The 259,115-nt window shown below is 51.5% G+C and overlaps 3 protein-coding genes and 1 non-coding gene across 9 annotated transcripts; 3 read left to right on the top strand and 1 right to left on the bottom strand.

Annotated features, from left to right (window-relative positions):
- The first annotated feature begins 29,935 nt into the window (after window positions 1–29,935).
- Window positions 29,936–65,736, top strand: Golga5 (golgin A5). Its single transcript, XM_027931695.2, has 13 exons — window positions 29,936–30,214; window positions 32,525–33,098; window positions 39,942–40,169; window positions 41,735–41,954; window positions 42,829–42,952; window positions 45,453–45,656; window positions 49,522–49,692; window positions 51,960–52,088; window positions 55,761–55,859; window positions 59,366–59,576; window positions 61,512–61,617; window positions 63,415–63,478; window positions 65,286–65,736. The coding sequence occupies exons 2-13, from the start codon at window positions 32,555–32,557 to the stop codon at window positions 65,364–65,366; spliced, it is 2,181 nt and encodes a 726-aa protein (XP_027787496.2). The 5' UTR covers window positions 29,936–30,214; window positions 32,525–32,554; the 3' UTR covers window positions 65,367–65,736.
- Window positions 65,737–112,119: 46,383 nt separating this feature from the next.
- On the top strand, window positions 112,120–123,063 carry Chga (chromogranin A). Of its 2 annotated transcripts, XM_027931452.2 has the most exons (8): window positions 112,120–112,165; window positions 112,849–112,895; window positions 115,065–115,158; window positions 115,930–115,998; window positions 117,969–118,067; window positions 119,411–119,791; window positions 120,436–120,911; window positions 122,980–123,063. In XM_027931452.2, the coding sequence occupies exons 1-8, from the start codon at window positions 112,120–112,122 to the stop codon at window positions 123,061–123,063; spliced, it is 1,296 nt and encodes a 431-aa protein (XP_027787253.2). The 2 variants fall into 2 exon arrangements, with proteins under 2 accessions (XP_027787253.2, XP_027787254.2); XM_027931453.2 differs by lacking the exon at window positions 119,411–119,791.
- Window positions 123,064–127,463: 4,400 nt separating this feature from the next.
- On the bottom strand, window positions 127,464–258,508 carry Itpk1 (inositol-tetrakisphosphate 1-kinase). 5 transcript variants are annotated; one of them, XM_071607585.1, is made up of 12 exons: window positions 258,420–258,508; window positions 257,814–258,041; window positions 231,614–231,638; window positions 186,956–187,081; window positions 170,154–170,271; window positions 146,531–146,629; window positions 146,181–146,221; window positions 142,918–143,083; window positions 138,938–139,063; window positions 137,697–137,764; window positions 133,319–133,481; window positions 127,464–129,204 (listed from the first exon to the last, which is right to left on the bottom strand). In XM_071607585.1, the coding sequence occupies exons 2-12, from the start codon at window positions 257,906–257,908 to the stop codon at window positions 128,861–128,863; spliced, it is 1,371 nt and encodes a 456-aa protein (XP_071463686.1). In that variant the 5' UTR covers window positions 257,909–258,041; window positions 258,420–258,508; the 3' UTR covers window positions 127,464–128,860. The 5 variants fall into 5 exon arrangements, with proteins under 5 accessions (XP_071463686.1, XP_071463690.1, XP_071463687.1 ...); XM_071607589.1 differs by lacking the exon at window positions 138,938–139,063; XM_071607586.1 differs by lacking the exon at window positions 258,420–258,508 and having other exon boundaries at window positions 257,814–258,055.
- Trnaa-cgc (transfer RNA alanine (anticodon CGC)) lies at window positions 182,095–182,172 on the top strand. The gene has a single exon. It is a non-coding gene; the product is annotated as a tRNA-Ala (tRNA).
- Window positions 258,509–259,115: the final 607 nt, after the last annotated feature.

Below are 259,115 nucleotides of genomic sequence, written 5' to 3'. Positions count from 1 at the left end.
TGTTTGGGAAATTTTAAGGAGCTCCTGGTGATTGGCAGGCGTAGACCCTTTTAATTCTCCTTATGCCCCTGTGCGAGATGGATACGGTTATTGTCACCCCAGCTTTAGAGATCAGGAAATTTAGTAAAGGCGGGGGATCAAGTTAATTTTCCAAGGTCACAATAAATGTTACCCGTCTGGACCAGAACTGGACCCCAGGCCATCTGGTTTCTGAATCCTTTGTTTTTAATCCCTCAACAATGGTATTTCTCAAAAGGTTTGTATTACCTCAGAGCGAACTGGAGAGAAAAATAAAAATGTCGTACATAGGAGTGTCATGTGGGGGCACTCAGTAAATGGAGTTGATGGAATAGGCGGAGTCTGCCCAAGGACACCAAGGCAAGATTCTGGACTACATTAGTGCCTTGTCTCCTTTGATCTTCTTTTACGATTTTTTTATAGTATGTCTTAGGTCAGCATAGCTCTGGACCTGTTACCTGCTTTAGTAAATAAAAGTTTATGAAAATACAGTCACACCTTTTGGTTTGGGTAGTATCTCTGGCTATTTTTACAAACAAGGCAGAGTTGACTAGCTATGTGCGAGACTGTATGACCCCTAAAGTGGAGAATATCTGCTCTGTATAGCTGGGTGGCCCAAGATCACAACTTGAAAAAGAGTTGTTTGGCTTCAAGCCAAAGTCCGTGGCCAGTTTTCATGACTGCAAATGTTTTCAGTCTTCTGCGACAGAGAGCATTTGTTAGAACTTCATTCTTCCATGTATTCCACACATTTAGTAGGTGCCCCTTATTGCCAGGTGTAGTTGAACATTGAGAAAAAGTAGGGTCTCATTTCTTACCTCCTTGTGAAGTAAGAAACAGAAATGTGTCCTTAACCCCTCCCTAATTCACACAGAATAAATGGTGGCCTGCTGCCTGGCATGTTTAAACAAGCAAAGGGCCAGGAATAACCTCTTTGGTTTCCCTCAGCAACAGCTGGGTTCAAGAGCTCAGAGTGCAGGCCGAGAGAAGGTGGCTGGAAGTGGAAAGCCAATGGGAAGAGCTGCTGGAGGGTGACATGGTGATGTTTAAGAACCCCCGAGGAGGCTAACAGGTGGCCACCTAGCCCAGCCACAAGAAGGAATCTGAGGGGAGAGAGGCCTGACGCGGGGCCTGAGTGACACGGGGGATTCTGCACTGGAGCTATCTGGATTCAAATCCCAACACTACCACTTACAAGCTGTGTGGCCCGAGCAAGTTCCTTAGCTCCTCTGAGCCTGAGTTTTCCCAAATGAGAAGTGGAGAAGAAAACAATACCTACTTCATAAGTTCTGAGAACTCGATTTGTTAGCACAGTGGCCCGTAAATATCAGCTACTGCCTAGGTCAGGGATCCCTTTGGGTTATAACTTAAGTATTCCAGCAAGGGAAACAAGACGGGGATCTGTCATGGGAACTGCGTGTACCCCAGGAGGGATGGCGGCCCGAGCAGAAAGCACTGAGCTAACGATAAGCCCCGTTGGCTCAGGTGAGCACCTGAACAGCCGAGAGCAGGGCAGCACAGGGGAGGGCAGGCCTCAGGCTCCCTGGGGACATACAGATGCCCAGGACTGATGCTGCCCTATCGTGCAATTCGAGATTAGAGAGGCCAGAAATGAACGAGCAATACCACAGAGTGGGGCAGATAACTGGGTCACAGAGATAACAGCCCTGGGACTCATTTCAAGAAGAGTCTGTTTTGGTTGAATAGTGGGAGATGGAGAGATTAGGAGTATGACGCCACCAGAGTGGAGGAATGCGGGTTAGATGTAGAGCCATGTAGATGTAGAGGTTCCTCCACCTCTGTGTTATTTTGGGGGTAGGGTAATTCTGTGTTTGGCAGGGACCTACCTGTTCCTGTGCATTGCAGCGTCTGTGGTTAGCAGCATCCCTGGCCTCTACCCACCTCATGCAGTAGCACCCCTCCCCAGACTTTTGACAACCAAAAATGTCTTTGTAGATATTGCCCAGAATCCCCTGGAGTGGGGGAATGTGCACACTCATCCCCTGTTGAGAACCATTGATTCAGAGAGAGGAATGGACGTATCCATCGCGTTTGCTGTGATGCTTAAAGGCATGGGCTCTAGATCTGGCCGCCTGGGTTTGAATTCCAGCTCTGGTCTTCCTTGTTGAGCAACCTTGAACAATCATCTCCCCTCCCTGTGCTCCAGGTTCTTCGTGTGTAAAATAGGGAATGAGAGCACTGTGCTCTATTTGGTAGGGTGGTTGTAAAGATGAAGTGAATCAATACACGTGCTGTGGTTTGCATGCATGCCCCAAAGTTCATGTGTTGGAAGTTTAATCCCTAATGCAACAGTGCTGAGGTGTGGGGCCTTTAAAAGACCAGAGCCCTCATGACCTAATGGGTCAATGCTGCCATGGCAGGAGTGGGTTAGTTACCGAGGGAATCCTTTTCCCATAAAGGAATGAACATGGCTGTCTCTCTTACTCTTTCACTCTGTGGTGTTTTTCATCATACTCTGATACAAGGCCTTTACCAGATGATGCCCCTTGATCTTGAACTTCTCAGCCTCTACTACTGTGAACCAAACAAACTTCTTTTGTTTATAAATTTCCCAGCCTGTGGAATTCTGTTATAGCTGCACAGACAGACTAAGACATTATGTAATGAAAAACTTAGAACAGGGTCAAGACATGGGTTGGCTGTTTACCAACTGCATGTCAAATACTAGGCACTAGCCTGAGTCCTCACTGTCCCTATGGTCAATTCTCCACAGAGGGAGGGACTGCTATGGTTTGAATGTGTTAAACGGTAACTCTCAGTGCAACAGTATTGGGAGGGAAACTTCAGGGGGTCAGGGGAGCTGGGACAGGGCATTAATGCCATCCTTGAGGGAATTATGAGTTCTTGTGGGAGTTAGTTTCCCTAAAGCAGGTTGTTGTAAAAGCGTGTTTGACCTCCTCTGCTCTCCCTTGCGTCCTGTCTCACCATGTGACCCCTTCTGCCCTCCTGCTGTGTCATATGGCTGCATGGGGCCCTCACCAGAAGCCAAGCAGGTGCTGGTGGGTGTTCTTGGACTTTCCAAATTTCTCCAGAGCCATGATCCTCTATTCCTTATAACTTAACCAGTCTCAGTTGTTTTATTATAGCAATAGAAAATAGACTAAGACAGTGACCTTTCTAAAAATGTGAAAGTTCAGTTAAAGTAAAATATACATAGAAAAAACTCATATTATAAATGTGCAGCTCAATAAACTTTCACAAGTGAACACATGCAGGTATCCAGCACTCAGATAAAAACTGCAGTACCCCAACACCTCCTTTGGGCCCTTTTTAGATTTTTTTTCTTTTAATGTTAATACCCTTCCTTCTCCTGGTATTTAATTATGCTCCTTCCTCACAACTCCCTTTATTTTTATTCTGATCAAGCATCTTATCTTTTTTTTCTTTCTTTCTTCTTAATTTTTAAAAATATTTGTTTAGTTGTAGATGGACACAATATCTTTATTTATTTTTATGTGGTGCTGAGATTCGAACCCAGTGCCTCACACATGCTAGGCAAGTGATCTACCACTGAGCTACAACCCTAGTCCCTCTTTTTAATTTTTAAATATGGCAACTATACCTAACACAAAAGTTTTCATTTCAGCCATTTTAACCGTACAGTTCAGCAGCAGCAATTATGTTCAAATTGTGGCACAATCTCATCATCATTTCCAAAAGTTTGCATCCCAATCTTCAGCTCAAAGACCCTTCTAGAATAAAATCCTCCAGTGCTAATATCCCCTGCAACCCGCCTCTCCCCACGACCTCATTTCCCGCCACCTCGCCCACTCAGCCACAATGCCCTTCTTGCCTTTACATTTGAAGCTCTCGGTTCCTGCAATATCCTTACCCTTCCAGTCACACAACCGGCTCCTGCCCCAGTACCGGCTCCTCCTCCAAAATAGCACCCGGCCTTCCATCAGCCCAGCCTTTCACCCGACTTCACTCTCTTTCTAAATGCTTGTTCATTTCCTAGATGCAAATAAAATATAAACAGCTTGAGAGCGAGGTTCTGGCTAAGCTTATTTACTTTCTGTACTCCCCATGCCCAAAATAGTAGCTGTCACATGGTAGGTGCTCAGTAATTGAACCAAGTGGCATGATAAAGGTAAGTACAGTTTGCTGTGCTCCTGAACACGTCAGTTTCCCAAGGATATCAGTCGATTGATCAGCATGTCTAACTCTGGGGTAGGGAGTATTCTAAGAGTGACTCTCCCATGAACTCCCCAGTGTATGATCTCTTCCCCTTTGATAATGAGGGGAAGCGTCTACAGTGATGAGATACCCTCCTGGGACTGTGTCACATTCTACGGCAAAAGGGAGATTTGCGGGGTAGGTTGGCCCCCTCGAATCTCATGAGTCTTTTAGAAGCCAAAAGTTTTCTCTGCCTGGAGGTGGAGAGGTTTGTGGGCTGGTTTGAACATGGAGGAACCCCAGGAACACAGGCAGCCTACGTTGCTAAGAAGCCCCTGACCCCCAGCCCGCCAGGAAATGGGACTCTCAGCCTGACAACTGTGTGGAGCAGAATTCAGGCAAAAACCCGAAGAGGGTTGGAGACAGGGTCCTCCCCAGAGCCTACGGGGAAGAGCCCAGACTGGCGACAGAGACAGAAATGCCCATTTGTGGATTACATTTTACAGATTATTATTTATTTGAGTTATTTCTTATACCGATAAAGAGTGAGGCAATTTGCCTTAAATCTTCATGTATGGGACACCAATGGAAATCAAGGAAGGTCATGTGACCTGCTGTCCAGTGAGGCCACCTTGGGCCTGAGCTCTGGTCTTCGTGTCATGATCTGGGTTTGGGTCCTGGCTCCACAACTTACCAACCAGATGTTTCTGTCTATAAAATGGAAATAACCATGAACTCTTAAATTGGGGGAAGAGGAAGACACCTAGGAATGGCTCCACAATTGTTCATTTTCTCCTTCCTTCCTCACCCATAGCTCTTTGTGGAGGTTCCCAACCACCCTGAGGTTCTGCACAGTCGGCCGAGCTGCATCCTCAGACCTGACATCCTTAGACCTCGGTCCTGACCAGAGCTTACCATGGCCTGTGCCACTTCTGTGGCCTGGCTTCCCAGACCCCTCTCTGACCACTACCTGTCCCCTGACTCCTGCCTGGCCAGCTGCTTTGTCCTCTTGGTAAAATCCAAACTCTCCCAGCTCACTCCTGCCTTGGGCTTTTTCCTGGGCCTGGAAGCTTCTTATCACCAAATTTCCAAGGTTTATTTGTTTATTGTGAAATACAACAAGAACACAGGGAAACACGTAAAAACATGGATGTATTGTCGGATGGATAATCACAAAGCAAAATGACCCATGTACTCACCACCCGAGTCCAGAGATTAAACCCCACCAGTGCTTCAAAAGCCCCCCCATGGGCCCCAGCTGGATCACAGTCCTGCCCATCCACCAGCGACTGGCCTCTGTGACTCCAGGATTATTTCTTTGCTTTCCTTTATAAGTTTGGCACTCACGCCTGTGCCCCTGAACAAGAGTTTGGTTTTGCCTATGCTGGGGTTGGGTGTGGTCAGAGTGTCCCCCAGGGTTCTGTGTCAGGGGCCTGGCTCCCTGTGTGGTGATGTTGAGGCAATAGGACCTTTAAGAGGCAGGGCCTTACGGGAGGTTCTTGGGTCCCCAGGGATGCTGCCTAGGCAGGAGTCGCTGTGGTTCTCAGGGGAACCCTGGTTAGTCCTCAAGAGAGCAAGATGCTATAAAAGCCTGAGCCTCACCCCTGAATCACTCTCTGGCTTCCTGTCTCCCTCCTTCACCCCTTCCCACCTTGATGTCATCTGGCATGAGGTGATGCAGCCAGGGCGGGCCCCTTGCAAGGGCCAGGACTATGCTAGTTGAACTTTCAGCCTCTAAGCTAAATAAACTTTTTTTTCTTTTTAAGTAGCCAGCCTCAGGTATTTCCTTCTAGTGATGACAAACAAACTAATATAGCCTGTGTTTGAACTTTATTTGCATGACTCATTCTGTTCTTTTGTGCCTTACTTCACATAATAAACATCACATTCTTGACAGTCTTCCCCGTGGCTGCTCACAGGGGTAGTTTATTTTCTTTGCCCATCTTACAGGGTATGATCCTATCACAATTTATCTTTTAATTATTCATGGACATCTGGGTTGTTTCCAAGTTTAAAGTGGTGCTGATGCGGCTGTGATGATTCTTGCATCCGGTGCATATTTGCACGAGTTTCTCTTGGGTAAATGCCTAGGAATAAATTGCTACAACTCACAATAAGCAATTCTCAACTTTTCTTTGTAATGTCAAGCCTGTTTCCAACTGGGTTGTCCCACTCTGCATTCCCCCAGCCGTGTTTGAGAATTCCACTTTCTCTCCAACGTCCCCAACACTTGGTATTGCCAGACTTCTGACTTCTTGCCAAGCCAATATGGTTATAATGGAACCTTGTTTGGATTCTTACTCCACCTGAAACTGACTTTTGTGTCTTGAATAAAGTGTTTCCTCACTTCCTTCAGTCTAGTCTGGGCTCAAATGTCTTTTTTTTTTTCTTTCTTTTTTTTTTTTTTTTTTTTTTTTTGTACTGGGGACTGAACTCAGGGGCACTCGGCCACTGAGCCACTTCCCCAGCCCAATTTTGTATTTTGTTTAGAGACAGGATCTCATTGAGTTACTTGCACCTTGCTTTTGCTGAGTCTGGCTTTGAACTCATGATCCTCCTGCTTCAGCTTCCCGAGCTGCTGGAATTACAGGCGTGAGCCACCGCATCCTAAAAATGTCATTTTCTTAATGAAGTTTCCTTGAATATTCTATAGAATAAGTCCCTCTGGGCTCTCATCTGTCACTCTACCCCCTCACTCTGTTTTATTTTTATTAGCTTCTGACACTGTGTTCTATATCTATTTCTCTTATGGCATGCTATTCTATATTTATTTGGTTATTTTTATTTTCGTAACAGATACCCTCTTAGTCTAAAGGATTTGCATGAATTACTTATTTTAATCTTCATAACAATTCTATGAGAAGTTTCTGTGTAGTGTGTGTTGCTATTAGCCTGATCTTACAGATGAAGACACTGAACTCAGAGAGACTAAGATACTCAAGGTCATGCGGTTGGCAAGTGGCAGAGCTGTGTGATAGATAGCATGATTGCTTTGTGTCTTTTTGTGCATTACCAGAGGTTTAGCATCATCTCTGACCTCTGTCCACTAAATGTCAGTAGCAAACCTCTTCTCCCCAGTTGTGATGCTCCAGGGTGTCTCTAGACATTTCCAAATGGCTCCTGGGGGATAAAAGCCCCACCCTAGTTGAGAACCACTGAGCTAAGCCTTGAAGTTTATCCTGGGGATGGGGTGTAGGGAGGCATGGAAATGCTGATCTGGAGATGCTGCACCCAACAGGAAGAAGCAGCTTGAGTTGGGTATGGTGGCACCTGTAGTTTCAGCCACTTAGGAGATTGAGGAGGGTCACTTGGCCCATGCATTGGAGACCAGCCTGGGCCACACAGCAAGAGCCCAACTCAGGAGGAAGAGGAGAGGGAACAAGAGAAGAAGGAGAAGGAAAAAAACACTCCAGGTCTCTCCAGAGAGGAAAAGTGCAAGCACCATTGCCCTCTTCTCTACCCCAAGTTTCAGTTGCAGGAGGGGATTTGTGGATTTAGAGAAGTCCACTTCCCAGCATCCAGGCTGGGAATTTGCAAGCCCCTGTGGCCAAGGCCCACATTCAGGGAGTAGTTTAGAAACAGCTGAGGAAAGTGTCTGGGTGAGTGTGCAGGGTGTCAGAAGGCAGCCCAGAGGATCTGCATACTCCAGAGGAGTGTGGAGAAACAGACCAGAGCTTCCAGATCACCACAAGCACAGAAGTGCAGAATGAACCTGTGGCCTGTAGCAGCACGAGGCACCTGGCAACCCAGTGCAACCAGCCACCAGGGCTGTGTGCCCAAGGAGCAGACTAGGCGGGCTGCAAGGCTTACCAGGCAAGGGGAAGGGCCCTCTTGTCACTGCCATGTGGCTACAGAAGTCCACACTGTCTGCAGACACCATCTTGTGAAAGAGGCCAGTTGCTAGAACAAAGGCCACCGTGAAAGTGACCTAAACAAGACAGAGGTTTCTCTCTTGCGAAGCTCTCCAAGTATTAGCAGTCCAGAGCTGTTAAGGAAGCCGCTCGGGCTGCAGACCCGGTGCTTCTCTCTCAAGCTTTTCCATTCCTGGACTGTTGGCTTCATCTGATCCAAAGTGGCTCCATGCTGTTCCAGGGCAGAGGCCTTCTGGGAAACGGAGGCAGCACAAAGGCCCCCCCCTTCACACCCCAGTTCTTGCAATCATGCCAGGAAGACTTCAGACACTTCACTCAGAACAACAGCCATGAGTTTATTAGGAGGGATAGGAAAAGGGAGAAGGGACACTCAAAGGAGAGAGTGGGCCATCTCAGAGAGGAGAGGGATATGTGCCCCTCCTGTCCTCCAGGTTTATTGTTTTATTGAGGGGTCCCAGGGAAGTTTCCAGAAAGTCCCACCCAGGTCCACTTCTTGACTTTTGACTGAAAGCAGGACGCCACCGGACTTTCAAGTCCCCACTGCTGTGACAACTGTAGGTCATTTCATCCCTGCTGACCAGTCCTCTTCGGAACCTGTTGTTACAGATTCTACGATTAGGGGGAATTACTCTTATCTCCCTGAGCTCTGGGATCTGGTCTGTGTAAGGGTCTCAGAATTCCCCTTTTAGGGGTAACTCATGTTTTTCTTATCGGCGTTTCGGGGCCTGCACTTCTGTAGGTAACAGGTAGATTGCTGAGGAATGTAACTTGTCCTGTGGACTTTAGCCAAGCAGGGCTGCAGGTGAATTGCTTTTTAAAAGAGCGAGGCACGTGGGGGTCAGCACAGTGAACCCGATTTATAGAATTACTCCCTTAACCTCATCGTGTTCCACTGCCCACATCAGTGGGTCCCTAGTCACATACCATGACACCTTCCAGGCTGCAGGATGGAGATTGTAGGTGAATATTATCCATTGGCCAGAACTGGGTCACAGGCCTGTGTACCTGGATCCCAGGGAGGCAGAGAAGGGCAGTCTTCAGTTAGGTAGCCATGGCAAAGGCTCGGGGATTCTGTTGCTAAGAGAAGTAAGACAGAAAGGATATTTGGGGACAGCCAGCTATCCCTGGTGCCAGGAAGATGCCTGAAAAACTAATGCACTTTCCCAAAAGAATTCTCAAGAAAGTGATTTAAACCAGAAGAATGCCTGAGGTCTCTAACTGGCTACTTTAAGTCATATCCTCCCCTTCCCAACCTTCCCTTATAACATGGGGGCTCTGGACCAGATAGCAGTTAATGAAACCTTATTTGCATAATTAAGGATGCGGCATACATTTCTCACCTTGGTGGACCAGAAAACAGAGGACTGTTTGAGCTCCATCCACTCTGTTCCAGACACCCAGGCAGGGCCGCAGCTGGTTCTCAGCAGAGGGGGAGACTGCTCTGGGGCCACATGCTTGCTGCTGAGGTTTCAGTGTGTCCCCCAAAATTCCCATGTTGGAAACACCATCCCCAGAGCAGTGGTGCTAGGAAATGGAGTTCAGAAGAGGTTATGAGGTCCCAAGGGCTCTGCCCTCATGAAAGGATTAATGTCATTGTCACAGCAATGGGTTAGTTCTAACAACACAGGGCCTGTCATAACAGCAGCCCTCGCTGGCTCTCTTGGGCTCTGGAATGTGCTCCCTGCCCTTCTGCCTTCCATCAAGGAAGCACAAAAGCCCTTGACAGAGACCAGTGAGGAGCCCTCAGACTTCCCAGCCTCCAGAACAATGAGCCGAATAAATCTCTGCTCATCATAAATCATAAATTCCCCAGCTTCAGACTTTCTGATATGGCAACAGAAAATGGACTAAGATGTGTGGTCACCCCAAAGCAGGGGTAAGGAGAAGCATGTCTGCCTTCTGCAGAGGTCCCCTGAAGATTCGGCAAGTGCCCTATGATGACAGAGGAGGAGGAGGTTGTAGGTTAAGAGGGAACAGGCTTGAAGTCAAGGACCCCATGAGCCTAATTTTAACCCCAGTTACCCTCCAGCGTTATAAGAATAGCATTCTTATTGTTGTCTAATCATGTTGTTTTATCATTTAACTTTCATGATAAATAAGTGAAGTAGGGACTGTTACTATTCCCGTCTTACAGATGAGAAAGCTAACACTCGGAGGACTCAAATAAGTGGCCCAGGGTCTGTAAGGAAATTGTTCCTGCAGGCAGGGGCCAGGGTCAGAGCTGGCTTGGGCTTTTCTCCCCCAGGGACGCTATCAAGGATGCTTTCATTATCTCATGGAAAATGCTTTTCAGAAGAACAGGTAGAAATTCCTGACTGGTTTTAATACAGTTGGTTCCTAAAGGAGAGACACAGTGAATTGCACAAATGAGCAGACATGTGTGCACACACATGTGCACACACATGCACGCGCACACACATGCACATGCACACACATGCTCACACACATGCACACGTGCACACACACACACACGCACATGTTGAAATATAAGATTTATTGAAAAATCTCAGACCCACCCAAAGGAAGCCCAACCCATAGTATTCAGACTTATTTCTGTCCACATCTTTTGTCACCACCACGGTTGTTTCTTCTTTCACTTCTGCTTTTTCTTCCAAAGTCACTCTTATTGCAAAAACTTGTTATTGGAAGAAAACATTTGATTCTATGGAATCAGGCTTAAGTGCAATGTGTGTGTGTGTGTGTGTGTGTGTGTGTGTGAGAGAGAGAGAGAGAGAGAGAGAGAGAGAGAGAGAGACTTTTAACACAAATGGAAAAAGTGTAAAGATCTTCTGTTTATTTCAAGCAATGCTGTGGACAATAACTGACATGATGAATTCCATATAATATTTTGCTAAACCAATCAGGATAAAAGGAAGGCGGGATCCATGGGAGCTGTCATAGGTCAGTTCCTTAGAAGCCAAGCCAGAGGGGTGATTCTATGCAAAGGAGTTACTGGGGGGTGCTCAGGAGAAATCTAGAGGGGACTGAGGGGTGAGGGGCAGGGCAAGGGAAGAAGGTCAACAAAGAAGTAGGCTGAGGAGGGGCGGACCCCAGCCTGACCCCACAAGGAGCTCCAGAGCATGGCTTCTTTCAGACAGGTTGTTCTACCCCGAGGCAAGAAAGTTGGCCTGTGCAGACCCCTGCATCAGTCAGCCCTCGGCCAGTAAGCAGGGCTGCAACTCCCAGGCGTCTCCTCTGGGGGTCCACTTTCCACAACCAATGGAAGAGTGGACACCATCCTGAGAAGGATGAAGAGGACCACAGAAGGCAGGAGACAGTGACTGGACCCCATAAAGGGACCCAGGCAAGGCAAGCGCATCTACTGCACTGAGTCATTGCCACTTAAGCATGACACCGGACTCAGGTATATACACTTGCACTGTTTGTTCATTTTTGTTTTTTAATGACTGTTATTAAAGCAGTTTAGGCTCACAGCAGATTTGAACAAAAAGTTCGTTCGGTCCATGGTAACTCTGCTAAGTTCATAGACCGTCCATTCCCAGCCAACAGAGGCAGCTTCAACACCCTCACCAGAGAGGCTTGCTTATCACCATCAAGGAACCCACGTGGACCATCGTCGTCCAAGTCAACACGTAGCTTAAAGTAAAGCATTAGGGCTTCGGAGCTCATTTCATTTTAGCTCTTTACTATTCCAGCCTCTGGAGGCACCACAGTTCATTCACTCATTCACCTACTGAATGTCACATTGGCTGCTTCCAGGTTTGGGCTGCTATGAGCGAAGCTGCACGTGCAGATTTTGTAAGTGGACCTCCGTTCTCAACTCCGCTGGGTAAATGCAAGGGAGTGCAATCCTGGATCGTATGGTACGAGCGTGTTTAGTTTTCTAAGAAACCCACGAAGTGGCTGTGCCATTTTTCACCAGCCTTGAGTGAGAGAGTCCCTGTCCCTTCACGTCATGGCCAGCATTTGGTGGTGTCAGTGTTCAGGAATTCGGCCCTTCTAATGGGTGTGTGGTGGAATCTCATTGCTGTTTTTTCATTTGCATTTCCCTGATGACATATCTGACACCTTTTCATATGCTTACTTTCCATGGCAGGTCCTCCTTGGTGAGATGTGTGTTTGGGTATTTTGCCCATTGTTTAATTGGGTTGCTAGTTTTGTTTGAGTTTTAAGAGTTCTTGATATGTTTTGAATAATAGCTCCTTATTGTCTTTGCAAATGTTTTCCTTAGTCTGTACCTTGTCCTATCGCTCTATTTTTTGTCCTATGTGATGTGGATGAGCCTACTTCTTTAAGTGTAATAAGTAGGCAACCACCAAAGGCCGTATAGTGTATCATTGCATTTTTAAGAAGAATCTACTAGAGGAATCCATACAGTTGGAAAGCAGATTAGTGACTGCAGGGCCAGGAGAGAATCGGGGGTGACTTGCTGATGTGTACAGAGTTTCTTTTTGTGGCAATAAAAATGTTCCAGAATTAAATAGCAGTGATGGATGTACTTCCAATATATTAAAAATCACTCGGGTTTACATGTTAAAGGAGTGAATTTCATGATCTGTAAATCCAATCTTTATTTAAATCTTTTAAAATTCTAATTTGCTATAGATGATGCCAGAATGCATTAAAATTCATATTATAAATATAGAGCACAATTCTTTTTAGTTGTAAATAGACACACAATATTTTTATTTATTTTTATGTGGTGCTGAGGATCGAATCCAGTGCCTCACACATGCGAGGCAAGCGCTTTACTACTGAGCTACAGCCCCAGCCCCTAGAGCATAATTTTTCATATCTCTGGTTGTACACAAAGTAGAGTCACACTATTCATGTCTTTATACATGTACCTAGGGTAATGATGTCCATCTCATTACACCATCTTTTCTACCCCCTGCCCCCTCCCTTCCCCTCCTTCCCCTTTGCCCTATCTAAAGTTTATCTATGCCCCACTTCCATGCCCCCCATCTCCATTATGAAATCAGCCTCCTTATATCAGAGAAAACATTTGGTAATTGTTTTTTGGAGAGGTTAACTTCACTTAGCATTATATTCTCTAACACCATCCATTTACCTGCAAATGCCATGATTTTATTCTTTTTAATGCTGAGGAATATTCCATTGTGTACATATACCACATTTTCTTTATCCATTCATATACTAAAGGGCATCTAGGTTGGTTCCACAATTTAGCTATTGTGAATTGTGCTACTATAAACATTGATGTGGCTGCGTCACTGTAGTATGCTGTTTTTAAATCCTTTGGGTATAAACTGAGGAGTGGAATACCTGGGTCAAATGATGGTTCCATTCGCAGTTTTCCAAGGAATCTCCATACTGCTTTACATATTGGCTGCACCAATTTGCAGTCCTACCAGCAATGTATGAGTGTGCTTTTTTCCCCACATCCTCACCAATATTTTTTGTTGTTTGTGTGTTTAATAGCTACCATTCTGACTGGAATGAGATGAAATCTTAGAGTAGTTTTGATTTGCATTTCTCCAACTGCTAGAGATGTTGAACATTTTTCATATATTTATTGATTAATTGTATATCATCTTCTGAGAAGTGTCTGTTCCATTTGTGAATCCTATCTTGATAAGATTGTTTTTTTTTATAAAATGTATTATAGAACTACCAATTGTATACACACTTTATAACTAAAAATACTTTAGTCAAATAATTTCCATAGATATTCTTACTAAAAAATCAGGGTATGAGTCAAGAAAACGTCTTGGGCTCTTGGTCTGTATTTACAGGACCTCAATATCACTCTCCCTTTTAACTTAGGCTCTTTATTTAATGCATCCTTGGAAGCGCCCTTCAATCCTTTCTCGAACAAGATTGGGTGGTACGGACATGGATGGCTGATCCGTCTGTGTAGTTCCCAAGGACCTTGATCCTTGAATGTCCAGGAGGTTCCACAGGAGCCTCTGCAGCATATTTGGAACAGTGAGAGTGAAACAGGGATTGTGGCACCAGGGTCCAACCCCAGGGGTTGCAACTCACATGTCCATTCTGCTGAGTCTTGGGGAAGGACCCTTAGTTACCAACAGACACGTGAACATCTGCTCCTTTGGGCTAATAAGCACTTCTTGGTCACTGGAAGTTGCATTTCATGGACTTTGGCTGTCATGTGATGGTGTGGCTGGTCCGGATCAGGTGATTCATCCAGATTAGTTCAGTTCAGTTGAGCCAAGCATTTCCCCTAGAGCTGGGTCCTGGATGAATTAGGCTCTTTAACATTTTGACCTGCTGGAAATGTCATTCCTTAGGGGGATCTATAGGCAGGTTGATAAAGAGTTCTCAAATCTTAGAATCAAAAGGCACCTTGGGGACACAGTTCATAACAAAGAAAACAGTGTGGGCCACCCACAGTCTGGCTGGGTAGCTTCGGATGGGCATCTCCCCTCCACAGGCTTCCAACTCAGTTCCTCTTGGAAATGAGTAGGTGGAACTCAGCGATCCATAAGACCTCTTCCAGCCTTAACAGAGAAGCTAGCCAGAGCTTCCCGGACTTGGATTTCACCAGGTAGCACAGTTTTCATCACTTTTCAGGAACTAATATGGGGTGTTTACTTTCCAAGGAAGGACAATAAAGAAACAACTACTACTATTACTACTACTACTATTTTCTATCACACCTTTTCCAGAAATAAGGGACTTATTAACTTAAAAAAAAAAACAAAGAAGTCAGAGGACATAATCTCAGAATAAAAGATAGTCCTTGCTAGGAAAACGGGGTTCGGCAACAACACTTAAATAACTGCTTTAAAGAATCTGCATACCATACACTTCGCTCAGTTGAAGCATACAGCCTAATAATTTACAGTGAATTTACACGGTTGTGAAATCACACTTACAGTCTAATTGTAGAACATTCCATCATCCCCAAAGACACCTCAGGCCATTTGCTGTCACTCCCTATTCCTGCATGCCAGGTCGGGGAAATACCAGCCTGCTTTTTGTCTCTAGAGATTGGCCTGGTCTGGACGTTTCATGTGATAAAATCTTGCCTTACAGCCTCTCCTCTGCATCTAACTTCTTTCCTTTGGCATCATGTTTCCCAGGACCTTCGTTGCAGCACATATCAGGACATGATTCCTTTCTATGATTTAATAATCCATTATTGCAAAGATGTGCTACAGTCTATTCATCCACCTGCTGATGGACACATGCTCGTTTATTCTCATCAGTGGATATTTGGATTGTTTCCATGTTGGTTATTATAGATAAGGTTGCTATGAATATCTGTGTACAGGTTTTGGTATAGACCATATGTTTTCAATGACATACAGTCACGTGCCACATAATGTTGTTTCAGTCAATGATAGTGTGTGCGAAGGTATTCCCATAAGATTCTGTGGCCTACTGACAGTGTGGCTGTCCTAATTTGTGTGATACACTCTACGATGTCCACCAACCATGAAATTGCCTAATGAGGCATTTCTCAAAATGTCTTCCCATCATTAAACAACCTGGCCACAGATCTGTGGGTAGTACTGCTGGGTGTGGCCGGCAGAACAACGGCTCTCCAAGGATGTCCAAATCCTAATCCTTGGAACGAGTGAATATGTCACCTTATGAACAGAAGGGATTTTGCAGATGGGGAAGTTCTTAGAGGGTGGAGGTAGGCCAGTGGAGCCACCAGATCATTCTAATGGAAAGGAGGCAGAGCAGGGTAATTGTCAGAGGGAAGCAGCGTGAAAGAGACTCATCTGGACACTGCTGGCTATGAAGATGGAGGGAGGCCAGAGCCAAAGGACATGGGCACCTGTAGAAGCTGGAAAGGGCAAGGAAACAGTCCCTGAGGAGCCTCTGGAAGGAACGCAGTCCTGTTCAGACCTTGATTTTAGCCCAGTTTTCAGACTTCAGACCTCCAGGACTGTAAGAGAGCACATGTGTTTTGTTCTAAGCCATCCAGCTAGTGAAAGTTTGTTACACAGCTATAAGAAGCTATTAAGGTGAGTCTTTGGGTGACCTCAGTTTCATTTCTGCATCACTAACAGACCCACTGAAGAAGGCCTCCCTGATTGGGACAAGGAGCACCATCTGCTATGTGTATGTCAGCTCAACTACGGACTGAGATGTTGGGTAGATTGTTTAACTTTTGTGTGCCTTGGTTTCCCTATCTATAAAATGGGGCTAATAAGACCACCTCCCTCACACTTGGCTCTGAGGATGAAATGAGTTACTGTGCATTGAACGAGGCTCAGAACAAGGCCTGACAAATGGATAGAGAATCATTTGCTCTTTTTTAAATGTTTTTTTTTAGTCGTAGATGGACACAATACCTTCATTTTATTTTTATATGGTGCTGAGTGTCAAACCCAGTGCCTCGCACATGCTCGGCAAGTGCTCCACCACTGAGCCCCAGCCCCAGCCCCTCATTTGCTCTTAATCATTGATTCACATGGTCTTCCCAGAAAGTCACACTAATAGCCTGCACTGGAGATGACGTAAGAAGTCTGCTGGAGTCTTTCAGAAGACATTTTCTTCTTTCCATCAACCCCATTCAAATATCAAAGTTCTCAAGAACAGGCTTCCCCTAGATCTCAAGCTAAGGGTTTCAAGGAAGTCCCCTCCCTGGGGAGTTATCTGCAGGAACATGTTCCCCAGGCTCCTGACTGAGAAAGTCAGAGAGGCTCTGCCAAAATCCCTTGACCAGTTTTCTGGTTCCCACAACCGCATGTTACTCACAAACCACTGTTTTGGCCCAGGAGCCCGGGGCTGATGTGTGCTTTATCCAGTTCCTCAAAACATCGTAAGCACTCAGCAAATACAGGCTGAATACCAAACGAGTGAGTTGACCAGAAGTGTCCTCTTGCTCTAACTTCTTGTGACTTTCTAGAATAAAGGAAGCCCTTTTCTGACTTCCAGCTGCAGAATTTTAGAACTGAAATAACTCTGGCAAGGATACAGCCTAGGTCCCTGATTCTGCAAATAAAGTAACTGAGACACTGACGGATACACAGTGCCTAAGGCCAGGCAGCACCTAAAGCAGGGGCCCTCTTCAGGTTTCCAGCTCAGCCGCCTCTCTATGGATGAATCTGGAAACTCCACTCCAGCCTCCAGCCCACCTTCAGGCACACCAAGCTCCTGTCCTCCCCTTGTCTCGTTTTCTTGTGCTTTTCTCTCTCAAACAGAACATCTTTTTAACGTCCAGGCTTCACTAAATCAATACAATATCATCTCTCATCAAATCTACCTTCAGCCCTTAACTGCAAAGACACTGGCGAAATCCCCTACAATTTCTGGTCGGAACCCTGGAACACCTGATTTTCCAGACCAGGGCTGAAGTGTAGAAATTGTGAGTGGCTTTCATATCCAACAACCCAATAATTAACATTAGTTCAAAAATAAAAATAGTTAGCATGAGAACAAAGTTCTTCTTTCTCTATGACAAAACATTTGGTTAAAACTCAGACTGAGGAAATTAACAAGTCAAAACAGGAAGCAATAAATGGCTAGCGAAGCACTAGTTCAACAGAAGACTCCTAAAGGACGTCAAGTTCTCATCAATGAGTGGCAGACCCTGAATGAGTGAAAAAGTCACGCAGACGTGTGGTGAGCTCAACACCCACCCTGGTAGTAAGGCTTGATGCTAGAAAACCCCAGGGCCTCTGTCTTTCCCTGATGTCACTCAGGGAAGAAGTTTGGGGTTTTTTTTGTTGTTTTTATTTATTTTTTAAATTTTTTATTGTTGGGGGCAGTGGAGAGAGGTTTGTTTTTATACTGCACCTACTCCTGAATAAACACTCTTCAACCACAAACACTATAGAGCCACAAATGCCCATGGACCCACCGTTGGCTTTCCCAAGTCCTAGTATAATGCCCTATTTGCTTCTGATTCTTAAAAAAAAAAAAAAAAAGATCATGACCCCCTACTTCCATTTATGTCACCTCTTGGAGTGCATACCCAAACCATTAAGCCCTGTTGGAACAAATACAAAGCCAAGAGCATGACTTTGAGAAGAGTTCCTTGTAATATGTTGGATTCTTATTAGGTGAAATTTATGTGTAGCAATTTGGAATAATGCTTTAAATTCCCTTTTACTTCTCGTAGCAAAAAAAATTTCCAGTTAACGAATGTGACATTTTGACTTTTGGTTCTACTCAGTCTTAGTAGAAATATCCCAGGACAAATACTTTAATTGAATACACCTGAGAGACAAACTTTTCCATTAATCAAAAAAGTTATATATTTAAAATTTAATAGGATAACAAGAACCCCTCTTACCCTGTTTCCTCCATTCAAAAATAACTAGCATCATAAATTAGCATTTACTATTCTAGAAATTTTTATACTCTTAAAATGCATTTCCATATCTATAAAATGACATCTATTCTTTTACAGATTTAAAATTTGTAAATAAAATTCCTATGCCATAAATATCCTTCTGCAACTTTTTGCCAATTCTTTTTTTTTTTTTTAATATAAAAATAACTATGTTGGGCTCTGGGTGGTTCTGACCAGCTGGGCAAGTGAGCCACAGTGAAAAGGCAAACTTGGGTTTGGAAGTAGCAATTGCAGCCCTCTGGCTGAATACAAGAACCCCCACCTCATATTACATTGTCTTTTTTATCTTAACAATTCATTATGAAAAATCTCACACAGCGTGGTGTTCTGATCAACCAGCCTCCACATTTACCAATGATGGTCAATCTTATTTGTTTTGTGCCCCCCCCCAAAGTCCTCCAGTCCAAATTATTTTCTAGAAAATTACAGGCATGAGTTTAACTTATCTGTGGTAGTTGGCCCCCAAGATGGACCCTCAGGAGCCTCACCTGGTACTCATGCCCTACATGGAATCACAGACAGCCTAGGTCATCAAGGACAGTAGGCCTTCCTCATTGGTCCCTTGGATTGCTCACTGTGAGAGATTGGGCTAGGACTAAGAAAATGTAAGCACAAGGAAGCACTAGGTTGCCAAATTAAAGGACACACTTATTCTCAGGTGCTGACCCTGCCCTCATATGACCCCGAGAGGGAGAGCTTCCCTCTGCTCGTGTAAGTCACTGCCCTAGCAGGAACGGCCAGCTGCTATTCCAGGAGAACACTAAGGATCCCTGTGGAAAGGCTCAGGTGGGGAAGAACAGCAGCCATCCACCAACAGACAGCACCAACTTACTAGCAACCTAAGACGGCCACCTTAGGGGCAGATCCTTCAGGCCCAGTCAAGATCTCAGAAGCAACTCATGAGAGATTCTGAGGCCGCCATACCCAAGTCTGCCCCAAGTCCCTGCCCACAAAAACTGTGGGAGATAATCATAAACATAATGTGGTTTAAACCACTAATTTGGGGATAATTATGTGGCAAAAAAAAATAACTAATGCAGAGACTGAGACTGTGGGAGCAACTTTGGGGTCAGGCAAAGAGTGGTACTGGAAGAACTCTGGGAGTGCATTGATGATGGCCCTTCATGGAGGCTAACAGGGAAGGTTTAAAGGGAAATCTTGCTACTTATATTAAAATGCAAGAGACAAGAGATACGCTAAGGAAGTAACCTTGAAACACAAAGCTGCTAGGATTCACCAGGTTTGAAATTTCCCTGCCTCTGTATAGGGCAAAAAAAAAAAACCGCTAAAATTAAGAATGACTTCCAGGCAAAAATCAGAACACAATTAGGAAAACATGGTTTAAAAATGAAATCAGGGTAGGGCTGGGGCTGAGGCTCAGTGGTGGAGCACTCGCCTCGCACAAGTGAAGCACTGGGTTTGATCCTCAGTACTGCATAAAAATAAATAACTAAAATAAAGGTACTGTGTCCATCTACAAATAAAAAAATATTTTAAAAATGAAATCAAGGGTAAACTGTAAATCCTCTGTTGACATGTTGAAAATAACTAAGGCAGTACCTCAGATAACTGTTCAAACAATGATACTGTTCAAACAATAATACTTCAAACTATCTTTTTTTTAATCTTTACTTATTTTTATGTGGTGCTGAGGTTTGAACTCAGTGACTCACACATGGTAGGCAAGCGCTCTACCACTGAGCCACAACCCCAGCCCTCAAACTATCTTAATAACATTGTTCTTAGGCATCACAGGTGAAGCCCAAGTAAAGAAGCTTATCTCCAAGAGATTTGTTAGTGTTGTTTTATCTAGTGAACTACAATGTGATTTTGATTTATAGGAAACCAGACAAATTTTAAAGAGAATTGTATTAGCAGAAATACCATCAATCTGTATAACAAATTAGAATAAATAAATAATTTAATTTTAAAAATACCACCAATCTGGACTGGTAGAAATAGGATAATACAAAATTAAGAGATCTTTGGGCCCTCAAAATTCAATAGGCAGAAAGAAGTTGAAGAAAACTATATAGTAGTAAAAACAGGCTATGTTTCATGGAACGGGAAAGATAACCCAGAGGGCGGGAAAGAGAATCATCCTCATCTAAGAACTAACAATAGGCACCCACTTGTCACCTGGACTTGTGCAGTTGGTACAGTGGAGCAGGTCACCCGACCTGACTGATTCATCTCACTGCACACTCATGACCTCCAGTGACTTCAAGTGGCCTAGAAGTCATCTATTTTCTCCCTTCTCCTTCATGTCCCCGCTTTGCTAAGTGGCACTTTCACACTTCCTTCCTCAAACCCCAGGGCACCCTCCCAGACCCTCACCTTCACCTGGTGACCTCAGTTCTTATTTCATTGAGAAAAAGGAAGTGATCAGAAGAGAACTTGTATAAGTTCCTATGAGCACCTCCAGCCCCACCTACAACCGTGCCCATCTAGTCTCCTTCGTGTGAGGCAGGGTGAGCTGGTGTTTCTAGCCCAGGTTGTCCCGTCCCCTCTGAGCATGTGCCCAGTATGCACCGTCCTCTCCCTTCCACTTCAACCACTTCTCTTTCCTCCACCATCGTCACCGTCATCACCATCACCACCACCACCATCATCAATTTTCTCTCTCTTTTGTACCTTTCTCTAAAGACTTCTTTTCCAAAAGAAAAATAATACAAACACAAATAAACAAAAAAAAAAAAAAAACACCTCTCTTGACTGCATCATCTCCTCCAGATACTGCCCATTTTTTCCCCTATTCCATTCCTACAAAATGCCTTAGAAGAACAGTCAGAGGCTGGGCATGGTGGCGTGTACCTGTGGTCCCAGCCACTTGGTACTGCAAGTTTGAGGCCAGCCTAGGCAACTTAGCAAGATCCTGTCTCAAAATTAAAAAGGATTGAGCCAATGGGGCTGGGGTTGTGGTGCAGTGGTAGAGTGCTTACATATTAAAATGTATTTTGTATACACAGTTGCATATGTTTTATATATTTAACATATATATTTATACACATATATTCTAGATGTACATTCAAGATATGTCCACATATTAAAAATCACGAGAGGACACTAAACATCCACCAAATTGGCAAAAAAAATTGTTAAGTTAGACAAAGTCTCTTCCTTTCTCTCTCTCTCTCTCTCTCTCTCTCTCTCTCTCTCTCTCTCTCAGCCATTCTGGGGACCTTGGACATCCCAATCTCACCACCCAAGCCTGCACTTGCCCAGCCTTCCCCACCTAGTTCCTGCCAAGTCCACCCTTCCAAGTGCTCAGCAGAGAGTATTACATTTTCGGTTACGGTGGTCCTCTTTCTCTCATCCCCTATATTCAAACTGTTGGCAAATACTATTGGTTTTCTTCAAAATAAACCCAGAATCTGAACACGTCTCACCCTCTACCCAGCTTCCACCGTCCCTTCTCGCCAGGGTTACTGCAACAGTCTGTGTACAATGCCACAGCCCACAACTGCTGCCTGCTCCCGGCCTTGGGCCTCTGCAGCACACTCCCAGTGCATTAGCCAGAGACACCCTGTAACAACACAAAGTGAAGGTTCCTCCACTCAGAGCCTTCTAATGGCTTCCCAATACGTTTAGAATAAAATGCAGACTCCTCAGTATGGCCTATGAGGACCTGCGTTACTTGAGCCACAGTCACTTGTCCATCCTCATCTCCCCTCAGCTGCAGCGGCTCAGGGGCCTAGCACCTTCTCGCATGGAACACACCCCACACCCAGCAGGCTCACTCACTACCCTCCTTCAGGTCTCAGACCTCCTAACCTCCCAATTGAAAATCCCAAACATCACAGATCTTCCCTACTTTGTATTTCTCTGCAGCATTTACCGCCATCTTAGACACCAAGAATTTGACTTATCTGTCTTCCTTACTAGAATGTAAGCTTCCCGGGGCCAGGGGTCTTTGTTCTGTTCACTGCTAGATCCTCGAACCCAGATTTGTACCTGATATATAGTAAAATGCTCAATAAATATTTGTTGAATTAGTGAAAGAAAACATTTTCTGAAAGATAGCCCCGGACTCAGGAGGCTTCAGGCATCCTAAGAACAGATGAAGTGATCTTATGGGCTTAGTCCTAGGCATGTCTTTGCTACCACCCAGGAATAAGGTGAGTGAAAGACTGGACAGACCCTCCAGCTGGGGCTACCAAATTGAAGAGTTTGAGATACAGCCCAACGGCCAGATTAGCTCCTTCATTAATCAATTCACCAACTCAGTCATTCCTCAGACTTCTCCTGCAGAACTCACCCCTTGCTCATAGCTGTCAGTTTGCCTGTCTGCCCGGCCATGCAGGCTTGACCTCTTTGAGAGCAGACCTCTCATCTGTACTCTTCACACCTAACCCTGCAGCTGGCATAGACGAGGCAACTCGGTAAGGGGCAGTGAATGGATGGACGAAGACAGGTGCATCAGTCAGGGAAAGAGCCAGCAGCTGGGGAATCTACAAGGTGTGTCTCCAGAATGGGGAGAGAGAGCAGGGGACATGTTGGGGACAGAACATGGGACAGGTAAAGCAGGGCACTAAGTTCTCTGCTCCAGTGCCCCCATTCCCTAACTAGGGGGAAGCAGACCAATGGGGGATAAAGGCTGAAACGAACCCACGTACACTCAGCTGCCTCCTATAGGGGTACAGGCCCCACACTGCTGCCCCACTTTTATTCAGATGGCAGAGCTTTGAATCTTATCCTTAATTTACAGGGGGATAATATTGGTGACCTGGCCTTCCGGGGCCTCTCACCCGACTCAGATGCCTGTTCTCTACTCCTTTTGCCTCTGGGGTCCTGAAGCTGTACCCAACACCGCTTCCTGAGACCCTCAGCTCCTTCTCTAGGCTCCTAGCTCCAAGGGAAGGAGACTGGTCTGATCCTACTCCCCAGCCCCTGTTCCTGTCCACCAAAGTCTCCCACAACTGCAGGGGCGGACATCCCCCTGGGGGACGGTGAAGACCCCTCCTCTCTGGAATGGGAGCTCTGCCAGGCTGTTTTTACACTGTGCTCCAGGAAGCTTCCACATTTCCACAGAATATTCTATCTCCATATTCCTGGGGCCCTTGAAGCTAAGTAGGGAAGAAGCTACCTGAGATGAGTTTGGGAAGGAAAGAGGGAAATCAGACTTGTGGGATGGACAGGCTGGATGCGCCAGGCCAGGGAGGCCATGGTAAGGCCCAACTATTCATTTTAGATGAAGCTGGGGACAGAGTGGACTTTGGATAAAGAAGAATGCACAGAAGGAGAAAATTCAAGAAGATATAAAATTACATCTACCATTCGTTAAGCATCTGTTTTGTTCCAAGTATAATGCTGGATGCTTCCAGAGGCAATCGGTTCTTTCTGAGACATCTACTGATCATGTGACACTACCTTCTCCAGCCCTCAGAGGTGGTCCACGACACTCATTCACTTAACATAAGTGTGGTAGTAGGAGCAAATGTGACTCCATTTTGTTTTATGACTTCATCCTGTAAAACAACCATGCCAAGTAGAAGAGTCATGACTGGAGCAAGATGTTCTTTTCCTTTTGCTATAGAAACCTTTAAGAACACGGAACTACCTAATGGGGCATTGTTTCTGTAACTAGGGTAACGGGGCTCTGTTTCTGTAACTGGGGTGACTGGGCTAACTGTGATTGGTTAGGCTTCCCTCCACTTGACTGCACTGTCCCGCTTCTTGCATTGGTTAGACCCCCTGAACATCCCTTTTGCGGTTTTCAGGCTTATAAGGAGTGCCCTTGCAATTGTTCGGGGCTGATCAGGGGAACAGCTTTAATGTTCTGGTCAGCCGCCACCGGTGTGCTTCAAATAAAGGCTTGATTCGATTATACGTGAGTGGTCTGAAAGTCAGTTCATGAAACCCTGGGACAAAGCTTTAACTATAACAATAAGCACCCACCATGCAGCAGGCCCTGTCCTAGGCTGGGAATACAACAGGAAACACAGACAGCTGTGGTTTATGCCTTCTCAAAAAGCAGGTGGACACTAATAAACAAATACATACCATCACAAACATATCATGCAAATGATAAACGTGCACAATTACAGTTGCACTAGTTATGGAAAAAATCAAATTTTATTCTTACAAATGTAGGGAGATATGATGGAATATGGAAAACCATAGGGTCACAGTGGCCACGGGAGGCCTCTGCTGATGAATGTATAAAGATTTTTTTAAATATTTATTTTTTAGTTTTATGTGGACACAATATCTTTATTTTATTTTTATGTGGTGCTGAGGATCGAACCCAGTGCCCCGCGCATGCCAGGCAAGCGTGCTACTGCTTGAGCCACATCTCCAGCCCCTGTACCAAGATTTTTAATTCAGTGAACATGACATGTTTGCAATATTTGCTACTATAAGCCATATCTAATAACTCTATATGTCATTTGCATGTGTGTCAATATATCTGTAGGGTAATTTTCTAAAGGTGGAATTGCCTCCTAGCAAGGGCCTTCTTACTACATCATCCCAAGGCAGGGGACAGAAGGGAAGGAGGGTGTGCATGCCAGCGAGAAAGGGGCCCAGCCCATCTTTTTATAACTAACCACACCTGTGATAACATACTTACCATATCAGTCCATGAGCTCTGCCCTCATGATGTCATCACCTCTTAAAGGCCCTACCTCTAAACATGTTGCATTGGGGATTCAATTTCCAATAAACGAGCCCCAAACGATACATTCAAACCACAGCTGGGATTAGAGACACAGCTCAGTGACAGAGCACTTGCCTAGTGTATGCAAGGCGTGGTTTGATTCCCAGCACACACAAAAAGAAGATGGAAGAGGAGTAGGAGAAGGAGGAGGAGGAGGAAAGAGAAGAGAAAAGGAGAGGAGAGGAGAGGAGAGGGGGAGAGGAGAGGAGGGGAGAGGAGAGGAGGGAAGGGGAGGGGAGGGGGAGGAGAAAGTGGGCAAACTATAGCATGGAGCCCTAGGAGTTTTCGTGAGGGGCTCCATGGTTGAGGGGTTCATCTCTGGGAGCAGTTTAGCCACCGAGGTAACATGAAAAACTGAATTGAGCGGCCACATCTGGAGGAAATTTCAAACAGGGAAGAGTGAAGCAGGATAAAAGAAAGAAGAAATGGGGAGAAAGGAGCCATAGAAGGAGGACAAGGAATTAAAACTTTAGTTCAGAAGTTCTGCATACTTTTCTTGTCACCCCCCCCAAGCCAGTCTCTTTCCCAGGCTTGTCACTTCCAAATTCCTGGGAAATCTGTGAATCTTAAAGTCACCCTAAATTCACCCAATTATGATAATTACCCATGCAGTGTTAATCAGATCACTAGATTAAGTAAAGAAAGATAAGCTATTTTGAGAAACCTATAAATTAAGGAGACTTTCCAGAATTCTCTATGAATCAGATAATGGAAACCAAATCAGTCTAAAGATCCTAAGAAGGACCAGATCACCATAAATCTTGGAATTACCAGACTGATGTCATGCCTACCCTATGTACCTTCCCATACATACCCTCTCACCAAGTTTCCTCTAAAACAGCTGGGAACCCCCAAAACACGCCTCTCCACTCTCAGGATAGCACTTGCTTTATCCCTTGTTTTCCTAAATAAATTTCTGAGCCTCTACTGACATGTATTGAAATTCTTTTCGGTCATGATGTCAGGGACCCCACTCATCCTGAGTTGAGTTCCCCTCTCTCTGGCAACCCCTCGGGATCCTCTTCTGGAGATCTCTCTTCTCCTACAGCAAGGGAATGTAAAATACCCTTGGAACATCCAGGGCGTTCATGGAGACATTGTGCCCCGTGCTCCATAAACAAAAGGAAACAGCAATCCTCGTGTTACCTGTCCACCCAGGTAGAACATACACCAGTTCATACAGACTTTTAAGTCCTGAGCGCCCTCTGCTGCCGAAAGGTAAAAATGAACAAAGAGGCTCATAATTTCATTCTTGAGATCCGAGCGATAAGGAAGTAGAAATACAGAACTGAGGAACCAAATGGATGGAGGAATCTTTCAGTGAGAGTCACAAAATCCCCAGGGGACACCTCCAGCAGCTGGGCAGACCGCCTAAATGAAGGATTTCGGGGATTTGAGGAAGCAGCTGAACTGAACTGCTGACTCAGGTGGGGGGGGGGGGGCGGTGAACCCACACTGGTCAGAATAGGCCCAGGTTTAACTTTAGCAGATAGAGCCTAAGGTTTCCAAATGGTCCTATCACTAGCCTCTCAAAAATGCATAGCGTTCCAGGGGCTCCACATCCCCATCATTACGTAGTATTTTCCATCTTTTTACACCTTAGCTACTGTGCTTGGATGTCAAAAGGTGTTTACACAGAGATTTTCATTTGCATTTCTCTGATGGCTACGAATGTTGAACACACTTCAAGACATTCCCCTCTTCCAGATGGGTTGGGGGGAATCCGGTGTAGCCTGGTGGTAGAACGCCTGAGGCCCTGGTTTTCATTCCCAGCAGGGAAACAAAACAACAAAAACATGTTGGGAACACATTCAAAACCAGACAATTTACGACACTACCCTGGTTTTTAATTTCCTGGCTTTCTTGTGTCTCCTCCGCACCTGTGTAAGGCTTTAAGTTCAGTCAGGAATGACGAGGCAGCTAGGGCTTCTGCCAGGCTCTGCTGAACTTGCAGAATCTTCTAGAACAGTGCATGAGGCAGCTTACACAAACCCACTGTGTCATCTCTGCCTGGCTCTCCCTGCTAAGCTCCCTGCAGGCATTCAGTTGTTTATTCCAACCAAGATTGCAACCCAGGCAGCTGTGGTGTCCCCTTCCCAACTGAGCCTTCCCCTGGGCCACAGGGCTTTCCTGGCTCCACTTCTAGTCAAATCAGCTCCTCCAGCAGCAGAGCTGCTGGGCTTTGCAGCTAATCCAGCCCTGACCATTGACCTACTCTCTTGGAGCTGGGGGAGAGGGATCCCAGGCTAAATGTCCCAGACTCTCATTGTTACGCAAGGTTTAATAGTTTTTCCTAAATATCTGCTGCTTGACTTGGATTAGGCCTGTGGTCAATTTCCAGGGAGCTGAAATGGTTGGTTTTCATAATTTTGTCTGATGTTGTCATTATTTTGGGGGGAAAGGATTTGCCAAACTCCCCACTCTGCCATTGCAAAAGTCATGGTACAGCTCATTAGCTTAAAAATGTATCCCTAAGCTCTATTCAGAGTTCCTCCCCTCCCTCCCCCTGGAGCAGAGGAACTTGGCTGTCCTAGGAGGTTCCTTCTTCCCTCTCCTTTTTCAGGAATTAGTGCCACTGGTGGCACTGGGGCAGGGAAGGGGGGAGAAAGTGGCAGATTTTTTTCTCACTGGGCAAGATGGTATCCTCGCTCCACTGGTTGTGCCATTTCTCTAGCTAATCCTGCCCTGATGGCTTCTGGGTAGGCAGGTGTCTATACTGATTCTCTAGGGGGGTGTATGTGGGAATTCTTCAATGCTCCCTTTTGAAGCCTGACCACTGCCGATGTTTTTGATGTGGAATAGCTGGCCCTGCCTCAGCTCCTTTCATTCTCAGCCTTTCAGTGGCTGAGAACAGAATTTCTGGAGTCACTCTGATCTAGATTTGAGTCCTAACGTTGAACTTACTCCCTATGTGACTATGAATAAGTATCTAAAACTCACTGGATTCTCTTCATCTATAAACTGTCAGAATGCATTAGTCAGATTTCATCAGATAAGGCTGTGTAAGAATAAATCTTAAATTCTGGCTCCTAACAGCAAAGGTTTATTTCTCACTGATGTGACATTCTAGATGTGGGCTACTTCATTTCTCTCTTCCTTTTTAGGGCCCAGGCTAAGAAAACAACCCCATCTGGGATACATATCCTTAAGAGAGAGGGAAAAGACCAAGATTGCTGGGAGAGCCAAATGCAGCTGGGCACACCTGTAATCCCAGCAGCTCGGGAGGCTGAGGCAGGAGGACCACGAGTTCAAAGCCAACCTCAGCAAAAGCAAGGCACAAAGCAACTCAGTGAGACCCTGTCTCTAAATAAAATACAAAATAGGGCTGAGGATATGGCTCAGTGGCCGAGTCCCCGAGTTCAATCCCCAGTACCCACCCCCCACAAAAAAGATTGTTGGTGAAAATATATCATGACTTTTAATAATTCTGCTTAGATGTGGCAAGACACTTCCGCTCACATTCATTGGTCAAAATGGGTCATACAGTCAAGCTGGAAAGGACACACATCCTCCAGGATGCGGAGCTGTCAGGCAACCAGTGATAATGTATAATCCTTAACAGGAAGAGCAACCTAATGTTGGGTGCAGAGCAGGCTGAACTGTGTTGTCTGCAGGGCAGGCTCAACAGATGTTGGCTGCAAGATAGCCCACGCACTCAAACCCCCCTCTATCTGGTCCTTTATCACCTGTTGTGTCAAGTCCCGCTCAAGGCTGAGCACTCAACCCCCCTTGGGCCAACAAAGCAGCTTGCAGACCCAGAGGCCCCATTAGATTTGGGCTATAAAAACTCCCTCCTGCCAGGCCCCCCTCTCTCTTGCTCCCTCTCTCTCTTGCTCTTTCTCTCTTGCTCTTTATCTTTCTTACACGCGCTCTCTGTCTCTCTCTTGCTCTTGCTCTCTCCCTGTTCATCTCTTCTCTTTTCTCTCTCTTTCCTTTCTCTTTGTTGCACTGCTGCAATAAAGATCTCTTGGTCACTCCGAGTGTTGTGGTCACTTTCCTTTCACCTAATAGTTGAGAACAACATCCCCACTTACTACAGGATAGTCAGTACCTTCCTTAAGGTTGTGAGAATTCAGTGAAGGGAAGCACATCCCAAGCTTAACAGAGCGTTCTACAGTTAATAAGGGCTAAATATAAATATTCAATGTCATTATTATAATTGTTATTTTTTTTACTGGACAGGGCTAAACTTGCCCTGAGAGAAAGAAAAGGAGTTTCCTCATTTTAGTTTGGAGACAATAAAGTATTGAGTCTAAAGTGTACAGGTTTTGGAAGAAGGTGGATGCCTTTATTACGGCAGATGATCTTAGACAAACTATTTAACGTAGTAGTTTTGGGATACCTAGAACTACATTTTAGTCTTGTATTTAGGGTCAAATTAACCTAAACCTGTTTACACAATAGGAACTGAGTATTTGGTGAATTGATGAGCGTGGATTTTAGATTAATTGCATAGATTCTATGAACTGTGTGCAGAACACACTACAATAGTGGTGTCTGGGAATTCCTTTCCTGGTCTTTTCAACCCTTTATAGCTCACCTCTGCTGCCTCCTCTACAGGAAGAACTTCGCTGACCACCTGATTTAAAGCACTTCCCCGACTCCAGTCACTTCCTGTTTTTAACTGCTCTAGTAAGATTCAGAAATTGCCAAGTTCATTCATCAGCTTACATAATGTATATATATCTGTTACTTAAAAGTAAGCGCTATGAAATCAAGGATCGAGTTTTGGGCATTCCCACTATCCGCTGTGAGCCTCAACAACTGCATGAGCAAAATTAGGGACCAGAAGGTAGAAGGTGGGAAGGTGAAGTCTGGAAGATCCACTAAGGATCCGCTGCTGCCGCCAACGTGGCCCGCCCCTAGACCTCGCCCTCTCGGGGGCGTGGTCTCCAATGTTGTGCTGGCCGCGTGCACGCGCCGTCCGCTGGAAGCGGGCTACGTCACACGCACGCCGGCCCTTCTCTCGCCCGATCTCCCCGTGGGCGGAAGAGGGGCGTGTCCAGGCGCGAGGCCCCCACAGCCGCCGGCGCCGCCGCCTGAGTAGCCTGCAGGTGCTAATGGCCCTCGGCTCCCCGTCGCTCAGGCAGCTTGAAAGTCACTCTGTTTTGGGGTCCTCGCCGTCCTTCCACGTCTTCCGGAAGAGGTAGCCGGGGCACGGCAGGTCCGGGAGGAGGTTTGCTGATCCTGTGCTTTCTCCGGACCGGCTGCTGAGGAGGCCCGGCCGGGGAGGGCGTCGAGGCCGCGGTGCCGCCGCTCCGGAGTCCTCAGGTGAGGCGGCGGCAGGGGCCAGCGGACGCGACGGGTCTGCTCGGGGCATTGACGGCGCCAGGAGCGCGGCGCCGGCCTCAGCCGGGACCTGTCCCTCCGGCTCCTTCGGACCGCGCTGGTCTTTGCCGGGATTGGGACAGCATCGAGGCAGAGGAGTCCCCTGCGCTGCAGCCAGCGTGGTTTGCTGCACTCCCGGGTCGGCTGGCCGCGCTGCCCGCACCCGAGGCAGGGGCGAGGTGGCGAGCGCCGTGGAGGTCCGTCCTCGCCCGCCCACCCGGGGTCGGCCGGCTGACAGGCTCCCCGGGCCTGGCTTCCCCTCACCTCCCCTCCTCGATGACATCTGCCTTCGAGGTGGCGAGGTGGGCCCAGCCGTCCAGGGTGCAGACCCTTCCCCAGCCCGGCTCTCGGCGTCCCTGCAACGCCCAGGTTACCGAAGGCTTTGTACCCGCGAAGGCCGCGGGCTGTGTTTGTCACTGGGGCCAGTGCCCGGTGCCATCTTCTGTCCTTTCATTTAGGTGGCCAACGGTGAGACACAGGCTGGTGTTTTAAAGCCCTGTTCACGAAAATGGAGGCAGATAGAAGGAATTAGAGTGTTTCGGCTGTTGCACTAGGAGTGGTCATTGGCCCCAGTCACCATCAGTGTTTACCTGAGATTGATCCCTGACTCCTGTTTGGAGCTTTATGTATCACAAAGTATTTCGCCTTCGTTTTCACTTGGTTTTACATAAACTCTGAAAGAGTCACTAATAGTCACATTTTATAAAGAAAACTTTAAAGGAGTAAGTTTGTTCCTAAGATTTATTTAGATTTTGAGAGGCTGATATGGGAAGGAAAGGGTTAAAAGGTGCGCATGGCTCTAGGTTGACTTAGATTTCAGTACTTTGGATGCCATCAAAACTCTAAACCTTTGCTACATTTTAAAGTGTGTGTGTGTATATATATATGTATATGACATTATGGTTGTGAAAATTAAATATGATAATGTTGGCACAGCATCTGGCACTTTATGAATTTTGTTCAGTACCCTGTGGCTACATGCTGGAAAGTCATTGGTGAGCAAAATAGACGTGGTGTTTATCCAGCCACTCCCCTCTTCCCAGACAGGGAGAGACATGTGAAAAAGCAACCAAAAATTATAAAGCATGAAGGGCTATGAGGCAAAACAAAGGTGAACAGAGAATAATAGGACCTAATTGAGATGGAAAGGAGAACTCTGAAGCAGAGAACATTCAAGTGAACAAAGAGTAAGAAAGAGTTAACTGTAAGAGTCCAGGCAAAAGGTTTGATCCCCACATTCAAGAACTGGTTGAAGACTTTTTTACAGTCCTCTTTGTTCTATTCCATAAGGGTTAATGACTTCATCATCACCTTGATCTACTGTAGCATATTGTAAGTACTCAAATCTATGTGTGGAATGGATATAAGATGTAAGCATATTCTGAACTTAATGTGCCCACGGTAGGTATTCAGTTTTTGAGTTATCAAAAATGTACTTTAGACATATTATGTATGTATACACCTAAATTATCCAAAATAGTGCTTCAGTTTAACATTGATAACTTTTGTAGAAGTAGTTTTTTCAAGTTTTAGCACCACCCTCTCCCCGCTAACCTTGGAATTAAATGCAGGGGTATTTTACTACTGAGCTCCATCCCAGTGGTGTTTTTTGTTTTTATTAGAACTATCTCATAAAACTAAACTGTCTCATAAAACTCAGAAATTAAATTCCTGAGGACCTGAGGCTGGCCTCAAATTTGCTCACTTCTTGCTTTAGTCTCTTGAGTCTCTGGGATTACAGGTGTGTGCTACTACACCTAAGTTTTAGCACTTTGAAACAAACTTCAGATATTGTTTTTTTTTTGGTTTGGCTGGAATTTGGCCAAATGTGTCATTTGCTATTTGGATGCCAAATTAATTTGCTAGGACTGACTGCTGTAACGAAGTACCAAAGAATGGGTGGCTTGGACAATAGAAATTTATTTTCTCACAATTTTGAAATCCAACATCAAGGTATTGTCAGGGTTGGTTTCTTTTGGGACTTCTCTCTGGCTTGTCGGTGGCTTCCTTCTTCACTTGGTCTTCTTTATGTCTGTTTGTGTCCAAATTTCCTCTAGATTTTATACAGTAAGTGCACTTGTTTTCCCCATTTTCTAGATAAGTTTTCTCAGCTTTAGTTAGTTTGCTCATGCTTACCTAGCTAGTAAGAAGTAGGGTTAGGATTTCAATCCAGGACTGTCTGACTCAGAACCCAGTCTCAGCCATTACCTTCTGCTTTTGTGCCATACTGATCATTTCATGTCCTTTTTTCAGGTTCACCAATAGGATTATTCTGCTACCATCATGTCTTGGTTTGTTGATCTTGCTGGAAAGGCTGAAGATCTTTTAAACCGAGTTGATCAAGGAGCTGCAACAGCTCTCAATAGGAAGGAGAACACCAGCAGCAACATATACAGCAAGAATAGTGACTATCCGGAACTTCATCAGCAAAACACCGATTTGACTTATGAGACTGAACCTAAAGCTACTTATATTTCCTCAGCAGCTGATAACATTCGAAATCAAAAAGCCACCATTTTAGCTGGCACTGCAAATGTGAAAGTAGGATCCAGGACATCTGGGGAGGCCTCTCAACCTGTTGAAAATGCATCTCTTCCTAGGCCTTCATCCCAGTTTGTTCGAAGGAAAAAGTCAGAACCTGATGACGAGCTCTTATTTGATTTTCTAAATAGTTCACAGAAGGAGCCCACCGGGAGGGTGGAAATCAAGAAAGAAAAGGGCAAGGCACCTGTCTTATCAAGGTCTCGGACTTCAAGTGCCAGTTCTGTGAACACAGGTGTAACAACTGTCAAAACCTCTGAAGAAATTCCTGGGAGCCAAAGCCATGGTAGTTCATCAGTCCTCCATTCTTTCAGAATTAAGCAAATTGAATATGTCATCAAAGCTTAAGATGTTGTCATAGTATTTCTCACCTGCTGTTCTACAGTCTGTCCCCACTGTGTAAGAGCAGGCTCTCTGCCCATATGTGGTATAGACAAGGGAAGCAACATTTAATGTTGGTAGTCAATATTCCCTATAAAGAGGGACTTTGCAATGTTGTCTGTTGAGTAACTACCAAACCCAGCATCTAGGAAATTATGTCATATTTGATTCCTAAGATATTTTATGATAAAAAGAAAATTTTGAAATCTGAAAGAAAATGTAGCTTTAGATTTGAGACTGTCTCAAACTATATTTGTAATGGGGATTATAAAACATGACAGGAATTGTACTTCACATATATTCTAGTTGGGGGGGTTTTCTCCACATTCTTCAGACGTAAAACTGAGAGACTGAATTTTGATTCAAATTGAAGAATTGAAGGCATTGACTAACTAGTGAAGTAAGAGGTTAGAATTTTGGTTTCCAATGGTTTTGTGAGTTGTGAATTACCTTTACAAGTACATGTCACCTGTAAAGTAAGGTAAACATGGTAATGTGGCTAATTGAAGTACCTACTATGCATTTTAAAATAGCAGTCAACATGAAAGGTTTTTGCAGAAATTCTTTTATAGAGTTCATGATTAATGGAAATGTTCTTAAATGTTAAAGCTTCCCTCCCTATTTTGGCTGTAGGGGATAAAAATCTGTATCTTCAGATTAAAAAGTTGTATAGAATCAAGGGTTTGGAGCTTTTAAAATAGGAACATGCAGTAGCAGTTGATGAATTATGTTTTTACACTGCTAAATTTCTTCTCATCTATTTTTTGATTAATTATACATTTATCAAGAACATATTGAGTGCAAGGATAAAGAAGTGTCTAGTAGGTAAGGTAGACATGTAAGTAGATAATTATAGTGAAGTAGGGCTAGGGTTGTGGCTCAGTAGTAGAGCGCTTGCCTAGCGAGTGAGAGGCCCTGGGTTTGATCCTCAGCACCACATAAAAAAATAAATAAAAAACTAAAGGTATTGACAACTACAACTAAAAAATAAATATTAAAAAGTTAAAATAAATGAAGTAATTAAAGTATTTATGAGAGTGTTGTGGAAGCCACCTAGATTATTTACCCATTTTGTCCCATTATCCCAAATGTGGAACACTTATAAAAACTTAATTTTTGTATATGATATATGATTGCATAATATATGATTATACAATGATAAAAGAACATATTTATAATAACATTTAAGTTTTAGATTATTTCTCAACCTGTCTGTAGTTTGAACTGGGTCTTAAGGGATGAATTGGAGAGTGCTAGAAAAGAAGTTGAAGATAACATTCCACGAAGAGATAACAGGTCCTTAAAGGGTTAGTAGAGTAAATAAAAGTACACAAAAGTTCTGGTAACACCGAGTGTGAGATGTATGGCCATGAAGAAAGTGAGACCAACAGAGAATGGTGGGAGTTATTCCTGAAGGCCGCTGTAAAGCACTGTTTTACCTGTTTAAATAGGTTCCTATAAATCATTGATAAAAATTGATCCCTGAGTAACCTGCATTAGGATCACTTGTGTTGACTAGTAAAAAATGAATTTTGGGTCCCCCTCAGACTTAATCAGACTTTCTGAGGATGGCGCCAGGCCATCTGAATTTTGTCTCCTAGGTGATTGTTAGGCCATTAAAAGCTGAAAGTGACCGCCATAGACAGTGTAATGCTGACAGAGGTCTTTAGGCCAAGAGTTGACATGAGTAATTTTAATACTTTTCAGGAAAACAACTTGAATTTAATTGTAAAGAACAGACCAAAGGGAACCTGGTTGGCAGGGAAATGAAATAGAACCAATTATAATGGTATATCAGTTGTAATAAGTTTGTTTCTCTAAGGTAGGGTCTCAACCTCAGGACTATTCACATTTGGGGCCAAATAATATATAGCTGTGGGTTGCTGTGCTGTCCTTTGCAGGGTATTTAGCTACAACCCTGGCCTCGTAACCCATTAAATGCCAATAGGCCTCCCAGTTGTGAAAACCAGAAATGTTTCCTCGTATTGCCAGATGTGCCATGCTGGGCAAAATCACAAGAGGTGAGACTCAATGCTTTAGGATGCCCAGAATTGAAGACGTTGAGTTGTAGGGCATGACAGTGCTCAACTGCACTAGTAAACCAAAGTGGTTTTCTGAAAAGGTTGTACCTATTTGTACCCTGGTCAGCTGTGGTTAGGAATTTCCAATATTTGATGCTTTCAATGACATTTCTTGTTTGAATTGTTATTTTATTTGCCTCATTGCTAGTGTGATTGAGCATTTTTTTCCAAATATTTGACTATTCCTTTTCTGGGAAGTGTGTTTCAATTTTTTGTGGTACTGGGGATTGAACCCAGCACTTCACACATGCTAGGCAATTGCTCTACCACTGAGTTATATCCCCAGCTCTGTGTGTGTGTGTACATACATGTATATGTGTATACATATGTATTTTAAATATTTTTTAGTTGTCAAAAACGGATCTTTATTTTATTTATTTATTTGTGGTGCTGAGAATCAAACACAGTGCCTCACAAATGCTAGGCAAACCCTCCACCACTAAGCCACAGCTGCAGCCCATTCTTTTTATATTTTAAATGCCAGTTCCTTCTCAGTTTTACCTTGGTCTCCCACCCCAGTCTCTCTCTCTTTTAGTTGTTGATGGACTTTTATTTATTTATATGTGGTGCTGGGAATCGAACCCAGTGGCAAGCTTTTTGCCACTGAGCTACAACCCCAGCCCCTCAGGTTTCTTAATGGATTAAATCTTTCTTTATTTACCTACATTATCTTCTAAAGGTTTATGTTTTTCCTTTCATCTTTAGGTTTACCAAAAATTGATTTTTGTGTTCATTATGAGATAGCCATCCAAATTCAATTTTTCTCCATGTGAAAATTAGCTATCCCAGCAATATTTATTGAAAAGACTGTCCTTTCCCTACCAATTTTCATTCCTATTTCTGTCATATATCAAAACTATCCATCCATTCCTTAGTGTGTTTCTGGGCACTTAATTCTGTTTCATTGCTTTATTTGTATATCCTTGGGCCAGTGCCACATTGTCTTAATGTAGTTTTTAACTACATTTTGTTATCTGATAAGGCAGCTTCTACCTTGTCATTATTCAAGAATGGACTTTTACTCTTTCATATATATTTTAGATTTGCTTTTCAAGTTTAACAAAAATTTTGTTGGTCTTTTTTAGGGAGGAGTTTTTTTTTTTTTTTTTTTTAACTAGTTTGGTAAGAATCAGCACTCTTACTGTACTGAGTTTTCTAGTCCATTAATGTGGTGTAATTTCAACTTTAATGTCTTTCATCAAGATTTTATTGTTTTCTCCATGGATATCTTGCATAATTTATGTCATGCTTATTTATATTTTGAAACTGTATCAATGATATTTCTGAAGAATTTTTTTTCTGTCATTGCTGGTATGTTGGTTTTTATATATACATTTCAAGCAACCAAGAAAGTTCTTAATCTTCATACTTTTCTGTACATACATTTAGGTTTTCAACAACATAATCGTATCATCTATAGACAATGGCAGTTTGTTTCTTATTAACTCTTTTGTCTATTAGTAAAACCTTCTTACCTTACTTCTTTGGCTAGGATTTGACGACCAGTTTTGTTTTTTGTTCCTTATCTTAAAGGGTTCCTAAATTTCATGTTAGGTGTTTCACAGATACTTTTTAATCAGGGTAAGAAGGTTGCTATATCTAATTAGTTAGAGTTTTTATCATGTTGAATTTTAGCAGTTTTTTTCATCTACCTTTTGAGGTGACAATGATTTTAATTCCATAATATTACTATAGTATGCAATTGATCTTTTTTTTAAAAACATAAAATCAAACTTAACTTTCAGGTGGCTGATGTTCAGTTTAGGATTTTTGTATCTTTTTTTCAGTGAAATTGACTTATAATTTTGCAGTTTTAGTATTATAGTTATGTTTGCCTTATAAAATGAATTGGAAATTATTTTTCATTTTTTTTCATCTTTAATAAATTGGTGTAAGACTGAGATTATTTACTCCCTGGATATTTGCTACAATTCATTGGTAAGACCATCAGACCTTGAGATATTCTTAGTGACAATTTTAAACTATTAATTTAATTGGTTTTTCATTTCTTAAGAATTTTTCTATTTCATGTTCATTTTGGAAAGATTACTTAATTTCAGAAAAATAATGAAGTTGTCACAGCTGAAACTGTGACATTAATCTATTCTAATTTTGCAGAAACCAAAATGTGATCACACCTACTGCCTGAGGAATATAAGTATCTGACATATCTTAGAATGGGCCTTGAACTGTACTAAATGGCTGAACACCTTTATCAGATAATAATATTTATTTATTTTTTAATATTTAGTTTTTAGTTTTAATGAGGCAAGCACTTTGCCACTGAGCCACAACCCCAGCCCCAAAATGTGCATATTTAAAGCATACAGTTTAATGACTTTCAACGCCATGTACATTTCAAAACTTATCTGCCCAATATTGTTTATATCTACTAGCAAACCGCTTGTGGTTATGAAGTTTTTTTTAACGTACAGAGTACCCCAATGCCATTTTTTATTTAAATTTATCTATCAAGTAAATGAATGTATATATTTTAAACTATATTATTGTTTTAAAAAAATTTTCTCCTTATTAATTCCAAACATGAGACTTTTTTCCCCCTAGTTTTAAATGACGCTTTCTAGCTTAATTGCATTGAGGTCGGGTTGCATAGTTTGCATGATACCAATTCTTTGAAATTTAATATTTGTTTTATGTGCCAGTGACTTTTTATGTGTTCTGTGTATCGTGTACTTGTTCTGTATATGTTAAATCCTATGCAATAGATACAGAAATATAGATGTCCCTGTATTGAATTTTTAAGTTATGCTTTTAGATCTCCTTTAACTCACACTCTTCACTAGCTTGATCAATGCCATTTTGCAGTCAATTTTTAAAGTTTTTTTTTTCTTTTTAGCTGTAGATGGACTTTTGTCTTATTTATTTATATGTGGTGATAAGAATTGAACCCAGTGCCTCATACATGTCAGGCAAGCACTCTACCACTGAGCCACAACCCCAGCCCAATTTTTTTTTTTAAACTGGGAATTGAACCCAGGAGCGCTTAACCACTAAGCCACATCCCCATCCCTTTTTTATATTTTATTTAGAGACCGTATCTCACTGAGTTACTTATGGCCTCGCTTAGTTGCTGAAGCTGGCTTTGAACTCATGATCCTCTTACCTCAGCCTCTGGAGCTGCTGGAATTATAGGCATGCACCACTGCACCTGTGCGGTCAATTTTTTAAAATAATTTTATGTGGAATATTTAAAGCCTATATTAAGTAAACAGAATAGTATTATGAACCCTCTTCACCTACTGTCCAGCCTCAGTACTGAGAAGCATTCCCATATTTAAATCATCATTTCTATCCATTCCCTATTACACTTGATTATTAACTTTTGTGTTTTTTTTTTCTTTTAGGAAAATTTATATCTGTTGAAATATGTAAAAATCTTAGCTATACAAATGATACACTAATATAACCCACACCTTTATCATGATAAAGATTTTATTTGCACCATGAAGTTTCTTATGTACCTTTTCAGTTAATCTCCCTACACCATCACTGAAAATGCCCACTATTAGGATTTTTTACCTTATTTTTTGCTTGTTCTACAACTTTGTATACATGGAATTAGACCATTTATACACTTTCCAGTCGGACCTCTTTTAATTAACTGTATTTGTGACTTTCATCCATGTTGTTGGTTCTTTTCATTCTTTTTTATTATATGGTATTTTATGTGGATACACTACAGTTTATCTAGTCTCCTTATTGACATTGGGATTTTTTTCAGTTCTTAGTATGAAAAACTTTGGACATATTTGAGCTTGCCTTTTGGGGGCAAATGTTTTTATTACTCTTGGATAAACACCTGGGAATGGAATTGCTGGGTCAAATCATAGGTGCAGCTTTAATTTCAGGAGAAATTGAGAAACTTTTTTCCGTGGTGGGTGTGCCATTTTGTACTCCCACCAGCAGTGTATATGAGTGCCCATTCCTCTGTGTCCTCACCAGCATTAATCATTCTAGCTGATGTGTATTGGTTCTCATTGTGATTTTAATTTATATTCTTTAGTCACTAAAGATGTTGAACTCTTTTTCATGATCATTTGCTTATCTAACCCTGTAAAGATTCTTTTGCCCATATCACGTAGACATGGTTCATTTTATCATATAATTTTTTAAATAAATCAGAGTTTACTTGCTAAATTAGTTAACTTAGTAACAAATTGATAACAAGATGAATCTGAATTCATGAGGCTATATGTCTGGTAAGGCATTTTAGATTTCAATTTGATATATAACATATTAGTATGAGCAGTTATTACTCTTCTTGAAACCCACAGCTGTTCTGGTGTACTTTCCCAATATTTTAATGTTGAGACTTCTCCCTTTTTTCCTCCAGAAACATTTCAGAAACTAAAACACAACCACTCAAATTGTGTCGGCATTTTTCTTCCCAGGACTATATTCTTACTTTCTGTATCATGATTTATTCAGTGTGCCCAGACTTTCAGTGTCCTCAGAGGAGGTCTGTAGGCTCCATTTGTGGGAATGAATTTTCAGCAGAAGGAAGGGATGTCTATTGAGAATTTGTGGTATTTTGATGGTATTTAGCTGTAGCAGTCAACTTGAGCCAAAAGGCATCCCATCAAAGTAAGTTACTAATATACGCATGGTGTCCATGTCAGTGTAACAAATGTGTTCTTTTTATACAGAAGCTGCTAATAATTCAGATTCTGGTCCTGAAGGCCAAGAGGATTCTTCAAAGGAACATGCATCATCAGATGCTATCTGTGCTGATCCTAATCCAGCACCCAGTGATGGTGGCAAATCCCATGAACTGTCTAATCTTCGACTGGAGAATCAACTGTTAAGGAATGAAGTTCAGTCTTTAAATCAGGAAATGGCCTCATTACTTCAGAGATCCAAAGAAACTCAAGAAGGTAACTTTATTTAAATTGTCCAGGATTAGGAGTATAACTTCCCAGAAAACTAAAAATTTTACATCTAACCACAAGTAGTTTAGATGAGATTTGTAAAATGGTATCTGCCTAGAAATAGAGGGCCTAAGTTTGGAAATGGGACTAACCCAAAACAGAATATTGCTATTTGGACATTTTTTAGGAACCGCTAAGTCTAATCAAACATAAGTAATCATCTAATTCATTTTTCAGGGGGACTGTTTATGACCAAATTTAGGGATTAAGTAAAGAAGTGGACACTAGTCACAGTATTGCCTCTCCAAGGGTCATAAATGTGCATAGAATTCAATTTGAATAGTGTCCTGAGAAATTTTATGGTGAGGTTGCCCTGAAATAGGAAGCCCTCAAATTTCTCAGAAATGACTAATTTAAAAGGAAATAATCTCAAGACCTAGGTAGTGACAGGGGAAGATGTGTTATTTTAAGTGTGACTGAGGTTAAAATAAAAGAGAGGAAATGGCCACCATGATCCCTGGTGAGAGGAGTGAAAAGACTGGGAGAAGTTTTGTCCAGGCATGAAGGAGACCCAGGATAGCGGAATACGAAGATTGTTTAAAACTAGTCAGACTGATTTTAGAAAAAGCTTCACTTTGCCCAGATTAATGTAGATACAGAAATGGAGTTTCTTCTGTAACACTGTAAAGTTTGTTTCAATTAAAAACAACAACAACCAAAAAAATCACTTTTCTTGGTGACAAATTGCAGATGGTATATCCAGGTATAGAAATGCTCTTGTATTCTGAAATGAAATATTATAATGGCCTTTTTTCCCTCACCAGTACTAGGGATTGGAACCAGGGCATCCTCAACCCCTCCCACTTTTCAAAAATTTGAAACAGGATCTCACTAAATTGCTGAAGCTATCCTCAAACTCGTAATTATCCTGCCTCAGCATCATAAATTGCTGGAATTACAGGCATGTGCCACCATGCCCAGCTCTACGTTGCTCTTTTCTGCACCATTGTACTAGGTTAAAAGAGCATCTTTTTGTAAATAATTATTGAAAGAAACAGATTCTTTCCTTTGTTTATCTTAAAGTTTTTATTTACTTCTGTGAGGATGGTTCCTTGGGATTGCACCCAGGGCCTTGAGCGTGCTAAACAGTTATGCTATCACTGAGCTGCTCTATGTCCCCAGTCCCTCCCTATCTTGTTCTTTTTAGACTGTACCTTCGATTTGAATTTCCATTCTTCTGATTGCCTCTAGCAGAATTCCACAAATTTATTGACCATTTTGCTATTGTTAACACTGCTAGTTTGGGCTGCCAAATACTTTATATCTCCAGAGAAAAACAACATTGTAAAGGAACAGCTAACTTCTTGCCCCTTTGTACCCTTCTAAATGTAATATAGGTGTAAATATTGGCCTTGAAAAGTGGTTGTCCCATATGAGGCAAAAAAAAAAAAAAAAATTGAAGTTACTTAAGCTTCTAATTTTGACAATATGTGCTAAAGGAACACAGGGATCTTTGCCATGAAAAAGGTGTATGTAGTTTTGCTTATATGGAGAAATTTCATTTTGTATAGAATTAAACAAAGCAAGAGCAAGAGTCGAAAAATGGAATGTTGACCATTCAAAAAGTGATAGAATAACTCGAGAACTCCGAGCCCAAGTAGATGACCTGACCGAAGCAGTGGCTGCAAAGGATTCCCAGCTGGCCGTACTTAAAGTGAGACTCCAGGAGGCTGATCAGCTGCTCAGTTCTCGCACAGAGGCATTGGAAGCCTTACAGAGTGAAAAGTCACGGTAGGTAATTTTATCAGTGATGAAAAACATACGCTAGAATGACTCTTTATAGGACACATAATGGTAAGTATTACCTAGCTTATGAATAATGGCTTGTGAAAATTTAGCTTTTTGGAAATTTGCAAAAGGAAAAAATTCTTTTAATAATGTTGGAAACCTGTGATTAAAATGGATTCATCGTTTGAATCTTGGCATGCACTGTTAGCCGATTTGAATTTTAAAATATTTGAAGACATGGTATCATTAATCTTTTGATTTATGGTATGTGCTAATTATATTTGGAACCCTAAAAATATAAGTTACATGCCACTAAAAAGGAAAAATGCTGCAGTCTGGCTGGGCACAAAATCTCGAGCCACCACACACCTTGTAGATTCAAACAGCAACTCTTTATTCTCAAACTGTCACTGGCACTTTACACACACGTTCTGGGGAAATCCACGTTCTCCGCCCAATTCACGTTCTGGGCGAAATCCCAAATACTCTCTCTGAATCCCACGAGAACTCAACGGGAACTCAAGGAGGGGGCGCGCCTGAGGCAGCAGGATAAGCCCTATTCCCAGCAGGGTACACCTTAAACCTGGAACCGCCCTAAACCCAGATTGTCCTAAACCGGGAACGCCCTAAACCCGGATCCGCCCTGATCCTTGAGCAAGGTCACCTTACATGCAATGACACTGCAAATGACCTGGGTCATGCCATGCGTCATTCTTACTTAGCAATGGCCCTCAGCAGAAAAAGATATCTCAAAGAATGTTTTAGACAAGCCATCTTTTTTGTGCTTGACTAACCCATAGGTGCTATAAAAATTATTCTACCTTCTGATTTGTACCCTGTGGAAATGTGCTATTTCATGTGATATATTTTTTTGTAGAATAATGCAGGATCACAATGAAGGCAGTAGCTTGCAGAATCAAGCTCTGCAAACTCTTCAGGAGAGACTGCACGAAGCAGATGCCACTCTGAAGAGAGAGCAAGAGAGCTACAAACAGATGCAGGTGAGAAAGGAGATTGACGGAGTTCTGCTAATATTTGGACAGGAGGAGTGACTTCTCATTGTTTCATAACACATTATTCCTCAATAAAATTCTGTGGTACATTTCAGAAAAGTCACTTTTTATAACAAAAACTAGATAATTAAACAATTAGCTTGATCCTTGTTAAATTTTATTTTATGTGTAAGATATGATTAAAATAGTTAATATTCATTAGAGATAGGCATCTTTCACTCAATTCACATGTGTATGTATGTCATATTACTTAAGAGTTTTAATCTTAAATGAACTTTTATTTCTAGTTCAGTCTTGGCCCCGTCTGCACTTGTCACCTGTGTAATACTTCCTGCTGCTCAGTCTCCACTTCTGTAGAGCCTGATTTAGCTGTGTGAGGCAGAGCCTAGGAAGTTTGTTTTTACAAGATTCACAGATATATCTATTAGGAAGCTGGGTTTTGAACCACTGGTCTGAACCTTCTTTTTAACAGGTGAAAATAGACCAGCCCTGAAAGTAGATATCAGGTAGTATGTTTTTTTGTTTTTGTTTTTAATTTTAATAATATTTTACTTAAAATAGTATATCCACAATTTAAGCAACCCTGATCTGAAAGCCCCAAATCTGAAATTCTCCAAAATCTGAAACTTTTTGAGCACCATGATACCACAGTAGAAAATGCACACGGTAAAACTGTTTTATGCGCAAAATTATTTAAAATAGTATATAAAGTTACCTTCAGGTAATTTATATAAAATTATCTTCAGGCTGTGCGTTTAAGGTGAAACATAAATGAATTTCATGTTTAGATTTGGGTCCCACCCCCAGGGTAGTTCATTATGTAGGTGCAGATATTCCAAAATTTGAAAAATAACCAAAATTTGAAGCACTCTGGTCTCAGGCACTTTGGATAAGGGCTATTCAATATGTATTGTCATCTCAACATGTAGTCAATATTAAAAATTATTAATGAGATATTTTATATTCTATTTTGTATACTGATTCCTTAAAACTATATTTCAATTTATTCACTAAATTTTTTTCAGGAACCTGTACTTAGATTTTATAAAATTTACAGATGAACAAGTAGATTCATATACCTAAGTACCTAAGTACATTAGGAAATTTTCTAATAACAAATAGCTTCTCAAAAATGAAAGACACAGGTTATCTCATGACCTAGCAGTTCTACTGGGAATTGAAAATATATGTCCACATAAAAACTTGCATGTGAATGTTTATAGTAGTATTGTTTATAATAGCCCAGAGCTGGAAGTAATACAAATATTTATCAGTTGCCTCATGGGATACAAACTGTAAGATAGTCTTACCAGGAACTCATAACGTGGCCATAAAAAATAATGAAGCATTGATATATGCTATAAAGTGTCAGTACTTGGGTGAACCTTGAAAATATTAAAAATTAAGACAGACACAAAGGCCTTAGGGTGTGTGATTCCATTTATGTAAAATGTTTAGGTAAATCCATAGAGAAATCAAGTAGATTAATAGTTGCCAGGGGCTGTGGGGAAGGAGGATGGGTATGGGATGTCTTTTGGGGTTGATGAAAATGTTCTGGACTTAAATAGTAGTAATGGTTACACACCTCAATGAAGACACTGAACCAGTGAATTATAAACCTTAAAAAGGGGAACTTTAGGGGCCAGGCTGTAGCTCAGTGGTAGAGCACTTGCCTAGCAAGTGCGAAACCCTGGGTTCGATCCTCATCACCAAATTTATATAAATAAATAGATAAATAAATAAATAAAGGTATTGTGTCAACTACAACTAAAAAATAAATATTTAAAAAAGCTGGGAGGGACTTTATTGTGTGTGTATTGTATCTCCATAACTCTGGGGGGTTTGTTTCTATGTAGCCTAATAAATGATAGTGTGTTTTTAGAACATGTTTTAAAAATTTCTTAAACTGGGGCTCAGTGGTAGTGTGCTTGCCTAGCATGTGTGAGGCACTAGGTTTGATTCTCAGCACCACATACAAATAAATAAAATAAAGGTCCATTAACAACTAAACAATATTTTAAAAAATTTCTTAAACTAAAAAATATTACCAGGGGGCATAGCCATGATATTAGAAAAGATCTAGCTGTTTACATCATTTTTCCATTTATTTTCTAATAGACTCTCTAGTTTTCTACAGACCTGTTAGCCATTGATCAGCCATCAGACTAGGCCTCATATTTAAGCAACCAGATTCACCTGGAATCTATTCTTTAAAAATAGATTCCCAAGCGCAGTCTTGGAAACTGCTGTTTGTGAAGCCTGACAAAGGCCTGCAGTGGCCTTTGTCAGAACTTAAACTCCCAGTTGATTTGGATGCATTGCCGTGTTTGGGAGCCACATAACTAGGTTTTCTGTTCTTCAGCAAATTCCCCCTTTATTATGTTGGTGAGGTGAGCTAATAAATCTCATAAGATTTCAGAACAAATAGTTGTAAAATATACTTCAAAATGAAATGATGTGATAAGCATGATGTAAAAATTTATCACAGAGTGAGTTTGCGGCACGACTTAATAAAATGGAGGTGGAACGTCAGAATTTGGCAGAAGCAGTTACTCTGGCAGAAAGAAAGTACTCTGACGAGAAGAAGAGAGTTGATGAACTACAGCAGCAAGTCAAGCTGTGCAAGTCAAATTTGGAGTCTTCCAAGCAGGAATTGATCGATTACAAGCAAAAAGCTACTAGAATACTCCAAGTAAGCTTGAAATGTGCACTTTTGAATGTTAAGATGTGCCAGTTACCTGAGAGACACTGACATTTCATAGCAACTATGAGTGTTTGTTCATGTTTGGCTGAATTGTCTTGTTTGACTTAGAAATTTTATAAAAAAGATAAAATATCTCTTGGTTCTATTGCTTTTTTTAAAAAAAGTTATTCTGCCACTACCTAGTTCAGATCTTCAACTTATTACCTTGATCGCTGTGATGGTATTAATGTCTTGTTGAGTGGCCACTTTATTCTTCCTCACTGATTCCTTATTGAATTTTTTCAAAGCAACTGATCTCAGTTTCATCCAGCTTTCAGAATCACCTCACCCAGCCTTTTTGCCCCTCCCTTAGCTCTGAAGTGACCTTACCTTCTGTTTTGCCAAAAAAGACCATAGTTACCTAATATATATTCAATTTCTTTTTCCTTTGCCTCTCATATGTCTTTTCCTTTTTTCCCTAAGACTTTCCTCCCCATACGTTGATTCCATCTCCTCCTACTTCATCCAAGCCCTTCCTCCATGAGTCTGTCTCCCTTCTTCCTACTTGTCTCCCTCTGCTGCTGCTTCTGCTTAGCTGAAGAAAGAGCACATGGTTATTTAGTAGAAGAACAAAAGCTAGATCTTGGGTATTTGTTTAAGAAAACAATAATCTTTTTAACTTTTTTACTACTTTGAACTATTTACCTGTCATCCTCCTTCCTTTCAGGGTCAGGTGTATCAGAATTATATCTCTACCCTTTTCCTTTAGCCCCATCTTCAGAATGACTTTTTGATTCTACCTCCATGAAAGATCATATTCTCCTCCACATTCATTGAGAAGGGACTTATGAGTGACCATTCACTAGGCACCTGATGGGTGCTAAGGAAACAAAGCTCAGTGGGAAGAAACCAAAGTCTAGACTAAGGGATAGAATAAAGTTACTGATGCAATTCAATGGGCACTGGAGAGAAAAGACCCTTACAGTGTACCTGGGGATGTCAGGGCTCACTGCATCAAGGAGATACTCTGTAAAGAAAAACATGAAGGATGAGTAGGAAGACTCAAGCTGAGGAAGAGATTTCAGACAGAACTGCCTGTGCCAGAGCCAGGGGACCTGAGAGAAACATGGCATACTAGGGGAGCTAGTTCCCTGTTATTGGAGCATAAAGTATTCGAGATTAAAAGATGAGAGATAAGACCCAAAGAAAGAGCACATGGTTACTTAGTGGAAGAACAAAGACTAGATCTTTTTTTCCTGTAGGGAACAGGGGGAGGGATGTTAAAGAATTTGAGTAGTGTGGTCGGATTTGAGTGGCAGCAGTGAAGAGGTTAGGTGAGAGGTGGACCTCCATCTGTTCACCATTATATATCCCAGCACAGTGCCTGATTCACAAGAAATTACTGAATACACTGAGGGAACAAAGGGTGGGTTGGTTAGATCAGAAGCAGGTAGATGGTGAAGAGGTGATTATAAGAAAGAATGAGGACCTGATCTATAAAGTTTGTGGCAGCAGGGATAGCAAACAGGACAACTGATCCATAGACGGTAGAAAACATGAGACTTGGGAATTTAATTAGAGGAAGAATGGCTGCAGATTTCTGGTTTGCATGTGTGAATGTTGTCCCCTATACTGTAACAGAGAAAAACGGGAATGGCAGCAAGTTAGAGTTGAAGGAGATTAGACAAATTATGGTGAATTTGCAAAATTGATGTGACATTGGGCTACAAGTATCAAGAAGGAATTAGAAACACAAACATGAAGCCTAGGAGAGAGATGTGAGCATTTTAGCCATGGGAATATAACCTGTAAGTTGTGAGCATCGGTAAAATTAATCAAGAACACTATGTGGGGCTGAGGCTGAGTGCTTGCCTAGTAAGCATGAGGCACTGGGTTCAATCCTCAGCACCACAGAAAAATAAATAAAGTTATTGTGTCCATCAGCAATTATTATTATTTTTTTTTAATTTAAAGAACAGTATGTGTTCTGAGAGGGGAGATTCGTAGACCAGTGGCAAAGAACAGACTTAAACATCAGCATTTACAAAATAGAGGAAAAAAGCCCACAAAAGACAGACACTGGGAAGGGAAATGGTCAGAGATTAGAAAGAATGGAAAGAGAATGACACCTGCCATCCAAGGAAGACAAGCAAAGAGAGAGTTCCCAGTGGGGGTGACCAGAGGCACTCAGCTGTCTCTGGTGTGATGACAGAACAGAGTTATTGGATTTGGCACTGGGAGGGAGATCCCTGGGGATCTCACAAAGGAGATTTCCAGGGTTCAGTGGAAGGTGAAGAAATGAAGATAGGGGTAGTTTGACTATGGACATAAGGAAAGGTACAAAGCTAGATGGGGATGTGAGGACAAAAGGTTTGCTTGTTTAAATAACTTAAAATCATATAAATGGTCATGTTCATTACTGAAAATTTGAAAAACACAAAGTTCAAGGAAGGCAATAGAAATCACCTGTAATTCTGCCACTTACAGAAGGGAAAATTCTCTTTGATAGAGGAGAGTGACTTTATAATATATTTAAGATCAAAGCTGTTAGTCATCGTTATTACTGATCTAGAATTGGCACTTTATTAACTGATCTTCATATGGCAGAACTCTTCTTCCAACTCATCCTTCATGCCAGGGGTCCACAGACTTTCTCTGCAAAGGACCAAATAGTAAATACTGTAGGCTTTGGTGGACTATTTGGTTTCCATCACAGATACTTTTTTTATTTTTTATAATCCTTTAAATGTTTTTAAAAAGTCAAACATTTTTAGCATATGAACTATAAAACAAACAGGCCACAGGCCAGATTTGACCCATGGACCGAATTTTGTGAACACCTGCTTCACAGAACTATCAGACTAACCCTCATGAGATACATCTCTGGTCATATCACTCCCTAGTCAACCTTTGCTAATTTTTTTTAGCTTACCAAATAAATTAAGAGAGTTTAGCCTGGCATCTGGAGCTCTTAGAAGTTGGTCCTAATGTACTGTCTGAGCAGCACAATACTTTCTCATAGATCCTCTGTGCTTTTGTATTCTTATGCTTCATCCTGGGTTTTTGCTGCACTTTCAAAAATCCCAGCCATATGGGATAAAAGCTCTTTCAAGTGATCTGGGCGTATCTCTCTTACATTGAGTTTTTTGCCTTCTGCTTGATGAGGCAAGAGGGTACTATCTGGGGCAAGAAACGTTATCTTCAATACACAGGACACTTGGCACAGTACTAAAGTTGTGTTAAGTGTTCCATAAATATTTGTTGAATGGAATGTGATGGGGGAAAAAATGAGAAAAAGGTAAGAAAAACTGGGGTTTTGTTTGTGGTCCTGGGGATTGAACCCAGGGATGTTCTACCACTTAGTCATATCCATGGCCCTTTTTATTTTTTATTTTGAAACAGGGTCTAAGTTGCCAATACTGGCCTCAAACTTAGTATCCTCCTCCCTTAACCTTCTGAGTAGCTGGGATTATAGGCATGCACCCTCATGCCCGGCAAGAAAAATCTTGTGGATGAGAAGTTTTCAACTATGACATGATTGCGGGAACTAAAATCCAAGGACATTACAAGGCTCTATTGCATTTTTATTCTCACAGATTTAATGATTTGTGGACTTTCTTTGATGGATATAATGTTGGAATGTTTCCATAGCTGGTTAGTTTCTGTGTGGTGGGATGATACTCAGTATGTAAGTATAGAACATAATAAACACAGGTAATATAACTCAGTGGTAGAGTGTGTGCTTAGCAATCATGAGGCCCTGGGTTTTATCTCCTATACCACCAAAATATAAATAGATAAATAAAAATCTGTATGCACTCTAATGTCTGCCTTGCTTAAACATGTTTCTTTCTTTCTTTCTTTTTTGTAACAGTCTAAAGAAAAATTGATTAACAGCTTAAAGGAAGGCTCTGGTTTTGAAGGTCTAGATAGCAGTACTGCTAATAGCATGGAGCTAGAAGAACTTCGGCATGAAAAGGAGATGCAGAGGGAGGAAATACAGAAGTTGATGTGCCAGATACATCAGCTCAGGTCTGAGCTACAGGTAAGATGGACTGTCAGCCTCCCAGACAACCATTTGCCTCAGATATTATCAGTTTGAGAGAGGGTGGATTCTGTATTTTGGAGGAAAGGGCATTATTGAAAAAATATGTGAAACTTCTTTGGGAATATTACTTACCACATAGAAGTGAATCTAAAGCATTAGTGCTCTTGTCCACTAAATGTCTATAACTTTAAGGGAATAACAAACAAGTAACTAGACTCATTCATTCAATAAATGCTTAGCAAGTACTGCCAATGTAGCTAGACTTGGAGTTATAACAGGGAACAAGACAGAAGCCTTAAGTTTACAAATCTTACATTATAATTGTTAAAAACAGATTTTGGGCTTGTTAGTAAAACTGGAATGTTTTCTAATATTAGCATGGGCTCAGGGATGCTCTTTTAATTATGGTGTTATGTGTAATCTTACAGTACATAGTTACTATATTTAATTTAAATATAAAATTTGGCCATCTCTTTCACTTAAACATGGGATCTTTAACATAAATATCATAGGAGTGAGCCTCTGAGGATAGAAGATGAAGTACAGGGTAGTGATCTTTCTTTTCCTTAAAAAAAAAAAAAATCTTGCAAGAATATTCATCTTTGCATTCATCATGCAAGTTGTTGACTTGCAAAACTTGTGAACTCCAAAGGAAGTGTAGAGGTTGTGTCAGCAAGACCTCTGTCTAGAGCAGAGGCTTTCTGGTGTGTAATAGATGTTAACTTGCATAAGGTGCTTCACCTCACTGACCCTCAGTTTCCTCATGTGTAAATGAAGCTAAACAAAAGTTCTCTTGAAAGTAAAGATAATGCATAAAGGCCCTAGAATTGTTTTTGACTTGTAACAGTCCCTTAATAAACAATAATTGCTGGTGTTTCTGGATTTTTTTACATTCCTTAAAATAGGATTTTTTTTCTTAATGTGTAAATAATTTTAAATTCTAAAGAATTCAATCCTATGAACTTAGAAATTGGGTAGATAATAAATTTTATTTATAACAACTATTTCATATCTTTTGAAATGGTAAAAAAAATAACTCTTACCAATCATAAATGTCATTGACCCAGTTTCCTACCCCTTCTAAAGTTGTTTATGAAATCTACAATAAAAAGTATTATGCCTAGTAAAATGGATGAGGTATAAGTAATTATAACAGCTGTCACTTACGGATGTTTCACCAAACACTTGACATATGTCCATATATTTATTCCTTACCATAATCCTGTGAGGCTAATTATGTTATTCTCATTTTATACTCAAGGAAATTTAGGTACCAGAAGGAAAGTAACTTGCCACCAGACAGTAAAGTGGCAAAACCATGATTAGAACCTAGTCTAACTCCAGAGCGTGTATTCTTAACCACTGGACATTCTGCCTGCCTCAAGAATTGCCTGACAAAGATTGAACTACTTTCTGATAGCCCCAAAAGTTCAGGGAAAAAAAATAATCAGAATTAATGTTTTTCTTCTACATTCACAAAGTTGTATGAGCTTAAAGGATTGCACTTTGATTACCTGGAAGGTTGGTCTTGGGACTTTGAAATAATATCTGAAGTTCAAGAGTGTGTGGAGATAACAGACGAGTTTAAAAAAGAATGTACCAAAAGGTAAAAGAAAATTAAGATGCTTTCAATCTCCTGTAGAACCCTATGAATGGAGTTTGGCTTAACCTATGTGGGAAAAATATAGAAACCTAGAGCTATGTGCTTTGCATTAGTAGATTTAGCAGGAAATCCAGAGAGTGGTTTTAAGTTTGAAGAAATCAAAGAAGGAAAAATGTGAAATCAGATAATAGTAATAAAGCTAAAAGAAGAAAATAATATGCTAACTTCAGGTGATATAAAAGTTTTGTTGCTTATTTTAATTCCTGGTGCATACACACAGACACCCACAAATTGTAACCTGCAGTAATGAGAACGAATGCAGTGAAGTCCTTATTGGTCTTACACTTCTGTTCTTTTTGAGATTGTTTCAGCTTTATAGTAGAGACTTGCATCTCTCAGCAAGCCACTGCCCATCCACTCTTAGGAGACCCCATGGTTTACATGCTGTTGCAGCGGCACATCCTGTTCATTCTGCTCACTGTTAGCTGTGTTACACAGGGAAGGTGTTGGGGGTGCTTCTTGTGGGCTGAAGCCACGGTCTCATTCATCTTTATCCCTCCAGTGCCCGCTGAGCCCAGTTCATGACTCGTGATGGTTGCTCTGTACATGTTGAACTGAATGGTTAATTATTGCTTTCTACATGTAAGGTTCTTCTTTTTAGGACATGGAAACTCAGCAGGTTAGTGAAGCAGAATCAGCAAGAGAACAGTTACAAGATTTGCAAGACCAGATAGCTGGGCAGAAAACATCTAAACAGGAGCTAGAAACAGAATTGGAGCGACTGAAGCAGGTAAGATTCTGAGATGGACAGTTATTGAGGAAGCCTCTGTCCTCTAGTGGTCAGATGAGAAGACTCCCTTCAGGAAAGCTAGAGTGTGGGCTTTGGAAACGTGAATGGTAGATGGGATCTTACAGCTTTCCCTATCTTACATACCACCTTCCTTGTTTTTTGTTTTATTGGATGAAAAGTAGAAGCACAAAATGGTAAATATGACTTGCCTAAGATTGTAAAACTAACTAGAGAGTAGAATAGAACCCGGGATTCCTACCTCAGAGCCCAGAAATCCCTTTCTACTACCCTTTGTCTCTATTTTGTTGTATCTCCTTGTTAGGGTATGTATGGATAGAAAACTGATATTAGTTTGTTGATTTTCATAGTTGACTATGTTGGTACTTCCTAGGAACTATGGTAAATATTATTTAATAGAAATACAATGTTAGTGCTGTGGGAACTATTCATCTGTTTGAGAAAACATCCTTATACAGACCATTCTTACAAATCATGTTTAAGATTGTGTTTCATTTTTCACTTAGTAATTTGTTCTCCAAGCCAAATTATTGTACATGTATTTATATAAAAGTTTTTATATTAAGATAGTTAATATTAAACACATTTATAGGGTGGAGGATGTGGCTCAGTGGAAGGACACTTACCTAGTACATGTGAGGCACTGGGTTCGATCCTCAGAGCCACATAAAAATAAAGCTATGTCCATCTGCAACTAAAAAAAAAAAAATTTAAAAACCACATTTATAGCTATATTTTCAGAATGAGATTCTATATTTAATGTTAATATTTCTAATGCATTAAGTAGCTACATTGTTATAGACACTTGATAGAAATAAAATCATTATGGTTCTCTTCATTTTATAGAAAAATATTCTTATAATTCTCAGTGTATCCTATATGACATTTCTGCTTTGTATTTAAATGTGTTTTTACTTTTTCATGCTTTGCTCTTAGATTCTGATTCTGTGGATTCTTATTTTTTTTTTCATGATAATTTATTATGAAAGTAGCACTTAAAATCTGTTTCCTGAGTAGTAAGAGAATAAGTCACCCAGCAGCAACCTTCAGGGTGTGTCATAGGCTATTTTAGATCATTTAATCATAAGATTAGCTGTCCTTTCAGAAATTGCACTTTATTCAAGGAGCTGTTATATATTAAGACAATAACGTGATGTGCTCAGTGGTTCCTGGGATCATTTTCTTCCTGTTAGTGCAAGTGGTTTTACTGCTCCTCTCCCCAGGTCCCTGTTTAAAATGAGGGAGTCAAGTAGGAAAATGAACTAAATTTAGCTGTTGACTATTTATTTAGTAATCAATTTCAGCCTTGAATTTTTGTGCTTTGAGGGGTAAAAAAAAGCACACTTTGTCAGTTGTGATTCTCCTGCTCTAATTCCCCCATCGACCTGTCTCTTTTTTTTATCTCAAGTTTTTCAATCTGAAAGGAGCAGATCCAGCTGAGAGTATGAAGTAGTCTCCTGCAATTTGAGTTTTATTGCCATGGCTTCTTCCTACAGCTCTCTTCCTGCTACTTTATCACTGCTATATACAAGTATAGTGCTTTTGAAAGTTCTTAACAACTCTAATTATTATTCTTTCTTCCCCCTCCTATGTTGTACATTAGTGATTTGGGCATATTTTTGGATTGGCATATACTTTGCTCTTAGATTCCAACCTGACTGTGTCCATTGTACAAATAATGCATTAGTGCAGGTGTAAGTGAATCTAGAGGTTTTTATTTTTTCCCATCTCACTCTCAGTGCTGAGCAAAACAGGTGGAAAATATTACCTAATACATCCAAGCACATGAAAAGCTGCTCTACATGATTAATCATTAGGGAAATGTGAATTGAAACCACAGTGATAGCAGTACACACCCACTAGAACAGCTGCTCATTAAGAATGAAAATACAAAGTTTTGACAAAGGTGTGGTAATCTGGATCTCTAATTGCAGAAGACAGTGTGGTAGGGTTTTTTTCCTTTAAGTTACACATACTTAAGATCCAGAAATTTTATTCTTTATGTTATCTATTTACCAAAGAAAAATTAAAACATGATCACATAAAGACTTGTGCTTGAGTGTTCATAGAAGCTTTATTTAGAAAAGCCAAAAACTAGAAAGAACCTAATTATCCATCAGAATGAATGACAAATTGTGGTATACCCATGCAATGAAATAGTACTCGGCAGTTAAAAGGAATGAACTGTTGATATAAGCTATACTCAGAAACATTATGCTAAGTGAAAGAAGCAAGACACAAAACATAATATACTGTATGTTTCCATTCTAGAAAAGACAAAACTGTGGTGATAGAAAATAGGCCAGTAGTTGTCAGCCGCCAAGGGACAGGAAGGGGATTGAAAAAGAGTTACTTTTTGAGGTGATGGGAATATTGTACATTGTGGATGTGATAATAGATCACAATTGTCAAAGTGCATCTAATTTTATACTTAAAATTGGTGAATTAAACCTCTAAGGCTGATTTTTACATAGTCTGATAGAATAAGAATAAAAAATTAAGAGGTCATGGCCTGTTGATTATGTATGTTTTTTTTTAAATTTTCTTTAATAAGGTGACTTTTTCCCCTCCTACTTCCCAGAAATATATCCCCTGCCACTTTAGTGTGATAGCAAAATTTGGTTAAGTTTTTCCATTTTTATGCTTATATACAAAATTTTAAAACTCAAAATCCATCTTCATTTTTAATTTTCTATAATTACTGACTATTACACATTTTTCAAAAGCATAATATTAATGGCTATATAATATTCCACAATAGGGATGGACTATCATTTGTTTACTTAAACAATGAACTCTTTTTGTTATTTTTCTAAAATTTTTCGTATGATTGTCCTGGTATGAATATCTTTAACTTTAAATCTTTGCTTCTTTAAATTAGATATCTGAGAAGGGAATTACTAGATCAAAAGCTATAAATCTTCTAAGGCATATAATATATTTCTGCTTTTCAGAAGGGGTTTGTGTCAATTTGTTAATAATGATAAAAATTTCTCCTTGCATTCTTGTGTATATTAGATATAATATAACATTAGATAACGTTAGATATAATTAAACATTTGTTTAATTATTAAACATTTGTTTAATTAACTTATTGCTTAATTTACATTTCTTTGATTTTTAGGGAGAATGAATCATTTTCCCTGTGTTTGGTACTAGAAATGATATTGCTGGAGAAGAGAATATTATTTATTTTTTAAACAATTATTTTGTTGTTGTATATTGATCTTTCTAAGCAATCATGAAATTTCTGTGTATATTGGGGAGATTAGCCTTTTTTTCTAAGATATGAATTGTAAAAAGTGTTTTCATTTATCAACTTCCTTTTAGTTTACATGGGTCTTTTATTTTTTTTGTCATATATGTAGTGAATTATTTTCTCCAGTTTGTTATCATTATTTGTATTACTACATGCCTGCATACATTGTTGCAAGATAAAAGTATTTTCTGTTTTTTGATGATTTATCCTATTAACAGATATATTGGGGCCTGTATTTATGTCAAGTTGAAGTATTAGCTATTCATCTGAGCCATCCAAGTCTCTGGTTTTCATTCAGTATATAATCAGCATGGTATTGAGGTGCCCACTTTAGGTTCTGGGGATGATATAAGGACACTGATTTAGATTTATTCCATTCATGCTTCACTTTGTAGGAATTCCACTACATAGAGGAAGATCTGTATCGAACGAAGAACACTTTGCAAAGCAGAATTAAAGATCGTGAGGAAGAAATTCAAAAACTCAGGAATCAGGTAGGAATCAGCATTCACAACTTGTGGGAAATGTCATAATAAAGCTACATTTTTTTAAAAGGATGCAGCAAGATCTTTTCTTCCCCTGTTTTCATCTGAATTCTGACAAATATTTATCTCTTGCCGTTGAAGTCTACATTTGTTATATGCCAAGATTTGCTTTTTTGAGAGTCACCCAATGTTAGAATTACCTGCATATTTTCATACCTTTTGATTTCAGTGTGATTGTACTGATTATCAGTTTTCTAATTATGTATTATTTTTCCTTAAAAAAAAAAGTGATAGGTCTCCTATTAATAATTGCTAGGATGTCCATAAAAAAGTCACCAAGCCTTTTTGAAACTCTAAAACTATAAACTTAGAGAAATTGATACCCATGTGCCTTCCACCCAGATCTACCGAAGCCTTTATCATTGTGACTGTAGTTGTCCTTTTCTCCTTTACACACTTCACAAATGTAGGCAAGGGAAGAGGGAACACTTACATCAGCTTTTCCAAAATCTTATAAAAATTGAGAAAAAAAATATTTTATAACATTTTAAGTTATGGACTGCTTTTCAAGTCTGAGAACTTAAAACTAAAATTATTTACTTTTCAGGGTTCAAATTAGGTCATTAGCTAACTAAATAATGAAGACTCATAACCAATGTGTCCATTATATATTAAGTCTATCTAAATATAAAGGATCTTGCCAGCAAAAGGTCAAAGACATGAAAAAGAAGGAGCAAAAAGACTACATGGCTTAACCCTTAAATAAGTGTTTCTGTATATACTACATATATATTGTTTATTACGTCTAAAATATGATCATGATATTTTTTACTTTAGTTGTTGGTTGGTTTTGTTCTGTTTTTGGTTAGAGATTGAACCCTAACCAAGTAACAAGCTAAGCATGTGCTCAACCCCTGAGCTACACCCTTTGATTTGGGCTACTTTAGCCAATCAAAAATTAACCATAAGTCTATGGTTGTGGCTCAGTGGTAGAGTGCCTGCCTAGCATGTGTGAGGCACCGGGTTTGATCCTCAGCACCACATAAAGATAAATAAATAAAATAAAGGTATTGTGTCCATCTATAAATTTTTAAAAAAAAGTATTTTTAAAAAAATTAACCATAGCTGGGCACACAGTGGCACACACTTGTAATCCCAGCAGCTCAGGAGGCTGAGGCAGAAGTTCAAAGCCAGCATCCGCAAAAGCAAGATGATAAGCAACTCATTGAGACCCTGTCTCTACATAAAATACAAAAGAACGCTGGGGACATGGCTCAGTGGTCAAGTACCCTGGAGTTCAATCCCTGTTTACCCCCAACCCCCCAAAATTAACCATAGAAGAATTTCTCTTTAAAGATTTTTTACTTTGGGGTGGGTTGTGGCTCAGTAGTAGAGTACTTACCTAGCACGTGTAAAGCACTGGGTTTGATTCTCAGCACCAAATATTAAAAAATAACTAAATAAAATAAAGTTAAAAGACTTAAAAAAAAAAAAGATTTTTTTTCACCTAATTAAGAACAGAGAAAAACTTTTGTCTCATAGAAGGAAGTTGATTTGTATAATTTAAAAAGAAATTAGCATGTTAATATAGAGAAACCTTATACTTTGAGGTTTATTTTAAGTGAATGAAAAATGCTATTTCTGCTTATCCTATTGCCTTTGGGCCTCCTGGAGAGCAATATGTTTGTTAACAAGTAGGTTCCAGTTTGAATTTTTTTATTCTTTAAAAATTACTGTTCCCATCCCCTAACTAGACTTGTGAAATTAACAAAAATTAATTTGAAAAAGCCAGACCTGAGCTATAACACATAGAAGAAACTATGAGAGAAACTTTACAATTTAGAGGAAGGTGAATTTCTTCAGAAGACACAAAAAGCATTTAAATGTAGATGAAAAAGAGATTGGGCTAGGGTTGTGGCTCAAGCGGTAGCACGCTCGTCTAGCATGCGTAAGGCACTGGGTTCAATTCTCAGCACCACGTAAAAATAAAATAAAGACATTGTGTCCACCTAAAACTAAAAATAAATATTTGGGCTGGGGATGTGGCTCAAGCGGTAGCGCGCTCGCCTGGCATGCATGCGGCGCTGGATTCGATTCTCAGCACCACATAAAAGTAAAATAAAGATGTTGTGTCCACCAAAAAAAAAAAATAAATATTAAAAAATTCTCTCTCTCTCTCTCTCTCTCTCTCTCTCTCTCTCTCTCAAAAACAAAAATTAAAAAAAAGATAAACTGGAATTGATCAAAATTAAAATTGCTGAGCTGGGTTGTGGCTCAGTGGTAGAGTGCTTGCCTGGCATGTGTGAGGCACTGGGTTCGATTCTAAGCTCCGCATATAGATAAATAAACAAAATAAAGGCCCATTTTCAAAAGATATGAGTACAAAAATGAAAGAAAGCAAGCCACAGGTTGGAAGAGATTTGCAGTATATCTGTCTGACAAAAGATTTGTAATGGGGGTAAAAGAAAGTTCTTACTAATAATAAAAAGACACACAACCCACAACCGTTTTTTTAGCAGGTGGAAGGCTATTGAGAGCTTCACAAAGGAAGATGCAGGGAGGGTCAGAGGAGCCCAAGAGTGGGTGCTCCAGATCATCAGCTGCACCACTCCACACCCTCTAGAATGGCAAAAATTAAAGGTTGGCGGTGCCACTTGTTGGTGAGGATATAATACAACTAGAACTCTCACATGCCCTGGGGACACTCAGTAGCATGACCACTGTGGAGTGGTGGCTATTTCTGACGGGGTTAACGTGCTTCTCCCTATGACTGTAGACACTGACTCAATGTAACTGAAGGTGGATGTCCACAAAAAGACATGAATTGTCATAATGTGTGTGTTTTTAAGTAGCCAGAAACTGGACATATCCAAGATCTCCATCAGCAGAAAAATGGAGAAGCAAGTTGTGACACACTTAGCAGTAGTTGTTACACAAGAAAACTACTTTTGTAACAATTTAGACAAATCTTTTTTAAAAAATATTCACACAGAAGCATTCATACTGTATGATTCATTTATAGGAAATTCAAGAATAGGCAAAACCAAATTCTGATGATAGAAATCAGAACAGTGGTTATCTATGGTGTTGGAAATTCTCTTTTTTGTCTAAAGTCAAATAGCTAGAAAATTGCAGAATAGAGATGAGAACCTAGGAGTATGCCCTTTGCACTATACCACAGTAGAAAAAACCGTTTGCATATGTGCCAGTGTCACGTGCATTCACACACACACACAAAAAGAGTTTCACAACCTAGTACCCTCACATACTATGATATGTGAATGTCAGCAAACATCCCATTCTGTTCTGTTAACTTTTTGAGTGCTCATTTTTGAACTACCAAATTCATCAGTCGATACAGTTTGAAAATTGCTTCTGTAGACATTAGTGAATCATTTTAGAGTTTTGGAAAAATAGTTAATGCCACAATATATACGTGAAAATGTAGTAATGTGATTTGTATATTGTTTTACTTTAATTTAGTGTGATAATTTTACGAACGCTTTGTCTTTCAGCTTACCAATAAAACTTTAAGTAACAGCAGTCAGTCCGAGTTAGAAAGTCGACTCCATCAGCTAACAGAGACCCTCATCCAAAAGCAGACCATGCTGGAGAGTCTCAGCACAGAAAAGAACTCCCTGGTCTTTCAGCTGGAACGCCTCGAGCAACAGATGAGCTCTGCCTCCACGTGTCCCGTCAGCATGTCTGGAATTGAGAATGGAGAAGGTAACCCACAAAAAGAACACAGCAGGCAAACATGGTTTTGAAAAACTACAGAAAGGCGATTTTTGTTTGAAAAGAAACTTTATTCCATGAAGAACCCAGTACTTTCTGAAGTGAGACCTGAGCTGTGTGCTGCAGTGTGAGCATAGTAAGATGGGTAGTGGACTAAGGAATGTCCTTACAGGTGTTGGGCGAGGAGAAAGAAGGCCTGAAGACTGGTCATCATGCTGAGACACATAAGATAGTTAACAAGATGCTGCTGATGAAGTAGATAACTCATAGAGAGGGGCTCTTAGGGAACTTAAAACACAATTTGTTTTAATATTGTTTTAATAAATAATTATGAGTATTAAAGGTGATATGCAATTCACAGAAATTCATCCATGCTTTATGGTTTTAAAAGAGGGATCTATAATTTCCCAGAATACATATTCAAAGATAATGTGCCAGTATAAGCATCTGCAGATCAGATTTTTCTCTTTTTTTTTTGGTACTGGGGATTGAACCCAAGGACATTCAACCACAGAGCCACCTCCCCAGCCCTATTTTGTATTTTATTTAGACACAGAGTCTCAGTAAATTGCTTGCGCCTCACCATTACTGAGGCTGGCTTTGAACTAGCGATCCTCCTATCTTAGCCTCCTGAGCCACTGGGATTACAGGCGTGTGTCACCACACCTGGCAGCAGATCAGATTTTTAATCTTAGAAATTGTACATGCAGTCATTCAGCAAATCTTTCAGTTCTATGACTTAAAAATTCTTTAACAAAAAACAATTTTTAAAGAGAAACAGTGTGGGGAGGAAATCATAGTTTAAGTAGAGTGGTCAAAGAAGGTCTCATTGAAAAGCAGCACGTAAGTCCCAGAGGAGGAAAAGAAGTGAACTCTAAGAAGCCTATAGAGAAAAGCAAGCAGAGAAAAGAACAGATGCAAAGGTCCTGAGGCAGGTGTGTTCCTGGATATTTCAGGAATAGAAAGGAATCCAGTGCAGCTGGGTGAGGGCAAAAGAAGTGTTTGATGAATTCAGAAAGCTTTCAGGAGGCTCTGTAGGCCTGCGTAAGGACTCTTTATGAACAAAGTAGGAAGCCATTGAGGCTCTTGAGCGCCTCTGATCTGAGTTACATTTTATCAGGATGCCTTATGGCTGCTACATTCAAGTGACTCAGGCTGGGGGTGTGCTTCAGTGGTAGAGCACTTGCCCAGTATGCACAGGGCCTTGGAGGTGATCCCCAGCTCTGCATTCTAAGAAGTAAATGCAAAGAATGGACTGCAGAGGGCTAAGGCCTGGGGCAGGGGGATTAGGGAAGCCATTGTATCGGTTCATATGAGAAATGGTGATTTCAACCAAAATTGGATTGTGGGGGTCAGTTGAGCTGACAGGATTTGCCGGATTGGTTGTGAAGTTGGAGAGAAAGGAGTGAAGGGTTTTGGCCTGAGCAGATGTCACATACTAGGTCACGGAAAATGCCAGGAGGGGAAGGTCAGCAGGGGACGTCACGTCCGAAGTTTTAGGCCTGAAGCATTTGAGGTGTCCCTCAGACATCCTGAAGGAGGTGCACAGGCAGAGGGTAGGTTGAGAGGGGGAGTCAGGACTAGAGGTAAGAACTTGGGAGTCAGAGTCCTCAGTATCCTACAGAGACTGTGGCACAGGAGCAAAGGCCATTCAGGCTCTCACCACACTGGATATTCATAAACTTTGATTTTTGCTAAAATTATTTTCTTCATTTTTATTTGTTTTATTTTTGTGTATATGGAAGTTTAAACATTTTCTGTAATTGAATTTATCTTTCTTGTCTTCATGGTCTCATCTACTTTGCATATGATGCTTAGAAGGCTGGCCTGGAGAATTCCATCCACGTATAATATATTTCCAACTGTAATTTTCTTAGGATGTTGCTTTTGGTGTCAGTACATTAATCTATTTTTTTATTTAAATAGGCACACGTTTGCGAAATGTTCCTGTTCTTTTTAATGATGCAGAAACTAACCTAGCAGGAATGTATGGAAAAGTTCGCAAAGCGGCTAGTTCCATTGACCAGTTTAGGTAAGCAGTACCTGTCAGGATGAATGATCAACTGTTTTTAAAATGTCTTCTAGGGCTGGGGATGTGGCTCAAGTGGTAGCGCGCTCGCCTGGCACGCGTGCGGCCTGGGTTCGATCCTCAGCACCACATACAAACAAAGATCTTGTGTCCGCCGAGAACTAAAAAATAAATATTAAAAATTTTTTTTAAAAATGCCTTCTATAGGCTGGGATTGTGGCTCAGCGGTAGAGAGCTCACCTAGCATGGGCACGACCCGGGTTCAATTTTCAGCACCACATAAAAAAAATAAATAAAGGCATTGTATTGTGTCCATCTACAAAACAAACAACAACAACAAAAAAGATTCCCCCCCCCCATCTCTCTTTAAAAAAAAAAAAAAAAAATGCCTTCTAGTGGGTACAGTCACAGTTGAGTCCCATCCAGCAGAGCTGAAATTTCAAGTGACATTAACCGGACTTCTTTTGTGATATTTCAATGCCATGAAGTGGCTTAAAGAGGTCTGCCAGTGCCTACACTTTATTGGAAATTTCTAACCCTGGCCATTTCTCTTCTTGGTACAACTAGTTCTCATTGAATCTCATTGAGAAAGCCTCTCCTTCATGTAAAATTATCCATTTGAATGTTTTATCCCACTACTTTATGTATGGCTAGAAGAAAATATGTTGCTGTATCTAACTGAACAGGATATTTTTATTCAAAGCACATAAAGAATACATAAAATGTATATAGTATTATATTTACGTATAAATTTTTTGCACTAGCAAACATCCACCTAATTGAGAAATGTTTTAGCAGTTTGTATATAGCCTTGATAAAGTTCATATCTAAATAACCTATGTACTTTTGCTTCTTGATGTTTATAAATTATTATATAATATAATAATTTTAAGTTTGTTTATTCATTTACTTATTTGTGGTGCTAGGGATGGAACGTGAGGTCCCACACATACTTGGCAAGCACTCCACCACTGAGCCAAATCTCAGTCCTTCCCTCCAGATTTCTAAGCTTTAATAAGATGGTCAAGTGGTTCAGAATGCCAGAATAGAGCTATATTATTAAAAATAATAAGTTAATAAATTTTATATAATATAGTAGTCTTTTCTGACCTTTCTTGTCAGAATAGAGCTATATTATTAAAAATAATAAGAATGGTATACTAAGATTAGGATGCCATAGTAATTCTCTCCAAACTAAGTGCATGAATTTCAACTCTTCATTTATTTAGCATATGTAGTGCAATGTGTTGTGCTGGTGCCAATAAAAAAAGCAGAAAGTTGTTTATACATGTGTCCATCTTAATAGGGAAAGAATGTTGAACAGGGCAGGGTGTGGGTAACATGGTCAGGACGTCACAGGCTTCCACCCGTCTACTCAGGTGTTCACTGAGTGTCTACAGCCTCATCCTTTGAAAGCACATATCCACGCAAAAGCTTCCAGATTAGCTGTTTACCAGTTAATACCAACCAGACTCTCCTTTTCCATGTGGCTTGCCTCATCTTTTATACTTTTGTTCCTAATAGAAAAATTATTTAGAGAGGGACCAAGTTTACCTTCTGTATTTGTGGTTATAGAATTAATAGAAATACCTTATGCTAAAGTTTAACAGCCAAAACCCAAATAATAACTATGACATTTCTATGTGGTTATCTGAAGTAACCATTTAACAATTTACTGTAAAAATCATTGTTCTATGATGACTATATAAATAGTTTTGATTTGCCAAATTATTAAATAATAATAACAGAAAGATTTGTCTTTACATGTAATTCTCTTCTCTCTCTCCCCTGTTTGCACAGTATTCGTCTGGGAATTTTTCTCCGAAGATACCCCATAGCTCGAGTGTTTGTAATCATCTATATGGTAAGTAACAGCTGCCGGTCTTGTTGATATTTTAGCAGTCACTTTTGAAAGAGAATAACTCTTATTTTTGGTAATAAGTTTTCTTTCCTTAGGGCTGTAGTGTAGCTCTGGTAGAGCACTTGCCTAGCATCCCTGAAGCCCTGGGTTCTGCTCCAGCACTATACCAAAAAAAAAGAAAGAAAAGAAAAAATACTTTATTTCTTAAGTAAACAGTTCATTATATCTAGAACATAAATTGTTCAAAGGCTTTTCCAACAAATAAAATTTAAGTGCAGTTTAATAGTTACCTCCATTTTAAGCCCCTATACTGATAAAAGTACAGTAAAAATTATTAGTTGCCTTTTTATCTTGATGTTATAAAGTTGCTTAAATTATTTTCATGTGTTTTGCTTTGTTTTCTAAACAGATGTCAAAGCTCATATATTTCCTTCCAGATTTTTCTTTTTTTTTAAGTTTGTTTATTCATTTACTTATTTGTGGTGCTAGGGATGGAACGTGAGGTCCCACACATACTTGGCAAGCACTCCACACTGAGCCAAATCCCAGTTCTTCCCTCCAGATTTCTAAGCTTTAATAAGATGGTCAAGTGGGTCAGAATGCCATTGCATATGTCTTGTGTGCCTCAAAAGCCCGCTCACAATGCTGGCTGGGTGTGTCTCATAATGATTGGGTTGAATTAAGATGGGCTGATTTCTTGAAAAGAAATAAAAATCTACTTAAAAAGAAATTTCCATGTGAACCACTAGAGGGAAGAATTCTTCCTCTAAATAAAAAGTTTTTAAGGAGGGAGGATGGGGAGAACCAAAAAAAAGAATGGCATCAGAAAGTATTCAGAACACACCCCACTGGGACCAGTTCCCAGGTGTTAGAGTTTTTCAGAGACACAGATACCATCTGCCAGCATGTGATGCCACATGTCGAACACTCCAAGGTGATGAGGCATTAAGGAAGCCTGTCACATCATTTCAGCATTACCTTGGGGGAATTAGAAGAGATTTGTCACTGGATTACATATATGCCCTAAATCAGCCCGTGACACTGACACATTACTCCTGTCAAGAATATTTTCCCAAGGCTGGGGAAAGTGGTAGAGCACTTGCCTAGCATTTGAGGCACTGGGTTCCATCCTCACCAGCACCACATAAACAAATAAAGTTTTCTGTCCATCTATACACAAAAAAAAGAACATTTTCCCAGCCAGGCACAGTGGTGCATGTCTGTAATCCCAACAGTTTGGGAGGCTGAGGCAGGAGGATCGCTAGTTCAAAGCCAGCCTCAGCAACTTGGGCCCTAAGCAACTCAGTGAGACCCTGTCTCAGAATCAAATACAAAAAGGGCTGGGGATGTGGCTCAGTAGTTAAGCGACCCTGGGTTTAATCCCTGGTACCAAAAATAAAAGAATATTTCCCCATCTCCTCTTCACTAAGTCTTTCAGTCAACTCCCTGTATATCTAACGATTTTAATCCTGCCTTCTACTCTGCATGATCCCCTGATTGGCTGTCTGCGCTCTGGTGTGTGCGTGTTGGGAAGGTGCTGAAGCTCAGGGCTTGACTGCTCTCCACTGAGAAGTCTGTGGGCATAGCACCTCTTGATGACCCTCCTGCACTGAGCTCCTGTAGTTGTTCATTTGTTCCTTCATTATTCATCCAGTAAACATGTATAGAGCTCTGCTGTTTGAGATCTGGTGCCTCCACAAGGGTGCTGAGACAGGAGGCACTGCCCTTCCCTCAGTGCACTACTCAGCGGGCCTGAGGGAAAGACTTGATTTATTTATACATTGTTTGTTGTTTTTTCCCCCATTTTTAGGCTTTGCTTCACCTCTGGGTCATGATTGTCCTGTTGACTTACACACCAGAAATGCACCATGACCAACCGTATGGCAAATGAAAGAGCCCAGTTGTTTTGCTGATGGTCTTTGACTAAACCTGGAGTTTGCGGGAAGGCCAGTTGCTTAAACTGCTGAGGAGGGTGCACAAGATGGTTTTATCACTACAGCTTTTAACTTTTTAAGTTATTATATAACTACTCTGCTACCTAAATCTCCCTCTTGTTTCCTTCAAATGGTAAGAGTTTCTAAAACAGACATAATTCAACAAGCTCAGCTCTGCTTTTTGAGTCCAATGGTCTTAATATATGTAGATACTGGGGTTGCTCACCTTTGTACAGACCTCCCTGTATTTTAGGTGACACTGATTATGGGTTATAATCAGGGAAATTGTATTTAGTGATAAAAATAAAAAGTTTTCTTTTTTGGTAATTCAGTCTGCCTTTGTATTTTCATATATTTAACTTTGCAGATAGAGATTTACTTTTTACATGTTAACGACCTGACTGGTGTAAATCTTTTTGTAAATATATAAATAAAATTTACTGTGCATTTTTTCTTTTTTAAATAATGGTTTTTCATCCCCATTAAATAAATAAGACCTTTGCAGATGGATTTCAGTTGAGTGGAGCCTGAAATCACAGCTGAAATCACTCCTAAGTGACCTTAGAGAATTGCTGCTGCTCCCCAGAGGAAGCTCTTGCCTGAGGACCTTGCTCTCCCTTCTTCCATCCAGAGCAGGAGGCCCCTCCATCCCATGCTGTCCTCCTTAGACTCTTGTATACACTCCATTGACTTCCTCCTCTTTTCCGTTTCTCCAGCCTATACCTTGGGTTAATTTATGGCATCCACAGCCCCTGCTTGTCGCACACAGGAACAAATCTGTTCTAGCAACTGTACGCTTTCATTTCAGTGCAGAGATACCAGAATTGTCCTCTGAGGAGAGTCATTTTCCTTCAGTCTGCTATAATACCTGTTTGACTTTGCTTTTCTTAAGTTATTTTGTCAGTTGAGGTTTGGTGGCCTCTTCACATGTGACTAATACACGTGGCTCTTGGCTGTCGAGGAGTATTCCTCCCTATCAGGGAGTTAGGGTTAGGGTACCTAACTGACAACCTGACCAGTTTTATTCCTAACCATATCACGACCATGACACTAATCCACACGGAAGCCTATAAGTCCTTTGAAAGCCTTGGCACATTATGGCATGTGTGTTTTTCTTATTTTTTATCATAAAATAAAGTTTTAAAGGTCAGGGTAGGTGTGTGGGGGCTTTTTCTTCAACTTGTCATGAATGAAAAGGTTCCACATCTTGTAAAATAAATACTAGGGGTTGGTGTAGAACATTCCTAAATCTCCATAGAATTTGTGCAGGGTTCTTGGTTGGGAAATGACAACAATCTGTGAAGTCAGGTGTGATCTCAAACAATAAAACAAGAGTTTAGTCCTGCTGATATTTTGAAGGGTTTCTCTCTTGCTGTCTCTTCTAATTTGGAAACATTCCTTAAAAATGGAATGTGATGTACTTAAATGGAACACAGACCATGCCTCAGCACTGTGCACTGCCAGGCGGTCCATCTCTGTGTGTGTCCTCCTGGCTTTTGTGGGGGTGTCTGTGAATCTTGTTCAGTCTTTACACATTCTTGACACTGGAAATAGTTGGACTGTTTCCAGGATTATTTTTCTGTAGTTACTTATATCTTTAATTGAATTTTGGTTTCATTATTCTTGACCACTAACAAACTGGAGAATTTTAAAGTGTTACCATTCACTTATCCTCAGAGCACATGAAACCTTGACCTAATTAAAGGGCTTGTACAAGAATTAAATAGGTATTCTTCTCAATCCGGTGTATTCATTTAAAGGTATGTAAAATAAATAGATGTGTATATATGCACACACACGTGGTAGCAGAGTTCTGCGCAGCTCTGTATATTCAGGTGTCAGTTGGAAAGTGAGATTATTTTAAATTTTCCTTTCTTGGGCTGGGAATGTAGCTCAGTAGTAGAGCGCTTGCCTAGCAAACCAAATAAAATTTCCTTTCTCTTGAAATTATGCTTTGTGAAAACCACAATTTCTATCCACAGGACAAAAACCTCAGGAAAAGCATGGATTTTGTTAAAGTGTGGTGGGACCAGGCTCACCCTGTTAGTTGGGCAGATGAGGGAGGAGAATGCGGGGCCAGGAGTCCAGCTGTATTTTAAGAAGCCTGACATTCAGCTCTTGCTGTAGGCTGGGCAGGGAAACTGCTTAACTGGGCCTCAACAGGCTCCAGCTCCCTATTGCAAGAGGCCTGCTGAGTGCTGGGGCTGACCAGGGTCAGCCTCTTGGTCTGGATGGAAGGAGGAGAGAGCTAGTCAAGGACTAAAGGACTTTGAGCTATGATTGGCCAGAAGGAAGAGCTGAGATGCTGCCCCAGCCGCTCATCAGCACACATTGAGAAGAGTATTCCTGTTGGTTCCTGAGAGAGAATGTGGATTAAATGATCCTGAACTTCCACACTTCTGATCCATGATGGGCTTCCCTGACAGACTCAAATTATCCCTCCAAATGAGCAGAACTTACGTAAGAGTACTTGAACATCAACCGTGTCATAGAGGAGCCATATTTATGAAGATACTGAAAGGAAAAAGGATGTGTGGTAAAATTATTTTAAGCCACAGTAAAACAACAAAGTGAGCTAAATTCTGAGGGCCCTGAGCACTAGCCACTGCTAGGGGCAGGGACAAAGTGGTGGACAGAGGTCCCTTTCCTTGTGGAGCTTGCAATTAGGTAGGAAGGGCAGGCTAATGCACACAGCCTGTCACTCAGTGTAAAATCCTATGAAGAAAAAATAAAATGTGCAAGGATGTGGAGTGAGATAGCAGGGTGACAAGGAAGGTCCTGTCTGAGGAGGTGGCACTTGGGCAGGGCCTGAGTAAAGGGATGGGCTTTCTAGTAAGAGGCACAGTCCTCTCGATGGGAGTGTGCTTGCTATGCTTGGGGCCCGGGACAGCAAGGCCCATGTGGTCAGAAGGGAATGACTGAGCGGGGAAGGTGTGTGTAGCTGGTCTTATGAGGACCTGTCCACCAGTGTAAGGACTCTGGACTCTTCCCTTCTCTTTTCTGTACGGTAACCCCCTCTGCCTCTGAACCACTGCCTTAAAACAGGGAGAAGCTAAGCAACACCTGAATACAAGGCAGTTATTTCCTAATGTGACATTACGTTCCCTCTGGACCCACTGCAATGCTCCTGTCTTTACTTTTTGCCCTGTAGCACTAGTCACACTGAGTTTGACTCAGTGGTGACATTTATGCATACAAACTTAGCAACTGCTAGAATTTTCTTTAATTCACAAACATGGTTTAAGTCAGTGGACTCCAAGACATAATTAAAACTTTAAATATGATCAGGTCTAGAACAGGGCCCACCCTGCGTGGAGGAACATTAGTTTTTAGGAGGGCAAAAATATCTTATCGCTATGGTATGTAAAGTGCAGGATGCGTGCAGAGATACAGTACACCTGTGGTTTAAGGTTTTATGGAGAATAGTGATGGAAAAATGGTCTAGAAACACGGGCTGGGGCTGGGGCTCTGTGGTACAGCGCTTGCCTTGCACATATGAGGTACTGGGTTCAATCCTCAGCACCACATAAAAATGAATAAACGAAGATATTGCATCCACCTATAACTAAAAAATAAAAAAAGAAAGAAAGAAACACAAGCTGGAATGATAAGGCAGAGACCTGGTTCCTGGCCTTACCCAGTGCAGCTTGGTATAGGCCATTCACCAGGTTTTGGTCTTCACTCCAAGAAGTGAGTTGTTGTCACCAGTGTAATGCCAGCAGAGGGGACGGGTGCTGTTCCTAAGCCGAGGCTCGGTCCTCTCAGGTCTTTCCACCCAACTTGTCCCTTCTCCATGAGTCCAGCATGTCCCTCCTCTGCCCAGATCCTGAGTGAGGAAGTCCTGGGGCATGTCTACAGTGGACAGACAGCTTGACGAAAAGTAAGTCCTCACCCGTGGTGACCCCTGAGACCGGAGGACCGTGTTGCCATGGCATAAGCCAGCCACGTGTGTCCTTCCCTAGCAGAAGTGCTGTCCCCTGTGTCTTGGGAACACATCGAAGAGGGCAGCAGAAGAGCCAGAGAAGACGTGGCAGGGGAAGTGGAGGTCGGAGCCATGTGGCTGGCCTAGAGGCGGAGTGTGTCAGGCAGATTTCACCCCGTGACCAAACCCTGAGAGAACAACTTAGGCAAGGGAAAGTTCATTTTGGCTCCCATTTCAGAGGCTCGGTCCATGGTTGGCCAAGTCCATGGCTCTGGACCCTGTTGAGGCAGCACATTGGGACAGAAGGGTGTGGCCAAGGGAGTCTGCTCATGGAGGCTGGGAAGCAGGGAGAGTAGGGAAGGGTCCTCATGGAGGAGGCACCCTGCGAGGGCACGACCCCAGTGGCCTCCTCCAGCCAGACTCCCCACACCACCTACAGTCCATTTCAGTAGGATGGTCAAGCTGACAGTTCTCACAAGCCCATCATCTCACCCAGAACATTCCTGCATTAATCCAGGAGCTTTGGAGGACACCTCATACCCAAACTATAACAGGGAAGCCGAGCCAAAGAATGCAAGCAGACTCTAGAAGCTGGAAAGACAAGGAAAGGGGTTCACCCAGAGCTTCCAGAAGAAATGCAGCTCTGCCCAAATCTTGATCTTAGCCCAGTGAGACTTCAGAACTGACCTCCAGAACTCTGTTTTTCAAGCCACAATGGGTGGTAACTTGTTATAGCAGCAGTAGGATACTAATACTGTCCCTCTCAGGTCTAAGTGCCCTCAGCACACAGGAGCCCCCAGTCATAAAACCTGGGCTTCATTAATTGCCTCTTCAGTCTCTGTCACTCTTGCTGGACTCTAGGCTTGTAGCATTATTATTATTATTATTATTATTATTATTATTATTATTATATCTAGAACCTAGATTGGTAGAAGGCACTTAGTAAAAACTTAAGGCGGATTTGTGGAATGAACGATCACTTTACAAAACCAGGACAAATGAGAAACAATAATGTGATATCAAAAAGAACCTTGAAGCTGGCTGCTGCTGTCCTCTGGCCGGCTGGCTTTTTAGCTGTGGTGCGAGGCAAGAGACCTGACATCTCCCACCCTCGCTTCCTCCGTAAAGTTGGAGAAAAGGCCACCATCGGAAAAAGGGCATTTTTCGAAGCTGCAAAGTGCACTCGGTGTTGGTCTTATTTTAAAGTGGAATGAGACTGAGAAAGTGAAAACAGCCCCCCTGACAACCCGTCGGCCCTGTTCCCTGCAGAACATAAGCAGTACTCAGAACACGACATTGACAAGGCCACTCTCGTAGGCACAGAAAGCACTAATCACCCCTCCAGGCCCGGGCTCCTTTCTGGGTAACTGCTGCTCCCCCAGGAAGAGAATTAGCCCCATTTACCCTCTTCCTAAGTAACATTATTGAGGTCCTCAGTAACTCACTGCCCCTGCTGGACAGTGTCCACCCAGGCTGGCTCCTTTTCCTTCACCATCACCAGACACAGCCCCGGAGGACCATCTCTGAGCACTGCCTCCAGCTCCGCACACCTGACCTCGGGAGCCTGTGTTCTGTTTACTGTTTGTTGTGACCACAGGTCAAGGCCGCTCCTTGGCCAGCTGACTCAGCGAGGCGCCACCTGGTCAATTTAATTTTACAAACAAACAGGTTCTGCGATGCACCCCGGTCCTTCAACGACTTACCAGTGGGATCACACGTATCTTTTGTTTGTTTCCACGTCGCCATGGGTTTGGACTCTTTGGTTTCAAAACAAGGCAGTTTCTCAAACCTGTCTGACGTGTGGGCTCCGATTTCACATCTTGGCTAACCCTCCCAGGAGCTTTTAGTCGCTGGAGAAAACCTGCTATGTTTTTTTTCAAATAACGCTCAGTCCTGGGGCGAGGCCAGATGTGCTGATGGGAGGCAATTGCTCTCCGCCAGCCGGAGAGGACACAGGTGTGTGTCCCCGCTTACATCTGCCTGAGGTCTGGGCCCTGGGAGCCATCGCCCCACTAGCCACCCAGGCAGGAACTCACCTTTCTGCAGGAGGTGAACAAGAGTGTTTGCTTTAATTTTAGCCATAACACTGCCCCTAAAAACATTTCATATCACTTTAGTTTCTCTGATTATTAGAGCAAGAGTCCCTAATCATGGAAAATAAAGTCCCGCCTTTTCTTCCCAATTGTAGATGTATATGTGCATAGGAGGGTCCAGGCGAGCAGCAAGCTGATACCACAGGCCCGACTGACCTCTGGGCTGGAACCCGAGAGAACCCATACAGAGGCCCCGGCCACACTGCCAGACTCCTGACCCCAAGGACACGTGAGATGTCCCAAGTCCACTGCTGGACTGAGGCCTGTGTTAGGCAGTGAGCACACTGGTCTGTGCACTCGCACACTGTGGGGGACTCCTGGGTGCAGGCCACAGACACCCAGCTCTGACTGGCGTGGGCAGAAAGGAAGCCTGTGGGTTCACCTGCTTCTGTTGTGTCTGAAACCAGCCCCGGCACTGCTCTCCTTTCTTCTAGGCTCCCTTCCTTCTGTGCCAGCTTGATTCACAGGTGGCGGCTCCCCAGAGGTGACCACACTGCTCCAGTCACATCCCAGCTATCTCCCAGCAGCCCAGCACGCACCCTGGGGCCGGAGTCCATCGGCTCAGGATGCACCGACTTAGAACTTGAGCCCACGGGTTGTGAACAGAAAGAGGGACGGATGGGGGCCCAAAGGAAATGACAGGCTGCTGTGGGAGAGGGGGTGGGGGCTGAGGTCCGCCCAGCAGGACAGCGCCTGCCTAGAATGCTTGAGGCCCTGGGTTCCGTCCTCAACCCCCAACCCCCAAATAGGAATGGAAGCCAAAGGATAAAAACCACAGCCATCTGCTGTGAGTGCCCTTCCAACTGCAGAAACAACTCCATGAGCCATTCTGTCGACATAACGGCGGTCAGTATTATAGTAAGCACCTCCCACAGGCTCTCCACTACAGTTAAAGATATAGACAGGAAAAATGTCAAACTTACAGAGTTGAAAAAATAATACAATGAACACCCACAAGCCCTTCGCTGAGACTCCTTCATTGTTAACATTTGCCCCATCTGGAGTCTCGGTCTCCCCCCACCCTGCCCACCTTCTTTTGGTCCTTCAGGTTGGCATCTTGAAGAGCGTGAGCTGATTATCTCATGCCCTTAGAAGGACCATGGTGTGGATTTGACATTTGCGGGGAGAATGTTACAGAGGTGACCCCGGATCACTCCATCAATGCAAGAGGCGCAGGCCAGGGATGCGAAGTCTGACCTCTTGGTTCAGAGGTTGAGATCACTCCCTCCCAACAGTGTCTTCTTCCCTTGGCTGTGAGTGAATGTCCTCGCAGGCAGGGTGACACCTTAAAAACTTGCAAACTTCCTATTCTCCAATGAACGTTCGTGGTTTGGGGAGCGCTTTGATGATCCTTAGGGAAATTATTACACTGGTAGCTGAAATGGTGATTTTCTAACTCTGCCATCTTCCTTCTGTCTTGTTGGCTAGTCTTTTTCTTTCCCTCTACTCCCCCTCTTCAAAACACTATCTCTGAGTACTTACAGATTCTTTTAAAATTCAATTTGTTGAGATGCATCAACCTCATTATTTTTTTTTTAAAAAAAATTTTTAAATATTTTTTTAGTTGTCAATGGGCCTTAAATTAATTAATTTATTTCTATGTGGTGCTGAAAATAGAACCCAGTGCCTCACACATGCTAGGCGAGCACTCTACCGCTGAGCCACCACCCTGGCCCCCTCATTACTATTATTGATACTTAAATTGACCCACATTCAGCTGGCTTGATTTTGCCTTCATGAGTTTTGAGCATTTCTTCGCTTCCTGGAACTCCGAAATGTTCCAGTCTAATCTGATACTTTCTTGCCCTGGACCTGAAACCAGCCATATCTACAACCATCCACCTGATTCCTTTTAGTGGAAAATGATGTTTAGAATCCCAGAGCTCAACACCGGGACCTTCCATACAATTTTTAAAGTTGCTAACCACCATTTTAATCGTTTCATGATATTCCCATTAAGCAATGGGACTCTGCAATTTCACTCTACCATTAGTGCTGAGTTTCGTGGCCCTGCGGAAGGAACCCAGGGCCTGGCTCACGCTAGGCAAGAGCTCCACCGTTGAGCTATGTCCCAGCCCTGTGGTATGGGCACTTTGGAGAGAATCTTTCACTATTCAAAACAATACTCAGATGAAAAGCTGTGAGTGAAAGTCTTTCCTTTGTTTTGAATTGCTCCAGGATACGTCCTGGATCAGGGTCTCTGGGTTAAAGGGTAGAGACACTTTCCAGACTGTTTCCAAACCACCCAATTGCCCTCCAGAAAGAGTGTGTGAGCCTACCCACCCTCCAGGAGCCGATTCTTAGTGAGCTCTAAGGGCGAACGTTTTAGAATTTGAAAAAGGACAGCTTAGCAAACCCAGCAGCCCTCACCGCATCTCCTGGGGTCAATACTCAAGTCTTTGATAACCAGTCAGGCAGAATTTTTTTTTGTTTATTCTTCGAACATGTTTTATAAAATCAGGTCATTTTAACCAGAAGACCCAGCAAAAGAGGAACTGAGTGACAGCTGTGTCCTCACGATGGATAATGAGCGGGAGGGGGATTGAGACAGGTCTCCCCCAGCGTGGGCCCTCCCAAGGCCGACACTGCTGGTGTGTCACCTGCAGGTGAGGCTCCGAGGCCCCAATCCCCCAAGCCTGCAGTCACTACCCACTGCAGCCCCTTCCCATGGACCAGAGGACTCCCAGGGGAACACGTAGCCCTCACCATGACGTGCACAGCCACTAACCAGGGGAAAGACAGCCCTGCAGAGAGCCGGACCAGGCCACACTCAGTCCTCAGGACACACAGCATCAGCCACAGCTGGTGGGACCCCATTGGAGCCCACCCCAAGCTGAGCACTTCATCCTGAGGGTGAGGATGGCTCTCAGGAGCAGCAGCCTTGGGTCTGCGGGTTACAGAGACAAAGATTTCAGTCAGATTGGTTGCAATGCAGATGAAGGTGTGCTACACAGAGAAAGGGACACCAGGTGCTCACGGCATCTCCACTCAGCATTTTGCACCCACCAACTCCCTCCTTACTTGGTTTTGTCCCCTGTCCTGGTCCGGTCACCACCATCGCCACCCCTCAGCCCTTCCTGGCTACACAGCACCCGCTGCACGCCCACCTCCGCCCTCACCACGCTGGCTCAGGAGCCAGCCGCTCTTCTTTCCTCGGTTCATTCATCCATGCATCATCCAAAAACAGGGCACCCAACTAGCATCACTTATTCTAACTAATACAGAAATCAAGCCTTGGATTCAAGAAGTCCAACAAACTGCAGAAGGATTAAAAAAAAAAACCAATAAATTTACTTTACATAGACAAATCATAATAACATTGCTTAAACACAAAGACAATGAGGACATCTTCAGAGCAGAAGAGGAAGAAACAGAGACTGCTTTCCAAGCCGCAACAGGAAGATTGATAGCTGCCTTCTCATAAGCAATAACAGGATCCAGAAGGCAGGGCATGTTTACTTTTCTTATTCTGAGAAAACAAAACTGTCATCCTTGAATTCTACATTCAGCAAAAGCATCTGTTCAGAATAAGGATAAAATAAAGACATTTTCAGACAAAGGAAAATTGGACTATTGAATTGAGTTGTAACAGGTTCTGGAAAAAGTTGAAGAAGGATAAATCCTAGGACCTGCGGATAGCTTGGTCCCAGGCTGCTCTGAGCTCTCTACTTTTGCTCAAGCCAAAGCAATAGGAAATGGAAAATGGGGACCTTAATGGGTCCAAACACTGTTCCTACCTGAGAATAAGTTACACAAATGAGTGTAACTGTTAGCTATCGCCAGGTAACAAAAATCACACTAAAAACTCAGTTCCTTAAAACAATATTATCGCTCATGAGTCAGTAGGATGATCTGCTGACCTGCACCAGGGTCAGCTGATCTCATGGGGGCTTGCTCCTGGTCTGCAGTTAGCTGGCAAGTCCGCTGCTTACCTGCTGGTCTACATGGCTCTGCCCTATGTCTGAGTTGGCTGGCTATCAGCAGGTGTGATGGGGGTGCCTGGGCTCTGTCTTTCACCATCCAAAAGGCTAGCCTGAGCTGGTCACAGGAAGGGGCAGGGATCCACGGGAAGAGCAGCAGCAAGACCAGGCACAGAAATGGCACAGTGTCACTCCCTAGCCCAAGCCCCCAGAGCTAGGGAAATAGACTCCACCCCCTAGTGGAGAAGCTAAAAAGTCACCATAACAAGGCAGAGAGGGAAATCATGCAACATTGGGGCCAGTTTTTCTCATTAGTCTATCAAGTGACTGAAAGAAAAGCACAAGCTACTGTGGAAGAAGGAACAAGTCTTCTTCCTCCCAGAGGAATGCCATGCCTTAGGCTAAGGATCTTTCACGTATATATTTCATCTACCCAGTTTTATTCCACTGGTAGGGAGAGAAAGTAACCTGACCAAGGTTGCACAGTCAAGAGGCCATGACGCAGGCAGATGGACGTGAGAGCCAGCCTCTCACCTGCCCACTCCATTGCCTTCTTGGCCCCGCTGGGACAGTTACCTGGGCGTGTACCATGTGACATCAAACCCCTCTGGGCTTCAGGTACTAATAAACACATGTGGGCCTAAGGTGAAGTAATGTTTGTTAATGCTTTGAGAAAGACCCTCCCCCCATACCGACTAGTGAATAAGTGTGAGCCTGAAACTCACCCAGACCTGGCTCTGCCAGTTGCTTGGCCAGTCACTGATCTCTCTGAGTCTTTGTTTTCCCATCTGCAAAATGGGGGACCCATCTCGATTGCAAGGATTAGGGGAGACGATGTCTTCTTCAATGCCTGGGTCCAGCCACACACAGTAGGTGCAGGATAAATGCAGGCTCCCTCCCCCACTATCTCCTTCTGTTCACTGGGGGTGGGGGTGTGACTGGAAAGGGGTCTCGGAGCAGCTTTGCCAGGCCACCTGATAAGAAGGGGGCAAGCTCCGTCTCCTTAGTCATCATACATGGATTGCTCCTTCCTGCCGGAGCATAATTAAATCTGAGAGCAGCGAGCACACATAATTAATGATGAGGATTGTTAGGCGTGACTTTGGTTAATGTCTGTGACTGTGGAAGAGCCTAGTCATGGGCAATTAGTCTTTATCGTGTAATTACGACGCTCAGTTGGCAGGAGGGGAGTGAGCAGCTTGCAGGTCTGGGGCGGCAGATGGAGGGCTGGGCCTTCCTGGGCATCCAGGACAGACTCAGGCCAGACAGGACAGGAGTTCTGGGAGGAGGTGGTGGCCCAGCCACCCGCTGTGCACGGAGGCCACGGGGACAACTCTGCTATCAACATCAGAGTCCTGGAGGGGGATATTTGAAGTCTGAGTTAAAAGAAAATGGAAAAATGAATTATTTAAACTTTACATTGTATTCATTTATTTACCTTCTGAATAGGTAATACATTCCCTTGGTTCTAACATTGAAATTGTGAAAATCTTCCTTCCACACTGACCGTCATTGTTATCCAATGTATGTTCTCTACCCTACTTTTTTTTTTTTTTTTAATTGAACCTAGGGGTGCTTAATGACTAAGCCACAACCCCAGCCATTTTTGTGTTTTATTTAGAGACAAGGTCTCTCTGGGTTGCCTAGGGCCTTGCTAAGTTGCAGAGTCTGCCTCTGAACCTGCGATCCTCCTGCCTCAGCCTCTTAAGCCGCTGGGATTATAGGCCTGCATCACCACACCCAGCCTCTCCCCCACTTTTCTAAAAAACACAAATGTTAGTAAATACATTGTTTATTTATTTATTTATTTATCACAAAAAGCTTCCTCTAGGGCAGGTGACTGCTCTGTGTGATACTATGCTGGTGGTGGGTATTATGTACATCTGTCCAGGCCCACAGAGTGCACATAGCAAGGGTGCATGCACCCTGTGGGTGACAGTGGTGCTCTTGTGGGTCTGTTGACTGTAGGTTCTTGTAGGTCCAATGATCTCAATGGACCATTCTATATGACGTTCTGGAACAGGCAAAGCTACAGAGATGGTGGAAGGATCAGTGGTTGCCAGAGGTTCGGGAAGAGATGGTCGGTGGGATGCAGGGGGTTTCAGGTTGGTGAAACTGCTCTGTCATTACGTGATGGGCATGTGTCATTCCACTTTTGTCCAGATCCCAGGAGTGTACCCCATGGGCTATTGCTGTCAAAGGTCTGGGAGTTCCATTGTGGAAGGAGGATGGTGGCGATGGGTGCAGAGCATGAGTATCCTCAAAGCCACAGAGATGCTCACTAAGAACAGTGACTCAGTAGAATTTATGTTGCACATATTTACAATTTAAAAAAGAGAGAGGGGCTGGGGCTGTGGCTCGGCGGTAGAGCACTCGCCTAGCATGTGCGAGGCGCTGGGTTCAAGCTTCAGAACCACATAAAAATAAATAAACAAAATAAAGATTTAAAAAATACCCTAAAAAAGATGTTTAAGAAAGAGAGAGAGAGAGAGAGAGAGAGAGAGAGAGAGAGAGAGAGAGAGAGAAGAGAGAGAGAGAGCTCTGTAAACATAGACTTTAGGCCCTGGTCATGTAAGGACACTGGCCCGTCGAGTGTGACCTAGGGGCAAGACCAGGGCAAGGTGTTCACAGGAAATCATGGGCAGGGGAGTGATCAGTGTGCATCTGGAACTCTCTGTACTTTCTGCTCAATTTTTGTGTCAACGCAAAATCGTTCTCAAAAAATAAAGTCTTTTAGTTTCCCAAAGCCTGGGTTGTGTCAAAAACCATCTTGTGATGAGCAAACCGCAGGCTGTGTGTCTTCCCGAGGGATCTGGGCAGGCTCTTGTGCTGTGAGAGGAGTCAACTATGAATCATCCCCTGGGTCACAGAAGTGACAGGTCCCCGCCAGAACTGGAGAGCAGGCCTTTATCATCCTGGCTGAAAGCAGAGCTCTCCGGGCTCCCAGGAGCGCACACAGTGAGTCTCACCTCTCTGGGCCATAAAGTCCCAGCTGGTTGGAGGCAGCAGTGCCAGGGCTGGGGGCAGGCTCCTGGGTATCAGACCAGGGTGGGCACAGATACAAGGAAGGCCTCCACAGCCCCCACTCCCACCCGTGGGCAGCCCACTAGCTCCAACCCCCTGACCTCAGCTGTCTGTCAGTTGGAGACACTAATCCTTTCTTTCCCACCCCTGCCACATCCTCCTGCGTCCAGGGCATGCTTGGAGGGGAGGGTGGACAAGCACAGGCTCTGTCCAGGATGCTATCTGCATCCATTGGGAAAGCAGAGGCCAGGGAAAGTGCTGGTGACTGGCTCAAGGTCATGGCCCCTCCCACCTCCTTGAGACTGATGCAATCAAAGATTGGCTGGAGAAATTTCCAGATGGCTTAAAGTAACCTTGACCTCTATTCCAGAGAGATCCTGTACCCAAGGGCCCTAAGATTGAGCTTGCTGGTTTGTTTTTTCTTTTACTGCTTTGTATTTATTGTTTTAAATAATTTACCATGGTTTTAAGTAATTGCACATTTTACTTTTTTAAAAAAAATTTTAGTTGTAGATGGACACAATACCTTTATCTATTTATTTATTTTTATGTGGTGTTGAGGATTGAACAAGGCAAGCCCTCTCCCACTGAGCCACCCCCCCCAGCCCCACCCCACCCCCACATATTACTTTTAACTTACCATCGTTTAAATAATCGCCTCCATTGTTTTATATATGTTACTGCAAAGTTGATCAATGTTGCATGTAGAACATTTAGACCAAAAGAAAGGAAAAAAAAAAAATATATATATATATATATATATATATATATAAAGAAAATTAAGATACATGCATTCACACCACTCAAAAATACAGATGTGGGCATTTTGAACTTGAACACTGGTTCTTTTTTCTATATCTTTTCATGTGTTTGTGAAACAAAGTTTTACCAGTGCTCACTGTGTGTCAGGCACTGTTCTAGGCACTGGCAACATAATGATCACTAAGTCTGGGTTCCTGACCTCAAGAAGCTTAAAACTGGATACACGGACGCAGGCTCATTGGCTCCAAGGCACACGCATGCGCACCTGTGTTCCTTCTGTCTTCCCGTCTCCCTCTTAGAGTTTGGTTTCTTGACTGGTACAGAACATCATGTCTTGGAAACCGTTTTTTTCCCTACTTAATGTATTCCCAACCCTTTCCCATGTGAGGAAACATTGCTTCACAATCTCATCTCAAGGGTTACATAGTGTCCTGTTCTGGGAATGTGCCAGAGCTATTTAATCAACCTGTTGTTGCATAGTTAGGGCTTCTGTGCAAATCTTCCTAGCTGGATCTTTGAGCACACTCGTGGTTATTTTCTTTAATTTTTTTTTTTTTATTATTGTGGTCAAATACCTAGAACATAAAATTGGCCATTTTAGCTGTTTTTAAGTGCACAGGGGCATCAGTACATTCACATTTTGCAAACTTCACCGCCCCGGCCCCCGCCCCCTCCACAACTCTCTTCATTTCATGAAACTGAAACTCTGTGGCCATTAAATACTAACTAACTCCGCTCCCCTCTGCCTGCCCTGGGAGGCATGGGTTATGCTTTCCCCTTGTCTCTGCATTTGACGACTCCATAAGTGGGATCACATGGTGTCGCTGCTGGCTTACTACACTTAGCCCACTGTCCTCAGGGGTCATCCATGTTGCAGCCTAGGTCAGAGTTTCTGTCCTTGCGAGGCCAAGTGCTACTCCATGGCATGATCTGCCACATCTGACGCAGCCTTCTGAGGTCCTTTCTTCGGACCGCGACCTGGAAGTGGCCTTGCCAGGTGAAAATTCGCCCTGCTTCTCCCTGAGCTTCTCCAGAACGCCTGCCCGTTTCCTGAAGCTTTGCCAGCACTGAGCATCGTGAACTTTTTTCTTTTTAAAAAACATTTTTATATGATTTTAAATTTGCAGAAAGCTTGCAAGAAGAGTGCAGAGAACTCCCCACCTGTTCTCCTTCTCGGGCTCCTCCGCCACCTCCTCCCTCCTGCACAGTTTTTCTTTCTGAGCCTCTGAGTAGGCTGCTGGATCATACCTTAGGTATGTCGATGTGGCTTTTCCTAACAACCTCTTACATAACCACATACAATTACAAAAAAATAAAAATAAAAATCAGTAAATTTACCCTGATACAATACCACAATTTTGCAATCCATATTCAGTATTTTACCAAGTGTTCCAATAACGTCCTCCACAGTTTCCTGGCATCCAGGATCCAAATGCAGGATCACACATTGCATTTAGCTGGCAAGTCTCTTGAATCACTTTTAATCTGGGATATTATACATTTTTAAAACTTTTGCCAGCCTGAAAGACACCAAATTGTATCTTCTCGTTATTTGCACTTCTTTGATTTCTGGCAAAAGTGAACACTTCTCCTGATGGGAATGAATTATTTCTCTATATTCCCTTTTGGCACTGCCTGGGGATGTCCTCTGTCCTTCTTTTGCTCCTAGATTTATCCCAGCACTTTAGGACTCAGAGTTGACCTTCCCTAGCCGCGCTGCTGCCTGGCCCCGTCTCCTCAGATGGGCCTCTTGGCGAGAGTTTTGAAATAGCACAGTTGCGTTCTCTGACCAAGGACACCCCATCTGTCCTTCCAAACTCCAGGGAGTACAGACCAGTGATTCCTGTTTGGGTTCCGTGTTTCCTGCAGGATCTGACCCTCCGCCAGCCCCGGCTGTTTCCAAGAGGCCACCTGCTGCGTGTCAACGTGGTCAGCGGCCCCCAAGGTTGCTGTTGATCAATGTCTGCTGCAGGCGGGTCCTGGTGGCCAAGGCCTGGTCTGTGTCCTGGAAAAGGGGGATTGCGGCACAGTGGAAAACTCTGGGGACTGCAGGGGACAGGTGGGGGTCTCAGATGCCCAAACAGCAGCAGGCGCAGGCTGGACATCACTTATTTAACCTGAAAAAAGCTCCTTGGTGTGGCGGAGCTTGGTCCCTCTCCTGGAAAGATGGAAAATGCTGACTCTCATGCACAAAGCCACCAACCAGGAAAGAACAGCCAGGCCACCAGAACACCACATTCTCTTTGTCACTTGGGATTGCTATTTACTATGAAGATTTTTATACTCTTTTGTGTAGTCATAAAAAGAAAAAAAAATAAGAAAATAAACTTCAGTATTCAGGTTCTGACTCTTACTTCATATTCTTTTTTCTGTCTTAATTTTTTCTAATGAGGGAAAATTTAAATATGTAAAGTTAGTGCAAATAGAACAATGAGTTCTCAGGTGATGGCTTATCCCCACCCCTAAACCTACATCCCCCTCCCACATTAGTATGGAATAAACTTTAGACATCATTGACTTTCCTCTGTAAACTCTTCAGGTTTTGTTCCTTTTTTCTTTCTTTCTTTCTTTTTTGGTACTGAAAATTGAACTCAGGAGCACTGAGCCACATCCCCCGCCCTTTTTTATATTTTATTTAAAGACAGGGTCTCACTGAGTTGTTTAGGGCCTTGCTAAATTGCTGAGGCTGGCTCTGAACTCACAGTCCTCCTACCTCAGCCTCCTGAGCCGCTGGGATTACAGGCATGGGCCACCACACCCAGCCAAATTCCATATGTTGAAACATAATCTTCAGTGTGATAGGGAACTTCAGGAGGCGGTTGAGTCATGAGGACAAAGCCCTCGTGGATGGAATTAGTGACTTTATGAAAGAGCTGAAGAAACTAGCCTGTGTCCCTTTGGCCCTCTGCTTCTGCCAAGTGAGGTCATAGTCCCCCCCTCCTCCAGAGCATGCCACAACAAGGTGCCATCTTGGAAGCCAAGAGATGGGCCCTCACCGAGCCTATAAGTGCCTTGGACTTTCCAGCCTCCAGAACTTCAAGAAAATAAATATCTATGGTTTATTAACTTCCCAGTCTTGGGCATTTTGTTATAGCAGTGCAGCCTCAGACAACATGTCTCTCAATGTCTTCTAATCCATGTTATCCCTCCCTCATTTTTTATCTTGCAATCTGTTGGTAGAAGAAACCAGGTCATTTGAGCTTTAGAGTTTTTTGCACTCTATCAGTTGTGTGTTTATAATATAATTTAGCATTTCTCTAATTCCTGTATTTTCTACAAACTAGTAGTTAAACCACGAGTGTTTTGATAATCCAAAGGAAGATTACTGCCAAAGTGCCTCTCTCAGTAAATGTGAATTTTCCTTAAAGAGGGCCGGGAGAGAATCAGAAAAGACTGAGCAGACCAGGACGATAGGGTGGAGTCAACAAACCCAACTCTGTTACTGATTACAGTTTGGGGTGGGTTACAGGTTCTTGTTAAGTGGGAAAGGTCGGGGATGGACATGAGATCCCAAGGCTCAAGGGAGCAGGCTTTCTGAAATCAGGTGCCAAGGCCTCTAGAAGGTCATCTGGGCAGCCAGTGAGCTCAGCCCATCCTGAGAGTGAAGGCAATTGAAGGCAACTGGTCTACCTGGTACAAGGAGGCCCAGGTCTCTGCATGGCTCAGTAGACCCTTGGAGTAGACGCTGAAGCTGGCCTGGCCTTCAGATTTCCCAGAGGGGTTTAGATCCACCTGCCTCCTATGGAATATTTGTGCCCAAGGTCCCCAGTGAATGCTGGCTCCTGTCTGCACTAACACCAGGGATGGCCACAGTAGGTCTCCTGGTGCCCATGTGTCCCAGTCCCTAGACAGGGTTATCGTTTCTTTCCTTTTCTTCTCTTCCTTTCCTCCTTCTCCTTTCCCTCTCCCACCCCCAGGCTCCTCACGCTGGCTGTCACTCTCTTCCCCTCTTTAGTATCCATCCGGTTGTTTTCAGTGCACTAGAGGGAGCTGTTATTTAACAAACTCTTCAGGCCTGGGAGGGTTATGGAGAGCCACCTGACTTTCAGCCCCTGGGGGAGGATCAGGTTACAGGAGTGTTACATAAGCAACTCCTTCCAGCTCGGCACCCACTAAACACAGTGAGCTGATCAGAGACCTGGGTTTGAGTTCTGCTCTGCCATCTGCCATCTCCAGCTGTGGAGGAACCCCCCCTGCCGCACCCCCTTCCCCCTCGCTGGCTTGGTGTCCTCAGGACAGCTCCTCAGGTGGCTAGGCACGTGACTCTAAATCCCAACTCTACCACTTACCTGCTGTGTAACTTGGGCAGGCTCCTGGCCTCTCTGAGCTGTCCCCAGGAGTACACCAGGGCAGCCTCCTTACCTACTCCTAGCGCGAAGCCCAGGGGATGGGAAATACTCCATAGTATTATTATTTACGAGATGAGGTTGGCCCAGGTGAAATGCGTTTCTGTTTGTGTCTGCAGCCTGGCAGGGACTTGTGGCTGGAGGATGTCATTCTGTCCTGTGTTGACATTACAGTTTTCCTAATGAGGTAACCTCCGCTGACCTCCAGGTGACACAGACCTAACTGGTCCCTGCAAGGTGGCTTCACGGTTCTGCTAGGAGGACTCTGTCAGGGCTGCTGCACACAGGTCTCCATGGCGACCCCTCAGGACAGCCTTGGGTGGTCCACACTGGGGTCTCAGCAATGGGAGAAGGATGTGAGCAGACTGAGTGGCCTGAGGGGTACCCAAGTCCAAGCCCCACCCAAAACACCTAATAGAAACAGGACGGCTTCTAGGCAGATGTGCAGGGAGGGCCCAGATGTGGGGTCTTCACGGCTCCTGTGCACAGGGGCACAAGGAGGGGTGACATCAGTGGCAGTGGGCAAGGCTACAACCTGGCCTGCACTTCACTCAGGACCACAGCAAATAGGCTCCAGGTGTTTTTACTGAAGTAGGAGGAAATGGGACGCAGGAGGCCTCTGCCAAGCCTCCAGAGAGGTCCTCTCCTCTGGCCTCCAGTGTGGCTGCCACTTCCTGAGCCCCCTGCTCAGCCCCACAAGCCCAGTCTCCCGGCGTAGTGGGGGCAATTCAGGAAAGTGGCCACTGGGGATGCCCATCTCTGCCTGATTGATAGGAATATGAACTTTGCCCTCTGATGAGGTTAAAGATGAGGAAAAGCTAGAGATGCAGAATACAAAGGAAAAATCAGAGGCCTGGGATGGGGTGGGAAGGAGAGGATACAGTGATGGGGAAAGGCACTATTGGGAAGGCAGAGGCGGAGAATGTTCCGTCTTAGAGGAGAGATACACGACGTGCTGAAGAAGCAAAGTCTTGGGCAGGGCAGAAATGGCCCCACAGTCAGACCCACTGTAGAGAAACCTCACAATCCCTAAAGCAGAAGAGAAGATCTTAAAAGCTCAGAGAGAAAAATAAATGACCTTCGAATGAACACGAACTCTCAATCACAGCAATGTTTTATAGAATTATAAATAGATGATTTAATAACATTTTATTGTGCTCCTCCAGCACATGCAACAGTTCAAGAATAAGGGCTGCTTACAGACGAACCAGGCCAGGAAGAAGGAATGACTCATTCGAAGGAATCTTGATCAAATAAATAGGGAAACATGAATCAACTTATGTAAATATTCACTAGAGAAAATAATCATAAAAATGATTTGAGGAAGTTTAAAATAGAAACACTGATCAGTGATAATGATTTAATGATGTCTTTTTATGCTTTGGATGGAAGAGAACCCCTATTAACCTTAGCCTTCATTAAATCAGGTTAGTTAAAAATTTAAGGGGAGCCACCAAAGAAGGAATGAGAATGTATAATTTTACACTAGTAGAAAAGCAAAAGAAATAAAGGAAAGCTGATCAATCCAAGATAAGACAAAGAAAAACAGTGATAAAACAGCCAGACAAAGAGAAAACTTAAAACACAGGGTCAGATATGAACCCGAATGGTCACTAAGCACAATAATGGTGAATGGACTAAATTTGCCACTTGAAAGGAAAGGATTGTCAGATTGGGCTTTGGAAAGACAGCACTGTCTCCTGGTGATAAGGTCTCAGGCTCTTCTTAATCTCGCCCAGACCCTGACTCCCTTTTTAATTATTTAAAGTGCTTTCATCATCTTCCAGTAGTCAGGATGATCTCTATTACCAAGATGAGGAAATCAAGGCTCAGACGTATGATGTGACATTCCACGTTCCTCAGTTAGGCTGCAGCCAGATCTCTTCTCTCTGGTTTGGTTATTGAAGGCCCCCGTCTGTACATCTTACTTGGTTCCTATTCAGGTGTCTCCTTGGGGTCCCTGATAGCTGCACATCATCTCTTACAGCCTGTTTCAGGGGCAAATACCCCATTTTGGCCAGGGGTCTGTTGACTATGCACCAGTGCCACACTATCTTATTTATTGTCATTTTATATTTTCAGATCAGGAAGGCTCATTTCTGTTTTTGACTTTTAAATATTGTATTGTTATATTTTCTCCCAGGTTTACTGGGAGAAATTTATGCCAAAAATTTGAATCATGGACCTTTCCTGGCATTCAGTCTGATTTATCCAATATTCTCCTTCTCTTTTAATTCCTTCAGTCCACGTTTTTCAGAGGACAGGTCAGTTCCGAGGAGATCCTGTAATACTTTTTCCTAAGGTGGTGTCTCCCCAACAAAAAGTCCACACCATCTTTAGATCATGTTCCTTTGACCATTCCTTTCTGAGAGTTATGACTTCATTGTTTTCTGTGGTTTCCCATTGACCAGAACCTCTGGAACACTATCGAATGAGGAGAGTGACTGTGGTGGACCCTGAACTGCTAGCCCACACCTCATCTGACTTACTGTGCAATGACAGAATCGTAATTCTTAGTCGAGTCCATTGCCACACAACACTCTGCAGCTACCTGAGACCACGTGTCTAAATTCTGGCCAATGAGATGTAAGTGTGTTATGTGGGGCTTCTGGAAAGGATCTGTCTTCCGCAACCTTCCTCCTGCTGCTGGCTGGAAGGATGGCTTAAAGGCTGGAACTCCAGCTGCCATCTTGGAACACCCGGTAAACAGAATAAGTGCACTACAAGATGTGTATGTCCTCATCCTCAGAATCTACAGGGCCAAAAACAACTTTGAAGGTGAGATTAAGTTAAAAACATTGAAATGGGGAAGTGCGAGGATTATCAGAATGGGTCTAAAGTAATCTTGATGCTCCCCATAAGGGAAAGAGTCATTGGCAGAAGATGCAATGTGAAAATGAAGTCGGCATGATGAAGCCGTGAGCCAAGGAATTTGGACAGTCTCCAGGAGCTGGGAAAGGTGAACAAATGGATTCTCATCCCAGAGCCTCCAGAAAGAACACAGCCCTGCTGACAACCTGATTTTAGCCAGATGAGACCAATTTTGGACAAGTGGCTTCCAGAACTATAAGACAATAAATGACTAAGCTGGTGGCGATTTGTTACAGCAGCCAATAGGAAACTAATACAGACCTAAGGATTGATGTCAAGAACTAGCATGGTGAAAACTATAGAAGACAAGTTTGTTTCCTAATAACAATGGAGTTGCCCTGGGTTTTCTATCTTCAGACTTCTTTTGCTTAAGAGAAAATGTCCTCTCTCAATGCAAGACATCATTTTTCAGGTCTTTTTTTTTTTAAGGGGGGGGGGGAGAGAGAGAGAGAGAGAGAGAGAGAGAATTTTTTAATATTTATTTTTTAGTTATCGGTGGACACAACATCTTTGTTTTGTATGTGGTGCCGAGGATCGAACCCGGGTCGCACGCATGCCAGGCGAGCGCGCTACCGCTTGAGCCACATCCCCAGCCCATTTTTCAGGTCTTTAGTAATTCATAAACTTGATGCCTAAAACAATGATAGAGACCATTTCATTTTAATCTTAATTGTGGAAGAATTCCTCTAATGTTCCATTGTAAAACGTAATAGGAACATGTAATCTGAGATACACCTTACTGTATTTTTAGTTTTTAGTGTTTTTAAAATAAAGACTTGAATTTTATTGGTTGATTTTGGAGTAACTCTTGAGATAATCATCTTTTGTTATATAAATGCTTCATTTATAGATTTCTGTTCTTGGAATAAGTCCTACTTGGTTATGTCACATTATTCTTTTAATACACAAGGGAATCTTTTCTGCTGTGCCCAGGCGGGACCAGGGCTCTATCCCTAAGGGGAGAGAGAGATGGACCAATGCAAGCCATAACTCTCAGAAAGGAACGGGAAAAGGAACATTGTCTAAAGATGGGATGGACCTTTGTGGGGGAGACACCACTTTAGGGAAAAGTATCACAGTTTCGACTCATTCAAGACAGTCTAGTTTTTGTTCTGTATGTTTCAGACACAATCTAGGGTCATGTTGGCTTTATAAAATAAATCAGGCGGTTCTGTCTGCTTTCCTGTGTTCCAAAAGAGTGTTTGTTCCTTGGGATTGATCGTCCCTTGACTGTTGGAAAGAACTCATTGATTAAAAGCATCTGACCCAGTAACCTTTCGCTGGGACAGGCAGTCTCGTGGGCGTAGTCTGTGGACCCCTCAGCTCACACGAATGGGCCTTGGGCCTGGAACATTCCTACGGAAAGATAAGAGACCTCACAGCCTGTGCTAGCCTCTCGCTGTGGGGGCAGCACCAGCCTGTCCGGCTCGGTGTGTCCTCTTGAGTCTTCCTAAGCATGTGCAGGGTGGGACACTTGGCCAGCTCCCCCACCACGTCTGCCGCCTGCAAGGAGGCCACGGGGTGCTTCCTCCTGGGGTACGAGAAGGGTGCCGAGGGACAATGGCCTTGTATCAGCTGTTGGGAGCAGCTGCTGACCCTTTGTGGCACAGGCTGGCCTTGCGTCTTGTGCGAGAGGTGCCTTGGCCTGGCTCTACTGCGTACGTGCCTTAGTAACTCTCGTTCTCAGATCTGGGCAGAAGTGCTCCGCCCCCAAGGACAGCAGGTCTTGGTGCTCACTGCGCCACACACTGTGGCTTGTGGTGACCCTGCCAGTGTTTCTCCCGTGGATCTGCTCAAGCTGGATCTGTAAGGAGCTGGAACCCTGAATGGGGCCTGGGCTTTGCCACTGACCACCTGTGTGTGTTCTTCAGTTTGTCCACCTGCTCCTTGGAGACTATGGACGCTGACCAACACCAAGTGCTTAGTCAGGCTCTGGAAAGACAGTGGTGGACAAAACAGACGAGGTCCCTGCTCCCGGGCCTCCTCCTCCTGCAGGAGAGAGGCCCCCAACTGGCCAAAAACAAGTAGCTAAAACACAGCGGTCGTTTGTAAGAAAGCCCTCGGGGAGACTGAGTACAGCCGCTCTCTCCCGGCCTGTGTCCTGGGACACGCTGAACTCTGCACAGCCACCTCAGGCCCTTCAGCCTCAGCTTCTGTGTGGCCATCCCTCTGCCCAGTGCCGTTTGTTTCTTGAGCTCAAAACTGTTTCCCTCAGGGAGCTGCCTTTGGGCCACTGGAGCAGGAAGTCCTGGGGGTCCGTCACCCTCTTGCTTATGGTGGGGTTCACAGCCACTGACTGATGTGGGAAAGAGAAAGCCCAGGTGGATCCCAGGTGCTGATTTAGGGATGGTTCCAACTGTACCCCAAAGTCTCACATGCTAGAGCTTGGTCCCCAGCGTGGCCGAGTTCAGGTGGTAGAAACTTGAAAAGGTGGGTGCCTGTGGAAGATAGGTCACTGGGGTGCCACCCTCAGAAGGGATTAGTGTAGTTCTCTGGGACTCCTGGTAGTTCCCACAAGAGCACATTGTTATAAAAGAAAAAAAAGCAAGCTTGGTCCCCAAGTCTGTCTTCTGCCCTTGCTCTGCTATTGCAATACGAACCCCCAGGAGCCCCTCACCAGAAGCAAACCCATGGCCAAACCCTCTCAGCCGCCAAAACTTTGAGCAAAATAAGCCTCTTTTCTTTGTGCATTACCCAGCCTCAGGTGTTTTGCTATAACAACAGGAAACAGACTAATACACCGTGCTTGGGGTCCCAGGCCATCTGAGATACAACTTACTTTTTGGAACTCCCCATGGGGTCAGGCTGAGTCTGGAACTTGGGGCTGAGATTGTCACACTTGCTTGACTTCTCCCTTTGCCTGGCCTGCTTTCCCCACTTCCTTCCCAGTGTCTCCCTCACCTCCACCAGCCCAGCACTCCTTAATAAGCCACTCACCCATGAACCATCTCAGGTGGTTTAGATGACCCTGACCTAAAGTGACCTTGGGGAAGAGATGCGTCTGAAGCTAAGACCTAAAGTAGGAGAAGTGGGGTCTGGGTGACGGGTTGCATTTGGGGGAAGAGTGTGAGAAATTGAGATGGGGCAGGGGGATTGGCGTATGCAAAGGTAGGAGGGACTTGCCACACTTGAGACGTGAAAGTGGGATCTGGGAGGAACGGACTCTGAATGATGAAACTCGGGTGTGATCTGGAACATTGCCCCCCCCCGCCGTAGTCTCATATGTACAGAGCTGGGGCTTTTAGGCCCTGCTGGACCCTGAGGGCTCTGACCTCGGCTGATGGATCCATCCACTGACCGCTGGGTGGACCTCTGGGAGGTGGGCCTCACGGCAGGAAGCAGGTCCCTGGAAGGCTTATCTTCTCCGAAGCTCCACCTGCCTCCTCCCTCCACCTCTCCTCCACCACACCCCCCTGCCATGATGTCCCCCTCACCTCCATGGGGTCAGCTGCCCCTGGACTAAAGTCTCTGCGACCAGGAACCCACATCAATCTTTCCTCCTCTTAGTGGTTGTCCCACACACATTGGTCATGGTGACTGAGAACTGGCTGGCGAACTGCACGGAGCTGTGGTGGTGCTCTACACTGTGGACCTGGGGGATGACAAATCTGATGGAAGACAGCCCTGGGGCCTCCTGGTCACTCTGCCCACCCCTGAGGCTCCCGCAGGGCCCCCACGCAGCGGCCAGTGATGGACACCACTAGAGTTTTCAGCAGAGAGGAGACTGGACCAGGTCAGCTCTGGACGACAGCTTTCCAGCAGTAACACAGCAAACACGGAGGACATCAAGATGGGGGCGAGACCATAGGGGCAGGTGGGGGCAGCGATTCTGGCATAGAGTTATGTGGGCCTGACCCTGGTGACCACGCTGGGAGGAGGTGGGAAGTGGGATGGAGCCTGGAGAGGCGTGGAGGAAAGAGCCTCAGTCACAAAGGTGACACGGGAGCAGATGCCCAACGCACAGGAAGCGAAGACGGGGCTCCGGACGGCTGTGAAGCTGAACTCGGGCAAGGAAGCTCACCTTTCCCAGCGTCCCTGAGGCAAAGGGCACCTGGCCCACTGTCAGGAAGAACAGGGGAGGGACAGGGGAGGGACAGAGCTCCAGCTCCCTCTCCCTGCAGACCGAGCCAGGGACACACTGCAGCGTATCACCCCAGAGCCAAGCTGCCGGGTGCCCGTGGCCCTGGGTCTAGGGGAGGCGCAGTTTCCAGGTGAATGGAGACCCAAGCCACCAACTGCTGTGGAGGTGACAAGTGGTTCTGAATGGCAGCGTCATGATTGCATTTGCCACTTAACCAGATTGCTTTCCATTGCCGGGATCAGACCCCAGGAGATAGAGGGTTTGATGGGAGAATGTCCGGCCCTTGTGACCGATGAATGAACTGCTCCTACCCCACAGCCTAGTGCCAGCTGGTCTGCCCTCCCTCCTGGGTGCCTTTCCCTGGATGGCGGGTGCTCGAGTCGTGACACCAGGAGAAAGCCAGCAGGGCCTCCCCATCACGGGAAGCCACGTCCCCGGGACCCCCTCCTTGTGTCTCAGGCACCTCACTTCCAGGCACCGTGGACGCAGCCAGAACAAGACCTCAACTCCCCCGCCCTCAGCTGGAGGAGACACAGACATCAATGTGTGAGCAGGTGACGTCCAGCCGGTCACAGTGTCTTGAAGAAAGGACGAAGCAGCAAGGAAGCTGGCCGCAGTTCACAGGGGGTGACCAGGGAGTCCTCACGGAGAAGGAGCCAGCCCGGTGGCACCTGGGACGCTGCCTCCCAGCAGAAGGAACACGGAGGGCAGGTTTTGTGCTGCGGGGGAGGGGACAGACCCTGCACGGAGCAGAGCCTGAGGCTGGAGGGAAGAATGGAGAGGAGGACACAGAGGTGATGGGGAGGGGGCTTGCAGCAGGCAGGGCCACCATGGGTGAGGTAAGAAGACCCCACGGGTGGCTCTGCACAGAGGAGTGACAGGATCTGAGTGAAGTCCTGAAAGGATCAACTGGGCCAGGGGTCAAGAAGAGACTAGGGCAAGGACACCTGGGAAGGAGGGTGGAAAACAGGGCTGGCGGGATCCATGGCGGTGGGGAGGGGCCAGCTCAGCACAGTGGGAAGGCAGAGCCAGCAGGACGCGGAGTCGAGGAGTGGGGTGGGGTGGGGAGAAGCCAAGGGTGGCTCGCGACCTTGGCCCTGAGCACCTGGAAGGGTGGCCTCGCTGATCTCCAGACGGGGACAGTGGCAAGAAGGTCACATTTTGGGGGGCAGGAAAGGTTTGCCATGAAACTAATGTGACCCTCGAGGGAGCCGCAACAGAAAGAGAGGGGGCGGAGGTCTGAGGGTGGGGACAGCAGCAATTGGCCAGCCATGGAGGCCGGGCGAAGAGCAGCCGGGGTTGGGGGGAGGGAACCAGAGAGGAAGGTTCCTGGGGGTCAAGAGAAGAGTGGGCTTCAAGAAATGGCCAAATGTCAAGCCAATGACCAAGACCGTCCACTAGATCTAGCAATGCAGAGGTCACAGGTGACTCTCCCAACAGAGTGGACAAGGTGGAGCCAGCAGAGCCTGCGAGGAGTGAGTGCGAAGGGAGGGGCTCTCCTGTCCCCAGGAGCTCGGTGACACTTGTCACAGCAGGGTGCAAAGGCCAAGAAGAGGCAGGGAGCCAGGCAGGACAGGGGCGTGTGGGAAAGGCCTCGGGTCTCCTGGTCCATCCCGGATCTCAGTCTCGGACAGGAGAGGGACGAACGAGTGTCCTTTAGCAACCTGGGTGCACTGAAGGATGGGCTCAGGGTGCAGGAGGCAAGGCCAGGGTTCCATCGGTGACAGAAGCCACAGGCAGGACTGACCACCAGAGGAGGTGTAGCTTGCTAAGGTCAGGGAGGGCCTGGGGGCCAGCAGCCCCAGACGGGGACAGCAGGAGAAGGGGGCCGTCCAGGCTCTCACCCCCAGCCTGCCCAGCCGACGCCTCCTGGGGTTCCAGAGGACCTGGCCTGGCCCCCAGCACAGCAGGATGCCCCACCTGGTCCTGTAGAGGGGCTCACTGTAGGGGGGCGGGGAGGGGGGCAACCTCCCTTCCTCTTCCTGCTCCCCTGCTCCTCTCCCAGGCCCTCGCTGCCTGCCATGGTCTGAGTCCTGTGTCCCTGAAGGTCCTATGCTGGAACCTCGTTACTGGGCCTCAGGAGATGGGACGCCTTGGGGGGCAGATGGTGGGATGAGCTCTCTGACAAGAGGGCGGCCTCCTGGGGAGGGGAGAAGGCGCCAGGTGTGCGCCAGGAAGGGACCCTCCCCAGACACCGGATCTGTGTCCCCTGGGCTTTTAGTCTCCAGAGCTGTGGACAGCGGCCGAGGTCCAAGGCCCTTGGCCATCTACAGCAGCCCAGAGGGACTAGGACTCCGTCCCCGCAGCCTCAACCCTCACTGGCCCCTCAAGAGACTGTCCCGTTGGTCCTCAAAGCTGCAATCCTCCTGTGATAGAAGGAATGACACTCCCGTCTTGGCAGGTTGAAGAGGGGACACATGCTCATGTTTTAAAAGTCTAGATAATAAAGTTAAAATGGCTGGCAACCCCCTTCCTGGCGAAAACCACATCCTGCCCCGTGTCCCTCCGTGATGTTTCTGTGAAGTGTGTTTCGTTACAACACATATTTGTCGTTGTAAAATAAAAATGGCCACCGAGCCACCCGCAGTTCCTGAGCCCTCTTGTTCATTTCCTCGCACACCTGGAGCCCACCTGTGCCTCCAGCACGGTGTTCAGTCCCTGCAGAGCTTCCGGGGAAGAAAGGGCCTCAGTTGAGTCACACCCCTGGGGGACTTTCAGTTCCACACCCCCCACGCTCCCCCTGTCACAGAAGGTACTCCGTGTCCATCTTGTTCATGAATCTGAGCAGTGACCGTTTACACCTGGGGGTTCGTACAGCTCTCTGGTTCATGTCATAAAGGAAATTGATTTCTATGTTCAAAGTCAATGTTGATTAAATGAACAACGGTTGCTAGGAAACCTGCAAGCTGGACATTGGGTGGAGGCCAGAGCTAACAGCCTCCACCCCCACCCCCGGAACCCAGGGCCTCGCCCCTTGAGCCTTGTGCTTGGAGCACCCACCTCCTCACCTGCTCCACAGCCAGGCTCTGGCTTCCTCCAGTCCAGCTTCCTGCCGTGACCCTCTCCCCGCAGAAACAGAAGCTAAAGACTCCACTGTCCCAGGCACCCTGCCTGCCCCCGGATTCCAGTGGCTCCGCACTGGTTTGCTGAGAAGCGCGCAGGAGCGTGGCTGTGCCTGGGTGGCACTGCAGACCTGCTGTGGTGGGCTACATCCAGCTCAGGGCTCGAGCTCCTGCACCTTCCAAGGTCAGGCTTAGGAATTTGGGGATGGAGTCTTGAGCCCCCCGGGTGTGAAGCAGTGGTTTTCAATGTGTCTGTTGTCTCTTTCCTGCCTCAGGTACCATGAGGAGTAGGACCCACTCCCATCACCCACAGGCTACCAAAAGGGCAGGCGTTGTGTGTGTGTGGGGGGGGGTGGCCAGAAACTGGAGGTGGCCAGAAACTCTGGGGGGTAAGTGGAGTCGTAAAGAGGTCCCCTACCCCCGGAGCAGGGGATTCAAGTGGCCTCTGGCACGCCTCAACCAGGAGTCAGCCATGGCAGAGTTGCTAGCAGGAGAGGAACAGAAGTAAACCAATAATTCTGCACCTCTCCCCCAGGAGTGGCAGGACGGGAGCCCTGGCTTCCACCAGGGAAATAGACCCGGGCTCTGGGCGGGCATGGGAAAGAGCACAGGGAGCCCTGAGCCCTGCCTGGGAGGGCATCAGGAGGCTCCTGCAGCCCTGGGGAAGGAGGAGGTGGACAGAGTCCAGCCTTAGCCACTTGTCCCTCCCTGTCCTTCCTCTCAGGAATGGGAAGCACAACACTGGTAGCCACAAGAGAGTGCCCCCAGGTGGGCTGGACTTCTACACCTTACTCAGCCCTGGGGGCAGGCGCTGCTGGTGACCCTATGGGAAGCCTTCGTTTGGGCTGAGCTCCTACCCTAGGCCCCAGCAGACCAGACCTGACCAAGATGGAGTCATCATGCTAAATTCCACTTAAGTGAATTGGAACTTCAGGTAAGCAGGTGGGCCCCCCAAACAGGACAGGTTTTCCAGAAAACAGGAGATTCTGGTCACCTGAGGCAGCACCACGAGGAAGGCCCCTCAGTGTCAACCCTTGCTCCAAAAAGTAACTGGAGGCCAGCCAGTTATCTCCTGTTCCCACCCCACAAAGGGACAGTCCTGCCACGCCCAGTGGTTCTCCTTCTGTCTAAGGGCGTGGAAGACCGCAGACTCCTACAAATAAAGGCCAGATGGACATCAATCTGTACCTCAAGCCGCGGGATTGTGTCTGGACAGCATGACCACTGTCCCATCCACAGATGCAGAAATCGAGGATCAGAATATTTTTATCCAAGGAAATAATGGAGGAATAATGGAGGGGTGGGGTCTTCTGCTCCTCCCCACGTTCCTCCTGCACCACTTTCTTTAAAGGTGACTTTTTAAATGGCCCTGGTTCCCGACATTGGCTAAATAGGGCTGTCCTGCATGACAGGAAATGGCAGGAGTTACGGGAAATGGCGTCCTGCCCTCAGGTCCAGTGCCTGGGAAGGAGGGTGGGGCTGGCCTAGGTGGGGAGGGCTGGGTGAGGCGGGAGGGCAGGGGTGGACCCCGGGCTGGGGTCGGCAGGACTCCACATAGGAGCCTGCTATCAGAAGCCGGCGCCTCTGGACCCGAGGGCAGCGGGCCAGCCTACGTGGGCTCCTCCACCTGGGCCCTGAACCTCATGCTCCTCCTCAGCCTCCCAGGCTCCCGCTGCACCCCCTCCCACATCAACGCCTTGGCACTGTGGTCAGCGCTGCAGCCCTGGCCACTCAGCAGGGCCAACGCTGCCCTGAGGGTCCCCAGCTTGCCGCTGCTCATCTGGGCCGCAACACAGGCAGCATCAGACACCCGAGCCCCAAGCAAAACTGTCCTCACCCCCAGCCCGGCCTCTCCCTCCAGCCCACCCAAAAGCCCAATCTACCTGCACTCTCCATTCCCACTGTGCCACCTGTATAGGCCACCGCCCCCTCCCTGTCCACCAACTGGTCTCCCTGTGGCCAGTCCTGTCCCTGTCCCCCCGTGCTACCCTAACGACCTGTGGAAACAGACATCCGATCCCAACATCCTGGGTAACAACCAACACTTTCTCAATGGGGGAGAGGCAGGAACGACCCTACACAGTAGGTACTGTCCTCACTGTAAACCGAGGCAGGGCCCCACGGGCACCCCGCACGGTCAGCGTAAGCAGCGTGTCCTTTAGCCTCTGTGCAGGTCTGGAAGCTGCGGCGGCCACGTCTTGTGCTCACGAGGCAACCTGTCACCCTGGGATGACACCAGCCATAGCAAGGCATGTGCCACATAGGAGCAGAAACGGGGAGAGAAGGGGACTTCTGCCTGCAGGGGAGAAGTGAGAGGGCACCGGAGGTGGCTTTCAACCTGTGGGGTCACAGGGATGGCGGGTCAGGTGTGACTTCTCACCACAGCAGTTTTCTCTGTCGGGACCTCGCTGCCCTCCTCTCCTGCTCTGCCACCTCCTCTCGCGCTTCCGTCCCACATGGAGCCTGAGACACAGACTGGGACCCAGGCAGTGTGCTTGGGAGGATGTCCCCAGGGGCTGTCGGGAAGGCACATGGGCAGGGAGACCACAAAGCAGAGAGCCACTGGAGCGTGCATTGCTGAGCCGGGCCAGGTGAGGGCAGCTGGGCTTGAGTCCACCAGGACCCTCCATGATCTGGGGGACATGAAAAGGCATCTCAGGACGGCCCTGAATGACGGGGAGCAGGGGCCTGTCCTCGCTGACCACTTTCCCCCTGACAGGATCGTCCCTGGGGACGCAGCGCCCACCCTTCACTGGGGAAAGTTGTGAGCAGGAAGCCTGGCATTCAGCAGGACGTGGGCTGAGGCCCCAGCAAGACGAGGACCACCCGCAAGGCTGCAGCTGATGTCAGAGGGTGGCAGAGGGGACGCGGCGCACAGGGCACAGTGGCATCCACTAGGGGTGGTGAAGAGGCAGCGCCTGCCAGGAGCCAGATGGGTGCCCAACACAAACAGCCGCCCGGCCCAGCAGCGGAGGCGAGCGGCTCGGGACAGCTGCAGAGCTATTTCTTCTAACCTCCTTTCCCGATTTGGAAGGCGGTGCCTCCTCCGTGTGAAAACAGTGAAGGAAACAGGAGCACATTGGTGCCAGCTCTCCAGGCATGGGGACAGGATGGTGGCAGCCATGGGTGCCCAGAAGGGAGGCTGCTTGCCTGCTCAGAAGTAGGAAAACGTGAATGGGACAGACAAGGACAGAGAAGTGCTCCTGGCAGGAACCTGTGATCAGTTGCCAGGGCTCCCAGGAGTCAGAAGAACCACCAACCTCCTGTGCCCGCAGCCTCTCTGAGGACCCCCTGGGGGAAAGAGGTCGCACGGTCAGGCGGAAGATCCCAGGCCTGGAGGCAGAGGTCTCTGAGACACAGCTACCTGCATGTCCCTAAAGTTCCATGTAGAGATGAGAACACTGTGAAGAGCCCAGTTGAAAGGCGCAGCAATCATGATTATCATGACCCCCCCAGAGCTGGCTCATAATCCACAGGTACAGATGACACACCTGAAATCAGAGGGTAAGCCACGTGCCCGGGTCCGTGCCTCAAGCATCAGACCCCAGACTTGAACCAGCTTCTCTGAGTCCCAGATCAAAGCTCCTCTGATCTCACATTTCTGGAAAAATCCCAAACGCAGCTGTCTAGGTGCAGACACCCACAGGAAGACCCCACCAAAATGTCACGAGCTGGTGAAGGAAGCAGGAGGAAGACAGGCTGGGGGTGACCAATGACCCAGCCTCATCCTGGAGATGTGCAGAAGGAATCAAAAGAGGGTCAAGGCCAAGGGGTGCCAGGAGTCGTGGGCTGCAGACTCTCACCCTGATTCTGCAAGCCCTTGTGCTGATCTGGGTTTTCCCGTGACTGTGATCTGCCACAGGGTGCCTTTGGAGTCAGTGATCCTGTGGACAACAAGTTCTGGAAGGTCAGTGAGGGTGCAGAGCTGGCCGAGGCTCCCTAGGGGAGCTAGCTCTGGGGCTGCATAGGTCAGGAAAGGGGGGCTTCCCTGTCCTAGGGCTCTAATAAACCCTACTGATTGGAAATGGCCAGGCTCGATTTCAGCTGTGAGGACCTGACTGCCGCTCCCCCGACTCCCACTGCCTCTGGACAAGAGCTGGGCTCACGTCACACCCTCCCCTGCTCACAGCCCCGCAGCCTGCCTTCATGTGGCTGAGTGTGTACCAGGGCAGAGGATTGTGGCAGGGGTGGGAGGAGGCTAGGAGAAAAAGCAGCCACCTGTTCACCCCAGTTCTGCTCAGAGCCTCTCTCCTGTCCAGAGCCACCGAGTGGGACAGGATGGTGGGAGGCAGACCCACGCACCTCAATTCTGAGCACTCACACCAGTTGGGCCTGGGTCCCGGAGCCAGCGCGTGGGCGCCCGCCTGTGCTCCTGTTTCTGGAAGCTTTATATACAAGGCACAGAGGTGCGAAGGAGGGACGCTGGACTGGCCCAGGGAGAGGAGCCGGCCTGGCAGCCTGGAGGGGAGTCTTAACTCTCAGACCTGGGTATATTGGCATCACTCAGCAATCAGACGAGATGGATGTCCTCCCAGGACTGTTTTGTGTGTGTGTTTTTTTTAAGTGGGCAAAACCTTTACCCTTTTCCATTCTGTTTCCTCATCCTGTGTAGGGAATAGAGCCTCCCTGCAAGGGCTGTTGTGACTAGAATAGGGCCTGGCGCACACAGTCTCAGCAAATGGTAGCTGCTTTTTCAGTTGTTAGGATCATTACTATAAACGTGTGTGTTCACACATTTATAGAACCTGGCGGTGCCGGAAGAATGGCTGGAAGCGCAGGTGGGTAGAAGCTGTCAGTGGATGACATCGAAGATGGAAAGAGACACTTGATTTGCACCTGCTTGGTTTAGTTATTGTGATCTGGTATCCATGGAAACTGCTGAATATTGATACTCAAAATAGGCAGCTTTTCTCTGTGCTAAGAGCAGTGAGGGAAGGGGGTGCTCTGCACTTTGCTCCCCAACAGAGGCGGCAGGTTCCTCACCCACCCTGTTCCTTTCTCTCTACCAGGGAGCAAGTCCTTCAAGTGCAGTCAATGAATAAAGGACATACAGAAATCAAAGGTCCAGCTGGTTTCTGGGGTGCAGCAAATGCTACCCATCTTAGTTGTGGAATGAACGAGTGAGCGAGTGAATGGCAGGTGGGTGTTTGTCTGATCAACTCAGGAACAGGCAGGATTGACCTGTGGGTAAGTGACCTCGGAGCCGTCCTCTGGGAGGGCTGGGGAGGGCAGGCTTAGTCATCACCTCTTGCTTTGGGCTCACACAAGGCTCATGGGACAAGACTGGGTTCTGTTTAAGACGAGGTCTAAGTGGTGAAAAGCTACAGCTTGGGGTCAACCCAATCTGAGCGAACTGCTGACTCAGCTGCTGCCTTGCTTTGTAAACTTCAGCAAACTCTTAATTTCTCCAGGCCTCTGTGCTTCTCTATGAAGTGGCCTGACAGTGTCTACCTCTCGGGGATGTTCTGCAGGTTGAATGGCCCCCTGTGCATAAATGTGCATTTGCCACTGGGAAGGAGATCGCACTGTCTTCCCCAGAGGCTCTGTGGAGCAGGAATGATAGCAGGTCTCTTCTCTCAAGTGATTCAGATCCACGAACGGGAAAGTCTGTAGACTTTGAGCACTCACAGCATGGCTTGAGTGGCACAGAGTCTAGGGAGACCTGGAACTTGGAGCACTACTGGGACAAGCTCCCCAGCCAGGAGGGAGGGGACCACGAAGCAGGAAGACCCCAGGAGCCTGGCAGGGAGCTCCATCCACAAGCCAGGTGCACAGAGTAGGACTGCGTGGGGTCGAGGCCTGTGCCTGACTGCCTCCATGTGCCCTTGGGTAAGTGGTTTAACGTCATGGGGCCTCTGTGTTTCGTTGGTGGTGAGGGTGTAGCACAGGTTGTCATGAGGATGAAGCCCTGTCGAGGGCTCAGCCAGTCCTGGGATGCAGGAAGTGCTCAGTGAACGTGGTTGCTCGCACTTCTCCATCTGACTCCCACGGGCTCTGTGGGTCCAGGCCTCCTGCCTCAGCTTGTCCCATCTTGTCCCATCTTGGTGCACAGAGTTTAGGGAGAAAATGGAATAGAAGGAGAGCACCGTTTAGGGCTGACGTGGCCTTATGTGACAGGTTGTTGTCACACAAGACAGGGACCACCCTTACGCCCATTTCATGGCGGGGATCCTGCCCAGCTGCTGCCAGGACACATACCGGCTCTGTCTGTGTGCAAGGCCTGTGCTCACTGGCCTCTAGGATCCTGTTCCTGCTCTAATTGCAAACACTCTAACTCCCAGAGCCGAGAGGGAAATGCAGACAGAAGCCAGGTGGGTGCTTGGGCCCAGCCTGCAGCCCCATCCCTAGTTGTGCCCAGTTTCCACCCATCCTCTAAGCCCTCCACTCTCCACTATGACCCCTTGTTTTGGGGCAATCTCCAGGGCTGGTGGCCCTGGAAATCTCTCCAGGAAGCTGGGACAGGGGCAAGAATTGCCAGCTTGGTCTGTGCAACAGACAAAAGCATTATTAGGTAATTGCATTTGTCCCTTATCTCACTCTGGGCTTTATTACTTCCCAGGGGAGATGCTGTAACCACGGCTTCTCTCTGCAAATTAAGCCATTCTCCTGCGGCTGAAGGACCGCTACCAGGGGAGAAGTGAGGAGTGGTGGGGAGATGACATCTTCAGGCAGCAGGGACACCCTGTCCCTAGACTCAGGATGTGCTGACAGGCCCTCGGTGGCTCCTGGGAGCACAGCCAGTACCTTGCAGAAAGAGTGCTGGATACAGAGGAGGAAGCATGACTCTGGTTCGCCCCAGGCTTTCTGAGGGATGGTGGAGACCAGTGCTAAGCCTCTCTGGTCCCAGGTTCTTCGTGGGTCAGGTAGGCACAATTGCTCTTGCTCCCAGGAGGATCAAGCCAGCTTGAGACTGGGGGATATCTACATCTCATCCCTGTGTCCTTGTGGTGGACTTTTTAAAGAAAAAATAGATAGCTTTACTGCCCTTCCTCTTCCTGTAAGGGACCATAGGTGATCCATGGAAATAGTTCCCTACTCTCTTGACCCAGAAATCCCACAAAATCATGAAAATCAAGAGCTCAAATCTTTGGGTCCACTTTAAGAACACCCGAGACACTGCCCAGGCCATCAAGAGTGTCCATATCTGAAAATCACCAAATATCTGCAAGATATCACTTTAAAGAAACAGTGTGTGCCATTCCAGCATCACAGTGGTGGGACTGGGAGGTGGGCCCAGGCCAGGCGTGGGGCTGGGCACAAGGTTGGTGGCCCAGAACAAGAATGCAGAAGTTTTACTGCACCTGCTTAAAAATGCAGAGAGTTCGGTGGAGTTGCAGGGTTTAGATGTAGGTTGACTAGTCTTGGAGCACACCCAGGTGAGCAAAGTGCCCACATGTGCCACACTTACAGAGCTCAAGGCCGATTACCCCATAGATGAGCTCCTGCCACACAGAGCTGGTCCTCACTGAAGAGGAACAGATTATTCTTTTTTTTTTTTTTAAGAGAGAGAGAGAATTTTTTAATATTTATTTATTTTTTAGTTTTCGGCGGACACAACATCTTTGTTTGTATGTGGTGCTGAGGATCGAACCCGGGCCGCACGCATGCCAGACGATTGCGCTACCGCTTGAGCCACATCCCAAGTCCTGGAACAGATTATTCTTGAACCATAAGAGGAGGTTGCACAAAGAACCAGTCATCCCAGAAGAAACGGAGGAACAAAAACTTACAGCCTGGGAGTAAATTCAGCGTCAAAGAAATGCAAATAAAGTTTCAGAAAACAGCTTTATTGACATACACTTGTACAATTTTCAATTGTACAGTTTGGTTAGTTCTGACAAGTGGGAAGCCATCACCCAGTGAGCAGATCCAGCTCTCCCAAGACTCCTTCTTGACCCTTTGTGATCCCTCCCTCACTCCACATCCCTCCCACCCCCATCCTCAGGTAACCACCAATTTGCTTTTAATTAGTCACTATAGGCTCATTTTCATGTCCTAGAATTATAGATAAGTGGATTTATACAGAATATGCTCTTTTGTGTGGCTTCTATTGTGAAATTCATCCGTGCTGCTCTGTGTACCAGTAGTTCGTTTTCATTGAAGTAATATCCCGTAGACTACAACTTCCATTCACTTACCTGCTAGGATATATTTGGGCTGTTTCCACTTTGGGGATATTGTAAAAATAAAAAGCTTCAATGAACTTTCATGTCATGTGTTCAGATGCACTCATTCCTCTTGGGTGAATACCTCGAAGTAGAATGGCTAGGCCATATGGGAGGTATAAGTTTAATTTTTAATTTTTATTTTTATTGTCAATGGACCTTTATTTAATTTATTTATGTGTTGCTGATAATCAAATCCAGTGCCTCACACATGTTAGGCAAGTGTTCTACCACTGAGCCACAACCACAGCCTCTAAATTTAATTTTTAATGACACCAACAAATTGTGTTCCAAAATGATTATATCATTTTACATTCCCACCAGTAGAACAAGAGTTCAAGTTCCCCCACACCTTCACAAGCACTTGGTGCTCTCAGTCTTTCTAATCTAGACTTTCTAATAGGTGAACAGTGGAGTTTCATTGTTTTAATTTGCATTACCAAAGAACTAATGATGTCAAGTATCTCTTCAAGTGTTAATTTTTGTTACAGTTTTAAAAATGTTTTAATTCTGTAAGCAATGCATACCTGCTTTAGAAAATACCACTAAGTATAAAGAAAAAGTTTTAACACCTGCAATCCCACCACCTTAAATATCTACTATTAACATGAAGTATGTCTCTGCACATTGTTCATGTATGTGTGTGTGCACACATTCACATGAGGAATCAAATCCCACATGTGTTCTCCACTTAACTGTGTATCATGAGCATCTTGCCATGTCCACACATTTCTAAAATATCAATGAAAATACCTGCAGAACATTCCATGGTGTATACATATTAATTGTATTAATCGATCCCCAGAAGCTGGACATCTGAAAGTTTTCCATCTGGGGCTTTTTGTAAACAATGTTGCAATGAACATCTTTTGTATCCACATTAACATACTTGCTAAATATCTGGGTCAGAAGGCTTTTTTTAAAGACTTTTAAATTCACTTGCTGACATGTTTTGGCTACTTTTCAATCTGAGTGTTTTAGCCTGGGTAAGTGACATCAACACATCTCTCCCTTCCATGCTCTGGATCAACAGGACAAAACTTTTCATTCGTTCATTTACTTCATCATCATTTTTCCTCATCATCATTAACATCCCCCCGTCTTCCTCTACTTCTTCCTCTAGGGTTGGGATGAGGGGGACCCTGGGAAGCCTCCTGACTCAGCACCCTCCGTGGTCTCCCCGACACTGAAAAGCAAGCCTGACAAAGAAGGCCCCTACTGTGCCGTTTACCGCTGCTTCTCCAGCACCAAACGCAGGCCTGGAACATAGTGTGTGTTGGATAAACCCTGTGGAATTAATGAATAAATAAATGACATAGCAAATGGTCACTGAACTGTTTTCTTCTCACAAAGCCTCTCTCTGGGGCAGGGAATATTAGCTCCAACTGGCAGATGAAAAGACTGAGGCCCGAAGGGCTTCAGAACTCTGCCAAGGCTGCAGAGCTCTTGGCTCAGAGAAGACCTGGGTCCCCAGGCCCCTTTCCCAGCCACTCTTTACTCTTCATTAAGAGGAAGGCTAGGCAGATCCCTGGGGTTCTCTCTGTGTCTTCCATTCTCCCTTTCTGTTAGCAGAGAGGCCATTAAAGACAAGGTGACCTCTCAAAGTCCTGCAACTCCAGGAAAAACAAGCCTGAGACACAGCTCTCAGTTTTTGGTAGGAATTCTCTGATCTTAGGCATTTATTATTTAGTGGTATTCAATCCTCTGGAAGGAGATCTCTCGCTGGGATTGCAGGATAAGGTGGTCGAGTTGCCTAGGAAGGTCTTCATCTAACCACTGGTCCTGAACTACTTGTCCTGAGTGGGAGAACTGGGAGCAGAGGGGTGCTGTGGCTTCTAAGTCCCCTCATCAGGGGTGTGGCAGCATCCAAAGGCCTCTGAGGCCCTCCAAGCTGAAAGGATCTGATTATGAGGTTCATTCTGTAGCTTTAGTTGTCCCCAAAGCCTCTTGCTCAGGCACAGTTCTTCTCTGGAAAAGTTGATGTGTGTAGAATATAATTCACTGTTTACATTTAGGGCCAAATGATTCTCACCAAGTGATTTATAACAGAGAAAGCTGAGAACTTGTTAGTCACCTCAGTGTACAGGAGCAGATGAACAGATGTTTGGATGTCCTTCTAAGATGGGACAGGCTGTCACAAGCAAAGCCCTCTGAGTATTATCCGTAACAAACTGTCTTCTGAATTGGAGGTAAGAAATGTCCTAGATTGTCTTGTTGCTTTAGAGGGCTCCTGGGGGTGTGGGAGATGACTGGTGAACCAGAAGCCATCAGATCAGCAAGGAAAGGGATCTCTGAGATAACCTAGTCCCAATCTCTCCCACCATCTCTTTTGACATTATAAAAGAGGAAAACAGACCCATATAACTGAATTGATTTGATGAAGGCCATCAAGTCAGTAAGAGTTAGAGCTGGCACGAGGTCTACAAAATGATGCAGAAGAAGCTAATTCCCTCCTCCTCCACGGAGTGCGAGGGCTGTGGTGGGGACGCACATCACTCCTCTGTTCTCCAGTTCTGGGAAGTGGAAAGTGTCTAACTGCTGGAAATATGTTGAAACCCCATGAATTTTGGGGTAAAAAGGCCAATATTCTACTTAGTTTTTTATGTAAACATTTAGAGTTTAAACAGCTAGAAAAAAAGGGCATAGCTTAAAACTAGGGTCTCCTGGGATGTAGACAAGTCTCCAGCCACCGCCTGCGCTCTCCCTTGGGTGATGTTTCAGCACCACGGACAGCAGCCCGCAGCGCGCCTGCGCCGTGCTCCACCCGCATCAGGGCCAACCCACGGAGCAGGGCTTCAGAGACTCGCCTTTACCTGAGGAGCCAGCGTGAACACTTTTTACAGGGTGACACACAGATGTGGGGTCCCGAATGGACCCATCTCCCCTCAAACATCCCAATAGGCCCCCCACCTTGCAAAAACACCCCACCATTGTTCTCATGGGTTAAGCGATTTTTAAAAAGTAGTCGGGTTCCTATGAATGCAGAGTCCGGACTGATTTGAAGCAGTGTCTTTCCCTCATGAGTCCTGAAATCTATTTTGCATGCCAGTCGCCAGGGCAAAGGGTGATAAGCAACCTGTCAGGTGATGGCCAGGCCTACGCCATCTGGAGAGTGGAGAGAGAAGGGGGCTTGGGACTGATCAGAAAATGCCTTGGGCAGAAATCATTGAGTGGAGATGGCGGAGCCTTGACGGTTGGGAAAGTGGGAGCTGAGGCATTTTGGTCAGGAGACATGGGAAAGAGGGGTCAGGGGTGTGCCTGGCACCTCCAGATACCAGGGGAGGCTGGAGGAGTCGGGACAGTGGGGGGATGGCATGACCTAGGCACAGCAACCGGGGAGAGGGGAGTGGGACTGGGAGAGGGGAAGCCAGACATCCAGGAGGTGACCGCGTGGAGCACAGCTGCGGCAGACCTTCCTGTCCTTTCTTTAGTTCCTTTGCCTAGTCACACCACCTCACCCCCACGTGCTTGGTGCCCTGTCCCCCACTTGCCTGCATTCCACACACTGCAGAGAAGGTGACTGAGGATGTCCAACTCGGGGCACCTCCTGCTGGGGTGCAGTGGGGAGCTGTGAGCAGAGGGAGGGAGCACTGCGGGTGGGCCAGGCGGAGGGCAGGGGACGATTCTTGGGCAAGTAAATGGTGCCAAGTGGGCACCTGCACCGACCTGGGTCCAGGCAGGAGGAGGACCCCTGTGGGGCAGCTGGGGAGGCAGGAGGGAAAACAGTGACCCACTGCTCAGTCTCTGAGCTCGGGACCCAGGTGAGGGCTGGGAGATTCAGGGGAAGGAGGCTGTCGGCTGATGGGCTCTGAGATGCCATTCGGCAGGGAACGAGCAGTGCCCAGCAGTGCCTGCAGGGCCATCCCCCCCCCGGGAGCCCCTTCAGGCCACTCAGTTCTCCCCAGTTACCTCTCTGCCTGGGCTCCTGACCCCCTGCTACACTGGCTGGGAAAGGGCAGGGCCTGAGGGCTGGGGGCACCTGCTACCACCCTCCCTCGGTCCTCTAGGAACAGCTTCTCCTTCCTGGGCTCTCCTGCACAGGGAGCTCGACACAGCCGTGGGAGACTCCATCAGCCTGGACATCAGCCACCGATATGGACTGCTCTCACTAGGGCCAGGCCTGACACCTGATAACTCCACGCCCTTGCAGGAGCCCAAGGAGGCCGGTGCCACCATCCCTGGCCCTGTTACTTAGATGCAAAGACAGATGCCCTCTCAGAAGCCGAGCTGTCCAGTCCTGCTGACTCTGGAGCTTACAGGACCTGGGTCATTTGTCAGCCAAATGGAACAACATAAACAAGGGCCACACCAGAGCACAGAACCTGGGGGAGGAGGGAAGGGACATGCTGTGGAGGGGTGGGGACACTAACAGGTGCTGAGCTCCCCCGAAGGCCGAGAACTGGCTGTTTCCTTCTGTTAGCTCCCGCGAGCAGGCTCCGCGTGCCGGGCACCCAGTGTTGGCGAGACGGGGTTTTATCAGTTAAGTTCACGGTAAATCACACAAGAAGCGCTTTGGTCATTTTTATAGAACAGGAAACAGAGACTCAGAAAAGTGACTTTTCAAGGCCACACAGAGTAGTAGGCAGAGCCAGAATTTAAAATCAGTCCAAAGAGTAGCTCTTTCCACCTCCTGAGCTGCTTCCGCCAGCCAGCAAGGGCTGTGGGGACAGGGATCATCCTGAAGTCACTTGGTGAGGCCTCCCTGGGAGGCTCTAGAAGTCCACCTTCAGGTTTTCATGGAGTTGAGGGCCTAGGGCCTGGGGCTGGGCAAGGGGTCCTCCTCCCCAGAGACCTAGCTGCCTGCCCCTTCTTAGACGCTCCTTTGACCTGTTCCCATGCAGCGTTGACCCTCCTCCTTCCCCACCACAAGGCCGTGTCCCTGCAGGCAGGCCAGCCACCTCGCTTCCTCTGCCCTGAACCTAACCCCACCTGCCCCCAGGCCCGCAGCTCCCCGTGTTCCGGTCCATTCGGCGTGACGCCGGAGCGTGCGTCACCCGTGCGTCACCCAGTGGCTCTCCTGCAGCACCTTCCATGCGGGGCCTCTGCAGGTGGACCCCCAACACCTCCCTCTGGGATGTGGGAGTTTCTGATCCTCGGGTCTCGCCCTAGAAAACATCATGCTCAGGGGGAGGCACTGCTGTGGGTCCCTGTGGGAATGTGGCCCTGTGGAGTGGGACAGGAGTGGGGCACGGTTTGGTCCAGGCCTGGTCCTTCTTGCCCACCCACTGTACCTTGTGTCCTCAATGAGCCAGTCCCGGGGCCCAAGGCTTGGTATATGGGCCTCCCCGCCTCTCCCATAACCCACCCAGCCAGGCCCTTGTCCATCCACAGAGGAGGCCTGGAAACCGCTTCGTTAGATTAAAGCAAACATCTGCCAAAGAAGAAAAGCAAAACCTTAATTGGAGGCCCCCGGGGTGTTTGCAGAGACAGATGGGAGAGGATCTAACGAAATCACCTTGCACTGGCCTCTGTGCAGACCTCAGAGATAAAGCCGCATTGCCCGGCAACCGGGCTTTCCACCTGGAGGCCTGATAAGGCGCTGGCGGAGCTGCACGTTTGGAAAATATGATTTTGTGAGCGGGGCCGAGGGCATGTTGACGCTGCTGCTCAATGCCCCAGGACCCACTGTCAGATAAGCAGCTGCCACTTTCCCTGGGGGACCAGCAAGGGCTGTCCCCTAGGACCCCGTGGCAGGGCCTGCCTACGTGAGGCATCCTGCACCCAAGCTACAGGAACAGATGGGCAGACCCTGGGGTCTGGTTCTGTCACCAGAGGCAGCAGGAAGCAATGGCTTTCTCTTGCCCTCTCTGACTCTGGTCCAGGCCCCCTGGGACAGCATGGAGTGTTAGGACTGCAAGAACTAGCCGGGTCAGATGCCAAACCCCAATACCCCATACCTCCTGGGGCTCCTCTTCTCCCAGTAACTCCCTGATCTTTGGCTATTTCCTCCTGTTTGCATCTGCTCTGGAGTAAAAGCCAAAGTCCTCACCGAGGTCCATGAGGTTTGGCATCTGGCCTAAACAGTGCCTCATCATCTGCACCCAGAACCTAGCTCACTCTCTTCCAGTTGCCTTGGCCTTTTTGCTTTACCTCAAACTTGCCACAAGGCTTTTGCACTGGCTATTCATTTCTGAATGGCTATGTCTGCTGGGAATGTTCTTCCTCTATGTATCTGCACTGCTCTCTATCTAGATGCCTAACTTAAGTTACTGTCTCCTCGAGGCCTACCAGACCACTTACTCAGTGAGGCCCACAGCCTATCACCCAGGGATTCCACAGCTCCCTATCCTACTCAGCTCTCTCCTTTTCCCACAGCAACCACCAACTTCTAACCTACTGTATGATATACTTATTGATTATGGTTTACTCCTTGTCCTCTGTTTCCTAGTACCAGCTCCAAGATGCCAGGAAGCTTGTCTCTGTTCTTCACTAGCATATTCCAGGGAGAACAGAGCTGAAACGCAGTAGGTGCTGTTTGTTGGATACAGAAATGCCTCCTCTTCCCAGTCCTGAAATGGCTTTGGTTGAATTGGTGAAAAAGAATCTGCGCTCAGAATGCACCTCTGCCAGGTCACTGAGTTGCCCTAGGAAATATCTGGAGCCCCCCACCCTGAGCCTCACCACCTGGACCTTTGTCCAGGAAGAAAACCCAAGGCTGGCGACTGATGAGCTTGGCTCTCATCCCGGCCCTGCTATTAATTTTCTGTGTGACTCAGGACAAGGCACCATTCATTTCCAAGTCTCCATTTCCTCTTTTGACAGGTATTAGCATTTACCCCTTTATCTAGCAGCAATAAGCTTTCACATTACAACTTTTTCACATTACCACTACAGCTTGCGGTCAAATCCCCCTCTGCCCCTTCTTAGCTGTGTGGTGTTAGGCAGTTTAAACAACACCTCTGAACCTCCACCTGGTAATCTATGCTGTGTGGCCCTCTTGAAGGCTTTCACGGCTGAGCTCTTTTCTACCTTCTGATGCAACTGCTCTCATTTGCCTCCTTATGGGAAATCATGGGACAGTGGCTACTGAGGGGCACTTGGTGAGTTGCCACAGTTCTACCCCAGAGAGCTCTCCCCGACCCTGGAGCCTGGGCTCTCCCCAGCCCCTCCCTGGGTTGCTGCAGCTTGGTTGATGTGAGGCCTGCTCGGTTTCCCAGCCTTGAGGGCTCCGTCCTCAGTCCATCCTCGCCTTTGGGCCTCTACCTTGGTCAGAGGCCTGGCAGAGGCCAAGCGTTGATGACACTTGCTGGGTAGGACAGGGGTCTAAAGAACCATCTCCAAATTGACAACCAAGAACCGCGAAGCCCGGAGCCAGGGACAGAGGGGAAGTCTGCGGGAGACCAGACCAAGAAGGGCTGAGGCCTCAGGACACGCAGCTCCCCGTGGCTGCGGGGCCAAGGACCTTCAGACACACCCCAGGCACAGCCGGAGCTGGGAGCACCTGAGCCTGGGTTCCCTGGGACACAGATTTGTGGAAGAGGGGAATCCCCAGAAGAGGAGTGGGGAGGACGTGAAGCACGGCTACGGCGAGCAAACGCTGTCACTGAAGTGCATGCCCCGAGCCACTCACCAGGAGAGACAGCTCTGACACCCGGAGACGGAGACGCTGCGAAATGGTATAAAACAGCCGTCCTCAAAATGATGCCCCGGGTGGGGGGAGATGCAGTGAATGCCCGAGACACTGCCGAGGGCTGCTCCTGGGGGCATCCAGATCTTTCTGTAGCCCCTCCCCCCAAACATCATATGGAAAAAGGCTTTGGGTACAAAAGGGGTGATCCTGGCCGTGGGAAGTGGGTCAGACCTTTGACAGAACCAGGGGAGCTGGGCAAGGTTCTGGGTGCACCTGCTGGAGTCGGAGTAGCTTTGGGGGCAGCCCTGAGTCTGCAGTTCCCCAGGGAGGCACCTGGGCTGCCTCTGGGTCTCTCTCTCATGGTGTCAGCATTCTGGGGGCTGCACATGTGAGGATCCCTCTGGAGTCCTGGGGGACCAGCTGGTGGGGGCTCTGGTGCCCTTGTTCCCGGGCTTGGTGTCTGGAGAGCTCCAGGCGCAGCAGTTAGATGGGTAGTGTCTGCCCCTCAGAGAGGCCAGGACACCTGCTCCCTGCTCCCTGCTGCCCGCCCCCCTGGGCAAGAAGACAGTCCCTCCTGCATCAATAGAAACAGCAATTATTTTTGTCATGGTAAATTAAACTTTATATAAATTTATGATTTGATCATTTTGAGGAGCACAGCTCAGTGGTGTCAAGTACATTCCCATAATTGTGCAACCGACACAGTCTCCAGGACCCTGTCATCTTCTGCACCCACATAACATGAACTCCCTATCTCCCCCACGCCCCAGGCCTGGGCAACCACTGTTCCCTCTGCTGTATGTGAATCTGATCAGAGGTGACATTTTGCAAAGTGCCTCAGTGTGCTTCTCACTGTCCAGCTGTGGCTCCTGGACGCTGTCGCCTGGCCTGCCAGTCTCGTTGGTCTCTTACTTGTTTATGAAATAATTAAAAATGCTGCAGAGGTCTGTGTATGAGATTGCTCTTTATAACAGCAAAAGCACAGTATCTAGTACGTGCTATCAATCAAGTGCATGACACCAAGCCGGACTCCATAGTGAGAAACAGAGTATACCTGTCGGAAAATTAGTTACATTGCAGTACACAAAAAATTGTGGCAGACAACAACGCTCATGACGTGAGTAAATATTGATGGTATGATGCTCAGAAGGAGAGGCCACACACCTGCACACATTCACATCATCAGGGCCAGGGACCCTTGTTCTTTCATGGCTCGGCTAAAGGCAACTCAAATTAATGAAGCAGCCTCAACAAAGACCATAGAATAAATGCTTTAAAATGACTGATGCTTGTCTCTGGGTGGTAGGAGCACAGGGGATTTCCCTGTATTTCTCCGGATTTGAGATGGAATACACGTTACACTTCCCCTGCATTCTCCAGGTCCCTTGTGCCCTTGTACTTCATTGCCAGCACTTGCAAAGGTGGGTCTCTCTCCTGGAGCTCTCTTTTCCTAGGCACAGCAGGCCCCCTCTCCCCAACTCCAAATGTCACCTCTTGGGTAAGGCCTCTTCAGTCCTCTCCATTTAGATGTAACCCTGCCCCTCCCGAGCACTTCCAGCACCTCGAATCCTTCCTTACCCATTGTCTGTCTTCCTCCTCTAGACATGAACCCCTGAAGTTCATGGGCCTTTCTGGGGTTGCTTACTGCTGTATACTCAGGGTACAGCTGAGTGCTGTTCTAAGGTGTTCTAAGCACACAGCAGGTGCTTAACCACTGTTGAGTGAATAAATGCATGAATGGGGTCATTTCAGTCCAGTTTTTCATTTAGGGACAGGAAATGGGCACAGGTATGGAGCAGGAAACAGCAGCAGAGGAGGGGCAGGAAAAAGGAGGGGCTCTGGAGGTGGCAATCAGTGCCAAACTATCACCCAGATGCAGGTTCACGGTGACACTGGCCTCAGGTAGCACAAGGTTCCCAATTTGGCATCCAGGATGAGAGCAGCAATATGGCCAGAGAATCGAGGGTCCCAGGGCAGAAGGAATCAACCAGGAAACAGACCTTCCCCAAAACATCCAGGTTCCAGAATACAGCTGGTGGCAGCAGCAGGAAGGTGCTCCCAAGAGCCGGCCTCTGGCTACAGAGCGGATGCCACACAGGACTCCTGTGTGGGCTTGACATTAAAAACCGGAGCCCACCAGGCCCTCACCACCAGCATAAAAGTGTCCAACAGTGGCCGGGCCCAGGAGAGGGGGGCCCCAGTAGCCGCTCAGGCAGAGTCCCAGACCCACTTCAGCCTTCAGCCAACGCACGTGACTGTCATCACTGAGTCCCGCTGACTGGGCCAGAGCGCGAGGCCCGCGGCGCCGGGAAAGTAATGGCGAGTAACCCTCATTCAAGACCAGAAACACACAATCATCAACGCGAAGGCACAAACTGGAACGCCACAAGGAGGCCTCCGGGACTTCCTGGTGTTTTGGGGAACCCTGGGCGATGACCGTGCCTCAGCGGGTGGACGCGGGAGAAGGCACGCGCGCAGGGGGAAGCGCAGGAGCCCGCCGAGCACTGGCAGTCACCTCAGTGCGCACAGCGGAGGAACGCGAGGCTCAGACTCGCAAAGTGACTTGCTCATGGACACACAGCAAATCTGTGGAACCGTCGACAGGTGGAGGGCCACCTGAGCCCTGCCGGGTCGCAGCCAGACCCACCAGCGCCGGAGGCCAGGGGCCCGCGAGGGGTGAGGTTGGAGGTGGAGCGGGCTGGACCCCGGGGGTGGGGAAAGGGGCAGGGGGCGGCCCCATGACGTCATTTCCGGGGGTGGCGGGTATATAAGCGGCGCACACGACTCAGCTACTGCTACTGCAGTGCTCCAGCCGGCGCGGGAGGCTCTCGGACCGACCGACGGACGCTCGCCGAGCGCCCCGCCCGCCGCCCGACCCTGCCCACGCCGCCGCCATGCGCTGCGCCGCCGTCCTGGCGCTCCTGCTCTGCGCCGGGCAAGGTGAGCCCCGGCTCGGCCGAGGGGCCCTGGCGCCCCGCCTGCCCCGGGTCCCCGCGCTGCTCCGCGCGTCCCCTCGGCGCGCCAGGTTTCAGCACCGCGGACAGCGCCGCCGCCTCCTGCCCGCCGCCTCCGCCTGGCCGGCAGCGTGGCCTCCGCCCAGGCCCGCGGGACACCTGGGCTTGACTCCCAGCCCCACGGGACGGCCCCCGGCCGCCGCTCCCGCTCTGGGCTCCGGCCTCGGGCGCGTCCGGGCCCCGCGGGCTGCGCGCCTGGCCGGCCAAGGTCATTGGGGGGAGGGGGCGGGACGGCGCTCCTCAGCTCCCCCCTCCCTCTGCGTCGGCTGGCCGACTCCTGCCTCTCACAGTCCCCTCCCCAGCTCTTCCCCTCCGTCTGGGTCCCTCCCTGTCCCTGCATTCGTCCCACCCGGGTCCCCCGGCTCTGCTGCTGGTGTTGCCATAGCACTTGCCTCCACGCGCCTTCTCCAGAGCAGCTTCCCCGGGGGAGAGTCAGGGCCCCTCAGGGCAGCCTCTGGGGCCACCTCCTGGGCAGCCCGGCCTCTCATTTGGGTGGGGACAGTTTTGACGGGGAGTGCTGGGTGAGTGGCCCCCTCTGAACTCAGTCAGGAAGGACTGTGCTCCCCTGGGCACGGGGGAGTGACCCCGGTGCTCTCTCTTTCTTTCCAGTCACTGCCCTCCCTGTCAACAGCCCTATGAATAAAGGGGACACCGAGGTAAGGAGGGGTGTTGGGGATGCCCTGGATGGGGGAGGAGGTTCTGGTGGACACCTCGAGGCCAGCTCTTGGGCAGCTGCAGGAGTGAGTTTGGCATACAGCCAAGAGCCAGCACTGCGGCTGCTGACCTGAGGACAGCTTGCAAAAGAAGATATCAGAGACGGCTCACTCTCCCTGCTGTCCCGCTGTGGGGACTTCCCCAGCGTTCTGTGAGATTGGCCATGTGGCCAGAAGGGGCCTGGGTCTGTCTGACGGGGCCTAGGTGCCCGGTCGTTGTCCTGGGGCCTAGGTGCCCGGTAGTTGTCCTGGTGCCTGCATCCACAGGCCTACCGTGGGCTGCTGGTGGCCTGGCTTGGTCGGGTTGTCCACAGACCTGCAAGGACAGCTGTCACCTGCCTGGCTCTGGCCTCCCCTTTGCTCTCCCTCTCTCCCTCGCCCACCCAGCTCACTAGCACCCCTCCGCTTCATAGGTACCTGGTGCCCCCAAGGGCCACAGTGGAAATATTTGGCGACGGTGCCAACTGGTCCCTGCCAGCTGGGGCTGATGGTGGAGGCCACCCAGGGAAGGACTTGGGCGGTTACCAGTGGCAGGAGGAAACATTCTGCACCAGAAGCATGCTTGGAGTTCATTCCCACCCGAGCCAGGGCTGGATTTCCAGTCTCCGGTGTTCATATCTCCACTTGAGCATCAGAGAAATGTCTACTGTTCACTTAGCAGGGCCCATTCTCTTCAGAGGCTACAGATAAAACCAAAAACATTTCAACTTCAAGGTGCTCAATCATGTTTCCTTTTTTTCCAGTTGCACAGGGGCCAGAATTTAAACCTCGGCTGCTCATTTAGCTGTGCAACCTTGGAAACATTCCTTAACTTCTGAGTTTCCCCTTTCTCCCCTTTCCCTTGAGGCGAGGTATGTAGTACCCAGCACATGGTCGGTCCTCAGAAAATGGCCACTGTCTCCGTACAGCTTCCCTTTTAGACCCCTAGTCCTCTGGGACCCCTGCCCAGTTCCCTCACAGACTGGTGGCTCTCTGATATTCCCAGTGCGAGGTCAGGGTCCAGGCTGCTGGGCGCTGCTGGCTAGATCCCGTTTGGGGGTCCACTCTGGTCACTGTGTCTTTCCAGCAGCCCAGGATCATGAGCACAAGAGCAGCCGGTTGAGACCTGAGTGTTCCCTGGGAGGTGGTGACTGCACCCGCTGCACAGCGCTTGCCAGGATGCCATCCTGCACCCTTGGGCTGGTTGCCTTGGCATCCCATAGACAAGCCTTCCACCCCCTCACTCCCCACCAGCGTTGCCTCAGGCAGTCTGACACCTGCTTCTCCACCAGCTCTAGGCTGCTGAAGCAGGTCTGAAGCTGTGAATTCCACCCTGGTGTGTGAGGCACTTCCCATTTCATAGACTGTTTCCCATCTGTGCCTCATTACCCTAGAAGGGCCATGGGGAAGGCATTCTCACTCCTACTTTCCAGATGAGGGAACTGAGTCTCTCAAGCATACTTGCCTAAGATCACACAGCTAGGATACCACACTACAGTTGGCACCATCGTCAAAGATCGTCCAGTTATCAGAGGCTTAGATTGCCCCAGCATCTTGCTGGACACTGCTTTCAGGTATAGGCTGCTATTGGCCTTGGATGGGTACCCAGATGTAGCTGATCTGTGCCCCACATCCAGCTGTGCCCCATGGGTAGATGTGAAGCCAGACTATGAGGCTGATAGTGCCTCCATGTGACAGCTCTGAGGGCGTTGAGAGTCACACCTGGCAGAACCAGGGGAGGTCTTTGTTCTCCTCTGGGCAGTCTGGGAGGACTTCCTGGAGAAGCCGGCCCTTCGGCATCTGCAGGAGCGCAGCACTTTTGTAAGACATTCTTCTAGTTCCCAGAAGCAGTTCCTCATCCTAGGGAAGCAACCTTGGAATCGGCAGATGCCAGCCCCCCTGATCTACCCTGGAGGGGCATGTGCTGGCCTGGCCATGCAGCTGGAGGGCCTGGCCCAGGGCAGGCACCACAGGAGGGTTAGCATGGCTATTACTATTGGACAAGGGCAGGGTTGTGCCCTGAGCCAGGCCTCCGTGGACTCCTGAGCACAAAAGCAGCTGCTCTTCTGTGTTCGCTGGGAGGGGCCGAGCCCCTTGTGAGCTGGCCCCAGCCCACCTCTGCTCCCCTCCCAGGTCATGAAGTGCATTGTCGAGGTCATCTCCGACACCCTGTCCAAGCCCAGCCCCACACCCGTCAGCCAGGAGTGTTTGGAGACTCTCAGAGGAGGTAGGGCCCGGCCTGGGGAGAGCGGCCACCTCCTGGGCTGGGAGGCGCGCGTGGCTGGGGTGCAGCGTGTCACCCAGTGAGGACCTGCCTTGGCCGGTACTGCGCTGGGGCGTGAGGGGTGGGCGAGGAAGGGGTCACAGCCTTACGCTCCTGGAGCCTGTGGGCTAGCAGAGGGGACAGATTGGTCACTTGACTCCTGGGCAGAGTGAAACCAGGACAGGAACAGCAGGTCTGGACTGTGAGCTCCCTGTGGGGGGGTTCTGGGTGCTTTCCCAGGGTCAGAAAGCGTCTGGCCCCTGGCGGTCAGCATGCGGGTCTGTGGTGGCTGAAGGGTGCCGTGGGGCCCGAGGAGGACCGAATCTTTCCCGCCATCAAGCCTTGGCCAGCTGTTGGGTGGCACTGTGAGCATCTGGGGAGGGGGCTTTGGAAGACCCGCTGGCCATCCAGAGGGGGGCAGTGGAGGACGGGCACTGGGGTGCAGAGGAGAGGACGGGATGGGCAGAAGCTGGAGCAGGAGGGGTTAGACACCGGCATCCCCAGGGCCCACTGTCCCCGGGCTGAGGTCCGTGGGGACCCTGCCTGACCTTTCCAAGGTGCTGGAAAAGTGATGGACGGCTTGGAGGGGGGACAGTCTCCCAAGTGTCATCTCGGGATGTGATCTGACTGGCCGCCTGTCGGGGTTTCCAGAATAACTCCTTAGCACTCAGCTGAACGCTGATCTCCTCCTGACTGTTCTCTGGAAGCCACCCGTGACTGTGTCCTTCCCTGCAGATGAGCGGATCCTGTCTATCCTGCGGCACCAGAATTTACTGAAGGAGCTCCAAGACCTTGCTCTTCAAGGTACGCTCCAGTCACCTTACACATAATTCTGGGTAAATCCCATCAATTGAGAATCCGAAAATTGGGGAGGAAGGTTGGCAAAGGTCCTCTGGGGCACTCAGTTACTTGTTTTCAATTGCAGGGCAGCAAGGTGGGATCCCCTCTGCCACCTGGTTGAATTTGTTACTGATAGCATTTAAAGAGATCAAGGTTCAGAGAGGTTGAGTGGCCTGTCCAGGGCCACACAGTACACAGGAACAGCTCTCCGAATGCCGCCTGGCCTCTGGAGTTCAGCCATCTCAGGAGGTTGCTTTCAAGGCTAGAATGCAGAGAGCTTTCCTTTTCCTTTCCTCTGCAAACTGAGAAGCCAGCTGTTCTCAAGGAGAGAGGAAGAAGGGCTCTTTCCCCTGCGAGCTTCTCTGCAGGGGCAGTGGTGGCGGCAGGCAGGGTCTTGTCTGCCTCTGAGTGGGTGGGCTAACGCTGCGCCCTGGAGCAAGCCCCATCTCAGAGGGCGGTGGCTTCCCAAGACATTAAGAGTCCACAGCTCCTGGGAATGGGTGGCTGAGAGGTGGCCAGTGCCTTGTCCCTGAGGGCGACCTGGCAGAGTGCTGGGCTAGAGGATTAGGCTCCTGCCACCCCCAGAGGTGGCCCCTTCAGCGCACTGGACCAGTCTCTGGCCGGGCTGCCCCTGGCTGACTCCTGAGAGAAGGGCCCCTTGACTAGAGCAGGGCCATTGGCACCCTGGGCACCAACCCGTGGGCTGCTGCCTGTGAGCTGGGCCTCCCCTCCCCTGCTCCCCCTCCCTCCCCTGCTCCCCCCAGGCCTGGGCTTGGGTCTGGTGGCACTGGTGGGGGCAGGAAGGCTGCTCCAGCTCGGGAAGGTGCCCCTCTGAGGCTGCTGGAGCAGACGGGCCGTGAGAATGGAGAGGTCAGATCTGGGGAGGAAGCAAGAACACGGCCCCCCAGCTCACCTGCGCCCTTCTCTGGCTGTCCCCCTGGGCGGCAGGCGCCAGCGGTGAGGGTGCCGGCAGGAGGCGCGTCCTGGCCCCAACGACCCGGGCTGTGTCGGTCGTCATGGGTTCCTGGCTCAGGTTTCCAACTAAACCTTAAATATTTTAACTAAACGATAAATTAGAGATTAAACACTGACTAGCCAAAGTTCTGTCATGAAATATAACGTCACCAGAGGCTCTTAGAGGGCAGCGGGTCCTGCATACCCGCACCCGGGCACGGGGCCCATGCGGTCGCGGCCGTCCACCCTGGTGCAGCCTCTGCCCACTCCCCCACGTCCTCTAGGCCCCTGTGCTGTCCTGCGGCCCTGCCTGTCTTGGCACCTGCCCTGCGGTGCCCCATGTGTAGGTGACCCAGTGAGGAAGTGGCCCCAGAGCCCTGGGACTCACACCTTTCTGGGCCCAGGACTGCTCCCTGGTTCACAGCTGTCCCAGATGTCCCCATAAGGGCAAAAGCCATCTCCAGCTGCAGAGCTGACCCCGCAGAGGGGCCAGTGCCCAGAGTGAGGCACGGGTGTGGGGACGGGTATGGGGACAGTCAGGGCGGCTGCAGCAGCTGGGGCAGTGCGGGGACGGGGCAGGACGGGTGTGGACCCCGCGGCCGACCCTGGCTCAGGGCAAGCAGGGCTGGCTTCTCAGGGGCCTGGGCTGAGAGCACCCGGAGGAGACGAGCGGCCACTGTTGCTCCAGGTGCCTGAGCTTCAGATCCTGAGGGTCCCTCACTCCCTCTCCTGTCCCTGCAGCCCTCTGTCCGTCAGGGCTTGCTGTCCTTTCCCAGAGCAGCATCCGAGTCTGCGGAGGTGGTGTGGCCGCCCGATGGCCCCAGACGAGGCGGGGGGGACCAACCTGCCACCCCTCGCTGAGACCCCTCGAGGTCTCACTGGGCAGGCCTGACCCGCCCACTCCACATGGGGAAGTGGGGACCTTCGGCCTCCTGGACCCACAGAGTGGACCCAACGGGCCTCTCCCTCCTCCTCTCCAGGGGCCAAGGAGAGGGCGCAGCAGCACAAGAAGCACCGCAGCTTCGAGGAGGAGCTCTCGGAGGTCCTCGAGAGCCAGAGCCGCGAGGCCAAGCCCCAAGGTCAGTGCCAGCCCTGCTGGCCAGAGCCGGAGGGGCGGGGCCTCCCCAGAGCCGGAGCCCCTCCTGCAGGCCGCGGGCGGCAGCTCCTGTTCCCCTCCCCAAGGTGGGCTGCACACGGGTGGTCCACTGCACAGCCACAGGTCCTGGCCGCGGTGTCCCACTGTCCATCCAGGTGCTGGGGCCCTAGGGGGGAGTTCTGTGGCCTGGCAGGTGGGTCCACCCAGTAGCCCCTGTGCAGAGCTGGCCCACCCCTGCCCTCCCAGGATTTGGTGGCTCCTTAGAGTAGCCAATCTCAGGAGGGTGCGAGGAGCGGCCGGGACACCGGGGAAACAGGGTCCTCATTCTGGAAACCAGAGCACTGGGTGGGTTGAGGCTGCCGTGGCTCGGCCGGTGCCAGGCGGTTGCTGTCCTCCCACCTGGGGAGCCACAGGCCACCTGCAGGGCGCTGCTCTTTCATGGCCATAGAGGAGGCCCGTTCTAGGAGCCGGGGTCCCAGTGGCCCTGATCTGGGGCTGGGAGGGAGCCGGCAGGTCAGCCCAGCTGCCCCGAGCCTGGTCCACACTGTCCACCTGGCGCTGCTGGGTGTGGCTTGGACCCCCATCCTGGCTTCACGGGAACGAGTCTGGGTTGTCACGCATGCCTGCCCTGGCCTCGGAGGGACATAGCGTGGCATCCAGGTGTGCACCCGTACCCAGAGCTCAATGTAAGTGACCCTGAGGTGGCGTGTGGGGGCTGGGAGTGGGCTTAACTTGTGGCCTGCAGCCTGTGTGGGCAGTGGACAGGCTGCTTCCCCTGTCTGCCGCTCAGTGTGTCCTGTGGTGTGAGCACGTGCCCAGCCCTGGGGACCTGCCAAAGCTCAAAGGATGGAACGCGCCTGGGGCTGCCTTGCTCAGTGGCGCTCACTCTAGCAATGATGGGGGCTTTTTGTCCTTGAGAAAAATCCCGAGGAACTGAGCACTTTCACAGGGTGCGGGAGACAGAGGAGCCCCATATGGAGGGGAAAATGGAGTCGCAGTCATGGCGCCTCTTACACAGAGAGGTTAAGTGGTTTGCCCAAGATCACACAGCAGTTCAGCCAGTGTCCTAATTTTCATTTCAGGGTCTGTTGCTTTTTGTTTTGGGTCTTATTTTTATTTTATTTACATCCTGTTTTAAGAGGCAGAAATAAAAACCACAATCCAGGTATACTCAGATCAAGCCCAGAATGGAGGAGAACCCTGACTCTAGTCTCGGGCCAAGCTTCCTGGAAGCCAAGACACAGGCTGACCACGACCACAGGTGGCATCGGGGAGGCCTCAGTACAGCTGTCCTCAGGGCCTAACTTCGCCCTGTTGTTTTTGCAGAGGTGACAGAAGAACCATCCTCCAAAGGTGCTGCAGAGAGAAGAGATGCCCAAGAGGCAGAGCCGAGCCCCGAGTCCCCAGACACAGCCAGGCCCGGGGCCTTCCCTGAGCCTGGGCAGGGGGACAGCCAGGCCCCTGGGGAGGAGGCCCCTAACACCCAGCCACCAGCCAGCCTCGCAGGCCACAGGCGCTCAGGCCCGCAGGCTGTGGGGGACAGTGAGGGCCCCTCCCGTGGCCTGAGTGCAGAACAAGGGTCGCAGACAGAGGGGGAAGAGGAGCAGGCGGAGGCGGCAGGGAAGGCTTCCCCGGAGGAGGAAGGCCCCACTGCAGCATCTGAGCCCCAACAGAGCCTCGGCTACAAGGATACACGGAAAGGCAAGAGTATGTACGATGGGGACCTGAACCAGCGCGTCTGCAGGGGTGGGGAGGGAGGGAATCTCCTCCTTAATCTTGTTCCGTCTTCATCACAATCCCGAAAGGTAGGTATTACGTCCATTTTCCAGATGGGCAAGTGGAGCTCAGAGAGATTAAGTAATTTTCCCAAAGTCACACAGCTAATTTGTAGTAAAAGTGGAAATTCCAACCCCAGTTTGCCTGACTTCCACACTATTCCCTTCCCCTGTTCCACACAGCACCCCCCTGGCCCAGGACGCAAGAGGGGCTTTGCAGGGTGGGTGGCCAGGCTCTGGGAACAGAGAGACAGAATGACAGGTGGGAGCAGGCTGATCTGGGGTCAGCGTTGTCTTCCGTGATGGGTCAGCTGACGCCCTGGCAGCCCCCCGGGGGTGGCCCGCTGGGCCAGGGGCTTCTGGGCTAGAGGAGGAGCCAGCTCTGGCCCCCCACCCCGGAGCTCTGAGGGGTCTTGACGGGCAGGGCATCAGGGTGGCCCTGCCCTCCATGTGGACGCTGTGCAAAGGCGCGACCCTGAGAGCCAAGCCCGTGGCCTGACCGTGGCCCACAGAGGCCACTGGGCGGTGGGACGGGGAGCTGCTGGCCCTCACCTCCTGCTCTGTCACCTGCTCCAGGTCGGTCTGTGGCTCTGGTGGTGGATGGAGCCCCGAAGCCGGGGGCTGAGGACGCCCGGCCCCCCGAGGGCAGGGGAGAGCGGCCCGGGCAGGAGGAGCAGCAAGAGGAGGAGGACGCGGCAGGGGCCCCCCGAGGCCGGGCCGGGAAGAGCGGGGAGCAGGAGCCGCGGCCCTCCAGGGAGTGGGAGGAGGCCCCGCGGTGGAGCAAGATGGACCAGCTGGCCCAGGAGCTGACGGCGGGGAAGCGGCTGGACGGGGAGGATGAGGAGGACGACCCTGGCCCTGACCCCGACCGCTCCATGAAGCTCTCCTTCCGGGCCCGGGCCTTTGGCCCCAGGGGGCCTGACCTGCAGCTGCGCCGAGGCTGGAGGCCATCCTCCCGGGAGGACAGTGTGGAGGCGGGCTTGCCCCTGCAGGCCCGAGGCTACCCCGAGGAGAAGAAAGAGGAGGAGGGCAGCGCCAACCGCAGGGCAGAGGTCAGAGCAGAGGTGGCTACGGGAGGGAGCGGCCCTGGCCAGGCCTGGGGATAGCTGCACTCGGACATCACTGCCCCCTGCAGGGGACCCAGACCCCTGGAATCTAGACCCAGAGGGGTGCGCAGCCAGGGACTCTCAGGGCTGGGGGTGCCCGGGCTCCCAGCGGGCACCTGGGGAACTGCCCGCAGCTGGCAGGAGGCCTTCAGCCCGGCCTGGGAGCTGCTGGGCGCCCTGGGGAGTCTGAGCAGGTGGGAGAGTGACAGGTGCAGCCTGGGCTTTGGATAGAGAGCTTGGGGACAGGGGGCAGGACCGGCCTAGGGGTGCAGGCCCCGGCCATGTCTTGGCTCCCAGGAGGCCCGGGTGCACCCTCTTCCCATGATGGCGGAGGGGCAGGGTAGAGCCCGCTGGCCCTCGGGGCCTGTGTGAACGGGAGGGAGACCTGGCCTCTGCCCGCAGGCCTGAGCCAGCCTCTCCCTGGCTCTCGGCCCTGGGCAGGTGGTGGCCCTCCTCTGAGCCTCACGTCCCCACCCCCTTTCTGCCCACCTTGGCATCATGACTAGACGTCCACGCTGGGAATTGGGCCTCCCAGGGCCACTGGGATGCTGAGCAGGTGGCCAGTGCACAGGCGCCCAGGAGCTGGGTTCCCTGTCGGGCAGGCAGTGCCACCTTGGGCTGGAGGAGACCCTGGTGGAACCTGATTCAAGCCTCAGTGCTCTGGGGACCACCAGGGACCAGAGCCCTCACCCCAAGCTTGTTCTCAGCCCACCCAAAAAGTAGGGGCCCTTCTTTTGATCCTGACCTCTCTGGGCCTGGGTCTGGTCTTGGTGGTCTGAGAGATGCTCCTTGGCAGCTGGGGCTGGAGGGGCAGGTACCCGTGTCCCCAGGACTGGGCGAAGGGCCAGGAGCAGCCCCACCTCCAGGACAAGGGGAGCAGCCCCAGAAATGGCAGAATAATGAGGTGCCAGAGACTCTGCCAGCTTCCGGTCTCCACAGGCAGAGGGGGCCAGGGGCCAGGGTGGGGCAGTGGGAACCCCTGAGTCTTGTGGTCAAGGTGGGGTGGGGGCCTCCTCCCCATCCAAGGGTCTTAGAAACCTCCGCATTGGCTGCCTGTCAAGCCAGTGGCTCAGGCTGGGGTGTGGATCACACGTTTGACACCAGCCTGGGCAAATTCGTGACAGCCAGTTTCAAAATATAATTTAAAAAAAAGGTGGGGGGTGGCTGGGCATGGCCAGGGGTAAGCACTTGCCCAACACACATGGCCCTGGGCTCCACCCCAGCTCTGCAAAAAAGAACACCCCAAAAGAACGAACTCACCCCCCAGGGCCCCTCAAGGTCAGGGGGCTCTAGGTCCCCATTTCCAGGGCAACAGTTGTCAGTATCCCATGAACTGGGCCCAGGTGGGCCGTGGTGTGGGACCTTGGAAGTCCACCCCCAGGGCAGGGGCAGAGAGGTGGCTTCCTAGCCAGGCTCCGAGTGGGGTCTATGCTCTTGGTGTGTCCTGCTCTGAGAGGACTGGAAGTTCTGGGAGATGGGCCCCAGAGCAGGGCTCAGAGAAGGGTCCCTTGCTCCCCTGAACCACCCTGGCAGCCGGAGCTCAGGGTCCCCCTGAGGTCAGGAACAGGCCCAGCCTTAGCAGGTGGACATGGGCATCTGTCAGTGTCCAGCCCGTGCTGCAGTCCCCACGGCCCCCTCAGGTATGGAGGCTGTAGAAGACAGTCCCACGCCCAGCCTGGCCACCCAGAGAGCTGTCGCCCATGGTCTGGGCCAAGGGAGGGTCCCTTAAGGGAACCAGGGCTTCATGGTCCACGTACCCTGAAAGAACAGACTCCGCCTGCGTGGACCATCGAGAGGGAGCAGGGCTGCACCCAGGGCCTCTGCTTCCCGCCTGCCCGCTGGCCCTCAGGCAAGCCCCCAGCGTGGTGCCACGTCCCCACGGTGCAGATGAGACTCCCCGGCAGAGCCACCTGTCCAAGGCCATGCAGCCAACCAGCAGCCACCAGTCCTGTTAACTGTCCCGTTGATCCCACAGCACAGGCCGGCTCCCAATGACCCTGACCTTCTCTCCTAGGACCAGGAGCTGGAGAGCCTCTCGGCCATCGAGGCAGAGCTGGAGAAGGTGGCTCACCAGCTGCAGGTGCTGCGGCGGGGCTGAGGGGCCGGCCAGCCAGGGCCCCTGGCACCCGTGGGCCTGGCTCTCTTGTCCCCTCTACAGGTCCTGCCCAGACGGCCAGGGCGCGGCTTCCGGTAGGGAGGTGGCCTCCGGCAGCCCAGGCCCGGGCCACCCTGCCGCCCCCACGCTCCTTCCCCTCCCTCCTGCCCCGCCCTGGCCTCCTGCGTGGAGTGGCCACGGCTCTCCACACAGACCCTGCTCTCTGAACACAGGCAGCTTCCTAGAAGCCCCTCCACGTGCACAGCCCCGGGCACAGCGGCAATAACTTCTGAGCTTTCGGTGAAAGCTGAAAACTCCTGACTAGAATACGTTCTGTATAAAGTTCATCTAAGGAAAAATAAAACCTGCTCTGGGCTCTTTCGTTTTTCTTTGAATTTTTTTTTTCCCTCTCAACTCCCAATGGACACACACACAGGATTTGAGCAAAGGGACAGGGGAGTTTCAGTCCATCTGGGCCTTTCGGGGCCACTTCTTAGTTGTGGGATCTTAGGCAGGTGGCTTTGTACTCCTGGTCCTCAGTTTCCCCATCTGTAAAATGGGGAAGCTGATCCACCTTGAAGCGGTTTTGTGTGGATGAAGTGACACCTGTCACTCTGTCTTAACCACACCTGAGCTGGGCCGTGTGGAGGTGAGGCCAGGCTGGGACACAGACTCTGCTTTCTGAGCTAGTCCCTGATTACCTGTGGGGCTGGGTAGAGACCCTGAAGGCCCCAGTTGGTGCCTGCCCCAAGCCACAGGCACGGGGCTGGCTTTGGACTTCCCGACGAGAGCTTCTGAGCTGCAGGCTGCTCCTGGCTGAATCCAGACTCTGCCTGCCGTGATGGCTGGCCTGTCGTGTGCCTAGGACGGGGGCTGTCGGAAGCCCTCGTGCATGTAATAGTTCACGAGAGCACCGCGGGTCTTGTTCTGCTTCAAGAATGAGAAACCGAGGCGGAGAAGGTGAAATGCTCCGAGTCACAGGCAGGAGGGACGCCCCCGGCACTGAGCCCGGCTGTGCAGGATGATGCCATCAGGCCAGGCAGCACTGCGACTGGGCCCAGCTGGCGGGGCAGGGCCCATCATTCAGTTGTCCGTCAAACGTTCTCCTATGGCTGCGTTCTCTGCCCCCAGCGCAGGGGCAGAGAGGTGGCTTCCTAGCAGGCTCTGAGTGTGGGCTATGATCTTGGTGTGTCCTGCTCTGAGAGGCCTGGTAATTCTGGGAGATGGGCCTGGCATGAGGAGGGGACTGGCATAAACCCTGGCCAGTGGGGAAGCCCACTGCCCAGTGGGGAAAGCTGGACGGTCCACAGCCAATGCCACCCACTGGGACATATTGTCAGCAGGAGGGAGCACAAGCCCATGTCCCTCTGCTGAGGCCAACCCTGCTGGAGGCAGAGGAGGCTGGGTTCAAGCATGGTTCTACTGGACTGGCATTGGTCTTGGACAGGCATGTCACCTCTCCAGGTGGCAGTTCTGGGGCTAAGATCCCTGGTCTGTGCACCTAGGGTGAGACTCAGGCCAGTGAGGCTGATGCGCAGGAAGGACAGTGAGACCTTGCGGGATGGCGACCTTAGCAGGGGCCTGCCTGGTGCTCCCCTGCCAGGGCCAGGACGGCTGCCCACCCAAGTGAGGCTCAGAGGCATCAGTGACACCTGCGGGGACCTAGAGCCACGTTCAGAGGGCCAGCTGGGATTTTTTTCTTGGTACTGGAATTGAACCCAGGGCTGCTTCCCCCTGAGTTACACTCCTAGTCTTTTATTCTGAGACAGGGTCTAAATTGCTAAATTGCTGAGGCTGGCCTTGAACTTGGGATCCTCCTGCCTCAGTCTCCCGAGCCCCTGGGATGACAGGCGTGCAGCACTGTGCCCAGTACTAGGTGGGATTCCGTAGTTCTCTGTCGGGTCAGTCTGCACAGCATATTGGTGGCGAGAACTCGGGTTTGGGCCTTAGGCTCCAGGCATCCCCAGTCCAACTAGCCGAAGAGCTCAGCAGCTTACTGGGTCTCAGAGCCTCCATCTTGGCATCTGTAAATGGGGGTGATCCTTGCTATCTCCTTACCAGACGATGCTAAGGCCTGGAGAGGGACATGGTGAGCCAGAAAACCAGGACTACGGTGGCAGAGCTGTCTGGGGGGCTCAGGAAGCCAGGCTGCCCGCTGCTGCCAATGCCCACCCCTGGGGCACAAAGGCACCCCCTCTGCATGGCTGCGGTTCTGTGGCGTGTATCTCCTCCCATGTTGCAGCTTCCCCGCGGCAACGGCTACGGAATAGCAAACAGCACCAGCTGCATTTCTAGGCCATCAGCAATCAAGACACCCACTACCAAGATGAGCTGGTAAGGAGATAGCACAGGGTCTCCTTGTCCCCAGAATAACCCATCCCAAAGACAAGCCAGCTGAAAAGAGCCAGGAGGGAAGCATGATGTTCTCGAGAGTGACGCGCGGGCTGTGGTCTGGACGTACAGACTAAGCGCAGCCCAGGGTGGGATTCTGGTAGAGCTGCTTGTGATCAGGGTTGGTCACCCAGCACAGTGTGGGCACTACCCTGACACCCTGGGGAAAACCCAGCCTGAGCAGCTTGTCCTGAGTGACACCCTGCAGGAGGGCAGCCCCCTCAAGATGCCAGGTTTCAGATGACTTGGGCAGTAAAGAGAAAATGCAACCGTTTCTGGAAAGGCCGAGCTGGACACAACCAGAAGGAAGAGGACCCAAGCAGCAGAGGCCCCGCTGCCCAGGGAACCAGCGGCCACGTCCACGCTGGCCATGCCGTGTGGAGAGAAGCAGAGGCACAGACCCCGACTGTGAGGGGGGACCTGAGGCACGAGCCTTGGTCGCCTCACACTGGCTGGGCGGGAGTGTGTGCAGTGGGCGTGGCCAGGCTGGCCACGGAGGTGGAGACTCAGGGCTGCCCTCCAGGGGGGCTCCTGTCCGCCCCAGGGAAGCCCACGTGGAGCTGCTGGCACCCAGCTCCAGGGCTCGGAGTCCCAGGGCCAGTGCGCTGCGGCACAGACAAGGAGAGGAGCTGCTGGGGTCCCACTGGGTCCGTGATCTGTTTCCAAGGGACAGACCAGAGGGAAGACACAAAGCCCAGGACCATCAGTGAGGCGGGGTGAGGCCATGCGATGGCTCTCTGTGGCCAGCAGCCAGCAAGAATGCCCAAGAGCCAACGATGTCTTCCAGGCTGAAGACTCAGGCTCCCTTGGTCTCAGAGTGGCCGTCTAGCCAGCACCAGTCACTCTGCAGTCGGCCAGAAGGGCTGTCAGTCAGCCTGCTGTGAAGCCCACTTGGTGGCCTCTGAGGACCCCTTCCTCTAGGTCATTTTCTCCTTTGTTGCTAGGGTTACAGGCATGGGCAGGCCCGTGCCAGATGCCCCAGAGTCCCTTGAGGGTTCAGGGGCATCTGACTGCCACAAATGGCGCTGGGGACCCCAAGTCAGCCCCACCCACCACGCACTGCAAAGCCACACTTGCAGGACACCAGGGATGACGACCCTAGTCTAAGACAGACGCCCTCTGCTCCTCCAGTGGGGACAGACACCAGAGCTGGCATTTGGGCGTCATGTGTATGCAGACACGCTGCCCTGGGAAGTGTCCTCAGGCAGAGATGGAGGCCATGCCTCTGGGCCCAGGACAGAGCAGGCCGTGCAGGTGACTCCAAGGCTCAGCTATGTGTGGTCCTGTCACCTGCTCCGCTGCCCCTCAGCAGCCCAGTCCCCTGAACACCAGCAAGATGGGAAGCCCCGGGGCTGACGTGCCGGCCAACTCGGAAACAGAAGCTTGGGTATGAGCCCGGCCGCCCCAGGCTGCTGGCAGGGCTGGTCTCTGCCTAGCGGGGTCCTCCTGTGGGGCCAGCTCTTACCATCCCAGGGGACAGCCTGCCACCACCCACCTCCTCAGTGGGCCTGTCTCCCCAACACCCAGCCCCAAGGCCAAGGCCAGCAAGGCCTCAGGGGAACCAAGTGGGGACAGCACCCTGGGACCAACAAGGTCAGTGTGCACATGGGGCATTTAGAGGACAGGGTCTCTTGCCTGGCTACTGAGGCCCCCCAAGGGGTGGCTGGCGTCCCCTCACCACCCATAGTGCCCACCCATGCTCCACGTTGCCAATGGCTTCCACCAGCCTGAGGTTGCTCCTGTACAGTCCTAGGCCTTCGCAACACCCAGCTCCATGGGGGGAACCAACTGCCCCACTCACCACTGCGTGGAGGCCAGAGGAGGGCCATAGCGCCAGAAGGCAGTTCCCTGACAGCCAGCCCTGGACGCTACCCACGTGACCTGGACTGATCAGAGGGACAGACATGCAGGTCGTCGGGGTCCTCCAGGCAGCGGGGGCTGGGACTCTGCCTCAGGAGGCCACACTGTGGGAGGTGACAGAACAGGAGTCACACCCAGAGACATGTGGGAAATGCAGGTTGATCTCAGTAGTTTATTTTGAAGACAAAGCAGTGCAAGAGGCTGCCATGCGTCCCGTGTCCCGGGCTCGGGGTCAGGCCCAGGACAGGTGACGAGCAGACATCCACCAGGGTCAACGCTCAGATCCTGTAAACGTGGCCAGTCCTGGGCCATTCTGAGGAGGCCAGGCAGCTCCATGGCTCAGGTCCTGGCAGCTGCCCAAAGGAGGGTCCCCGCCCTGAGTGCCGGGCTCAGCGGCTCTCCAGGGCCCTTGGCGCTCCCTCCAGTGTCCTCCGTCCCACTGGACCATGCGGGACAGCTCAGTGGCCCTTCTCTTCCCAAGTGAACTGCACTTCATGACACGAGATCATGCCGGGCCCAGGCCCCTCACTGGGCTGCACCCTCGGCGGCCCCTCCTGCGGACTGGGTCAGCCAGTGGTGGCCTGCTGCTGTGGCGAGAGGGTCTGGGGCGGTGTGGCTGTCTTGCAGGCTGGCTTAGTGCCCACTGTGTGCAGGAGTGAACCGCAGGGCAGCCTCCTCCTGCCCAGGAAGAGGGACCCCGCTGGCCAGGATTCCCAGCAGAGGCTCCTGCCCGTCCTCTGGGGTGCTGGGGGAGCAGCAGGCGCCAAGGGGGCAGGACACCGAGCACCAGCTGACCTGCCCTGCCCTGGACCTGACTGCCCTCTGGAGAGAAGGGATCTAGGAGGAGACTGAGGGAGTGGTCCTGGGCAAGCCAGCAGCCCCCCTGGGTCCAGGGAACAGCAGTGCTAGGTGGGACCCTGGGAGGGACCTGGTGGCCCCCAGGGAGCAGTGAGGAGTGGCAGCGACCAAGGACATGGGCCTTAGCCCACTGGAAACTTCCTCTTCTCCCGTGGGCAGGGGTCGGGGCCGCACACAGCTCCCCGCCAGGGCCTGTCGTCCTTTGGCTTTGGGGAGGGGCCAGCAGCAGCCCTGAGGGGGTCGGCTTGGAAGGGCCAAGGTGGACAGGGAGGGTCGGGTCAGGGGCGTGGGTGGACTTGGAAGGAGGAGAACCATTCTCGGCGCTCTGCTGGGCCACAGCCCAGGAGCGGGCCTCCCTCCAGGGTCCCAGAGCCTGGTCCACAGCAGCCGTGGGGACAGACAGACGGATGTGCACACGCTCCTAGCACCACCCACGCACGCACACACCCCCACATTCAGACCTAGTGTTGAAACTCAGCCGTGTCAACTCCGACGAGATCCGCAGGCGGGAAGCGGGGTCCCCATCCCCGAGGCTGTTCCCTTCCATCTCCCCCCTCATTTAGACCATGACATCAGAAAATCAGGTTAAAAATTAAAAAAAGCATCAGATCATCGGGAATTCTGAGTAGCGTCCGTTGGGGGCCGATGCCCAGTGGCGTGCTCCGCCACCCTCTGGGTCCTGGCTCTGTGGCTACTGCGAGGAGGCCTTGGTGGTCAGGGAGGCCACGCAGTGCTGCTGGAAGCTGGGGGACACGCCCGCGGTGCAGCCCAGTCTCTGGTGCGGCAGCTTGGCAGCGCTGCCCGCGCCCGCCTCGGCCTCGGTCTTCCAGGGCGCGTCCTGGCCCAGCACGCAGCAGCCCGGGCTGGCGCTGCACGTCCACTCGCCTGCCAGGCTGCCCGCCTGCTCGGCCAGGAGCCTGCTGTGTCTCAGCGGGGCCGCGTCCCCCGCGGCGGCTGCACCCGTGCTCTGGCCCTGCAGGACGGTGGCGATGTGGTTCAGGAGGTCTGAGAAGAACTCGCTCACGCCCTCGTAGCCTGGGGTGGAGACAGACAGCGCAGGTCAGCCAGCGGGCTGGGGAGCGGAGACAGGCCGACCAGCAGCCAGGTCACTCCCGTGGGGCCAGGGGCTGGCCCTGACCCTGAGAAGCAGTGAGCCACTGTGAAGTGGTGAGCACCTGTCCACCCACTGCCATGGTGTGGATAAGGGTCCCCTGAGGGCCCGCATGCTGGAGGTGGGGGACCTGAGGGGTGGCACCTAGTGGGAGGTCTCTGGTCATGGGGGACCTGGAAAGGGGTACAGGGACCTGGCACCCTCCCCCTCCCGCCTCCCACACACTAGGAGAATGCGCTTCCTTTGCCTTGTGACCTCCACCCCATGATATGCTGCTCTGCCACAGGCCCCAGAGCCACAGGGCCACAGAGCAGACTGAAACCTCCCAACTGTGAGTGCAAACCACCTTTCCTCTTTGTGATACTGGGACCGAACCCAGGGGCACTCCACCACCAAGCTACATTCCTAGCCTTTTGAATATTTTGAGACAGGGATGCCCACAGTAGAAACAAAAATGGCGCAGCTGGCCTGGAACTTGCGATGGTCCCGCCTCAGTCTCTCAAGTTGTGGGGTACAGGTATGAGACATCATGCCCAATAACCTTCCTTCTTTTTAGCTTTATTATCTCAGGTATTTTGTTACAGTAATGGGAAGATGGTGAACACACCCACCTGAGGGGGTGAGATAATGGCTGGAGGTGGCAGCACCAAAGCCCACTTTGAATGATACACAGACTCCATGGGGTCTGCCTGAACCTGGCCTCAGGCCTGATTCCTGGCTCCTGCATCTGTCCTGAGCCTCAGCTGTCCACTGAAGAGGATACATCTTGTGGTAGAGGCTTCTATGGGCATCAACCAGAGGGGCTAGAACACCGGTGCTGTCTGACCCAGAGCAGCCACAGCCCAAATCCAGTGTTCCTTTTTCACCCTAAAACACAGGAGGAGGCCCTCGGTGCCCCCTGCACTCAGAGACAGCCTCCAGGCTCTGCCCACCAGGCCACATGAACTGCCAGTGTCTGCCTGGGGCGGCACCTCCCAACGCAGATGTGAAGCAAAGTCCTTGGGATCCTCAGATTTAGGTGGGGCCTGCCAGGGCGGGTCTGGAAGGACGAGAACTGGCCCGCGGCTCCAGGAAGACAGCAGGGCAGGAGAGGTCTTGGGCAGGAGTTGCAGCCCAGCAGCTCGGGGGGCTCTGGGTACTGCCCGCCCCGCTGAAGCTGGACCACCCTGGATACTGCACCCCGTGCCGAGAGGTCACTGAACACCCTCACATGCCCTGGTTGACATTCCCAGCCACTCGCACAGACGGGTGGCAAAGCCTGGGACACGGCCCTGTGTAGCCTCAGAACACTGCACGGCCGTGTGCGGGGCCACCAGCTGGGGCTCCTCTGTGTCCACTCATCACTCAGCAGCTGACTGATGTGCTGCAGAGAGAGGCCCACGGCAGAAACAGAAAGGGCCATGTGGCCGGAGCGCAGTGCCTCCATGTCCAGCACTGGGTGACATCACCCTCACAGACCCGCCCACTTTACGGATGAAAACGTGGGACTGTTAACCAGAGAGGATGGTGACGAATCCACGCCAGTGTCCACAGGCCACGCGGGCGGTGCCGGCCACAGGACTGGGATCCCGTCCCCTGGTTGCTGCCTCCTCGCAGCCCCTTTACAGAGGAGGACGTGGAGGCTCAGAGGCCCAGCGTCACAAGCTCCTAAGTGGCACAGCCGAGATCGGATCAAGGCCACTGACCTGTCGGTGTCTTAGAACAGCCTGGTGCTGGGCGCCCCGGACTGGGTGCCCCGTCAGCCTGCGGCCAGGGGTGAAGGGTGACAGACCCGGGTCTGAGGCGCCCAGGATTGTGGGGGTGGCTGCTGGGAGCCGGGGTAGGTGTGTGAGCAGGAAGGACACGGGGGACACTTGGGCAGGTCTCCAGGGAATCCAGAGGCAGTTCCTCAGCAATTGCTCTGCTTTCATCCCAGACCAGGCCCAGCGCCACACGCAGAGCTGGGGCTGGGGGATGTGCAGAGGCCGCTGCCTCCTCGAGGCCTGGGAGGAGCAGGAGACGGGGTGGGCTGACACCAGCAGGTGCAGACAGGGGGGACGCAGACAGGGGGGACCAGGACAGGAGCCAGCTCCACATGGTCCTGGGCACACTGCAGGGTGGGAGATGCTGTTCCCACCTGCGCAGGGGTGGATGGGGCCAAGGTCAGGTGGCCAAGCCGTCGTGGACTGTGAAGGCAGAGCCTGGACTTGAACTCAGCACCGGGCTCTGCCAAGAGGCAGCCAATCTCATGGTCAGAGTGCAGCCCTAGCTCCACCACGTAGGGACCCGTGGCCTCGGACAGGCCCCTCAGTGCCTGACCTCGTCCTCTTGGCAAGTGGTGATCACAGCAGTCCTCCAGGGTGCAGTGGGGAGGGGGAGACTGGCTGCTGCCTGTCTCTACACAGGCCTGGGACACAGAGGGGTCAACACCACCGGGCAGTGGGTGGCCTCTCTGACAGGGCTGCTACTACACCTGAGGCCCTGAGCTCGCCCACCCCCCTGCTGTCCCCAGGAGTGCTCTACAGGGCTGGCAAGCAGAGCCGGCTCCCTGGAGCCCCGGTCTCTGGGGCCACCTCGGCAGCAGACTCCTCACCAGCCTCTGCTGGGCGCAGCCACGACCCTCCTGCCCTCCTGCCCTAGGAGGATGGCCCTTCTCTCGACTCCTGGAAAAAGCCTCCCTGTCCACACTGGCTCAGTGACTGTTCCCTGACAGACTGCCCTGGGCCCACGACACGGTGGGCTCACAGGGAAGCCTCCCACTCTTCCTCCTAGAACTTCCACGTGTGGCCCCCCAGTCCATGGTCCAGAGTCCCCCCCGACCACCCTGCAGCCCTGCCTCGCCCCTTCATTCCTCACGTCCTTCTGCTGCACCCCCGGTCCCCAGCTCTCTCCCTCCGGCTTCAGTTGCCTCAAGACTCCACCCAGGGGGACTGAGGCAGACTGAATGACGTGGGCTTAACACGGACCTTAGACACTGCCCCCAAAGTGAGACCACGCCGCGGCAGGCTGCCCTCAGAGACGGGGCCCACAGCCCGGGACCACTGCTCCATCTCTGGTGGGTGGCTCTTTCCTTTCCGGCCAGGATTTGCTCTGGTGTCACAGCTTCACAGAAGAGCCACCAGCCACCCCCACCCTTCTGTCTCTTGCTCCCTCCCAATTATGGTGTGGGCCTCCGGCTGGGACCTGGCAGTCCAGCTCACTTCTGTACTGGCGTCAGGACTAGCTGGGACCCACAGCACCTGGTCAGTGACAGCTGGAGGACAAAAGGAGCCAGTGGCTTCCCAAGCCTCCATTTCCCTAGCTGGGCACAGGGGTGCTGCCTGGAGCAGCTTGTGCGTGCCCAGGAGTGGAAGAGGCACGGCCTCCTCAGCCACCTAGCTGGTGCCCGGCACCCGCAGCTCCAGAGCTGGGAGGCGCAGGCCAAGGAGATGAGCCAAGGGCGGTGGTTCCCCCTCCCGCGAGGCGCTTGAAGAGACACCATTGAGAACAGAGTGGACGGTGGGGCGCACGGCCCAGGCCTGCAGCCCCGGCCCTCAGGAGGCAGAGGCAGGCCAGCCTGAGCCCAGGAGCCCGGGCGCGGGTGAGCGAGTGGCCTGCTGCGGGGACAGGTGGGACCTGGTTGGACTCCACCTGTCACTCTGTGGGCGGTGCACAGGTCACATGGCTGGGGGCTGGGTGCAGCACTGTCCTGAAGCACCTGCCCTGCCACCAACGTGCGGTGTGACCCTCTAGTCCACCCTGCCACCAACGTGCGGTGTGACCCTCTAGTCCATGGCTTCCCTTCACCTAACAGCAGAGGTTGTGGCCCTTCAAAGTCCCTTCGGCTGTGAGTCTGGAATGGCTCAAGGGACGGACTGATTGGGACATCGAGGCTATGCTGGCGGCTCAGGTCACAAGGTGAGAGGGCGCGTGGACCCGGCCGCCTGGGCCCGGTCCTCCCTGGTGCAGGATGCCCAGTACTGGGCTCCTTCATCCCCTCCCGCTCCAGAGCCCGTTCCCAGGTGTGCAGAGGTGGCAGACTGATGGCTGCCACCTCAGGCCACCAGCCGTGCTGCTCACCTGGGAAAGCGTTGATGTCGATGACTGCGTGCTGCCCCGTCTGGTTGTTGATGATGATGTCAATCCCAAACAGTGACACACCCAGCGCCTGCCGCAGGGCCCGGGACAGCTCCCGGATGACCTCGTCGCTCGGCCGCTCGAACACACCTTCGATCTTGTCCAGCTGCGACACACACAGGGGTTAGGCTGGGGTGAGGAGTGCCACAGGCCCTGCCATCCCTCGGGCCAGGAAGCAGGGCAGACCCACCCCAGCCAGCACCAGGCCACCACCTCTGTGTCCTGCCCGAGCTGGGCAGGTGGGGTGCTGCTCACGGCCTTGCTGGCTGCCATCTGAGGGACCGAGGTCAACAATGGCATCTTACACACAGGCAACGGGCTCAGAGGGGGTCGGGCTGGCCTGTGAAAGCACAGGGCAGGGTCTGGGCCTCGGTGTCCCCAGGCTCTAGACCCATTTCTCAGCAGGGAGGAAGGTGGTGGAGAGTCGCTATGGACCGAGGAGACAGCGAGGTGCAGAGGTCACTGCAGCCTGACCTTGAAGGCAGGGAGGACGGGGCAGGGGTGGGGTGGGGTGGGGGAGAGAGGCCTGGGGAGGCCAGCGGCCAGGGCGGAGGTGGCGGGAAGTCCTCCGCGCCCTCCGGCCTGAGGCTGAGGTTCGGGACGGGTCTTGGTCCCTGAAGGGCTCCAGGCGGGTGATCTTGGATTTCCAACCCCCCTTTCCTTCCCGAGGGGCGCTCAGGGCTGCTCCCACCTTGGGTCCAAGCGCAGCGGTCAGCAAAGCTTCTGGGGGGTAATGGGGCTGTCCGGGTGCACAGTCTCCACCCTGCCCTGGACCGCCCCGCACTGCCCATTCTCTCCTCTACTCCAAGTGGCCTGGGACAGGCACGAGGACCCACGTGCTTGAGCTCAGCCCAGTGGGAGCCTCCAGGGCATGAGAAGACTGCACCAGAGGCTTTGGGAGCCAGGACTGGGACCCAGGGTCTGGATGTGAATCCTGCAGTGACTTGCTGACTCTGGGGACTTGGAGAAAAGTTGGTGGCCTCTCTGCCTCAGTTTACTCTGCTGTAAAATGGGACTGATTGAGCCTCCATCCTAGACTTGCTGAGAGGGAGGAGGAGGGTGACAGGTGTGGAGGCCATGGGCCTGGATGGCCAGAAGCGCTGCTTCTGAATTCCAGGGCAGGGACAGCCTCGGGTGACCTCAGCCTGAACAGGGCTCAGCTGGGTGCCTATGAAACACCGGAGTTCTGGAGCTGAAGCTCAGAGGCTAGAGGAAGGGGTGCGGCTGCAAATACGGCACGTCAGAGAGCCAACCGGGAATTACAGGTGGCCCCGCAGGCCCCGTCCTGGGGTCCCACCCAGGGCTGCCTCGCAGTCCTGCGTCCACACAGCCTCACTCCCCCACCTTCGAGGTGGAAGCCACCCACCCCACCAGCATCGGCAGGGCAGGGGGTAAACAAGCCACAGGGTAAGTGCCATGAAGTGCCGTTCATCTGTGGGAAGGGATAAAATCCGACTCGCTACAACACAGATGAACTCGGAAGACATCACGAGTGCGCGTGCTGGGCGGCCACAGACAGCTTCGTGCTGTAGGACTCCATCCGTATAAAACTTCCGGAAGGCGCAAATTTGTGGAGACAGGAATCAGAGAAGCAGTGGAGGAATGGGGAGTGGGGGGCTCATAGTCCAGGGGACGGGAATGTTCTGGAAGGAAGCAGAGGTGTGGTGTGGTGTGCCTCAACGTGAGCAGACCAGTCGCGCTGGATTTCTCACTTTAAAACAGCTAATTTTATCCATGCGGATTTCACCTCAATTTGTTTAAATGCGAGGCTGGGTCAGAGGATTGAGCATTGAGCCCTGGTCATCAAGACAAATGGTCTTTGGCCCTGAAATGGACAGCATGCCCTCCCGGAGAGCACCAAGCAGGGACTGAGGCTGGCACCTTCCTATCCTAGGAGTGCCCTGGTGTCTCCCTGGGGGCTTCCCAGGGACAGTGGCAGTCTGGCTGAACAGGAGCTCACCTGAGCTCCCTGGGACACTCAGGGTCAGAGGCTGAGTCCAAAGAGGAGCTTGGCAGTTGGTCCACAGCCCAGCATCCTCACCAAGTCAGAGGTCCAGGTGGACCCCAGGCTTGCCCATGCCCTGGGCCTGCCCTAGCTGTAGCGAACCTCTGGACCCCGTTTCCTCACCCCGGAAGTGGGTAATGAGAATGCCTCTGCCCTGAGATTTCAGTGAGGACTCGGGGCTGACACAGAGGCGGGCCCAGGGCAGACAGCTCCTCTCACCCCGCGTCTCCTGATGAGCTGTTTCTAAAAGCACTTTCCCAGCTCAGCTGAGGAATCTCACAAGTCCTTCTGAAGCCATTTGATTGTCCAGACCCAAACAGCCAGCCTGGGACAAGACAAGGGTGGAACTCCTCCCCGGGAATTCAACACCAACCACCCAAGGTACCCTGCTAACCAGGAGGTGGGGAGTCAGGAAGGAGCTCTGTGGGTGCCCTGGGGCCACCGCTCATGGCCAACACTGAGAACTTCCTGCACACGGGCAGTGGGCACCGCTCAGACAGCAACTCACAGAACCCCTGGATTTCCTCTGGGCAGGATGAGGAGTCTGAGGCTCAAAGGGATGACATGGCTTGCCAGAGCTTGGGACCGACCGGGGCTATTTTTCCCAGAAAAGCAAATTTTTTTTTTTTAACCTCCCGAGGTGCTGGGGCTGGGACTTCGGGCCTTGTGCATGCTGGGCAAGTGCCCTACCACTGAGCTGTGCCCTCGGAGGCCCACTGCTCCTAAGGACATCCTATGAGGGCTCCGAAAGGTAGAAGGCCCCTGGGGCCTGTAGGTTGAGTGGAGCTACCCAGGTCAAGGGCCTCCTGGGGAAGGAGGTGGGGCTCCAAGGCCAGTGTGGGTCCCTGCAGGGTGCTCTCAGGGGGGCTGAGACAGGGCTGGCAGAGCTCCACGTGGCACAGGGCAGGAGGACTGGTAAGGGAGTATTCTGGACACCAGTTCCCATGGTGGAGCTGACATAGACGGCCTGAGGGAGGCCATGGCGGCCACGGTCCTGCAGGAAGGCCACGTGGCTGGCATTGCTTCTTCTTTTCTTGGAAGCATTAGTCCTGACGGATTCCTGACTAGCAGTCACATGTGAAGGCCAGGGGGGGGCCACTGTAGGTCTGAGAGGCAGAGGAAGGGCCCTGCTGTGACTCTAGGCTGACCCCTCCTATTTCTTAGATGAGGAAACTGAGGCCCACAGTCAACAGGGGTTTATCCAAGAGGGTGACTCCCAGTGGGCCACCCTGCATGCAGCCCTCAGTGTCCCCCTGGTACTGGTGAATAGCCCAGTGGGCGCTAGCCCTGTGCTGTGCGAAGGCACTGGCAGGGATGATTTCTCAGAAAGTCTGTGCCGTGCCAATTCCTCTGCAGCCCAGCACACTGGCCAAGGCTCCGTGAGGAAGCCCTGGAGATGCTGGAGCAAGCCGAGCCTCCCTGCACAGAGCATCTACCTACGCCTCACAGCGACACAGCCAGGCCCGGCGCTTCTCTTGATTGCTCCTGGGGGATAGCTACTGAGGTCCTGGGGACAGTGGTGTCCCTCTAGGTCCTTGTTCACACCAGAAACAAACAACAGCTAGACAGGCTGCCCAGGTTTGGGGGCTAGGAACACAAGGCCAGGGCAGATCCCCAGGGTTGGCTGTGCCCAGCCCTGAAGAGGGAGGAGGCCACGAGAAAGCAAAGGCTCCCAGGATACCAAGATGGACGCACTCTAGGGGGGACAGGACCCCAGCAAGTCCTGAGTGCAGGGGACATGAGAGCAAAACTGCTGGCCCGCTAGGCCCACGAGGGACGGCAGACTGCCCGTGGAGGCTCCCGTCTGCTGTGGAACACTGCCCAGCAGTCCTTAGAGTGGTAGGTCGCCCTGGCTTCCTGGGAGAGCCAGCTTTGGAAGTGGGCCTGGGGTCCAATCCCAGCGAGGCTGCAGGGAGGCTGCTAGACACCCAGCTGGACACTGCCATGGCGACGTTCACTGAGCACCAGCCATGATGCCTGCTGCCACGGCTTCAGGGGTGGGGGTCACACACCACCCTAGTGCTGCAGAAGCACACAGCAGGCTGTCAAGGGACACTCACGAACAGAGCGAGGGACAGCAGGGAGCAAGCCTCTCTGAGCTCGTGGGGGCTGCCTGCAGCCCTCCCGCCCTGGCCCCCACATGCTCATCACAATGTGTGCACAGCTGTGATGCCACCAGCACGCGGGCTAGAAGACAGCAGGGCAGGAGGGGCTGGGGAACAGGCCTGGGCCTGGCATGTGGACAAGGGCCTCCCATGATGCCCAGCCCTGGGCGAAGGCAGCCTCGTGCCAGGCCACCAAGGAGGTGGTACATACCTCCGTGAGAACAGATGAGGACTCCGGCTTCGACACATTGTGGCTGTTGAAGAAGATGGACTCTCGGTCTGAAAAAGCAGACAGGAGTATGGGTCAGGGCCTCCAGGCCGGGGTGTGGTTCCGCCACCCGACACCAGAGGGCAGCACCACCTCAGCCACACGCCAGGGCGCCTTGGCTCCAGGTCCAACAGTAGGGACAGGCGCTCCAGGGAGCTGGCTCCCCACCCCATGGAGCTGTACCAGGGATGGACTTGGCCCAGTTAGGGCCTCAATTTCATTTCCCACACAAAAATGACGATTTGCTGAGCCACCTCCACGACTATCTCGTGATATCCCACCTGGGCTTCCCCAACGCCTAAGGTCCATCCTGAAAGATGCTGCAGATATGTCACCAAAAGGGTGCCAAGAGGAAAGGGGGCTAAGTAGGCAGGACAAGCCATGCACCTGATGTCGAAGGCCCCTCCCACCCATGGAACTCCTACGGAGACCCGGCCAGGCTGCCCCCGCCATGTGAGAGCTTAAAATAAAGGTTCTGCTGTTTTCCAACTCTTTAGGACAAAAACAGAAAACCAGAACATGGGCTTCCACGGTGCCCATCCAAGAAGCTACTCAGAATGACCTGCTCACCATGACACCCCCTCCACCGCATCCAGCTCGTGAGTCCCTGCGTGTGCACCGCCATCGCACCCACCCCCAACTCCCACAAAGGCCCAGCAGCAGACCAGTCTCGGGGACACTGAGCACGACAGGCTGACGGTGCAATCGTTCACCCCACTTGTAAATGTCCTCTGGAGTAACCAAGGTCACCCCGAGGAGCTGCAAGGTCGGCTGGTCAGCCAGAAACACGTTCTCAGGCACTTGGAAGCACAGGCACGTCAAGGCAAGAATCACAAAGCCAGGAGCCCAGGTCTGGGTCTGGCAGAGCTGTCACCACCTTGTTGCCTCCCCCACCCCCAGAACAGCCAGGACCCCCTGGCTAGGAGTCCCCAAGGGGCCTAGCCCTGCTTGAGTCCTTCCAGGGTGGGGCATCATGGGTCCCGTTCCCCAGGACACAATGCCGGGCCTGGGACCCAGGCCCCCAAGCTGCAGGAAAAGAAGGGACCAGCTGAGGGCCTGCGTGCCAGGGTGGGGGGCCTGCCCTGCTGCCGCGACCCCACCAGCTCCGGGACTCTGCGGCGCCACAGCGATCATGCAGAGGAAGTGATTGGGGCAGAGCCAAGCAGGCAGGCGCTGAGAGGTACCTGGCATCCTTCCCGCTAGCGGGGCATAGAGGCCCCTGGCCACCCTGGTGTGCCCGACAGTCCTCCCGCTGCTCCGACCAGAGCCAGTCCAGACAGGGGGCACGAGAGACGGTCCTGGGGAGGAGCCTGAGGAAAATAAACACCCTGCGGGACTCTGCCACGCAGTCCCACCAATCCTCTCCCGGCACCAGGGAGCCTTCGAGGTGGCAAAGCCCAGAGAGCCAGAGGCTGGAGCAGGTGCCAGCCGTCCATGCCAGTGGTCTGGCCTCCTGGAGGCACTGCCCATCTCCTCATCCTACAGCCCCCAAACTCAGAGCACCTTCCCACCTGTACCCCTGCAGGTCCCCAAGGAAAATGAACAGGGTGGCAGAGCAGGCCGTGGAGGGAGAAAGGGCCACCATGCACAGGTGGACACAGCAAAGTCCAGGGAAGCTGGGAAGCTGCAAGGAGAACGGAGGGAAGGGGACAGAGCTGCCCCAGGGGCCTGCCATGCCCATGGAACTGGACAAACTGTGACCCACAATGGCTCCCTGGGGCAAGACCAAACGCACAGGATCTCCAAGGGGGACCCTATGCTGCTACTTCCGGCCTGCGGTGCTCTGGCCAGAGGACTACTGGGCAGGGTGGCCAGCAATGACAGGTCCAGCAGCTCTCCACATGTAGCCGGACAGGGCAGAGGGAGGGAAGGAGGGAGGGAGAGCAGCTTCCAGCCACTGCCTGTCACCAAGAGACTATGGGAACCTGCGGGGAGCTCGGGTGGGTCAGAGGAGCCTGAGCCCAGGACAGAGCCCTGGCACCCAGATCCTTGTCCCCTCTGTTAGGGGGACAAGGTCAGGGCCTTGCTGCCAGAAGCACTTTGAGTGTAGACGCCCCTGCCAGTCCCTGTTCGCGGATGAGTCCTAAGGACACACAGCCTGGGTGAAGGGCCACCTCGGCTCCCCACAGGATCGGCAGGGCAAGGACGCCAAGACTGTTTTTGTTCTCAACTTACAGATGGAAAAGAGGAAGAGTAAATGAGCAGAGAAGCTCCCAGACCCCGGCACTGTGGCGGGGCAGCCCTGAGCTTCAGCCACAATCTGCTGCTCCTCTGCTGTTTACTGTCGCTCCCAGGAGGTGCATGCCACGACGCTGTGGGTGGCAACCCAAGTCAACTTCCAGCTGCCACTAAATGCCACCTCTGCAAAGGTGCCGGCATCTGCTGTGCCTTTTCCAAGTTACTCCCCTCACTGGAAGGTGTCCAGAACCGCGATGTCTTCCCTGGAGCCCCCATCTCGGGGCAACTGGCTCTGGTCTCTCTCCCCCCCACTGGAATAACTAGTCACGAAGGCAGGAAGTCTGGCTGGCTAGCCCCTGGCTGGACCCCCTTGGCAGGCTCAGTGAACGCAGCACCTCACTGCCTCTTCAGAGGCTTGGAGTGGAGGCCAGGCCGCCTGCATCTGTACCTGAAGCTTCCCTGGGCACAGCCCCGCCCACTCATTTACATATCTCTAGGCTGCTCCCATCCAGCAACAGCAGCTTTTAGTAATGGGGACAGCACTGGAGCCATCTACCCTGTGGACTCTGGTAGATCCAGCTCTACATGGTAGGAGGTACCACTCTTCTTCCCTAAGGGAAAAAGGCCCAGGATGGAGAGTGTAATAGGCCCCTGCACAGGGCTGGGACCCCTGGCCCTGCGTCCTCAGGTCAAGGAAGCCCCACTGCACAGAGAGAGGGAACAAAGAGAGCCGTCCCTCTGCCCCAGCGTGGTAAAGAGAGCACGTGAACCTCAGGCAAGGAACACAGCGCATTCCTCGTGTTCTTGGTGGCCAATGTCACACCTCTCCATAAGAGCTTACCCTGGTTCCAGTCAAGGTGTCTGCGGGATGCCATTGCTATTAAGTACACACCTGATTTTGGAGATGTTGACATGTGAAAAAATGTTCCTGGGAGGGCTGGGGTGGGGCTCAGCAGGAGAGCACTTGCTCACCCATGTGAGGCACTGGGTTCCATCCTCAGCACAACAATAAATAAACAAAGTAAAGGTATTTGTCCACCTAAAACTAAAAAATAAATATTTAAAAAAAAGTGTTCCTGAGAATCAAAAGCAAATGGCAGCTGAGAGACAAGTCCTTGTCTCTACTCCCCCCAGGTCAAGAGCAGCCCTGAGCAAGGAGCCCAGCTCCCAGCCTGGACACAGGAAGTGTGGGATCCGCCACCCTGGGCGGTGGGAGCCACAGTCTAGGTGGGTGCTGGAAAGTGGCCAGAGCCCCCCAGCCCCGTTTAACCAGTGCATCATACAGAGCTGCCGTCATGAGGCCTTACAGCCCCCAAGAGGCCTGAATGTGAGCGCCGGGCCCCCTGCCACGTCCCATTCACCGCAAGACAGTGGTAGAATCGGAGAGTCACTGGAAGTCACTCGGTTGTCCTGTGTGTCTTTACTGTTTGGCCCGGGTCTGAGACACAGCCACGAGGAGGGACATGTGGAGAGGAGGGCTCCCCACGCACTGAGAAGGGAACTGGGCCACCATTTTACAACCAGGAAGGAAGAGCACACAAACACACTTTTGTGTGGATGAGAAAGGAGATCTGGCAGTAAATTTATCTTAGAAATGAAGTGATTTGGGTAAAAAAGGCAAGAGAGACATAGAGAGCTTTTTAGTGTGTGGTTCTGAAATGACCCGGGGCCACATGCATGCTAACAAGTACCCTCCCACTGAGCTATGGTCCCGGCCCTAACTATTCTTAATTTAATAGTTACACATTCTTCATAAAGCGTATTTTTTAAAATCAGGAAAATAATAAAAACATTGTGTGAAATGTCAGCCTCTTCAGGCCACACATGGAAGAATGTCCCCTAGTGGACGCATCCACTGACCCAACCCACACTATCCCCTCGCCCCAGGGCGGTGCTGGACCGGGTCAGAAGGGGCTGTCCTGACCCTGGCTCAGAAGACTGCTGAGACTCAGCAGAGAGAGGAAGACACTGCTCCATTGTCCACTCAGTCAAGGAAAGGGAAAGAAAGTGACCCAGGGGAAGAAGAGCTGGAGGGGACGACGGGTAGCTGCTCCAGGCCAGCAGGCAGGTGACAGGCAGCCAGGCGGGTCCTCAGGAGGCCCGGGCAGGCCAACGCCCTACCTGAGGGCATCTCCCTTGAGAGAGAAATGTGCAGTGCGCTTGAGCAAGCTGCACGGGGCAGGCACGGGCCTCCCAGGAGCCCTCTGGAAGGCTCCACTTACTCTGAGGCATTGCTATAACACCCAAGATTTCTGGAACTCGCCTTAGAGTGGCCTCAGGACCCACAGAACATTCCTTACAGCAGCCCCACAGCCCCATCCCTTTTCATGGTTGGTGCCAGGCCTGGAAGGAGGTAAGGGCTGAGGGAAGCTTCAGTGGGGTCTTGAGGCTGTTCCTAGAGGACCACCTCTAGGGCCCTGAAGGACAGCATCAGCATGTGACATCACTGCCCAGGGACACTGAGGACCCCCCTCCATGGTTCAGAGCACGCTGGCTGACCAGGTGTGCACACGTGCAGCCCTGCACTAGGTAGGGGGGGTGACTGCCCCGGGACCTGAAGTCCCGCGTCGGGATCCTCAGTATGGCAGGTGCTGCCGGCTCCAGAGCACTGGTGCCCCCGGTGGCTGCAGAAACAGCTGGTGCTGGGGTAGTGGAGACAAGAGGCAGGGAGGTGGGGGACCAGCCGGCTTCCCGAGTGGCTGCAGAGTTGGCTGACCGTGCCCGCCCCGCACCTCCCTCCCCGTCTCATCACCGTGGGTCCTGGGAACTGTCTGGGGCACAGGCAGCTTCCAGGGGCCTTCTGGGGCTGATGGTGGTTCGAGGGTCTCCCAGCAGCCTGCTGGGACAGGGTGCTCCAAGACCTCTTTATCCATCTGCTGCACCAACTCAGCCTCAGGGCATCTCTCCAGCCTCCAGAAGTCGCACGAGCGGCAGGGGAAGTGGGAGGACAGACAGTTGTGCTCGTCCCAGTGTGAGAGGCAGTTACCTGATGTGCCCGCAGAGAAGTTCTTGAGCGAGGGTCTCTGGACCACCGTGTAGGACTCGCCCACCACGAACACCTTGTAGAGCACGGCGTTGTGGTTGATGAAGTTCTGGACCACACAGGGTGGCTGGATGGCACTCAGGCCCTCCTGGTTGAACACGATGGCCATCTGGGGAGACAGGGGACACGGGCTGCGTCAGAGCCCACCACCCTCCTGCCTTCAACACAACAGCACATTACCAGCAGCGTTCCCTATCCTGAGCCAGGGACACGTGTGAGTGGAGACGGCTGCGAGAAGAACGCCTGCGTCAGTCACCTCTGCTACGGGAGTCGGAGTCCGGCACGCACGGGGCCGCCAGGTAGGGGTGAATAGCTGGTGCACTGCACAACTCCTGAGAGCATTCCTCACAGTGCCAGGGAGTGGGGCCCCTAGGTCTTATGCTACTCAACCCTTCTGACATCTGGGGGCTCTTCCACAAAGATCCAGGATGGGGAGGCGGGATACTAGGCTGTGAATATGAACCTGAGGACCTGGTCCAAGCTGATCCTACTGAGCACTCACTGCAAGCCCCTATTCTAACACCCATGTGAATCACCTGGTGTCACCCTCGCATCACCACCCTCTGTTATCGATAAGACAGCAGGGTCTGTGACCTGCTGGAGGATGACAGCCTGGAATGGAATCAGGTGTGCCCAGCATGGGCCTCACTTCTTACGCAGGGGCCACATAGGTGTCACAAATGGGCGCATCTGGCTCCTGGTGCCCGGCTCCTCTGGGGCGATCATGCCTGGTTGAGGACGTGGGGTGGTACTGAGGGCAGAGGGGCTGCAGACATCCTCTCGGCTCTGACGGAGGCTGGGTCTGTAGTGGCCTATGGGGTCTGTCTGCTCTAAGGATCATGGGGCCCACTGGAGCCAGCCACTGTGCTAGGTCACGGCTAATCCCTCCACCCACAGGCCCCAGGAGGAGCACAGGGCCTGGACAGCTGGCCGCCTCAACAGCTGCCAACCCTGCATGCCTGGTGCTCAGCTGGGCAGGACAGAAGCAGAAATCCAGGCCAACTGGGGAAACCAGTGCAGTGTGTGCTGGGGTGGGCCAGGGTATCCCCTTCGCCTCCAGCAACAGTGATGGGGCCAGGCAGCCCCAGAACCAGCTGGGCCCAAGGCAACCGGCACTTCCCAGGTGGGCATGGGCAGGGCCTTCACCCTCTGTAACCTAAACACCCAGAAGTCCTGTGAACACCAACTCAACCTTGGCCAAACCAGCTGGACACCCTGACCTATGGGAGGCGTGTGCCCACCCTGTGGAGGGCACCCACACCCAAGGGAGCGACCCTCTGAGGCCAACAGGCCCCAGGCACCAAGTCCCACGGCACACATGGGTCTCCAAATGCTGACAACAGGTGGACACTACTGCCGTGGGTCGGGAGAGCACTGGGGATGGGGGCGGGGCAGGGGGTGTGTGAACTTTCCTGGGGGTGAGGACCCACACTGGGGGGTGAGGCTTGTGCAACCCCTCGGAGCCTGCCAAGAGGAGCCCACCTGGATGCAGACCTTCCCTGGGTCCTGGTTCCACACCAGCTTTCAAACAGTTCCCTTGGGCCAGGTCACAGCGGGCCCCACGGTAACCCGCGTCCTTCACAGTCACTGCGAAGTCCCCATGCATAAATGCAGGTCAGACACTCAGAGGCAGGGTCATTTGCCGAGCACCTCACAGCTGGCAGCGCCGTCCAGCAGTGATGGGTTCCCAAGGCTGCAGTCCCCACGTGGCCTGGGGCTCCATGTGGCTGCTCCCTGCCCAGGGGCCTTCTCTGGCATGGACCGGTCCACCCACACCGTTGGTACTCAGGGGTGCACCAAGACACGAGGACCTGCCAACAGAGGGCCTCTGTGGTGACCATGGGCAGACGGTGGCCAGGAAGCTGCCCTGGCAGTGAGGGAAGCAGGCACAGGGGCATCCTCTGGCTGCCCTCTCCCTGGCTGCGGCCATGCAGATGCCCAGGCTGAACAAGCACGGGAAGGCAGTGCCCACAGGAGGCTCCCCCTGATCTTTGCAGCAGGCCAAGATCTCCTTCCCACGGGCAGGGCTGCCCCTTGCAGCACACCCCCTGCTGACACTGTTTATAGACATTTCCCCTAAATATCTCCCAGGGACAAGGAGCACGATATAAATCTAGAAAAGGTCGCTGCTGCCGGCTTCTGTTTTTAGTCTCCCCTGGTGGGGGATGTTCTGATGGCAGGGCTGCGGGAGACAGGTCTTCCCTACAGGGCCCACCCTGCATGCCAGGGCAACTGCCTAATGGGAAGCCCAAACTGGGTTGTGCCCAGGGCCTGAAGATGACATCCCCTGTGGTTCCTGAGGGCGGGAAGGGCAGCAGAGACCTTGGGGCCCTGCCCACTGCCTGCTTCTCTCACCCCCAAGTGCTTACAGCTCACGGCCACGTATGTCCCACAGGTGCAGTCCCCCTAAGGACTCACTGTCTCCCACAGGGATGGGGTGGAGCCTAGGCACCTGTTCCCTGGCACCTGCAGGAGGGTCAGACACAAGTGCACCGGGAAGGATGGACGGGTGGGCAAGTGGGGCACAGCTAGCCAGCGGGCGTGGTCCTCCTCCTCAGCGCCCTGGTGGGCAGAGATAGCCTTCCCAGCCCAGTGCCTGGCACTCTGGACCAGACAACATGCAGCCAGGGACAGGTCAGGCTGGGTGTGACTTCTCTGGGCTCCCCTAGGGACCACATGCCCCTCCATCCATGAATTGAAGCCCTGAGCCCAGCATGAGGGTGTCTGGAGGCAGTCAGGTTTGGGTGAGGTCGGTGGGACCCTCACCTTGCGATGAGCACCCTCTGGGCACGCTCTGCTCAAGCGACGGCACACACGCTATGTACAGGCCACATGTGACACTGAGAAGCCAGGAGCAGCCTTACAGAACCCAGTCCTGCACCACCCTCATCTGGGACCCGCGGCTCCAGAACTGTGAGAGTCAGTGTCTACTGCTCAAGCCACCAGTGTGTGTGGCATTCTGTCACAGCAGCCCCAGCACCGTCCTAGCCTCAGGGACAGGAGCAGGTGAGAGAGGCTGGAGACGGGCTGCGAAGCTGCCACATTTTGTTTCCTCCACTCAAGTCCAGGGAGCCGGGGTGGGAGCTGCACACCAAGAGGCTGTGCTCGGGAGCTTGGCAGGGTCCCAGCAAGACCCACTGGGGTGACAGGGCAGGGGTGGCAGGTGCAGAGAGGCAGGGACAGGGACAATCAAGACTTCCACTCACCTCATGAGAATTGGTGCCATGAGCCACTCTGGTCTTGCAGACTGCGGGTTGGAGAGAGGAAAGCAGAGAGGATCAGTGAGCCCTGACGTCTGACTGGTGGAAACAGGGCATCTCCCCAGAGGACCCCCTCAAAACTCCTGCAGCCACAAGGGGAACGGGGCAGTGCTGCAGTTGGGGTAACGTGGACAGATGCCACCATCCCAGGCAGGACCCGCGCAGTGGTGGCGTGGAGGCGCCTGGGGCTGTGCCCTCCGCAGGCAAAGCCTGGGCCACCCTCAGCAATTCCAACCCTGCGGGCCTAGAACACCCACCCTGCCTGTGGCCATGCGGCCGAGCACGCGGCTACGTACTGAAGGGGAAGGCCAGGCCGTTCTTCTCCAGGAGCCTCACGGTGTCGTCCCCGCACAGGCTGGTGAGCTCCATGAAGGGCGGCGAGCAGATCCTGTCATCTACGTCACAGAGGGAGGGGAGGTCAGCGCCTCCTCCAGGGCCGTCCTGGACCCTGCCCACCCCCAGCCCTGAGGGTCCCAAGCTCTATGGTCCCCTGTGTGGGGCGTGGGGTGTGTGTGACAAGAGCAGCATATTCTTCAACTACATTTCCCAGCAATATTCTGTAATTATAAAATTCTTACATGCTAACTAGAAAACCTGAAGCGCACAGAAAAGAAAAACACACACGTCGCTTCCACCTTTGCCACCCCTCCATCATAGTCCCCTTCCTCCAAAAGACTGCGAGCCCCCAGGAGGTGGGCCCGCTCCATACCTCTGGCACAGGGCTGGGAAAGACTGCACATGGACAGGGCAGGGTGCCCTGTCCCCCCAAACTTGGAAGCCAAACCCAGAGCAAAGCAGCTAAGAACTGTCCCCAGAGCTGTCCACTCCCTGGCTGGCCAGGTCAGCACACTGGGGCACGAGAGCCAGCCTTGTTGACCTCAGCAGCAATGCAAGAGCTGAACAGGGCAGCTCAGAAGAGCTTCTCGCCTCCCTGGGAATCCCACCCCACCAGGGCAAGTCTGGACTCCAGACAGGAGCTCCTCTGGGGGCCCTGGGAGGGCAGCTGGGAGTCCACGTTTGCCAGGCCCCTGGAGGGGTGGCGAGCCCTGAGCAGTGCTCATTCCATCCTGAAGCTGCTGTGGGTCAAGAACCAGAGGCCCAGGGTGGTTGTTGCCCAAGGTCATAGGACAGTCAACCAAAGAGCCAGGGCAAGGAGCCAGGTCTACCCAGCAGCCCGGAAGAAGAGAGGTCAGGAAAATCAAGCTGGGGAGATGGGGGGTCCTGGTGCTCGCTGCAGGCTGTGACCCACACCGGCCTCATCTGCCCTCCCTCAGCATGAAGGATGGGAGGGCTGGCAGGAGGCTCAGTATCACAGTCACACAGCCACTGCCCCGCTCCGCTGCGGGGGCGTGATGCTGAGGTCCCAGTAAACTGCAGGATCTGCAAGGAGCAGGCACGAGACAGGAGCTTGTCAGGCTCCCACAGTGACCCCAACTGTCACACACCACTGCTGATTGCTGACCTGGGCCCACCGCACTTGTTCCACGTGGCTACACTGCAACTCGTTCATCCTCAAAGAGCCTTTGAGGACGCACCACCATCACTCCCACTTTCCATTTGAGGGAGCAGGCACCATGGAGACGCTCCCGGTGTGGATCTAACAGTGAGCAAGAGGGATGGCCTGGGCTGGGCTGGGGCTCAGTGGTAGAGCGCTCGCCTAGCACATGCGAGGCGCTGGGCTCGATCCTCAGCACCACATAAAAAAAATAAATAAATAGAAACAAAGGCATTATGTACACTACAACTAAAAACAAACAAACAAAAAGAGGTACGGCCTAGGGCACACTGGGTGGTTTGGCTCCAGGTCCAGCCTAGCGACCATGGCTGCGGGCTCAGGGTGTCCCTAACAGCATCTCCTCTGCTCGGTGGCAGTACTGAGACAGCAGCAGCTTCAGCAATGGGAAGCACGAAGGCGACCCCTGCAGTCCAGCCGCCCACTGTGCGGAGTCCCACTTTCCACAGGTTCAGCCGCCTGTGGCCATCTACAGAGCACTGAGCTTTAAACCGCACCTGGTGAGCAGGGTGATGAGCAGGGTGACGAGCAGGGTGAGGGGCTCTCCAGCCTGCACCACCCACGTCACAGCCCGACTCATTCCTGCGTCCAGCACGACACCACAGTCACCGCCTCGGTTACCAGATCAGCTGTCCTAGAACACAGGCTTGCGCTCAAGGAACCCTTGCTTTACTTAATACTGGCCCCAAAGTGCAAGAGCAGGGATGCTGGAATTGTCCTATTTTGTTATGAGATGGTCGCCTAATTTACGAACTCTTTTTTCAGCACTGGGGATCGACACGTAACTCACACGTGCAGGGCCAGGCAAGCGCTCTATCACTAAGCCACACGCCCCCCCATAAATTAAACTTTATCATATGGATGTAGTATAGGGAAAACACAGTAAGTGTAGGGCTTGGCACTAGCTGAAGTTCCAGGCTAGAACATATCCCCCATGGATAAGGGGGCCACCACTGTGATAAGGGATGAAAGCATAACACATAAATCTCAATGATGTAGAAAGCATCTCACAAGATCTAATACCTTTTTACAGTACAAACACTCAACAACTAGAAAGAAGGGGATTTAATCATCCTAATAAAGAGCAGCCTCAGAAGCCCACGTTTTAAGATAACATCAAATCCACCACTGAAAGCCTGGGTATTTTCCCCCTAAGATTAGGAGCAAGGCAGGGATATTTGTTCTGGCCACTCTTAGTCAACACCTTGCTGCAGACTCTAGACAGGGCCACTAGACAAGAAAAATGAAATAAAAAGCATCAAGATAGAAAGAAAGAAAGAAAACTACGTCTGTTTGCAAATATTATGATATGGTACATAGAAAATCCCAAGAAACACACACACACACACACACACACACACACACCCTCCCAACTCAGCTGGAGCTAACAATAACCAAGTTCACCAAGGCTGCAGGATACAAGAGCAACACAGGAAATACAAATGCATTTCTATACCCAACAATGAACACTCTAAATGTGATGTTAAGAAAATAATTCCATTTATAAAAACTTCACAAAGAATAGAATATTTGTGAATAATTTAATAAGTACAAAACAAACTCTGAAAACTACAAAATATCACTGAAGGAAATTAAAGAACGCTTCAATAAATGGAAAGACACACTAGGTCCATGAACAGAGAGTAAACATTATTAAGCTGGCAATGTTTTGATCTATAAACTCAACACAATACCCATTGAAATACCTTTTTTTTTTTTCAGGAATTAACAAGCTGACCCTAAAATTCACATTAAATGCAAGGGACCCAGAATAATCCGAACATCTTAAGAAGCACAAAGCTATAAGACTCTCACTTTTTTTTTTTTTTTTCCAAAACTTACCATGGGGCTGGGGTGTAGCTCAATGGGAGAGTGAGAGCCTGGCCTGCACAAGGCCTGGGGTTCAATCCCCAGCCCACAAAAACAAAGAAATAAGTGAAACTTTCTACAAAGCGAGTCACTGAGACAGTACAGTACAGGCGTAAGGCAGACATGCAGATCCATGGAAGAGAATGGAGAATCCGGATGTGAATTCATTCACCTGTGCTCAGTTGCCAAAGGAACTTAAATGAGGAAAAAATTTTCTTTTCAACAAACGGTGCTAGCACAACTTGTTATCCATTAGAAAAAGACTGAAATTGCAATCCTACCTCACATCACATACAAATTAATTAAAAACGGATCATGAACTAACTATAAGAGCTAAAACTACAAAACCCTTTGAAGAAAACATCTGTGTGAGTCTTCATGGCCCTGAATTAGGCAATATCTTCTTAAATATGGCACTAAAAGCACAATCAAAGCCAAAATAGATCAACTGGATACCATCAAAATAAAAAACTTTCATGCTTCAAAAAGTACTATAAAGAAAGTGAAAAGACACCCGGAGACTGGGAGAAATATTCTCAAATCATATATTGGGTACAGGACTAGTATTCAAAACATATAAAGAACAATTAAAACTAAACAATAAAAAGTCAACCCAATTTTAAAATGGGAGAAGCTTTCTGTTATTTTGTTTGTTTACTCATAGGTGGACACAATTCCTTTTATTTTATTTTTATGTGGTGCCAAGGATCGAACCCAGTGCCTCATGCATGCCAGGTGAGGGCTCTACCATTGAGCCATGATCCCAGCCTCTGGGCAAAGGTTTTGAGTACGACAGTTCTCAAAATAAGACATAAAAATGGACAATAAGTCCATGAAAAGATGCTCAACATCATTCACCATCAGGGATTCCTGTGTTGAGGATGTAGAAGATTCAAATCCTCATGCGTTGCCAGTGGCAATGTAAGCGACGTAGCCACTTCAGGAACAGTCTGGCAGGACCTTGGGCAGTTAAAAAGTTACCATGTGACCTGGCAACTCTGCTCCTAGCAATGTGAATTATATCCATTAAAAAAATTTTATTTTTAAAAAGCCAGCAGTGCCACTTACTGAGTGCTCTCCAAGGGACAGCGAGCTAAATAATACCTTCCAACAAACCTGCAAAGATCTGTCCCCATTTCTGTTGAGTTCACAGTGAAGTCAGCGAAGAGACACCCTCCCCCAGAGATAATGAAGGTATATTCCCCCGAGAGGTGATGCACAAGGACACTCCCCCGAGAGGTGACAGGTTCAGAAGAATTGTAAGGCCAAGATACTCCCAACGAACATGTGGCGCCAGCACTAGTCTCTTATTAGACATACGGTCTGCAAATATTTTCCCATTCTATGAGTTGTCATTTTCCTTCCTTTATAGTTCTCCTTGAAGCACAAAAGTTTCGTATGCTTCAGACACACCCAGCTCTCTGAAATCCTGTGTATAAGATGGCAGCCCCGGTGGTAGCAGGGGCCAAGTGGGTCAGGACAGAGGGGCACAACCACACAGTCAACGTTCTTATTTGTCTATCCTGATTCGTAGCTGGCTGTCCACACCACCAGCTGCATGCCTGACTGACTCTGGGGAGGGGTGGGCTGGAGCTGAGCCTGGCCCAATCCCATGGCCAGATGAGACCCGTGTGCCAAGCTGAGGCCCAGGGAACCAATCTTAGGTGAAGGCAGCCCAGATCCTGCAGAGCTGAGGCAGGGGAGGATCTGTGCCTTACTGGGCTGTAGACCACTTGGAACTGCTGGTACCAACAACATCTGAGCTGCCTGAGCCAGTTTCTGGCCACCTGTAGTCCACCTGACCTGCCTGTAAAATCACTAGGGACTTGGACACTACTCACTCTTCTTATTTGATTTCGACAACCATTCACCGCCACCACCAACAAAAACGCACTGAGCGCCCCCTGAACTCTGAGCTGTGACAGTGTGTGATCGTGGACACCCCTCCCTGCACGGAGCTCACTCCAGCCCAAGGGGCCGGGAAATGACCCACACAGAGGAGTGGTACAGCTGGGAGGGGAAGCATGGGGTACGTGAGGGAAGCGCCCCACGAGGCCTCGCTGAGCAGGGGCGGGGGAGGGCAGCCCAGAGACTATGTGGCTGGGGGAGCAACCAGCGACAGGCCCAGCATGCCTCCGTTACCTCATGCAGCCTGGATCCTGGCCCTGTGGTCAGTCCAGCAGGTGAGCGCAGCGGCCACCCAGCTCGGGGCAGGCTGGAGAGGGAACCAGGCCCTGCAGCATGGGGCGGGGGTACACAACCACCTCGTGCCAGCTGACACATAGCAGTGCCCACATGAGGGACGGAGACAGCAGAAGCTCCTCTGCTCACCCATAGGAAGCTCAGGGCAGCCCCGCCAGCAGCCCTTTGCCCACGTGGAAACGGGCAGATGCTCTGGTAAGTGAGCCTGGGAGCCCGTGAGGCTATTTCTGGTCCCCGGGAAGCCACTGCTGCTGCTGTTGATCTGTCATCTTTATTTCTGGGCGGGGCCTGGGAGAAGGCTACTTTGGCTGGCGGTTGGGCTGCTTCTCCTGAGAACTGCTCCCTCAGCCCCCGAGAAGCTGCAGCGCTCCCGTCTTCCCTCTCCGCCCCTCAAATCAGAGCCTGTGGAGCTGGAGGGCCCTTGGAGAGGGGCAAGCCCAACCACAGGTCACGATCCAGCCAGGGGGAGGGAAAGGTTCAAGGCCACCCGAGTTCCTGGTGGGGTCAGGGCCAGCACTGGCATTGGGGCACACAGTTCTGCCCTGCCCACTCTGCAGGTGACCTTTTTCTCATGATGGTGGCAGCCACCACAGCACTAGCAAGAAAACAAGAGGACCAATGACAACATTGGACACAGCAGGACAACGGGGGCAGCTCTGAAGCCAGCCAGCCTCCCTGACCCTGGGACAACCAATCACGACGACTTCACAGCGCTGAGTCTCACGCGCCGTACAGTGGGGTGGGCTGCTGGGGAAGCCCAGGAGAGCAGGCAGTCAGGACAGTGTCCACGTGGGGTTTCCTGGGCCCGCCACACACCCAGGTGCTGAGGGCCGCACCCTTGAGAGCCTCGTCCTCATCCTCACTTGCTGGTTTTCTGAACAAGTCAATTTCCTTCTCAGTTCTGTTTTTACTGTCACCTATTTTTCTGGTGGCTCTGCCTCTCCCGGCCACTTGACCGGCAACGCTCCCCCCTAATGACAGACAAGTTTTCTCCATCTCAGGGCTGACGAGGCTGTGGGCTTGCACTGAATCACTTCCATAGCCGAGTTCCCAGAAGTGAGCTCCGGGGTCCACGGGAATCAGCATTTCAGTGGTTCTTGCCATAGTGTGTCCCAAAAGAACAGAAGGGCTATGCTATGGTGCCAGTAACCACCTGTTGTGTCCAATGCCTTCCTCAGCCCTGGCTGATCCCATGTTCAGAAATCTGGGAAGGTCCTTTACAGAGGGAAGGGGGTGGGCAGCATGATGAACAAGCCAACCCCCTACGTATGGTCATCTGGGGCCAGCTGGGGGACCCCAGGCCAGGCAGGCAGCTCGGGGCAGGCAAGTGCTTAACAGTGAACAAAGTCCTGCACGCAGGCCCAGAGAGACCCAGGTGCACACCCTGTGCTTCCCGGTCCTGGCATGCCTGGCAGCAGGCATGGGGCGAGCCAGTCCTGTCCACCTGTGGAGTTGCGGAAGTGTTGTGGAATCTGCGAAAGCCAGACAAAAAAGCAGCCACTGGGGGTGACGGGCGAGTCCGGTGCGCCAGTTTGTGCACACCCTTCCCGGGGACACAGCAAGGGCGGCTCTGGGCTCCCAGGTGCTCCCAGGAGTGAGGCCAGCAGGAACAGATGGACTCCCTGCAGGTCAGGAGCAGGGAGGAGAGCCAGCCCAGGGCTCGGGCATCACTCCACCTGCACTAGAGACCCACAAGGGCGCAGAGGTGGTGTCTGAATGGCCTGTGAGGGCGCAGGATCTGCAGGAACCCTCCAGCCTCGGCCAGGGAGTTGCTGACCCACTGGGTAGGCCCGACAGAAGGCAGACCCATGAGGGCAGGGGCCTGGCCGATCAAGTCCACGGCTGTTCTTCCAGCAAGGAGTGAAGAAATGAATGCACCAGACACCAGCCTGCGTCCCCACCTCCTGTCTGAAGGAGGAGGTCCATGTCAACACACAGGTTCCCACGGGGTGCGGGGCAAGCTGGCAGGGTGCCTCAGACATGGCCCCTCACAGCCGGGCTCAGTTCTGCTTTATTGGGCCACTCCCCATTCCCAGGGCCCTCTCTGTATGACAGGAAGCAGCCTTATTCACAAGGGGGCAGTGAGGTCCCCATGGGGTAGCAGACACCAGAATGGGGGTGGCGGGACCAGGGGAGGCAACAGGATCCAGGTTCTCACCAAATCCCTTAAAGCAAGAGCCGGAGCACACTCAGCCCTGCCTTCCAGCCCTGGAGCCTGCGCGTGCTGGTCCCTCAGCCCCGCAGGCCCTTGCTGGCCTCTTTGTGGCCTAGGACACTCCTGCTTATTCCCTGACATGTGGGTCAGGACACTGTGCTCATCTGTACTCTGCACCCCTCTACGCCCAGTTTGTGGCAAGTGACTCATTTCTCCCTGTGGCCTGAGGGCCCCTTGCGGGCAGGGCCCAGCAGGCCCTCAGCATGCTGGGATTTCAATAGGATGCGTCCCTTCAAAAAAGTAGGAACAACTGAATAGCAGAGGCATGACCCTTGTGTCTACAGGACCAGTAATAGTCCTGGATGAGATAAAATGGAAATAACGTTTTGTTTTGTTTATTAAGACATCAAAAGTTCCAGGCCCTGAAATTGGCAGGTCCTGGGGATGTGGGAAGGAGGAGCCTCTTGGAAACCACTGAAAATCTGCTGCAGCCCTGGGTTGGCTCCAGGAGCTGCAGACTGCCATCCCTGTGGCCCCTGTGGCTAAGCCAAAGCCCCTCAATAGCATGAAAGGCCCGAGGACTAAGTGCCAGGTCCCAAGCCTGGATCCACCGTATCATCTGGGTGGCCGCATAACCACGGGGTCTCTCTCCCCACCTGCAGGAGGTTCAACAGCGGTTGCCGTGAAGATGGCTGAGTGCACATCAGTCACCACCCTGAGCACGTGTGGCACACGGCAAGCCCAAGGCAAGACTTCACTGCTGTGACCAACTGGAGCTGGCTTGCCTCCCGAGCTCCCTGAGGTCCACCCTACAGCCCTCGGGACGAATGAGAGGCTGGGAGCTCCTCAGGGGCTGGCACCAGGAATAACTAAGGCTGTAGTTAGGGCCAGGCACCCAGCTCAGAACACAGCAGGCCTGCAGTGGTGGGATGGTGACCCTCTAGACCATTCTAGAGATTCTCTCTCAGGCGATCCCACGGAGTAGGGACGACCAAAGGCCCTGACTGTGCCACCCAGGCACTGAGGAGCTCCCACAGGGCTGGTGGGTTCTCAGGACCAAAGGCAGACAATCCCTGGGGCACCTGGTCACTGGAGGCAGCTGGAGCAGCCATTCACCAGACAGGACTGGGCATTTCCCACCACCCAGTTCACCAGAGCATCTGAGGCCTGAGACCTGGCAAGGTCACATGAGGACTGGGGGTGTCGGGAAGGCAGGGGCTGCTTCTGAGAGGTCTCTAACCATGTAGACCAGAGGTGACCTTATAAGCCTCGGGCCACAAAGGCCAGGCCAGGCCTATGTTCCCACCTCAGATCCAACCCAGACAGGGGAGGAAGCAGATTTCCTGAGTGTCCCTGTGGCAGGTGTGGAAAGGAGCAGTCCAGTCTGAGGCTAAGCCACCTGCTCCACTCCTCCAGCCTCAGGCCCCAGGACGGGGGCCTGCCTGCACCGCCAGCCCTCCTCCCTACCAAATGTACCACATGAGCTACACTCAGGGTCTCAGTCAAGCTCCCACCTCTGGACATGGGCTCAGTGCCTGGCACCTGGACACCCTGTCATAAATGTTTACTTCGCATCTGTCTCCCCGACACCCAGGGAGGCTCAGAGAGGGCAGGAGCTGTCCGCCTTGCTCACCGCTGTATGCCCAGGGCCAGGCACCCAGCTCAGAACACAGCAGGCCTGCAGTGGTGGGATGGTGACCCTCTAGACCAGCATGACCAGGCCACAGGATGCTGTGTGTTTGGTGAGACGTTATTCTGGGCATGCCTGGGTGAGACGGCATTGGAATCAGGAGACGGAGTAGAGCCTACTGGCCTCCCCAGTGTGCTGGGCCTCGTCCAGTCATTTGAAGGCCCGACTGGAAGGTGAGGTGGGTGAACGAGAATTCCTCTTGGCCTCTGCTTTCCAGCTAGGACCTAGGCTTCCCAGCCCCCAGGGTTCTGGACTTGGCTGGAACTTCACGACCCACTCTCCTGGATCTCTACTCTCCAGCTGGAAAATCCTAGACTCTCAGTCTCCATAATCACAAGAGCCAATTTCCATTCCTTCGATTGTGAAGTGGACTCCAAATCCTGTCCCCTTGAGGGGGCTGGCCCAAGAGCCGCAGGGACAAGTAGAACAGAGCCTCAGGAGGCAGGGCCAGAAGAGGGGCTCTTTCCTGGGACATATGCCCTGGGCCCCTGAGCCACCAAGGCAGCAGCCTGGCTGCTCGGTCACTGTCCTGCTGAGCAGAAGCCTATGAGACTGCAGTGCAGAGCGGCCTGGCGGAGCCCAGCCAAGCCCCAGGTTTGTGAGCAAAATAAACACCTGTTATTGTCTTAAGCCATTGTTTTGGCTTGCTCAGTGACAGACAAACAGGACAGAGGCTTACAGAAACGACACGTGGGGGCTCTGTGGGGGCACGGTACACAGCGCAGGCGGGGCTCAATGTGAACCGCGACCAGACGGGCACAGGCAGCATGCTCCCTGCCAAATGCTGGAGGGCATCAGCTCCCGGGGTCCTCACAGCAAACCACAGGTCCATTATATAACCTCCACTTGGCACATGAGCAAGCCAAGGCCTTCAAGATCAAAGCCACACGTGGCAGTGTTTGGGAAGAGAGCCTCACTCCTCGCCACCGATCGTGCCCAGGAAGAACACTGAGCCTGGAAGGAGCTGAGGCTCCCATCCCTGCCTCAGAGACTCAGAGACCCAGAGATGTCAGTGTCCAGCCAGCCGTGCTGCTGGCCCCTACTCCTGGCTGCTCCTGGCTGCTGGAGTGAGTGTCACCCTGAGACGACTCCTTCACCTCTCTAGGCCTCGGTTTCCCACTCTGTGAATGGGAGGGACAGTCCTAGGTTGCTGAGGATCAGATGGGTTCAACGGAAGCCAGTGTGGAGTAGAGGACCTGTGGGATTCCTCCAGCCTCCTGTCAGTCACCATCATTACTGGGCTGGGGCTCAGTGGTAGAGCACTGGCCTAGCATGCACCAGGCACTGGGTTCGATCCTCAGCACCTCGATCCTTTGTTTAAAAAAAAAAAAAAAAGATACTGTGTCCACCTAAAACTAAAAAATAAATATGAAAAAAAAGGTCCACCCCTTTTCAAACAACTCAGCAGAACACCGCGGTTCCTTTTCCTTGGTCAACTCCATGTGGCTGACTAGGTTGACTTTTTCTAAACAAAACAGGTTTTTATACACAAACAGAAACAAAAGAAAGGCTTACAACTATGTAAATGTGCTGAGAAGCAGATTTTTAGTTTGAATCCATCCCATTTATTGATTCTTGCACTACAGGAGTCTTATTAAGAAAGTTGAGGCCTAATACAACATGATGGAGATTTGGGCCTACTTTTTCTTCCATTAGACGCAAGGTCTCTGGTTTAATTCCTAGGTCCCTGATCCACTTTGAGTTTTGTGCAAGGTGAGAGATAGAGGTTTAATTTCATTTTGTTACATGTAGATTTCCAGCTTTCCCAGCACCATTTGTTGAAGAGGCTATCTTTTCTGCAACGTACATTTTTGGCGCCTTTGTCTAATATAAGATGACTGTAGTTATGTGGGTTAGACTCTGTGTCCTCTATTCTGTACCATTGGTCTACAGGTCTATTTGGTGTCAGTACCATGCTGTTTTAGTTACTACTGCTCTGTAATATAGTTTAAGGTCTGGAATGTTAATGCCACCAGCTTCACTCCTCTTGCTAAGGATTGCTTTGGCTATTCTGAGTCTTATTTTCCAGATGAATTTCATGATTGCTTTTTCTATTTCTATAAGGAATGTCATTGGGATTTTGATTGGGATTGCACTGAATCTGTATAGTGCTTTTGGTAGTATGATCATTTTGACAATATTAATTCTGCCTACCCAAGAACAAGGTAGATCTTTCCATCTTCTAAGGTCTTCTTTAATTTCTTTCTGTAGCATATTGTAGTTTTCATTATAGAGGTCTTTCACCTCTTTCATTAAGTTTATTCCCAAGTATTTTTTTTTTCTTTTGAGGCTATTTTAAATGCAGTGGTTTTCCTAGTTTCTCTTTCAGTGGATTTGTCACTGATGTACAGAAATGCCTTTGATTTATGAGCATTGATTTTATATCCAGCTACTTTGCTGAATTCATTTATTAGTTCTAGGAGATTTCTGATAAAATGTTTTGGGTCTTTTAGATATAGAATCATATCGTCTACAGTGAGGTGAACAGAGAGTCTACAGAATGGGAGCAAATCTTTACCACAAGCACATCAGATAGAGCACTAATCTCTAGGATGTATGAAGCATTCAAAAACCTTAACACCAAAAAACAAATAACCCAATCAATAAATAGGCAAAGAAACTGAACAGACACCTCTCAGAAGATGATATAGAATCAATCAACAAACATATGAAAAAATGTTCAACATCTCTAGCAATCAGAGAAATGCAAATCAAAACTACTCTAAGATTTCATCTCACTGCAGTCAGAATGGCAGCTATCAAGAATACAAACAACAATAAGTGTTGGTGAGTATGTGGGGGAAAAGGCACACTCATACACTGCTGGTGGGACTGCAAATTGGTGCAGCCAATCTGGAAAGCAATATGGAGATTCCTTGGAAATCTGATAATGGAACCACATTTGACCCAGCTATCCCACTCCTTGGTTTATACCCAAAGGACTTAAAAACAGCATACTACAGGGACACAGCCATATCAATGTTTATAGCAGCACAATTCATAATAGCTAAACTGTGGAACCAACCTAGATACCCTTCAGTAGATGAATGGCTAGGGAAACTCTGGCATATATACACAATGGAACATTACTCAGCATTAAAAGAGAATAAAATCATGGCATTTGCAGGTAAATGGACAGAGTTGGAGAATATAATGCTAAGTGAAGCAAGCCAATCCCAAAACACCAGATGCCGAATGTATTCTTTGATATGAGGATGCTGACTCATAATGGCGATGGGAGTGAGCATGAGAGGAATGGAGGAACTTTATATAGGGCGAAAGGAGAGAGGGGAAGGGAGAGGGCAAAGGGGTAGGAATGACGGTGGAATGAGTTAGGCATCATTATCCTAAGTACATGTATGAAGACAGCAATGGTGTGAAAATATTTTGTGTATAATCAATGACTTGAAAAATTGTGCTCTAGGGCTGGAATTGTGGCTCAGCGGTAGAGCGCTCGTCTAGCATGTGCAGGGGCCTGGGTTCGATCCTCAGCACCATATGAAAATAAATGAAGGAATGGAGGTGTTGTGTCCAACTACAACTAAAAATAAATAAATATTTAAAAAATTGTGCTCTGTGTGTGTAATATGAAATGAATTGCATTCTGCCCTCATGTATAACAAATTAGAATAAATAATTAAATTTAAAAAACTTTGTAAATGTGAATGGAAACTTGGAAATATCTATTTCGTAAAAAATTTTTTAGTTTTATTTTTAGTTGTGGGTAGACCTTTATTTTATTCATTTTACGTGGTGCTGAGAATCAAACCCAGTGCCTCACACATGCCAGGCAAGTGCGCTATCGCTGAGCCCCAGCCCCAGCACCAGAAATATCCATTTTTATAAACCACAATTTTTTGTTATCAATCAGAAAATCCATATTCATTTTGCAATTATATGTCAAGCCTGTGGATGATTTTTTTTGAACTCAGCAGTTCATAAAATTTTATGGTGAATAAAAGAATCATCACCTTGACGAATACAGCAATATCAAATAGAATCCAGCAGCTTCTGCTGTGTAGGAACGTGGAACATGAGGTTAAAACACTGTAAGGGTCAGGTCATTTTTTTCTATGCTGGTTGCCACATCTTACCAAAAAACAAAAACAAAAAACAAACAAACAAAATCCAGTCAGGCACAGCGGTGTATGCCTGTAATCCCAGGGGCTCAGGAGGCTGAGGCAAGAGGATTGTGAGTTCAAAGCCAGCCTCTGAAACTTAGAGAGGCCCTCAGCAGCCCAGCAAGACCCTGTACCTAAATAAAATATAAAAAAGGGCTGAGATGTGGTTCAGTGGTTAAGCGCCCCTGGGTTTAATCCCCAGTACCAAAAAAAAAAAACAAGCCTAAAACTGTTTTTAACCCATTATTTACATAAAGGAAATCATAAAATCCAATGCATCTGTACAGTTGTGTGGTCTTATGTATGATAAACAATTGAATAACTAAAAAAAATGTTCCAGTGTTACCGTGGAGAGCCCATGGCTACTCTGCTGGCACAATGGGCAGCATCCACATGTGGTGGACTTCACCCTCTGACTAGGAGATGAGCTGGGGCCAGCCTCACTGCAGGAGGTCTTTTAGAGCAGAAGGTCTTTTCTGAAGAAGAAACTCTGCTGGACCACCCGTCAGGCTTGGAGATGGAGGGGCCATGAGAGAAGGAAGGAGCCGACAGCCAGGAAGGAGGGGGACCTCAGTCCTACATTGAACTGAATTCTGCCCACAAGAATGTAGTGGAGGCTGCTTCTCTCCCCAGGCCTCCAGATGAGCACTCCGCCTGGCTGGCCCCTGGTTTCCGCCCATGACTCCCTGAGAACGCAAGTGCTGGAGAGAACTTCTGACCTCTCCGATGGTGCCATAAGAAATGAGCCACTCAGCTCCTCGCCTGTTATGCAGCAGCAGGGAACTAACGTAGCTGTTACCATGCCTTCTCAAGGGAGAAAAGTAATGGGGCTATTTAAAGCCACTGGGGAGGGACGGCTTGGGAACGGCCCTCAGTCCCTGATGCCTTACAGGTGAGCTTTCTGGGAACGCACTGGAGGTAGGGGACGAGCCTGCAATGGGGGTGGGGTGTTTCTGGAGAGGGACAGAGGGAAACAAATGCCACCACGGGGCATCTCCCAGCAGGGGAAGGCATGGCAAGGTGGGCGAAGCCTGCCATGGCCGGCAGCGTGAGTGGTTTTCCTCCCAACTGACCAAGTTAGTGGCCCATCTCGTCTTGTGAGGCCAGACAGCCCACTGCACCTGGAATGTTCAAGTCCAGGAGTGGAGGAGCCAGACACTGGCCAGGCAGAGAGACATTCCTGAGCCCTGACTGGCTGCTGGCAGTGTGGACTAGCTCCCCGGCAGCTATTCTCAGTGAGTCACACACAGCCCCCTCTGGACCCCGGGCCAGCCTCACCAACCCCACTCAGCTTCAGCTCCCCAAATGCAGCAGACCTTTTGTTTTCAAGATGTTTAAAAAATAACATTTGGAGTGTTTCTGGCAGAACCTGTTCTAAAAGCAGGACAGAAAATACCAGTGTGGCCCAGCAGGAGGATGCTGCTGCATTGATGGGGTTCCCTGTTTTTTTGTTTTTAAATAATGGGACAATTTCCTTCATACAGAAAGGGCTCTAATTAATAAGAAAAAACCAATAATGCGGCAGAGATGGGCAAACGCCATGCAAACATTCACTCGCAGAAGAAACGTGAGTAAACACAGGAAGAGGCGATCCTGCCAGTAATGACAAATGAACTCGATTCCATGCCCCCCAGGTGACTTGCATGATTAGGAGGAAAATTTGTTCAAACTTTTTGAAGGGCAATCCAGCGAGATCTGCCAATGTGAGCAATGTTTAGAATCGTCAAATGAGAAATTCCACTTCTAGGGATTAATTCTCCAGAAATATGCAGAGGTCTGTTTACTGTATAGCCTTGTCTGTTGGAAAAAAAAAAAATCCAAACAAACCTGGAATAATGTTATGAGCCCAAATAATTTGACTGAATTATGATTCATTCATTTATAGGCTGAAATATTATGTTCCCATCAAAACGGGCAGACCTCATCTCCCTCGTCTTCACGGGCTGACATGGAAAGAAGTCAAGATGAATACTGAGGGGATACAAGTTTTACTAGAAAACATGCGACCCGGCCCTGCTTCTGTTTCCTTTTTAAATGCACACATATTTCTGCCAAGTGTGAGAAGCACCAGAAGGATGGATTATCAAACTGAACAGCAGCTGCCTCTGAAGATCTGAGAGTCCCCAACAGTGAGGGTCCCACAGGCGAAGGGGCAATTCCAGGGAAGATGTGCAATTCCATTGTTGGGGTGCATAGCCCTCATGAGCCTCCTGAGCAGGCCTCTCACCAGAAGCACTGCAAAAGTGGGAGGAGGACCCCACGGCAGACAGGGTGGGAAGGCTGAGGACTGCGGCGTTTCACTGACTCTTTTGTTTAAACAACTTTATTTTATTCATTTTTATGCCATGCTGAGGATGGAACCCAGTGGCCCACACATGCCAGGCAGCGCTCTGCCATTGAGCCCCAGCCAGCCCTGCTGCACTGGTTCTAAGGCACGTCTTTCACGTTTCTCCAGCTGTCCGCTGGGTTGTCTCAGAGTCCCTGGCAGGTCACGACTGGCAGGCCATTTTTTCCTTCTACTGGAATATGAAGAATCAGTGCACTCTACGACCAGGGCAAGACCCAGTACCTGCCTGCCCTGCAGGTTCACACTCGGACACTGATGTCCCTGAGAAGTCCTGTGGCAAGGAAGCGCATGGCCCCGTGCACCTCCAACACGCCCCGCGCTGCGTCCTTATTTTTGGTTTCCCTTTGTTTATGAGAGTATGCTGGGGTTCCCTGAAGTTCCACCCAGTCCTTAGGGATGGCTATGAAGTTGCAGGGTTCCGTCGCTTTCAGGTGTAGCTGGAGCGGGCAGTGTTTGAAATCCTGTTGGCACACACCATTGGCCAGAACCTTGGATAGGTGCTGCAAACCCTGGGGTGGGGGTGCCCACAAAGTGACTCTTATAAGGTAAAAAATGTTCCAGTGTTACCGTGGAGAGCCCATGGCTTATAAGGTATCTGACAGCTACGAGGGAAATTAGAAACTTACAGTCAGAACCTGCAGACTGTAGCCAAATAATGGCTGTTGCGCAGACAGGTGCGCTGTCGCCTCTGATGGGTGGGTCAGAGGGCATGGCACCTCTGGGAGGCCACTCCTGCCCCACATGCATGACCCTGCCTAGATCCTTAAAAGTCCCGAGAAACCCAAATGGAGGGGCATGAGTGGTCCTGGGCCTGTGGACAGATGGCAGGGGCAGGCCTGAGGATCTGCTCCCCTGCCCTCAGTGTGTGCGGCCAGCAGGACGGGTGCATTCAAGATCCCCAGGTCACCTCAGCACAGGACCTCTGAGGGCTGACAGTGGGTCAGCAGGGCGGGGAAGGAGAACGAGAACTCCCCACAGCACAGGATGCCTGGGTGGCAGCCGAGTGTCCCCTGGCTCCAGGCCCAGGCAGCAGGTGCGGCCTTTGACCCAGAGCCAGGGACAGAAGCAGCCCCACCCAGGGGGGTTGGCAGAGGGTGGGGAGGAAAGCAGGGCGGCTCTGGCACCCTGAGGTCCGGGCTCTCCTCTGAAAGAGGGACACCCTGCTGTGCTGGAGGGCTGGGCTGGGGCTGGTCCCAGGGCTCACAGCCTACTTCACCTTCCCCTCAGCTCTAGGAGGGAGGACGCTGACCTGCCCTGAGGTGACAGGGCTCATGCGGGCCCTGAGCTTGCTGGGATGCCTCCCAATGCTGGTGTGGCACCAGCCTGGTCTCAGCTGGAGTGCGACTGCACTGCTTCTGGGCTGAATGTGGAGCCCAGGCACCCTCCTGCTCTGCTGACCCAGACCTCTGCCCACACTGGGGTATGGAAGGTGGCCAATGTGGGAATGAGGACAGTGTCCTCCTACACATCCCTCAAGCTCCAGATGGGGGAACCGCAAGCCAAGCCCCTGCCCAAGGGCCCTGCCTCACTGCTCAGCTTGTGGGGCCAGTGTTACTTCGTGGCCACGTGCTCTAGGTGTTTGTCCAGGCCTGGGACCACCTCATCTTCCCCCACACCAGACCCCTGATGGGGCACACCATTCCCTCAAGCGGGACCCTGCGGCCCAGGTTGGAGCCCAGGCCCATCAGTGCCCGTAACACGCTGCTGCCCTCAAAGGATCAGATGGGGTTTTGTTCCAGTGACCGTGTGGGGTACAGGCCTGTGGCTGTCTGAAGCAGAGCAGCTAGTGGGTACCAGGGACCTTCTCTGGTCAGTGTCACTTCCTGGGTACAATAACAATGCCAGCCGGCAGTGCCCTGTGCCATGAGAGCCTGGGGTTACGCACCACAGGCAACAGAGCACGCCCAGTGTCCTCTCTGCCTCGGACCCTGCCCATCAGTCGCTGGGCCCAGGAGGCAGTCATATGTAGGTGAGGAGCTGTGCTCGGGGACTGCAGGCGCCTGTAGTGGGCCCTGTCCCAGTGGCAGCTTGATGCCTCTCAGTGCTCATCTCTAAAAGGGGGCACAAGAGCCACAAACCTTCCCACAGGTACCATGGAGTACCCAGGCCAGCGTGGCCCTACCCGCTCAGTGACCCAAGATCTGCAAAGGAGTGGCTCAGGGGGTCCACATGACGTGGGGCAGAGAACGGGGGGGGGGGGGGGGGGCTGGTTTTGCCTCCAACCTTCCCTCCCTGGTCCCCTCCCCCACACAGCCCGGGCAGCTCACTGAGGTGGACAGCCAGCCTGCCCCACAGTGAGAGCCTTGTACCACTGCCACAATGTACCCCCAAGGCCAGGCTCTCCGGGATCATTTCTCCCAGGCTCAAAAATGTGTTCTTTTCTTTGACTCAATTTCAATCCAGCTTCCAAACCTGCTCCTAGATGAACCCTGATTAAATTCTCATAAAACCACAGGTGGAGAAGCTTGATCTGTGTTGTGCACCCTCCCCGGGAGGACTGGCATCCAGGACAGGCCACCTGCCACGTCCAGAGCTCATGTGTGGGAGATTCTGGAAAAAGAGAGCTGCCCCTCACCCTGAAGTCACCAGAGTGCAGGAGGAGCTCTCTAGTTACTGGCCAGGGCCTGAGACCCTTGGATCTGCTATCCCCAAGGACAGTGACACAGACCCTGTCATCCAATCACAGCCCAGGTGCCTTCTCACACACAGCTTTGGTCACTTCAGGCAGCTAGAACCTTGCCCACAACTGCTCAGCCTCGGCCTTAGTCTCTGGATCCTGGCCCCGGGTGGCCAAGTGGGCTGCCCCCGCAATCTGGCCTCAAAAAAATGCCAGGCAAACCATGGCTTGTCACCAGCCTCTCCTTTGGCCTGAACCGCGTTCAGGTTCAGTGCTGCCTGTGTCTCTCCTAACAGGCTGTGGATGTGGGGTGGGTGTGGGTGTGGGTGTGGGCGCAGGTGTGTCCTCGGTGGCTGCCTCCCAGCAGCAGTCATCTGGGGGAGCTCTGGGCAGGTCACTGGAAGCCTCCTGACCTCATGGTGTCAAGCTGCTACTTGGAGGGGACTGCTGCTGAGGTCACAGGCTAAAGCCACACCTGGCTGACCAGAGGAGGAATAGTTATTCCAAATGCCATACACCCATGGGAAAGGCAGGTAGGTCCCCAAAACAGAATGCCACATCTTGGACAATTCTGTGGCAGGCCTCTACGATATCCCCCAAATTCAATCTACCTCTTCTTCCATGGTGAAATCCCTCAAATTTCAGCTGAAAATGCAGAACAAGGATCACATTTCCCAACTCCCTTGCAACTCAGCAAGTGACTAATTCTGTGCAATGAAAACAGAAAAGGAGCATATCAAGCTGCAGCTTCCAGAACCTTCCTTAAAAGATAACTAGGGCTTGCTCCCTTTTGCTTCCTCTTCATCCTCACGTCTAGATCTTGGACGTTATGGCTGGAGGTTTAGCCACCATCGTGGTCCAGGAGGGCCAGACTATTGGAGAACAGTGAGCTGGAAGCATGTGGGTCCCCACTGTTGCACTCTAGTGCTGACAAGCTTCCCCTGGGCCTTCACGTAAGAGAGGAAGGAAGTGCTATCCCATTCAAGCCACCGTCTTTGAGGTCTCTACTGTTACAGCCACTTGCATGCTGACTGGGTGGCCGGAAGCTGGCAGATCTGAGGCAGAGGAAGGGCCCTGCTTCCCCTCCTGGCTTTGAGTTATAGGAAGAGCTCTGGGAATGTGGAACTGGGATGGCACTGACCACAGGTCACATACAGGTGAGGCCAGGGATGAAGAAGGGGGACAGGGACATCTGCCTGCTATCCCTAGGGATCCTCCCCATGCGCCACGGCAGTCAGGGCCGTGGTCTCCTCCTTCCCAGAGCCGACAGGAGCCGACCAGCCCTGCAGCACCCACGCTCTGTCTTCCCTACAGTCTGGATTCTCCAAAACAGGGAGTCACCACAGCCCGGGGTGCTGATGGCTTGGAAAGGCTCGCCACACCCCTCTCCCACACAAAAGGGGTGCCATTGGGTTGCTATAATTATCTGAGGGAACTTCAGGAGCGACTTGGCCACTTACAGCAGGCCTACAACAGCTGCATGCCTTCAAGAATAGCAGCAAGCAGGGCCCAGGGGTGCTGGGGACACCTCTCCCAGGTAGGCTCTGCACCTGCCAGGGGTGGGAGGGGATCTAGCAGAGACCCACGGAGAGTGCTGGTCCCCTGGTAAGCAGGAGGGAGCTCCAGGAAGGCCCTGCCTCTGGACGCCCTGCTGGAAGAACACAAGCCAGGTTCAGCATGCATGGTAAGGAAAATCCAGGGTGCAGCTCACGCAGCCCTGGCCCACGGGTCCTGCTGGACTAGCCTCCTGGGGACAACCGTCACAGCAGTCCATCTGGTGGCTCCTGAGCAGTGTCTGGGGTTAAGGGTTTTGAGTTCAGCAGAACAGCTTCTGTCTGGCGCTCTTCCCACCAGATGTCTGTCACCAGCCCCTGAAGTCTGAGGCTGGGTCTGGGCCACCATCAAATGTCCAGGATCCAGTCACCGCTCAACAGAACAAAGGAAACGGCCGTTAGAAGCTTCTCCAGCCATTTCTGCACTGAGGTGTCTAAGACCTCATCTCCTCACTCACCAGCTCAAGCGCCTGCAATGGCTGCCCAAGAATGAGGTCCCTCACTGTACCCTCTGGCCCAACCGTCAGTCTCCCTGTGCTCACCACACTGCCCAGCCTGAAGGCCCAAGTCGCCATGGCCCCCAGCCTTGCCCACCCAAGTCCCAGCTATCATCAGCACGTGGGGAGAAAGTTCCCCACAGGAACGGAGGCGCAACCCATCTGGATCTGAGTCGCCCGAGTCTCGCGTCACAGGTGGGGTTAAAAAAAGAGCACCTTCGCATGAGAGAACCGCAGACAGTTGGAGACATCGCAGTCTCACTTCCACCCCAGAGCAGACTCCCAGGACAGGGTCAGGTCTCCATCCATGAAAACAAGAACCTCACAGCCAGAGAGGAAGCTTCGAGCCCGAAGGCCACAGGCCTATCCTAACAATTGGCTTGAGGGGATCAGTCTTGGGGAGCCTTCTTGTTACGGGGGCCCTTGCTCAGCATCTGCCGGGTGACTAACTCACACAGAGGTGCAGCCAGCAGCCGGAGTGCTCACTTCCGACTCAGGTGGGGGCACAGGGCAGTGAGCAAAGCAGACCCTGGGACAGATGGGGTTACAAGAAGAGCAACCTCACCATGAGAGGAACTGCAGACAGAGGCTCCCAGGCCCCCGAGATGCCTGGAGAGTGTAGGGGACAGACTGCCATTCTGGGTCCCTGCTGGAGTGGCCACAGGCCCCAAGACTTTTTGGAGTCAGCTTTCCCATGGGACTCAGGGAAGGCCCGGGAGCAACCACCAAGCCCAGGGGAGGCAGCGTGCACCTTGGTCCTGGTCCACCTCCCTTGGCAATCCCACCGCCTGGGGTGGCTGCCCTCCGAGACACGTCCTGCGCAGACCTCTTCTGTCTCCGCCCCTTCACTGCAAGACGTTGCCACTTACATCCAGGCTCCACCCGGCAGCCAGTGAGCTTTCCAGAGCCCCAGCAGAACTGGAGTGACTCCTTACTGCTCAGGAGAGACCAAGTTCCAGAGCCCCGCAAGCAGGCTAGGGCTCCCTGCTGCCACCCGGTAGGTACCCTCTACTGTGTGCCGCAGCCGAGCCTCACCAGCAGGCTCTTGCTCCTTGACCACTGAACACGAGTGCGCCCCAGACCCCGGCTCGCCCTGCCCACCCCCGCCCCCCACCAGTCCTGCTTTTCAACTTGTGAAAATCTGTCCTTGGCTGTGGGACACAACCCAGGGCCTGGGCCCTGCCACTACAGCAAAAGCAGAAACCAAAGCATCCCCAGGTGCCCCCATGGGCCACACAGCAAGAGAAGACTCCACAGACACTGTCCCAGTTATCCTACCCTGGGACCTTAGGAGGAGCCACTTGTTATCCACGTTTTCCAGAACCCAGGTAGGGCCAGGTCAAGTGACTTGTCCAAGACACAGAGCCAGCTGAAGCCCAGACTGGGGCCCATCTTCAGTCTGTCTCTCTCCAAAGCCCGCGTTTTACTCTGAAAAAGTCCCTTGTGGCACTTTCTCTGAATTGTCCACTTCTACTGGGCCGTTCGTGGACATCAGAGGTGGCTGCAGACCTGCCATCTGCCTCCTCCAGTTGGCCGTTTCATGTCAAATGCTCTTCTCTTGCCCCTTTACCCAGTGTCCAGTAAGCACGTCTTCGGGAAGAGGCTGATTCCAGAACCAATCCCCATCTTGGTTTCTATACCCACCAGGAAAGGGAAATAAACCACTCCAGGCCCAGGGAGCGAGGCTGCTGCCATGGTGCTGAGGCACCCTGCCCACGAGGGGGTCCCAGGGAGTCTCTGCAGGCTGCACACCAGGCTGTCAGTGTCAGGCGCCCAGGAACAGCCCCCAGACCCCTTCAAGGACATGGGGCTGGCACCCAGCCCTTTCCCAGAGCGTGTCCTTAGAGACCTGAGGATCACCATCTCTCAGGACCAGCACCCTCTGGCCTTGGATGGGAGGCAGGAGCTAGGAGCCTGGCTAGCTGCTGGCCCAGGCTGTGTGACGTCAGTGCACCTGCCAAGCTGCCAGACCCTGCGATGGCTTGTGCCCCTCCACTCCCACCAAAGGTTCATGGGATTGGAGGCTTGGTCCCCGGGTGGTGGTTCTGAGAGGGAGGATAACCTGTAGGGCGTAGGGCCTGCAGGAGGTCCTCAGGTCACTGGGTTGTGAGACGGTTCTCCTGTCACCCCTGGGTAATTCTTGTGAGAGAGTTCTTATGAAAGGAGCAAACCTGACCCAAATCAGCTCTTTCTGCTCCTGGTTCAAGATGTTACCATCTGCTTGTTCCTGCCTGCTCCCACCATTGTTACCTACGATAAAGTGACAAAACCAAGTTCTGGCCCTTGCCAGAATCTGTAATATGCTGGTTGGACTTTTCAGCCTCCAAAACTATGAGCTAAATAAACTTCTTTACTTTTATAAAGGTAGCCTGTCTCAGGTATCTTGTTACAGTAACAAAAAGCTAACTTACATAGCCTCCATGACTTGTGTGAAATGGGCAGGACCACTGTGCCCACCAAAGAGCACTGAAAGAGACAACGAAAGGAGGCTGCCCAACCCAAGAGCACAGGGTGCATATCTAGCAAATGCCACCCCCATAGTTCTGTGACAGTCCCCTTGCAGACAGGCTGTCTCCAGCCCTGTGAACCAAACTGCGCCTGCTGGTCCCACCATAACGGGAAACAAGCAGGTCAGGGTTCAAGGAAGCCAAGGCGCAATGGAGGTCTGTGTGGCTGGGGACAGAAGGCCGCCTCTCCTGATGCCAGGATGAATCCTTACGTAGCCCCCAAGCCCAGGCAAAGCACTTCTCCTTAAAAATTAAACAACAGTCCCAGCAGGGACCAGAGCCCAGAAGAGAGAACTAGGAAGCTGTTATGAGCTCGATTCTCCAAAAAGTCTCCTGCATGCGGACACTCAGCTTTAAGAGGCTGTCTGGGCTTCCCTGGATCTGCTCTGCTCCCTGAGGGGCGGGAATAGGGAGGGGGGCTCCTTGGGGACAAGAGCCTGCAGCTGGGGAAGCTCCACACCCAGGGGGCAGGCTCCCACCCGCCAGCAGAGTGCGCCCGTGAAGTGTGCCGCCTGCTGCCTGTCTGTGTGTGGTGATGAAGGCCCTTCATTTCTGTTGGAATCCTTGGTCGGGCTGCATAACTCCACTGGCCCTGGACTCCTACTCCCTGATCACAGCATGAAGTGAACCCCAAGGGTTCAGAACAGCAAACAGAAACCTCTCCCAAATAGCACCCCGAGTGAGAGCAGGGAGAGGAAGGACCTCCCCAGAATGACTGCGCCCAGGAACTCAACTGCTTCCTGCACCAAAGTGCTTAAAAAGACACAACCCCTTCCCCTCCCACGCAATGGCCACCTGTGACCACAAGGCAGGGCTGCGAGCCACGGATGCTGAGCACACGTCTGTACCTTTCATGTAGGCCTCAATCTTGCGGATAAGTTCATAGGACTTGGAGCGGTCAAGCAGGGTCCTGATGGCAGGGAGGGGGTCCAGGACAATGGTCTCAGGATGGGCATCAATGTATTCCTGGAAGGAAAGCAGATCCTGGTTAGAAAGCAGGCTGGGGCCACGGCAAGGAGACAGGCACAAATTCACCCATCCCTTTCTTGTCCCTCCCCCATCACATGACTCTGGTGTGACCAATCAGTGCATCCCAGCATGGGGCTACTGGCTCAGGAGAAGAGGGATGATCCTGAGCCTGTCCAATCAGGCAGGCTCAGGGGGTCATGCCGGGGAATGGTAGGATAAGAATATCCTCAGCTTTAGGAAGAAGGTGGACACATGGAGACTGGGCAGCTGTGAGCAATCACCATGGGAACTGAAGGCAAGGCCTGTTGAAGGCTTAAGCTCAGAAAATAGCTGAGGATTAGAAGAGCAACCAGGTCTGGTCAAGTTGTCTGACCCCTGGATAAAGCCTCACCTGAAGCCAGATCTGATCCCCGCGCTGATTTGCTCCACAGGAGAGCCAGCCCAGCACTGAGACGGGGGCCAGAGGGAAAGAGGAAGGATGCTGGGGGCATGAGAAACTGTGGGAAGGAGTGATGGACAGAAGTGTCCCAGATGGCTACTCAACACTCAGGAACGTCCCTTCAATACCTACTGCCTTTGTGGTGGCACTATGGAAACGCAAGAGTAACTGATAAAAGCCTGTTCCTCTCTGGCTCTTTAGACCCTTTGATTCTGAAGACAACATCATGGAATGCGGGAGAGAAGGCGAGGGTCTTGGAAAAGCCTGAGCCTGGCGGAAGTCCATTCCCGCTGTGGCGGGTTGAACGGTGCCCTAGGCACATGTTCTGCTCCTACCCCTCTTCGTCCTGTGCGTGGGGCTTTGTTTGGAAACAGTCTCCAGAAGTGATAGCTTCGGAAGTGCTTCCACTGCACATGGGTGGGCCTGATCGCCGACTTCCTTATAAATGAGACAGAGATCGGGACACAGAGAAAGGCCACACGAAGACACACAGCTGAAGGGCACATGTTAAGGAGAGCCCACAGCGAGGGGTGGACAGATGCCCCTCAGTGCCTCGGGAACAACAGCTACTAACACCTGGACCAGGCTTCAGGCTTCCCGAGCTGGAAGGCCCCTAGCTCACGGCACTCGGCTATACCACGCCAGCTCACTTTGTCCCCTGTGGCCCCTCCTCCCTCGGGGTTCTCCCCACTCAGCCAGCACACCACCTGGAGGGTCAGTGAGGTCAGCAGGGAGCACCACCCAAGTCTTCTTCACTGGTAAATCTTTATTTTTTCAAATATTTTTTTAGTTGTAGGTAGACACAATATCTTTATTTATTTTTTTTATGTGGTGCTGAGGATCGAACCCAGGGCCTCACACGTGCACAAGGCAAGCGCTCTACCACTGAGCCACAATCCCGGCCCTACTGGTAAATCTTACAAACAAAAAGCAAGATCCATTTGGGATTTTTTCCCCATGAACCCATTTCGGTTTCTAATAATCTTTTTGAGAGCACTTGACTCAAAAGCAGGTCCATACCAACTTCCTGAGTGTTCCACACCAGGGCGTGTGGTTTACAGGATCCTTTCTCTGGATGCCACAATCCCCTCGGGCCCTGGGTGGTGGCCAGGGCACTGCTGGGAGGCCTGGTGTTCCTGTCTCAGCTTACTCTTGGGTTCCTCTCGGCAAACCTGTGCTGTGGACCTACATGCAGGACACAAGCAGCCCCACTGCTTTCCCTCCTTGAAGACAAAACCGTCAGCAGGTCAAGTGGGCCAGCTGCTCAGGCCAAGTGGGCCAGGCAGCTTACGTGGGATGCCCAGGTCCCACCAACATGGGGTTCAGGGACAAGCTGAGCAGCGGCCTAAGGAGGCATTATCCAGAGCTACCCTCAAGCCTCCCTCCCGACAGCCTCCTCCTCACCCAAGAGCCTGCCGAGGAGCCCCCCCCTCTCCTCTGGGGCGTTTCCCGGCACCTACCCTCTGGGCACCATTCCTTCACCACTGTGCTCTTGCAAACCAGGTCTCGGCTTCCACCAGAGCTTGCCCCTCCCGAGACCCACCTCATGAGACCACAGCAACACACTAATGTGAAAAGGCTGCCCCTCAGCCAGCTGGCAGTGCCGGCTATGCTGGGCCTCACGCAGGCTGCAGCCTTCCACACTTGGTGCCCACTGCTCTGTGATCCTGGCCAACAAAGTCGTGCTCTGGGCCAGGGCCTGGAAGCACCCTCCCGCCCCCACTCCCCACGAGCCAGGCAGAGCCTATGCCATACGAAGAGCACATGGCCAGCAGCAAGAGACCCAGGCTCCCAGTGTCGTCCACCTCGGTGCATCTCTGGGCAGGTGCTGGGCTCCTCAGGGCCTCTATTTCCTCACAGTGACTTAAGAAGTTACTGAAGATGACCGCGGAGGTCCTCAAAAAGACAAAACTGGAGATGGGCAAGTCTCCCACTAGAGGAACTCCAGAAGCAAGGTCTGGGGTTCCTCTAGTTCCTCTGAGGCTGCGGGCTGCTCTGGAGTGGGAGAGACAGCCATTTGCGGGAGGCATGGCGGTGACAGCAGGGTTACACACATACTCTCTCCCCTCCTTCAGTATCAGATGCTCACTGTGCTGGGTCAGCCTGGTCCTCCCCCGGCAACCCAGGCTGCTAAGAACAACTGGCGTGCTCCCCCTCCCCCACAAAGAGCCCGAGAGGAGGATCCGCCAGTTGCTGAGAAACAGCGCTGACACTGGTCCCACTTTATGCACCAGGGTGGTAACCTTTCAAGATTCAAGAGAACCCAGCATGTAAGTTTAAGACAACTCAGTGGGGAAAAGGGTCATGAGAAACCAGAGGGAAAAATGTCTGCCAAGCAAGTGCCCGTAAGCTCCGGAACTTGCACGAACGCATCAGGATGACAGTCACTCCAGCACCGCCTCTCCCGGGAGGACACAGAGGGAGGACACAGAGCGGGCGAGGGGCTTTGTCACTAGCCTGCCAGCCACAAATGGAGTTTCTCCCAGGCTTTTCAGTTTATCTATTGTACTGAAGGCCTCATGCATTTTTCACAAGTCTCTTAGAATTACCAAACAAATTGCTGGAAGAAAAGGCCCAAACCGTCTCCATAGCAAACAGCAAACATGCTCCCCGAGGGCCAGAGCGGGCTCCTGGAAGCGGAAGTGCAGGGCCTCACACAGGCCGGCACAGTCTGGCCCGCGGCACCAGGAGGGGTGGTGAAGGGACTGCTGCAGGGATGAGGGGGCAGAGATGACCTGGTGCCCTCCCAGGCCCAAGCTCCCAGGGGCCTGCAAGACAATACCAACATGGGCACCAGGGCTCTGTGGGGCTAGAGGGGTCAAGCTTCTCCTCTGAGAATCTAAGCCAAATGAGGGCTGAGAGGAGCATCAGAGATACCCTTTCCTCTGTGGTCCTTGCAGGCAGGAAGTGAGGAAGGTGTGAGATGCAGGCTTTATTCTCATCTAGAAGATGCTGCCAGAAGTCCCACCTCTGCCGCTGTCTGTCGGGGAACAAGATCCTGGAGTGAAGTCTCTGAGATGCCTTAGGTAAGCCTGAGTCTGAATAAAGCCATCGCGGGGAGTACTGTGGGTGTTGAGGATTCTCCAACGTGGAAGGAGTGGGTGGATATAGAGAAGGATTCTCGTGGTTCTGTAACACACAAATTCTTAGAGCCACACCTAAGGTCTTGGGCCAGCCCTGCCCTGCCCTGCAGATGGAAGAGCAGGCCAGCTCTGACCTTGGGACAGGAAACCCGGCTGTCCTGGCCTGTGCTAACCTCTTGCTTATGCCTGGAGCACACACAATCCCAGACCCAAGAAGCCCAGCCTGTGCCCTCCAGGGACAGTGTGGCCAGGCAGAGGAGTCCACCAACCCACCATACCACCAAGTCTACCACACAGGCAGGAGGGGTCACCGGCTCCTCCCAGAGGCAGGAGAGGTCCTCACTGGGGGGGTTTGCCCTCTGGATTCTCAGGAGGGGCAGGGCATAGAGGGAGAAGCAGGTGAGTGCAGAGGGAAGGAGCCTGAACCCAAGCTGGGGGATAAGACGCAGCGTGGCCCTAGAATAGCTTGCAGCTCGCTCTCTCCTCACCCACATGACTCCTTTCTAAAATGAAGTCTGCAAAAACTGGGCAAGGGGCAACTAGGTCCTCCCCTTCTCCTACCCCCCACCCCTGGTTGTGCCAGACTGGATGTGAACACCAGCACTATCTTTCTAGAAGGAACAGGAGGCAGCTGTTCAGATGGGAAGCACAAAAGAATAATAATCATGATAAAAATAATCATAACGATCACCAGGGACAACTTAAAAACAAACGAGCTGGCGCTTATGCTGGGCTTGCTATAGGCACCATGCTGGATGAAATGGTTTTTGAGCACCACTTCTTTTAATATAAAAAATTAATCCTAAGATTAAGAGTTAAAACTATAAAACTCTTAGAAGAAAACAATGGCAAAGATCTTTGGGACCTTGAAGTAAACAGGATTTTCTGAGCTATGATACTGAAATCACAAGCCAGAGAAGGAAAGGCTGGACAACTAGACACCACCAGAACAGAGACTTCCGTGAGTCAAAGGCCTGGCGTTGAGCAGCAGGACCTGTGTGCGGCCTTGCCTGGCAGAGATGCCCAGGCACTGACCCAGCCGGGTGCTGGGCACACCCTGAAGCCCCTACAGGTCTTGAAGCACCTCACAGGCTTGTGGGCCCCTCGACAGCACTGAGAGAGTGGCAGGGCTCTCCCATCTCCCTCAGGACCCTGAGAGCTGACAGGTTTTGGTCAGAGACAAGGTCCCAGCTGTGGTTCTGCTGGGCCCAAACTCCCGCTCCCCCTTACCAGTGGCCAGTTCCACCTTCCACTAATGACCCTGGAGCAGAAGGCCTGCCCACGGGGCTCGGGAGACCTCCATCCAGGGCTGGGAAGCTCTCATGTGGGGAAAGGGGCAGCTGGGAGGTAGGAAAGGGACCACCCCCTTCTCTCAGAGCGGGGCAGTGCTGCCAAGAGCAGACAGGCCAAGGAGCTGGGGCCACCAGGCCTCTCACCTTCCTCACATGCCATTCTGGGCCTCCCTAAGTTTGGGCTTCACCTGTGAAATGGAGACTGCAGTAGTTCATACCTTCTAGAACTTTATTGAGATGTAATTCACATGCCATGCAATTTACCCACTTAAAGTTTACAATTCCAGGGCTTTGGCATATTAACAGAGTTGTGCAATAATCGGCACAATTTAAAATATTTTTATTATCTCAAAAGGAAACCCCACACCCTTTTGCTATCAGTTTCAACGTCTGCATTCCTCCCAGCCCCGGAAACCATGGATCTACTTTCTGTCTCTATAGATCAGCCTATTCTGGACAGTGCATATAAATAGAATCAAAATATGTGGTTTTTTGTGACTGGCTTCTTTTGCTTTCAAAAGTTTTCAAGATTCATTCATACTTCACACAGAAAGAATCAACATCTCATCTCTCTTTATGACCAAATATTTTATGTTATGAATGCACCACGCTTTGTATATCTATTCATCACTTGAAAGATATTTGGTTGGTTTCCACTTTTTGGCTATTACAAATAACCTTGCTGTGAGCAGCCTGTGTAAGGGTTTGTGTGCACTGCTGTTCACTTCCTGTGCTAAATACCTAGCTGTGGTAGTCCAACGGACCACAGAACAGCTCCTCGGGCGTGCACGTCGTAGGTCATCTTGATGACCCAATGTGGGGGCAAGTACAACACCATTCATGAGGCAGACACCCAAAATACTGCATCTGGCTCTCAGGGCAACCTTGTGGTCTACAGAGCAAGCATCCATTTATTCCCATTTTACAAATTAAAAAATCAAGTCCCTGGAAAGGTGAAGTGACTGGTTCAAGGTCAAAAATAACTAGCTGGGGTTTTGCCAGGATTCAAAATCAACCATGACGATGTCAAGCTGAGGCCTCTGCGGTGCATCTCATCACCCACTGAAACACAGGTAACGTGGCTAAAGTGCCTTTAAACCTTAGGAAGACAAAGACTGTTTGAAACTGAAGTGCTGAAGAACTCTGTGCACAAGCAGGTCGGGCAGGTCTGCAGCAGCAGGCAGAGGACTGGAGCCGGAGCCAGCAAGGGGACAGGGGAGAGAGGAAGACGGAGCTGTCCAGACCTCCTGCAGGCTTGGAGAAGGGATCTCCTCTGCAGAGGTCTCCAAGGGTCTGCTCCAGGAGAGGTGGCCCTCTAGACAGTCACATCTCTTGGGCACCCACATGGCAGCTGATGCAAGCTCACACGAGCAAGCCTGCCCTGCTGCCTGCAGGGAGCTCCCACTCTCCAGGGCAGCCAAGGTGCCACACACAGGGCCATGAGCCAAGTGCCAGACTGCTGGCCTCTGTAGGCACGCTGCATGGGGACCTGAAGGCAGAAGGGAGCCACAGGGAAACTGCAGGAGCAATGCAGGACCAGAGGCGAGTCTTAGAAGAATCCCCACAGCGATGTGGGGGCCAGGTCGGAAGACACTGCAGAGCAAGGATTGGAGAACTTCGAGTATGTCGAAGGCTGTCTCTTGGTATGGTGACCAGCTTCCTTCTTTCCTCCCAGAAACGAAGGTTCCTGACCCCACCCTGGACAGAAGGATGTTATGAGGGAGGGCAGACACTCCACACAGGTAGTGTGGCCACAGGCCAAGGAAGGGTTTCCCTCCCACCAGTCCATCCAGCTCCATGACCACCTGGCTCTAGTTTATAATCTCCCCCAGAGTAAGGGTGAGGCCTGCGACATGCTTCCAAACTACAGATGTTCACACTACAGTAGACAAGAGCCCACCCTCCTGGAAACAGATTCTGCAGACAACCTGATGGAAGCAAATCTCCTGGTCAAGCCTCAGACGAGATGCAACCCTGGCCAGCACCAGGGTGTCCGGCCTACAGAGATGGTAAACATGTGCCTTTTAGCTGCCACATTTGAGGTAACTTGTTACCCAGCAAAAGAAACCAACACAGAGCCTGGCTGCCAATTCTCTGAAAGGGCCACATGCAGAAGGCAGGAGATGCCAGGGTTTTGACAGGCTTCTCAAACTGAGGTGTTGCAGTCCTGACGGTTAAAAAACAAAAAAGGGTGGGGGTGAGGGTGGGGGAGGAAGAGCAGAGCACAGCAGGGAGCCCCGAGTGGCTGGGGGGTGGGCAGCTCTGCACTACCCAATCCAGAGCAGTACACAGTGGGCCTGGCTGGTGGAAACCCACCAAGCTTATTCAGAGATCTACACTTTTCATGCATGTGTTACACTTCAATAAACTTTTTTCTAAAAAGGAAGCCCTGGCCCGAACAGCACAATCTGGGTGCCAGACCTGCTCTGCAGTGTGGCCTGGGCCCGGCCCCACCCAATCCCCACACAAGGCAATGTGCAAGCTGAGGCCAGAACGGGCTAAAGTCCTGGAGCAGCCACATGTGCTTCCGGAAGCCACTTTGCACCGCCGTCAGTTCTCCCATGTGCACAATGAGGGCAAGAGAACCCACCATGTCCTTTCTGCCTCCTCCGCCCCGAGGTGCTCCAGTTCTGGGATGTGATGACCGCACAAACAAAAAGCTCTTGGGCCCCTGAGCTGGGTCAGGCTGCAGCACTGCAGGAGCCAGGGCCGTACCCTTCTGAGCTCACAGAGCACAGGTCCCTGTCACCTGTGGCCAGCCAGGCATATGCCATACAGGGAGGGCGGCAGCAGGCAGACAAGCATGCCCTGGGGACAGGCCACAGATCTGCCAGGGATGGGAGACCAGTCACTAGCCCAGGCACGACCATCCCTGAGGCTGTCCCCCATATCTCTTCTCCCCTGGCGTCGGTCCTGGCAGGCTAAGGCCTTTCCTCACTGCCCACTTCCCCACTTTCCTACAGTGGCTCCTTGGGAGAGCTGAGCTTCCCCATGACACTCTAGCCTCAGCCAACCCTCAGCTGTATTCTGGAGAGACCTCTCGTGTCTGAACACCCTGTCTGAGGTCTCCAGAGCACACAAGACCAGCCTGTGTGTGTGCACACACATGTAAATGGGTGTGTAAATGTGCATGGGTGTGCAAGAGTATGAGCATGCATGTGAACATGTGATGATGTGTGCATGTGAATGTGAGCATGTGTCTGGATGTAAATGCTGACCACCCTCCGGGGGTCTGCTGAGTGGCAGATGTGCTAGGGTGCGGGGGGTGGTGGTGACAGGGTCTGGAGGGCTGACACGAGGGATGCACTGGGCTGGGGAACTAATCTGGTCATTAGGGTTGGGGGGGAGGAAGTTTCCTAAGGTCACTGTTTTTGAACCACAGAGGGTAATGGACATGGGCCTGGAGAAAGGGCACTCCAAGCAGAGGGGACAGCTAAAGCAGAGCCTTGGGGAAAGGCACCCTAGCACACCTGAGGACCTGTAAGGAGGCTCACAGCTGGGGTAGACATAAGTCTCAAAAGGGAAGGTTAAGTAAGGCCAAGGGCAGGAGAAACAGTTAGAGACAAACCAACCCAAGAGTCTGGACTGCAGGATTGACAGGCTGCCTTGACCCTGAGCACAATACCGTCTCTGATTTGGTAGAGCTGAAAAGAGAACCACCATCTACCCCAGGCTGTTTGCTCCTCAGCCCCCTTACTAACCTGGGAGCTCAGGCTGGGGTGGCCAGACTCCAACAGCACAAGGGTGTGGAATAGAGGCCAGCCTGAGTGCGAGAGCACAGTCAGGAGCAAGGTGGCCCAGACAAGCTGAGGAGGCCAGCACTGCCCTTTCTGGGGCCTTGAGTGTCCAGAGGTATAACCCACAGGCAAGAGAAGAGACTGGAGGGACCTGGTCCCCTCTGACACATGGCAATTCTGGGCCAACATAAGCTATTCAGAAACAGAGAAGGTAGCACATGGAAGGCAGGTGCAGAAACCGTATAGGTTTTGTGGAGGAAACCAGGCCACAGCCAAAATAAACAATGTGCGAACTCGGCAGTTCTACCCCTGGGGTTCACTCCTCATGTGTTGCTGGGTGGTCGCTAGGACATGCTTCTAAAATGTGATCAGAGACATCCTAAGTGCTCGCTGGCAGAGCCTTGTTAGCAAAGGTGGCTAAGGCCGTTCAAGGCACTGCTGAAAGGCAGAGGGCGCTGTGGGGGCCAACGCTCGGCCACTTCCCAGGCCAGTGGGTCTGCATGGCAAAGGGAGACCATGTTCAGCACCCAGAAGTCTTGAGAAGGCTCATAGCCCCTGAAGCCAATGGCTGCCCAAAGGGAAACAGGTTGGCGGGGCAGCAGGACAGGAGAGAGACCCCAGTCAGGAATGTGTTCCATGTAAAGAGTCCCCCAAACCAGAGCTGCCGCCTAGGACCACACAGATGCCACCAGGAAACCCATGTCTAAGGGCCCTCGGCATCAGTGCCTGAAAGACTCAGTTGGAAAAGATGAGTGGAGCACAGGGACGTCCAGGAAGGGCACAGGACATTTTCTTAGAAGCCAGCAATGGCATGTCACTTTCCAGGTGGCAAAGAGAACTGCCTTAGAGGAAAGGACTCAAAAGGCCCTGGGGAGGTTGGAGCAACAGGCCCTGCCTCCAGAATAAATGCCACCAGCAGGTGGGGGGGGGGGGGGGCCTCCATTCCAGATGAGGGAAGGCACAGGGCTGGGGCCTGAGCACCCAGGAGGACAGCAGGGCCTCCCGGGCACAGGCACCCCAGCCCAAAGAAAGAGGCGAGCCACAACTGCCACCTAGGTCACCACCCAAGTGGCCTGAGGCATCACCATGTCACAAACCACCCTCAGCCACCTGTGAGCAGTGTGAGCTTGGACTGGGAGAAACTAGCTGTAGGGGAGAGACTGGTGTTCAAGAGCCAGAGAAAAGCCCAGGAAAAATGTGGCTCCAGCCGAAAACTAACCCTGTGTGGACGGGGAGGCTGGGCAGGAACTGAAGGCTATTATTTTGAGTCAGCAGATCCCTCCCCACCCCCAGGACCCCAGTGAAAACAATACCTCCTTTCTGTCCCCGGAGCCCAGCGCTGAACTTATAACTGCTCCCACCCTCTCCGGCTGGAGAAGGGCAAGGCAACAGCCTAGACTATTCACCTGACGGATGTCCGGTGCTCTCTCTCCCAGCACTGGGCACAGAACTAATCAGGTCCTCCAGATGACTAGGAGACAGAGGCCACACGCGGCCTGTAGAGCCCGCAAGGGCCCTGGTGCGACACTGGCGTGGGCCTGGGGCAGCATGGCCTCACGGAATGGAGGCCATGGGTTGTTTACTCGTAGACCACAGGCCATCAGGGTGGTCACCTGGCCACTGTCACAGCCAACAGCTGTGCCAGGCGAAGAAGACAGGAAAGGGGAGCCTGGTCCCAGGTCACACTGAGTGTGCTCCACCGCAGCAGTCCTTCATTCCTACATACTCCCATGCCAGGGGGAGCCCATGCCAGGGGGAACCCCTGCCCCCGGCCCACATCTGCTGGTCCCCCAGCAGAGACCTCCTGGCAGTCACAGGCTCCCCTGCCCTATTCACCCAGGGCTCGGACCAGTTCACAAGCAGACACACAGCCAGGCCACAGGGATTCCCTGCTTGGGGCGGGGGTGGGGGTGGGGAGGTCACTAACTGGAATTGTGTGCAGTCAGTGGTGCGCAGAACTCTGGGACAGCCAAGGGTCACTCAGGCCCCAGGGCCAGGCTCCGCACGTCTGCGCACAGCCACCCAGACCTCCCAGGTCCCAGCAGGCTCTGGCTGATGGAAACAGAGAGATGAACCGCAGCCAGCAGTGGCTGGAGCTGCAGCTAGGAACCCTGCTGCCCTCGGTGGCCCACCCCTAGCCAGCAGCAGCAAGCTCCCTGGGAGGCAGCAGCCTGCCACCGATCCCCACCACGGCCCAAGGCCTCTTCCTCTTCAGAGTGTAGAAAGTAGAAAATGGCACTTTGTGGTTCAATCAGGGTCATCAGAGAGAGGACATGGCGTGATGTCACTTGTCCAAAGGAGCTGCCCACAACTCCTCAGATACCATAGTACAGGGTCAATCTGGGCCCTGCCTTCCCTCCAGCCCACTGTGGACTATGCTCAGCCGCAACAGGTCTTCCAGATCCTGGGTCTCTGCAACTTGCCCTCCAAAGGGTCTCCCATAGGCTGCCCCCTCCACCTGCCCGAGTCTCCCCTTACCAGGACGGGCTCTGTCCCATCTTTTCAGGCCTCAGCTCAAGTGTCAGCTCCTCAGGGGGGACCAGTGTCGAGAACCTCCCACTGCCACAACCCTGACTTCTTTCCTCCAAGTTCTTCACGTAACTGAGGCTGTGTTATTTCTCTTCAGTACACTGGTGTTTTGTCTGCTTCGTCCCTGTTCCCCAACACGCATGTGCTCACACGTGAATACAACAAAGTCAGGGGCTATGTCCACGTAGAGTGCTCAGCTAAGATCTGCTGAATGAACAAATGAATGGACCTAATAGTTGATGAATGATCTCACCAATCTATGGGGAGACTGAGAGCACGGGGTGTGGAGGCCTGAAGCAGGGAGCAGAGACCCACCTTGCACAGATGCACAGTTAGGAGCTCAGAGGACATCCTCTGTCCATCCTCAGATGACCAAGGTCAGCAGAGCAGCAGCATGTAATTACCAGCTAGCTGTACTCTTGGCTTGAGGTGGCAATGTGACTCACTACGTGAAGTTCAAGGAAACCACACTGGGCTTTATTGTAGCATGCAGCCAACACAGGCAGCATAGAAACAAGTCAGGAAGTCACGTCCCGACACAACCCAGGAGGAAAATGGAAAACAAGGTGCCCTTTCTGCTGCCAGCATTACGGATGAAAAGAAGCCCAAGATGGGCTGAGATCCCAATGCTGAAGCCTGATGCATGGGGCCCCAGCATGGATGCCTGTGACAGGAGCAACTCTCCGGGCCACCCCGGCTCTCAGGGATGTTGAAGTCCTCCCTCAAGAAGCATAGCAGGGGGCTGGGGATATAGCTCAGTTGGTAGAGCACTTGCCTCGCATGCACAAGGCCCTGGGTTCAATCCCCAGTGCAGGCCAAAAAAAAAAAAAAAGCACAGCAGCGCTCAACCAGGGTGCCAGCCAACATCTGCACATCTGGAGCCATTGTGGTCAAAACAGAGGCATGGGGCAAGCGCACTACTAGCCTCTAGTGGGTAGAATCCACAGAAGCCAGGCAGGCCACCAAACATTCTGGATGGCAGAGGGCAACCCCTAACAACACAGAATTATCCAAAGATGTCAATAAAACTAAGAAATCTAAAGAAAATGTGCACAGAAGTTCTTTCTACAACTTCGGGAAATGTATTAATAACCATTTCTATTTCTGAAACCCAACATGCTCTGAGCTGCAAAACACTGTCCACACACACACACAGCAAGCTGGCCTGGGCTCAGGCTTCAGGGCACCCTCTCCAGCCACCCACCACCTGGGCTGCACCAAGATCATCCCTGCCCCTGGGGAGTAATGGGTAGCAGGTCTGCCTGGGGTCCAGGCTTCCTCTCTGCATGGGAAAGTGCCTGCAGCCAGCCTAGGGCACTAAATGATCACAACTCCAGCAGCAGGAAGAGTGATTCCAGGCCCCACCCGCTTGGCCTGGCATGGTCTCAGTACACAATGGGCAGATTGTGTGGCCGTCTCCACCTTGGGAGGAATGGTCTGTGACCCAGGGCAGCAGGCTCCTCAAGGCTGACCTTGCAGTCACCCCAAGACACGGATCTTTCTCTGAGGCTGAGATGTCCCAGTTCCACCTCCCATGGCACCTGACAGCCAACATTTTGTCACTGCATGACACCAGCCATGTCAGAGGTGGTTCAGGTGACAACCTCTTCCTCAGGTGAATACTGACCTTCAAGCCAGCTGGGTGGGAATGGTCCCTCAGTTGCTGGCCCAAGGTAGAGTGGGCCACATGGCAGACACTCCATCAAGGTCTCCCACTGCTCTGTGGTGACAACCCAAACCCTCCACTGGGACCCATAGCTCTGACCCCACAGCCCCCAAGCAAGCCAACAGAGACCCACTAGATTCTGGGAGTTGTGAAACATCTCGAGGTTCAGATGCCATCTTCCTAGCCAGATCCAAGGACCCAGAACAGCCAAAACTGTCTCCCCTCCCTGTCCCCCTCCCCATCAATCAGCGAGCACGGGGTGACAGTGTGGATTCAATGCAGTGGTGCGATCATGTGACGAGAGCTGCTTTCCCAGTGTGTGGCTCAGGCTATGAGAACAATCCCCAGCAGGCCTGGCCTCCCTCTGGCTGGGCACTCAGAGCAATGGCAATCAGCAAGCAGCCCTGGGGGGTGTGTGAGACTTGGGCTCCAGGAACACCAGGGACAACAAACGTCCCTCCAGCTGAGTAAGATGGGTCCAAGAAGCCTCAACCTGGACCCAACCTCCTTCCCCAGGTTCATTCAAGAAAACCCCAGGAGGATCCCCAGGCCCTGCAGATCGCAGTCAGCATAATGACCCTTCTGGGGCTGGAAAGTGCAGCAGAAGAGGAGGGGCGCCCTCCCACACCTGGCAGGCAGTGCTGGGAAGGTCAGTGAGCAGGAGGTGCCTGTTGCTCCCCGAGAAAGCTGCTGGAGAGGCCAGGAGGCCCCTGGGGTCTGGCCAGCCCCACTTGCCCACATAGGCAGGGTCACCAAGGGGCCTTTGCCCAGCGCTGCACAGTGATAACCAAATCTCAAGCAGAGCCGTGGTGGCACCAGGCTGCTGGTTCACACGAGCCTTGGAGTAGAAAACCAACTGAATCATCCCAGTGACTGTCCAGGCCAAGCCATCGTGAGACTAATCAAAATTGGAAGAAAAAAACAGATTGGGTGTTTCCATAATAAGGAGCTTTAATGATCCACGGCAGCACACCAGCCTGTATCTGATAACCAGGCTCAGGCGGGGGGGTGGGAGGGGGGCTGCTTTGCAGGCCCATGCCCCAGGTCTGCTTCCTGCTCCTGAAGTCCACATTCCTCTGATTGTGGCCTCCCTGCTCCCCCCATTCCACAAGCCACACCAACACCTCCTCATTCATGTCTCAAGAAAGAACGTTCGAACAGACTCTGAAAACAAAGGGCATGGTCAAGGTCGAGGGTCATCCCTGAGTTCACATGGCCCGGCTCTGAGCCTATGCCTCTGTCAGTCAGTGGCAGGGGACGACGGGTCAGCAAAAGCCTCCTCTGTGTCCTGGCCCTGGAGCTGCCAGCCTCTCTCACACCTGCTGCTGGCTCCTCCCCTCTGAGTCCTCTGGAGAGCACAGGGAGCACACTCTTCCCTAAGGGACTGTTCTCACAGAGGAGGAAACTTCTTGGCCTTATCAGACATCTGACTTCTCACTGAAACCCACGATGAATGAAAATTCATCCCAGAAATGCTGGGGCTGGAAGGCTTGCATGAGGTCACTATCCTGGCTGAGGACCACTGGGTGTGTACCCTGGAAGGGACAGACCTGGAGACCCAGCCAAGATCCCCACTGTACCTGGTAGCCTTAAGCTGCACATCCTGTCCCCGATATGTGCCCTCTCTGCCCACAGCAGGTACACAGAAGGCAGCTCTCACCGCTATTTGCGATCGCCTGCCGTGGGCTGAAAGCTCAGGGTGTCTGGGGCAATGAGGATGGAATAGCTATTCCGTGACGCCAGGGACCCTGGGGCCAGTCGGGGGCCTGGCCCTTACAGAGAGATGTTACCAACCAAAGTAACGGTGGTGTCATTATGGCAGCTACAACAGCAGGAAGGCTCTCAGCAAATACCAGCACTTTCCCACACACTGCTGCCTGTCCCAGGAAGGAGGAGCCACCAGCACCTCATTCTAATGACAAGGAAACTGATGCTGGGGGCACTGACCGGGCAGTGTGTCCAGAGTCTGCTATGGAGTCTGGCAGGTGGGGGAGAGTGGGGTCCAGCCAGCTGACACAGTTCAGACCCCAGTCACCACTTTCTAACTTGAGAAGCCACCCAACCTTCCTCCACCCATTCCTCGCTCACATTGGGAATAAGAGTAGCCTCCTGCTCGACAGCAGACCCGCCAATGTGCACAAAGTGCTTTAGAACAGGGCCTGGTGCCCCGTGGCTGCTCTGTGAGCTTCCTGCTGTCACAACTGCTCTCACTACACATCGCCCAGCCTTACAAATGGAGCTGCTCAGGAGGTCCCTGCATGACCATCATCCTTCAGAGGGATTCAGGAGGAATCCCTGTCCCAAAGGTATTTATGCAGCTGCCAGGCTCAGCTGTGCTCCCCAGAATGTCGCCTGAGGCAGCACTAGCACAAGAACTGACACCTGAAAGCCTCCTGGAGACAGCTCAGGGACAAGGAAGAGCCCTACTTTGCTGGCCACCAGCTGGGGCTGCACCCAGGATGGTGACAGAGACCAGGAGTCAAGAGGTCGAATAAATGCCACAATTGCAGGATCACACAGCCGGTCCCTAAAAAAGTCAAGACTGAACCCTGGCTCTGCCCAGTCCCTATGGGTGCACTGTGCATGCTTCCAAGCCTCAGTCTCCTGGGCCGTAAAGCAGGGCTGGGGAACCCTGCCCTGAGGGGCTGCAGAGATAAAATGGACACAGGAGTGCATCATCTCAGCCCAGCCCTGCTACGGGACAGGGCCTGGGCAAGCAGTGGATCGTGTCTTCACCCCAGTGCTTGGAAGAGCTCCCAGAGTGCAGCAGGAACTCATGGGCGTGTGGTGGGCTGAGCACGGTGACTTCACACCTCCCTTCATATCGCCTCCTGACCAACGGGAGGAGTGGAAATAAGAAAAATAAGAAACTCACAAATGCGAAAACTGAGGCTCCACAAGTCACCTTTCCCATGGCTTCAGCCCTAGGAAAGGACAGGAGTCTAGCATACCGGAAGGACATCCAGCTGCTGGAAGAGCAGAGGCCCTGGAGAGCACAACACGGGGACAAACCCCACCTTGCCTGCCACCCCCAAAACATGGGAGGCTGTGAGCAGCTGCCACTGTGTCCCCATCACTCCCAGGTGGGAAGTGGGCTCTGCGGCAAGGAGCGGCCAAGGGAGCGGGTGGGAGCCATGGGAAGCGAGGGAGGCTGAGGCCACCGACCCTGAACACGTGGGAGAGAAGAACTTGGTCAGCAGGATGGCTATTATGTGACAAGAGCCTCTTTGTTCTGACAGAAAGAAACGATGTCACCTCTCCAATTATCACATATGGAAAGTGCTAGCTCAGGCACCCGTCTCTCTGGGGAGGCCGAGGACACCCACTGTTTCAGTGCTTTTCATGGATAATGTGACTTTGTTTCTTGTGACCCCTAAGCCATTTTCTAGAGGAAAGAATCACATCTGTCCACACAAAAAGGAGGCTACTAGGGAAATGGGTGGGGAGCAGGGAACAGCCGAGGGGACTCTTGAGACAGCTGAGACGTGTGCATCCAGGAGCACACAGGGTCAGCGTGACAAGCAGAGGGGGCTCTCCTCCAAGGCAAGCCTTGGCACGAAGGCCCGCGGAGGTGTCCTCGCTCCAAGCACAGCAAAAGGTCCCTTCTGGATGCCAAGTCGGGGCAGTGTGCCTGTGTGAGGTGTAGAGGCCACACCTGGACTCAGCCACACTCTGGCCTAGCCATGTCTACACAGGCAGGAGGGGCAGGGTGCCAACTATGCCCGGTGTCAGTCTCCACACTCTGCCCAACAAGACCAAGGCCTCGCTTGTAGGAAAGTACCTGCCTTTGAAACCACATTCAGCCAGTGCCACAGTCACTTCTGTGGATGACACATCCAAATGGCTGCTTCAGCCCTCAGACAGCACTCAGCCATTCCTGAGCCTTCCTCTGCCTCCTGCAGGCCCCTCAGCTGGGTGGCACCAGCCTCACTCACCTGGAACCTGTGCACCAGCTCCAGGGACTGGCTGTCATTCTGGTCGGCTTCAAGGATGACATCAGTCAGCTTGTGGATGATGACGTCCAGGGGGCCCTGCTCCTCGATCGGCCGGCTGAGGTTCAGCTGTAATGGGACACAGAGAGCAACTTCAGCACCTGAGGCCACTGCACCCTACTACCTACCCCAGGCACAAGCCAGGGGACCCACAAGCCTCTGCAGCATACCAGAGAGGACAAAGCTCCTCAGGGCCCACTGACAGGACGAGACCCCTACAGCCCCACAACTCGTCTCTCCTAATTCCTGAGGGCAGCCTCTGTGTTTGCACTTCTGGTCCCCAAGCCCCATAGCACCCAGGGGCAGAAAATACACACACCCAAGTAGGCTGTGGAGTGGCCGTCTAGAGAAAGCATTAATGCACATGTCTCTTCAGCCCACAACCTACCGAAACCAGAGCTCAGAGAGGTTCAGTAAAATGACTCAAGTCAGACAGCAGATCCGACCCTGGATCTAAGTGGATATTCCTTCCACAAAACTATGAAAACTCTCAGCAGAGCTGGTGGTCTCAGCAGATCTAGGAGTTGCTGCCTCAAGTACCAGCGGCTACTCACTGCATACCGAGATCTGGGCTTGGCCTGACTGGCGGAGGTGTGTGGGCTGTGTGGAAGTCCGGGTTGCTCACCCTGCTCACTGGGAATGTGTTTGTTTTTTTAAGAGGACAGGGATTGGGAAGATCAGGCCCCAAGGGAGCCAGAGCTAGGAGCTGACAGCCAGCACCACCTGACCAGAAGCACGTGCCGCTAGGCTTCCTGACCCGCCAGCTGTCTGCTGCCGGCACATGGCCACTACCACCTGCAAGGACAGTCCCTTGGAGGCAGTGGCGTCAGCCTTGCACCTGGCTGACCCCCCACAATGGCTTCAAAAGAGGCCAGAGGAGGCCACAAGCCCCACCCCCAAGTGCAGCTTCCTCCAGGATGGAGGCTGAATCAAATAACAGCTAGGAAGGGTCATTCCAAGCAGGTATGTGCTCCTGGCTTATGTGTTTGCTCCAGTTTATTTCCAGCCATCCCGGGAAAGGATCTCTCAAGTGAGGAGAGCAAGGCACAGACTAAAGACCTACCTAGATCTGGGTGGGAACGATGGTGCTGCTGGGAGTCAAACGGGAACCCACAGTGGTGCCTAGCATTCAATCCCCCTCCCCACCCACCACTGCCCTCTGACCAGTGCCAGCCATGCCCCAAGCAGCTATCCTCAGGCCACCATCTAGCTCCTGGTCCTCTGGCTGGGTCAGGGCACCAGCAAACACAGCAGAGAGGAAAGAGGTTGGGTGTTCACCTTCCTGTCCCCACGTGCCACCCTCCAGATGCACTCCTGGTTGCTGTCACAGCTCCTCTCCCATAACGGCCACCGTCTCTATGGCTCCTATGACAAATTTGGTCTCCTTGTCCTCCACCACTCCTGTTCCCACTGAGGCACCCTTTTCGGCTCCTCAGCCCTCCTCCACCTGGCCACACACAGTCCCTCCGCAACCCTTCTATTAACTTCAGAACGGGCAGCTCTTTCCTGACGTCCTCGACTCTGCAGGAAGGATGCCGAGGGCTCACCTCTATATAGGGGCGCCCCAGACATCCCAATAAGAACTTGACACCCCCCCGCCCGTGGGGAGGGGCCGAGGGCCCACGAACCCGCAGGACCGGGTTAGTCTCCTAACTAACTGTTAGTCTCCTGAGTGAGGAAGGGAAGGGCCAGCCAGACATCTTCTGAGACTCGGGCACACGCTGGTCCACACAGCAAGGCCAGGGCCAGGGGACAACCTTCCGACCCTCCCAGTCCAGGATACCAAGAGCCCAGGAAGGAAAAATGGCCAATCTAGCCAGGCAGCTGGAAGTAGAGAGGCTGGGCAGCAAGGCCGCGTACAGTCCCTGCCAGGCCACCAGCTTGTCATCCCCCAGTCTCAGTCTCTGCCTTGGAAAAAAGGAGAGCGCAAGGGCCTTCCTGGCTCTGTGTGTAGACCCCACATCACAATCCCCTGACCCTCCTCCCCCGGACACCTGAATTTGAAGGAAGGTACAGAAGCCAGTGGGATGAGCTAGAGAAGGGGGGGCACTCGGAATACCCACCCGCTTTTGCCACGTTCCACTGTGACGGGCACCAGGACAAGAGGCCAGTATTCCCAGACCCAGAGAGCCATAGAAAAGCGGGTCACTCAGGTGATGCTGGCACACACTGGGCCTGTCCCCACACTACAGGGAGACAAGTCAGCCTGCCAGGAACTGGGGTCCCCAATGACTGGGGAAGGAGGCAGGCAGAGGGGATACCCCTGGCATCACCCTGAGGCCTGTAGACCTGACAACCGCGGGCTGTTTGGAAAATGAGCTCTTGGCATTCCTGGTGAGCTGCTGAGGTAAACAGTGGAGTTCTGGAAGCCAGCCACCTGCCTCTGTGTATTTTCCAAGCACTTTTATGCCAGTGCAGCCCTTTCAGGAGAACAACAGCTCAGGACACGCAGGGGCCCAGCCCCTCCCCAGCAGGGAGGCCTCCTGCAGGGTGCAAGTGGGGCCCTGGTGGCTCTAAAGACTTCTGCACCATGTTCCCTCAAGTGATCACACATACAACGATCACCCCACAGGGTTCTCTTCCTTAAAAATGCCTCAAGAGCCTCAAGTCTCTCCTCACTAGCTGAGAAAGAGGAGACAGGCCCCCAGAATACCTGAGGGGAGGGCAGTGGAGGCAGAGGACGCTGCAGAAGAGGGACCCTTAGGAGGGGACTCTGCAAAGGAGACATGGTCAGGAGGGGACTCAAGGGGGTACCTCAGGGGAGGGGACACACAGAGGCCCATCTCCCAGATGGGGTGGGAAGGGCCAGGCCTAAGTGACCCTGGGACAGGTGGTCTGCTGCTTTTCTGACCATACCCTGCCCTCAGGAAAGGGAGCTTCCCGGGAACTTCCTGTTCTCTTCTGCAGGAGGGGTCTGATCTCTCCCTCTCGGCACAGTGAGGGTGTCTGGATGAAAGGGCCCCCGCTGAGGCCAGAGGAAGTCTGGGTGCTCGTTTCCAAGTCACGCCATAGTGTGAGGCCCGTGTTGGACACCGGTCAGTGTGGTGCTGGGGAGAACAAGGGGCCACTGTTTCCTTCAGCAACAAGGTCAGCAAGGCTCAAAGGAGGGGGCAGGGCTAGGAGGTGGGACAAAGCCTGCAAACCCCAGTGGCCCAAGAGTCACCTCTGACTTTTAAAATGATTAACCTAATCATCCCCAGCCTGGTAATTAGGCCAGTGAGGCCCTGACACATGCCCACCTCCCCAAGACTGAAACTAGGGATAGGCAAGGCAGCCAGTCCTGGAGACCCACCCAGCCCTGCTGCCTCAGTTTCCCCACCAACTCCTCCCTATACCTCACAGGGCGGCCGTGAGTCCCAGAGCAAAGTCCAATCTTTCTTTATACTTCTCAACTCACTCCACCCTGAACAGGAAGAACTCCTGTCTCACTATGTCCCCAGGACCCTTGGCACATCCCTGGAGGATGGCACCATAACTTGCGATCACAAGCCACTGGACTCAGGCAGTGACTCTCGCCCGCTGCAGGCTGCTCATCGCCTCTGGCTGCGGAGTCCTTCATTGCGAAGCACGTGGTACCCAGGACCACAGAACCTGCTGCACTTCCTGAAAAGGTCTAACAGGCCCAAAGAACCCGGAGGCTCACAAAGCCACAACAGAGCCACGGTGGGAAACAGACAGGAGGACCCGGAACCTTCACGGCCCCATCTGTAATGCAGGTGGCCTCGAGGCCCGGCACGCGCACACTCTTGCACACCCAGGGCTGTTCCTTGCACCCGCACACAGGGACGCCCGATGCTCACAGCTGTCTGCACCAGGGCCATGTGGAGGCTCGCTGTGGCTGAAGGCTCTGCTGCCGTCTCGTGGCCTCATGCCCACTGGTAACGGGATCTCGCCCAGGAGTGCCACACACTCAGGAAACGCCAGCCATCGTGTTTCCGCTCCTCTGTATTCACACTCACGGGCTAGCAGGAGCCTCCCTGGCATCAGTGGGAGCTTACAGGCCAGAGTTTGGATGCTGCAACCGTTGGTTGACTCACAATAGTGTCCCCACAGTGCTGCCACACCAGAGCTCACCATTGTGGTTCATGATGACAATTAGCCTTTACAAAGGGCTTATCCTGGGCTACAGGCTGGCTAACAAACATCGACAACCTGGAGCACAGATGAGGTCACTCAGCCACAAAAGTTTAGTGACACACCCAAGGGCACAGGGGTCACAGCACCATGGAAACCCAGGTGTCCCTCCAGCCAAAGCCAAACAAGTACCCTCCACTCCCAAGGCTCCCACGTTCCCAGCTTTCCTTCAGCCCCCTTCCCCCCATGCACCTCTGTGGAGTAGAGAACTTCCAACTGTGGCCTCAAGGCAAGCCCTGTGTCAGAAGTGCTGCCTGGCCAAGGCTGAGACAGTGGCTGGAGAGGCGAGAGGGTGGGTCTTCTCCACGCCTCTGCAGCCTCCTGAGGAGCTGAGAATCAGGACGGTTTGCCCAATTAGGTTTGGGGTTCACAAGCAGCAGCAGGGCCCCTGTGCAGGAGAGGTCGGGTCTGGGCTCCCCACAGGTTCCAAAAGGGAGCAGGCCCCGGAGTCAGTGCTGGCAGTGTGTCTCCTGGCAGGGTTTGGCTGCAAAGGTGGCCAGGCAGGGAGACGAAGGCTTTCCTTAGCAGGCAGCTCATTCCAAAGGAGCCCCACGTGTCCCTCAGCAAGGTGCAGAGCTGGAGCTCACCAAGACCTGCCAGCAGGCTGGACCAAGATGCAGCTGGTCCTCCCAGAAGTCTCAGCCCAGGACCAGGGAGGGAGGCTGGAGAACATGCTCCCTGACCTAGGTCCCCGGTCTCTCAGAATCTGTTTCCCAATTACTACGTAATGGGAAGCAGCAGCAGCTTACAGCAAAGGAGTGGACAAAATTTCCCCTCCAAAAGACAAGGGGCCAAGGCAATTAAATGGCCGAAAGACAATGCCTGGTAGTTCCAACATCCTGGGAAACTTCCAGCAACTTTATTTCAAAGAGCCACCCAGCAAGCATGGCTCTGCGAGAACAGGCTGACCCTGTGTTCTCAGGAGCTCAGAGCCCTGGTCTGCACCCAGTGCCACAGAGTCAGGCTCAGGAGCAGATTAAAAAGATAAACACCCCACGCCTCTGACCCAGAGAGCCTATCCCTGGGGTGTCGGCCTACGAAGAACGTGTAGGTGAGACAGCCTCTGGACCAGGGAACTTCTCAGAGGCCACGTCATCAAGAAGAAACACAATAAAGACCTGTGCCAAGATGGGACAGCTGTGCAGTAAGGGGCTCACCGGCCACCATGAGGGGCTATTCAAGAGCCACTAAATGACAGCGAAGGGCCTCAGCGGACAAGGGCATGTGCCTGTATTACAACCACGTGAAACGGCATTTGCCACAGGAAGCACCAGAGAGGAAGCACAAAATGTCAAAGTAGGGTAACAGGGACAGCAGCCCTTCTCTGGGTACGAGGGCACTGCCCCTACTGGGTCATGGGAAACCGGCCACAACTAGCTCTAGCCACTACCCTGTGGGAGAGTGGCCCAAGTCACTTCCCAGGCAAAACATTTAATGGCAAGTGTGAGGCCGGTGGGGCTCTCCCCTTCTCTGGCCAGGCCCAGTGACCTTGGAGACAGGCTGCCTGTGACGAGCAGAGCCTCCCCGTCCCGGGCCCTGGTGCACAAGTGAGGAGTGTTTCAAGGGCTTAAGCGACCAGGACTGTGGGGTCATCTGTGAACACAGAGCTGCCCAGTCTAGCCTACCCCCAGACAGGTGTTCTCAAGCCCAATGCTGTCTTCTTTCATTTGCTGGGAAAAAATAAATAGGGAAGGGACAGGAAATAGGGAGAAGACTAATGACAGCAAACGGCCCAGGTGGGTTTGTTTCCTTTCTTTCATTTTTTAGTTACAGTTCAGAATTCGGAGGAGACAAGGAACGGGGATTTATCCTGTAAGGGGAAGATTACTTGTCTGATCCCCGAGGATCACAAGGCAGAAACCTTGAACACAGCCACACCACGGACCTGGCTGTCCTCCAGCATCCGGCAAAGCCCGTCCCCTAAATCTGCCCAATGGGTCCCTTGATCCCAAGCACCTCGGCCAAGTGGGCTGCTTTGTCTTTGTTACTGTTCACTGTGGTGCCCTTGGGCCCAAGACGAACAGGAACCAAACCCTCCCTGTCACCAGAAGCATCTCTTCCTGTCCTGAGGGGAAAGCACAAGTCACAGGCTGGCAAAGAAAAAAGGGAAGGAGCAGGAAGGTCCAAGCCAGTGTGGCGAGGAGTCCGCGGCACCTCAACATCAGAGGCACCGTGTGCACACACACGCAGGGGTGTGGGTGGGGCGGTCCCACTGATCAATCTGTGCCAGGAGGAGGTTCGCAGGGTCCCCTGCCCTCTGCACTCCCTTCTCCACGGAGCAGACTCCCTTCTTCCTAAGCTTCCCCAGGTACAGAGGAGTCCCTTCCCAGAGCAGAGGGGTGCTGGGGTCAGAGGACAGAGGCTGTATCCAGCTATGCAGACCTGGGCATCCCTCACCTCCGTAAGCCCATTTCCTCACCTGCAAAGTGAGGGTGAAAACCATCCTTCCTACAGTCACCATCAGGCACCAACCAACACCCCATGAACAAAGCTGAGCCCACTGCATCAGGTCAGCCAACAGGGATTTCATCAGTCTTCACGTGAGGCTGGATTTTCTCTGGCTTCACTCTGTCTCTCTGGCCTTGTGTGGCCTTCCTAATCAATCTTTCCACCAGAGCTGCCACAACCTTACCATATTCCAGTGTTAAACCGAGCAGCTCAGACACGTATTTCACCTGGTCTTCATACCCTCGGGAGGCAGGGTCATTGTGTCTACTACAGAAGGGGCAAGGCAGGTTCTAGGAGGGAAAACAACCAAGCTGAGGCTGTGCAACCCGTCAGCAAGGGAGGTGCCTCCATGCCCCAGGTCCCTGTGCTCCAGGACACAGGGTCCTAAGCCTGCTTTCTTCAGGAAGAAAGGGGTTGACTGTACAGCTGACCAGATGCCTCCCTATAGTGACAGGCAGCCACAATGTGATCCAAGGCATGATCTGCCAGGGCCAGAGGTAGGAGCATGTTTGCCTGGGGTCCGACAACAGGGTCCCCATCCAATCCTGCCCACAGCCCTAGGAGAAGCGGGGTGGGTCTGAACCCCAGCTGGAGAGACAGAAGGATTCAACCAGGAAGCCATCTCTGAACACTCCCATGGAAGGATCGCTGGGCATGCCGGGGTTGGGACCCTGGGTCAGTCCATCCTGCTGGTGGCTGACAGACAAGGCATTGTTTGTAGTCACCAAAATTAATAAATCAAGTCCATGAAGGAGGATCAGATTGAATCACTTGTGGAAAACCCTGGAAAGCGACCTCTAAGGAGCAGCAGCCCCAAGGCAGTGTGTGAGGGTGTCTCTCTCCTGCCTGGCCTGCACAGAGCATCTCAAGGTGTTCCCAAGGCACTGTGTGGCAGCCTCCCTGGGGTGGGGAGGTGGGGCCCGAGGGACAAGGAGAGAGGCCTTCCCATGCTGTGCTATTTTGAAGGCACCTAAACCTTTCACTGCCAGGTGAGTGGCATGTGGAAAGAGAACCTGGGCTCTAAGGTGCACAGATGCCCACTGTATGCCAGGCCCAGCTCTGGCACGCCATGTGTGTTACTTCACTAGACCCACAATGGCCTGTGAGGCAGGGCATCTCTGCCCTGGGCCCTCACAAAGTAGTGGCCATAGGATTCTGGTTTCTGGAGCCAGGAACGATGGAAGAGGGCAGGCAGTTGTGGGCAGTGCCTGGGTCCTTGTGACTACACTGAACCCATGTCCTTATGGGTACCAAGGAGCCATGACACCAGCTCCAGCACTGAACCAGAGAGGGTAAGTGGGGCCTCAGCAGGGACCCCGGCCCAGAGCGGGCCTTGGGCAGCCAGGGCCCTGCACAGGGCATGAGCACCTTCCTGCCACTCCTCTGCACTCAGTCCCTCCAGCACCACACTGGCCACAGTTCTTGGGAGAGACCCCACCTCCAATGCCAAATGGAAACTGCCTTTCAGGTTCAGGGGCCTAATGTGGTGGCAGGGCTGCCACTCCACTCAGACGACTTGACTGACTCAGTATCCTACTCCAGAGGGACTGAAGCCGCCCAGCCCCGCCAACCCTGCTCCTCATGAGCTGCAGAAAGAGCTCTCTGTGCCTGTACCTCTGTGCCCTCACCAAGGCCAGGACTATGTCCTATTCCTCCTAATGGCCTGGCATAGTGCCAGGGGTCAGTTAACATGCACTGAATTAGTTTCCTGAGGTGGCACAGACACACACCATCCACTACCTATCTACCCACCCAAGCATCTGTCAAGCAAATATGAAGGTTGAAAGTGATAAGGTAACTCACAAAAGGTCACTACCAAGAAGGGGCAGGCCCAGACGTTTTCTGATCACAAATCCTCATCCACTCCCTTCCCTAACAGCCATCATCTTGATCAACCTCAACACAGCACTGTCCCATCCGCCCCTAGGTCTAGATCCCCCACACTGGCTTAGGAAGGGACACTGGAAAAAGCACTCAGTCAACAAATTCTGCAAGTCCCAAGTGGCCCCAGGAATAACAGACATCCTGGGCCCGGCAGGGAAAAGAAGTTCAGGACTTTCTGGGCCAGAGATCAAGCAAGGACACTAGAGCTACCCCAGTCCCAGCCTAGGGCATGTACTTCGCAGAGCAGAAGTGGCCACAGAGGCAGCCGTGTTCTCAACTACACCAGCAGGCCTCCATCCCTGGGACTAGAGGTACCATGGCTCTGACAAGGACCACAAGAGAGGCACAGGAAGGAGCCACAATCACTTGGTCACCATTATAGCTTCCAGGGCTGTCATGTACCCCCAAGACGACCATGAACGTCTGGAGAGACCCTGCCACTCGGTATGTCTAGAGCTGAGCACAAGGATGAGATAAGTCACCAGACAAGGACCCTTCCAGACCTAAGAGTGGGCAAGGAGAGGGCACAGAGGCAGCAAGTGACAGTCCCAATGGATGGACTTCCTTGCCACCTCTGACGGTCCCAAAGATGAATGTGTGAGCTGCAGCGAGGTGTGGGTTTCCCTGGGCTCCAGCCAGATGACTCAGAGGCAGTTGCCACCATTCCAGACGACCCCCGCCCTTCCCGCCCTCCTCACCCACCTCTCATGGGGGCTCCCCATGAGGACTGACCAGCCTGAAATCCAGTGCCCTTCCCTGAAGGTAAGAAGGCAGCAGGCAGACACCCACAGCAGCCTGCATGAGCCACGTGCTCCCTGCCAGACAGAGGTGGCAACCAAGGGCAAGGGCATCTTTACACTCAGCAGAGCAGCAGGTGTGAAAACACAGAGGGCGCCAGCCTACTGCCACACTCTGGAAACAGTGCGTGCACGGCAACAACAACCCTCCTTCTACCTGGACATGGGATTTAAATCAAGGAAACCACCGCGCCCTCAGCTGTCCACGAAGGCTCTGGACGGGCTTCAGCAGAGCCAGCACCTGCTGCAGGGGGCCATTCTCGCTCGTTTGCTTATTTATTCAGGGATCAGTGCATGAATTCTGGGAGTAACTGTGTTGTGACACTAGAGGGAAGGTGACAGGGATGGCAGATGAGGACATAACAGTAACTTCAGGGGGCCAGTGACATCACCGCAGCAGTGGAGTAGGCACTGAGAGGCAGAGCAGGCACCGGCCACGGGAGGCCTGCACGGCTTGAATTGTGCTCCATGAAAAATGGGATGTCTCAAGCTCCACTGCCCCACAGTGTGACTCTATTTGGAAATTCACTTCCTGCAAATGTGACTGGAAGAGATGAGGTCACTCTGGAAGAGGGTAGACCCTTAAACCCATGTGCCTGGCATCCTTGTCAAAAGGGGAGACCTGGACACAGCACACAGGGCAAAGCCATGCTAAGGTAAAGGTGGAGAGCAGGATGACATGTGGACAAAGAAGGCAGGTCAAAGACGCCAGCAGAGCCCCAGCGGCCACAGGATTGGCCAGTAGCAGAGTGTCCCTCACAGCCTCAGAAGGAACCAGCACTGCCCACCCTATGACCTCAAACCCCCTTCTCCAAAACTGAAGAAAATCCACAGAGCTGTGAAGCCACTGGTGCATGGTACTTGGTCATAGCTGTCCCAGCAAACAAGTGCAAGACCTCTCTAAGGACACATCTGGGCTGAGACCCAGCGAGGAAGAACTGGAGAGACCTGGGGGCCTGCTCTGAGCAAGGAGGAAAGCCAGCGTGGGAGCAGCATGGAGTCCAGGGTGGGTGAGGGCACGTGGGGAGGGGTGTAGGTTTTGCAGAGAGTTGAACTACAGGCCTGGAAGCCAATGTTCCCAGTGTGGGAGGAAGCCCCAAGGGCTCTAGGAAGGGCAGAGGGGCTTCTCGGCTCCCTCGGAAGAGACGTCACCAGCACCTCGTGTGACACCTGGCAGCTGTCTCTTTCACAACCTGGTGCAACACAAGGCTGAAATAAGAACTTCAAAAACCATGATGCTCTGAAAGACAGCACAAGCGTGGGACCTGGCACTGACCCACAGTGTGACATGGGCCACCACCCTCCTCCTCTGCGGCCTGGGTCTAGGCTTTAACACAAGGGTCCCAGGTCATGCCAAGGCCTGTGGTCTGGTTCCAAGAACTGATGATCTGAGAAAGCTGCCACTCCCATCTGCATCCCCACTTCATATCCCAAATCTCCCTCTCCGCCCGCCCTGGCAACAGGCCCGGGATTGATATTTTTGGGCTTACCAGGGAAAATCTTCCAGGGTCTCAATGCTGCCTCTATCTCCATGTTCCTCCCAGAATGGCAACCGGCAGCTCCCACCATAAGGGGCTAGGAATTCTCCAAGCCCAAAATACTCTCTTCAACAATAAGGAAGGAACATTTTGAGAATTTCTACAAAGCCTGCATACATTCTTTCTTAAGACAGGAAGCAGGATTCTTTCTATATTCCTTTTTTTTTCCAGCCCAAAGAATCCTTAGGGCAGTTTCCAATCTGGAATTTGATATAATGTTAATTTTTTTAATATTCCATAAAAAAGAGAAGTAGAGTCTCAAAATCATCTGTGAAAACCCTGGGGATGCCAGGGTCAGCAGGAGCTGCACTGCAGGCCCTCAGCCTCCTCAGGACACTCCCTCCGGCTGCAGACGGCAGCTGGGGCTAGAGCCTCCCCTTTGGTGACTGGCCCCATTGTTTCCTAGAATCAGCAGACATAGGCCCGGGTAGGTCAGCACCCTGAGCATGGCCTGTCCGTGAGGATCTCAGGCCCAGGGCTGCAGAGAGATGCCTAGATGAGCTGGGGGAGGGGTTGTGTGGTGCCAAGTGGCTGCCTCACTCCAGTTTGGCTCTGGCACTTGGATCATCAATTTGAAGTTTTCTGGTCCCCAAGGAGCACCCTCAGAGGGGATGGAAATGGCTGGGGGGAGGAGGGGTGTCAGCGGAGTCAGAGGAGCCTATCCCTCCTGAGGGCCCCCGTCAGCCACCATGCGGCCACAAAGCAGACAACATAACCAACCACTGTCCCCACCCAACTGGAAGCGGCTGCCCCGGGAGGGGGGTGGTGGGGCCTGCAGAGGTGCAGTGAACCGGAATGTCCAAAGGGCACATGGTCGGGCCAGCAGCCACCCCTCCAGCACGGCATGCAGAGGACTGCGGTGTCTTACTGAGTTCCAGGTAAAGCCACCGGCACTGAGAGCACGGGCAGAAACGTGCCTTGGGCCCCCAACACCCACACACAGCTCCTTCCACATACTCCCAGCCAACAACAAGTGACAAAACGTGACCTCCTCCGGTAACTGGCCCTCGCCACACTGGCTGCTGGAGGTGGCACCTCCCCGCAGCTCCCGCCAAGTCCCAACAGCTTTCTGAGACCTCACTCCACTCACAACTCATGGGCTCAGCACCTGGGGAGGGGGCTCTCCCCAAGAACACGGCACTGGGACCCCAGCTCTGGGGCCATCACCAACAGCACACCACCTTCTCTCCCACCCAAACACAGCGGAGCAGGGCAAGGCAGGGGGCCGCTGTAGTGAGGGCAGAGGCTGAGAGACACTGGCAGAGGCCAAGGCAAAGCTACCTTGAGGGACCAAAGGGGATCTGCCTGCTTTCAGGGTTGGGCTCCCTGACCACAGTGCCTGTTGGGGCACCAGGAAAGCCACAGAACACACACAGAACATGGGACGGCTGGGAGTCCCCGTCCTTTCCTCTAGGGCAGTGTCCTCTATTTGTCAGGGCTGTTCTCAGAGAGGCCTGCACATTCAGGCAACTGGACAAGGGGGCCCCTGCAGAGCTGTCCCCTGCTCCCTGGGTGTCTTCTGCTCTGGGCCAAGCCAGTCCTAATCCTCGGAGCTGCACAGGAAGCCCCTGAGTCCAAGCAGACCTCCCCGGTCCCAGGACAAAGCCACCTCCATGCCCCTTGCACAGCTAACTAGACAGTGATGACAAGGCAGGCCAAGGCCAGCACTGCTTAGCCCAGGATGTCAGACCCCACCTGTGTGCTCACCTGTGTGCACACACATGCATCTGCCCTCTTCAAAGAGTCAACCAAGGGCCAAACTCACATTGTCTTCTAATCAAAGTTCAAAGTTCAGCAAAGAGCATTAAAAATAGTTTGAGAACTGTGAAGGGTGGGCCTCCCTTGAAAAGGAAATGGCAACCCCTGACTGAAAGAGAGGAACTCCAGGACCCACCCAGGCACCCACCTTCAAGGTCCCCCTCGCCCCCTGTCCTCACTGCACAACACAGAGCCCAAGGTCCAGACAGACTCAAGGACACCCAGCCAGAGAGCAAAGGGCTAAACTTCATACCCGGCCTCAGACAAGGGGGGCCAAGAGCTCAAGATGGAGCACAGGTACTCGTGCCATGCACACTGACTATGTACAGTTGCCCCTGCTGGCCTGGAGGTTAGAATAGAGCCTCCTCCCGTGTAGATGGAAAGAGTCCAGATGTGACTGCAAAGAAATGCAGCTTTTAAAAATGGGTCGATTTTCCATGATCAAATCAATATATGCCCATTGTCAGGGATGTCTGCACTCCCAGTTACTTATACACCTTCTCTTTTTGGTGCTGGGGATGGAACCCAGGGCCCTGCACACATTGGGCAAGTGCTCTACCACTTACACCCTCAGTGCCACACCAAAGTTAAGTTGATCTCAGAGATGACTCGTAACATATTACCATATGCCCCTCCAATTTTTAGATGTACATTTTTCCAAAATTGAAATTATGCCATGCAAACAAATTTGGAACCTACTTTTAAATTAACATGCTATAACGACAATATCCCTGTGACATTGCATATTCTTCTGAAGTACTGTCACTAGAAGGCCAATAAAGCATACTTTATTGAACCAATTTCCCACCATTTAACATTTGGCTGCTCCTAATTGTACAATTACAAATCCCCCAGAAAAGAGGATGCAGTAACCTATACACACTTTCTCAGAGGGTGAGGAGCGTGGGATCTGAGGAGGCCGAAGGAGAGTTCTGAGGACCCAGCAGCACACTCCAGGTGCCTAACAACGTGGCACCAGGGGAAAGGGCACTTTAGAGCATGCCAGAAAATAACTATTCTTAAACCTGAACCTATTTCTTACTCAATTTTTCTCAGAACTGAACCTAAAGATGTCTCCATGTTTTGGAGTAAATTCTTGGAGCTACCCCATATATATGCAGCCCCCACTATGGCTCCTTGAGGCTCATTCTGCTCATCCCTGCTCAAAGTCCCATGACTCCCCTTGCTCTGCCAAGTGAAGCCAGTGTGCTGAGGCCAGGGTCCAGCCCCCCCAGCCTCACTGCCCCACCCCTTCTACCTGCCCCTGCTCATGCCCCCCACCTCCCTGCTCTGCCCACCTGAGCCCATGGAGGCCATGCATCTTCACAATGCACAGATGACTGGTCGTGGCCGCGGACTCAACAATCTAATTATAAAATCACAACCTGCAGGGCTGGGGTTCTCGCTCAGCAGTAAAGTGCTCATCTAGCGCATGCGAGGCCCTGGGTTCAATCCTCAGCATCATGTAAAAGTAAATAAATAAAAACAAAGGTATTGTGTACAACTAAAAGAAAGAAATATATATGTATATATATGAAAATCACAATCTTCAGAGCTGAGCAGCCCCTGAACCTCACTGTGTTCCTTACATGACTAGGAACAGAGGAGGCACACCCATACCTCACAGGGTCTTGGGAGGAGCCAGGGGCCCTCAGCTTCTCACACGACCTAGCTCTGTGTGCTCCCAGCCCGGCAGTTTCCTACACAGATGCAGGGTGGGTAAGAGGAGACCAGTGGCCCTCTCGCTCCTCCAGAACACTACAGGAGTGCTCTCACCCCTTCCCAGCTCTCCACAGGGCCTCCTCCTGCTGCCAGAACAGGGAAATGCTGACCACCCCAGGAGGTGCCTCACCTGATTCAAGATGACAAAAAGATGCCCAATCATCATCTATGAACTCAGGCAACTCTCCGCTCATTTTAGGTTGAACTGGCTTATTTAAATACTATACCTTCACACGTCCGGCAGGCTCACTAATGTTTGTCATTTTCTAGGATCAAAGGTAAGACCTGGGATTCGAACCAGGGGAATGAGGGCTCACAGGGTCTGAGTGAGAGCAGACAGGGGTGAGCTAGGTCCCAGGCTGTGGCTTCAGGAAGCACGGTTGCTTCTTCCTGCACAAGTGGAGCTAGGGCCCAAGATCCTCCTGAAGCCAAGGGCAGGGCAAGGCAGGGGACTGAAGAGGGAGAGGAGAAGGCCTCTAGGTCTCTGCCCACCAGGCTCTCCCCACCACTGACAAAATGGGTTCGAGGTCCCTGAAAAGAGCACATGGCATCCTGCCCATCACTCCTGCCTGGGGACAGTCCCCCCACACACTACAGACTCCAAAGACCCGAAGTCCCCAGTACCGATGCTAGCTCATGCCTCAGTGTCTGCCACGGCCATCCCCCAGTCTTCCCACCAGCTCACAGCCTTCTCTGAACTCTCCCTCCTTGGAAAGCCACCCAGCACTCCTTGGGCAGGAAGTGGCTCTGTGCCCTCCCTGGACAACTGCCATTCTCATTCCCTATGACTGTCATCCTCCAGGTCAGGCCTACAAAGTGGGACACAGCCAAGCCTGGGAGGCAGAACTGGTCATGCAGTCCTGCCCAGAGGGGACTGGCCAACCTGGGGGAAGGGGTAAGTCACTTGCCTTCCCTGAGGTTGCATGTCCCACCTGTAAGAGACAGGCACACCCACCTGATGAGGTGTCCTCTGGACGAGGTGAGAGGACATCCAGCATGCACAGCTCCAAGCAGAAGCTTCGCAGGACCCCTCCCTGTCCCTGGTCACAGCAGGTGTGTACCTTGCCTGGGCAGCAGCAGGGCTGTCCTGTTGCTATGTTACTCTGCGCATGTGTTACTCTGGATCCTTGAAACCAGTAGGCCCTGGGATGCTGGCACCAGAAACAATCTGGGGCTGACCTGAGCAGCAAATGGCCTTGAAGGAAGTCAGGAGAGCCCCACTCAGAAGCCAGGCCCCCACAACAAAGGCTACCTGCCGGAAGCACACCAAGGCAGGCCCACCATGCAGCCCAAACCCAGGCACAGTGCTCCCTGCCCCACCTGGCTCCTGCCTCTGCTGCAAAGCCACCCCGACCAGCACTGCACCCACAGGGCTCTGCAGGGGAGGACAGGGCAAGGTCCTCTGTGCCACCTCCAGCACCATAAGGAAGAGTGTCATCAGATGTAAACTGGGAGGAGTCAAGACACTGGGAACCCCAAAACACAGCCAACCTCTACTGCAGTGCCTGCTGGCCCTTGTTCACACAATTTTCTTGAGCAAGGATCCCATCACCCCCAGCCCTTGTCTCCCGAAGTGTTGAACACCCCAGGCCACATACGAAACGGCAATATCGCATACCTGCCACGTGCAGGCACTCTGCTCGGCCTTGGAGCCTTCACACGCATCCCCATAGTGGCACAGTTAAGGAAACTAATGCTGGAGCCCAGTGATGCCTGAACACCACGGCAGCACAGCCAAGGTGCAAACAGGTGGCGCAGACAGACACGCCCTGCCCTCTGTGCCCAGGGTCCTAGGGAATGCTCAGCTGATAACAATAGCCACTTGGCTCACCTGTGGCTAAGAACACACGAGGTCCCCTGCTCACCAAGCAGCTCTACTCCCAACCCCGACTGGGCCCTGATGCTGGAGCTGAGCTCATTTTGAGGTCACCAAAACCCCTTGACTCACAGCCATTTGCCAACAGGATTTGCTTGAGGCTGAGGTTTCACCCACTTTGAGGGTGTTGATCAGATATTAAGACCAGAGACAAGGCCAGGAAGTGGGACAAGGGTGAGCTGGGCCCCAACAGGACACTGAGGCACAGACCTAGAATTCAAGCCTGTGCTTAGTCTACGTTTCTCCTGCTGGGCCAGCAGCCAGGAATTGGGGTCTGTGGGTGACCCATGTTCTGGTTCCAAGAAGGCTAGGGAGCTCAGGAATAGAGCAAAAAAAAGAGGGGGGGGGGGGGGTGCGGGGGTGGGGAGTGGCAACAGCAGAAGGAAATAAAAGCTGTAATCCTTTCCCAAGTGTGACTCGGAGCCGAAACTCTTCCTTGTCCAGCCACCGCCAACTTCCCATCACAGGCTATGAGGAAAGCCTTAGAAATTTCTTGGCATTAGCACAAAATAACTGACCCAGGATTAGTCACGTGGGCTAGGGGCGGTTCATGGCCTAAAGAGGTATAAAGCCCCAGCCCAGAGAAGTAAAAAAAAAAAAATCTCCTAAGCTGGGTATAGTGGTAAGTGGTGCATGCCTGTAATCTCAACTGAGGCAGGAGGATCACCAAGTTGGAGGACGACCTGTACAAGTTAGGGAGACCCTGTCGCAAATAAAGTAAAGTAACTTGCCCAAGATCACCCAGCTAGGGATAGAGGCAGGAAATGCCCACAGGAAAGAAGACAGCAGGTACAGACATCACCACACCTGCATATTTCTGGGGTCCTGCACAGGACACTGAATTCATGTGTTAGTCTTGCCACTAACTGAAAGTCTCTTATCTCGGGGGCTATTTCCAACAGGATTGGTCTGGCAAACAGGGAAAATGCCATCCTGGCTCCAAAACAGCCTCTCCCATGGGGCTCCACCTACCTGGAACAGAGTGCCCCAGACAGGAAAGTGCACCCCACTTGGGGGCCTCTGCCCAGCCGGGAGGCTAATGCTCATCTACGGCTGGATGAAAACCACCGCCTGCGAGCCCGAGGTTGGGGGTGCTGGAGCCAGGCACCTGCTACAGGATTCTCCAAGGGTCCAGAGGTCACACCCAAACCATAAGCTCCCCTTGACCCCGGCAGCAGAGGGCTGACATCCTGCCTAAGGCCCTCTGGAGCCCATTCACAGTCCTTCCCACAACACCTGCCCACCCCTCCCTGTTACCTCCAATGGCTCCAACTCGCACCCTGCCACAGTCCAGGCTTCAACTTTTTGTTCCTCAGCCACTTACAGCCTCAAAGTCCACTAATCCACATACTGTCCCCACTCCAAGTGCTGGGCAAAAAGAGAGCCTTCTCCTCTCAGTTCTCGAGTCCTCAACTCCAATCACCTGGTGAATGGCTGACCAGCTGCTCACTTCTCTCCTCTCTCTCTCGTCTCCCTGGGGGCCAAAGACAGCAGGGGAATTGGGGGTGTATGGAGCAGGAGCCAGTGGAGAAGAGCAAAGTGAAATGCCCAGGGAAAACGCGGCAGTGGAGCTGGCTGGTGGAGAAAGGGAACGGCAGAACCGGGGACACCCGGCCGAGTGCTGGTCACTAATTCAAAGAAGAGAAGGTAAAAAATAAGCCACGTGTAGGCCAGGTACCTGAGTCAAAGTCGATCTGATTCAACCCCCTGCAATCGAGGGGAAAGCAGAGGTCTGGCCAAAAGGAAGGAGAACATGGCTAAGGCCAAGCAGGGAATTATGGAGAAGTCACAGCATAAAATTAACCCAAGCCTAGGCCAGGCCATGGCCACCAGCTTAGCTGCCTGCCAGCAAGTGAGGGCTTGAGGATAAGCTGCTGATAGACACTCTAGGGCTGGATTATCAGGGACCAGAAAGGAGCCACAGGCTCTGAAGATAAAGAACTGAGAGGTGCCAGGTCATTCTATGCAGTAACTGACTCACCTGTGTGGGACCAAGCATTCTGAAGGAAGGGAAGGTCAGTGGCCCGGGCACACCAGCTCTGCAGACTGGGGAGAGGATGCAACCTCTGTCTGCAGGACTGGCCAGAGGGGTTCCCTGTAGCACTGAGAAAGAGGAAGAAGAAGGAAAATACGCTGACACCATGGCACACTGGGTCTAGACCCAGGGGCCCGGCAGGTGCAGGCTTCAGGGCTCCAGCGCAGGGAGCAGGGGCTTTGAAGGGCCTACCCTCGTAAGATCCACCCTGAAGAATCAGACCTTGAATGGCAGCCCATGCCATGTGCCCTTAGCCTGAGAGGGAAGCCTGCATCTACAGTTCCAAGTCTGGCGATGACACTCAGGACAGCGCCCTCCTCGCACACACCAGCCTCAGAGTCAAGCCAAACTCGGAGCCTCCTCTCAGGAGGAAGCAGAGGCCGGCTACCTCTCTGAGCAAACCTCGGGCCCCTCTGTCCTGGCCAGCCCCAGTTGGTAGCAATCTGCCTCTGGCAGCTCCTGGCAGGTGGCCAGCCAGGTAACCAAGGTGACCAGCCAGGTAACCAAGGTGGCTGGGTCAGCAAGGCCTTTGAGTTCAACCCCCTGATGACGCCCAAGTGCCCCGCCCTGCCTCCCCCTGATGAGGTTCTGCCACTAATGCACAGAGCAGGAAGGCTGGCAGAAAGGGTAGGGGGCCTCCCTCAATGCACGAGGGCACTCCAAAACCAGCTGGGACCCTGGCTTGCACGCAGTCAGAGAAGTCATCAGGATGAAGCTGCGCTCTCCAGTGCAGACATTTTTGCTGTTTCAGAACTAATTTCAGAATCCAGGCTCTAGTCTGCGAAAAACCCAGTTCACCTTGGGTGAGAACTGCTTAAATACCTTTCCTGAACGTGCTCTTCCCACTTAAAAACCTTCCATGGCTCCCTGCTGTCCTAAAGCCAGCACCCAAGCACCCACACTGCCTCCTCAACTTCCCTCCATGCACACGCCTCCCCGCCTCCCAAAGCAGCTCACAGCATCCTCAAACCAGTCCATTGCTGGTGGTGAGCCTGGCCCTAGGCCTCACTGGGCAGCACATGCAGCACCCTCTCTGATCCTGCCCTACCACCAGGCTCTGCTTCTGCCAACTCCCTGTCTGATCTGAAGCAATCACGTTCCATTCTCTCAACTCCCAGGGCATCTTGACAGCACCTGCCAGGCCGACAGGGAGCGCCTAATGAGACCTGCCTGTGGCCTGTGCGCAGGGTCTCAGACATGCACAAACCCACCGACAGGAAGTCAGCTGGGGCCACTGCGACAACTGAGCAGGCCTGGGGGACTCCTGTTTCCATTCTGCAGAGGACCCGGAGGCTCTGAGAAATCAGGCCCCGCGCTGGTGTATGGGGTGAGCCTGGGTCGTCTCCCTCCCACCTGTGCCCTCCTATGCTCCAGTAAAAGGAAACGGTGGCCACATCTCTGTCGTAAAGGAGATAAAGCAGATCGCAGGAAGTGTGAACACAAGCCACGAGCACGCAGACCTGCCTGGGCACAAGGGCTTTAGGACTTTGCGCTAGGGACCAGGTGGGCAGGAGAAAAACTAAGCAAACGAAACCATCCCCAAATGAGTGGCCAACTGGAAAGCCAGCAGCGGAGCCAGGGAGTGGGTAGTTTTCCATTTCTCCATGGATGGAACCCTCCGGCGACCTTCTCCTGCCCCACGGTATTGTTATTGCCTCCCATGGCTGTTAAAAACCCCGACGATAAAGAACAGCCAGTGGGCGGCTCGTTCTCTTCCAAGCTTCAGGACCACACCGCCTACCCTGCCTGTGGCCATCACGAGGCTCAGGAACCAGCTGAAGGATGGATGGGCCGGGCTACACATGCAGAGAAGGCTGCCTCGTCCCCATTCCATCCCACAGAGCAGCACGCAGGACAGCCACAGAGGAGAACGGGACCACGGGACCACGGGACCACTCGCACACCGAGAAGCGGGGCCCCTGAGGCCACCTCGGTGCTGGTGAAGCCCTCATGGTGCTGCTTCTGTGGCTGGCGTCCTGGGCCTGCCCACAAAGTAGTTCCCTCTGGGGACCTTCCTTCCCACCTCCAAGCCACACAAGGGCTGGGAACTGACGTGCTCTCGTTCCAGGGGGCATGTGACTCAGGCCTAGCCAAGGAAAGCACCCCGTCTCCTAGTCCAGGGTGACTAGAGCAGAGAACTGTGATCCAGCTGACAGTTAAGTCCTCATCCCTGGTACCTGCGAATGTGACCCTTGTGGAAACAGGGTCCTGATGTTATCAAGCTAGGAGGAGATCATCGGGTGGGCTCTAATCCAAGTGTCCTTGTAAGAGGTACTGGAGGAAGCTTGGCATCTACAATCTGACTTGTAACTCTCAAGAGCTGAGAGTAAACGTCTGTTCTTTAAGGTACCTGGCTGGTGGTAACATGTTACAGCAGCCCCAGGAAACTAATACTGACAGACCTGGCCTAAGCCAGATCAATTAGAGCTCTGGGCCTCCGCTAATCTTGCTCAGAGACACTTGCGTCCTGTGGGGCTCTGAAGCTGAGGGCTGGAGCAACTGGCCACCGCTCTCATGACTTGGCAGAGACACAGACAAAATAACTTTCAAAAGGAGTCTGAAAAATGGAGTATTTCTTCAGTGGCCTGAAACCTGTCTGAACTATCCATGGACCTTTTGCTAATAATTCTATCAACTGACATTTCCTTAAGTTTCCTCATTCATGCTGAAAACCTCAAGAATCTTTAAGTTGGCTCATATGGAGGGTATAATTTGTTTTTTAACATAACACACGTCCAAACAAACAAGAAGCCCAGTAGCTGTCCCAAAAGGGACAGCACTTGGAGCATTGGTGTCCTCCTTGACAACCAGCTTTACTCGTCCCAGCTGTTTTGATGATGGCCGTCCTTCTCACAAAAGTACATATGACTTTTTGATAAAAAAACACAGTTCCACCAGGCTCATAATCATGAAGATGTGTTTGATTTTTAAGTGCTTTAATCATAAAAACAAAGTATGGCAAGATGGGGGCTCCTAGGTGTTTCAACCGCTTGACATCATCAAGAACCAAGGCTCTTTTCAAATTTCTACTCTGCAGTACTTGCCATGGGTGATTTTTGTCCTCATGCCTGTCCACTCGTGTTCACAACATGGCTGCCAAGGCTCCCACACCCCCACAGGATATCTGGAAGGCAGGAAGAAGGGGGCGGGGCCAAACAGCTGTCTTCCCATAATAGAGGAAACACTTGTTTCCCTTACATCTCACTGATCAGAAATGCATAAAATAGGCACCCTTAGCTGCAAGGGAGGCTGGAATGCAAGTCCGTGGGAAATTCCAATGCCACCCAAAGCAAAAGTGACTTCATGGGAGCCGGAGAGTAAAGACACACTGGGAAGGCAACTTGGAAGATCCTAAAGACTGAGAGAGTCCATTGCCCCTTGGAAACCCTGAAAACCCACTGCAGTGGCTTCTAAACTGGCCTGGCCTGGAGTCCACACTTCCTTGTGAAGGAGGCTTCCTCTGGGCCAGGTTCTCTGCTGGGTACTGCAGTGAGTGACAGGAGGGACCCGTCACAGGAGGAGGGGGAGAGGCAAGCCTCAGACAATGGCGCCTGATGGAAGCACAGGAAGCTGGGCCAGGCAACCTGAGACCACCCAGGGGAGCCGAGAAGTCGAGGGTCCAGGGTGCCAAGGTGCTGGCACCAGCAGCAGCAGGTGCGGAGGCATGGACCAGGGGTAGCTGGGACTTGTTGGGGTTCACGCTGGGGAGTGGCTTCCAGCTGGCTGGGCCTCACCAGGAAGGGCTTTGTGCAGAGCTCGGATCCGACTTACAGACAAGGGAGAGCAGAAGGGGAAGGCAGGGCAGCAACGCAGAGCAGCTGCCAAGCACAGGTGGGTGCAGGAGGTTCAGCAAGAGACTCAGCCAGAGGGGCCAGGGACTGGGGCAGCGGATGGGGGATCATCCAGGAAGCCTCAGCACCCAGGAACGGATGCAGGGTGATGTGGAGGGACAGAGGCACCAGCTGGCTGCACCTGCAAGTTGGGGAGGAGGTGCTTCATGAGGACACAGGGGACAGGGAAGCAGGAGGTTTAGAGGGCAAGGTGGGCGTCGGTCACAGAGCTCAGCCTAGTGGTGCCAAAACATTCTAGGCTGCTGGGGACAGGAAGGGCAGCCCTGCCCGGGCTTCACCCTGTCATAAGGAACTTGGGAGCAGCAGCCTTCCTGGGACTGACTGAAAGCCAGGGGCAGCCAGCTGCCTTAACCAGAGCCACGGCAGGGCTGGAGGAGGTGACACTGGAGAGTGCCTGCTGGAGAAAGCCAGAGGTCCCACTGGCTCTGCTGTCCTGGAGCTGGCACCTGTCAACATCTCCCAAGACAGCAGCCTCCCATCTGCACCACATCCGTGCAGCGTGGGTGGGGCAGCTCAGGAAAGAGGCGTCACAGTGGCGGGCCACACAGCCACACACAAGCAATGTGTTCTAAAACCCATGCTCACCAAGGGGTTCTCCAAGGGCCCCCAGGTTAGCAACTTCTATCCTGTCTAAGATGAGAGAGGAACGGAGTCCAGACTCAGGGACATGAGCTGTCGGAGTGCAGCAGCCACTGACCACATCCCACCGCCTGCGAGACTCCTGCATCCCTCCTCTTGTGGGCCCCTCTTCTGCCTCTGCTTTATTCCTTTTACTCAACCAGGAATTGAAGTCCAGGAAGTTGGGAGGTTTGGCAAAAGTAATTCTTAAAAGACAGAATCAGGTGGGGACTATAGAGAGCTGGGAGCCACTGCAGGCCTGCCACAACCTGCGGTCCCCAGGAAGGGGTGCACCCACACTATCTTGGGAGGAAGTAGGTCATGCCACCAGCCGTCCCATCAGCAAAATCAAAACAGCAGGAGCACCTGCCTGGGAAGTTCAAATGCCAGTGCCCAGAGGCGCCGAGAGGCTCCAAGTCTACTCGGGACAGTCTGTCTTGCCACCAGCTGGAAGCTCCTTACCAACTGGAACGCTCTCCGGGGCCTGGCAGCCACGTGCTGCCCACCTGGCAGGTAAACAGCACTCGGCGCAGAGGAAGGGCATCCAGGACTCCGAACCCCACACCAGAGGCCTGCTCGCTCATGGCCACAGAGGTCTTTCTTGACAGGAATCTAATATGGAGGATCCAGATCAAAACAGCTGCTCAGGCTAAAGGGAGCCTATTGTGAGCAGTCAGTCATCCCCCGTCAAAAAGCAGGCACCCCCTCAGGAATCTAATACGGAGGGTGCTTCGTGAAGCCAGGCTGGAAACTACTGTGCTGTCTCTCCTGCCAACCCTACTCCCATGAGTGCGGAAACCACCCTGGGCCTGCAAGTTCCTGGGCACCCTCTTCCCACTGGAAAGCTGAAAGGCTTCCAGATCCCGGCCACCGTTGCAGCTAGAGGGTGCTCACTCCCATGCCTTTGGGCAGAACCACCACCTATTTCAAGAACTCGACCGTGAGGACGCTGGCACGCTGCACTCCGAGAACCCGGGGCTGAGGAAGCCCACATCCCAGCAGGGAGAGCGGCGGGCCTGTCGCAGAGCAGAAAGCACAGGGCTCTGGGTGCCAACCCTGGCTCTCCCCGGGTCTGTGGCCTTGGGCAAGCTAGTTAACCTTTCTGAACTTCAGTCTCCAAGGCCAAAAGGTGGGATAATCAATCCTCCTTACATCTTGTGGGACTGACCTTGGGTTTATATGAGGGATTTTTTCAAGTGCTTCATAACCACTCCCAAACGTCAGCTATATTTACATTGACTTTATTGCAGGGTTCCCAGGAGGCCAGGCACATGGGGCTCAGCTTCCACTCAAGGTCTTTCATGACAGATGCCAGGCATCTGGGGCAGCCTGAGCCTGGGGAACAGGATATCTGGATACTGGGCTCTGTACAAGATCCAGGACTTGATGGCGGCCAGGGCTGACATGCCCTCCAGGGAGGCCTGGCTAGCCTGCAGTTGTCCTGGTGGAAAGGCCAAAGGGACCCTAGTGAGGTCAGAGATGGTCTGAGAGCACGTCAGTGGACTGGAAGTTCACCCCCGAGTCTGACCTGGCCTCCTGGAACACGGCTTTCAATATGATATGGTATGGTTTCTCCCAAACCAGGCTGCTGGGGCCTGGGGAGATACCAGGTTCAGTTCCCAGTGCAAGCTGGGAAGGGGGTCAGGATAACCTTCCAGGCACCCCAGAGGAGTGGAAAGCATTCTGATGGCATTCTGTGGGAGGACATCAGGCCCCACCACTTCTTTCACCATCACAGTTTAAAACCCGTGGTTCTCAAATGGAGGCACTCAGACCAACAACACCAACATCACTGGGAAACCAGAGAGGGATGAAACTTCTCAGCCTCTCACACCTACTGGCCCAGAAACCAGGAGTGGGGTCTACCACCTGCTTGCCAACACACTCCCAGGGGTTCCGGTACACACTGAAGTGGCCAGCGCTCCAATCCAGCCACTCTGCCTCTGGCTACGTGTCAATCGGAATCACCTGGAAGCTCAGGACACCCAATGCTCGGGACCTGCCTGGAGATCTCGTACCTCGTGCCATCCCATCAGTACTTGCTTAAAAGGACTTTTAAAAGAACAGATGGGAGCTGGGCTTGTGGCTCAGTGGTGGAACACTTGCCTAGCAGTGTGAGGCACTGGGTTTGATTCTCAGCACCACATAAAAATAAATAAATAAAATAAAGGTCCGTGGACAACCAGGAAATATTAAAAAAGAAAAGGAAAGAACAGGGGAGCATAGAAGATTCCTGGGGCAACAGAACTGCTGTGTGATCCCATCAGACACCCGTCCACACCCACAGGACGACGCCACAAGTGAGCCCTAATGGAAACTGTGGTCCCCAGGTGGGTGGTGACAATATGGCCATGCCCATTCATCACATGTAACAGACAGCTCTGCTGGGGGCTGCCGACGGTGGAGGAGGCTCGCAAGTGTGTGTGGCAGGGGCACGGGGAACTACAGGTACCTTCTGTCCAATTTTGCTATGAGAAAAAGAAAATCTCCTGGGTGATTGCATCCAGGTGGCCTGGGCAACCCTGCTGATGCTTAGGAGGCAGACGGGACACCAGGCTTCAGAGTTGGTAAAACCACCAGGGCCAGAGCCATCAGGGAAAACTCCAGGAGGGCAGTCCCACTGGCCACCAGAGGCAGAGGAGGTGGAAGGAAGTGAAAGGGCAGAGACTCAAAACAGCACTTCCTGTACCCCAACAATCCATCCAACTGTGCTCCTAACACCCCTGTCCACACGGCCAAACACTCCCATCATGCACTGAGGGTACAGGCAGCCTGGGACCCTCCCTGCCTAGTGTGACCAGTCCCCCTTCCTAGGGAGTGAATCTGAGCCTGTTGCCATGTTCATCTGTGCTGATCTCATTGTCCTCGTTTATAAGTGGAGGGTCCTGCGGGGCTTGAACGGGACACAGCCTGGCACGTGGCACAGGTCAACACACAACAAACCAGGCTATCATAAAGAGCCTGGTGGAGACGAGCCCCGACACTGGCTGCCAGAAAGCAGCATCCAGACAAGACGGTCTCATCCCTGCCACTGCACCTCTCAAAGGCAGATTTAAAGCTTAAGAAACCCTGTATCTCTGTGCTCAGAAACAGACCTGCTCCCAAGATGAGCTGAAGCCACGAGGACATAAACCTAAGTGCCCACTCCAAACCAGACACTGGGCCAGGGGCTGGGGTGCAGAACTGGTACCACCCGCCATGATCACCAGGAGGCTCCAGGCAGCTGGAGGGTAAGGGTGCCCTTGGACTGTGGCTCCCCAGACAGCCTCTCCTGAGAGCCGTGTCACTCCTGGGGAGGGCAGCACCTTCCTGGCGGGGAGCCTCAGGAGGACGGGCACAGGGGTTTGAGAGCCGGCGCTCCAGAGAACCCGACGGTACATACCACAGCAAGCAGCACGCCCTCCACCTCCCACGGCTTTCATGCCTTTTATTTTTTATAAGCATTTTACCAAAGCAAAGCCTGCGATAAGGAAGCGAGTGGACAGCCTGGCGACCGTTCACAACTGCCTCCCATTGGCGCAGGCAGGCTCCCTCCCACCAGCGCCCTGTCCCCGGGAGACCTCTGGCCTGTCTTCTCCAGAGCGCAGACCTTCCCGTTCACGACAGTCTCCTGCATAGAATCACACATCACTATGCTTCTCCGCCTGAGTGTCTCTGGACTCGGGGATGAGTGGCACTGGGCGGCCCCCAGTGTAATAAGTCACTGCTGATGCATCCGCCCCAAGGGTACAGGCTTCTGAGGAACATGGCAGAGGGGCTTGTCACTGGTGGCTGCGCCAGGAGGCCCCAGCGCCAAATGAACTGCAGCTGGGCTCGATGGCTCCAGGGCCTGAGGGCCTGCTCCTCTCACAGGTGCTGGGCCAGCGCACCTGGAGGCCCAGGCCACACTGCAGCAGCCAGGGCTGGGGTAAGAATCAGGAGATACGGTGTGCACCCCCTCGGGGGGACAGAGGGACAGAGCAACAGAGCAAGGAAAAGCCGAAACAGGACCAGCATCCCACACAGCTCAGCCACCCAAGGCCAGCTCCTGGGGTAGCAGTCCTAGTTCTTCACACAGAGAGCCCATTCCAGAACCTTCCACACAGACGCAGAGCCTCAGACCCAGGCGTCGCCACGGCAACAGCCCACAAACACGGAGAGCCCAGGCCTCAGTGTCATAAACAACCCTGACAGATTCAATAAATATAAATGTACTACAGCAATTTGTGGGATATTTATGAGAAATTAAAAATTCAACTTGGACAATAAACAACCCATTTCAGAATCTGCCCCACTTAAAGTTAAATAAACGGCATGCGAGCATTTTTGGAGCATGATGTTGCAAGGCTAAAAAGGGGCCTTCTTGGGAATGCCTCCGGCGTAGGATACTGGGGTACATCACCCCGCAGGGGCTGCTCGGACACAAAGCACCTGCACCTCCACCGCACGCACCCACCTGGTCCTCCCAGCACCACCAGGCAAGCGGGGCAAGCATGAGGAGCGCGGTGGACACTAAGCCTGGCAGTCAACTGCCTGCAGCACACTGGCCCAAGGCCTCTAGACAAGGTCACTCGCAGGATGCCACCAAGGTCAGCCTGACTCCAAATCCCCCACGCACCCAGGCGCAGGCAGCCACGTGTATGTTCACTGTGCACAAAAATAGTGCAACCAAGGGAGGTGGACGTGAGAGCTGGCCAAACCCTCTGGAAATCTGTCCTGCTGAAAGACCGTCAGAAGAGCTCGCTTCCAGCAGCTCAACACACACTCACACAAACACTCGGCACCCGCAGTGACGGGAGGCTCAGATCCTTCCGTTCTGCAGTAAGAACTCAGCAAGATGAAAGGCTAAGAAAGAAGACAGACAGGAAAACAGCAGCGGGAGACTCCCCATCCCTGCCCTGCAGAGTCAGACTCACCGAGGGCGAGAGGGAGACAGGACCCAAGAGATGCTGTCAGCCATTTTACAGAGGAGGAAGCAAGCCTGGCCCAAGCCACACAAGGCCACAGCACAAGCAGAAGAGCCAGCAGGAACGAGGGCTCCTGCAGCCTGGCCCAAAGCCTGCAGAGACAGCAGCCTGGGCCTAATGTTCTGTCCTACACGTGAGTGGCACACACAGGGACATGCCCAACAGGTGGTTGGTATCACCACACTTGGTGGCTGCAGGTAACTGAGACTCCAAAGCTCTGAAGGGACCACCCACCAGCAGGTGCCCTCCGCAGCTCCTGAAGGGGCGGGAGCAGGGGCAGGGGCCCACCCTTCTCAGCTCTTCTGAAGCAGCCCTCTGGGGCCACCAGCACAGAGAAGGCTGAAGACTTGGCCATCTTAGGGTCCCCAGACGACAGAGGAGGGCCTGGGTGAGCACCTAGCAACACAAGGGATGAAGGGCTCAGCCACAAAGGGCCCTGCCCAGCAAGCTGCCCTCCCTCAGAGGGTCCATCACAAACCACCCATGCCTGGAAATGGGCTAGAGGGCCACATAGGGAGGTCAGTGGGACTGAGGACCCTGGGTCCCCTCTCGACAGAGGCCACAGGATGCACTCCCGCTCGGCCCTGAGGCCACAGGGTCACAGGCAGGGGTGGAGGAGGCCCTAGTCGATGCCCACTAACTCCATCCCCTCCGCCCTGCTCCGGGCCTGGGAGGCTGACCTCTATGGAATGCATCACTTGCGACTCTGGCCTTCCAGTGGCACTGTGCCAGTGATGGGCACTGGCAGGAGACCAGAGGGTGGCAGAGAGAGGGTTAGGGATATTTATCCTTCTCTCTCCCTGTTGGGCAGTGGTCACAGCTTGCCATGACCACAACCACCACCTGGCAGCCCGGCTACCATCACAGATCTCCGTGACACCTTCTTTCCCGTGTCAGCCTGAGGAACAGTGACAGCTCCAACGGCTGCTAGGCTTGGGCCCTCCCCAGTCCCCCTGCTCCCTCAGCCCTGCCTTCACTCCAAAAGTGCTCCTCCACTCCAGTTCCTTCACCAGAACCATCTCAGAGCCCTGCTTCCCAGCGGGTTCCTGGCTAAAATATAGGAGGGACAAAGTCTGGGTCACCAAAGAAGGGAAACTGACTTAAGCTGCAGAGATTAGAACAGACCCCCTCTCCAGGAGGCAGGCATACTGACAGGGAACACAGGTGACAACAGGGCATCCCAAGTCTGAAGGACCCAGCCCCTGTGCCCAGCTCCACTCCCCAGGAGGGATACATCAACAAACTGCAGGAACAGTAAGCAGCCTCACAGACTTGCCCCCACAACACGAGGACTGGATGCTCACTGTAATACCTCTGGTGACAGTGACAACACAGCCTGAGCCAGCATCCACCAAGAGGGCCAAGTGACTGCGGTCACCACCAGAAAACACATTCAGCCATGGAGAAAAGCAGCCTGAGCATGCATCTAACAGGGAATACCAGGACAGCCACAGATTTCAGCAGGGTCACATTGGTTTAAAAATCAAAACAAAATTGGTTTCAGCATGAGCGTGCAGCCCACTCCTATACTCAAAGAAAGCGTGCAATGGCGTGCACCCCCGGGTGGTAAGGAAACGCATTTTGCTCCCACAGGCCACACAGGAGGCTCTGGATCTTCCAGAAAGACATTTTCAAATTCCCTTCCAGAGGGTCAGAAAATGAGCTGGACAGAGGCAGGGTTCCAGTAGGCCCGGCTACAATGCTCTGTGCTGTCCCAAGAAACAGCATGGGTCCCCAGCAGTCCAGCTGGAGGGTCTGTCTCACTGACCATGCTCAGGACCTCGAGGCATTTCATCTTTTCCCCTAAATAAGCTGGACAGATGTGGTCCTGGTGCCCCTTGGACAAGAGAAGGCACTGAGGCCCCAGATAGCAAAGCAACTGTGTGCCCTGAGCCCCAGGCCGGGACACGCAGCCAGCAGCCAGGCTTAGGGAGGCTCCCCTAAGGGTCCGCTGCCTCAGCTTAGGGTGTGCTGCCCTTGACCAAGTGCAGTCAGTGTGTGCCCCTGTGGCCCCCGGCCCTCTCCCAGCCAGGCCCCTCCCCACCATATTCCTAGGCTCTTAGCTCAGACCCAAAGGCATCCCAGTCAACCCAGGTTCCTGCCGAGTTTGTCAAAACACCCTGAACCACATGGCCACCCGGCAGGGCCTACAGCAAAAGTATTGCCCAGAGAGGGAGAAGGGAGTGAGCCCAAGACCCCCTTCACACCAGGCCACCCAGGCCCCACCTACATGAGATGGGAGAGACACCAAGTCAAGGCCAGACTCCTGCCCAGTTAGGAGGGTGGGCTTCCCAAGTCTGGAGTCATCTCAGAGCAAGAAAACCAGTGAGCTGCTAGGAAGTCTCCCGAGCCCACAACCCCACCCAGCCGCTAAGCTCTCCTGACCTCAAGCGACCTCCCCCTCCAGCAAGGAGGGCTGACAATTTCACAAGGCCTTCTACCTGCCCTCACCTCATCTCAGTCAACCTTGCCACCATCTGGTCAATGGGCCTCGCAGAGGCAGTGTCACTTGCTCAGGGTTGCCCAGCTCCAAAGGAGCAGAGCTGGAACTAGGGCTGAGTCACGGACCTCACCAAGCAGGCAGCCTTCAGGGCAAAGAGGGTGCTGACCTTGCCACTGCACAACCTGGAACCCAGGGCCAGTTCTGCTGCTGGCTCATGGGGTGAAGACAGCACCACTGGGGAGCCTCTGTCCTCCCGCCTGGCAAGTGCAGACACTCGTACTGGCCCTCAGAAGGCAAGACACAAATAGACATGACCACTGCTACTGCCTGGGCTGGGTCACAGAAGCCCAGCTGAAAGGCACCAAATGCATTTTGGAATCTGTGTGGGCTCCTCCCAGCCCAGGAGACTCCAGGCTGTCTCCTTGCAGAGACCCAGGACACCTGATCAAACCCCCACCCAATCCCTGTACCCCATTCCCATGGGGTCGCTGAGAGCCTTCCCGAATGGCATTGAGTAATGCCGACTGAGCCCCACACCAGCCGAGTTCCTAGGACACAGCTGCAGGGCTGGGCACCCCGAGCCATCTCCTTATAGGGTATGCTGCAGGGCCATTCTCTAAAGCTCAAAAAGAAAAAGACTTAGATTGACAGTGATGCTGGAAAACAGGCCTGGGAAGCGCAGCTCCAGAGCAGCTGGGTCCCTGAAAGGGCCGACTCTGCCTGCAGCTTACATGAGAACAGCTGAGGCCTTGGGGAAAGGAACCATGGGGTTGCCGTGGTTCCCAGAGGAGATCTCCAGCCTGGAGGTGAGAAAAGGAGGCAAGAAAGGCAGAGCTAAGTTACAGCTCTGGACTCAAGGAAAAGCCATGAGATCGCTGTGCCCAGGACTCCCTGGTATCCTCTTGGGCCAATGATAAGCAACACACCAGGCTTGGAGGACTGGGTATTTATGGGGGTAGACCAGGGTCAGCACCCCTCAGAGTGGACCCCTTCACCCCGGCATGGTTGGACTCAAGGAAACCCAGAAAGAGGGAGAAAGTAGATCAGCTAAATGTACCCAGGCAGGATAAACCCTGCTCCAATTCCAGACGGTGCTACAGGCCAACAGCACCCACTCCTGAATACGGCAAAGAGCTCGGGGCTGCCAAACCAAGACCTCACGCAGCCACAGCAGGGAGTCACCCCTGGCCAGCCCTGCTTCAAGCAGACCAGAGACAGCACACCAGGTACCCCTAGTCTCTTTCCTCATGAGAGCCACTCTCAGGAGAGATCCTCTCGGTGGGGCTCACTTCCGCCCCTTACTTAACCACACCACACCTCACTTAGGTCCCATCTTCCATGGGCCACGGGCAGTGACGATGGTGATGGTGGCACCAGCAAATGCTGAAGACCATGCTTCCCACCTGCTGTTTGCCGGTGGCTCAACTGTGACCCAGGCGTGGTAGAAGCAGTGCACCAAGGGGCTTCTAGGGAGGCCAACTGTGATGGTTTAGATCTGAAATGTCCCCCAAAAGCTTGGTCTCCAGAAAAGCACTGTTCAGAGGCAGGGCCACTGGGAAGTGCCTGGACCCTAGGGCTCCAACCCCACCGATGGGTTGACCCACCATGGACTCCTAGCTGAGTGGGTTTGGGAAGAGGGGCTCTGTACCGAGAGTGCCCTCGCCCACACACTCTCTGCTTCCTAGCCACCCTGAGCTGACAGCCTGCCTCCTCCACTATGTTTTTCCTCCTGGCAGCCTAAAAGCAACTGGGCCAACGACCCTGAACTCAGATCTCCAAAACCATAAGCCAAAACAAACCTTTCCTCCTTTAAGTTGATTTTCTCCGATATTTTGTCACAGCATCAGAAAGCTAACATGCCACAAGTGAGAAAAGACTTGGACGCCAGGGGCTGGGGTGCCCGACTCCCTCATTGCCTTCCCCCTGCCTGGAATGTGATCGTGCACGATGGCCCAAGCTCCAGCACCAGGGACAGCAAGGTGACCTCCCTTCAAAAAGCCTGAATGCAGGGTGGGGACATAGCACAGCAGAAGAGGCCCACCTAGCCCTACACTGCCTGCCTCCAGCACCTCTGGCAGGGGAGAGGCGCAGCATGGTTAATTTTGGCTACTGTTATTTCCAGCTGGATCCTGGGAGATGAATGCAAATCCTGCCGTCCTGCAAGTGAGGGATGGTACCACAGTGAGCTGCAGGTACACAGGATGCTGCAGAATAGAAGCTGGCCAGGCAGAGTGGACACGGGGGCTGAGGAGAGGAAAGCCCCGCCCAAAGTACAATGCCCCTGCAACAGAGACTCCTGGAAGATGTGGCCAGGCCACTATTCTGCTTCCATTACCACTGTCCTTTTTCATCCAGGTAAAAACAAAGATTTCCTACCTGTGACACTGACAAGGTTCTTCAATATTTCAGGAAGAAAAGTTCAATCCTCTCCATGGTTTTTAGTCTCCCTCCTGAGGACTTAACACGCTTCTTCACCAGGGTAACTAATCTCATTTCCCCACACACACTGGCTGCCAGGAAGCTCAGATCTACCCTGAGGCACCCTCACAGCAGCAGGGCTAACAGGGAACATCTTTTGTTCCTTGGCTTGGACCTACTTCTATTTCACTCAATTTCCTTTAAGGAAAGAGGTAGAAAGTAAAGTATATACAACACCAAAAAGCTAAGAACATCCTTAAGCCATAAAAATAATGGAAGCAACTCATTCTTCCCATTCCAGGATAGTCAAATAGCAAGTTACCCAACAAGCTAGCACCTCATATGAACAAAGAAAGTGGTCTCCAGTTCATGAGTTCCCTGAGGCCTCTGCTACCTCAGTCCCACATCCCTGATTCAACCAACCTCAGATGAAAAATGTCTGGCAGAAAAACCTGCACCTGTACTGATCACGTGCCAACCTTCTCCCTCGTCCTTATTTCCTCTGCCATGTGGACGCTGTTGGAGGTACTCTAAATATTCTGGAGACGTACACGGGAGGACAGTGCACATCACAGGCAGACACTGAGGATGCTCCATGAGGACCTGAGCATCTGAGGGATTTGGTACCCAGAGGGGTTCCTGGAAACAATGTCCCATGGATACCATGGAACAAGCCACTGAAAGGTGCTAGGTGACACATCAACCTACTGCTGAAAAAGAAATCCAAGATCTATCTCTGTCCCAGCCCGTAGGCACCACTACCGAGCGCAGATGATGAATCTTCAGCATACACAAATCCACAGCTACCCCACGTCCCATCTCAAAGGCTCCCTTAGTTGTAGCAGTCATGTTAAATGTTCATATTTCAATTTCAAAAGCACTAAAAGTTGTTTAAGTACAGAAACAGAGAGAAGGAAAAAGAATGGGTTAGTGCAGGCACAGAGAAAGCTCACAGCAGGGGTGCTGGGGAGTGGGATGCTGGGGAACTTCTCCAATTCCCCCATTTCTATAACATTCAATTATTTTCTAATTCCCGAAAGTTTCTTGGTAAGATGTTTCTATGTGTCAGAACGTAAAAGAGGCTTCCACAGTCCTCAGAGGAATGAGATGTGGCCTGTGACCCAAGGAGCTCACAGAGAAGGACAGGGAAAGCCCCCACAGTGTGCAATGACACCATAAAATGAAACCTGCCTGCCTGGAGGCGGGATGCACAGTAGACTTGGGGGCCCACACAACAGAGGGCTTACCAGGCCTAGGGGAGGGGGGTCCCAGAAGGCTTCAGAGCTAGTGACCGTGAACCTGGTTGGACAGATCAGTGAGTGTCCAGCAGTCGGAACACCAGGAGGAACAGGCCCTGTGGATACCTGGGCTCTGCACTGGGTTCCTGGAGAGTGCCTCAGTGGGTGGGAGCTGACTGAGGTCCCTGGAACAGGAATCAACTGCTAAGGATCTCATGGGGCCCTCCAAGGAACAGGTCACGTCCCTGCAGACTGGCCTGCAGCCACTCAGTGGCAAGACGGGGCTGTGTGAGAAGAGCACTTGGCAGCCAGGAAGTGGAGAGAGACCAAGACACCTGGGCAAAGGAACCACAGGGATGCACTGGCGTCGGGACATGAACGCCCCAGCTAAGAGTGGCAGTTAAGAGGGACCTGGAAGCCATAATAATGAGGACACTAGCCGGACACAGAGGGACATACACCACCGATCTCCTACACAGGTGGACACCAAAAGAGCTGAACCCCGACAGTGAGGGCAGAATGTAGCTACCAGGCAGGGCTGCCAGGCCACAGGGCGACAGCAGGAGTGAGTTCTGCGCTCTGACACACATTTCAAAGTAACCAGGTAAATGTCAAAGATCCCACCAGGTAAAATCAGAGGTAAAGGAGGTAACACGGTTAATTAGCTTCATTTAATCAGCACGCATTGTACACACACATTAAAACCTCACACTGTATTCCATATGCGTCCATAATGATGTGTCAACTAAAAATAATATTAATTTTAAAGGGCTGGTGGTGTAGCTCAGTGCAGGAGCATTCACCCAGCATACAGGAGGCCCTGGGTTTGAACCCAGCACTATAAAGAAGGGAAAGCAAACCACAAAAATCAGAATTAACAAAAAATATATATATTAATTCTTAAAGGAATGGACCACGAGACAGCATGATGGGCTGGCGTGCCAGCTTTATCACCTGCTTGCCATGGGGCCAGGATGAGGACTCCTGACTCGGTTTCCTCGTATCTAAAGTAGGCATGATAATAAACACATTATCTATAAAGAGAATAAGAGTAGTTCTCTGGAATGTTGTGAGGATTGAATTCGTTGATATTCGCAAGTTCTTGGAAAGGGCCCTAAACACAGTAAGGCTGTCTTCATATTTGCTGTGGTCATGTCCACCGTCACAATGACCACTCCTAAAGAGGTGTTGACCAGTTCACCCATGCATCTAATAGCCATGCCAGAGGCCCAAAGCCCGGCACGAACCTGCTGAGCATCACCCTCCATACATCCAGAGGCAGGAATCAAACCAGAGGCAGCCCCCTCACCTGGCAGCCCCACCCATCCTGAGTGGCCCAGCCGAGGTTTAAAATCAAGGGTTAGTCCTTATCTTTCAGAGCCACATTCAGAAACGTCACAGGCAAATTGACAGAATGCTGAGACAGACTTCACTGGAACCCAGTGAGAGCCAGGATCTCCCTGGAGCCATCCTGGCCGTGTGTGGACACACAGAGCTTTGGAAGGGCACATGGACCATCAGACTAAGCTCTCCTGACTCTGGTATGTCATATGGTTTTTCCTAATAGAAACCTTTTTAAATAATCCTAAATAAGCCCTCAAGAGCCCAGCAGCCTGGCTCCCACCCTGTTCCTCCTCCTCCTCCTGCCCATGCGACCTTGGGTAAGCTACTCGCCCTTGGTTTCAGTGTTCTGCTACCTAACATGGGGATGACACTAGTATACACCTAACTAGACCATTGTAAGGAATACATGAATACATGGGCATAAATACTTATGGCCTAGGCTGGCACCCAGGGTGTGCTCAGTGGAGGTCACCCACTGTGACCGGGGCAGTGTGCCAGAGTGGGGCCACACCACCTTGAGAGAAGTGAGAGCCTGATATGCAAGGTTTACGCTGTCTTGCACAGCCCTGGGTTCCCCAACCTCCTGCTTTGAGCACAGAGCCAGATGTGGGGACACCACAGTAACACTGGGCCTGAGCCCCAGCCTTGTAGGCACCATGAGTGGGAGTCATAGAGGCACAACTGCAAGCCCCCATCATATTGCATATTAACATCATATTGCAAAGGCTTGGTGCCTTAAACTCAGCAAAGTCGCTCCTAAAAATCTATCCAAAGTGAATATCTGAGATATAGTATAGGTACACAATGACTGAAGACTAAAGATACCCGTGGCAGCACTGTCAGTGACAGCAAGTCAGAAATAACTTAGAATGAGGCTCTGGGGCGGACAAATGGTTCTAGGTGCTGGGACACAGGGCCAGTGAGAATGGAGGCAGGCGCTGTAGCAGTTACTTACAAGATGCTTCATTCAACAGCATAAGCAAAGGTTCATCTACCCTCAGATGCAGGTCACAAAACTAGGGACAGAGAAGCCCAACGTGGCGTACACCACACGTAAGAGTATGGCTTATGTCAAGACGGAAGAAAAGGCCAGAGGAAAATACTGAACAAATGACTTTACTGTGTATCTCTGGATTTTCACCTTTGGGCCTCTCTTACCTCCCAAGATTTCAAGAAGGAGTACACGTTACTTCCCAAGCACAAGAATAACCCAGAGTCACTCTGAACAAATGCAGACCTGCAGGGCCTGCCACATGTGGTGCAGCAACCACTCAGTCCTCCATCCACATCCAGCAAACACAGAGCACACATGGAACAAAACCTGCTCTCCCTGCAGACTAGGAAGCTCTGGCCTCAGCAGCCCATGCTGACCGGCAGCTCCGGGGAGGAGAGGGTGGGGTCTGCCAGGAAGCAAAGAGGTATCACAGGCCAGACTGCACCTGAGCTGGCGAGGGAGCAGCCAGCCCCTTGCCCAACCAGCTGAGGAAACACACGTCTGCATTTCTGCCTGTGACTTCATGGTTGCGAGCCCAGCTGGGCTTGAAGCATGGCCCAGGACCTTCTCATCAACATGCTTCTCAGACTTCCATTCTGCTGCTGTGCTGTCCACAAGAGGTGCCCCTCATCCCAGACAGACCCACCTGGTGAGGAGCCAGGAGCCCGCACCCAACTCCCCACCCTGGCGTGTCCAGCTCACCAGTTCACAGGACCACGATGCTGGAGGCTGCACAGCCACCTTAGGTGGCTACCCTCTGGACAACTTCACCCTGAGTGTCCAGGACAGGTGGCTACTTTCAAAGCAGAAACCTTCCTCTGGCTCTTCCACGATGGCCCTTTATGTCCTTCCCATTTCCCCATGTTCCTTCATCCACCTTTTTTTTTTCTTCTTCTTTTGGTTTTACATCAAGTGCTTGCCTGGCACACTCCAAGGCAACTGTGAACTTTTTTGAAGGCTGACCAGGGGGCTGGGGGAGATGGAGTCCCAACTCAGCACAGCAGTGTGGGGGGCCTGGGTTCTGATTTCCTGGCCACTCTGTCACCCAGACATGGAAAGCAGGAACTTGCCTTTCATAAGGATCTGCTCCTTGTTGGCTCAGCATGTCAGAGGCCAGGAAGGGCCGCGCCAGGACTGAGCAGCACTGTGGGGCACCCGGGACTCCCCCACCACGTCCCTAACGGAAGCCTAAAAGGCTCAGGAGTAAAAAAGCCGACAGGAGGGAAGCCATCCCGACACCCACCCTCTCGGCAGCCTCTCTCCAGCACTGCCCACGCCGTCTCCCAAAATGTGGGTGTTTTAAATAGCTACAAAAACTGACACTAATTTATATAACTCCCCCACCCCGTGTATCAGTATTATAAAAAAATACTATGGAGATCATACTCACAGATAAATCTATTTGTTAACTATGTATCTTAAGTAAATGACTGTGAAAATAATTTTCTATATTTAGAAAAAAAATCTGTACTTCAAATTTTCTTAAAAAAAAAGAAAAAGCCTTAAAAAAAAAAGTAGTGAACTAAAATCTGTAATAATTAGAAACTCAGTAATAGTACGTCTGTGGTGTGGAGTCCTCCAGCAGTAACCCTCCTGCTCCGCAGCACAGCTTACTGTGCATTGCCTCCGCCTCTGCTGCTGTGCATGACAAGGAATGAGGGAAGTCACCTAATACTCCCTCAGGACCTGTCAGGTCTCTCGAGTCCCATGTGCTGAGTGGCATCCCCACTTTAAAGATGAGGAAAATGAGGTCACGCAGCCAGAAAACAGACCAACAGAAACTCAAGCCCAAGCCCAGGACTCCCAGGGTCATTCCAGGACAACCTACGTCCATTGCTAGCCTCAATCACCACATGGAAACCTTCCAACCCCTTGGCAGTCTTTCCTGCGATGCTGAGGTCTGCTGGGGGTCACTCCAGCTCAGGTGGCCCTCATATAGCTAATGCTACCTGGGGAAGTGGCTGCATGTCTGCTTCTAGATGTAAGGACATCAGGCCTCCAATTAGGGCAAAGTACTCAGTTTTCCCAAAGCCTCTTGCCCTTGGCTGCAGAGCACCAGGAAGAGGGAGGGCAAGTCCCAGCCTACCTGTGCCCCCAGGAGACAATCCAGCAAGGGCAGCCGCTGGAGACTCTGTAGAGTGTGTGGTGCAGGCACACAGCTGGCATGAATCATCAGATGATGCATCTGCATAGCTTCTGAAACAAGTTTGGAGCCAGGTGGAAACACTCCCTAAGTGACAAGGACACGTTCTAACACTGAACTGGAGAACTCAGCATTACAATCCCCAGAGAGAAGCAGGCCCTGCAACCTCGGGACCCACGGGATCTGCTTTGGGGAGGCCAGCTGTTGAACCCGCGTCTCTGCTGCTTGCATCCAGCACACCTGTCTGAACAGGCAGATGTCACCACCACCTTGCCCTCCTCTGGCTGCTCCTTCTCCTGCACCCCATAATCTGGTACCCTAGGCAGCAATGAAGGCGGTGTCTGGGGGAGGTCCCCTCTCTCCTTCTCACACCCACATCCACTCAGGTACCAAGCCCTGCCACTTGTCCTCCCAGACCTCATTACCACAAGAATTTCCAGCCAGGCTTCAACACCCTCCCTAGGTCAAGGTCCTACTCTATGCTGGGACACTTCCAGTCCAGCCTTGTCTCCAGATGGATTGCCCCCATCACCTCCAATTCCAGCACTCATCCTTCCCTGCAGATGCCATTCAATGCCCTGACTCAGCATCCAACAGTCCCTCAGCCCTCTGGGGACCAACATTCCCACCACCTCCAGCTAGGTCTCTTGCCAACCCTCTCAGGCCCAAGGGTCTAGACCAGCCAAAGCACTGGCCACCATCAGACCCCCATCCCAGCTTCGGAGTATGCAGGGCTGTGCTCCAGCTCAACCCATTCTGATACCCACCCATCCATGGACACCTCTGTCATCACCAAAAGATATGAAAGGTACAGCCTTCCCCAGAAGGCCTCCCTACCACAGCCCACTGCCCAGTGCCATGCCCATTCCCACCCTCACAGGCCCCACCCACAGCACAGATGAGCCTGTCCTGCCCACTGAGCTCTTCAGGAGCTTTGGAGGTCTTCGCCGTGGCTCCCCAACTCCAGAGGCCCAGTACCCACTTCTGCGTCAGCCCTGGGCACATGGCCTTTCTCGGGGGAGAACCGTCTGCCTGGCCTTTCTCAGTCTTGCCTTTTCTCCCTGGCTTGTCTGTCCACCATGCAAGGAGGAGATACATACACCAAGAACAGTAGCATTTCAAGCAAGTGACAGCTCTGGAGAGACCATGACAGAAAGGCCTGCCGCAGCCTCTCCCTTCTGCAAATGGGGAAACTTATTTACTTCCCTGCCTGCTTGAGAAACAGCGGCTGTTCCAAGACAGGGTTTCGTAATGTCTGAATTCTCAGGGAATCTGGAAGGAAGACAGTAAATCTATAATCGGCTACTGTACTTCTCACATTTGCAGTTCACTCACTTGCATTTTCAAATAAAATCCCAAGCCCTCTCATGCTAACAGATCTCCTTCTCCCCTGGTCCTTTACAATAACCGGGGACACAGCCCAGGAAACACACTGGGGTAGGGCCAGGACATAGCACCTTCTCCCAAGGGCGCTGGCCAGAGGCAGGGAGGTTGACAGGAGTGCTGTCCTTCTGGGGTCTTCCCCACCCATGTGAGTTGCTCTAGAAAGGGGCAGTAGAGCCCAAGGACCAGAAACCATCTCTTCTGAGCTTCCCCACAGATCAGGCCAGAGCGGAAAATGCCCCCAGTCCTGCAAAGCTGAGGCAGGCCCCCAGGCCACCATATCCTGCCACCAGACCAGATGACCCCTACCTGCCCAGGGATGTTTTCTCCAACAAAGATTCACTGGGTGAAATGGCAGTGACAGCCATACCCTGCCTGGCTCTCGATCACTGTAGCATCCAGTTGTTTTAAAGGTCAAAAGTCCAGGGAGTGAGTCAAGACCTGGTTGGGCCTGCAGGCTTCGACTGTCCTCCCAGGCAGCTCTGTCAGGGGGAACAAGGCTCATCACCACTCCCAGGTTCTTCCTGCAGGGAGCCTTCCTGAATGACCAGGCTGGGTGCAGGCCCTCTTCTGTGCCTAAGCCCATGTGCTCACCCACACCTAGCCACTGACAGCCTACCGCAGGCTTCTCAGAGAGCCAAGGGGACTGGCGGGGCCAGCACCTATAGCCTGGCCCAGAGAGGCTGCTACACCACTGCTTTGAGAAGAGCCTGCCCCGCCCGCTGGCTCCTGGCCATGAGGGGCTCTCACCTCAACAGCTGGTGAGACTGCACTTGGAACAGTGCAATCAGGGCCTATGGGTCCAGCTTCCTCAGGACAGCACTAAGAAGCAGGAAACGGAGGCAAACTTGCAGCCCTCGCTGTCGTGACAGATGGCTCTTCAGGACACAGGATGAGGACACAATGTCTTATGTCCCACAGCCCTTGCCTCACGACAGACACAGAGCAGGGCTGCTTCCCCAGCCTCCTGGATCCAGCTCACTGCAGCTCTTCTCCGAGGAGCAGGGAGGGGCCATGTGCCCTTCATCATCCTCATCTCTCAGCCCAGCGGGCCTGGCTGAGGGAGGCCAGCAGCCTCCAGATGAGTCCACGGCCTGGGAAACCAGAGGTCCCCTGTGGGTCTCAGTGGGGCATGGGGCTGGGCAAGGCCCAGAGGGGTCTCTAGATGGCCTGAGAGCCAGGCCCACTGCTGTCCCTCTCAGAGGAGTTACCTGGTCCTGAGAAACAAATGGCCTTCAAACCAAACCCCCGAAATGAGCATCTAAAACAATGTCTCCATTTGTATGATTTACAGTTGACATCTAAAATTTCTCATCATAAGTTTAAATACTTGCAGAGGATGTAATTTCCAACATACTGTAAATATTAACATTTTAAACTAAAACTGTTACTATTTCTCTTTTAAATGGATCCAGTGGAATCTAAATACCATAGTGATCTGAGATCCACCACCATCCATCTCAAAATTATATAACCAAGCTCTCCTTGACACCTGGAAATCCCACCACGTTCATTTTTCTTCCTGGACTCTAATTCCCAGCCCGCTTTCCATTGGGATGTTTATGCAATCACAGCACACGCTGGGAAGCCTTGTACTGATTATTCCACAACTGAGCCAAATCATACACATGTGTAGATAATGTTTCTTTTCTTCATTTCTCATGTGACCATAAAGCTCTTCAGTGTCAAAATGTTTCTTCTCATTACAACTAATATTAGGACACAACTGAAAAAACATGACAGAAACATTTAAAATTATACAAATGAGAATCACAGAAAGTACAACTTTACTGGAAACACAACTTTGAGGCGGTGAATGGGACCTTTAAAGTCATTTCCTGTATCCACAGATGAGTATCATCTACTGCTGGAACGAGACAGGCTTATCAATTCTATCTTCATTTTTCAGTTTTCATGGATATGTGTTAAAACCACTTACTCAAAAAAAAAAATGGAAAGAGATCCGTCATAGCAAATTCTTTGGATTCCTGTAGAATCATATGCCAAGAATTACAGTAATCTCTCATCACACATCTTTGTTTTCCATGCTGGGGACTGGCTGGCCCCGGGGGCCCTGTGTGCTAGGCAAGCACTACACTACCACGTGCACCCCAGACCTCTAAGATCACTCTTGATCTGCTATCGGCTGACAACTTGCGCAGTTCCTCTTCCAATTCTGTTGCAAACAAGGAACGGGGACCACCTCCCTGGCCCAGGGTTATAACGATGACTGGCGGGCTTCCTGTCCTGCAGTCCACCCCTGGGTTCAGGCCTGCCTAAGGAAGCAAGAACACGTGGCTCTGCAGATCACCAGTTCCTTAGAGCCAGGTCCAGTGCCAACTCTGTTACTCAAAATAACTGAGTCCTCACACCAATCCTGGGCACAGACAGTAGAATTATCCCCACTTTAAAGCTGAGCAGACTGACACACAGAGTCCTTAAGCACCACCTGGTAAGGATTACACGCAAAGTTCCTTCAGAGTAAATGGCTTCCATGACTGGTACACTGGAGTCCCCATAAGTACTGAACACTGATGAACAGCAGGAAGAGGAATGATTCCATGACCTGGACAAACACTGCAGGACCTTTCCAGGGATTTCAGCCTTGGGTCCTGACCCAGCCCCAGCATCCTTTTACATGTAGCCAAAGGCAGGAACGACAAGCAGGCAAGCAGTTAGTAAGTGCAGCAGCCCACTACCATGCTCGGGAGACCGCCTGCCCAACAGACAACAGGCCCACACAGAGCCCAACACTGCCACCAACCAGCTGAACACCCCAAGAGGTCACTTTGTCCTGAGCCTCAGTTTCCTCATCTCTATAGAGGACGCACCATCACTGGGTGCCTCTCCAGACTGGGAAAGTGGACCTGACACAGCCGATGTGGAGGTGGCTGGTGCAAGGTCACCCTCACCCTCACTACCACCTTAACCAGGGCCCAGAGCCAGGGACTGGGTACACAGAAGCCTAATTTTGAAAAACCAGCCAGGTGACGTGGCTTGCAATTTTTGCAAAGCCTTTCCCAATGTCTTAAAATTTAAAACACCCAGGGGTGCCAAGAGGAGGTGAGGTAGAGGCTTTTTATTTTTAGATGCCAGAGTGGAAAGCGTCCAGTTTGGCCTCATTCTGGTCCTCAGCCACCACTTCCTTCCCCGAGTCATCATCAAAGGAAGAACAGACACATCTTGAAAGACTTCAGAGCCCCTCCTCTGCCCGCCTAGCACATTCTGAAGCAGTGACTCCAGTCTCCTGTCCCACCCATGACTAAGCAGGAAAGGTTCAGCGCAGCCTCCTAGGAGGCCCGGGAAACCTCCTGTGGCCCCTGGTTGTCTCTCACACCCTGTGCATGTGGCATTGTAGTTTGGGATCATGTGAATAGAAGGGTCTGGAGGAGGAACGCCTCTCTTCCTCTGTCAAGAAGGGAGTCTGCTGGTAAGCACAGGCCCTCACTTCCTCCAGGAACCACTCCCAGGAGCGACCCCCCTCCTGGGCCCTTATCAGTGCTGCAGCAAACCACAGGGAAGCCCAGAACTGTCCCTTGCACATCGAGCACCAAGTAGCACCAAGAGTTCCTTGGTGGGTATACATCTGCAAAGGGTTTTCAAGTTAGCCTTCAGAAAGGGCTAAAGCCTCTCCAGCATCCTGGAGAAGAAAATGGTCCACACCCACCTCCTTTGCACACACCTGTGTCTGTGGCAGGCATTATCCATCAACCCCCGTCCTCACCCATGCACACTGAGAACCCCCAGGCAGCAGAGAAGGCCCTGAGACACATCTCTTGGCCATTCCTGAAATGGACAGGGAAATCAAAGTCCACAGTTCAGTTCAGTTGTCAGTCATGCAACTCTACAAAGCCAAGATGAGCCTTCATGAACAGGAGACGGCTGACCAGAGGCTTCCAGAAACTCTGTCTCTACCCCAAAGAAACCTCAGCCCTCTGATGACAAATCAACCCTCATACCACCAGCAGGAAGTCAGGAGGGGCATGCAGCACCCTTCGCCAGAGCTGTGGACATCGTTGCAGGAGCCACCACTGCCCAGTCTGACCCTGAGCAGAGGATGCTCCAGGGCCTCTGTGCTGCCCCTTTGGGCCTGAAGTGCTGAATCTGCCAGGAATGGGGCAGTCGTTCCCAGTGGGCTCCTGACGCCAACCATGGCAGCCTCTGAGAGCTCCCCAGCAAGCTTTCTGGAAGCTTCCTACAGGGGGCCCAGCTCCTCATCAGCCCTGATCTGGTTCCTGGACTGGCTGGCCCTCTCTGCAGGGGCCAGTGACCATCGGTCTCAGTGCCACAAGGTGCCAGGTGTGTCTGTGGCTGCAATGTCCTGCCTGCCACTCACTGCAGGTCTGAAGGTATCTGTGTTTACATAGACAAAAATGCCCCCCTTCCCACCCTCATGAGTCATAACCACAGCAGCAAATACCACCAGCCAGAGAGCACCCAGACAGCCCCTCACTCCAGGCTCTTCTCTGATAGGTCAGACCTCCTGGCTCTCCTGAGACAGATGCTGTCAGAGCCTGTGCATCTACTTCCTGTCCTGGGACAGTTTCTCCATCCAGCCATCCATCCTCCTTCCTTCCTTCTCCCTCCCTCCTCCACCCACCCTTCCTTCTCTCTCCATTCATCCATCCGTTCTTCTCCATCCATCCATCCATTCCATCTATCCTTCCTTCCTTCCTTTTCCAGCCAATGAGCTCCTGGCCCAAGTCCACTCGGAATGAGGCAGAACAGGGTACAGAACAACGGACACCTGCCTGGGCGACTGCTGAACCCTCAATGCGAGCAATACCATGACCCCCAGAACTCCCAAACTGACCCCTAGCTCCTTCCCCAAAAAGACACAGTGACTCTGCATGGCAGCAGCCATCAACCACCTGTGCCCAGCCTGGTGAGGAAATGGCATTTAATCCTCAGGGGAAAGTTACCAACCAGAGTGTGACAAGAGGGCCAAGCACTCAGACTCCTACGGAGTTGGGAAAGGGGAGCACTAGGTCACGCTACCTGGAAGGCGGTCAAAGTGCAGTCTGTACTCACCTGCACCACCTCTATCCCCCGCTTCCTGTGGAGAAAAACAAAGAAAACGCACGTTACTACAGCAGGCAGGAAGCAGAACGTCCACTACAGCTAAAGGCAGGCCAGCGCTGAGAGCCGCCCTGGGAGAGTGGGCACCAGTCTCCATGTCGCCCGACAGCCATGCTCTCCAGGACAGAGATTCTCCCAGCCACCAAGGGCTGGAGGAGAGGGTGAAACTGGCTGAAGTCCCATTAAGGACTCATAATGGCTGTCCTCCCTCTGATCCAGGGGCCAGGCCTTCTTCAGTGGCTCCAGCCTGCATTGTCCCAAGACTCTCCCACCGCCAAATTCACCATGGACACCAGTGCCTCTGCTCAGCTCAACCTCCCCCCATGGCTCCCCATGCCATCCAGCCTCAGGCTGAACTCCTTGGCCTGGCGCCCAGGTGTGCCACAGCCTGACATAGCCTGCTACACCCAACCCAAAACACTCTCACCCATGGGAAGCCACAGGACCCTGATCCCATACCCTTCTCAGGCCAAACGTGTCTCCAGTACCGGCCATCTCTGGCCCCATGGACTCCCTGCCAGTCCCTTGACCCAGTCCACCCACACCCCTCCTAGTCTAAATCTCACGTCCTCCCCCTTTTTCCCCCTCTCCCACATAGTCTCAGGCTACTATCTGTCCCCACATATGCCTGACTTTGCCCACCTATTAAGAGCCTGGGTCTGGGTCTGCCCAGAGCACAGAGCCCTCATCCTCACCCCCCACATTTCCTCCCACAAGCATAGCCAGGGCCCCTCTGTGTGGAACAGCACAGTGTCATCCCACAGCACCCTCCCCAACCCCCTCAGCAACACTCCCACAGACCTTAAGCTGCTACTCTCCCAGCCCTTTGTGCGAAAGCATGGATCACCATCACCTAGGAGTGCCCTGGGTAGGGTTACCAGGATCTGTAGGGACTGAGAAAGACTGAAGTGCATGCTTGTGTGCATGCTGGGAAGAAGGCAGGGCCTCTGACAGCCATTCAAAGAAGCCTGGGACCAGGCAACAGGAACTAGAGTTGACTCCCCAAGCTCTGTAGAGTAAAGAACGTTCCAAGTTTAAAAACTGTGTGCCCCACACCTAGCTCTGGTGCTTGCCTGGCATGTACATGCTCATGAACAGTTGCTGGTAAATGAAGGTATAGACACAGGAAAACTTAGTTCAGCTCCTGGGCCCAGCCCAGTCCAGCACTCTGAGGGTACAACAAATGCCCTTTGGGAAAATCCTGCTGGCATCCAGATTATCCTAGCACATGGCTCTCATCTCTACCAAGCCAACTGCAGTCATTCCAATCAGTCCACATTTTACAACATCTAGTCCTTTAAAAAAAAATTTTTTTAAGAAGGACCCTAGCTTTGGGGCTGGGTTTGTGGCTCAGCAGTAGAGTATTCGCCTCTCACGCTCAAGGGCTGGGTTCGATCCTCAGCACCACATAAAAATAAATAAATAAAGGTACTGCGTCCAACGACAACTAAAAATAAATATTTAAAAAAAAAAAAAAGATCCCTAGCTTTGAAAACAGATGGAACACAAAAATAAGAAAACAACAACAAAAATAATCAAGAGAAAAGGTAGGCTGAACTCTTCAGGGGGTTGAGCTCCCCAGAGTCCCACCAGCCCCACCAGCTCAGAGCTCCTAGAACAGGATAAACTGGAACTTTGGCAAAAAGTGGGGCTTGGTTCCCTTCAGTCCACGTCAGGTCACACACACCTGAACCCTTCCTGCCCGCTGACTCCTCCTGCAGCCCGAGGAGGGAGGGCACAGGCTTCTCGCTGCTCAGGTGAGTAAACAGAAGTTCAGGGGACTCAGGAAGCCAGGAGCTGGCCAGAGCCAGGTCTGCCCCACCTGCACTCACAGCCAGGTGTAACACAGTGGGCGGTGGCACCCAGTGGGCTAGCACCTCCGGCCTCCAGGGCCACATTGTAAGGGGATGAACAGGGGACACTGGTGGAAAACCACGTCCCCTCTGGTAGTGGAGCCCAGTGCACTACCCCACCTCCTCTTGGGAAATAACACGTCAGGCAGGGCTTGTTCCCTCATCGGAAACTTCTGAAAAGCAAAGGTACCAGCAACCTCGAAATCCCCAGGAGCAGGCTCCTGAAATCCTGCCATAACCAGAAAGTTCAGAAAGAGAACTGTGAAGCCAAAGGGCAAGAGGGAGAAGGGAGGGACGTGGGGAACAGAGGAACAGTACCAGCTGCTCTCTCTTGAAAACCCTAACTCCACCGCCCACCTTGTCACCCTAGACACACTCAGTGTGCAAAATACTTCAGACTCGGGGATCCCACTGCCAACCCGTCTGTGATTGCAAAAGGTTGGTAGTGAACTACATGTCCCCAAGAGGTTCCACTAACAAACCACATGCCCGAAAGAACAGCATGAAGCAGTAGAAAGAACAAGGAAGCCCTCCCTGCGCCCGGGAGGAGAATCACATCCACAAAGCTGCATGTGAAAAATGCAAAACCCTGTGTGCTGGACACAGCCATCGGTGTGAAGAACAGCAGCCAGGACGAGAGGGTGTGCTTGTGTGTAAACAGAACAAACTAAAACAACTCCAAGAAAATGACCACAGCTCGGCCAGCGAGAGGGCAAAGGCAGGGTGGAGAAGACGACGTCCGTTTCACCACGTCCCTGAATTCTGGCAGAGTGCCTACAGCATATTCTCAAACTCTAGGAAAAGAGTTCTTAACGATTTTTAAAATAATAGGTGAAACCCTGGCTGCTGGCTGGGTCTGACATTAAGATGATGCCTGTGAAGGCACAGATCCGACCACCAAATGAAGGATGAAGCCAGGCGGCGGAGACTCGGATTCCAGAGGAAGGCAGGAGGCCTCCACAGACTGCTCGCAGAGGGGCTGGGCGGCACCCTCGGCGGGGCCTCCGCACTGCGGGTGGACACTCGGCAGACTCTGCGCCCACCGGAACACCTGGGTCCTGGGAAAACGCCAGAAGGGAACACGCTGCAGTGGCTGGTGGCAGCAAGAAAGAGGTTTGCTGGTTTTCCTTTCCACTGCCCTGTTTTCTGTATTTTCTATATGTTACTTCAACACCACAGAAAAAAGTGACAATAGAGTTAAAGCTTAATAATTAAAATATTTATTAAAACCCAATGCACCTGGTACCTCAGTTTTCTCGGGCCCAGCTGTGCCGCCATCCCTAAGCCACCTACCCCCATGCTCTCCCCTGTGACATGGGGAGAGTCCTAGTACCCATCCCATGGGACTTTGGAAGACCAGGAGTTCAGGCCCAGCGCATCACCAGGCCCATATCAGCAACAGACTCTGCTTTTGCTCCTATCCACATGATTCTGAGGGCCTGCACCCTGACGCCAAGATGCCAGTCCTGGTCCTCCTGAGGACGGGTCCTGGGGGACTGTCAGCAACATAAGTGGCCCTGCCTCCTAGTGGCCTGAATCTAGACCAGAGACCAAACCAGGAGAAATGGCTGAAGGACCTAGGCAAGGACAGAGCCCTCTTGCTGGAATTTCAAGATTTGGTCCAGCCTAGATCTAGTCCTCTCTGGATCTGCACCTGCAGGTTTCTGCTTAAACTAGTTTAAGATGAGTCTCTGTCACTGGAGGCTGAACAACAGGGGCTCTCAATGAAGTGACAGCAGCTTCCACTTCCTGAAGATGACAAAAATTATCCAGGATGACCTGTATTGAGGCAGAGGGACAACAGTGGAGTCCAATAAAGAGAAACAGAAAAAAGAGAAGTAGAAAGAGTGATGTAAGATTCAGAAAGGCACCCTCGGTGCACACCACAAGGCCCTGAAAGCCCCAATGCAAGGCCACTGGCCGTGGCATCCGGAAGGCCAATGCAGGTCACTCTGGGATGACAGAGTCCGTCACACACAGCCTGCCTCACAGCCCGGGAGGACAGAAGGGTGCAGGGCCCGTGAACATCAGCATCAGCAGTAGGAGAGGGAGGGTCCCCTCTTGCTAACAAGGTGAATGGCCTGCTAACAGCTAAGAGAATTCCTGGCAATCAGAGACAGCAGAGCAGCCACCAAAGAATAGTGAGGTTTGTCCAAAAAGGATCCCACAGGTTCAAGAACTGCTTTCTTGCCATATCCAAGGTTGGAGCCACTGTCTCCCTCCCAGGCACAGCTGAGGACTGCCCACTCCAGAGCCCAGCTGCCACTACAAAGGACAACCCAGCCAGGCCTCCCAGGAGCCATCTCACAGCAAGAGGGATCCGCTGGAAACACTGTGCCCCCCCACCCCTACCTGTGGGCAACAAAAGCAGCTGCATGCACCACACCCCAAGTTAACAACCACCTAGGGAAGGCAAGGGTGTGATTAGGAAAACAGGAGGCCAGGAAACCTCACCAAACAATTTGTAGCACGGCTTGGTAACTGAGATTTCAGTCACCCAGAATAATAGGGCCCTTTAGCACTTCAAGGTACCAGGCATGTGGGGAACGGTCCTGAGTTACATCCCCCACCTTTCTCTGCCTACAAAGGCAGGGGTCTCTGCATGCCACCCAGAGCCCACAATGTCTCCCAAGGACCTGGGGTTACTGATAGGAAACAGGGCCTCCTCCCTTACCCCTGTGTGCAGAGGGAATGCCGCAGTCCCAGCACACCCCCACCCCCTCAAGTCAGCTTCTCTGGAGCAGCCTTCCTAGGTCTCCAGCCTCAGAGGCCCCACACCCAAGCTTCCCTGCCCAGCACTGAGCACAGAGCAGCGGACTCCCTGGCTCCACAGCACTGCCCACTCCTAGGTTCACTACTCAGAGGCAGACACCAGCAGTGGCCACCAGTACCAGTATTCCTCCTCCTAGATGCTCAGTGCCACCGCACTGCATCTGCTACACCCCACCACAGAGCCAGGCATAGCCACAACACTTGCTCTGGTCAATGACATGTGATCAGAAGTGACACTTCCAGGAAGCAGCACTCAAGAGCCAGTGCAAGGCCCTCCAGCCAGTCCTCTCAGCCTCTCGGCAGTGTGGGGGCACAAGGGTGCCACCAGCCACCAAAGCCAGCCAGACCTACTGCTGGAAACAACCCTGGCTGAGCAGCATCAAAGCCAGGCTGGGGTCCAGAAAGAAACCAGTGACCAAGAGAACCTGCGGCCAGGTCTGGTTCTCAACAGGGGCAACTTGCTCCCCAGGGACATTTAGGAAGGCCTGAAGATATTCCCAATTGTTGCGCTGGAGTGAATGCTGTGGGCATCTAGTGTGTGGAATACACAGACAAAACCCTAAAACAGCATCATCTGGACTAAAATGACAATGGTGCTGAGGCCAAGAAGATACAACACAGGGCTGCTGTGGAGCAGCCGGCAGCCCTGGGGGTGGCAGACCCACAGGGGGCAGCCCTGGGGGTGGAGATCCACTGGATCAAGCCTTGCTGTTTCAGACCCGGGGGTGTATCTGCCTCTGCAACCTACCTGACCTTGCCTGACTATTAAACACCCCTCATCGAGCAGGGCTTGTGCCTGTCTGTATCTCCAATTTCCTAGCTCACTGTACGTGGGCATTTGAGAGAAGGCAGCACCAGGCCTTCCTCTCAAACCCTCCCAGAGGGACTCGCTTCTCCAAAAACACCAGGTCCATGCCTCTGTACAAACTGTCCTGTCCACTGGAGTACCTATCCCTACCTGGCAATCTCCAGGTCATCCAATGAGACCAGCTCCAACACCATCCTCACCAAGGGACCCTTTCCTGCCCTGTCCCCTGCCACAGCCATCCCACGCTGCAGACAGTGAGCCCCCAAGGCTCAGAGACTGTCTTTATTTCAGCTCCCTAAACTACACTCCCAGCCCCCCAGTGCTGAGCTCAGCCCAGAGCCTGGCTGCCTGCTCCCCCATGGCATCCTGCTTCCCTGGCCCATTATTTTGTAATTTGGATTTTCCTCCCACTGACAATGCCAGAAACTGAAATGACCCAACATAAAGACAACATATGAACAGAATTTTCAAAGCCAATACAAACATCTGAACTGTTTGGACAGCTCCAGAGTAGAACCAGATAAACTGGAAGCTGCCATATGTCTTTTATGGGGGCAGGGTCCTTCCCTCAATTGGTCAGACACCACCAACCTTAACGAGAGACCCTACCTAGGCTTGGTGCCCCACCAGAGGGAGGCAGGCTGGCCCTACAGTGCAGCCTGAGTCAGGACCAGATCTCAGACCTAGACAAGCTGGTGGGGCCCCTAGAAGCAGCTGCTGGAACCCAGCGTGGGGGAGGGCAGCCAGTGACTCCCCTCCTGGGTGGGCCTCCTGGAGAGGCACTTGGCAACCCCACACTTGGTTTTCAGGACAGAGTCTCAGGCTGACAGAGTGGGCTGCAGAGCGCCCCAGGACATACTATGCGGTACCTAAGTGCTGCTGGTTCAAGCCAAGAGCAGATATTAAGTCTGTCCCTTAACAGTGAAAACACATCCGCTTTCTAATACAAAAGTTCTCTACCTGAAATCATTTTGGGTCTTGCAGGTGCTGTAATTTTTTGTTCCCCTAATTAGGGATGGTTCCTGGAGGAAGAGGCCAGGGACGTTGGAAGTCAGGTTCAGGCCTCCCCCACCTGCTCCAGCAGCCTGCCAGGCGCAGACACAGCCCACTCTGTTCTCAGCACTCTCTTAATCCCAAGAATGCCAAGTTGGTTTTAATCTCAGGCTGGTGAGGTAAGCTTCTGCAGGCGGGGAGAATGCCCCTGAGCTGGCATTTCCTCCCTGGGACTCCAGGGACTGAGAAACCTGCCCTCAAGGCTGCACCCCAGACACTGAGCTTCTGCGCTGCTGGCTGCCGCGGCCAACACACCCTACAGTTGGAAGCACCCTGCAGCCCTGAGCTCCAAGGCCTGGAGAGGATTCTCCAACCACTAAGGTTTAGGAGTTCCCTACCTACCCTACTACTGAGCCGCCAACCACAGGCACAGAGAGGTTTCCCTGGCTAATTTTCATCAAACATTTGCTGGGTTCCTCTGTGGAATCCTGGGCTGGCCCAGGTGCACAGGGGCCCCTAGGCCACAAGTCCTGCATAGAGATGCTGATGGCCACAGGGAAGGTGGGTGAGAGACGAGCTATGCACTGGTGTGTATGCCACAGGCCCTGAGTACAGCCAACATCGGGGCAGCAGGAGGCAGAGGCAAGGGTTCAGAAGGGTGCTGATGGAGAGAGCTGCAGGCAGGGGCAGGAGCTTCCAGGGTGTGACCGGGAGGCCTCCAAGTGCCACACAGTAGGGCAAAGGCCAGATATCAGGCACCAAGGTTTCCTGGGCCCCTCTCACCACATGCGCCAATTGCTATCAATCAAAGCAAAGGTGAGAGTCAGCCCTGCTGCCACCTCAGAAAGCTCACACCAAACGCCCTATCTAAACAATTCCCTCTCGGACATCCACAGATGGCAGGCAGGAAGGCCATCCCGAGGAATGCAGGGGCCACCTTATCCTCTGGTGGATGAGGCAGGGAGCCAAGCAGCCTGATCTGATACCATGTAGTCATACACACTCTGACCTTGACCCAGCACTGCCCCCTGGGCCCTGAAACAGGCAGTGGGTATCAATGCTGCAAGCACCTCCTGCTATGGCTGTCAGGGATAGCCACAAGCAGACAGACCTGAGTCCAGGACTGAAGAGGTCAGTGAGCGGCCTTCCTTCTGGAGGCTCTGGGAAGCACCTATCCGCTCCCATCCTTCTTCATTCTGGAGGCCCTCGGCTGTCCTTGGCTGCTTGGCTGCTGTCCTTGCTGACTGACCTCCGCCTGCCCTGCTGCATCTCCGGTTTCCTCCTCCTCAAGACCTGGGCAAGTGCACTGGGACGCCTGGGTAACCCAGGGCCATCTCCCCATCTCAAGACCCTCAGCAATCATCTCTGTGGCACACTGTGCCCTCTTACCCCAAGCACAGGTGCTGAGGGCTGTCTGCCTTTGGTAAGGACTGGCAAGGGCTTTGTTCCAAGTGCCACAATGCCAAGACTCCTGCAGCTCTACCACCCCACAAAACTGTCGCTCCCTAAAGTGTCCACGTTTGAGAAAGGGACAGGTGAGGATATGCCCAGGAGTTCACCAGGACCTCCACGGGCCTCACAGAGTGCCTACGGGGTTCCAGAGGGTGCTGGTTCCAGACACTGCTGCAGGGGTCCTCGATGGCAACAGCAGGGAGGAGGAACCAAGGATCAGGGAAGGGAACAGGGACTGGGTAATGAATGCCTATGGCCCAGGAGCACTGGCTGTAAATTGGGGAGAGGGTGAAAATCCTGATCCTTAGGTCATCTTAAGGTCTAGAAGAGATGCCCAGGACAGCCACACCCAATCCTAAGGCCACCTGGATCCATTGAAGGGCACCTCCCCTAGCCCTGCCAAGTGCTCTGAGCAAGAACAGGCTTCAAACATAGAGTCTGAGCCTGAGCCCTTGGGCCTGAGTCCCAGGCCCAGAAAGGCCAGCAGGGGCCGGTTGAAGTCCCCCACTCATAGAACTTTAGCAACAGGCATCACTTACTTCATCTGATGACCCTGAGCCCTTCGAATTTCAGGGAGGATTCCTAGGGCCTGAGTGTGACCCACACAAACACAAGGCCAACACCAGTAACACTCCCTCATTCCCACCCACCCTGCTCTCCCCAAACCAGGCAGGAGAAGGGACCAAGGACATCTCCAAAGATCCCAGAAGGGCCCAGAGCACCAGGCCTGGCACAGGCACTCTGCTCACATTTACCATCCACAGCGACATTAGCGGAATAACTGTCACATTTTTTCTAGTGGAGAGATTCAGAGCAATAAAGAATCCTGCCCAAGACTCCCAGCAAGCAAGAAGAACCACAGTCCAAATTCAGGCCTGTCAGTCAGCAAAGGCCCCCTGGTCCCACAACTCTGTGCGACTGCCCTGGAGAAGCAGGAGCCCTGTGTGGCAGGGGTCTCTCCAGGTCTGCTGGGGGTGAGGCCTTTGGATCTCTGGGAAAGGACTATTCTGGACAAAGCTCCCTCTCCTCCGCCACCCACCATTGCCCCAAGTGCGAAATGAAATCCTTCCTCAGACCCTGGGCCCCAACAGGCCAGGGAGATGGGCACCACTGCCCTGGGTCCCCAAGAGCTGAGAGCATCCCCTAAAAGGCCTAAAGGTAAAGGGCTTCAGGGCACTTCCTACAGGGTGTGTCTGGCCTCAGCCATCCAGTACCACAAAGACTGGCTGTGCCTGTGTCACCTGAGGCCCAGAAGCAGGAGGTCTGAACCCCCATTCCTCCCCTTCTACAGGCTGCCAGCTCCTTCTGATGACAAAGTCAGACTCTCCAAGCAGAAGGGACTCTTCTGATGAAGCAGAAGGGGCTTGGAATCAGAATGAGCTAAACCTCAGGAAGAGGCTGCCAACTCTCAGGGGAAGGATGTCAGGGCAAGTGGTGAATGACCCATGGTGGGAGGAATCCAAGCAGACTTCAGATGCCCAGAGAGGGGAGATGAACCCATGCAGAAGGTGGCAGAGATAACATTGCTGGAGTCTTACTCCAAAAAGAAAAATCAGCCGGATCACAGTACTGCAGCCAATGAAAATGCATGGCCAGCTACACCTCTAGAAGAGGTGGACAAACCTGGGGCCAAAGAGGACTCCACTGCCAAGAGTCAAGGGTCCAGGGCCAGCTCCAAGCAGGTGGGCACATGCCCCAGTCTTTAGGCCTTGCCAGACTCTGCAGCTGGGAGTCATGGCAACAGGCCCCAAATAGCTGAAATAATCCTTTAGAGCCCCACATGGAGGGGTCACAGTAGTCAACAAGCCAATGCCAAGAGCCAGGCCCCTGGGCAGAAATGGAAAATACCAAAAAGAGGAATATCTAATTCCAATCAGAAGAGAAAAGGGAAAACCATATGTGAGCTGGCCAGAGGCACAGACCTTGCCCTGAAGGCCTCCAGGGGGTCTCCCTGCTATGCCTGCACACCCGCCCTCCAGTCAGCAGCCTTCTAAGTTGAAAACTTGACTCAGCACACTCTCTGCCCAGTCACGCCCTCCTGAGGCGCTTCCCTTGCCACGGGTATTCAAGCCCTGCAAGAGGTGCTCACCTCCCCACCAGGCATTCCCACCCTACCTGCTCCTTCCACACCTGACCCAGCCATGACCCAGCCCTGACCCACAGAGGCTTCCTTCACATCTCCCAGCCACCTGCCCGCACCCTTGGCCCCTCTGTCTGGAATGCCCCCCTTGCCCACCACACTCAACACGGAGGCCTCTCCCAGGAACAGCCCCCCACAGCAGGGCAACGAAAGAGAAGGGCCAAGGAGGGCTGGCGGGGCACCAGCCTAGGACCTAGAAGCCAGCAGTGGTACATTCCCCTGACCCGGGCTCCTCCCCAGCCCAGGTCTGTCCCACCCTTAACCCACTTCCCTAGACCAAGAACCAGTGAGTGTGCAGCACCGACCCCAGCTGTCAGGACAAGAACTTAAGAGAAGGGAATGAACACAGGTCACCACGGGTGAGGTCAAGGTTGGTCAAGGTTCTCCTAAACTAACTCTTCCGAATAACCCTCTGGCCACCTTTTGACCCAAGGCATGCGGGCATTTGTTTCCTGCATGCTTCTCAAGCACCTACTCTGTGCCAGGCACAACTTCACTGCTGGGGACATGACCATGAAGACTGCAGAAAGGGTCCCTGTCCTCCAGTTCACAGCACAGAGGGAAGATAAACAAGGACACAGCGTGGGACACAGGCTGGAAGGTCTGCAGGAGAGGCTGAGGCAGAGGGCAGGGCTGCACAAAGGTCTTGCAGGGAAGGCAGGTAAGGAGCTTCCAAGATAGAAAAGATCCCAGTGGCTGGGCTACATAGGGAGGGACAGGAGGGACATCGCAGGGCCTGAGGGGTGGGATTGCCTGGGCCCAGAAATTCACCTGTGCTTAAGCTCACCTGAACTGGGCTTACTGTCATTTACACCAAAAGATCCTGGCCACTCCAACATCCAAACTGAAATGACATATTCCAGCATCTTCTCCACCAATCTGAACCTCCTATCTTGAAAACAGAATCCACCACCCATCCTACCCATCCTGTAGCTCACGTCTGAGTCTGGCCTCATCCTCCACATCTCCTGTCCCTGTGCCCTGCACAGCCATCACAGAAAGGTTTCATGGGGGCATCCTGGCAGCCAAGGGTTGGTGGTCCCTTCCCAGGCTGAAGGAAAGGCAGGAAGAGAAAAATAGATGCCTCTCAGCTGAAGAAGGAGGGAGAATCCCCAACAGTGCGACACTGGCTGGCTGATTGCACATAATTGTGAAGGAAAAACGTTTTTTAAAATTAGCTTTCCAAATGCAGATATAATTCCAAGTGTCCCTTGCAGTGTGATTACAGCGGCAGTCCAACAAATGTTTTACCATCAGCACAGATTGCTCAGGCCCCTGCAGGCAAAAAGTAACAGAGCCAACAAAGGCGCCAGGGCCAGACAGCTCGAGAGAAGCATTTCCAGCTGCCTGGGCAGCACCAGCTGGGGGCCCAGCCTCAATTCTGCACGTCTGGCTCAGGGCCCCTCCAGGAAGACGCCAGCATGCCTTCCCTCTTCCTTCCTTTCTTTTTTAGTTTTAGGAGCTCTGGCAATCAGACTCCAGAGCAACCAGTTAGTAACAAGGGTAGCCTCACTGTGGACCTCCTGGGACTCAGTTTCCCATCTGTGATCGGGCACCACTGGAGGAATGAATGGTGGCTGACACAGTCCCATCCAAATCCCACCCCTCGCCCATCAAGCACCCAAGGCAGCAATGACCTGCAAGTGGAAGTTGAAGCCCAGAGGCCACTGGGGCCATTCGGCTAGCTGAGGAAGAACAGAGTTCAACCCAGCTCTGCCCAAGCCCAAATACATACTCCTCACATGGGATCCTTGTTCCGCTCTGGGAACAATGAAAAAAGTGCCACTCTGGGCTTCTCAGGCCTCCACCCCTGGGAAGAGCCAAAGAACCAGAGCACACCCTGGCCCCCGATGCAGCTCACCCTCCTGACCTTAGCGCTTGGCCCTCTTGAAGACTCTAGATTGGGGCCTCCATCTTAAAACATCACAGGTGCTAGCTGGCCTTCATTCCTCCCCTCTTCCCTGGAGATAACTTCTGGCTCTGGCCCTCCCCCTCACAGGGTCCTCCATTTTCTACAAAGGAGAACCAAGACCCAGAACTGAGGGGCTTTTTGAGGTCATAGGAAAACCAGGCAGAGATTGAGAAATTGTCTAAGGCATCCACTGGCACATCCGATCCCACTAGCACCCGTGGAAGGTCTGCCACAGCCCCATCTAAGAGGAAAAATCAAGGTTCAGAGAGGTAAAGGAATAAGTTCATGATCCCCAACAAGGGACCAGAGGGCCAAGATTTTCCACCCAATAGACCAGTTCCACAGCAACCAGAATACTCCTCCTCTACTGGACTTTATTTTTGGATGTGATGATGCCCTTTTCTGATTTTTTTTTTTAACATTTCCTTAGTTCTTAAAGATCACACAAAAGCGGGGCTGGGGTTGTGGCTCAGCGGTAGAGCACTCGTCTCGCACATGTGAGACCATGGGTTTGATCCTCAGTACCACATAAAAATACATAAACAAAATAAAGATATTGTGTCCATACATAGTTTAAAAAAAGATCACACAAAAGCATTTACATATGAAATCAGATATTTGGAATTCACCTCAAAGAACTACAAGTAAATAAAATAGCAGTCATAAGTTATAGTGACTATCACTTGGTATCAAGGAGGTGCTATGGTGCTATTATTCTTTCTTTTGTATATGTTAAAAATTTTTCCATAGAAAAAGAATAAAAATTAAACTTAAAATGAACTTTTCCTGGGGCTAGCAGCTCAACTTAGGGGCAGAGCAAGTGCTTACTGTGTGCAAGGGCCTGAATTCAATACTAGCACTAAAAAAAAAAAAAACCAAAAAAACTAAAGACTATAAACAAAGAATGTTTACACTACACTGCTATGTGCCAAAAGCAGAAACCAAAATGCTACATGTACAATGATTTCAACTCTATGACAGTTAGATACAAAAAGGGAAGAGAATATACAAAAAGGAAATGTGTATGGGTGGGGGTGGAGGAACGATCTGTCCTTTCAAATTTTTCTTCCATGATGTTAAACTATCTTGCAGAAGACAGAACATTTCAGGGAAAACATGACACCCTTTCGTTTCCTACTGAGGCACGGCACAAGTCAGGGGCTGGCTGGGGGCCCTTCCCAGAAGCACCCTGGGCTCCAGGGTATTGCTGGAACTAGGGAGCAGCTGAGAAAATGGGACTAACTGGGCAGTGGAGAGGACCTCACCAGCCCTCCACTGGCCACATCTTCTCACCCTGGCTGGCAGGAAGATAGGGAGGAGATACTGACCAAGATGGGTCCTCGCTGGTATAAGGGCCACACCCACAGCCCTCCCTTTTCCAGCTGGAAGATCAGTAACGATCACCAGCTCAAAAACATATCTTCAAGCTGGGTGCCATGGCACATGCTTGTAATCCCAGCAGCTCAGAAGGCTAAGACAGGAGGATCATGAGTTCAAACCCAGCCTCAGCAAAAGCAAGGCACTAAGCAACTTAGCAACACCCTGTCTCTAAACAAAGAACAGGATGTGGCTCAGTGGTGGAGTGCTCCTGAGTTCAATCCCCAGTACCAAAAACTATATATATAAATCTTCAGTGGGGGGCGGGGGGGGGGGGGGGAATTATAAGGGTAAATTATAATCAGACCATCCATATGCATAAGAAACCATCTCTATCAAGCCATCCTCATCTCCTGTGATCCCTCAAACTGCCTCCCAATTGGGTACTGGTACCCGTTTTACAGACTAGGACAGGGGGCTCACGCATGCCCTGGGCTGATTGAGCACTCCTAACAGCCTTCTCTAGCACAGCACCTGTACTAAGGGTCACATGCACTAGGAGCAAGAGGCATGGGGACCTGTATATGCTGAAGCCCCTTCCAGGCTTAGGGGATGAGCCTCATACTACCTACCTCCTCTAAAGTGCCTGGATGATATGGACTGAATGTCTGCATAACCCCCAAAACTCAAAAGTTTGAAGCCCTAATACCCAGAGTAATGGTATTTGGAGGTGGGGGTCTTTGGAAGATAATTAGGGTCAGATGCAATCAGGAGGAGGGTGCCCCCAGTCCCCCCATGGACTCATTAAGAAGCCAGGATATCGTCACCAGGAGCCAAGTCTACCAGGCCCTGATCTCTGACTTCAGCTCCCAGAACTGCAGGAACTGAACGTCGATGGCGTTTGTTACAGCAGCCTAGGCTGAGACGAGGGAAAAGAGCAACCATGAGCTTGGGGCGGGCCTAGTCCCCAAGAGGAGACTGACAAGGGGTTTGTTAGAGCCTGAGGCTGTATGAGAACAGCAAAATAAAGCTATATTCACATTATTTCCTGGCCACTGAGAGCTCAAAGTGAGTGCCAATATGGAATCATCTATAAGCTTTGTTAAATGAAAAAGTTAGCACAGGAGAGCCATATTGTATGTGTGTGTGTGTGTATGTGTGTGTACGCACACGCACGCGTGCACATGCTTTCCTGTACAAAGACAGCACAGGTCTAGAACACACAAGAAGGTGGCAACACATTGCCTCTGGAGACTGGGCTGGCGAGAGGGACACTTGCTTTTCATTTCATGCCCCTGATGTGCTGTGCTCTGCAATCATGCTCAGTACTACTTTTTAATAGAAGCTGTCCAGTGCTATTCACAAATTGATCATTAGCCTGCCCCTGAGACTTCTGCAATTTTTTTATTTTTTTTAGTTGTAGATGGACATAATACCTATATTTTATTTATTGCATTTTTATGTGGTGCTGAGAATCAATCCCAGTGCCTCACACATGCTAGGCAAGCGCTCTACCGCTGAGCCCAGCCCCAACCCAGACTTCTGCAATTTTATGGGTCAGGTCTCCAAACTTGTCAAGTTTGTTTCCATTTCCAGTGCTGTTTTCATCAGCAGATAGATAGAAGACCCCTCACAGATTCACACAACAGACCCAGGCACTTCCCTGGGGTCTTTCCACTGTCCACTCAGCAGTCCTACCGGCTTAATGGAATTGACAGGCAGCAAATTCATTTCCCAGGGACCTGAGCTTGACCCTTGCATGCGGACATCAGTGCAGGCCCACAAGCTCTCCAATCCCAATCCCTGCCTCCCTGGACAGCTCCTAAAGACCCAAGAGGCTACTCTGGGGAGGACAAAGGTCAGAATAGCCCTGCTGTCCATGGTGGCCACAGCAAAGGGGAAGGCTTTGAGCAGTCCTTCCTTCCAAAGCTTTCCCACCAGCACTGCCTCTACCTAGCTGCCCCTGACATGGTCATCCCTAAAGAGATCCAAGCCTCTAAGAATCTGGACCAACAAGCAGAGGTACCCCCCAGAGGCCAAGCAAGCCTCAGGCAAGAGGCCTTGAGCAGTTTCTCCTCACTCCTCCCACTGGCTCCAGAAAGGACCCTGAGGAACCCAAACTCCTAGCCAGGCTCAACTGCCATGAGCCTTCTCCCAGCCTCCGGTCAACTCTCTTTGCCTGGGGCCCTCATGACTGGCCCTGAGGATTGTAACAGCCTGGGTTAGTGGCCAGCAGCCGTCCAATGACCACTTCCTCCCCCTTCCAGGTGGAAACACTCTCAGGGTGTCCTCCCCACACTTCCTACCAGGCCTGTTCAGCTGGGGGAGGGCCAGGGTCAGGCTTTGCACATGGCTACAATCAAGTCACAGACCTGTCAGAGGCCCTCCCTGGACCAGCGCCCCCTCCAGCTCCAAGAACCCCCCAATCGATCAGCCACAGCTGCTCCTGGCTCACAGAGCCCTCAGCATCCTGGCAAAAAGAGACCTCAGCTCTCCCTGAGTGGGGACAGGGCCAAGCAGCAACAGGCTGATTGTGTTTACATAACAGGAGACTGTTTCACTCCAAAACACTTCAGTGTCAAAACACCAAGGTTCCCCACAGAGACAGAAGGCCAGAGAAGACATCACCCTTCACCCTGAGCCCCAGGGAGCCTATCCCCAGGCCCTGGAAAATGCCACCCTCCAAGGTAGGGGAGGGGCAGGACTTTCTCCAGGATGCCCACCCACTGGCTTCTGGGCCAAGACCCTCAGAATCTGCCTTTGTTGGCCTGGCCACAGCAATAAGCCAGAACCGGGTTTATTTGAGGAGAAAGGCAAAGGCAGGAGTCTCAACATTCGGCTCCAATTTGTGGGGGTACTCTCCCCTTTCCTCTTGGGAACAGTGTCCTGGCCCTGGACAATACGTGCACACCCTCAGGCCCCTACCCTGGTCTTCGCAATCCCTGTAAAAAGCTGGAAGCCATAGAAAGTAGTACCTGCCCTCCTCCTGGCCCCCACCAGCCACTGGAACCAGAACCAGGGAGTCCATCCACCTCCCCCTGGCTGCCACATTCACCCCACTCCCTCCAGGAACAGTTCCCAGCTTCCCTCTGGAGATTTCGCCTAGCTCCACACCCAGCCCACCCCAGTGCATAACACCCCCAGGCCCAGCACCAGCTTCAGAGACAGGCACTGGCTGAGGCTGACAAATCAGAATGAGTCCAGGTCCCTATGCACCTAGGGCCTAGGGTACTGGCTTGGAGCCAACTTGCCCAGCTCTGAATCTCAGCCAACCACTAGCTGTGGGAACCCCAGCAAGTCTGGTTAGGAAACTGGGGTACTAAACACACCCGACAGAACTGTGGCACAGATCATGAGAGAGAGTGCACAGCGCCTAGCCCAGGGTAAAGGTCATTGTGAGCACTCATGGTGCACCACAACATGGGCCTGAGAACGAAGCCACAGTGGGAGAGAACAGGAGAGCACAGACACAGGTCCAAGGACCAGCACTGAGCCCCTGAATTCACCTATGCTCAAAGCCAGAACCCTCCAAGAATTTAGCACTTACGGGAGTCAATCCTTCGCCCTTTATCACAAGATCCTGTGGCACTAGGTCTCTGTTATAACCTATCACCCACGGCTTGCAGGAATCAGCCATACTTGCCTCTTAGCTGGTTGACCTTATCCTGATGACTCACCATGTCTGCTGATTAGTGGAGAGGGAGAGGACAGAGGACACAGCAGTGGGACCAGGTCTGCAGCCATCTACAAGGTCTCATTTTCTGGGCAATCCCAGCCTGCTGCTGATGCAAAGGCACACCAGAACTACCCACATCCCAGTGGCTGCCCTAGGGAAGGTGACAACCACCCACTCCCCCAACCCTTTCCAGGAGAGCATCCCAAAGGCAAAGAATTCCTAGCAAAGCTAAAGGAAAGACCCTGACAGGAGGGGGCTACCAACCAAGTCCACTGACGGAAACCACTTGCACCACTTAAAATCTCGCAGCCCAGGGACAACTCGGCAGTTTTGCTACAGGCACCTGGTGGGATCCTCAAGCTCAGGAAGCACTTTTCCCACCAGCAGGGGCACCCTGCCTGCTTATTTACAAGGCTAGAAGCTGGGCCAGGACCTGCCACCCCACCCCACAGCTTCAGCCCACTGCAAAGCAGCCAAGGGCGCTGGGCACCCAAATCTCCTTGAACACAGGGTAGAGGTAAGGACTAGGTGTAGGAAACAGAACTTCTTTCACACTGGACTCCACACCGCGGCCCAGGCCACTCTAGGGAGGCGACAACAGGCCTCTGACGGGAGAGCCAGCATCTCCTTTCTTTTTCAAGGTTCCCAGTACAAAAGTTAGGACTTCCATAAAATCTTAAAGTAAGTCAGCTTTAGGGTCAGCAAGACCAGCTTCTAATCTAAGCCACCCCTGCAGGCTCTACAGCTTGGGGCTCACAGCACAGTCCTCCAGAGTCACTGTCCCACTCATGTAAGGCAGTGAGGATGCAGGGCACAGAGGAAAGTCCACCTTGCAGAGAGAAGACAACAGACCACCACCATTTTATTCCTCATGAAGAAACCCTGAGCCCAAGGTCCTGATGGGATCAGCCTGGCGCACTGTGGCTTAACGACTATCCCAGAACTCTCACCAGCCGTCCCTGTCCCAGGAGCTCCCCGCACCCAGCAGGCACTTGGTGTGTGAGCATGGGAAGGAAGGAGTGGGGTGCCTTTCAAAAGAAGATGCTAGGCCCACCCCAGATCCCTTCCGGGGGTGCGTAAGCACAGGCACCAGCAGTAGGAACAGTGACCCAGTGTGGGTACTCCAGTGTGGGGTCCAGATGTTTCCTCACCTCTGCAGCCCAGCCCTGGCTGCTGAGTGGAAATAGGGTGTGAAGCAGAAATGAAAGTGAAACTGCCATGAGAGATCTCCTTGCACCCCTGCACCCACCTACCTCGCTCGCCCCAGTCCTCCCGGAGACCAGTGAGCTGGTCAGTGGCACTGGAAGACAGCCAAAAAAAAAGACTGCAGGGGAGCTACCTGCTGCCTGGGCTGGGCTCCCACCAGAGACGCCTGGGACCCCAGGCCCACCCTGGAAGAGAAGGCAGGCTGGGCTCCTGTCACTGACCAGGCACCACCGTGCTCACAGCCCCAGGGTACAAGGCCACTTGGACTAGACTGCACGATGCAGGAGCAGAAGCCAGCGAGGTGGATCACATGCCCCGGCACCTGCAGCCAGGTAGCCAAGTCTCAAGCTGAGTTTATTGCCATCTCAGCCACAGTTGGGTGGTGGGCCCAAAAACTGCACACAGAAGATGCCCAAAACAGAACCTTTGGTTTTCTTCTGAAGTTGAGTGCCATGCCTTAGTGGCAGGCAAAAGACCGCATGGTTTCAGGAGTCAGCGAGCCCTGAGAATAAATCCCAGCTCCGACACTCACAGTGGTCATTTCGCTTCTCCCTGAGCCTCAGTTCTCATCTAGCAAATGGACACACACTACCCATCTTGGAGGGTATGTTTCCAATCTACAATCATGCCTGGCCCATGGTGGGTTCTCCCCCCTGAGATTTGGCACAAGCCATTGGACAAAGGAGCAGAGGGGAAGTAAAACAGCCCTCCTAGGCACAGCAAGCACCTAACAAGCTCCACGTCCTTCGGTCCCAGCTTGGGCCCTCCGCAGGCCATAGGCAGATAGCAGCCGAGGAGTCCATGCATTCACAGCACAAACTGCAGAGGAAAACACCTTAGCTTGCACCAGTGCCCCTCCCCGTCCAGGCCTGAAATCAGGGTCCAATCTAGACAGAGTGGTCCCAGGAGGGTCTCCCATGCAAAACTAGCTCCTTTCAAGCCTCCAGATCCACCGTTCAGTACTCTATAGCAAACCAGAAGCCGGAGGCAAAAAATCCTAACAGGTAGGGAGAAGGGATTTCCCAAAAGGCAGCTACCAGCAGGAAGAGCTGGGCAGCAGCTGTGCCCTGCCTTGCCTGGCCAGATGGAGCTCCCTCCAGGGTCTCCCAGCCCAAGTGCTGAGGAGAAAGTCAGGAATCCACACTGTGCAGCCAGGAGCACTGGGGACAGAGACCTCCCTGGAAAGCTCTGCAACACCCTACTGGAGATCCCCATCCCCAGAAGCCTGCAGTGTTGGTTCAGCCTTGTTGAACTCAGTGCTTCCCATGTCTGACAGTTTTGGAGTGAGGTCGAGAGACACACTTAGGAAATATCAGTTTGAGTTTCCCAGAAGCATCTTCAGGGTGTTCCACAAAGAGACCACAGTCCCTTCCCCTGAGAGCTTCATGTCTGAGGAGGGCTGGGCACAAGGACATGCCACTCTCATCAGTGCTCCTTGTGCCTTCTGTTGGGCAAGCACTGTTAGGCAGTGACAAATGACTGCCAAGGAGAACAAGCATCAGTTGCTCACCTGCGGAGAGAATATAACAGACCACCACCATTTTATTCCTCATGAAGAAACCCTGAGCCCAGGTCCTGATGGGATCAGCCTGGCGCACGGTGGCTTAATGACACTCACCAGCCATCAGTTGGGGGCATCTGCCCACCCCACCCCCCAGGGCACTGAGGCCTAACCCTGGCTCTGGGAAATGACAGCTTACCTGGGCCCACCCACCCCAAGGTCCAAAGCTGCTTATTCCCTGAACAAAAAGGCTAGACTCAAGGCAGACCAAGTGCGTTGTCTGATCCTCAGCCCAGAGCACAGCTGCAGCTCCTCCAGGCCTTCTCCACTGTCAGGGAACAGGCGCAGCATGGACACCCTCATGCTTCCTCTGACCACCTGTCTAAAGCCTGCAGTTATGACCAGAGCTACCTCTCCTTCCCTCGGTGGCTCCCCTGGGTGCATGTGGAACTCAGAACCCAGGACCAAGGCAGTCAGACAGTGAACACTGCCCACCCTTCAGCTTCTGCAGGGAGCTCTCAGGCCTCTCATTAAATGCCACCTCCTCAGAGAGGCCACAGAATGCCAAGTGGTGGCAGCCACCCCACCACAGTTCTCTGGTTTGCAGGTTTCCTGGTTCTGCTTGCACCCTGAGTGTGTCCAGTGCATCTGAGGCTGCTTACCCTCCTCTCCCAGACTCCAGAGGCAGAGGCCAGCACACAGCACAGGGTGCTGAGGCAGATGCTGGGGAGCTGCTGAGCTAATCAAAGAACAAGGCCCACAAGCTCCCCAACCTGCTCCAGAGGCTTCCTCCTGGACCAGAGGATGCGGAGTCACAAGAGGCTTTGGCTGAGCCACAGGGTCATGGAAAAGGCTTCCAAAACCAGCAGGACAAACTTCTCAGCTCCTATGTGCCTGTGGTAGACACTGGGGTTCCAGCAATAAATAAAACCGCTCAAGTCTCTACCTTCACGGAATCTATTTTTTAAAAGTGAAACAGACAATAAGCAAGACAGTGAACACAGACAGAGAAGGAGCAAGCCCAGCCACTGGGGTTCCCTAAGCATTACTGAAGCTTCAACTTGAGCAAAAGGAGGAAAAATAAGACCTCTCCAGAAGCCGGGAGGGCCTCTGACCTGACTGTGCACACTGATTCACTCTCCAGGGGCAGCTGGTGGTTAGCAGAGCCCATTAGGTAGGCTCTGCTGGCAGGCATGCCCTGGGACACCCTGAAGTTTAACAGAGAAGGGCACCCAGTGTTCATGGGCCTGGGGGAGCCTGGATCAAGAGCTCCCTCCTGGAAGTGTTTCTCCAATCTCCAGCCAGTTACAGATCCACCCTGCTAACCCCTAAAAGTGGGGGGTAAGGGGGTGTCCTAAGAACTAGCATTGTGTTGGCTTATAAAAAAGCCCATGAAGCCCTGCTGGGGAATCACAGCCACAAGGCTGTTTTCTGAGGAGACCTGTAGCAAGACGACAAGGCCCAGAGGGATTTGAACAGCCCAATGGGAATGGGCCAACCTGCTCCAGCATGCACCCTGGATCCCACCTCCAGAGGAGGCTTCAGTGAGCAGGGGGCAGGAACCCTGGTACTAGAGCAGGGCGTCCTCTGCCATAGCCCCTCTGTGTGACTCTGGACATGCCGGGCCTGGGTTTCCCTCCCAGGACTGCAACACCTTCCAAAGCAAGGCCACACCAATTTAGGCCAGCTCTCCAAGGCCCAATTCATGCAGGAAGGGGTTAGGGGTTCAGTCAGTGGCTCTGCCAAGGAAGGAAGAAGGTGCCATAGCATACCTCGGAAGTAAACTTACCAGCCAAATGCAAAATATAAATGGGGACAGAAACACTGCTTACATCCAGCTGCTCAGGAACTGTACTTACAAGGCACTTCACTGGGATTTTATTAGATAATCCAAACCTGCTAGCCCACTGGGAGAAATAACTAGTGGAGACAGAGTGGTTCAATGCTTAGGATCAGAGGCACCCAGCCTGCCATGCCAATAAGCCTAGCTCTGCCTGGTGATGCCTAGTCAGCCCCAACAATGTGAATTCCTGCATCTCACTACCAGAAGAGAAACGCAAGCACAAGCCTGTTCTAAATCACTAACAGAGAGGGCATTTCCAGGAAGTCCAGCACAAACTCTCCAATCTCCACACTTAAAAAGATGAGAGTATCACCTTGCAGTCAAATAATTTTCTCAGTTTCCCCACCCAGAAAATAGGTGAGAACAGCAGTCTATGGGGGCAGGAGTGGGCACTGTGAGATTCAGATAGGTCATGCATTAAAGGAAAATAGAACCATCAGCCAAGCCACAAACCCCACACCCCATGATTAGCTAACATCACAGACCTCAGGGCCACTTGCAAACTACCAAATCCAAGAACAACACCAAATGGGTGTCACATGCGTGGTCAGCTGTAGAGCTTGGCCTGAAACCTTCACAGCCTCATCAAAGACATTCTGCATCCAGATGGGTATTTGCTCTGACAAGAAGTCCAGTCTACTCCCTAGGAGGCTGTCAGGAAAGGCTTATTTGCAAGGTTCAGTTATGGATATTCCCCATGTGCCACACAAAGGAAACCTAAGTCAGAACCTCCTCCCACCTCCAAGCCTCCAAGATGGTGGCAAATCCTGCCATTAAAATCAACGAATAAATACCAACCCAGATTGGCATCACTGAATTCTGGAAAAGAGCCTCCTTTCTCCTTCTGCAGAATCTCCTGGAAGACTTCCAGCCCAAAGTGCTAAGCCATCCTGGAACACAGTGGCCTCAGGATGGCTCTAATTTAAAGGAAAACATGGGGATGGTGGGTAGCTCAGTGGAAGAGTGCTTGTCTAGCATGTGAAAGGCCCAGGGTTCAATTCCTTGCACTACCAAAAAGAAGAAGAAATGTAGGGCCCAAGGGAAAGGGATAGGCTCAACAGCACCTACTCTCCCTGGGATGCTCTAGGCACTGTACCCCAAGCCCCTGCCTAACACCAAGCATGGATTCTAGAAGGCTTTCAGTAAACAAGCGCATCAGTGAACTCCATGGTGCCTTCTGGGAACCTTACAAATGGGTCCCCAGTGGGAAAAGACACAGAGACAAACAACGTGCATGGTTTGAGATGGCTCCCTGAGCATGAGTCCCAAAAGCAGAGTGGGCCCAGCTGGATTCTGAGTGCTCTGAAGACAAGAACTTCACAGGCATTCTCCTGCTGAGCCTCTACAATGGCTGGGCCTCAGCTGGCAAGGAGACACCTAATAAACAAGGAGGCTGCACTCTAGGTGGCAAGGCTCCAGCCTGAGCTCAGGGAAGCCCTCCCAGAGGCTGTGCCAGTCCCTTCTGCATGCGGAGTCTCATTTTCCCCATCTCTCCACCCCTGGCTGCTGGAAGGATGAGATGCGAGGAGGTACTTAGAAGCAACTCATTAAAAATCAGCTGTCGTTATAGTAAAGACAGACAACGTTCACCCACACGGTATATCAGAGGGCTTCATGATGCCATGTGCCTCTGTCACAACCTCCTGTAGCTCCACCGGCAGAAAAGGAGAGGCACAGAGAACATGAACGAGAGGAACCCAAGCCAGCCAGCATTCCCCAAAGGAGCACCACAGGGACAAAACAAACACAGAAGCTCCCTGAAATTTCTTGATCTGTCCGACCCACAACTTTAGCCCTCCGCTGCTTCTTGGGGGCCTCTTCTAGGCACCTTGAAAAAGCCACAAAGAGAGGATATGAGGTGGCCCCAGCCTAGGAACTGGGAGGCAGGTGGGAGGGGAAAATGAACTCAACCAGAGCCATGTCCTTGTGTCCCCACAGAGAGGGGAAGACACAGAGGAGGAACAGGAACAAACAGTACCACTGAAAACAAGCTGATTCCAAGGCTCATCTGCTGGCTGGCCAGAGGCCCCATCCTATCAGGCCTCACAGCTGAAAGGGCTGGCCCTTGTACCTGCCTCATGTAGGTGGGGCACTTCCCAGGACTTGGCTCAACCACCTATTGATGCCACCCACAGGCACTGACCTCTGGGAAAACAGGGCACTACACTTGTGGAGGGCACAACTCAGTCTTGCAAGGAAAGTGTCCCTAGCTAGGGACAAAACAGAAGCAGCTGGACCCCTGAGAAGAGAACAAGGGCACCTTCTGTTGGAAGTGCCCAGAAAGAAAGGCTTTGCTCTCTGAGCACATCTCAAGGTCACTAGGTTGGACTCAATGAAGAAGGCACAGGAAAAGAGCAGAAGTATGGAGGCTGCTCCGTCTGGCACCCATTTCCACATCTGTAAAACAAGGCTGGACCAGACAACCTCTCCCCGTCTTGATAAGGTTTTTATAAGGCCTGACACTGAACTAAACAACTCATCCCAGGCCAGGCCAGCAATTCCCTCTGGTGAGGGCACTGCCCCCAAACATTCAGAGCAACATCAAGTCATCTCCAGCAGAATTCATCATCCATCAATATTGATCATCCATCAATACAGAAGGACTGCACCCTCAGAGGCTGAGTGATGAAGACAACCGTCCACACTGTCTCATGGACATTCACACCAAACAAAACAGCATAGGCCCCGTTCACCATCCCAAGAGTTGGAAGATTTTGCAGCCAGCATAGAAATGTGGCCACCAGAGGGCAGTGCCCTGGAAGTGGAAGAAGAAACAAAAACTCTTTTTGGTGTTTTCTTTTCCTTCTTAAGCTTACCCAACAAAACATCTAAAGCTTCGGTAATGAAAACAGAGTGGGCTTCCTGGGTTTCTAGAATGGCCTAGAGGCCTTTGCCTTCTTTTTGAAGCCAATATTTGGACAAAGGAAGGCAACCAGACCTTGAACTCAACATCCCTTCTACAAAAATTAACACTCTACTCCCAATTTTCCCCAGAACAGTTGCCCCTCTGGGTGCCCTGAGCCCCTACCCCTTCAAAGGCAGGGAGGTCCAAAAGAAGGGCAAGCCAGCAAGTCTGGCATGAGGTCCCGGCCCTGAGTCAGCCAGGACTCTTTTACTAGAGTCTGCTAATTACTGAGTAAAACCTACCAACCCAAGGACAAATCTCAAGCTTTGGTTACAGAAAGAGTGACACAACACCTATCAGTAAAAAAGGTGCAAAGTGTTAACTGGGATCTCCCAAGTCTTACATGATGACGGCAGGGGGAGCTCCGGTGCCCCACATCACAACAGGACTTCCAGAAAGCCACAGGGTCTTCTCCAAATTTCTTCAGTGTCTAGGGCACCCTTTTCATAAGAGTGTGTATCTGGGGTGCAATACTCCAATGTCCTTTTTCAATGTTCCAGAAGCCCTATACCCCATCGTCAAAGCTCTGGCTCCGGTTCCTCCTGATTTCCTTATAAACTCCTAGGGCCACTCTGCATGCCTTGCCCGCCATGAAAATCCCAACGAAGCCTGCTTGGGAGAGGCAGCCAACCAGGAGAAAGCGCCTGTGCTACTTGCACTGGATGGAGGTGCAGAAGGCCCTGGGGACAGCAGTGAGGAGCACCCAGGTGCTGCCAGCATGTGCCAATTCAGACGGCGCCTTGCCCTGCACACCAAGGATAAAGAGACCCAACTATTCCATTCTCCAAGATGTCTGGGTACTCAACAGAGTCAAAAATGCACCTGGGGCCCATTTTCAAAAATCAAATCTACCAAATGGAGACACTGCGTAACAAAGGTTTCCACCTGGAGTTTGCAAAAGGCTTGGAAAATCAGAGCCCCTCAGGCTTTCATTGAAAAGGGAATTTAACAGTATTTCAGGGGCAAAGCCACAGTTGTGGAGCAAGACAAGGCACACCTGACCCAAGACTCCATACTTCTGTAATTTACCAAAAATGTAATCTACCGAACGCCCAGTCTCCACCACTGAGCATGGTGGGAGGGGGGCACCCAGCAGATGGCAGAAGGCCGTACATTTACACAGCCCCTTCTTTACACAAGCCACTCCTAAGCCAAGGGACCCAGGAAGGTACCCCACCCCTCTCGCTAGCTGGTCGGTACCCCGTCTCAGACACGTGGCCTAGACTCACCACCCTGGCCAATTTGCAAGGCTGTTGTGAGGCTCTAATGAGACAGCAAATCACCACAGACAAGCCAAGTATTGCTGCTCGCTTCAATGGGGCTCAACCGAGTGATATGCAATGACAGCTCCAGGAGCCGAGCACACGCGTGGCACGTAGTAGGTGGCCCATAAACGTTGGTGCCCTTCTCCACTACGGGGAAGGTGACCAAGGAAGACAAACACGTCTGTGCAAAAGTACCCTCAAACCCCCAGCTGACAGCGCGGACCCCCGGATTGCTCAGGACCTCCGCCAGCCTCCAGAAGCGCTCCCCGCGCGGCTGGGGGCTTCGGGGCCGGGCACAGTGCACCTGAGAGCCCCGGTCCGAACCATCGCCCATACTGGCCACCGCTCCCCTCCGACCTGCCGGCGGCCCCACGGCCACCTGGCTCCGCGCACGCAGCCTCCGCGCTCACCGCTCCTTCCCTTTTTGCCCTCGCCTCCCCAGCGACCGCTGAGGCTGAGCCGGGCTGAGGCCGGGGGTCCCCGGGCTTCGGAGCCGCGTCCCTCTTTACCTGCACAGCTCGGCGAAGGCCTGGAAATTGAGCTTCTTGATTTTCTTCTCGCTCAGCCAGTAGCCAACTCTCTTCCCTTTGAGAAAGGTCTGCATCTTCCTCCTCGGGCGCGGAGCCTGGGTCCGGAGGAAATCGCCCACAGGCCGAGTCCGGGGCCAGCGCGCGCCGCGAGCGTGCGGGCACCTCCTCCCGGCGGCGGGGACGCGGAACGGGCTCCGGCGCGCAGTCCTGCGGGAGGGGCGCGGGCGGGGAGGGGCGGCCCGCGGAGGAGGGCTCAGCGCGGCGCGCCACTGGCTGGCCCGGCGGGGTGGCCCGCCCGCCCGCCCGCGACGCGCCCGCCCGCCCCCGCCGCCCGCGGGGCTCGCCGCCCGCCGCCTGCCCGCGGGCTGCGCCGGGCCGGGCCGCCGAAGGGGGAGGCCGGGCCTCGGCGACGCCGCCCCCGCCCGGCCCGCGCGCCTCCCTCCCGCCGCGCGGGCCCGAGCAACACGCCCTCCCGCGGCGGCGGCGGCGGCGGGGGCTGCGCGCCGCCAGAGCCCGGCCTCCCTGCCGCTGGAGCTGGACCCGGCGGGGCGCACGCGGCCGCCCCCGCCCGCCAGCGGTCCTCACCCGCGGCCGCCGCGTCCTTGCGCTTAGCCCGCCGAGAAGCCGGCGGCGACGCCCGCGCTGCCCGGCCGGCTGTCGCGGGAGGCCGCCGGGCAGCGCGCGGAGGAAGCGCGGGCGGCCGCCAGGGGGCAGCGCCGCCGCCTCTTAAAGGCGCAGGGCGGCCCTGGTAGCTGTTGGGCGCCTGTTTGTGTCTCGGTGGAGGCGAGGACGGCTTTTAGGTTGGCCCTGGCCGAGTGCTCTGACACGTTAAGAGGGCGAGGGGAGGGAATCGTGGCGTGGGCACTTGGTGCCTGTCCTTTGGGGGTGGCCAAGCCGCTGAGCTTCGTTCCTCGCCCGCATCCCTTGAGCGGTGGTCAGCCCCCCAAGGCGATTCGGTGCAACTGCAGCGGGGAACAGGAACGTGGAATGAGATCGCCTCCCATCCCAGAGGAGGCTAACCAGGCCGGCTTAGCACGTAGACCACCACCCCACAACCCGGGTCCCTCTGGACGGACGGAGGGAAGCGCCAAGGATGAGCCGGAACATCCCCCCTACCCGGCGGAGGCCCTTCCCTCGACGGGGGACGGGGGGCGGGGCGAGGTCCGAGTCTGGATTCGCTGACCCCCACCTGCCCTCCCAGGCCCTGTGGGCACTACCCAGCGTCCCTGCCCGCCGAGCCTCCCTGTGTGGGGAGGAGAAATGGACACCTCTCAGGCAGGA

Source organism: Marmota flaviventris, chromosome 2 (genome assembly GCF_047511675.1).
Source record: "Marmota flaviventris isolate mMarFla1 chromosome 2, mMarFla1.hap1, whole genome shotgun sequence".
Classification (NCBI taxonomy): Eukaryota; Metazoa; Chordata; class Mammalia; order Rodentia; family Sciuridae; genus Marmota; species Marmota flaviventris.
Note: the sequence above shows the minus strand (reverse complement) of the source record. Positions and strands in the feature narration are given on the sequence as shown.

Excerpts from the sequence above, each read along its gene's own strand:
- Golga5 (XM_027931695.2), top strand. The coding sequence starts at position 32,555 with ATGTCTTGGTTTGTTGATCTTGCTGGAAAGGCTGAAGATCTTTTAAAC. Across the intron at positions 33,099-39,941 it reads TCCTGGGAGCCAAAGCCATG|AAGCTGCTAATAATTCAGAT; the intron begins GTAGTTCATCAG and ends CTTTTTATACAG. Across the intron at positions 52,089-55,760 it reads AATTGGAGCGACTGAAGCAG|GAATTCCACTACATAGAGGA; the intron begins GTAAGATTCTGA and ends TTCACTTTGTAG.
- Chga (XM_027931452.2), top strand. The coding sequence starts at position 112,120 with ATGCGCTGCGCCGCCGTCCTGGCGCTCCTGCTCTGCGCCGGGCAAG. Across the intron at positions 112,896-115,064 it reads TGAATAAAGGGGACACCGAG|GTCATGAAGTGCATTGTCGA; the intron begins GTAAGGAGGGGT and ends CTCCCCTCCCAG. Across the intron at positions 120,912-122,979 it reads GCGCCAACCGCAGGGCAGAG|GACCAGGAGCTGGAGAGCCT; the intron begins GTCAGAGCAGAG and ends CTTCTCTCCTAG.
- Itpk1 (XM_071607585.1), bottom strand. The coding sequence starts at position 257,908 with ATGCAGACCTTTCTCAAAGGGAAGAGAGTTGGCTACTGGCTGAGCGAG. Across the intron at positions 146,630-170,153 it reads GATTGAGGCCTACATGAAAG|ATGACAGGATCTGCTCGCCG; the intron begins GTACAGACGTGT and ends TCTGTGACGTAG. Across the intron at positions 129,205-133,318 it reads CGACATCAACGCTTTCCCAG|GCTACGAGGGCGTGAGCGAG; the intron begins GTGAGCAGCACG and ends TCTCCACCCCAG.